The 281396-nt window shown below is 50.6% G+C and overlaps 7 protein-coding genes, 2 long non-coding RNA genes and 1 other non-coding gene across 21 annotated transcripts; 6 read left to right on the plus strand and 4 right to left on the minus strand.

Annotated features, from left to right (window-relative positions):
- CA4 (carbonic anhydrase 4) lies at positions 16405 to 24140 on the minus strand. Of its 2 annotated transcripts, none has more exons than XM_018064150.1 (8): positions 23979 to 24140; positions 19812 to 19865; positions 18834 to 18989; positions 18036 to 18181; positions 17816 to 17914; positions 17529 to 17592; positions 17033 to 17199; positions 16405 to 16722 (listed from the first exon to the last, which is right to left on the minus strand). In XM_018064150.1, exons 1-8 carry the CDS (start codon positions 24034 to 24036, stop codon positions 16528 to 16530), a joined length of 939 nt encoding a protein of 312 aa, XP_017919639.1. In that variant the 5' UTR covers positions 24037 to 24140; the 3' UTR covers positions 16405 to 16527. The 2 variants fall into 2 exon arrangements, with proteins under 2 accessions (XP_017919639.1, XP_017919640.1); XM_018064151.1 differs by lacking the exon at positions 23979 to 24140 and adding an exon at positions 23177 to 23320.
- Positions 47675 to 54197, plus strand: LOC108638225. The gene is made up of 3 exons (XR_001919654.1): positions 47675 to 47990; positions 52575 to 52801; positions 53169 to 54197. It is a non-coding gene; the product is annotated as an uncharacterized LOC108638225 (long non-coding RNA).
- Positions 55062 to 61792, plus strand: ZNHIT3 (zinc finger HIT-type containing 3). Its single transcript, XM_005693150.3, has 5 exons — positions 55062 to 55246; positions 55339 to 55370; positions 59460 to 59546; positions 60707 to 60790; positions 61293 to 61792. The coding sequence occupies exons 1-5, from the start codon at positions 55161 to 55163 to the stop codon at positions 61472 to 61474; spliced, it is 471 nt and encodes a 156-aa protein (XP_005693207.2). The 5' UTR covers positions 55062 to 55160; the 3' UTR covers positions 61475 to 61792.
- MYO19 (myosin XIX) lies at positions 61667 to 95064 on the minus strand. Of its 3 annotated transcripts, XM_018064152.1 has the most exons (26): positions 94900 to 95064; positions 94106 to 94263; positions 92746 to 92899; positions 87999 to 88137; positions 87520 to 87668; positions 85999 to 86112; positions 79953 to 80085; positions 78970 to 79039; positions 78316 to 78418; positions 77551 to 77647; positions 77352 to 77428; positions 75754 to 75844; positions 75127 to 75298; positions 73130 to 73203; positions 72400 to 72521; positions 72138 to 72251; positions 71755 to 71931; positions 71287 to 71439; positions 70351 to 70458; positions 69404 to 69474; positions 68444 to 68547; positions 66662 to 66777; positions 66435 to 66564; positions 65121 to 65206; positions 63520 to 63822; positions 61669 to 62436 (listed from the first exon to the last, which is right to left on the minus strand). In XM_018064152.1, exons 3-26 carry the CDS (start codon positions 92755 to 92757, stop codon positions 62308 to 62310), a joined length of 2844 nt encoding a protein of 947 aa, XP_017919641.1. In that variant the 5' UTR covers positions 92758 to 92899; positions 94106 to 94263; positions 94900 to 95064; the 3' UTR covers positions 61669 to 62307. The 3 variants fall into 3 exon arrangements, with proteins under 3 accessions (XP_017919642.1, XP_017919641.1, XP_017919643.1); XM_018064154.1 differs by lacking the exon at positions 61669 to 62436 and having other exon boundaries at positions 63758 to 63857; positions 94900 to 95004; XM_018064153.1 differs by lacking the exons at positions 92746 to 92899; positions 94106 to 94263; positions 94900 to 95064 and having other exon boundaries at positions 61667 to 62436; positions 87520 to 87682; positions 87999 to 88088.
- PIGW (phosphatidylinositol glycan anchor biosynthesis class W) lies at positions 95109 to 98990 on the plus strand. Of its 3 annotated transcripts, none has more exons than XM_018064155.1 (2): positions 95109 to 95200; positions 96957 to 98990. In XM_018064155.1, exon 2 carries the CDS (start codon positions 96969 to 96971, stop codon positions 98478 to 98480), a length of 1512 nt encoding a protein of 503 aa, XP_017919644.1. In that variant the 5' UTR covers positions 95109 to 95200; positions 96957 to 96968; the 3' UTR covers positions 98481 to 98990. The 3 variants fall into 3 exon arrangements, with proteins under 3 accessions (XP_017919644.1, XP_005693210.1, XP_013827256.1); XM_005693153.3 differs by lacking the exon at positions 95109 to 95200 and adding an exon at positions 95545 to 95650; XM_013971802.2 differs by lacking the exon at positions 95109 to 95200 and adding an exon at positions 96355 to 96419.
- LOC106503184 lies at positions 101400 to 103701 on the minus strand. Its single transcript, XR_001296824.2, has 2 exons — positions 103399 to 103701; positions 101400 to 101547 (listed from the first exon to the last, which is right to left on the minus strand). It is a non-coding gene; the product is annotated as an uncharacterized LOC106503184 (long non-coding RNA).
- Positions 103720 to 135872, plus strand: GGNBP2 (gametogenetin binding protein 2). Of its 7 annotated transcripts, XM_018064158.1 has the most exons (15): positions 103748 to 103937; positions 104465 to 104675; positions 111984 to 112064; positions 114478 to 114731; positions 117097 to 117195; positions 121078 to 121203; positions 121293 to 121406; positions 127323 to 127532; positions 128539 to 128713; positions 130129 to 130323; positions 132112 to 132259; positions 132593 to 132718; positions 132801 to 132949; positions 133918 to 134166; positions 135224 to 135872. In XM_018064158.1, the coding sequence occupies exons 2-15, from the start codon at positions 104583 to 104585 to the stop codon at positions 135425 to 135427; spliced, it is 2223 nt and encodes a 740-aa protein (XP_017919647.1). In that variant the 5' UTR covers positions 103748 to 103937; positions 104465 to 104582; the 3' UTR covers positions 135428 to 135872. The 7 variants fall into 7 exon arrangements, with proteins under 7 accessions (XP_017919652.1, XP_017919647.1, XP_017919651.1 ...); XM_018064163.1 differs by lacking the exon at positions 121078 to 121203 and having other exon boundaries at positions 103720 to 103937; positions 127323 to 127526; XM_018064162.1 differs by lacking the exon at positions 121078 to 121203.
- On the plus strand, positions 138032 to 146337 carry DHRS11 (dehydrogenase/reductase 11). Its single transcript, XM_018064164.1, has 7 exons — positions 138032 to 138423; positions 141137 to 141346; positions 143640 to 143734; positions 144481 to 144610; positions 145216 to 145308; positions 145501 to 145566; positions 145690 to 146337. Exons 1-7 carry the CDS (start codon positions 138067 to 138069, stop codon positions 145729 to 145731), a joined length of 993 nt encoding a protein of 330 aa, XP_017919653.1. The 5' UTR covers positions 138032 to 138066; the 3' UTR covers positions 145732 to 146337.
- Positions 147088 to 154444, plus strand: MRM1 (mitochondrial rRNA methyltransferase 1). Its single transcript, XM_013971843.2, has 5 exons — positions 147088 to 147718; positions 147920 to 148013; positions 153268 to 153400; positions 153493 to 153612; positions 154122 to 154444. The coding sequence occupies exons 1-5, from the start codon at positions 147156 to 147158 to the stop codon at positions 154289 to 154291; spliced, it is 1080 nt and encodes a 359-aa protein (XP_013827297.2). The 5' UTR covers positions 147088 to 147155; the 3' UTR covers positions 154292 to 154444.
- Positions 228712 to 228784, minus strand: TRNAG-CCC. The gene has a single exon. It is a non-coding gene; the product is annotated as a tRNA-Gly (tRNA).

The raw sequence follows: 281396 nt of genomic DNA on the forward strand, positions 1-281396 counted from the left end.
TGAACAAAGCTAGTGGAGGTGATGGAATTCCAGTTGAGCTATTTCAAATCCTAAAAGATGATGCTGTGAAAGTGCTGCACTCAATATGCCAGCAAATTTGGAAAACTCAGCAGTGGCCACAGGACTGGAAAAGGTCAGTTTTCATTCCAATCCCAAAGAAAGGCAATGCCAAAGAATGCTCAAACTACCGCACAATTGCGCTCATCTCACACGCTAACAGAAAAAGATCTATTTCTGCTTTATTGATTATGCCAAAGCTTTTGACTATGTGGATCACAATAAACTGTGGAAAATTCTGAATGAGATGGGAATACCAGACCACCTGACCTGCCTCTTGAGAAACTTGTATATAGGTCAGCAAGCAACAGTTAGAACTGGACATGGAACACCAGACTAGTTCCAAATAGGAAAAGGAGTACGTCAAGGCTGCATATTGTCACCCTGCTTATTTAACTTCTATGCAGAGTACATCATGAGAAACGCTGGGCTGGAAGAACATAAGCTGGAATCAAGATTGCCAGGAGAAATAGCAATAACCTCAGATATGCAGATGGCACCACCCTTATGGCAGAAAATGAAGAACTAAAGAGCCTCTTGGTGAAAGAGAGAGGAGAGTGAAAAAGTTGGCTTAAAGCTCAACATTCAGAAAACTTGAGATCATGGCATCCAGTCCCATCACTTAATAGCAAATAGATCGGGAAGCAGTGGCTGAGTTTATTTTTCTGGGCTCCAAACTCACTGCAGATGGTGATTGCAGCCATGAAACTGAAAGACACTTACTCCTTGGAAGGAAAGTTATGACCAACCTAGATAGCATATTCAAAAGCAGAGACATTGCTTTGTCAGCAAAGGTCTGTCTAGTCAAGGCTATGGTTTTTCCAGTGGTCATATATGGATGTGAGAGTTGGACTATAAAGAAAGCTGAGCGCTGAAGAATTGATGCTTTTGAACTGTGGTGTTGGAGAAGACTCTTGAGAGTCCCTTGGACTGCAAGGAGATCCAACCAGTCAATCCTAAAGGAGATCAGTCCTTGGGTGTTCATTGAAAGGACTGATGTTGAAGCTGAAACTCCAGTACTTTGGCCACCTGATGCGAAGAGCTGCCTCATTTGAAGAGACCCTGATGCTGGGAAAGATTGAAGGCAGGAGGAGAAGGGGACAACGGAGGATGAGATGGTTGGATGGCATCACCGACTCAATGGACATGGGTTTGGGTGGACTCCGGGAGTTGGTGATGGACAGGGAGGCCTGGCGTGCTGTGGCTCATGGGGTCACAAAGAGTCAGACACGACTGAGTGACTGAACTGACTGACTGAAGGTGCATGGGGAGCATAGTAGATGATAACAATCAGGAGAAACCGTGTTGTAAAGGCCTTGGAAGGTCAGAGCAGTTCTTATGGGAGTGTTTCACATTGCCAAATATGCTGGTGTGGTTGCAAAACATGGGTTTCATTACATGCACACCAATCTGACATCGTTTAAACAAATTTGTACTTGCTGTAACAACTTTCTCTCTTTAAAATACACAATCGACTTCTGCTGAAATTTTTCTTGGTGCTGAACTTTGGACTTTACCTGAAGCCCAAGAGGAATGCAGATGGAAACCAGGCTTCAAGAAGTTCACAGGGGGGAAAAAACAAAGGAACCAGGCAGGAGGTGGAGGGAACTTAGGAGAATCGAGAATCGTGGAATGGGGGAAGGAATGCGTGCCAGAGGAAAGAGCCTGCTCAGTGTGTTTGGGAGAACGGAGGCGAGGAGGATCCAGAGAGAGAGGGTGCTGGTGGCGGCACCTGAAACCTTTGGGAGCAGGCATCTGCAGCTCTTCATAGAAGGATCCTCCACCTTGGTGCCTAAGCCCCAGCCCTCACTGGGGTTATAGAGAGGAGGCCTTCATGTCGAACCTCGGCAGGGAGCGTCCTCAGGATGGATCAGGAGACGCCTGTCGTCAGCAGGGCAGCTCTGGCCCCTAGTCCAGGGCCATTGCCTTCACTGACACCTCTGCTTCCTACAGGACTGTGTGACTCGGGTGGGTCCCTCAACTCCTCCGGCCTCAGTTTCCTTGTGCATCATGAAGGGTTTGTCCGAAGTCAGTAGTTCTTCAGCTTTTATTTCAAAACAACACTGGGGCAGAACCCTTTCGGCCAACTGCATTTTACCTGCAGGCCCTATATATCGCTAAAGCAGGTGAGGTTGGAGGTGCTCAGGTGGAAGTGACAGTCAAGGATAGGGTACAGCTTGAGCAGCTCTTGAGAGCTCTGGATTAGATGCTCCGCAAGGCCCCTTGGATACTAAAGCATTCAGGAAGTCCACCACAGGGAATTCCCTGGCGGTCCAGAGGCTCAGACTCGTGCTCTCACTGCCTCAGCCCTGGGTTCAATCCCTGGTCGGGGAACTGCACAAGCCAAACTGCACAGCCAGAAAAAGGAAAGGAAGAAAGAAAACCGATCGTAATGCAGGGCTGATCCCCAGAGAATGGTCCCCAGCAACAGTGCTGTCAAACCCAAGTTCCGGAGCCTGGCCCTGAGGCTAAACAAACCAAAACATGGGAGTTTGGAGCAGATAGAGAGTTCAGTCACTCAGTCGTGTCTGACTCTGCAACCCCATGGACTGCAGCACGCCAGGCCTCCCTGTCCATCACCAACTCCCGGAGCTTACTCAGACTCATGTCCATCTAGACAGTGATGCCATCCAACCATCTCATCTTTTGTCGTCCCCTTCTCCTCTCGCCTTCAACCTTTCCCAACATTGGGGTCTTTTCCAATGAGTCAGTTCTTTGCATCAGGTGGCCAAAGTATTGGAGTTTCAGCTTCAGCATCAGTCCTTCCAGTGAATATTCAGAACTGATTTCCTTTTGGAGCAGAGAAAGTTTTATTGATAGGGTGGCAACCGAGAAGATGGGTGGGTAGGTTTGTCTCAGATCCACTTTACTGGCCGGCCTGGGCTTAAGGTTTTTAGGGATAAAAAGGAGGGGATTTCAGGGTGAGTGATCGTCTTATATCAGTCCTCTGATTGGTGCCTGGTGAGGTAGCATGGTGAAGTTTCGCAAGAAAACACCAACCACCTGGTTCCAAACAGCCTGGGGTCTTCTTGCTTGTGGTCAGCATGTAGTCACCTTCCTCCACAGGATGTGGGTCTTAGTTTCTGCAGAACAGCTCCAAGGTGTGAGTGAGATTTTCATGTATAATTGTGACTCTCTGCGTGTGCTCAGTTGTGTCTGACTCTGCAACCCCTGGACTGTAGCCCGCCAGGCTCCTCTGCCCATGGGGATCCTCCAGGCAAGAATACTGGGGTGGGTTGCCATTTCCTGCTCCAGGGGATCTTCCTGACCCAGGGATCGAACCTGAGTCTCCTCCATCGGCAGGCGGATTCTTTACCACTGAGCCACCTGGGGATCCCATGTGTGATTAGGACTCTGTTTTATAGCTGAACTATACTTTCCTGATCGCTTTTCCTTTGCTTCTGTGTTCCCTCACTTCCCTAATTAGTAACCGCTTGAATGTGCTTTTCAGAACTCAGGGAAGGCCTGAGACCACAGCCTTTTTCTATTGGGTTGGCCAAAAACTTCATTTGGGTTTTTCTGTTACCTCAACTTTTTGGCCAAGCCAACACAAACAAGAAATGAGGGGGCGGTGGGGGCTGGGGGCATGGAGAATTCCCTGGCAGACCAGTGGTTAGGACCCTGAGCTTTCACTGAGGGCCTGGGTTCCATCCCTGGTTGGGGAACTACGGTGCCACAGCCACATGGCACAACCAAAAAAGAAAAAGAAACAGGGTGCTTTGCACCCACGAGGGCCCCATAGGGTCCTGCTCGATTTCAACAGGAGAGCATTCTCATTTGTCTGCTGGAAACAACCATGTCAGCGGAGTGGGCCTTTCCAAACCCATTTTGCTTCTCTTGGTACATCTGGGCAGGGAGGGACAGCCAGCCAACCAGGGTGAAGGCCAGTCAGCTTCCCTCCCGTGCAGAGACCACTGGAGCAGGCTGGGGCAGGGCACCTGCCGGGAGCCAGCCCCGGGGCCTTGGCCTCTCGTGCCACCTGGAGAACGTCCCAGCTACCACTCCCTGTTTGCAGAACTCCCAGTGTCTTGGAGCTGCAAATAAACATCCTCTCACTTTGGGAGAGATGGGAAAGGGCGAGGACAGTTTATCACTCATCCATCAAATGTTTATTGAGTTCCTGCGTGCGTGCATGCTCAGTCACTCAGTCATGTCCAACTCTCTGCGACCCCGTGGACTGTAGCCCACTGGGCTCCTCTGTCCATGGGATTCTCCAGGCAATAATACTGGAGTGGGTTGCCATTTCCTATTCCAAGCAATGTTCCTGACCCAGAGATTGAGTCTGAGTCTCTTGCGTCTCCTGCATTGACAGGCAGATTCTTTACCACTGCGCCACCTGGGAAGCCCTATTAAGTACCTACTCTGTGGCATAAAAGATAGTCCTCTGCTTGGAGTCAGGAGAGAAGCTGAGGAAAGCACTCAGCCATGGAATGCTCATGTACTGTTTGCCAGACCCCAAGCTATGCCTGTTTCGCTCCTTATTTATTGCTCACCACATCTCTGTTAGGGATGCACTATCATCTCCTTTTACAAATGAGGAACCACAATCAGTGAGATTACAGTATCATGACAATCACTGAATGAGAAACTGAACGTGAACTGCTTTCACAACAGATAACACTTATGCAAATACAAAGTATTATTGTTCTATAAGGAGGTAAGGAGAGGAAGTAGGTGTCCTGTAAGCAACCCCTCTTCCTGGAAGATGGAAAACAGGAGCAAACAGCCATGCAGTGACTCGAGGGAGACCAATGTCCTAGCTTTGTTCTCATCACCTCTGGCGGCCCAGGGCCTTTAGGAGCCAGACAGACGGAGGAAGGGATGTAGAAGGGGAGGTGGGACCAGGGAGGGGGAAAGGATGGACTCTGGGGCGGGTCAAGGCCACGAGCTCCAAACTGGACTTTGGAGCGTCTGATAGGATCTTATCAGGGATTTAGCAGGGATGTGATGGTGTCAGAGGCAGGATGGGAAAGACCAGGATTGAGAGATCTGGTTTCAGGAAGGCAGCCGCCAGCCACGGAAGCCACGAGAATCCCATGTTCCCCGCGGGCCCCCTGCCAGACGGGCTACCTGAGAGGCTGGCCCACTGAGGACAATGCTTCCTCCTCCCTGCAGCTGAGGCCTTTTCCTTCCTGGCCTTTCCTGGGAAGAGAGGGAAAACAATCGAGCCTGACCGTTTACACCCAGGCATTTGCACCCACAAGCCTGGGCTTCTAAACTGAACACCACATGTCCATCCGGCCACCGCCGCGGGCCGATCGCGCAGCAGGCAGACTCGGCAGCTGCCTCCCATGCAACTCTGACTGTGCCAAGTCTCAGTCCAGCAGCCCATCGCCTTTCTCTCCAGGGTTTATGGGCCCAACTTTGGTTTTCTCATCTCTCCACTATGATGATAAAGACACATCAAGCCTCAATCCAGAACTCACAATCCAGAACTCACTCACTGGTGGTCCAGTGGCTAAAACTCCATGCTCCCAATTCAGGGAGCCTGGGTTTGATCCCTGGTCAGGGAACTGGATCCCACAGCCACAGCTAAGACCCGGCACAGCTAAATAAGTAAATATATATATATATATATATATATATATATATATATACACACACACACAAAACTCATATACATCGAGAGAGAGAAAGAGAAGTGGAACGAGAAATCATGGCTAATTTGGACCCTGGGGACATAAGCAGTGTAAATTTGGAGGGAAATCTCAATACCCTAGCTGATTAGGAAAGAACCATTAAAGCCTGGGATCTGCTGTGCTGCCCAGGGAACATTCTGGAAGTGGCAGCGTGGTCACAGCGCCTGGAAAAGGCTTGGACGAAATGTTTCATCTAATGCTGTTTGCAGGTTAGTTTGTTGAGGAAACCATTTCCTTGTTTAGACCACAGAGCAGCCTCCTCCCATTCCCTGGAACTTGAACTGTCATCAAATTCCACATGGCAGTCTCTGTGACCTGGCTTCTGGGCTGGCTGTGGCTGGCCTGGCCAAAGCGGCCTTGGGCTCAATGAAGTTCACACTCTGAGTATGCAGATTGCATTGGATCTTGCTTTTCCTTTAAACTTTATTTATTTGTTTGGTCTCACTGAGTCTTCACTGATGATCACGGGCTTCTTCTAGTTGCGGTGAGTGGGGGCTGCTCTTCAGTGTGGCGTGGGGGCTGCTCATCGCAGTGGCGTCTCCTGCTGCAAAGCACAGGCTCTAGGCGCATGGGCTTCAGTCGCTGCCGCACAAGGAAGGGCTCAGTAGTTGTGGCTCCTGGACTCTAGCGCATGGGCACAATAGTCGTGGGGCATGGGCTTAGCTGCTCCCGGGCGTGTGGCATCTTCCCAGACCAAGGCCCCAGACCACGTGCCCTGCATGGGCAGGCAGATTCTTTCTCACTGTGCCACCAGGGAAGTCCTGGATCTTACCCTTACTGCTCTTTCCCACTCTCTGTCTACACACTGGGGCAGCCTTCTGAGGGTATCTAGAAGTGACTCGAACAAGTCCTTTTAGCGACTTCCCTGGTGTTCCAGCGGCTAAGACTCCTCGCTCCCATAGCAGGGGCCCAGGTTTAGTCCCTGGTCAGGGAACTAGATCCCGCATGCTGCAACTAAAGATTCTGCATGCCACAACTAAAAAGATACCATGTGCTACAGCTAAGACCCAGTGCAGCCAAATAAATAAATGTTGAAAACAAAACAGGGACTCCCCCGGGTGTCCAGTGGCTAAGACTGAGCTTTCAATGGTGGGACCCTGGGTTTGATCCCTTGTCGGGGAACTAGATCCCATAAACAAATAAAAACTAGGTATTTCAAAACAAAGCAAAACAAAGCTAGTCCTTTCAGCCGCCATGTGGTACCCACTGAGCAGGACCTCTCGATTTTTCAGGCATCATCCAACACCACGACAGCCTCTCCCAGGCCTCCCCTCACAGACGAGGTCGTCAGGATCAGAGTCCCCCACTGGCCCCTTCTATTTCACTAGATCCTTCCCAAAGCAGAGCTGTTTCCCCCTGCATTCGTGTTTGGGTGTGTCTCACTGAAAATGCAAGGAGCTGTAGGAACTGTAGACATTCTTTATTCACAGCAGGAGGGCCGACATGCTGTATTCTCAACTGGCTGACCCAGCGGACACAGCCCGGTGTGCCAAGGGCTTTTCGGTGGTGTTTGTGTAGGCAGAGTAACCCTGCGCAGGGCTGCAAATGATCTCAGCAAAGTCACCGTTTACAGAATATGGCAGGAGAGTCAGAGAACATGGGGCGAGAGCCCAATCACCGCTGTCTTGGCTGACTGTTACTGCCCTCCAGGGTCAAAGCGCTCTTCCGGTTTTTCTAGGTCACTTCTGTTCCCGTTACGACCCCAGTATGAACCTCAGAGGCTTACTGATAGATGCCACACTGAACTCCGAGTCCCTCTGAATCCTACAACTCAGAGGCTTCACTTGGACCCAGCAAGTCACACCCACTTGTCACACCTGTCACACCCAACACCTCTCCCCTAAGAGAGGTTCCTCCCGGGAAACCACTGGGGACACCAGGGCCCTCCCACCACCCTCCAACCAGCCCCAGTGTGACTCAATACGCGACTGCATGTGAAGTCAGAGCTTAAACCAGACTGAAACCCCAATTTGACCTGCAGCCTCGAGGATCCTGGCCAGGCCTGCAGGATGGAGAGGCAGAGCATCTGAGGGGCTACAAATTGGGAACCGGTTTCACTGGGGAACAGCAGAAGCCAGGGATCAAGCACCTCTATGCCCGGGGCCCACATATGGAAACAGCTGCTCAAACTATAACAAAACCAGGCTGATTGTGTCAGTCACTGAAGGAAAGTCTGCATAAATAGAGCTCGGAAGACCAGGCTTATCTCTCAGGATTGCCCAATGGGCAAAGTAAATATTTAGTCCCAGCCCTGGAATGGTGCCTGCTAATTCTGTGCTGTGCTATCATTTTTCCCTTTATTCACTCACCCTGCCAACATTTGCTGCCAGTCCCACCCTGAATGGCCAACTCTGGCCTGGCACCACCATCCTCCAATGGCTCAGACGGGATCCTCCCGTCGTCTTTCCGTAGGGCATGTTGGAGAAGGTGGGCAGCAGAGACTAGGAAGGCTTCACAAAGGGATCACTTTTAAGCTGGCTTTTGGTTGCTGTGTGCACCTCTTGAGATGCAAGCCACAAACAAGGGAGGGACAGGAAGAGCCTTCCAGATCCAGGGAACAGCACGTGTCCCCAAGTCTCTGGCCGGACTGGTGGTTTCTACACTCAAGCTTCCCTCTAGTGAGGATGTCCCAGAAGCACTGAGTTCAAGCAAGGACTGTAGGGTTTATGTGATATCTTTCGGAAACCCGTGAATGGACTTTTGGGCCAACCCAGTAGATGGGGCGGCCACTCACTGGCTGGAAAAGGTGAGCTTCTCTACTCGCCGAGCCTCAGTTTCCTTCAGAAAAGTGATGGTAAGAGGGGGCGCTTGAGGATCGGATTGTCTGGGTCCAAATCCTGCTAGCCAGCTCTGGGTCCCTGTCTTTCACCTCTTTATCTGAAAGTGGAGAACATACCCATCTCAGAAGCTAAGGATTGAGATAGTACCTCAGATCCTTCCATCTGCATAAACGTTGGCTGCTCTGATTATACTGTTGTTATTTGTGCACAGTTGGGAACAGCAATCCCTGCCCCAGGGTCCTTCCCAGCAGATATTGGTTGAGATCCTACTGTGTTCTCTGTACTATTTGGACGTTTGATGGCCCCAGAAAATCCAAGCAATTGCATGAGCAGGATGTTTACTAAGGTTTGCCTTGAGGACCAGCACCTCCGGGTGGGAGAGGACGGAGCCAGGGATCCTAGAGAGAAAAGTGGGGTGGTCGTGCAGGCCCAATGCTGACCTCGACAGGCCACCGCGGAAAGCTCCTTGAGGGTCACCCTAAATGGGGCCCACCCTTTATCTGCCCCCCTCCACTTGACCAGTCAATGGCTGGGGATCTGCAGAGAGGAGTGTGACCTTGAGCAAAGAGGCCTCTCATCCCTGGAGAGGCTAAAGGCTAAAGATGTCCGAACTCCGTCCGACAGCACCCAGAGCTGGGACATGCAGTGCCTAGAAGGGGCCCCCACCCCAAGCCGCACATCACAGTGTCCCCGTGAGTGGGAAACAAAACAGATGAAAATCCCCCACTGTCCTGGAGTAGTTGTTCTAGTGGGAGTTGAGGTTCTAAAGGTTGCTGTCAGGATGAAATGAGATAACAGGTGTAAAGTACCTTTCAAAGGGCCTTGCATAACAGAGCAGGCTTGCAGACAGAGACAATGACAGATAAACAGATGAGGAGATTACCAGGTGAAAGGACTGCAAGGAAGAGCCTCTAATGTGAATGGATGGGACTCAGAGTGTCTGGATCCTTCTCTGCCTGCACCCCAGGCTGTGACGTGGACAGGCGTTCTAGCCCCGATGGGGTCCCCCGCTTCTTAAGCCTTTCCTCAGTTTGTAAATAAAACCCTGGCATCAGGTCCACCAGAGCCGGCAGCCTGGCGCGGCCTGAGGGCTCCCTTCCGCCAGAGGTGGCTGGAATGATGGGCGGGAGCCTGGCTGCAGGAAGGGAGTCCTGGCACGCGCTCTGGAGGGGGCCTCTGGCGGAGACCAGGGAGATAAAGAGATTTCCCTGGCACCGGCCTCTCCCCATGGGGAGGAAATCAACCAGCAGAAGGGCCTGCTCCAACGCCCTCCAGGGCTGAGCCAGCTGCCCTCCCCTCAAGAGCCAGATGAAACAGTCAGGTCTTCAGGGAGGGGAAGCCCACTGATCAATCTGCTCCCAGTTACCAGGGATGTGGGCCCCTGGAAGCAGAAGGAAGCTGGCCAGGAGACAGAAGGGGGGTGGTCTCAGCCTTTGTTTCTCTTTTTTGTTTTTCCCTTTCTGTCTTGTCCCTCTTTTGTCCACCCTTTTCTCTTGGCCTCAGTTTCCCAGGTGGGACGAGGGAAGGGCCATCAGACCCAGTAAATCCAACTATGTGACACCCAGAGCAACATAAACACGGGTAACCGACAGTGATAATGTAAGGGTGAGGCGACGGGAATTCGCTCTGTCATGTCTGACTCTTTGTGACCCCATGGATTACAGTCCGTGGAATTCTCCAGATCAGAATGCTGGAGTGGGTAGCTGCTTTCTCCTCCAGGGGATCTTCCCAACCCAGGGATCAAACCCTGGTCTCCTGCACTGCAGGTGGATTCTTCACCAGCTGAGCCCCCAGGGAAGCCCAATGTAAGGGTGCCCCGTGCAACTTGGGAGGGAAAGGCTAAAATGTATTTGTTGTTTACCTGAAATCTTGTGCTGCGGGAGGCCTGCAGCAAACCCGGATAGGAGAGGCGCCCTGGCAGACAGCAGGGACAGAGCCCGAGCTGAAGAGAGAGACGTGTCAGAGGGTGTGTGGGCAAGTTCACAGCTTTTCGGTGAAGGACCGGAGGAAGGTGAAATGGGAAGCCAGTGCCCAGGCCCTCTCAGTCCCTCAGCAGGGAAGCAGACTGCCCTCTGACCTCACCTGACAAGGCAGGGACAGGAAGGAGAGCTTCGGGGCAGCCTGGACTTCCACTGGCCCCCTGGTTCCTCCTGATGATGGAGTGAGTGCCCTAGTGACCCTGGCAATGCTGGGCAAAGGTGGGCTGGGAGGTCTGACTCTGTGAATTTTCTGTGGATGAGTGAGATGGGGTAGAGGGCTGGGGGATGCCCTTGAGTGTCTGAGCAGAGAGGCAGACACCGTGTGTGTGTGTGTGTGTGTGTGTGTGTGTGTGTGTGTGTGTGTGTGTGTGTGTGTGGTATGAGGTGGAGGAGATCCTCCCTTAGGAGCGGCATGGGTCCCCCGCAACACTCCAGCTGCTGACCCCAGAGGTCAACCAGTGCTTCTGTCCTTGGAATTCCAACTTCTGCCTGCCGTTCCCTACCTCCATCCCTGGAAGCAGCCAGTTTTTCCCCCATCTGTAGGCCTTACCCATCCTTCAATGCTCTCTCTCTCTAATAATAATAATAATAATAATAATAGGGATTTACCTCGTGGTCCAGTGGCTGGGCCCCCACTCTCCTAATGCAGGGGGCCTGAGTTGGACCCCTGGTCAGGGAATAGATGCCACAAGCCAGAACTAAGACTTTGCTTGCTGCAAGTAAACAAGAAGAAGAAAACACACACACACACACACACACGATAATAACTACAGATTATTTAATACAGCCCCTTGTTATGGTATCTTGTTTCATCTTTATAGCAACCCTAAGGGGTAAATGAGCTTCCCTGGTGGCTCAGTGGTAAAGAATTCGCCTACCAATGCAAGAGACAAGGGCTCCGACCCTGGCTCAAGAAGATCCCCTGGAGGGCATGGCAACCCACTCCAGTACTGTTGCCTGGAAAATCCCATGGACCGAGGAGCCTGGCGGGCTACAGTCCATGGAGTCACAAAGAGTAAGATGTATTGACTTAACAATTAAAACAATAACCACAAAGGGGTAAATACTGTCCTTATCCCCATTTTACAGATGAGCAAACAGGCTCAGATGGTGACTTAAATGACCAAAGTCACCTCATAGAGCTAGTCAGCAGGAGAGGGGGACCAAACCCAGGTCTGTGTGGCTCTGGGGTGCCTGCTCTAGGGTCTGTACCTGTGGTTTGTAGGCCCTTGGCCCAGGAGTCTTGGGGGAAAGGCTCAGATGGGGCTTTTTCTCCCTGAATCATCTGTCCCTGGCACAGAGGAAATAATAGCGTTTGTTGAAAGAAAAATCTTGTTCCTGAACATACCCAATCTGTTCCCTGGCCCCAGCACCTCACCCCGCCCTCCAGGTTCTGCAGGGCCGACACACGTGTTGTAGGAGTCTGGTCTCGGCTGGGACGAGGGCTCTGAGGAAGGAACTGGCTTGTGACTTGTCTGTCCCGTGGCTCCCTCCAAAGGAAGCCCCTCCCTGGGCGCAGGCGGGCCAGGAACATGTCCTTGGTCCCCAGAGGAGATAATGCCTTTGTCCCGATTGAGATAAACAAACAGAGCCGCTAGAACTCGTGTAACATAAGGTGCAGGAGCGCCCCACCCGCAGTCACGGGCCTGGCCTTCCTCCCAAGGTCACCAGCAGGAGCCTGAGGACAGCTTCGATCCCACCCCACTTGGATCGAAGGGCCACTTTGCAGGGGGGTAAGGTAAACTGAGGCCCCCAGCAGGGAACCCACTCAGCTCCATTCCTGCGAGGTTACCAGCTTTCTGGCTTCTTCCCACCCCTCACCCACAGGGGAGCACGGGCCTCAGGGGCCACCACAGGGTGCTCTGCAATGTGGCCTCCGTGCAGGCAGACCCTGGAGTTCTTTGAAAGGGCAGCCTTCACCTACATCCTTTTCCACCTCCACCACCCTTGACTTGGGGCCCCTGTAGACCTTTGGACCCTCCCCTTACCCCCCCCCCTCCATTTCCCTTACCCCCTCCCAACACGAACAGAGCCTCAGGAGCAGGCCCAGCAAGCGTGCAAATGGAGAGCCGAGATGGGGAAGTTTATTTTCTAAGAAATCATCTAAATACATGGGGAGTATTTTTAGCCCCTGGCTCCCTCCCAGATGCCAAATCTAAACAGGGGGCCCGAGAGACAGCCCGTCAGGGACACCGAGCGGCGCGTGGAGACTGGGTGGGACAGGGTGGACCCCACCCTGTCCAGGCCCAGAGGTTGGATGACTGTCGGGGAGAAGGCTGGCCTCAGAGCCGAGGATGCAGAGAATGACTTCGGCCTCTGACAGGTGCCCCAACCCCGCCGTGTGCCTCAGCACCCTCAGTCCACGTGCGACCGCAGGAATACACCCTTAGAGGATTGTCCTGGAGCCCACGGTGGCTCCAGCAGGCATTCACTGAATGTGCTGGGAGCCGGGGAACTAGAAGTCGGGTGGTGGCCCAACCCTTCAGCCATGGAGCCTTCCCCAGGCCTAGCCAGCTGCAGTGCTGGGTGTGTGTGTGTGTGTGTGTGTGTACACATTGTTGTGCCCAATGCAAGGACTCAGAAGTGAGTGAAAGCAGAGCTAGGGGCTCCTTGTCCTGCCCCCTCATCTCTGGGGGCGCTGCGTCAGGAGCCAGGCCAGACTGGAAGGACTGATGCCGAAGCTGAAGCTCCAGTATTCTGACCGCCTGATGCCAAGAGCTGATTCACTGGAAAAGACCCCGATGCTGGGAAAGATTGAGGGCAGGAGGAGAAGGGGCGATACAGGATGAGATGGTTGGATGGTATCACCGACTCAATGGATAAGAGTTTGAGCAAGCTCTGGGAGATAGTGAAGGACAGGGAAGCCTGGCGTGCTGCAGTCCATGAGCACAAGGAACTTCAAACCCTCTCCTGAGACGGGCTCTGCAGGGGTGGGGGCCGCTCTCAGAAGCACACCAGCCCCTCTCCTCCAGCCTCTGGGATGTGGGGCCAGTCCCCCGGGGTGGAGCTGCCCACCGCCCGAGTGACCAGGCCGCAGTGACCTTGCTGTGAGCGCAGCACCAAGGGCACCTGCCTGCTCCGGGCTCCGCTGGTCAGGTTTATTACTGTGGGGTCAGAGGGGTGGGGTGGGGGGGCCGTAGCGCGCCTTCAGCCGAGGGGGGGCGGGTGGTTGGCGAGGCCTAGGCTCCCCTAGTCTCTGGCAGAGAGCTGGGACTTCCTGGTTCTGCTGCAGCGTTATTAGTCACCAAATGTTGCCTGGAGGGCAGGGGTGGGGGTGGGGGGCGCCTGGGGGGGGAGGGGCAGTTCAGACTTCCAAGAGAGAGAGCGCTGAGCCTGGGAGGGGCGAGGAGGAGGGCATAGCTGAGATCTCAGATCCCCCCCAGGCTGTATGGGAACCAAAGAGAACAGGTTTCAATCCATACACCCCCTGCTGACACAAGCTGCCTGCTGTTGCCACAGTGACGGCAATACCCACCCCTCCACCACCACCCCACGGCTGTGTGGTCACCAGTTGAGGGAGAGGGTGCTTATTCTTGGCCACAAAGGAGAAAAGGGAGAGGGAGGCTGCTATGGAGAGGGGGAGGGGGCATACCCTTCTCTGTCACCCAGGCCTAGCTGGGGGTGGTCAGGGCCTCTTAGGGTTTCAGACCCTGAGAAGGCTTAGAGGTCACCTCCTCCAACCAGCTCCGCTCCAGAGGCCAGCAGCAAGCCAGGGCTTTGAGCATCGGGTGCTGGAATCCCGGGTGTGCCGGCTGAGCCCACCAGACTGGAAGTCTGTTGCCGAGGCTGTTCCTGTCGTCTCAGGTGGCCTTGCCCCGCAGTGGTGGTTTGAAGTGGGGCTGGGCTTCCCAGCCGGAGGTTGGGTGAAAGCTCCAGATCCTAGCCACTAGGCCAGTGGTCAGGGAAGGGCCCTGGGCCTTCAACTTCACAGAAAAGAATTCCCACAAGACGGAAAGTAGTGAAGCCAGTCAAGTATTTATGAGGAGGCAAAAGTGTACAGTACGTGTGGATAGACGCACGGGCAGCCTCAGAGGGAGAGTCCCTGAGTCGCACCCTCATGACAATTTAAATCACTCACAAGGGGCATTTCTTCCGGGCTTCCTTTGGCCAGTCTCTTTTGACTGACCTGGTTCACAGTCCATCTTTGATATAGTTCAGGATCCTCCCATGTGTACACAAGCATCTTAGCCCAGATGGATTCTACCGCAAAGGACTATGGGTTAGAGTATCCCTTGACGTCACTCTGCTTTGACCTCCAAGGAGCCTTTCTGCAGTTATGTGGTCGGGGCGATCTCCTGACTTGGAGAATGAGAGACGTGGTTTGGGGAGGGCCCAGCTTCCTGCCTTAATTGTCCTGCTCTTCTTGTCTTGGAGCTTCCGTCCACAGGGAATGAATCCGCACTCACTTTACCCCGGGGGGGGGGCCCATCTACCTCCTGCCTCACCTGGACCAACTGACCAGGCCCTGGCCCTGGCCCCAGGGCCCCTCTTCACCCAGTAAAGCCCGTTCTTGGCCTCTTCCTATCTCACACTCCTCCAAAATCCACTCTCAAAATCTATCTCACGCTCTTCCAAAACTCCAGCCCTGCCCTGGGGCCCCTCAACCCCTGGCTCCTGGGGCCTGGCCTGGCTTGGGACCTGCCTCTGGAGTCCCAGAAAAGACCTTATTTCTTTCTCCCTGTTTTTTGGACCCTCCTCTCCACACCTGCTACCTCCTAGTCTTACACACTGGGGCTCTCCCCACTGCCCATTCTCCGCTCTCTCCCCTTCCTTCCCTCCACTCCAGGCATGAACACTTGCTGGTGGATGGCCCCCCCCCCCTTCAAGTCTTCCAGTGGGCATTCCTACCCGCTGAGGTCTTCCCTGACTACCTTCCCTTCCTGGTTCAGCTGTCTTGCAGCTCTAACGGCCTCCTGATACACTGTACAGTGTGTCTCTTTTATTTATAGTGTCTCCAGCGAGACTGTGAACTCTAGGATGACAGGCATTTCTGTCTGTCTTATTCCCTGCCATAACCCCAGTGCCTAGAACATAGATGCGCAAGAAATATTGAGGCAAAGCAATGAACTCCACCACCCACCCTGCGTAGGCTCTGTGCACACACTTTGTCCGTAGTACAGGGCGTAAACGGCAGGCTGGGTCTCAGCTGCCTCTGCTGGGGGTTCACTGGGCAGCCTTCACCAGCCTCCTCTCCTTTTGGGGCCTCTGTGTGAGTGTGTGTGTGTGTCTGTGTGTGTCTGTGTGTGCATGCATGCGCTTAGTCGCTCAGTAGTGTCCAATTCTTTGAGACCCCCACGGACTACAGCCCGCCAGGCTCCTCTGTCCACAGGATTCTCCAGGCAAGAATACTGGGGTGGGTTGCCATTCCCTTCTCCAGGGGAACTTCCCGACCCAAGGATCAAACCCAGGTCTCCTGCACTGCAGGCAGATTCTTTATCAGCTAATTGACCAGGGAAGCCTTTCTGGGCCTCTGCTTCCTCACTTACATAACGAAAGGCTGGACTGGAACTTCTCCAGCCGTAGCTGTCACTGTGTTGGAACTCTGAGGTCCCATCTCCGTTTCTCCAAGTGGGGTGTCATCGACAGGGAATTCACAAAGGTGGGAGGGGTGCCTAGTGGTCCCTGCTCAGAATAAGTCTCCAGGCCTGAGGTCCCTATCCTGGCACCCTAGGATGGGTTGAGAAGAAAAAGACAGCAGTAGTCGTGGGAACTGAAAACAGACTTTCCTGGCCATCCAGTGGTTAAGAATCCGCCTTCTAACGCAAGGGACATGGGTTTGATCCGTGGCTGGGGAACTAAGATCCCACATGCCTTGGGGCAACTAAGGCCACCTGCCACAACCACTGCACCCAAAAGGAAAGATCCCAAGAGACACAACCAAGACCCAGCACAGAAAAAAAAAAAAAAAAAAGTGAAACAAACCAAAAAAACTGCACAGATTTGGGAAAGTTTTTTTCCAAAAATAAATCCATATTTTAATCACCATCATAGTCCAATCTGAGAAGCCTGAGGGACAGAGGCCAAGCCCTCTTAAGGGCTGAGACCAGAGGTCAAGTGTCCAGGAGGGAAGGGTCACCGGAGGAAGCCCACCGTCAGGCAGGCGAGCACGGGGGCCAACAGGGTGGGCAGCGGCTGGGACAGCAGCAGTCCTGGGGCCCCAGACCTGAAAACCTGGCGCTGGCCCAGGCTCTGCACGGGCCTGACATTGTCCGTCATATTCACTCTCTGCTCGTGGTCATAGAACAGCTTCTGGGAGAAGGCCAAGATCTGCGGGAGGGACAGGGCTGTCAGGGAGGGAGCTCACTGTGTGTCACGCAGAGGAAAAGAGTGAGGGATGCAGGCCGGCGTCTGGGGTGGGGTGCTGGGGAGGAGCTTCCTAAGCAGGGGGAACTCTTGGTTTGGAGAGTGCATGGTTCCTCTTCCCACCGTCTATTATCAGAGCAGAGTGCTTCTCAAGGTCGAGGTGCCGTCAGCCTCACCTGGGGGCTTGTCCGGCGCCCTGCGCCCCCACCCCCAGGACGGCTGGTGTCCGGGAGCCCGGCAGGGGAGACTGCGCCCTCGGGTGGGCCCTCTGTACCTGGTCCCTGTGGAGCTGTACTGGCTCCTGGAACACGGTCCACACCACCTTCTCGTCGCAGGTCGGTGTGGTGAGCGAGCCCAGGTAGCGGAAGTAGTGCCTCAGGCTCTCCTCCTCAGGGAGCAGGTCAAAGAGGCTGACGCTGCTTTCCATCGTGGTGTTCATATCTGCGGGGACAGAGGTCACCCCCTCACACAGCTCACTCAGAGCTCAGGCCCCCCACCATGTGGACCTTCCTTTAAAAAAAATGCATATATATATGTATTTATCTATTTGGCTGTGCTGGGTCTTAGGTGCTGGCCTTGGGGTCTTTAGTTGCAGCATGCAGAATCTGGTTCCCTGACCAGCGATCGAACCCAGGCCCCCTGCACTGGAAGCACAGTCTTAGCCACCAGCCCACCAGGGCAATCCTTGGACCTTCCTTGTAGGACAAAGTCTCCACTTCCACCCCAACTCCTGCGACCCCCACCTCCCAGTCCCCGCCATCGTGACTCACTGGGTCTGGGGATGGCAGACAGCGCCTCCACCAGGGGCTGGAAGTTCACATTCTTGGGTCCCTCCTGGAATGGGAGGGAAGATGGCTTAAGAGAGGCTTGTGGGGGAGTGGGGTTGAGGCAGGCAGGCAGTTTCTAGGACCCTGAGAAGCTCTGGGCTCCCCACATGGGAAGTCACTGAGGAACACAGGGGACTTCCGAGCCTCCCCAGCCCCCTCCTGCCTTGCTGGGATCCTGGGCGCCTGAATCCTAGGAACCAGCACCTCCGACCCTGGGGGTGGCGGCCCACCTCCACCATGAAGGCCAGCACTGCGACCTCATCTTCGGCGAACTGGTTCTGGCTGGCGTTCCTGGATAGCCCCTTCTCTTTCTCGTGCACTATGTGTATCTGGTCAGGGGTGAGCGGGATGGAGAGAGAGCCCGTCAGAGCGTGGACCGCCTTCCTCGCCCAAAGCAAGCACACCCAGGGCCCAGCCAAGGCGCTGACCCCCCGGGAAGAGGTCCCTCACCTCCATGGCAAAGCGCTCCCCGTTGAAGCTGTGCTCCGAGCCCCGATCCATCGCCTTGGACCAGTGCAGGTGTAGCTGCTTGGCTTGGTACCGGGTGCTCAGTCCTCCTCCAGTGATCGAGGCCATGTCCCCCAACGACACCATCACTGGAGGGCACGGGAGGGTGCAGGGTCCTCGCACCCACCTCCTAGTCTCTCCCAGCCCCCATCCCAGCTCCCCCCAGGCAGGACCTCCTCTCCTATGTCCCTCCCATCCCGGGCTGAGGTCCTGAAGAGACAGGGCGAATGGCACAGCCTGGCCCTTCCCCTGGCCCCTCACTGCCTCTGCAAGCCCCCCACCGCCCGCCTAACACTCGGCTCAGCCTGGTCCCACCCCTGCTTCAACCCCCTCCACGCGTGGCGCCCCAGTGTTTTCAGGGCTGTGTCTGAACTCCCCAGCCTCCTCCTGGCTGGCTGGCCCTGGGCTGGCTCTGTCCTGCATGCACACAGGGCTACACGCAGCCCCTTGAACACCCCAACTGTTGCACGCCCCCGCGCCTTTGCACATACTGTTCCTTTTTCCTAGAACCTGTCTCCACCCCACCCCAAACTGCTCTGATTGAAAATACCACCAGAGCATCCCCATCTCTCCCAGGGCCACCCTGCTCTCCCTGTCTACCCCTCCCCTCCACACAGGGCTTGTTGGCCCCTCCTCCTCCCAGGAGGAGCCCAACCCTCCAGTCCTCAGGTAACATGGGTCCCAAGCCCAGGTGCCCTGCTGCCCCGCCCAGGGCCTCCACCTCGCATGCCCGATACCCACCTGTATGCCCATTGTTTCCCACGACCCACTGGTGCTTCTTGTTGTAGCCAGAGAAGGAGAAGCGCCCCAGGTTTGGGTCCAGCTGAGTCTTGGCTGTGACAATATTGATGGGGGACTGACGGTTGTTCTGGCAGCTGCCTTCCCACTCGTCTGGCCCTGAGCAGAAAGGGAGGCTGGGCTGGGAATCAGGGGCGCCTGGCAGGAGAGTATGGGGCCCTCCGCCCCGCTCAGGTCCAGCCAGATTCAGCAAGGTCCTCCTCTGGAGGCCAGCAGACTGGGCTGGGGGATGCCCAGCATAGAACTCCACCCTCTCCCTCCTTCCTCCTCAGCATGCACACGCGCGCGCGCGCGCACACACACACACACACACACACACACACGCAGAGTCAGCAAGGCATCATGTGGGATGGAGTGGGACTAGGCTGTGAGCTCTGGGGTTCAGGACCACCTCGGATGCTCAGCTGTGAAAGGAGAACGCTGGTGATGCCTGCTTCCTGGGGGTTCTGAAGTTCGAAGGAGCTGGGTGGGAGAGTGAAGGGAAGCCGTGGAGTCCCCTGGAAGGGCCGCTTGCGAAAGGACCCCAAGACCTGACACTGAGCCTTGTCCGGGCACTGCGGGCAGGAAGGCGCCCCACCCCTCACCCCGGGGAGCCGGCATCCGTTGGGGGGGCGGGGCGGGGCGGGGAGTGCTGTCCGGCCAGCAGAGGAGGCAGCGAAATGCGTTCCTCCCTCTGATGCTGCTGCTGATTTATTTCAGAGGACAGAGGGCTGACTTCTTAGGTGACAGAGGCGATGACAGGAGGTACCAGGAAAAAGGCCGGGTCACTCTACATCCCGTTCCTGAGCACCACGAGTGTGTGTGTGTGTGTGTGTGAAGCCGATAGCTGCCTGCAGCCACCACCGCCCCTCATCCTTCCCACCCTCCCTGGGTCTCCATTTCTGCCTGGACGGTCCCTACCCCAAGACTCCCCGCACTTACCCAGGCAGGTGTAGTTGGAGGGCTTGGCTTGAATCTGGTAGCACCAGTGCGACGCTGAAAGGGAGAGGAGGGACATGAGGCCTGAGCAGACACGTGTCAGGGTGGCTGTGTGCACCCCTCTGTGAGTGCCGGTGACCTGTGTGCACACAGATAACTGTGTGTGTTTGTGTGTGTGTGTGTGTGTTTACGTGGTGAGTCAGAGGCTGGGAACATCCCTGCAGTCAGAGCCCGGCTTGGCATGGGATGGAGCTGAGGTCCTGTTCTGGGGCACAGAGGGCCCAGGAGGAGGAGACTTAAGAAGAAAAGGTAGGGATGGAGAAGGAGCCAGCCGAAGCAGCCAGGCTCCGGGTGTCCCCGACGCACAGCTGGCCCCCTGGGCCTCTTGCCTGGGGGACACTGGCCCCTCCAAAGCTGGTCAGCTCTCCCCAGGGGCCAGCATCAGCCTCCCGCAACCAGACCTGGAAGGAGAGGCTCTGGGGGAAGGGGAAGAGGAAGATTAGGGCCGGGCACCTCCCTCTCCTAGGACAACACACCCACATTCAGCCTGGTTGCTTTCCCAGAGCTGATGGGTGATGGGGGAGACTAGGCTACCCCCTCCCCAGAACACACCCCCTTCACCTAGGCCTTCTCCCCTGTCCCAGTGCTTCAGTCCTGGTGAGGGTCCTGACCTTGCCTTCCGACCCCCCACTCTGCCTCAGGACAGCAGAAACACCATTGCCCCCCAAAAAGGCTGTGTCAGGAATGTAGCGCCCCAGTGAAAGATTTGACAGGAGGACAAGCTGTGCAGGGAGACCCTCTCCTCTGAGCCTTCTGCTCAGTATTTCTGTAAACCTGAAACTGTCTAAAATCAGTCCACTGATTAAAAAAAAAGGCTGGGCCAGCATAGTGGATGAAGCATTTGACCAGAGCTGGAATTCTTAGGTGGGCCACTTACAAGTGGTGGGTTTAGGGATAAGTCACTTAATCTGAGCCTTAGTTTAGCCGTGTGTAAAATGGAACTAATACCACCCACAGGGCTAACATCACCCACTCAGAGGATGGGAGGGAGGATTAATGAGGGAGAGTGTTCCAGGGAGCCTGGAATTTAGTCAAGTCCTTCCCTTTCCCTTGCCTCCCTCCCTTCCTCCCTGCCCCCTCCTGTGGGGCACAGATGGCCAAAGTTAAGGAGGGGCTGAGAGGAGAGAAATGAAGTGAGCTGGAAAGAACTCAGGGATGAGGAAATTCCTAAGAAAAGCACAGCTTCTCCAGCTCAGCCTGAGCTAAGGCCTCTGAGCACGTCCATCTCCACCCAGCCCAACCTCCTCTGGGTCCCTGCCATGAACATGAGATGGGGAAGGGGCAGGCTCTCATGGGGAGGTGGGAGGGAGGCCAGTAGAGTGAGCATCTAGAGGACCCTGGCCCCCTCCCCTCCCCATGCCCCCCTCACTCTCCCCCATCCCCCCGCCCCCGTCCCTGGGAGCCACCCTGGGTTTCCCAGTCTCCACGTTCTGGAGCAAACGCTTCCCCTACTTTGCTGGCACAGCCTCTTTCAGCGATGGAGCATCCCTGCAGTGTCTTCCCCAGGCCAGTCCGTCCCCTGCCTGGGACAGGGCTCTGCTGCGCCCTGTCTCTGCATCTGGGTAAGCCCCACACGAGGGGCAGCAAAGGGTAGCGGCCACTTCCCATGGAGGCCCCTCTTGTGCACGGGCAGAGGTCTGATGCTAGAGCCCATCACCTGGCCTCCAGTCCTGCTCTGAGTCTCGCTTCTTCTCTGCAGCAGACTTCCTTAACTCTTCTGAGCCCACTAGCTTCCTTTCTTCCCCAGGCAAGAGGAGCTGCCACGGATCTCCCAGACCCAGTGTCCGCAGACACACTGGATGGGGGGTCAGCTGCAGCCATAAAAGGCTCCCTGTGTCTCCACCTCTCAGAGGTCCCGACGGCACATGGGGCCACTGGAGTTGAGCCAGCCCTTCCCTGTAACTGAAGCCCAGGCGGAAGGGGTGTTCAGGGCAAGCCTGACCTGAGTCAGGCTCCTCAGGACCCAGTTCTGGCAGGTGGAACCCCCATCACCTTCCCCAGAGCCCATCTGGTCCATCCTGAGCTTTTCTTAGGAATTTGCTCTTCCCGCTTTCTGGCTGCAGCTGCTGGGATTATAATGGTGACCTCTGATCCAGTGTCTTAATCACAGAGACTTTTGACCTCCTTGGTTGAGTGCCCTTGTAACTACCCTCTTCAGGAAGCCAAAGCCAGAAAAAATGTGATGTTGATGAGGCCAAGGCCAGGGTCAGGTCTGTATCCAAAGGCTGAAGGTAGGGGCCGGTTTTTAGGCAAGAGATGGCAGGCTCAAACCAGCTTAGGTTCTGTGCTGGCTCGTGAGCCGGCAGCCCTTGCAGATGACTTTCAGCTCGCAGTCTCAGGCCACTTCCCAGGGGGCGGGGAAGGAGAGGCGCGACTTGCAGGTCTTTGCTCCGAGCTCTGGGTTCTGCCCAGACCCTCTGCCCTGACTAGGGATGGAGTGAGGGGATGGCCATTGCCAGTCACTCAGCTCCGGCCCGCCACCCTTGACTTACCCACCCGTCCAGCCCCCTGCTTTAGAGATGACTGAAGATGTTCCCTCCGGTGGACCTTGCTCACCCCGCCCTCCAACTCCAGGGGGAGGGAGGGATCCTGAAAACCAGCTCAGCAAAACCCAAATATGCCCCGGGCAAAGTCTCCAGTCTTCCAGCCAGGCCTGGAGCTCTACAGGGGCCTGAGACCCTCTCTGCTCCTCTCTCCAAGGCAGCAGACACCCTGGGAACTTCAGTGTGCCGTCTGGACACCCTGCAGCCTCAAGCTCCCTAGGAGATGAAGCGAGGGACAGCGCTCAGCATCTCCCAGTCAGAAAGCCCCAGCACTTCTGGGGCGCACAGCTTGCACGAGGGGGTGGCTGAGAGAGGCTCCTGGCTTCCTGGGCCCAGGCCAGTGCTGGAGCTGTCAGAGCCACGTGGCTGCGGGGCGCCTGCCATGTGCCACGCTAAGCACTTACCCCTACTGCCTTACTTGAATCCTTAGAACGGTACCTGACGTCAGAATTACTTTCTGTTTTGTAAGTGAGGAAACTGACTTACCCAAGGAGGAAGCTGACTTACCAAGGAGGAAAGTGACTTACCCAAGGCCATGCAGCTACCCAGCAGCCACATTAATTGCAAAGCCGTTTCTCTTTCTATAAGCCCAGCGGCTTAAGTAGGTTTCAAACCTCCAGCCCTATATACAAAAATGTTCACATCCTGCCTTCTCTCTCAGGATGCCTCTCACGTCCCCACCAGGGGCCAGCTAAGTCTCTCCTGAAAGAGGCACCCACACCCTCTTTCTCTGTTACTGGGGGGGAACCCTCACCCTTGACTCACTTCCAGGGAAGAGCATCTAGCTTTAGAGAGGAGATGCGGCCAGGTGGACCCCAAGGACCATCCAAGGGGTAGCTGAGAACGGGAATGGCCGATGGGGGCCTCCTTCCAAGGAGATGGCTCCTCTTGGGGTGTGGAGAAGGTGCCAGATCAGATTGGATCCCCGTGCCCAGACGCCGGAGGCGCCTTCAGCTCCTTATCAAATATTAACACCCCTCTCCTGCCACCTCCCACCTAGGCGAATAATTAAGAGCTCGGCCTCACAATTAATCTTTAAACGAAAATCACCCTGGCCGGAAAGACCGGCTTGGCCGGGACCTCGGGTCTCCGGATGCCCCCCGCCAGATTCCATACACGGCGCTGGAGGTGAAGGGTGCTGGCAGCCTCCCGGGGGCAAGGAATCAGGGCGGAGAGTGGCGATGCCAGGGCCCCACGGCACCCAGTTTGTTTGCCCTTGGTCCGAGCCGGGGTTAGCCACCAAGCACTGAGCCCCCGCCGGACGGACAGCGACCCACGACAGGCCGAGGAGCACGAGCAAGGGCGTGACACGCCAGAAAGGGTGAGAAGCGGAGGCGTGCGCGGGGCCGCCCAGGGGAACATCCTTGCCCGCAGCCCTCACGGCGCCTGGAGGAGGACCGCGGGCCCCGAGCCCCTGCGCTGGTTCCCCGGCGCCCGCCCCGCCCGGCCGCACGCGCCGCCGCATCTCGGGCGGGCGCAGCCTGGGCGCGGGGCGGCCGCGGGGCCGGAGCGCCGAGGGACCGCTGAGTGGCCACCGAGGGGCCCCCGGGCCGAAGCCCTCGTTCACCTGCGCGGGCCTGGGGCGGGGCGGCGGCGAGGACCAGGAGCGCCAGCAGCAGCCGCATCCTGCGCGGGAGCCGAGCCGGGGGTCGCGCACCGAGGAGGTAGCAGCGGGTGCAGCGGTCATGCCGACCCGGGTTTTATAGCGGAGCCGCAACGGGAGGGAGCCCCGACAGCAGGACGCGGGTAGCGGCTCCTCCCCCTGGCGGAGCCTCCCCTCCCCTGGCCCTCCTGATCAGAGCGCCTCCGCTCCCCGACTAGCGCTCCCGCCCCGCCCGGGGTCACCTTTCCACCAGTGCGCGGGGCCCCCTCACCTACCTGCATCGGAGGCTGCGCCTTCCTCCCGGCTCCTCCCCATCCCACACCTGCTCTCCTGTTGGGGACTGGGAGAGCGATGTCGCAAGGTACTTGGGCCACACAAGGGTGGGGCCCCAGATTCCTGCCTTGGATCATGTTGGCGTGGACCCCTGCGCCGCCTTCTCCCCTCGGGAGCAGCCCGCGGCGGGGCTTGGACCGGGCTGGGGTTAGAGGCTGGGGGAAAGAAGCTAACCTTCGGAGGGGTAGCGGAGTTGAGGGATGTGCGATGCTGTTTCTCGAATCCTGTGTTCCCCGAAAGCGGGGCTTGCTTCTCTCTCTCCGGCAGTGACCACCGATTCCCTGGGTCTTAATTTTTTTTCAGCATCTCTCCCACGCTGCTCCGCACTTAATTTCTAAGCAACCCAAAGACTGTTCTTCTAACACAAAATGAGGAGGCCTGTGAATTGCTGTGCGAGGGTGTATGTGATGTCCAGCCCTGGGGATGTTGGGGCGCAGAACTGAGAAATGGATTGCCAAGGGGCTCAGTGAGAGAGGAACTGACGGGATCAGAGGCGAGAGGTTGGTCCTCTTGAGCCACCACCGCCCCCTGCCCAACTCCCACCCAGACCCCTGAGACAAGATGGGAAGAGAAGAGACTGGGGTCTGAATGGACCTCTCCTTATCTCATCTGTCAGAATCTTCAGAGCAATTTAGGGATAGGAGACTTTCCTTGGAGGAGGCTCTAGCATTTGGGGAAACGGGGCTGGGCCCTCCCTTGAAAGGAAGCTGCCTCTGGTCCCAGGAGGGCCGCTCCCTCTCCTGGATTTGGCCCAGGGCTGCAGGAGACCCCTTCATGGCTCTAGGTACTGTGTGTCCCACATGGGGTGGGGGCTTCCGTGAGAGTTTCAGAAGCTCACTGGGACTTGGGTGGGCCTGGGCCCCCTACATCAACAGGAAGCCCCGGTTTTCTGGTCGAGCCGCTTCCCCATCCGCTGCCAACCTCTCAGCCCCCACCGGCCTTTGAACCTAAGCGAGAGACCTCTGAAGAGGGATTGCCTCCCCCAGAATGATCCAGGCAAAGGGGCTTCCTCCCTGGTCTGAGTCCTGGTTCACTCCCCTGACCTGCTGGCCCAGGATCACACAGCCTCCCAGAGCAGCTTTGATCCTCAGAGAGGGGAGGGGAGGATGCACACCAGGTGTAGGGCCCTATTGTCTGCACTGCCTTAGAATCTAATCACCAGCCTGGGGCTAGTGATTAAATCACCAGTCAGGGGGAGTGATTTAATCACAATTCAGGAGAAGATTCCACACCCTGGGGGTCCTCTCTGGGATCTGTGGTCACAAGGCAGTAAAAATCTTTTAGGACTGGGGAATGGAGCGAGGAGAAAGTATTCCAAGGAATGAAGTCTACTTCAGGGGTCCCTGTAACCCCAAGCCAGCCCCTCTTACAGGCGGGAGAGAGACTTGGAAGCCTTCGGTGCGGTTAAGAGGCTATTGACGAGTGACTATACATTAGTGCTCAGCTGTTTCTGACTCCGTAGCCCTGTGGACTGTAGCCCGCCAGGCTCCTCCATCCATGGGATTGTCCAGGCAAGAGTACCGGAGTGGGTTGCCACTTCCTGCTCACGGGGTCTTCCTGACCCAGGGATGGAAGCCTTGTCTCCTGTGTCTCCTGCATTGGCAGGCGAATTTTGTACCACTAAGCACCACCTGGGAAGCCCCTGGTGACTTTAGAGGCACTCCAAAGTCCCTTTGGGAAGAGGAAGCTGATTTCAAAGTAATCCTGCTCCCCTCCAGGCAGGGCTCCCCTTAGTAGGACCACTGAGCTGAGGGAGGAGACCCACGCCCCTGGGGGGTGTCCCCTCTGAGGCATAAGGAGGTGAGGACGGAGGATGTTAAGGATGGGCATTTCCTCAAGGCTGCATCTTTCTTTAATCACCGGCACCACCGAGACTGCACCATCTGTGACGCAGGAACTCCAGGTGGGGGGTGGCTCCTGCTCTATCTATCATCTCTGACTCCAAGGTTGCACAAAGCAGGTTACCTTTGTTGCCAAGGTCACCCAGCCTTATCTTCCAGCCTGGACCCCTGTCCTACCTGCCATAAACTTGTTACCCGTCACTGTCTAGGTCACCCTGGTCCTAGTTCCTTTAGAGGGGACAAGACCCCCCCCCCCATTACAGCTGGAATCATAAGAGCAGGGATGGGCCCTAACACATCACAGTGACTTACAAGGCCCATAAAGCTGCCAGCCTCAGGCCCAGCAGTGCCAGCCCGTCACAGCCTCCTTCCTCTTACTCCACACAGGATCCCTGAGTGTCCTGTGTTCAAGTCCCCGGTCTTCCTTTGACTCAGGGATGACCTTGGGCAACTTTCCTGCTCCTCTCTAATTGCAACTTCCTCGTCTATAAAGTGGGGAGGATAACCCTGCCCTGCTGACCACTGTCAATAAACAGTTATTAGGCCAGAGCCTGCCCAGCCCAGACTTTCACAACCAGCCTCCTGGTGCCATGGGTGTAGCTGCTGGCACATGGAAGATGCAGAAATGAATCACAATCGTCATCCTCTGGGGGTTTTTGTGCCACGGCCCTGTCTGGATCGGGAGGGAGGCACTGGGGAGGCTTCAAGGTCAGACAGCCCTGGATCACTCCTGGCCCCACCCACTGGCTCTGTGACATCAGCTGAGCCTACGTTTTCTTCATCTGTGAAATAAAAACCACATCTCCATCTTCCTCCTAGGTTTCTGATTCTCATGATTCACTATGAGAATTCAGTGACTAAAGCCTAAGAAGGGCCAACCCGGCCCTGGGCACATTAGCACGAATCACCATGACCTCTAAGCAGAGGTCCTTTTACCTGGATTGAACGTGATCCTAAACAGGCATGGATGTGGTGTCGGATGGAGAGAACACTGAGGTCGGCCCAGAGAGGGTCCTCGGCCACATCCCGGGTCCTCTTGGTCTCCCAAGACCTCGGGAGCGGTGGGGAAGGCTGAGGGGCAAGGTGGGAAACCCCAGTCTCGGGGACCCAAAAGAGAGAGATTTGGATTCAGCCTCTCCTAGGACAATGATGGGCCTCGGGTAGAGGCGCAAGGGGGCAAGACGCTGCACTCCTGGTGTCCGTAGGTCAGAGGAGGACCTAGGATGTAGCCCTTAGCAGGAAACGACCAGGAGACCTGTGATCAGGGGGTGAGGTGGGCAAATAGTTAAGGCAGGAGATTAGAACAGGCTTTGGAGCAACACTGCCTGGATTCAACATCCCTACCTCCCACTCACCCTGCACTCCCTCAAGCTCAGGGTCTGGATCCGAAAAATGGGGATGAAAGCAGGGCCTCCCTTCCACGGGTGCAGTTAGGATTCAGCTAGAGGATGCTGGGTAAAGGGCCTGGCAGAGGTTCAGGTGCTCAATAAACCTCGGCCGTAAGCATAGCTATTATGGTAACGGGAGCAGATGCCCATGAGGTTATGGGAGCCCAGAGGAGGGCTACCTGGCCCAGCCAGTGGGAGCTAGGGGACGCTTCCTGGAGGAGATAAGACTCAAGCTGAGACACATTGGTGGGGCAAGAAGGAGAGTACTGAAGGATGAGACTGGAGAGTTATCTGGCACCAGACAGGGAGGACTTGTCTATTGGGGTTAGAAATTTGGACTGATCTTTCCTTTGATGAGGGGTAGATATCAAGATCCCAATTTTATAGGCCAGGAAATATCCCAAATTTCCCCAATGGGAAATATCTCATTTGGTTGTAGAAAGCAACAGAGATGGTCAGCTACTTCTCTGAGTTATAGAAGAAATGAGGCTGAGAGAGGGCAGCAACGCACCCTTGTTGCCCAGCCCCTGCCACTGCCTCTGAGAGGGTAACAGGCAGGACGGCCAGGGGTCTCCAAATGGAGGAAATCGGCTGCAACTGTCAGACATTTTTATTTCTCTTAAGAGGCAGGAGGAAACAAACTAGCAATATTTTTTTTCCCTTCTCTATACAAATTTAAAAGGAGGTTTCTCTTAAAACACTGTGTTGCCATAATGATACTTGGTTTCACTTGAAATTAACTAATCTCAAACCTTGAGTTAACCAAAGCATTTTTCTTATGGAAATGTTTGTCTAAAGCTATGTTAATGTACTATGCATTTACCCCAAACTCTGTCTTCAAGTCGGTTCAGCCTAATGGCTCAGAACCTACTTGACAAACCAGTACGTTATACTCACACATTGTTCCCGTAATCTGTGTAAACGAGAAACTATTTGTATGGTAATCTGCCCTTCTACAAGATTCAAGTCAATCATTTTATGGCCCGGGATAAATTGTCTGGTGCCAAGATTACCCCAAAATGCATCTTATGGGTGAGGGGCCTGGAGCCATTCTGAGTTTTAAGACATTCCTTTCTTTCATTAACAGACTGCTAGTGAGAAGGCAATGGCATCCCATACTCTTGCCTGGAAAATCCCACGGATGGAGGAGCTTGGTGGGCTGCAGTCCATGAGGTTGCTAAGAGTCAGACACGACTGAGCGACTTCACTTTCACTTTTTACTTTCATGCATGGGAGAAGGAAATGGCAACCCACTCCAGTGTTCTTGCCTGGAGAATCCCACGGACGGGGGAGCCTGGTGGGCTGCAGTCTGTGGGGTTGCACAGAGTCAGACACGTCTGAAGCGACTTAGCAGGAGCAGCAGCAGTGACTATATAACATCCAGCTGAAGACTAGCAGGGGGTACTCTTTCTGCCCGCTTCTGATGCCTATGCCAGAAGCTTTCTCTATCTTCCTTATACTTTAATAAAACTTTATTTCACAAAAGCTCTGAGTGATCAAGCCTCGTCTCTGGCCCTGGATTGAATTCTTCTCTGGAGGCCAAGAATCCTGGCGTCTTTTCGTGGGTCAACAACAGCCTTTCACTCCCACCTGAGCCCCGCCTACCCCTCACCCCCCACCCCGCCCCCCGCACCACCAACCTGGGCTCTTTCTATGCCATCTCATCCTCCCCGACACACTCCTCCCTGCCATTGGAACCCCTAGCCTCCATTTCCCCTTGTGTTCGGTCCTGGGCAGAGTCCCCTTCAATTAACAGATGATTTAGGGAAATGTTTGCAGAGACTTCAGCTTCTTGTCCTTGGCTATTGAGGTTAAAGCCACATGCAAAGTGGGTTCCGCCATGCCTGAACCTGAACCTCTGCCACATTCCAACAGAGACAAGAAGGTGCCTGTCCAGCCAGCATCTGTGGAAAGGAAGCTTCAGTCCCCTTCCCCTGGTCTCCACACCCAGCCAGTTTCTCTGGTCGGCAAGGGGAACCGGGGAGGGGAGCAGAGAGAGAGCTATCACGGGGACGGGAATATGGCCTTCTTTGGTAGAGAGCTTGGCGGAAACTTCTGCCCCTGAACATTCTGAAATAGTAGCAGCAAGAGGCATGGAACAATCCAGCAATGGAGATGCCATATGTTCTCACCACCCCGCAGAGGCCTCAGGAAAGCTCCCCCAGGGCTGCCCCTCCCCTCTCAGCCAGGGAGCCAGGTCACACCGGCTGGAGGCTGGGCTCAGAGCCGCTTTGGATTTTCCCACATAGTATTCATATATGTTCTGGTTTATGGTGGAAGGACCACCAGAGAGGGTGATGAGGGTGGTACCAGACAGAGGGGAAAAGGAAGGGCCAAGTAGGCAGCCTTGCGGACGAAAGGGCATAGTTAACGCTATGCCAACATGAAGAGACAGCCTCTCTTAGGCGGATGTGTCTGTTAACTTCTTTTTCTCTGGCCATCCAGATAATACCTACTCATTGTAAAGTATTTGGAAAGAAGCAGGGGGAAAAAACTGCTGATAACCTTATCTCTCAGAGGTAACCATTTTACAATTTTAACGTGTTTCTGAGGAGAAATATTTTAAAGAAAATAGTCATTCCCACCTTAATCTATTTCATTTTTCCGACTTCCCTTTCCATTTTTATCTACAGGCAAAACCGCGTGGGCATAGTGAGCAATTTACTATCCTTTGTTAACTTTAGCCTTTCAGTGTCAACATGCGTCTCTGTTACCTCACAGCCTCCGCAACTGTCATTTTGTGGTTCCACAGTGTTCACAGCTTGGGTCATCAGTTTACTTTCCATTGTAAATAACACTGCAGAGAACATCTTCCCACTGGGATGGGAAGGGCCACAGGCAGAGGAAGGAAACCGGGGCTCGCAGATCCTCTCCCTATCTGCTCTCTCTGAAGGACCACCATCAGCTTATGAACATAGTTTGGAGATAGGGGTAGGGTCCAAGGGACCCCTAGAGGCCAGGTAGAGAATCTTAATCAGAAATTCTAATTCTTTGATTGCTGAAGTACCTGTAAGATAGGGAATATGGGCCGGGGGTGGGGTGGTGCACAGATCAGGGGGTAAGGAATGTGTTTCTGTGTAGATTTGCAGAGACATGTGAGAAAAAAATGCATGCCTGTAGGGGTTAGGGTTAGGGAAGGCAATAGCAACCCACTCCAGTACTCTTGCCTGGGAAACGCTGAACGACTTCACTTTCACTTTTCACTTTCACGCATTGGAGAAGGACAAGGCAACCCACTCCAGTGTTCTTGCCTGGAGAATCCCAGGGACCGGGGAGCCTGGTGGGCTGCCGTCTATGGGGTCGGACAGGGTCGGACACGACTGAAGCGACTTAGCAGCACCAGCAGCAGCAGGGGCCCCTTCCTATGGGTGTGTTTACACAACAGCGCCCTCTGCTGTCCCTGCTCCCCCAACAGTTCTGTGCCCTTTACAGTTGAGAAGTTCTTCCTCCTGTTTAACCAGGGTTAGTCTGTCTTTCCCTAGTGTTTCTTTTTCAGTTCTGGGGAACACAGTAAGATAGCGACTATAAAATAACTTTCAAAGAGTTGAAAAACAGTTCTTTAGGTCCACCCTATACCTGATACTCAGATCTTTAGCTCTGATAAAAACGAATTTAGCTGAGTAAATTTTAAAGACCTGTTATGCTTTATTCAATGATTAATTTATTTTTAAATTATAATTTATTTGGCTGTGCTGGGTCTTAGCTGAAGCATGCAGGATCTTTATTTGTGGCAGGCAAACTCTTAGCTGCCACATATAGGATCTAGCTCCCTGAACCCGGGCCCCCTGCATTGGGAGTATGGAGTCGTAACCACCGAACCCCAGGAAGTCCCTCAACGACTATTAATTGGGCAGCATCCAATCTAGTAGATTTAATGGAGTTCCGAGGAGCTGTACAAAATACCAGACAAAACAACAACAAAACCAGACTGGTTATGGCAAGTTCACTTTCCTTTAGAGAATAGCAGGGGTCATTCAGAATGAGGCAGATTGCTTAACTAGCTCTGGTCCTCTGAAGATCCAGCCCAAGCCCCTTCCTTCAGGAAGTGACTCCCTGGCTCTGGCTCCCACTTGCCCGGAGAACGGATGAAGGTGTCAGAGCTGCAGATAGAAGCTGAGATGTAGCAAGGCTGCAAAGATAACTCACCTCCCACCTTTGATTAGGGCTACAGGTAGGTACCTGTGGAAGGGTCAGATCAATCTGCCCTGGCTCTTCCCTTATTATGGCAACAGAGGAAGGGGGCAGTGATTCTGCCTTAGTAAGTAACCCCAAACTTAACCTTGCAGGGTAAAGCTTATTAAATGACTCTCATGTGGGATGGGTAGGAGTAGGGCTGGCTTCAAGGGCATGGGACTTGCAGAGTCGCACACGGGCTGCACTTGATTTAATGTTCTGCTGTTGCCCTCTGGAGAAGCTTCGTTTTTGAACCAGGGGCTTCTGCGGTTCTGTTTTGTAGCAGATCCGAGCTGGGGGCGGGCATGCGCAGTCTTCTTGCTGGCTCTCCACCCTCCCAGGGAGCCCGGAAGCAGCTGGGCAAGCGCGCCTCGGAGAGCCCGTGGACTAGCTTGCGGAGTCCTTGGCTGGCTCGGGTTCTGCTTTCTTGCAGGAAACGCTGCACACTCGCTTAGTCCCGGAGCGCAGTCGGCTGTGTGCAGGGGCGCGTGACTCTGAGGCACTCGCCACGCGCACCCGAGCACTGGCCACCCGGCTTGCCGCAGGCTCGGCTCGCCGGGAACACGCTGGACAGCACCTGCTCCGCAAACTTCTGCCTCAGTCTGGTTTCACACTGCGCCCGGGGCTGGTCATCAGAAGGTGCGGAAAGTTCCTGAGCTGCGGGCGGCCCTGGAGGGCCGTGCAGAGTCACAAGGGACGCGGAGGCGCGGCTGTACCCTCCCCGGGCTCGGTGGAGCACGTGAGCCCCGTGTCCTGGCTGTTCACTGTGCCTCTGAGCCCTGGTTTCTGAATTTGCCCCATCTTCTTCGGGCTTCTCAAAATTACCACCAGTGCGATCGCGTTTAGCTCTTTGGGCAATCTCTCCATCTATACCCTCAAGGGCAAAACCTCTGGACCGGAAGTTGCGGTACTCTACCTGGGGAGTCGCTGGCACCTTCCTTCTTGCTCGGACTTTGGAAGCACGGGATGGGGGACACACACACGAGCTGGGGGTCACCCAGAGTCCAAGGAGGGCATATTCACTGTGTGAAAGGTGAAGGGGAGGAAGTTCTAGGGATTTTTCTGTCCTTAATTTTTGAACCAGGGGCTCTGCTTGCTTGTTGGGGGCGGTTATGCGCAGTCTTCTCGCCGGAAATCCACCCTCCCAGGGCGCGGGGAAGCAGCCGGCCAAAGGCGTCTCGGAGAGCCTGTGGACCAGCAGCCGCAGGTTTTGAATCAGAGCCCCTGGTTCAAAACTTATCTCCCAGATAGCAGCGTCTGCACAGCTTGGATGCTCATAAGGGGGTCGGATCCCTGAAAATTGAGGGAGGCCTTCCCAGTCTCACCAAACAATTCACAAGATAGGTTTAGAGTGGGCAGGGGCTATATTCACAATGTGTGAGTTCCTATTAACACCAGGACAGAGCAAGAGATTGGAGTTTTGCCCACCACTCCCACTATCCCTGGGTTTGGCCATTCTCCGAGCCTCCTCAGGCAACCTCAGAGCCCCTGCATGCCTCTAGTTCAAAACAGTGGTGGTCTGAACTGTTGAGGCAGTTGATTACCCATGAGGGTTATTGGACCAGTGTGAACACTCCCTGGAGTTTGGGCGTCCCCCTGAGGTGGGGACGCGGTTTCTCCTTGGGCGCAGAGGTCGGGGGAATTTCAGCACCGTGGGATGGACAGCACCCTAGAGCTGCAGGCCTAAACCCAATAGCCCAGGCGAGAGCCCTACTCCCCAACCGCGAGCTCTAGGGTGGGAGGCCAGACGGAGATGCATTCCGGGCCGGGCCGAGCTCCTGGATCCTGATCTCAAGTCCCAGAGGCTTTGTGGGGCTTGGAGCAGTGTTCAGAGGATAGGGCCCCAGTTTGAGGTCCACGATGAGAGGGAAGGAGGCGGGGAGGGAGCCCGAGCCGACCTAGCGGGGGAAAGTTGGTGTACCAGAACCGCCGAGCCTACGACGGAGATCCTAATCACTCCCCTGGAGCCTCCTTCCAGTTCGCCTGGAATTCAAGTGTCGACGCTGACTCTGGTGCTCTTAACAGAACCTCAGGCACTCGCAGGCCCAGGTGTGCAGCCTCCACTTCCGCCCAAGATTCAAAGGAAAGATAAGGGCACATTTTGAAGGGGAATTAAGGTGTGGAAGGGCTATTCCAGGGGAGGGAGGCAGAGCGGTGACCTGGTAAACGCGAGAGAAGTTAGAGACTTCGAGGAACCGTGTAATTGGCCCTTTGTAAGGTTCAGATTACACACCTCGTGCCTGGGCCTCCCTGCAGCGGAACGGTCACCAGCGCCTCCGGGGTCGCTCTGTCCCGGTCAGAGAGAAGCCCCGGGACTCAGCGGGCTAAGGTGGAGGGGGAGGCACTTGCGATGGGCAGCCACTTGTGGCTCTGGGAGGGCAAGCATAGGTGACTTGGGAATCCTAACAAGTTCCCCCTCCCCATCCCAGTGCCAGGATGAAACCCAGGGCTCCCACTAAACGTGACTCCATCTAGACACAACGCCCCACCTCCTGAACTTGCATTTAAGGCACCTGTTACACTCCATTGTCTAACTGGTCCCTGGTCACATCCACTCCACAGACAGTCCCAGGGTTCCACCTCCTCACTATTTCAACCTCCTGGAATTTCTGATTCCACCCACCTGGAAAACTCTACCCAGTCAGGCTTGAACGTCCCCTTTGGCCTGAAATGTCCTAGCTCCAACATCTCCATCCCTGCTTTTGTAGCCAATGTTACTCTGCGGAACTCTCCTGTCTACCCTTGTCAGTCTCTCTCAACAAGGCCCTGAGCTTCCTTGAGTCAGGAATTAGGTTGGCTTCTCCCATAGCAGCACTACACAGTAGAATACAGTAGGTGCCCCACAAGTATTTGTCAATCAAGCTTTGTCTTGCTTTACTCAGCATGGATAGCATGGACTGAGGAAAGGTGAGCTCCTAAGGGCCAGTGGCTCAGGATCACCCAGGGAGAGTCTCAGTGAAATGACTACTCCCTGATCCGACTGCTGGCCCCAATTTGGGTCTATCCGGTTGTAGGATGTATTGGCAGTGTTATGAAACTGCCATGGTGGGGGTAATCTTATGGGCTCAGGTGTTCTGAATTTCTCTGATAGGACTATAGGCCCAGAGATGGGCTGTGATTTTTCCCAGGTCACCTAGCAAAGTAGCAGAGAGCCAATGTCAAAGTTTTTTTAAAAGACGTGAACAGATGGAGAAAATCACTTTCCATCCCCAGAAAACTGAATGGGGGGTAACCTGGCTGTAGTGTGTTACTGGAAAAGGCAATGGCAACCCACTCCTGTACTCTTGCCTGGAAAATCAGCCTGGTAGCCTGCAGTCCATGGGGTCGCTAAGAGTCAGACACGACTGAGCGACTTCACATTCACTTTTCACTTTCATGCACGGGAGAAGGAAATGGCAACCCACTCCAGTGTTTTTGCCTGGAGAATCCCAGCCCACCCAAGCCTGGTGGGCTGCCGTCTATGGGGTCGCACAGAGTCGGACATGACTGAAGCAACTTAGCAGCAGCCGCAGTGTATTACTGCTGGAAAAGCTTCAGGTGGCCCTGGCCAGGGTGAGACCACTGATATCAGCTACACTGGCGCTGATCCTGGGCTAGCTGGGCCACGATAAAAGAGGGGCTGTAAAGAGCGTTTTTGTTCCACTGGTTCATTTTATAAGACCCAGATAGAAGAGACATCTGCCCCAAAGCCGCACGGCGAGGTAAGGAGAGGGCCTAGGATAGTGTTCTCGGAACTGAATTGTTCGAGAACAATTTCCTTCCACGTGAAGGAACCTCGACCTCCCAGACACCCATGAGGCAACCAGCCAGCGAGGTCCTCCTGTTTAGCCAAGTTTCTACCTCGGTCCCGGGACCTACCTCGGATCGAGTGCACGACGCTCTACTTCTAGTCTTGAGTGAAAAGCGAGACCGATCGATTGGTCTCCCTGCCCAGGGTCGCTGAGCGCTGATTGGCTCTGGCTCGGAAAGGAGCGATGCGGAGGCGGGGCAGTGGGCGGGGCTTGGCGCGGCTCTGGCTGCTCCTGGCGCGGACCGGGCGACCTTTGTTTGGCGCCCTGGGTACTCGGAGCCCAGGTACGCCGGCCGGTCTTCAGGAGCTCGGCGAGTGCTTCAGGCTGCAGCAGCTATGAGGTTGAAATCTCAAGCTCGTCCTCAGTCGGCGCCTCCTTGCCTCACTCAGAGGCCCTCCTGAGGCTCTCAGGCGCTGTTGGTACCGTCGCTAAAACTCACTTATAACCACCGTCAGTGTCGATATCGAAGCAGTGGTTTTCAAAAGAAATCATTTTCCACCGGCCGTCCGGTGCTGAAAGCAAGGCTGGGGATCTAGGTTCCTGAACACATCTCCACACGCCTGATCTCCGGGGTTCTGCCTCCAAGCGTATTCCTGCTCTTTCTTTGTTGCTTATAATGCACAAAGGAGTGACCTTGGAATACTGGTGACCGTTGGTCACCTGGTCACCATTTCCTCAGCTGAAAGGGGGACAGATTCGAGTAAGATTTGAAGCAACAACAACAACAAAAATCTCAAGAGCAAAAAGTTAATAAATACCATGCCATCTGAGAGAACAAACTGGCAACAAATAACTCAATTCTTGAAAGGGAAATTAATTAAAAGCTCAGAGGAGATGCCAGAATACTTAGCTAGCAGGTTTAAAGAAGAAGGGTGGGGTGGGAGGGGGACTTCCCTAGCAGTCCCGTGATTAGGACCCCATTCTCTACTGTAGGAGGCAGGGGTTCCATCCCTGGTGGGGGAACTGAGATCCTGCAAGCAGCATGGTGTAGCAAAAAAAAAAAAAAAGTAAGGGGGCTCTGGAAAATTCCTAGCTGTATTGATACAAATAATCCAAGCCTACAGCCCCGAAGGACAGGCCCAGCAGGGTTACAGGCCCAGCAGGGTTAGAGACTACCCACGGTCCCAGCTTTCCCTGTGGGTGCGTGGGCTTTGCTGCTTGCTTTTAAGGTGGAGCCGCAGTCATGCGCATGCTCCCTGAGGCAGTGCTCTGATGAACGTGACCCCAGTCCAGCTGTGTCCTACCCTTTGGACAGTGTAGTCACTGAGGCCAGAACCACCGGCTTCCTCTGAAGGCCTCTCAGATTCATAGAATTATGGGCTAGGGCCAGCCCCAGAGGCCAGAGGCAGGTATTTGCCCCCAGGAGCCTGGTCTGCACTGGGGGCAGGGGCAAGGAGCTCAGGGAACAGGCACCCTGGAAGAAAGGATTCTCCTTTATTCCTTTGACCTTAGAAAAAAATTTTCTATATTCCAATGAATTAAAAAAAATTTTTTTCCCCTATAACTTCAGATTTTCCAGCCCTTTTAATAGAAACTTGGAAGCAAAACTCTGTTTTGACATTTCCCAGCACTGGACTGCAAACAGCTGGAATCCTTTAACTGGACTGGTTCAGTGTGACTGCGTTGGCCTAGTATTCCCAGTGTCACTTTTTAACTCTTACAATCCTGCAGTGTGGGTGGTATCACCCCATTTTATACATGAAGAATGCAAGGCTCAGAGAGGTTCAGAGACTTGCCTGAGGCCGCTTAGTTGGCAGTGGCCGATCCAGTGTTCTGATGCAGATCTGTCTCATGTCAAAGTACACTTTAAATGGATGACTTGTATGTGAATTATATCTCAATACAATTTCTAAAAATATAGCAGTCACTAATTTTAGCCATAAGAGGAGTATGTTTAAGATTAATATTTTATGGGTGGCAACACAGTGACTCATTGGAAAAGACCTTGATTGGGGGCAGGAGGAGAAGGGGGATGAAATGGTTAGATGGCATCATTGACTCAGTAGACGTGAGTTTGAGCAAACTCTGGGAGACGGCGAAGGACAGGGAAGTTTGGTGTGCTACAGTTCATGGGGCTGCAAACAGTCTGACATGACTGAATGACTAAACAACAATGCAGTGACCTTATTTTGGTCGGTTCTTGGACAAAATTATGAACTGGCTTTATCGTGTCTCATTTTATCAGGTTCTCAGAACTTGTGTGAGGTTGGTATTCTGTGATTGTTTATGTCCAACAGAAGAACGTGAAATGTCCAGCCAGAGACCTGGCTCTGAGTGTTTGAGGTCTGTGACATCAGATCAGTTCTGGTTGTCAAAGCCTGGTTTTTCCCTTCCTCCGCAGACACTGGGAACCTCAGCTGGGCCCTCAGGGACCCACAAGAATGCAAGTAAACACTTGGAAAGTCCACAGAAACTCTGGTCCCACCCTCCTGCTGGTGTGAGCCTGGGCTCCCGTGCCTGAGATCTGGGAACTGGGGATACCAGGCCAGAGGAGAATATGCGTCATCTGTGATGCAGGGATGTTTTGTACTTGTTGTGTTTGTTGCTAATTCAGAATATTTAGAGGCAGAAGTTTGCCCCACTGTCTCCGCCAAGGAGCATGCCCGCGACCCCCACCCCCAATACTCCAGTGATTACTTCCAGCCCCTCCCTGCTGGTTCCTCCCCCAGGACTCCCTCCATAACTCTGGGAGGACTTGGAGGGTGGGGCTGAGGGGCTGAAGCTTTTCCAGGCCTGGCAGTAAGGGGACTTTTCCTGTCTCTGCCTGCTCTCCATTGCAGAGATCCAGGTTGGGAGTTCAGACTACTGATTAAGACTTATTTTGTGTTACGATTAATTTCAACAGGCATTGAGCGGGTATCTGGAGTCCCTGTACACCCTTCCTCAGTTCAGTGTAGTTCAGTCGCTCAGTCATGTCCGGCTCTTTGCGACCCCATGAATCACAGCACGCCAGGCCTCCTTGTCCATCACCAACTCCCAGAGTTCACTCAAACTCACGTCCATCGAGTTGGTGATGCCATCCAGCCATCTCATCCTCTGTCGTTCCCCTTCTCCTGTCCCCAATCCCTCCCAGCATCGGGGTCTTTTCCAATGAGTCAACTCTTCACATGAGGTGGCCAAAGTATTGGAGTTTCAGCTTCAACATCAGTCCTTCCAATGAACACCCAGGACTGATCTCCTTTCGGATGGACTGGTTGGATCTCCTTGCAGTCCAAGGGACTCTCAAGAGTCTTCTCCAACACCACAGTTCAAAAGCATCAATTCTTCGGCACTCAGCTTTCTTCACAGTCCAACTCTCACATCCATACATGACCACTGGAAAAACCATAGCCTTGACTAGATGGACCTTCGTTGGCAAAGTACTATCTCTGCTTTTGAATATGCTGTCTAGGTTGGTCATAACTTTCCTTCCAAGGAGTAAGCATCTTTTAATTTCATGGCTGCAATCACCATCTGCAGTGATTTTAGAGGCCCCCCAGATAAAGTCTGACACTGTTTCCACTGTTTCCCCATCTATTTGCCATGAAGTGATGGGACCAGATGACATGATCTTTGTTTTCTGAATGTTGAGCTTTAAGCCAACTTTTTCACTCTCCTCTTTCACTTTCATCAAGAGGCTTTTTAGGTCCTCTTCACTTTCTGCCATAAAGGTGGTATCATCTGCATATCTGAGGTTCTTGATATTTCTCCAGGCAGTCTTGATTCCAGCTTGTGCTTCTTCCAGCCCAGCGTTTCTCATGATGTACTCTGCATAGAAGTTTAATAAGCAGGGTGACAATATACAGCCTTGACGCACTCCTTTTCCTATTTGGAACCAGTCTGTTGTTCCATGTCCAGTCCTAACTGTTGCTCCCTGACTTGCATATAGGTTTCTCAAGAGGCAGATCAGGTGGTCTGGTATTCCCATCTCTTTCAGAATTTTCCACAGTTTCTTATGATACACACAGTCAAAGGCTTTGGCATAATAAAGAAGAAATAGATGTTTTTCTGGAACTCTTTTGCTTTTTCAATGATCCAGGGGAAATTGGCAATTTGATCTCTGGTTCCCCTGCCTTTTCTAAAACCAGCTTGAACATCTGGAAGTTCACGCTTCATATACTGTTGAAGCCACGCTTGGAGAATTTTGAGCATTACTTGACTAGCATGTGAGATGAGTGCAATTGTGCGGTAGTTTGAGCATTCTTTGGCATTGCCTTTCTTTGGGATTGGAATGAAAACTGACCTTTTCCAGTCCTGTGGCCACTGCTGAGTTTTCCAAATTTGCTGGCATACTGAGTGCAGCACTTTCACAGCATCATCTTTCAGGATTTGAAACAGCTCAACTGGAATTCCATCACCTCCACTAGCTTTGTTCATAGTGATGCTTCCTAAGGCCCACTTGACTTCACATTCCAGGATGTCTGGCTCTAGGTGAGTGATCACACCATCGTGATTATCTGCGTCGTGAAGATCTTTTTTGTACAGTTCTTCTGTGTATTCTTGCCATCTCTTCTTAATATCTTCTGCTTCTGTTAGGTCCATACCATTTCTGTCCTTTCTTGAGCCCATCTTTGCATGAAATGGTCCCTTGGTATCTCTAATTTTCTTGAAGAGATCTCTAGTCTTTCCCATTCTGTTGTTTTCCTCTATTTCTTTGCATTGATTGCTGAAGAAGGCTTTTTTTTATCTCTCCTTGCTATTCTTTGGAACTCTGCATTCAGATGCTTATATCTTTCCTTTTCTCCTTTGCTTTTCACTTCTCTTCTTTTCACAGCTATTTTTAAGGCCTCCTGAGACAGCCATTTTGCTTTTTTGCATTTCTTTTCCATGGGGATGGTCTTGATCCCTGTCTCCTGCACAGTGTCACGAACCTCCAACCATAGTTTATCAGGCACTCTGTCTATCAGATCTAGTCCCTTAAATCTATTTCTCACTTCCACTGTATAATCATAAGGGATTTGATGCGTTGCGCTTTACTAGAGCAGCCATGAAGAGATACCCCACGTCCAAGGTAAGAGAAACCCAAGTAAGATGGTAGTGTTGCGAGAGGGCATCAGAGGGCAGACACACTGAAATCATAATCACAGAAAACTAGCTAATCTGATCACATGGACCACAGCCTTGTTTAACTCAATGAAACTAAGCCATGCTGTGTGGGGCCACCCAAGATGGGAGGGTCATGGTGGAGAGGTCTGACAGAATGTGGTCCACTGGAGAAGGGAATGGCAAGCCACTTCAGTATTCTTGCCTTGAGAACCCCATGAACAGTATGAAAAGGCAAAATAATAGGATACTGAAAGGGGAACTCCCCAGGTTGGTAGGTGCCCAATATGCTACTGGAGATCAGTAGAGAAATAACTCCAGAAATAATGAAGGGACAGAGCCAAAGCAAAAACAATACCCAGTTGTGGATGTGACTGGTGAAAGAAGCAAGGTCTGATGCTGTAAAGAGCAATACTGCATAGGAAGCTGGAATGTCAGGTCCATGAATCAAGGCAAATCAGAAGTGGTCAAACAGGAGATGGCAAGAGTGAACGTTCACATTCTAGGAATCAGTGAACTAAAATGGACTGGAATGGGTGAATTTAACTCAGATGACCATTATATCTACTACTGTGGGCAGGAATCCCTTACAAGAAATGGAGTAGCCATTGTGGTCAACAAAAGAGTCTGAAATGCAGTACTTGGATGCACTCTCAAACAACAGAATGGTCTCTGTTTGTTTCCAAGGCAAACCATTCAATATCACGGTAACCCAAGCCTATGCCCCAACCAGTAACACTGAAGAAGCTGAAATTGAATGGTTCTATGAGGACCTATAAGACCTTTTAGAACTAACACCCAAAAAAGATGTCCTTTTCATTATAGGGGACTGGAATTCAAAAGTAGGAAGTCAAGAAACACCTGGAGTAACAGGCAAATTTGGCCTTTGAGCACGGAATGAAGCAGGACAAAGACTAATAGAGTTTTGCCAAGAGAACGCATTGGTGATAGCAAACGCCCTCTTCCAACAACACAAGAGAAGACTCTACACATGGACATCACCAGATGGTCAACACCGAAATCAGATTGATTATATTATTTGCAGCCAAAGATGGAGAAGCTCTATACAGTCAGCAAAAACAAGACCGGGAGCTGACTGTGGCTCAGATCATGAGCTCCTTATTGCCAGATTCAGACACCCTTCCTGGTATCCATCCAAGGATGCAGAGGACAGGTCAGGTAGAGGCTGGGTTCCCTGTTTCAGAGACTGTGTTGGCCTTTCCCTGATCTGTCAGGATCAGGAGTGCAAGTCCTCATTCCCTGTATTTTTTCCCCCTGTCCAGTATGGGTCCTGGCAGAACTGAATTTAAATCACATTATCCAGGGTTGGGAAAGGATAATTTAGTAACTTGGGATTAAAATATATGCACTACTATATATAAAATAGACGAACAACAAGGTCCTACTGTGTAGCACAGGCAACTGTATTGAGTATTTTATTTTATTTTTTGCCACATTGCTTGCCTTTCAGATCTTCATTCCCTGGCCAGGGATTGAACCTCGGTCCCAACACAGAAACACAAAGACTGCCAAGTCTCAACCTGGGGACTGCCAGAGAATTACTTTTCATTGTTTTTATTAAATACTTATTTATTTGGCTGCGCTGGATCTTAGTTGTAGCATTTGGGATCTAGTTCTCCGACCAGGGATTAAACCCAGACCTGCTGCATTTGGGAGCCTGGAGTCTTAACCACTGAATCACCAGGGATGTCCCATCCTTTCGTTAATTTTTTTCATTCCTTCATTATTATGAGCAGGCAAATACTGTTCAGAACAGAACCTTGTTATGCAATAGAATTGCATTTCCTATTTTGTAAAATATTCTGTTTTTCCTGTAGTTAATAGCTGACCTATTTCTCACTTGCTTAGTTTCTTTTGTAGCTCATGCATTTTATGCCATATTTCAGAAGTCTTTCCCAAATGCTTTATCACTTCAAAGTTTTCTTCTAGAATGTTACTCCATATGTTTAGGTCCATGATCCATTCTGAGTTAACTTTTCTATGTAGTATAAGATTGTAGTTGAATTATTTTGGGGGAGGGTGCATATGGCAAAGATTGTTTCCTCACCCACCCCCTGCCTGCCCCTCCCCCCCCCACCCCGCAATGCATTGCTTTGGTGCATTTGTCAAAAATCAGTTGACTGGGAATTCCCTGGTGGTCCAGTGGTTAAGACTCCATGTTTCCACTGCGACAAACAAAAGTTGTATCCCTGGTCAGAGAACTAAGATCATGTAAGTCCTGCAATGTGGCCAAAAAAAAAAAAAAAAAAAAATCAGTTAAGCATATAGTGTAGGCCTATTTCTGGGCTCTCTATTCCATTTCTGTACACCTATTATTAATTAAGTCCTGATCTGACCTCGGGAGCCAGCAAACACCCTTGATCATGCTGACGGGCTCATAAGTGCCTCTGACCTCCTTACGCTGCAGAATGCCAGAGGCTCCTAGGCCTCCTGCTCCTGGATTGGGAACTGCCTGGTACTGCTGCTACACAGCTCACCTGAGAGCATCTCTACCCCTTCATCTGGGGGTCCCCAGGCCCCCTCCTATAACAGGTCCTCTTTTTCTGGATCTCATGGCTTTCTCATTCTTTGTTTTTTTTTTTTTTAAGCTCTTCTGGGTCTTCACTGGGGCGAGTGGGGCCTTGTCTTATTGAGGAGCATGGGGTCTAGAGCTTGCAGGGTCAGTGGTTGTGGTGTGTGGGCTTAATTGCCCTGTAACATATGGAATCTTAGTCCCTAACTAGGAATCGAACCCTGCCTCCTCTGCATTGCAAGGTGGTATCTTAACCACTGGGCCACCAGGGCAGTTCCCTTAGTTTTTTTCTTGGTGTTTTTCGTGGAGCACGTTCTCTGGCAGTTTCCTGGTAGAGGCACATGGAAGGTAAGTTTTTGAGACCTCAACATCTAATGATATTTTCTTTGGTTGATATTTGAATGAGATAATTCCTAAGTTGGAGATAATTTTCCCTCCAGAGTTTGGAGTTTTTTCTCATGTGCTACAACAATTCATAGTCCCTAGTGTCTGATTACTTTTTTTGCAGAAAACTTTAGGACTTCTTTATCTATGTGTTCATGTGTTCAGTGGCTTAGTCTGGTCGACTCTTTTGCGACCCCATGAACTGTAGCCTGCCAGGCTCCTCTGTCCATGAGATTGCCCAGAATACTGGAGTGGGTTGCTGTTTCCTCCTCCAGGGGATCTTCCCCACCTGGACTGAACCCACGTCTCCTGCATTGACAGGTGGATTCTTCACCACTGAGCTGCTGGGGAAGCTGTTGTCAGTGCCGTGCCTCGTGGTATTTTTCATCCATTGTGTGTGATACCGTGTGAGTCCCTTCCACCTGTCAACTCATGTTCTTCCATTATGGGGGTTAAAAAAATAGTCCTACCATTTTCTCCTTCTAGAACTCCTACTAAAATGAAGTTTAATCATCTAAGTTTCTTAGCTGTTTTTAAAAATCTATTCTGTAAATCTCCTTTCTGGGAAATTTTTCTCAACCTTAGTCTCCAATTCTGTTTTGGGGGGGATGAGGGGATACAGAATTGGGGATGGGAGCAGAAGAGGGGATGGCAACCCCCTGGAGATGTGTAAGGGAGTTGTTATTGCCCTGTACACTGCCCAGTTTGATGTTCCCAACCTTCCCCCTGGGTAATTCAGGTAGTGGAATTCTAGGTCACTTGGATGCCTAATCATTCAGTTTGGCAGGATCCTTACTGCACTGGACTTTAGGGAAGTCCCTGCAGTAGCCCCTCAGTTTCCCTCATTCTGCCAGTCCTGCTGGATATATTCACATTCTTCCCCAGGAGCTTGGCATAGCTATGACTCAACTACTGCAGTGAGCAGCTTAGACAGCAGTTCTGACTCACTGCCCGAGGGCCCAGCACATGCAGGGGGTGTCAGAGCTCTCTCCAGGCCCCCTCCCCTCCCCAGGATCTGCCCAGCAGCCCCCTTCCTTCTTGGATGCTGTTCATGTCCTTGCCGTGGCTGTAGGCATGTTCACCCAAGGTCTGGCATGTTGGCCTTCGGGCAACAGGAGCCTTCCCTGTGTCCTCCTGGGACTATGTTGTTGAGAGCCTGAAGTGGTTATTTGTTACCATGGTAACCAGAACTGTTTGGCTTTGATGGAGGGGACCTCCATTAGCATCAGCTCCTTGATGGATGAAGCGGAGATCTGGGGACAGGAAGGAGGGTGTTGCACTAAGCTGAAGAGCAGAAAGTTGGGGAAATTCTCTGGTCGTCCAGGGGTTATTAGAACTTGGCACTTTTACTGCTGTGGCTCCAGGTTCAATCTCTGGTTGGGGAACTAAGATCCCACAAACTGCCCACCACACACACACACACACAAAATTGGACTTTCTCTGGGGTTTTGGTAACTGTACCATGCCTCCTCTGCCCCTGTTTTCTCATCTACCTAATGGGTTAGTAATATCCACTTTGTCTACTTCTTGGGGTCACTGTGATGCCCTGGACAACATTAGTGATTAATTCATTGCCAACAAGCTACCCTTGTGGCACCAGTAGTAAAGAATCCACCTGCCAAAGCATGATAGAGCAGAGACACAGATTCAATCCCTGGGTTGGGAAGATCCCCTGGAGGAGGGCATGGCAACCCACTCCAGTATTCTTGCCTGGAGAATTCCATGACAGAGGAGCCTGGCGGGCTCAGTCCATAGGGTCACAAAGAGTCAGACACAACTGAAGTGACTTAGCACAGCCATGGGGGCTACAGTATGGGGCCCATGTGTTGAGAGGTGGGTTTAGACCATCTCCTTCTGTGGATGGCTGTCCCCTCCTGTCCCACACAACCATTTTCAGGCACTCATCCAGGGTGAATAAAGAGGGGTCAAGCAACTTGATTCACCATGCGGCACAATAGCCAACTTTAAGAATCCTCATTCTGAGACGATTCAACAGTCTTGAGAATGCTGCCTGCCCTTCCTCTTGGTGTGAACTCAGCCCTGCCATTGTGCACTGCCCCTGGGGCTCTTCAAGCCACATCCAGCCAAAATGTACTATATGCCCCAGAGAGCCTTAAACTGGAGTTGCCTGGCAGTTGTGGGCACTGGACATGGGTCCTCAGACGAATCTGAGGAGACCAGAACCTGATATTTACTTCTGCCAAATGAATGCTGGCCACACTCAGCTCCTTTGGAGCATCCTCTCAAAACTCTCTTGTTTAGACTTCTACTTCTTTCTCTGAGCCTGAAAAGAGACTTGGATGATGATTAGGAGGTAGGACTGAGTTCTGGGCTGCTTTGATGACCCTGTGGGGTCACGGGATGAGCCAGAGCATGGTAGGTCCAGTGTGGGCTTGGTCCTAGGCACCAGGGGGCTGCTCCTTCACCAACTGACCAGCCCTCTGTTCTGGACTAATTTCTGCCCTATAGCCAGCTTTTCCATGCTGCCCAGTATCATGGCCATCACAGTTACACTCAAGTGACTAAGCAACTGAGTCATTTACTCCTTGAAGGACAGGATTTGGGACTCCAAGTTGCAGAGCTCTCCACTGGGGACACCTGATTTCGCCTACCTGTCTGGGCATTGGGTTGGGGGGAGGCTGTGAACACCCACAGAAGTCAAGGTCATCTGGAGTGGAAGGAGAGACATCTTTACTGCAGGGAATGGGTATGTCTGTCTCACCCTACCCTGCTCAGGTAGTAGGGCTTGCTGGGTTTGGATGCAAGTGGGAAGAATTGAGTTCCTTCAAAGTGAGTGGACCCTCCTCTGGGCCCAGTCTCCCCATAGAACTCATAGGCCAAGTCTAAAGGGGTCTATGGAGATGCCCATAGTTCTACTGGTTTCAGGATGGAGCACAAAAATTGACTATTGCCCCCTCTGGAGTCGTTTGACGCCCCCACCCCCACCCCAGGCGAACATAGACTCTCCCTGGGCCTTCTCAAGGAACTCGGGCCTCTGACGCAATTCTAGTTTAAACGCGCTAGGCAGACAAGGATCCTTGTGGATTATTAGGCCAGTGTGAACGAGGCCAGAGCCTGCCAGGATGGGAATGGCGGCTGCAGGCAGGACTGCTGTCTGTTCTCGGTCGGCGGGGCCCAGGACGCTTCAGCACCGTGGGCTGGACAGCGCCTTCGGAGCAGTAGGGTGGGGCCCGACGGGAACAAGTGTCATCTCTTAACCAGAACTCACCCAGGGGAAAGGGCTGGGTTTCCGGGCAGGCTCTGAGCCGGGGAAGTGGGCGGGGGGTGGGGGAGTGGGCGGGGCAAGGCATCGTGGCCCTAGTGCAGGCCAGCGATTTGACCAAAGAAGGGAAGGCAAAGAGGCTGACAAACTAAGACTCTGGAAGGGCGAGTGTACTTGGCACAAGAAACCTGAGGAGGCTGGGATCCCCTCTGAGGCTGAGATGAGATGCAGGGTTCCTGTTAAATCATGATTTAAGTCCTGAGCCTGGCCGCTCTAGGCTGATCACAACTCCTCTAAGGGGACTAATTTTTAACCAGTCCATGCCCGAAGGCTCCTGGGACCCAGAGCTTCCGAATGGGCTAGGTCTCCCCAGCTGGGACCCCTCATCCTGGACTATGCACCCTGGGTGTAGAGGTCACAGGGCAGGTCACTGGTTTGCACCCTTCTCCGTCTCCCCACCCTGCCCCCTTCCCCAGGAAAGGCTTCTCTCCATGGCCCCAGTGGCCCCCCTGGGCACGTATATATTCCATAAATATTTGTCGGGAGACCAGCCTCACCGTTCTTTCTTCAGGGAGGATGGCCTGGACTAGAAAACAGAGCCTGGAGCTTTTGTTACCTGACCCAGCCAAACTCTGGACAAGTTCTCAGGGTCCTGGGAGCCTTGCGTTTGTTTTTGGACACTGGTTCTCAGCCATTAGGACACATCCGTCTGATCCCAGTGGCAGGACTTGTTATGCAAGTGACGTGGGCGGGGACAACCGGCTCTGCACACACACCAACACTTACTGCTACTCCTGCCCAGTCCTACCTACTGTACACTGTACAGTCAGGCTACTGGCCCAGAGAGGGGCTGCAAACCATCCCAAGCCACACAGCAAAGCAGGGGAGGGGCAGTGCTGGGTAGGACCTGAAGCATCATGGGAACATCATTCCAACTGTAATAACCTATGGGGAAAAGCCAGGGAACAGCAGCTCGGAACTCAGCCTCCCACTATGTACTCGTGGACCTCAGTGATCACTCCTGCCTTTGTCACGGCCACACGTGCAGCTGTGCTGCACATTCTGGACAAGCTCTCAGGGTCCTAGGAGACTCGTGTTTGTTTTTGGACGCTGTCCTGGGGTTTGCTGTGGCCACGAGGCAGGGGGACGGGTTCTCAGCCCCCAGCTGTTCCTCTGGTCCCCATAAGAGGAGAATGTGACTGAGGGTGGTCGCTTGACAGCTGCCAGGAAAACCAGCACTGTTTGGACCTAATTGGGAAGAAGAAGTGCAGACACCAGCTGTCTCCAGGTATTTGCTGTTGTTTTTATTTGTCTGCATAGGTTCTTTTTTGGGGAGCAGGGGAGCCTTCCCCGATGGCTCATCAGGTAAAGAATTCACCTGCAGTGAATTCTGCAGGAGGCACAGGCGAAGCAGTTTCTGTCCCTGGGAAGATTCCTTGGAGGAGGAAATGACAACCCTCTCCAGTATTCTTGCTTGAAAAATCCCATGGACAGAGGAGCCTGATGGGCTATCGTCCAAGTGGTCACAAGGGTCAGATACTACTGAGCTACTAAGCAAGCAGGGTCTTTTTTTTTTTTTTTTAAATTATTATTTGGTGGCAATAGGTCTTCTTGCTGTGCGCTGGCTTTCTCTGGTTGCTATGCAGTCTTTCATTGCAGTGATTTGTTTTATTGCAGAGCAGGGGCTTCAGCAGTTGCAGCTAGCAGTCTACTAGAGACACTTAGAACCCGGGGCTGGCTCACAGGAGAGCCAACCTGTTTTGTGGACTAGTAGCCAATTTGGGGGCTTCCCTGGTAGTTCAGCTGGTAAAGAATCCACCTGCAATTTGGGAGACCTGGGTTCAGTTCTTGGGTTGGGAAGATCCTCTGGTGGAGGGCATGGCAACTCACTCCAGTATTCTTGGCTGGAGAATCCCATGGACAGAGGAGCCTGGAGGGCAACAGTCCATGGGGTCTCAAAGAATCAGACACAACTGAGTGACTAAGCATAACACAGCCAATTTTTATGGCCTCAAGACAAAGAAAATCCCTGCTGGAAGAGTGGCATTAGGTGAGTGGTTAGGATGCTACAGGGTGAGTACTAGGGTGGGTATTTTACCTAGTATGGGATCAGGGGACTGGCCTGTTTGGATCAGGAGGCTCATGGCAACAGTTGCTATGGGGCTTGGTCAGTTCCAGAGATTTTCGCCCCGTGATCTTGGTACAGGGCTCCACATCGCTGACCTTGGTAATTAGGGCTGCACAAGGGACTCTAGCCTCTTGCTCTTGGGATGGCCTCTAGGTTCCAAGGGTGTCAAGCTGAAACCTCTCTTCCAGAACATTCTCTAACTAGAACAGCAGCCAAACTCATGCAGATAAAACAGCTGCTGCCCCAGGGTGCTGTGACACCAGTGTCTAAGTGGGTGATGTCAGAGTCACCAGGAATGCAGAGAGGCGTGAGGACAGTCGCGGGCTCAGGTGTGGCTCGTGCAGGGCATGGGGTCTGGGGCGGAGGGAAGCGTGCGGCTGTGGCTCCGCGTGGTGCTGCTTTGATGCCTGCTGGAGCTGTGAGAGGTTACAGACAAACTCAACTGGGGGCTTGAAACTAAAGAGACACCAAGAAGAAACAGGAAAGAGAAAGACAGAGGTAAGGAGAGACAGAGACGGAAAGAAGGAATTTCAAAAGGCACAGGTAAATTGGGCTCCCTGTCTCTTCCCAGTTCCCTGAGTGAGTGTCCTGAACGGAGCCTGAGAGGGAAGTGGGGCTACTGGGCCCCCAGTTCTAGCTCCTCCTGCTTGTTAGAAAGTGTAAGGAGTTCTCCAAGCTATGGATTGTGCTGCCTTTAGGATGTAATCTTTATGAAGGAGTCCAACATATCCAGACTTCTACAGTGAGGCTGGCTGCTCACTGCACTTGAAGTCAGCCAGCCCATGTTCGTTTTCCACAGGCTGTTTGGAAGAAGGCTCGATTTCTCCTGAGAGCCACACCATTCTCCTTATCACATGGTTGCTTGGCTACACTGTTAGTGTTCTCCTTTTTTGCAAAATGCATAGGCTGAGAATCTTAAGTTCTGCTCTTTTTCGCTTAGCAATTCCACCTATAAATCATTTCTCTCTTCTTGCATATTACTGAATGCAGTCAGGAGGAGCCAAGCCATACCTTCAATGCTTTTATTAGAAATCTCCTAGCTAAACATCCAGCGGCATCACTTGCAAGATCCACCTTCCACAGAACTCGGGAACAGGAACACAGTTCAGCCAAGTTCTTTGCCAGTTTTTACTAAGGATTAACTTTCCTCCAATTTCCAATGTTGTTTATTTCCTCCAGAGACCTCATCAGGATGGCCTTTACAACCCACATTTCTACCAATATTCAATTCACCATCACTTAGCTGTTCTCTAAGAATTCTGATATAAAGAACTGATTCATTGGGAAAGACCTTGATGTTGGGAAAGATTGAAGGTATGAAGGGAAAAGGATGACTGACGATGAGATGGTTGGATGGCATCACCGGTTCAAGCAAACTCCAGGACATAGTGAAGGACAGGGAAGCCTGGCATGCTGCAGTCCATGGGGTTGCAAGGAATCAGACATGACTGAGCAACTGAACAACAGCAAGAAGATTAAGGCTTTCTCTACAGCTCTCCTCTTCCTCTGAGGCCACACTCAAATTGCCTTTGAAGGTCCCTTCATGGCAGTGTAGGCTTTTTAGAGGCTGCATCTCAAAACTCTTCTGGCCTCTACCATTACCAGGTCCCAAAGCTGTTTTCACATTTTTAGGCTTATTACAGGAGCACCCTACTTCCTGGTACTGATTTCTGTCTTAAACCATTTGGGCTGCTATAATAAAAATACTGTTAAATGGGTGGCTTGAACAGGAAACATCTAGGAAAATATTTATTTGTGTTGGCTCTTAGTTGCAGCATGCAGGTATGTGGCACGTGGGGTTTTTCATCACTGTGCTCGGGCTCTTCCTTGTAGTGCTGGCTCAGTGGGCTTAGTTCTCTGATCTGGCAATTAACTCACCCACCAAGGGAGTCCCATCAGCCTTTTGTTCTCACAGTTCTGGGGGCTGGGAAGTCCAACATTAAGGTGTCACCAAATGTGGTGCCTGCTTCACAGACTGTTATTCGTGAAAGGAGGGCATGAGAACCCTCTGGGGTGTCACATATAAGGGTACTAACACCATTCATGAGTGTTCCATTCTCATGACCTTATCACCTACCAAAGGCCCCACCCACTTCTTAATATTATCATATTGAGGGCTGGGATTTCAGCATATGAATTTTGAGGGGGTGCAAATGTCCAATTCATAGGAGCCTCCTTGCCAACACTCGGTATTGCCAATCCTTGTAATTTTACTTACTCTGGTACGTTTATGGAATTATATTGTGATTTTAATTTGCATCTGATATCATTTTCCTATTGCCTGAATAACTTACCTGTGGAGGTCTGCTGATGAAAGAGTCTCAAGGCTTTAATTTTTATTTGATTCCTTTGATCTCTGTTCTAGGGAATGTATGGTGAGAGATGTATGTATGTTGACTTGCAAGTGGGAGAAGGTGTGAGAAAATGATAGTGTGGGGTTTGACCTTTACGGTCTGTGCTCTTCTATCAGTTCTGCTGAGATAATGCAATTACTCTTTCTCTCTTAAAAAATTTTTTTTAAAAACTATATTTTTGACTGTGTTGGGTCTTAGTCGCATAACACAGGCTCTTTGGTGGCAGCACACAGATTCTCTAGTTGCAGCGCAGCAGCTTAATTGATTCATAGCACGTGGGATCTTAGTTCCCTGACCAGGAATCGAAAGCCGCGTCCCCTGCATTGCAAGGCAGATTGTTGACAACTGGCTCAGCAGGGAAGCCCCTATATCTTCTGTTGTTTGGAAGTTCTCCTTGGAGTCTAACAGAAGGTCAGACTGTCACTGTCTCGAGTTGGGGAATCAATGCCATTGCAAGATAAAATAACATGCAGAGAGTTGAAATCAGGTAACTTGGAAACCACTCCACCAGAATCTCAGGCTGTCTTTATTTGATTCATACCAACAACCTCACCCCCTTTAACTTCTGAAGCACGCTCTCAGATACTAGAGAGTAAGTGGAAGGGAGGAGATGAAACCAGGAAGTATAGGTTCCTAAACACACCACTGTGGACACTTGGTGCAACCAAGAGGGTGGAGGGTTAGAGGTATTAGGACTGTAGAAAGAAGCTGAGATTGAGCACAGTGCCACAGGGAGCCCAGCTTTATCAACCTCTGGCCTCGGATACGGGCATCATGCAGCCTATATGCCCACCCCATCATGGCATCAGGAAAGACACAGGGCACTGGGTGCGCCCTAGTTAGCAACCTGAAAGCTCCAGAAGTACTATTAAGCTTTCATCAAGCTAATATGCGGTGGCCGGATCTCTGCTCCAGGGGTTGCCAAGAGGCGCGGGCCGGGGAACAACCCCGGGAACTCTCGCTGGACAGCCAGGCGCATTTGGAGCTCTCGGCTGGCCTGGTGTGTGGGCCTTGCTTTCATGGAAGAGTCACTGCTGCCCATCCGGTCGTCGGTTTCAACTCCTCACTCTTGACTCTCTTTCTTGTGCAGGCCAAGCCTGGGTTTGCTTTTCCCTGCGTGGTCCATCTTGCCTCCCAAGCAAGGTGCAAAGTCGGGTGCGAGAGGCGCTGCAGACCTGCTCAGGCGCCAGCCTCGCCAGGACTAATCTCGATCTGGGGCGCCCTCTGGCGGTGCTAGGTGCTGGACCTGGGCCTCCACGTTGAAGACAACGTCTCCAGTCTTCGGCGTCGGCGCCGGGCTGGGCCTGCCTAGAATGTGCTGGACAGCGCCTGCCAGGCAGCGGGGCTCTGGAAACCATTCCGCTATGATTCTTACCTCTCCTCTCTCCAGGTTCTGCTCTGCGCCTCAAGCTGACGCTGAGAAGACGCGAGGCAGCCTCAGCTGCTAGGAGGGCGTGATGGGGGACCATAGAGAGCCAGGGCAAATCAGCGTGGACATCTGGTTGTTGGGCCCAGCGTCATTCCTGTCTTTCTGCTCTGAACTAGCCATTGCCCAGAGGAGCTGTACCAGGCTTCTGTCGCTGCTTCTTGGTTTTCCCCAACCTCCCCGCCGTCACAGTTAAGCCACCTCCTTTCCAGGATATTGGAGCGGGAGGGGTCGGTTCATGGAAGATGGGGGTCACCCAGAGTAGAAGAGGTATTTCTACTGTATGGAATGTGCATGAGAGGAATTCCAGGAAGTTTTTTTTTTTTTTTTGCTGGAGTCACCATCTCTGAACCTGAAGGTAGGGGAGTCAGCATGGTATGGATGTGGATGGGGTCAGGTTGAGCCCCTGAAAATTGTGGAAACTCGGCATGGCCTCAGCCTCCACACAACTCACAGGAGAAGTCTGGGTGGGCAATAGTGATGTCCTTAGTGGGGGAATTAGTACTGATGCCAGAGAACATGGGATTCAAATCACTGACCTCTGTTCTTCCCTGTTAGGTGCGGACTTTCTGGGACACTTCCGATTCAAACCAGCAGTGGTCACAACTGTTGAGAGATGCAAGGGATGCTTCAGAGTATTGGATCAGTGGGAAAACATTGGATTTTGGTGTGAGTTCTGTTAGGAGGCTGGAGGCAGGGGCAGCTGCATGCTGGGGCAGGTAGGCAACCAGAGGGGCAGTGCCACTTCAGCACTGAGGACTGGACAGCACCCTCAACAGCCTGGCAAAGCCAAAGGAGTGCCGGCTAGTCACTCCAGCCCAACCCCAGCCCACTGAGGCTGGCAGTGGAACCCTTTTAGAGGGGCCTGAGCTCCAAGACCTCAGCCTCCAGGAACTTGGAGCCTGGAACCTTGGCTTATGGGGTTGGGACCAGAGCTCCAAAAGAATTATAGACTCTAGATATCACATAAACAACCCTTTGTAGCACTGCAGATCACAAATCTTTTTACAGTCACCCCTCTGCCTTGCAATAGCTCAGGAAAGTCGGAACATCTACTCTAACAGACGAGGGAGCTCAGATAGGGTAGCCAGTCTCTCCAAGTCACACAGCCAGCAAGGGGTCTGAGCTAAGACTTGAAGGGCTGCTTGGGAATGTAGCAGATTCATCCCTACAGACTATGACAGTGGAGCGGGGCCCTTGTAGTAAGGAGATCCTGAGGGCTGATGGATCAACGCAAAGGGGTTAGGGTTAGGATTAGGGGGTGAGGGTGACTTATGACCCCAAGACAGCACCGCACATGTGGAGTGGGAAGCCTGGTAAAGCTGGACAGTGCTTGGAAGAGGAGCAGGGCTCCCAATAAAATATGACTTTGTCTATTCCTAAAGCCCAAGGTGGCATTCAAGCCCTTTTCTGGACCAGGATCTCCACCTTTGGGCCAGAGGTCACTCATCTGTTCCCTGGCCAATCAGTTCCACCCAGGGATTCTCCCTCCTGCCTTCACTCTAAGCCTTAAGCTACCAGAGACAGTGGCTGCTAATCCCTGGGTGTTCCCAGCCCAGCGTCTGGGAAGCACTGGGCCCACAGTTAGAGCTCAATAAACATTTGTCACTGGCCAAGGCTTGTCTTCCTTTCCTGTGAGAAAAATGGCTGGGAAGAGCACCTGTGTGTCACGTGGTCTAGCTGAGTCTGGTTTGGCCAGTGTGTGGACTTCTCATTTGCTGTGCTTAGTCGCTCAGTCATGCCTGACTTTTTGCCATGCCATGGACTGTGGCCCGCCAGGCTCCTCTGTCCATGGGGATTCTCCAGGCCAGAATACTGGGGTGGGTACCCTTTCCCTTCTTCAGGGGATCTTCCCAACCCAGGGATGGAACCCAGGTCTCCCACATTGCGGGCGGATTCTTTTGCAGCTGAGCCACCAGGGAAGCCCAAATGAGATGTGTGGGGAGAACCCAATACCCATGCAATACTGAGAAAGTCCAAGGCAGAAGATAAGGGCATTTAGCCCCACCTATTCTCTTTAGGCATATGCAGCGCAACAGAGCCGGAGAGTGACAATGAGTTGCTGAAAGTCACATAGCCGCGTAGGGACAGGCACAGGGCTATATAACAAGTTCTTCCACGACGTGACCTAATCAGGGAGTGAAAGTCGCTCAAGTTGTGTCCGACTCTGCGATCCCATGGACTATATACAGTCCGTGAAATTCTCCAGGCCAGAATACTGGAGTGGGTAGCCGTTCCCTTCTCCAGGGGATCGTCCCAACCCAGGGATCGAACCCAGGTCTCCCTCATTGCGGGCGGATTGTTTACCAACTGAGCCTCAAGCCTAATCAGGGACTACCCCTGACAATGGGCTCTGGATGAGTATCGAGTGCATCGACTTTCTACTTCTCAGGCCTGGAACGATGAGTGGGATCAATCGATTGCTTTTGACGACCAGTAAGTGCTGCGCGCTGATTGGTCCTGGATGAGGAAACGGAAGAAAGGGCGTGCACGTGGGGCTCCGCGGCCCGGGGCTGGCACGCAGACTGGGGGCGCGTCCCGGGAGAGACCATGGCGTCGCTCAGCTGCGGTACCGCCGTCTGCGTTGTCTGTTTGGAGAAACCCAAATACCGCTGCCCCGCCTGCCGCGTGCCCTAGTGAGTGCCGGGGGTCGCGGGGAAGGGGGCGGGCGGCGGGAAGCTCCGCGCCTCCCTCGGGACTGACGCAGCCTGTGGCCTTGTTTTTGCAGCTGCTCCTTGCCCTGCTTCCGGAAGCACAAAGGTAAGGCCCCCTTCTTCGTGGACCGCAGCAATGCCGCTGCGGTCTCGGGAACGTGAATCCCGGGGCCCGGCTATCAGCCTATCAGCCTTGCAACGCCCGACCCTGGGGACCGCCTCCCACCCACCGTGGGCAGACGGATACCTCTTCCTGCGAATGCGCCTCCACTTTACGGACAATAAAAAACCTTTCCTCTGCTCCACTTTCCTTTCTGCGTGCCATCTTTTTTTTTTAAACAGTCTTTGGTTTTTGCCCCAGAAGCCTCTCCTAGCTGTGCCTTCCTCTTAGTTTTCAGCTCCGCGTTCTTTGGCAGAAGCTGCTCGTTAACGACGTTTTCTTTAAGTGATGTCTTCATAGAAACGGGGAGGTAACACCAGTTTACTCTAAGGAGCAGCGTCCCTGGCTCTCACTGTTACCAAGTCTGCATTTTATGTCTTTTTCTATCGGCGCCTCTTCTCGGTCTTCAGGGACCCTTTCCCACGCCCTCTTTCTCTCAGTGACTTTTCTGCTAAGAGTTCCTCACTGGTGGTTTGCCTGTAGTTTTATCCCTTCCAGTCTCTGATTTTACAGCTGTTGGTTTCGCGCACCACCGTCCCCGCTCCAGCTTTTTAAAAAATCCTAATGTCTTTGGAGCACTTTGAAAAAAAAACACCTTTCGGCTCAAGATAGGAACGAAGTAGAACTGCTTTGCTGGAATAGTTTGGGAGCTGTGTCTGGAATGCTTCTGTCTGGTCCTGCAGCCCTGTGAGGCCCCTGCCAAGACCCCCTAGCGCAATCTGGGTAATTTTTCTGATATACAGATTTGCGCAGTTCACTCCTGTGTTGAGAGTCTTCCTTGGTGGCTCAGGTGGTAAAGCGTCTGCCTGCAATGCGGGAGACCCGGGTTCGATCCCTGGGCTGGGAAGATCTCCTGGAGAAGGAAACGGCAACCCACTCCAGTACTCTTGCCTGGAGAATCCCACGGGCAGAGAAGCCTGGTAGGCTACAGTTCATGGGGTTGCAAAGAGTCGGACACAACTGAGTGACTTCACTTTCACTTTCTCCTGTGTTGAAAACTCCAGCCTCTCGGTTAGTGTGTTTTTTTGAGGGGCGAGGGGAACGCTGCGTTGGTTCTTGTTTGCTGCTAAGGGACTTTGTCTAGTTGCGGTGCGGGGGGAGGGGGGCAGCGTTGCGGGGGTTGGGGGGGTCCTTCACTTTAGTTACAGTGCTTGGGCTTATCATGCAGTGGCTTCTCTTGTTGCGGAGCACTGGCTCTAGGGTACATGGGCTCAGTAATTGTGGCCCACAGGCTATGGCACGTGGCATCTTCTCAGACCAGGGATTGAACTGGTATCGAAGCACTGGACCACAGGGAAACTCTGCTTGCTTTGTTCTTATTAAAAAAAATTTTTTTTAAATTGAAGTATAGTTGATTTACAGTGTTTCAGGTATACAGCAAAGTGATTCAGTGATCTGTATCCTTTTTTGGTTCTTTTTCATTATAAGTTATTACAAGGTAATGAATATAGTTCCCTATGATATACTTTCCTTGGTGGTTCAGTGGTAAAGAATCTGCCTGCCAATGCAGGAGACACGGGTTAATTCCTTGAGCTGGGAAGATCTGCTGGAGAAGGACATGGCAACCCACTCCAGTATTCTTGCCTGGGACATCCCATGGACAGAGAAGCCTGGAGGGCTACAATCCATGGGGTCACAAGAGTCAGCTACCACTTAGCAACTAAATGAAACAATAATATATTTTAGGCCCATGTTGTTTATCTGTTTTGTACATGGTAGTGTGTTTCTGTTAATCCCATATTCCTAATTTATCCTTCTTCATCCCTTCTCCTTTGGACCCATAAATTTTTTTAGAGAATCTTCGTACCGTTTTCCATAGTGGCTATACCAATTTACATTCCTACCAACCGCGTAGGAGGGTTTCCTTTTTTTTTTGAAGGAGTTCCTTTTTTCCACACACTCTGCAGCATTTATTATTTGTAGATTCTTTTTTTTTTTTTTTTGCTTACTGAATTATTATAAGGTGAACACCACCCATGTCAGGAAAATAGAACTTGGACTTCCTGGTGGTTCAGTGGATAAGAACCTGCCTGTGAATGCAGGGGACACAGGTTCTACCCCTCGGAGCTTCTAAGCCCATGCACCACAACTACTGAGCCCACATTCTAGAACCTCTGCTCTGCAACAAGAGAAACCACTGCAGTGAGAAGCCCGTGCATTGAAAGAGCAGCCCCTGTCTGTTGCAACTGGAGAAAGTCTGTGTGTAGCAATAAAGACCCGGTGCAACCAAAATAAAATAAAAATAAATTATATATTTTTAAAAATATTAAAAAAACTGCCTGCCTGTCAGTGCAGGGCCAGTGTGTTCCATCCCTGGTCTCTGAAGTTTCCATATGCCTCGGGGCAGCTAAGCCCGCATGCCACAGCTGCTGAAGCCTGTGCCCCTAGAACCTGTGCTTTGCAGCAGGAGAGTAGCCCCCACTTGGTGCAAGGAGAGAGAAGCCCTTGGAGCAAGAAAGACCCAGCACATCCAAAAATAAAAAAAAAATTTTAAAAGAAAATAGAACTTTGCCATCCACTCCAGAAACCCCTCCACATGCCCTGTCCTGACCCACTGTTCTCACTTCCTGTAAATGACCACTCTGTTGAACTTTATAGCAATCACGTCTTTGCTTTTTCAGTTTTATTATGCAAGTATGTATCCTGAAAGAGTATTGTTTCATCTTGTTCTCAGTTCCCTGACCAGGGATTGAACCTAACCTAACCAAGTCCCAACCACTGGACTGCCAGGGAATTACCCCCAAGTGTGATATTTCTTCTAAGTCTCTCTCAATTTGTAAATTGCTCCTCCATCTTCTGTTATTACCTTTTTTAAAAAACAATTTCTCTGTGGAAGAATTCAAGCCATTTGACTTGCAGAGTTCCCCACAGTCTGGGTTTTGCGGACTGCAAACTCATGCTGCGGTTAGGCATACTCCTCAGTCCTCTATTTCTTACAAATTGACAGATTAGAGACTGGATCAGAGCTCAGGGTCAGTCTCTGGCAAAACTACAGGTGGTCTTAGGCACAGCTATAGATGGTGCATAGTGTCTGGTGATCTTTTTTTTTTAATTGAAGTATAGGTGATTTACAGTGTTACTAGTCTCTGTACAGCAGTGACTCAGTTATGTACATACATAGCATTCTTCTTTCTTTATATTCTTTTCTATTGTGGTTTATCATAGGATACTGACTGTAGTTGCCTGTGCTATATAGTAGGACCTTCTTGTTCATCCATTCTCCTAGTATTTTGCATCTGCTAACCCAAACCTCCTGCTTCATCCCTCCCCCAGTCCCCTCCCCCTTGGCAGCTACCAGTCTGTTCTCTGTCCAGGAGTGTGCTGCTGTTTCATAGGCTCATCTGTGTCATTTTAGATTCCACATTAAGGTGGTGTGGGATGAGACAGACTGGCGTCTTGCAGGCGGCTTCCTCCTCTTGTGCCCCATCCTCCTGCCAGGCCTGCTTTGCCTATCCGCTGCCAGTTGCTTGTCACCATGTCCTTGCACCTGGCTCGACTTGTTCAAGGGTCCGCTCCAGCCATGGGCCTTTCCTGCTGCCCAGAATGCGCTGGCAGCACCTCCCCCTCGTCTCCCCACCCTCTTGGGTGACTCGGATCCGACTCGCCTTACCTCGTCCATCTCTGTCCTCTGTGAGGCGGAACCCCTCCCAGGTGGGCCCGGTGAGTTTCATGTGTGGACTCCCGGTGGCGCGTGGAACCTGCACATTCGGTGTCTGAAACCGCTGAGAACACAGTTTGCGGCTAATTAAAGTCAATGTGTTACTGCATTGTGGTGAAGTCTCTGGGATCAGGCAGGACAGGGAGGATGGAGACGGGCCCTAGGGGAGTGTGAGGCGGGCTTCCTCAGCCCTTCTGCCGGGCCCAGGTTTCTCCTGCTCCTTGACGGGATCTCTCACTTCCACTCCTTCATCCCCCACCCAGTCCCTTGCCCCCTACATAGGCTTCCCCCTAGATGCTGGATGCTGGCTTGGGGGAGTGCTGCAGCCTTGTCACTCAAACGGAGGTGACGTACACCTGAGATTTGTGTCTTTTCAGAGCAGTGCAAGCCTGCAACTGGTCCTGTCGAGAAAAAAATAAGATCAGCTCTTACTGCAGTAACTCAGAAGCCTGTGGAAAACGAAGGTGGGTTGGTTGACTGCAAACACACAAACCGAGAAAAGGCTTTCAAATAGAATATGTGGAAAGAGAAGAGACTCATGGACTGGGGCCAGGAGGCAGGCTCACCAGGGAGCAGCAGCTTCCTCAGCCCTGTGCACTGGGGGGCACACGTCGTCACGGGTGGCGAGGTGGGGCCGCCTGAAGATGCAGGAGAAGGACGGGGGCGCGGGGGGGAAAGGCCGCAGCCGTGGTTTGGGGTGAGCGGTGGACCCTGCTGGCAGGAGCCGCCTCTAGTCACGGCTTCGGGTCTCCCTCCCTGGGCCTGGCGGGGGTTCACCTGACCTGGACCCGTGTGGCGCGCGGCCTTTGGCCTTGCTGCTCCTGGCGGCCCTCAGAGCCTGCAGCGCGAGCGTCCTCCCCATCCATCTAGCCTTTTTTTAAAACAAAAATATATATTTTTTCTGTGTGCCGTGTGCTGGCTTTCTCCAGCTGCAGAGAGCAGCCCAGGCTCTAGGGTGAGCGGGCTGCAGTGGGACGGCGCTCGGGTTCCAGAGCGCAGGCTCCATAGTTGTGGCGCAGCATACAGGATCTTCCGGGCCCAGGGATTGAACCCGTGTTCCTTGCATTGCACGGCAGATTCTTAACCCCTGGGCCACCAGGCAAGCCCCATGTACGCTTTCTTTAACGCCTCCTGCGCCCCGTGCATTATGCTGGGCTCTGAAGACGGCCCCTCCCGGTGCCACTGAAAAGGTATTGAGCAGTCAGAGCCAGGGGATGGCCCGCTTCTGCCCTTTGAGAAACCTCCTTGTTGCGTTCAGAAGTCTCCACCCATGCCGAAAACACAGGGAAGTCCTGTCCGCGGGTTTTTACAGACAGGGCTGGAGCCATAGTGAGCAGAGGTAGGCTGGGAAGAATTGGAAAATAAGGCCCTAAGCCCAAACATAGTTCAAGTGTGTGAACACTAGGAGGCATTTGTTAGTCACCAGCTCTTCACTTTCCTAAAATAAAGCGTGTTAGTGTAGCCACAGATTCCTCAGAAGTGGTGGTTTTGTCTCTACCCACTTGCTTTCTCTCTATTCTTGTCGTGTGTGTGCACACACATTTTTTATTTACTGGAGTTGTTAAAGTCTGGCAGCTAGGTTTCCTTTGTGGTCACTTAAACAGGTGACTGTTATGTTCCTTAGACGATGATGACGACTCTGTGGCTGATTTTCTCAATAGTGATGAGGAAGAGGACCGAGTGTCTTTGCAGACTTTAAAGAATTTAGGTAAGTCTGCAGGTAAGACAGCTTTTAAGCTAAGTCTGTGCAGGTAAAATAACTTTTTCTTAGGTGAATGGCATTAAGATATTTACAGAGGTCTAATAAAAAGATTCGGACAGCATTTAACTTGGAAGCCACCTGATGTGCTGACCTCACCTTACGTGAGCATGCGTGCTCAGTCATACCCGACTCTCTGCAACCCCCTGAACTGTAGCCCACCAGGCTCCTCTGTCCATGGACTTTTCCAGGCCAGAATACTGGAGTGGGTCGCCATTCCCTTCTCCAGGGGATCTTCCTGACCCAGGGATCAAACCCACACCTCGTGTGTCTTCTGCGTTGGCAGGTGGATTCTCTACCACTATCGCCACCTGGGAAGCCCTACCAGTGAAATGCTGGGTCGGGGGTGCAGCGTGCTTGGTGTTTATTACGTTTGGAACATCTGGCTTTCAGCCGTCTCTGCCTGCACCCACTTGAGCTCAGCTTGGCTCTCCTCGCTGTTCATTTTAAGGGGAGTCTGCAGCACTGAGGAGCTTACTGCTCAACCCGCACCTCAGACGGCTGATGGTCGACCTCGATCAGGCGGGCGACAAGGCTGAGCTCATGCGAGCCTGCATGCGGGAGCCCTTGTTTGTGGAGTTTGCTGACTGCTGCCTGCGCATCGTGGAGCCGCCTCAGCGCGAGGGTCCTTAGGGTGGATTGCTGGTGCCTGCTCCTGCTGGGAGGCCGCCACGTGGGGGCCCTGCCCAGGGGTGGCGCTGCCAGGACTCAGCGGCTGACGTCAGGTGGGCCCCCAGACCCCTTCAAGCACTGCAGGCCGGGGCGCAGGCAGGCGGAGGTACTTACGGTGGCAGACCCATATGGAGAGAGAGCTCGATGTTCAAATGGTGGTTTTTAAGTGTTTTATTTTTGGTACAATTAAGACATAAATATTTACTGAGTTTCCACACCCATTTGAGTAAAAACTTGCTCAGTGTTTCTAAATAAAATTTCGGTGTGGTGTTTCTTTGGTATATTGCATTGATCATTCTTGATTTACAATCTAGTTGCTTGACATTAAATTAATCACATATTTAAATAGTAAGGTTTTGTTCCTTTTAAAGGAACTCAAGGCAAAGTTTCCCCCAGCCACAATTCTAGAGCTGATTTCAAGCTGACTTTGCCTGTGGGGTTGGAAGAGTGGGGTGCCCGCTGCAGTGACGGCCAGCACCGCTGAGTTGGATCCGTGAAGGTAGTGAAGGTCCTGATGTTTCCTAATCCTGGTTTAGTCACTGCCAACCCTGACACCCATCAGGGTGTGGAGGCAGGGGGTGCGTAGCCTGCCGCCCCAGGCCACTGGTGCAGCCGCTGGCCCGCCTGCCTGCGGAGCCACGGCTCCCTGCGTGCGCTCAGAGTTGCTGTGGGAGTCGTCTGGCAGCCGGGTGTTGATTACATGTCTCTGGCGAGGCCGCTGGCAGGAAAAGGCCTTGTGGAAACAAAGGCACAGGGGATGGCCCAGCTGGGTGAGGCTGGGAGGGGAGAAGAGGTCACACGTGGCCCGGCCTGTGTCTTTCCAGCAGGATCTGATTAAGGCCAGTAACACTGTCAGGCGAGGGTCCAGGGCAGGTGTCAGCGTAGCGCAGTGGAGACTTTCTGCAGTGGAACCTGATTGAGCCCTGGGGAGAGAGACGCAGCTCAGCGCCAGCTCCCGGGAGGTCGAAGGGACCTCTTGGAGCGAAGGCTAGGAGTGCAGGGAGGTAGGGACACCCAAGGACCTGCTGGAGTCACAGCAGTGGCAGACTGACTGACTGTGGTTTTCCTCCTTACTCTAAAATGGTAGCAAAGTCCAAAACGGTATTAAAGACAAACTGTCACATCCACCTAGCGTGAGATAGATGAGGAAATGCTAGGAGGGAGCGCTCTCCTGCCAAGAATATCATCTGTCCCAGTCTTAGGACTGCTTAAAGCTGGAAGGTCAAAGAGCTGCACTTGTGTTTACGCTCTGGCGGGCCTGAGTGTTGTCATGGCGATTTTATCCAGATTATGTCCTATAGGAATTCCTCCGGTAGGAAATGCAGTGTTTCCTTCCTTCTGCCTTGTGTCACTTGATCCTTGTAAAAGGCGGGTATTAGCCCTTGTCTGTGCTCGCTGCCTCTTTCCCTGGCGGCTGCCCACAATATAAAACCCTGAACCACCGACTCGTGCTTCTCAGGAATAAGATAAACCAAGGGATACAAGTGAGGGGAATGTGTGTTTTAGTCTCGCTAGGTCGTGTCCGACTGTTGGCCACCCCATGGCTCCTCTGTCCCTGGGAGTTTCTAGGCGAGAATAGTGGCGTGGGGCGCCAGTTCCTCCTCCAGGGGATCCCAACCCAGGGAACGAGCCCGGGTCTCCTGTATTGCAGGCGGATTCTTTACGGTCAGAGCCGCCAGGGAAGCCCAAGTAGGGGGAAGCGTGGTGCTAAATCCAGCGCCATTGGAGGGAAAAGCTGCTGTTACCACGACCCATTTTTCTGGAAGTAGGACTAATTTAAAGATGACTCAGAAGAGATGCTGCAACACTTGGAGGCAGCTTTTCAACAGTGGAAGGGCTTTGGGAAACCCTAACTGTAATGATGGGAACGACGCAACTGCTGCCAGCTGGGGTGCACGGGGTTCGGAGGCCTTCGTCTCAGCCTCAGTCCTGCTCCTGCTGCGACCCCTGGCTCTGCCCCCCACCCCGCACCCCAGTCAGAATGCCAGCCCCATTGCATGGCCCACCTGAGGCAGCGCTCGGATGGACAGGACTCCAGCTTGTTCTTGGGCCGTCTGGATGGTGCAGCTCCTGGGGCTGCCCACAGGGAGCTGGAGGCAGGCGAAGACCACCAGCTTCCTCTGAAAGCCGTGAACACCCACCGCTGCATTGGCCAGGGCCAGTCCCAGGGGCCAGAGGCGGGTTATTGCGCCCTGGAGCCTGGTCTGAGCCAGGGGCAGTGGGCTGGAGCTCGGGGAGCAGGGAGCTTGAGATGAGTGTTTTTCTTCCACACCATCCAGTTCTTCAGAAGCAAGGAAGGCCATTCTGATCTTAAAAAAGAACACCACATCACAGCTTTCTCTTACTGGAAAACAGAAACCAAAAGGCTCTTTGGTGGTTCACCCTTAACAAGGTGAACTGAAGGGCACCTGGCTGGATGCGGCACAAGCCTGTACCCATGGCGGCTGTGCTGAGGCTTCACAGTCTTTTAAAAAATAACAGCCTTTGGGGTGTGCTCAGAGCAGGGGGCCTGAAGAAATGGCTCATCTGTTTATAACACACCCGACAGGAATCTGGGTTCACTGTGACAAGGGGCATAAAACGTGTGGCCTTCCTATGAACAGAAACCCAACACGTGTGCCCCTGACCTCCACGTGGCTGCTGGGCAGGGCCAGTACTGGAAGGAAAGCCGCAGCACGTAGTGGGGGAACTTGCCACCTGGAGCCTGTCTAGTCCACGCCTGGGTGGGCCAGGAGTGGTCTCATAAAGGGTCTGAACCTCTCATTTCAAGGAGAAAGAAAAAGATTCCACCTGTGTGGGAAAGGCAAAACTGTGGAGACAATAAAAAGATCAGTGGTTGTCAGGAGTTTGCAGAGAGGAATATACAGAGTACAGAAGTTTTCATGAGCAGTGGAAGTACTTGGAGCGACATTATGGATATATGTGGTCATACTTTTGTCCAAACCCACAGAGTATGGAACACTGCTCTGCCCATTGGAGTGAGCCCTAAGGTGACCTGGGGATGTTCTGACTATGTGTCAGCGCAGTCATCCTTGGTCTAAAAAGAAAAAAAGAAGTACCATTCTGTTGATAATGGCTGTTCATGTGAGGGGAGGCCATATGTGGGGAATTTCTGTACATTCCTGTCAAGTTTTATTTTAAACCTAAAACTGCTTTAAAAAAAGAAAAAGATCTCCAAAAAAAATTAACACTCAGGGTAGACACTTTTGGCAAAACTTTTGTTTCACTTTTATGTATGTATACATATTATATATGTGTGTGTGTGTGTTGGATTGTGATATAAAATGTATTTTTTTTTAGATCAAAGAAGCCTTCAGCCCACTGTGGTTAATTATGCTGGCAAATAAAAGCATAAATTAACCTAAAAAAAAAATCCGCCTTATTGAGATCTAATTGATATACTGTAAAATTCATGCTTTTAAAGTGTACGGCTGTGTGAGTTTTAGTGTATTCCCGGAGTGGCTTGTACCCGTCACAGCTGTCCTGCTGCATGGCTGGCGCGGTGCCCACATCACTCGTGAGGCCCTGGGGTCACCTGCCCGCGGGCAGGGCCAGTCCCCAGCCTGGGCCCATCACTGGCCGCCCTGACCTCCAGCTCAGCACTTACCCTCCACTCCCGCCACGCACGCTTGATGACCGTGGCAGCCGCGTGCAGCCGCCGGACGTGCTTCCGAGCCAGCCAGGAACGGACGGCTGAGGGGTTTGTCCGGAAACAGGAAACGAGAGTTAACATGCCGGTTAGAGCTCTTGGTAAACCAGGCTACACCAGCGCCAGAGCTGCCGTAAACGTGGGAATGAACGGCGGCACCCGTGTGAGGTCAGGGACCGAGTCAATGGGATATGGACCTGGCTCTGAACAGTGCTCAGACCTGCAGGCAGATGCCTACAGCCAAGGGGAAGCTGCCACCTCTCACCCTGGGCAGCGCCCAGGGAGCACGAGGGGTCTCAACTGTCTGCACCTTTTAAAACGACCTCTATTTTTGGAAGCCCTCATTTGAATTTGCTCGCTCGCCTTATGAATCCGTGATGGATGCCACCACACACCCACACCTGGTGAAGGTCATAGCTACTGGATGGGAGACTGATCATGGGGCAATTTTAATTTTCTCCTTTTGAAATAACGCATTTTCTGGTTTCTTGGTACAGTCACTCAGAAAAAGGGCTTTTTGGTAAAGACATAGGAAAGTCACTGGTTATCAACCCAGGTAGTTTTGCAGCACCCTTCATATTTTTCAGGCCTACACACACACACCCCTTAGGAAGGTGGCATCATCTTGCTGTGTAAGCGCATCATGCAGGTTTAAGCATCAGATTGGAAGTGGGGTTCCCATGAAACTAAAAATATTCTTGAAGAACACTTCTTAGCTGGATCACAAGGATGGGTCCATAATGTAGCCATGCCTCCACCAGCGTCAGATACTTGGGTTTCTAGTATTTTTGCTTTTCAAAGTGAGGCTGTGTCATGGTTCATACATTGCTTCCCTGTTTCATCAGATCTTACTGGTTTTTACGTTCTTAAGCGCAACAAGCCCAGGAACCCAGGTGATGATGGGAGTTGGCGTCAAGGGGAATAATGCATGACAAACATAGCTAGCTGGGACTGGGGGAGGGGGATTCAAGGCGACTTCTGAGCCTCTGCCACCTATGGAGCACCCTTAGTTGGGGTGGGACGTGGTCTGCACCGAACTGGCGGTGCTCTGGGTGAGCTGGACAGGGAATTGGAGGCCCAGCACACCACAGGGTCATGCAGTTAACATCTAGAGGCTGGGACACAGGCCGCTTTGGTCTGTGGGGACTCTAGGAGCAGCATCTCAAAGGAAATGGGTATCCTGTGGGGTCATATGCAGCTGCAGAGATGGCTGCCCCTGGGCCCACCTGCTGGCCGTGAGTGCAGGCCGTGTGCCCTGGGCCCCCCTCCTACCTGCCTGGATGAGCACAGCTGCCCGCCTCTGCCTGGCCTGCGTGCGGCACCGGTGTCTCCTCCAGCCACGCTGGATGTGGCGGGCACACTGCTCCAGCACCTGGGCACGCGCGCACTCCAGGAGCTCCAGCTGGGGGAAGGGCGTCCGCTGAGGTCCTCAGCCTCCCGCGTTCCCCGTCCTCCACCCAGGCCTGTGGCCGCCAGCTCCTCACCCCAGGCCCGCTTACCGTGGAGTTGGTCATGAACACCTTGGTCCTGCCGCAGTGCAGCGGGGCTGGCAGTGCGTGGAGGATCTCCTGGAGGAGGCCCCGCAGCGTGGCCGGCTCGGTGCACGGAGGGCGCTCTGAGGATGGAGACAGGGCCCGTCAGCGTGTCAACCATCCTCTCAGCGTCCCCCTGACGTACCACAAGCTTCCTTCCCGCTGCACCTGCTTCTCAACATCCCTTCCTTTTGGGGAGGCCAGAAGGGGCCTCTTCGCATTGTCCCCCAGGCTGCCCCGAGGGATCTTGAGGTCCCCCTGGAGGCTGTGCCCTGCACTGGCCGGCAGCCCCCACCCTGGAGGTCCCCTCGGGCAGCGGGCACTTGGTGCCTAGACTCCCACGCTGCTTCGCCAGCCTGTTTCCAAGGCTCCAAACATGCTGAGGGCTGCACGGGGCAGCCCAGCCTCCCCCTCTGCCCCCGAGCCCTCCCGCCTCGGATTGAAAGTGGAGAACAGACCCCCAGACCCCAGCGGAGGCCCTGCCTGCCCCCCACACCTGGCAGGGCAGCTCCTGCAGACGGAGGGTTTACCTGAGGGCTCTGACCACCTTTAGCTGCCCAGGGCCTCTCTGGAGACAGCGGCAGCCAGAGGTGACGCAGCAGATGAGAAACAGCAGCAAAGCCGACCAGGGGCCCGGGGGGCTTTGGGCAAGAGACAGAACAGGAGAGCACACCGCAGGGAGAGCGGGGAGAGGTGGGGAGAAAGGATGAAAGGAGTGGGAAAACTGCCCGAGAGATGGGAGATCCAAAGCAGAACTGTGCCTGCGGGTGCAGGGCCCCGGGGCAAGGCTGGGGGGGGGGTGTGTGCTAGGGGGACTCGCCCTGTCCTTGGCCTTTGCCCAGGTGTGTGTTTGTGTGTACTGGGGGGACTCGCCCCGTCCTTGGCCTTTGCCCAGGTGTGTGTGTCTGTGTGTGAATGTATTGGGAGGACACGGCAGCCTTTGCCCAAGTGTGTGTGTCTGTGTCTGTGTGTGTGTGGGTGTATTGAGGGGACTTGCCCCGTCCTTGACCTTTGCCCAGGGTCTTCACACCTGCTCTCACAGCCTCAGTGACGCCAAGTGCGACAGACAACCCCCTGTAGAGCAGGCCTCTCCTGACATCCCCCTGGCCAGGCCTGGCCCGGCAGCTGCCCCAAAAAGAAAGCCCTTTCCCGACCACTCTTCCCTGCTGGCCGGGCCTGGCTAATCCTCCCTACATCGAATCCAGTGCTACCAAGTCCGACCAATTTTCTTCCCAACATTTCCCAACTGTGCCCACATCTAGAGCCTCTCTCCCCTCTGGCCACTCAGGGCCCCATCCCGCAGTGGCCTCCGGAAAGCCCCAGGCTGGAAGTGCCTCCCATCTATCTGGAGACTGTCCGGCTTCTGGGACTGGGGCCCGCCTGCCCCCAGCCTCGCCTCACTGTCCTCTATCCCCAGGAGCCAGCAAGCTTCAACAGCCTGGAGCTCCTCACACACACGGTGCTGTCTCCTGTCCATGCAGTGCCTTCACCCGGCTAGTCCCACCCCACCTCAGACGCCACCTCCTCCAGGAAGCCTTCCTGGTTCACCACGCACAGCATCCCGTTTCTGTCTCGCCATTTTCCTCACTGCTTAACTGCTTTCTTTTAGTCTCTCCCACTGGACCAAGAGCCATGAGGGCAGGACTGTGTCTTACTCATCTCTGAGGCCCCAGGCCCTCGCCCTGAGATGGTCCAAGTAGGTGCCCAGGGAACTGGGTGAACAGATGACTGGCCAGTGGGTGCCCTCACCTGAGCGCCCTCCATCTGGACACAGGCCATGGCCGCCGAGGGTTGTGGCAGGACGGAGCCTTCTCAGTAGCTTGTACCGCTCCACGAAGCTCCGGTGAGAGACCCTGGAAGCCGAGACAGGTGGAAGGAGAATCAGAGTGACCAGCGGGGAGCCGGCTCACTGTTTACTCTGCTCGACCACCCGTGAGACACTGCCCTGCTGTGCCCACTGCGTGGATGAGGTCACTGGGCTCCCTTGGCGGAAAGCCAGCCTTGGCCTTTGCCAGATGGAGCCTTGCTTTTCTCCGCAAGGCCTTAACAGAGTGCACTCGCTCTCAGCCTCCAGGACACCCGCAGCCCCGCTTCCTCTTTTACCCCCGACTCCCTCCAGGCTGTTGCTGGCTTCTCATCCCTCAGGGAGGGGCCTCACACCTCCCGCCTCACCCTGGGTCTCCTCCTTGCTCATGCTGTTAAAAGTCACCGAGAACAGCCCCTCACGTGCCCCAACATTTCAAACCTGACTCCCCAGCCCTGGGCGTCCCCCCAGGTCATCCTGTGGCAGCAACTGTCCCGATTCACCCATGTGCCTCAGATGGAAGCTGGCAGTTGCTTCTGTGGCCTGGAAGTCGGCGGCTTCCCTCCCCAGTGACCCACCGTCCATCAGCCCAGGCCCCACTCCCACAGCCACGCCACAGTCCACTTCCACCCCTTTTCTTTCACCAGGCCAGCCTTGCGCCTGGAGGACTGGTAACCATCTCCCACTCACGTCCTCCCTTCTCTCCTGACTGTAGGGCAGACCTGGTGCCTCCACAAACCAGGGCACAGCAAGTGAGCACAGCCCCTGAGCTCCAGGCCGACTTCTGCAGGCCTGCCTCTCACTCCATCTCCGCGTCTGCTGGGCGTGGCCCCGTGGCCCGTGGCCTGAGCGCCACCCTGGCTCCGCCCCGCCCCAATGCCGGACCGACAGACCGACCCACTCACCGGATGGGGAAGCCGGCGGCACTGATGTGGATGGTCTCCACGAGGCCACAGGCCTCTAGCTGGCTCAGGACCTGCGGGGAGGGGAGATGGCGTGGGCAGCAGGGGCCAGAGGCCCCAGACGCCACGCCATCAGTGGCCCCGCTGGCAGGGAGCTGCGGGCTCCCGTGAGGGTGGACACCCTTTGGGGCAGCGAGCAATCAAGGGACCTGGAGAGACTCTCCCTGCTAGAAGGGGTCCCGGTGGCTCCAGATCCCTTTATGTGAAGCCTGGCTTCTGGTACAGTGGAGGCCGGTGCTGGCCATCTTACTGCTTCCAACTCTGCTTCACAATGTAGCCCGATCCAGTTCCTAGTTTTTATTTATTTTATATTCTGCAGACAACACAGTGCGTCACAGCTGAGAGGTGGGGGAGGTTGTACTGTGAAGACGCTTCCGGGACCCACCCAAGGTCTTTACCACAGACCCATGATCCTGGCCATGGACCCTAAGGCCACATCAACCATGTGGCTGTGGGGCCCACTCCAGCACCGTCCAGCTCTCACACCTCACCCACATCCCTCCACAGGCCAAAGGGCAGCTGCTGGCCACATAGTGCTTCTGAGCAAATTTTGGGAACTACATACACCCTCATCAGAACCAGCCCTGTGCCTGATCTGTAAGGTGACGCAGACTCTCAGCTAATCACAAAAGACACCCGTTCCTCTGGGCCTGTCCTTCAGGGCACGTGGCTTGGCGAGCAGAGAGCGAGATGCACTGTGGCCCCTACTCGCCTCTGTGGCTGGGCCACTGTGCAGCAGGCCACACCACCGTACACGACTGTCCTGCCAGAGCTGGGGAGAGAAGCCCTTCCTCACGCCATTCCACTTGGAGCAGACGTCCGTCTCTCACCCCTCCAGCCTCTCGGCACAATGGGACCCTCCACGAAGCAGCTCCAGCCCAGTGTGTTACCTCCTCTCGGTGGAATATCTGCGCCTGGGCCTGGCTGTTGGGCTTGATGCAGCGAATGTAGTGGGGTGTGGTGCCGTGTAGCACCTGCAGGAGCTGCTCCAGGGAGGCCTGCAGAGGAGAGACTGCGGCTCAGGCTGCAGGGGGGCATCGGCTGGGCAACCCGGAGACCAGGACCCTTACACACCCAGGATGACTCCCAGCGGCCCTCACTGGGTATACCCGGAGCACGCCCCCAGCGACCCTTCTTGACCTGTGACCCTCCACCTGGTCCATCTGCCTGCATCTAGTCTCAGGCTCCCCCCACAAAACCAGGGCAACTTTCCCAGAAGGGAACCGTCTCAGAACCCCTGTCGTTCATTCAGGCGACTCCTGTCATTACTAAGCCCGTTCTGTGTGCCGGGGCTACGACACAGCTGTCCGCCGTCATCTCACAGCGCTGGGCCTCGCAGACACGGGGCAGGCCCTCAGGGGCGTGTCTGAGGCTGGACAAGGAGGTGTTTCCCTGCCCCGGGAGGTGATGAGATGCAGGACAAGGAATAAACCGAGAGAGGCGGCACGAGGGTGGGAGTGCCGCAGAGCTGAGGGGAGGGTCGAGGGGCGGGGCTGAGAGCAGCCCACGGTGCCCGAGGACAGAGTCCGTCCGGAAGCCAGGGAGCTGGCAACCGGCCGCCACGGAGGTTCACCAGCCGCTGCTCTTTTGTGATCACTCTTATCGGCGGAGGGCGAGAGGGCACACCGTCGCCCATGGGCCGAGGCTTCCCGTCACGCCAACTACAGACCCCCAGTTCATCTGTCAGGTTCCCGTCTCTACCGCAGACCGGGGCCATGGCTCTGGGCTCTGCTGTGCTCCGGGTGCACAGCCCCGATCCCAAGAGGTGTTCGGTAAATGCTGGACACTCATGAGAGAGCACGTGGTGTCAATGCCATCAGACCCACCTTGAACTTGGACACCACGGTCAACACAGGGGCCCGGTTCTGCCCAGAGGGCTCCTCCTGGGACTTTTCTTTGGGGTCGGCAGGAAACAGCACCTTAAGCAGGGGGTCCTGGGATTGCTGGAGGAGCCTGGTCAGCTCCGGGGGGACAGGGTCCTATGGGGAAAGGAAAGGGCAGCGGGTGAGGGTGGGGGGCTTGGGGGGAGCTGCCGGCCCTGTTCACTGGGGCTCCAGGAGGAGGGCTGGCCCACGTCTGAGCCTGGAGGTCAGGAGACGCTGTGTGAGGCGGGTTGTTTCCGGGCAGGTCGTGCCGGAGTAGCAGAGACTTCAGAAAGGCGGGCCCGAGAGGTGACCCTAGACCCCGAGAGGATGTGCGGGCGGGCAGGGGACACCGTGGATGCTTCTGCACACGTGCGGTGACGCCTCCGCCTTTGGATTCACAGGTGACACCGGGCATGGCCCGGCCCTCACCTTGTTCTTCTCCACCAGGCCTGCGGTGCGGTACCGCACGGGCCCCGCGTAATGCAGCACAATGAAGCTGGGCTCCGGGCTCAGCCTGTCACGGCCCAGGCAGGGGCGGCCGGTCAGGGCGCTCTCGATGCGCGTCTGGAGCTGGGCTGCGCTGCTTGGCCGATTAAGGCGGCACTCCTGTGTGGGGCGGGCAGTCAGCCGCAGGGCAGAGGGGCGCGGGAACCCACCCATGGGAGCACCACGGCACCCCTGCGACGGTGGGCTCACAGGGCAGGCGAACCCACTAAGCAGACAGAGAGAAAGAGGCACAGGGTGGGCCTTGGGGTCCCGGGAAAAGCCCAAAGCCCCGCCTAGGGGGCTCTGCACACCGGCGACCCTCCCACCTCGTTTATGAGGGAGCAGATGCTGACGGGGCTCCCCTCGATGAGATCCAAGCAGGGCTGGTTATCCTGGTAGCTGACAAACGACCACTCCAGGCCCTCGACTGCGTACTCCTCCTGGGGGTGGAGGGCAGGGGTCTGAGCTCTGGTGGGTCACCCCCTGCTGGCCTCGGCACTCACAGAGGAAACTGAAGGCGCCCAGCAGCACCCAGGCCAGGGCTGGGGGCCGGGGAGAGGGCAAGGACGCGGGCCGCCCACCACGCACCTGCTGGGCCCGGAGGTAGTGAGCCACGAAGTGCTGCTGCAGCTTCTCGTTGGCGTAGTTGATGCAGAGCTGCTCCAGGCTGTTGTTGGGGAACGACTCAAACCCGTACACGTCCAGCAGGCCTGGGGGGCCGGAGGAACCCGTGGGGGTTACTGTGGGGCTACAGGGGCCTGGGGTGAGGCCTCACCCTTGGCAGCCTGAGGATGGAACCAAGTGGGTACTCTACCCCACCCCAAGGAGGGAGGCGGTTCCCATCGCCACCTCCTGCCCCTCAGAACTCAGCAGGAAGAGGCCGAAGGTGTGAGGGAACCAGGACCCAGGGACCCCGTGTCCCACCCAGTCTGGACGGCCTGGGTCGCAGACACTCATTGAGTGCTCACCATTCTGTGAGCCAACATTACTGATGCCTCTGAGCTTTGCTTCCTCCCCTACCTGACTGTCCCACCCAGGGTCCAAAGATGTTCTCAAATCCCCCCCGAGGCCCTTCGAGCCCGTTCGCTGCTCCTCACTACTCTCCTGAGACTGGATCTGGGTCTCCAGGGGGTGAAGGGGCCCTCGTGACCCGGGCACCAGCTGAGCCTGCCTGGAGAGCTAGGGATGGCCAGACACGGGCACCGGAGAAAGCGACATTGGCCCACACTGGTGGAGCAGGAGGGGATGGGTGCAGGAGTTGCCCATAGGCCCCCAGGAGACCTGGGCTCTGCTCTCTGTCCAGGGTCCCCCGACCTACCTATGAAAGTGGTCCAGGAGTTGGGGGCGGCACAGATGCTGCTGTTGATCACCGAGACCAGCCAGTCAAACAGCCTGTTGGTGTGTGTGGGGGGTTCGGGTGAGAGGGGTCCGGTTGAGCTGGAAGGGTGGCAGAACTGCCCTTCCCGCCTGGGTACCACCCTTGGATGGAGGGCCTGTCTTCTGAGCCTGAAAGGTCAAGGGCTAAACCCTCTCCGCTGGTTTCCCGCCCATCCTGTCCGAGCCCACTACATCTGCAGGCTGGGGTCACGTGTGTTCCCAGGCACATGAAGGCCTGGCTGGTTCACAGCAAGAGTGAGCAGGGGACCAGCTGCAGGCACATCACAGTAAGCTCCCTTTACCGCCTGTTTACAGACTGAAAGTCTGTGCCAACTCGACATCGAACAAGCCTATTGTGCCACTTTTCCAACAGTGCTATTTTAAAGTTATTATACATTGTTCTTTCAGACATAAAGCTATTGCACACTTAACAGACTACCATCTAGTGTTAATACACCTTATCTACGTACTAAGAAACCAATAAATTTGTGCGACTCGCTTTCCTGCGGTGATCTTAAAGTGACTCTATCATATCGCTGAGGTCTGCTGTGGAACACTGGGGCTGGACAGGGTGGGGGTGCGCCTCAGTCACTGGCCTGACACCCAGCTGCCGTCTTGACAAGAAGGGGTGGAGGGGCAGGCCTGGGTGGGATTATAAAGGACTGAGTTCACTGGACTCCCCTGCAAACCTCAGCCAGTGGAGGCCAGAGCTCGAGGCCCCCCGACATCCCTCTACTCTGTCCTGTATGAGGGCACCCCGTCACCCCAGCTGGACAGTGACACCCTGCACTCTGCAACCATCGCCCCTGAGACGATGGAATGGTTGCCGTCCAACGTGGTGACACGTATGACATGATGCAAGGGTTTTCTTCCTTACGGCTTCTTTAAGTAACTGCTCTGCAAATTTTTAAACGGTTTCTATTTTTGCAATAAGGGCTTCAAATATCCATGTGAGGTAGTAAAAGCAAGAGACCTAGTGATACAAGGACCTGTTTGCTGTGTGTAGAATGAGCCACAGTTAGAGGTTCACCGTGTCTGTGACCGGCACGCTTTATCTACCCATTTTGTAGTCATTTGACACAAAACCTTTAAAAATCTTTGCCCTGAAATTCTGACCTGAAATTTGCTTCAAGGGAGTGAGAACGGAGCCCCTTGCTAAACTGGGTTCAGTCTGGGCCCAGGGGCCCTGGGCCACTTTCCCTCAGAGGTTCTGACTCCCTTAGCGGTGCTGGTCAGGCTCTTAGCTCTTGAGCAGTTCATGAAAGCAACGGGACCTTCCCTCCAGCTGCCCAAGCACTCAGATGTGTGCACACGTACACACAGAGGTGATCTGTCCCATAATTTCAGAGACTCCTGGGCCCCAGATACCCTCAGGGGCATCCTGAAGGGTCTGAGGGCCCAGGGTGAGAAATGCCCCCAAACGCATGCCCAGAGGGTGGAGATGCCCACAGAACCAACAGGGAAAGGCCACGACCCCCACCTTCCCCGTTCTGGGCTCCACTCCCTGCAGTGTTGCTCAAGGCTGTGGGCTAAACTCCCAGCTCTACCAGCAGCTATCAAAACCCCACTACAGAGAGCACGACGGCAGGGACCCAGGAGCCTGTTCACCCACAGGTCTGCGCCTGGACCTGGGAGGACCTCATGTCACCTCTGGGCCGGCCTTGCCAGCGGCCAGCCAGACAGGCCTTCCTCGCTCATCGCCAAGGTGAAGGCAGGCTCCTGTCCCCGAACAACATGCTGAATCTAGGCCAGGCTGTGGCTACTTCCCCAGGCAGAGCCCTCTGGAATTGAGCCAAGGGCTTTGCTCGAGGAAGCCCAGCAGCCACTCCCTGCTGTCCCCCCGGGGCTGGGGAACAGGGTAGGGAACCCGTCTGCTTCCGTCTGGTCCAACTCCAGACTGGGGGCATCTGGGAGGAGGGCAGGGCCCGGAACGCTCACCGTGCATAGACCAGTTTGGCCAGACAGTCTCTGCGGGTATCGCACTCGGCCCGGGAGCAGGGCTTCCGGAACACCTGCTGGCCCCTGCCCGCCCGGATGGTTCGAATCTGTAGTGTTTCCAGCAGATGATCTTCTGGGAGCCCCAGCAGCAAGGCTGACGTCCCAACAGAGCCTGGGAGGCACAAACATCCTCTGTCCAAATAGCCCTCTGCACAAGGCCCCGTGAAGTCAGCATGGTGGAGCCGTGACCCCCTCAGTGGGGCAGAGCAAACTCAGGAACGGGGAAGGAAGAGACTCAGCAGGGGCAGGGGCAGGACTTGAACCCAGGACTGCTGTGTCCCAGTCCACATGGCCAGGAGTGGGATAAAGCACTACATAACCCAACCCCCCCCACCCGCCCCAGCTCTCGTTTTCTCATTTGTAAGGAAGCTGTCTGCCTCAGCAGAATTGGGGTGAGGAGGAACCCCTCCAGGGCAGGGCCCTACAGCAACAGCTTCAGGGCCACAGATCCCAAACTGCACCCTCTGGCCTCCTTGCACCCGATCCCACCACACGCTGGCCCTCCTCCAGTCGGGGCCTGCCTTGCTCCTGGGCAGTGTGACCAAGGGCCCCCGTCCTCGCCCTCACACTGAGCATCATCCACCAGCGGGCAGGGCTGGGCTTCGTTTCCTGAGTCAACAAACCGGGTGTTGCCGAGGTGCAGCAATCCAGCCAGGGCCTGAGGGGGCAGGAGAGGACACCCAGTGGGCACCTTCTCAAGGGCTGGAGCCCAGCCCGGGAAGGGTCTCTCTCCTGCCGAACAGAATCACGATAGCAGAATAGCAACAGCTCTCATTTACTGCCCACTTACTCCCGGACTCGGCCAGGCAGGACTCTGCACAACTGATACGCATCGTCTCGTGTAACCAGTGAGGCACGTGCTATGATGCCCATGGCAGAGACGACGCAAGCAGAGGTTAAAGCCCACACTTGGTAAAGGAGAAGGAGCCCAGGGTGGAGCCCAGGCAGTCCGACTTCCGGTCCCTCCCGGGGCAGCCAGAGGGAGCGCCACGCCACCCAGTCTGACCCTCTGTCTCCCGCTCCAGGAGCAGGCTGTCTCCTGTGGTCCAGCTCACTTCTGGGTGGCTGCTGGGGGCTTGGCTCTGGTGCTCTTTGGCCCTTTCCCAACACTGTTGGGCTCCGATAGCCCAGCCCAGCCCAGGGAAGGAGCTGTGAGCTTGGTCTCTGTACAGTGGGTGCTCCCTTGCTTTTGCACTCAGCGATTCACTCGGGGGAGCCCCTGGGGGCTGAAGGAAGAGGACCCCCAGATCCAGCAATTTGGAAACCCTTGGACCAGGCACCAGTAGAGCAGGGCCTCTCCCCCTATCCCTGTCTGGTCCCAGAAAGGGTGGCTCCATATGCTACCGGCTTCCAAGCCACAAGCACCTCAGGAGGAGACCGCCATGCTGATGGGCATTGTGGATGGGCCAGGGCTCACGCTGGCCTCAAGCTCGCACTCCTGGCCAGACTCTTGGGTGGTCCACTTGCCCTGGGCTTGTCCCCTGTGCCGTCCCTCTGGCCAAGCTGCCTGTACTGGCTGTGAGCCACCTCCCCTGCCTAAGCAGCCCCCACGTGGAGATGGAGGCCACACTTTACCCCACTGCTCTGCAGGGGTCACCACCTGCAGACGGAGGCTGCCATTGGGGGTAACTGGGCCCGGCTCGCCTGGGCCAGCACTGAGTCCCAGGAGGAAGGAGAAGGAGGTGGGAAGTTGGAACCAGCACATCACAACAAACTATTTGTACCACCGAGTGCTGTCTGGCTTTGGGCAGGTCTCAACCATGGAATGGGAACAATCTCCATACCCATGGAACTGCTGAAAAAAACAAGTGAGCTAAGAGTGATGATTTAGAAGTTTTAACACGCCAGACAAACATGTGGCAGCACTGTTTGCTCTGCTCTGAGTTAACAGAGCAACAACTGATCCAGGCACTTTCCCTCTGACCTCCGGGATCACCGTGCTGGTCTCTTCTACGGCGCTCTGTGCTCTGCCCCTGTCCACCCTGACACCCTGTCTCCAGGCTCCGCTGCGCAGAGAGGTGGTCGCCTTCTCCTGGCGATCGTGCCGTCGGAGCCTAGAGTCCTAGATCCTCAGGGAAAGAGACTCCCGAGTCGAGAGAAGGGCCCTTCGAAGGGGGCTGCCCGTCACCGCCGCCACACCTGACTGGTGTGGCTTTTCCTCTGACCTGAAAGATGTTGTTCTGGGTGGGGGCATCGATGCCCAAATGAAGCATGGCCTCCCTGGTCACCTCGAAACAATCCTCTGTAAAGGAATCCGAGCCACAGCCCTGTGTCAGGACCCAAGGTCAGCGGGGGCGGCGGGCCCTGGGGGGATGTGTGGGTGCTGCTGGGCCAGCCCAGGGCGCCGGGCAAGGCTCCTCCTACCTTCCAAGGTCCTCTCTGGGTGGGGCAGCCAGGAGAAGGTGGCTCCCTCGGGGAGGCACCACCGGACCCTCTCCTCCGCGTGGGCTCCTTTGTAGATCTGTGGTGGTGGAGGCGGGTGGCTGAGGCGGGGGTCCTGGGGACGCCCAGGCCTGCATGGGCTTGGGTGGGCAGGGGGGGAGCAGCAGCCATACCACAAGACCCAGAGGCCCCTGAAGGGAGCCACGGGCGGGCGGGGGTGCGAAAGCAGCGGCAAACAGTTCTGGGAGTCTCCACTCGGTGCAAAAAAAACCCCACTCACTGATGGGGCCTGCGGCATGAGGAGGAAACCCTAACCCTGTCTGGGGAGCCCCCAGTCCCGATCTGAGAGCAGGGAGACACTGTCCATGCCTCGGGGGACCCCCGGTCTGATGGAGGGGGCACGGTTTAGAGAAGGCCTTGTTCAGTTGGTGGAGGCAGCTGCCGTTCCAGGACAGCCCTCCGTCTGAAGGTGAGCGTTTCCCGTGTGGAGACAGGCCCAGCCTCAAGGACCCTCTGATGGGAAGAGAAGGCGAGTGCACCTCCAGGCCTGGGACTGCCCTGGGAGCTGAGGGCCAGGGCGAGGCGTGAATGTGACGCGAGGTTTGTGGGAGTAAGTGGGGTGGCAGTGCTGAAAGCTGGGCGAACAGGAGGCAGGAAGCAAGGCGGGCAGGGGGCCGGGCAGGTTGAGAGGCACAGACCCTTCTCCACGCTGCACCTGGGCAGCTGCAGGCCCCGCCTGGGACTCACCTGGTAGAAGATGTGGAAGTTCCTCTCGCTGGGGGCCTGGCAAGCCACTCGAGTTTTCTCCAGGAGGTAGGTCTGAACTGCAGCTCCCGTCATCTGCTGGGCCCTGGGCACAAGCAGGTTGGCCCGTTAGTAGCCTGTTCATTCCAGAGCCATTTATTGGGAACTTATTGTGTGCCAGGCTGCAGCCTCGCCCCAGCTCTTTCACTTAAGGAAAGGGGGTCATGAGGACTCGGGAGGACCACTCAGCAGGTCCTGGGGTGGGGACAGGGGTAGGGAGGGGATAGGCCGGGACAGTCCCCTCCAACCAGCTCAGGGACAGGGCCCAGGCCTCGGTGCCTCACTTTGCCCCAGCCCAAGGCAGGAACAGCAGCCCCAGCCTCAGGCTCAGAGATGTGGCTGAGAGGTGACAGTTTTAACTAGAAGTCTCCGCGAAGGGCAGAAGCCAGAAGGCACGTGTCAGAACAGGCACTGTCCCTGGGTCCCTCGGGCTGGGGCAGCTAGAGTTCCCCAGGTTCAAAGTGTACACGCAGGTTCACTCATCTCACGTAAGAACCTGCCAGGAGCGGCGGGGTTTTGTCCGCGGCGGCCGCCCAGGCTGGGCACTGCCCCCGAGCCCACCCGGCCCCCAGCAGCCAGGGCGGCCGCAGAGATTACCCGTTCAGCTGGAGCTGGATGAACTTCCCGAAGCGGCTGCTGTTGTTGTTCCTCAGCGTGCACGCGTTCCCTACGGACCACAGCTTCTGTTCAGAGGCCCCACGGGCTAAGGTGGCCGCAGGTCTGCCGGGGCCACGTCACTATCCTCAAGTCGCCGACAGGACCCTCTACTGGTTTCCGGGTCACAGGGGACAGGGCTAGGGACTGGGCACTTGGGCTTTTAGCAAGTGTGATTCGGTTGGGTTAGAACTTCCTGGCAAAGTGGGAAGAGCCAATCTAGGCAGTCAGGGATTTTTGTTTGAAGGGAAAGGATGAAAAACAAGATGTCGGGACTTCCCTGGTGGTCCAAGGGTTAAAAATACTCCTGCTAATGCAGGAGACCCAGGTTTTTGATGCCTGGTCCGGGAAGATTCCATGTGTCTCCGGGCCCATGTGCCACAACTACCAAAGCCTGCTCGCCTAGGGCCCGTGCTCAAGAAGAGAAGCCACTGCAATGAGAAGCCTGCGCACTGCGACTGCAGAGGAGCCTCCACTTGCCACGAGAGAAGGCCCATTTGCAGCAGCAGAGACCCAGCATGCCCCACCACCCCCTCAAAAAAAAACAGCAGTTACTACTGAGGCGGACAGTAAGGGGCAGCATCTAGAGTGCCAACATGGACACGACTGCTATGCATCCTCAGACATGTCCCCTTCTCTGAACCATCAGGGAGCTGTTCAGAAGGACGGGACATGGACTGGGCGAGCCTCCCCTGCACCTCTGCCCCCTCTGCCTGGGCGAGACGGAGAGGACGGCAGAGTGATACTACCACTGCTAGAAGGAGGCTAAGGGCACCCAGGGGGCGTGGTTGCGGACCCAGGGCAGCGAGTGATGAGTCACTCTCCACCCCGCAGAGAGGGTCTCAACGTGCTGCTCCCCCGCCCGGAAGGGGGTAAATCCCAGAGGAGACGGGGCAGGGGAGCTGTGCGGAGGACACTGGGCTTACCAAAAGCTTCCATGACGGGGTTGGAGTTCAAGATGCGCTGTTCGATCCTCTGGGCAACCTTGTGGCTTTCCCAGGATGTGGGTGAGGCGGCCACCACGGCGTAGAACTTCATCAGGCAGCGGGATGTCCATGTCTGCGGCAGAAACGGCCCTGTGGGAGCTGTGCCCACGTTCCGTCCACGTGTGAGCCTGCCAGGGGGACTGGGGGCCCATGACCTGCCCTCTTGTCCGCCATCCATGGTGCTCATCAAAGGGCTGAAAGCTGAATTCAACTGTGTCCCTCATCTGTGTGATGGGGACACTGACTTCTGCTTCTCCTAGCTCCTGAGGATACATTTAAGAATTGGGGGGTGGTGGTGAGGAACTTCTCTGGTGGCCCAGCAGTTAAGAATCTGCCTTCCAAGGCAGGGGATAACGGTTTGATTCCTGGTTGAGGAACTGAGATCCCACATGCCGTGGGGCAACTAAGCCCAAGAGCCGCTAGAGAAGCTGGTAAGTGGCAACTACTGAGCCTGCGCTCCACAACAAGGGAAGCCCACGGGACACAACTAGAGAACGCTTGCAAGCTGCAACGGAGACTCGGCGCGGCCAAAGAGAAAAAAAGCAAATGACAGGGGCTGGGATAGAGGAGGACCACCCACACCGACCTGAGCAGGCTACTGAGCCACGTATGTTTTCACCAGCCCTACAGATGCAGGTGCAATTATACACTACCTGCTTTATAAATGATGAAACTCGGGCATCAGAAAAACCAAAATGTTACTGAAGATGACTTATTCAGTAAATGATAGGGCTCTGATTTATACTCAGGCAATCTAATTATAAAATTCCCACTGTTTTTATCTCAGCTGAGGTCTATTTACATTTTGATTTCCATTTGTTCATCACGAGGACAGAGAACCACAAGAGATTTCTATATACTGACTCTGGATCTCGTCACTTCTCTAGACCTAAGTTTTTAGTTGTAGCTTTGTTTTGGGTTTTTTTTTTTTTTTTGGTTGCTCTTTTGGTATATATATTTTTAGATCTCACTCTGAGGTGGGAGGTGTTCCCTCTCTACTGCTTTTTAGAAGAATCTGTATGAAACTGGTAACATTAATCTCTGAAATACTTGGTTGTAGCCGTCCTTCAGTGGCTCAGTTGTGTCCGACTCTTCCTGACTCCAGGGACTGCAGCACGCCAGGCTTCCCTGTACTTCCCTGTCTCCTAGACTTTGCTCAAACTCATGTCCATTGAGTCGGTGATGCCATCCCACCATCTCATCCTCTGTCATCCCCTTCTCTTCCCGCCCTCAATCTTTCCCAGCATCAGGTTCTTAAACGCTTGGAAGAATCCACAAAGTGAAGCTGCCTGAGTCTGGGGCTTTCTATGATTTAAATTTGCCACAGAAATTTAGATATTGAGGTTATATATTTCTTCTTGTGTGAGCTGCAGCTGTTTGCATATTTCAAAATACTCTTTCGTTAAATTGGAGAATTTATTGAAATAAAGTTAATGAGAAATCTCATCTGTGGGATCTTTAGTTATGCCTATTCTTTCATTTTTGACATTTGTAATTTGTCCTTTTCTCTCTTTAAGTCTGGTTAGAGGGGGACCTCCCCAGCGGTTGAGTCGTTAGAACTCTTGTGCTTATACTGCAGGGGGTTCAGGTTCGATCCCTGATCGGGGAACTAAGATCCTGTGCTAATGGACAATAAAAAAGTCTGACTAGAGGGTTATTGATTTTACTGATCTTTAAAAAAGACAGCCATTGATTTCATTAATTTTTTTTTTTTGTTTCCACTTTAGTGTTTTGTTAAAAATACATTTATTTATTTAAGAACTATGGACACCACTTTGCTGACAAAGGTCCGTATAGTCAAAGCAATGGTTTTTCCAGTACTCGTGTACAGATGTGAGTGTTGGACCATAAAGAAGGCTGAAAGCCAAAGAACTGATGCTTTCAAATTGTGGTGTTGGAGAAGACCCTTGAGAGTCCCTTGGACTGCAAGGAGATTAAACCAGTCAATCCTAAAGGAAATTAACCCTGAAGATTCACTGGAAGGACTGATGCTGAAGCTGAAACTCCCATACTTTGGCCACCTGATGTGAAGAGCTGACTCATTCGAAAATACCCTGACGCTGGGAAAGATTGAGGGCAGGAGGAGAAGGGGATGACAGCGATGAGGTGGTTGGATGGCACCACTGACTCAATGGACATAAGTTTGAGCAAACCCCAGAAGATAGCGAAGGACCGGGACACCTGGTATGTTGCGGTCCATGGGGTCGCAGAGAGCTGGACACGACTCAGTGATTCAGCAGTGACAGCTCCTTCATTCCTGGCTGTGCTGGACCCTGGTGGCCGTGTGGGCTTCTCTCTAGGTGTGGCCAGTGGGGCTTCTCTCCAGTTGTGCTGCGTAGGCCTCTCGTGCTCTCCAACACAAGCTACAACAAATCTCCCTCCAGGCACCGCTTTTTCTTTTTTTAAAGCACAGATTTTGATGTGTTGTGCTTTCCTTTTCATTCAGTTCAAAGTGTTTTCTAACATGCATTGTGATTACTTCTTTGACCCAAAGGATATTTACAACACAGTTTATATTTTAATCTTTTCAAATTGAGATATGTTTTATGGCTCAGAAGAGAGTCCATATCAATTCCACGTGTACTTGAATGTACAAATATCAAACTATTAATTTTGACTTTATTTCTCCTTTCAATTGCATTTAAGAACAAGGATCTGTGGTTGCCACCTTTTGGTAATTTTCTTAGGATATTATTAATACTTCTGACCCACATTCTCTCTTCACCTGGGACACCAATTACAAGTATGGTAAACCATTTGGTATTGCACCAAAGCTCCTGAACACACTTTCTCTCTTTCTCAATTTCCTCTTTGTTTTTTGATTTTTATTGACCCACTCTCAAGTTCACTGATGTATTCTTCTGCATGTCTAATCTGCTGATCAGCATAAAGGAGTTGGTCATGGTTTTAATTTTTATCATTTCCATTTAACTGTAGTTTCCATCTTTCAAGAAAGAGATTGGATGAAATCTTTTCTGGAGATACTAACAAGCTCATGAGAAAAGTTATGGGCATTCAGGGTCCTACAGGTTTAGAAAGCTACCCCTGGTGAAGTAGCTTTCTAGACTCTCATAGTCTCTTATGTTTATGGTATCCTGTCCATAAACAAGAGATTCTAATCAGTTGCTTAAGGCTTTACTCTTAAGTATGAACAGAAATTCAAAAATCATCAACTACTTGGTGAACTTCTTTTACGAGACTGGCAAGTATCACCACAAAAGAGGAAAAGGACTAGAAGGAAACAGAAATGAAAAGGGCAGGAGCCAAGTAAAAGTCATGAAAGATCCTCAAAGAGAAGAGAAGAAATAAGGCCAAGATGCTGGGGGGAAAAGTATACTCAGAGAACAAGAAAGAACTCCTAGAGGTAAACTGCTTAATAAAAATCCAAAATTAAAAAGAACTGAAGGATAAATTAGAGAACATCTCCCAGAAGACACAACAAAATATTAAGAGATAGAAGAATATGTAAGAAAAATAGGGTATTAGACAATTTATCAAACTCCCTACTAATAGGAATTCCAGAAGTAGAAAACAAGGGGTGTAAATCATTAAACTGTTACATATAGCATTTTCCCAAACTAAAGGACATGAGTCTCAAGGTTAAAAAGACCTACACAAAGTATCCAGCATAGCAAGAGAGAAAAGACACGTCGCTGTGAATTTGAACACCTATGGATAGAAAAGAGGACCCTAAAAACTTTTGGCAAGAAAATACAAACTGCCACTTATGGACTGGGACTTTTAACATCAACACTTGAAGAATATATAAAGTAATAACTTCTAAACTCAGAAAGAAAATGATTTCCAACTTGAGATCGGAATTTCCAGCCAACAGGTCAAATTAAGGCAAAATAAACATGTGCAGATGTGCAACAACTCAAAATATGCCCTTCATGTAACCTTTGTCGAGAAGCTACTAAAGAAAATGCTCCAGTGAAACAAGGCAGTAAAGCAAGAGGAGGAAGCCCCTGGGCTCCAACAACAGGGGATTTACCATAGGACAGACAGCACTCTGGATCCCCCGAGCGAGGCAGACAGCTCCCGGGTAATAGCGCCCCAGTAGCCCTTGGCAGCCACCAGTCCAGATGGAGGAGACGTGAGAGCACTAGCTAGGGCATCACCAGGGGAAAAAAAGCACCTGATGTACCTGCCAGCTGGGCAGGTGTTCCCCAGTTCTGGTAACAAGTTTGCTAATAAAGAACAGGTATATGAAAACTATACAAGTGAAAATATGCGGGAGTTATTAAGAAGAAAGTAAAAATCATACAAGAAAGGAAATATAATCATAGAATATTATAGTGCTTGGCTGTGAACAATACGTACGTAGCTGTAAATGAGCACTATAGATATTAACCTCCTTAGAAATCGTAAGATAATTACATATGCATTTGGGGGCAGGGTAACAGGGCTACACCGTCAAAGTAGGAAGTGAACAGAGAAGGTTCAAAAGGGAAAAATCAGTAACTAATTACATAAGCACACTGTTTAGAAACATGGATGGCCATACCCAAACTGCTAAGATGGAAAGTCAGTTGCCCCTGAGACAGGCAACAGGGTTGAGAGACACAAGGCAGGGCTGCTGGTTTTCTTTGTAAGCCATGTAGTATTGCTTGATTTTTGAAGTATGCAACCATATTGCTAGTTTGGGTCTGGGGCCAGGTCCAGCCTCAGCTCCCCAGAGCAATTCTGGAGGACAATGGGCTTCATCCAGGAGCCGAGCATCACCACCCCACCAGCAGCCTCGGCACAGCTCTCGAAGATCACCTCTGTACTCAAGTCCTAGCCTCATCCCTAGAGCGTACAGTCTTCATCTGCTTCCTTGTCTGTCTTTCCCACTGGGCCAAGCATTGTTGTGAAAGTTGCTAAGTCGCATCAGACTCCTTGTGACCCCATAGACTATACAGTTCATGGAATTCTCCAGGCCAGAATACTGGAGTGGGTAGCCTTTCCCTTCTCCAGGGGATCTTCCCAACCCAGGCATTGAACCCAGGTCTCCTGCATTGCAGGAGGATTCTTCATCAGCTGAGCCACAAGGGAAGCCCAAGAATACTGGAGTGGGTAGCCTATCCCTTCTCCAGTGGATCTTCCCAACCCAGGAATTGAACCAGGGTCTCCTGCATTGCAGGCGGATTCTTTACCAATTGGGCTATCTCTGTTTCTCCCCTTGCTACTCCTCACTGGCTAGCCCAGGGCCTAGAACCTGCCTCGGTGCTTGGCAATGCTTTCATGGGTGACTGTAGACAGAGCGGGTTTACAGTCCAAAGAATCCCTTGAGAAGGTAACGTGGAGGAAAGGGTGGGGTGGCTGGTGAGGTTTGACAAGAAGAGGGTGAGGCCCGGGCCAGCAGGCCTCTGACAGCCGCGCGACTCCTCACCCATCTGTGCACAATGGTCCGTGTCACCTGGACTGACTGTGCCACCTGGGGACCACATGGCCACACAGGAGACTCTGTCCTTCCCCGCAGCCGGCCCCACGCACTGCCCTTGCCATCAAGGGCAGCCCAGAGATGCAGGCAGGCTGCTTCCTTATTGGAACCCCGACTCTGGAGGAGAGCAGCCGAGTGCCAAGCACGCCACCAAGCACCTTACGTGCACAGAAGGCCCCCATGAGCTACGTGCCAGTCCTTCCCTCCTTGCCATTTTACACGTGGAAGAACTGAGGTCTGCAAGAGCTAAATACTATTCTGATGTGATCTTCAACGCGATGCTGGAACCCCCAACTGCTGACTTTAGTTTCCAATGGCTCTCAGAGTTGGGAGAGTCCTCCGATGAGGACATGAAGGCTCAGAGAGGAAAGACTCTCCCCTCGGGTCAGGGCAGAGCTGGCGGAAGAGCCGGCCTAGAACCCCTGGCTCCTGACTTCTGCCCAGGTCCCACCCAGTGCTGCACGCGGACTCCACGAGTGACACTCCCCGGAGCCCCAGCCCAGCCTGTCTGCCCGCCCAGCCAGTCATGAAGCTGACAGGGTGGGAAGGAGGCCCGCCTACCTTTCCAGCGCCACTCTCTCCACTGACAACAACAGACTGGTTGACCGGCTCCATCAGGCTCTTGACATTCCTGTAGGTCTGTTCACCCACAGTGAAGATGTGGGGCTTCAGTGTCTGAAACATCAAGGGGTGAAAGGTCATGGGAGCAAACCCCTGTCTGTGAGGAGTGGTTGATCCAGCGATGGCTGCAATGGGGAGCCTGTCCACAGCAGCGGCAGAGGCTTCCTCTAGAAAAACTTCTTGGTATAACAATGTGAGGCCCAGTTGCCGGCATGACCCATTCATCTTGTTTGGAAGCAGTGCTGGCCTTGACCAGTCTGTGACATTAACACATTATTCTCCCATCTTATCTTATGTCAATAGTTTTATTCTGCTACTTTTTTTATGTTATTGCAATTTGCAAGAACTTTCTTACCAGTTATTGCCTAAGAAGTAACCCTATTTTATAGATGAGAAATCTGAGGTTCATATGGGTTAAATAACCTTCTCAAGGCCACTCAGCAAATAGAGGCATCTGTGTGATTTGGATTCCAATGTTACTGTTCTCCTTTCCATCAACAAGGATTAATTGTTCTGTATGCTGGGCATCAAGCCGGGCACTGAGGGAACAGAGGGGACCATCACACGGCTTTGCCTTTGAGGAGGCAGTCGGTAAGACGGGCTCTCAGGCCAGACCTCCCTGGCTTCCCATCCGGACACAAACCCTGGATGAGCCGGGTTAGTCCATGCAGACCCAGTGCGGCTCTACCGCTTGCCTACAGCTTCCTGAAGGGAGAGGGCATCATTCTGGAGGCTGTCAGAACCATTTCTCTCTCTCTCTAGGCCCTCACCCCACCCACTGCTCACCTGGACAGTTACAAAGCCTCCCACCCTTCAGCCGCTGATCTCACCTTCCTTAACCCAAGTCTCCCAGCTTCATCCCCATGGCGGGCTCCGCTCACAGCCCTACTCCCACCCCGATGAAGCAGCTCTGTGGACTCTGAGCTGTGGTGCAGGCCCTCTGGCGACAGCCCTGGAGCAGCTCACCTTCCCGCCCCCATCTGTGCTTCTCCCCGCTCTGGCTTCTCCCTGCACCCTAACATCAGCTGGGCTGTTCCCTGCCTGCACCAGCTTCATCCCCACTTGTGTAAGACATGACCCCTCATCTCAATCAGTGGAGACGAACAGGTGCTGAATTTTCTAAGGCAATCCTTACCGCACGTAATTTTATTCTTTTCCCCAAAAAGTGGTTTTTAAATACACAAATGTGCCTTGGGAAATTCCTTCCGACTAATAAATTCACAAACAAGAATGTCTCTATTTTAGGTTCCAAAATCAGTTAGGCAAATACTGCTTTATCTCTCATTTTGCATCTCCTGGCATGTGTCCAAACTTCTGTGAGCTTCTGGTGGGCAGGTCACTGCCCCAGTAGACTCTGAAAGACAGCATGGCTGATGAAGACACAGATAAGGACAGCAAAGCTGCCAGGTGCCTGCGGGGAGGAGGGAGAGCCCTGATTCCCTCGGAAGCAGGGGGTCTCACCTGGGGCTGAGAAGCAGCGTGGTACTCTTGCATCAGCTCGGGCGAGTAGAGCTGAGGGACGGGCTTGAAGGGGTTCATAGCCACCAGGGTGCAGCCGGCGTTGGTGTAGAATGTGTCAGCCATGTACCGGGCCTGCAGACACCTCAGGACTGAGGCAGGGGTGCTGTTAGCAAACTCTGGCTCAGATGGAGACACAGCCGCATGTACGGACCAACACCCCACCCACCAGAGTTCCCTCTGCAATTAGCCAAGAGCCATGAGATCCCAGCCTCTCCCTGATGAGCAGGTATGAGAAAGATCTAATTAAGATGAACCCCACATCTGGAGCAAAGCCTGTGTTGGGGAGCCTGGGGGGAGCCGCCAGGCGGGGGTCTGGAGCAGCCCACCTGGCTGTCCACGTCCGGTCTGGCCCGAGGCAGCAGAACTGAATACCCTCTGGGAGGAGGCGCACCCCTCTGGGGTGGGAGGGGGAGGCATACCTGTCTCCAGTGTCACAGGATTCACCTTGGTGAGGTCATCGAGCTGTTGCAGTGGGGCCTCCCCGCCCAGGAACTCCTGCAGGTCTTCCCTGAGGGACTCCCCGCCGTGGGCAGCAGAGCCTGAACCGTGGCCGTTAACCTGGGAGGGAAAAACAGGACCAGAAGCGTGGGGACTCAGACCGGCCGGCAGCTCCGTCAGGGTGAGGGCTTGTACTGGAGATAGAAAACCGGCCTCTGGGATCACAGTCTGGTTGTTCCAATTGTACCTCCGCCATTTACTAGACCTGTGAGCCTACAAAAGCTTCTTAACCTCTCAGAGGTTAAGAGGCGGCTTCTTTGTTTGTAAATAAAGGAAAATAGAATCAACTCACAAGGTTGTTTGGAAGAAAAACAAGGAGATATGGAAAGCACTTAGTTGGGGACCTCCCTGGTGAAGCAGTGGTTAAGAATCTGCCTTGCAACGCTGCAGATGCGAGTTTGAGTCCTGGTCGGGGAACTAAGATCCCACGGTGCTGCGGAACATCTAGGCCCACAAGCCACAACTATCGAACCTGTGTGCTCTGGACGCAGTGGGCCACACCTGGAGAGCCCTAGTGTTGCACCTGCGTGCCACAACCAGAGATTCTGTGCTGCAAGGAAAGACACCAGACGATGCAATGAACACCCTGAATGCAGCAACCAAGACCTGATGCAGCCAAATAGATAAATGCTGGGGGCAAACACGCAAAGCCCTTGGTGCCTGGCACAGAGAATGTACTCAAAGTGGAAGTGTTAGTCGTTTCAGTCATGTCTGACTCTTTGTGACCCCATAGGAATGTAGCCCACCAGGCTCCTCTGTCCATGGGGTTCTCCAGGCAAGAGTACTGGAGTGGGGTGCCATGCCCTCCTCCAGGGGATCTTTCCGACCCAGGGATCAAACTCTCATTCCCTGTGTCTCCAGCATTGCAGGCGCATTCTTCACCCGCTGAGCCATCAGGGAAGCATGTACTCAGGAAATCAATACATGCGATCCCTTCTCCTCTGCCAAGCACTCCAGCTTTCAGGTGAGTCAGTGCCCGGCCTTACTGGGCTGGTGGGGGTGAGGCCCGAGGTGGGGGGTACTGCGAAGGGAAAGAACCAGGGTTTGGGCCTTTTTTGAAAGAGACGCTATCAGCTTGAGGTGAAAAATCAGCGGTGAGGTAGTACCATGCCTTCATCACCTGCCTCTGGAGACTGAATTTAGCCTGGCTAATTAATTAGCTCCGGCTGCCCTGGTCTACTTGAGAGCAGATGAGGTCAAGAACAAGCGCCAGGGGGAAGAGGCCGTTTCTGATTCTCCCTTGCCCATCCTTGATACCAACGCTTTACATAACTTTCCCCACTTTCCTCCTGTGATCCCACTTCTCCTCTCTTCTCCCAGGGGGCTGCAGGGAAGGTGTGCGGAGCAGGCAGTAACCTGGCTGAATCTGCTTTTGGAGGAAGGGGATGTGATATAACATGTGCGGGTTTCTTTTTTGGAAATTTTTATTCATTTATTTGGCTCTGCTGGGTCTTCACTGCTGTGCGGGGGCTCTCTCTAGTTGCGGCAAGCAGGGGCTACTCTCTAGTTGGGGTTCACAGGCTTCTCCTTTCAGCAGCTTGTCTTGTTGCCGAGCATGGGTTCTGGGGCAAGCGATCTTCAGTTGCAGCTCAAGAGCTTAGTCGCCCGTGGCAATATGGAATCTTTCTGGATCAGGGATCAAACCCGTGTCCCCTGCAGGTGGATTCTTAGCCACTGGACCACCACGGGAGTTCCTATGTGCAGGTTTCTAACGAGACCAGTGAACCTTAGAGTTCAAAAATCTCCAACAAAAGTGGCAAGTGTCACTTGAGAGGCCCAGTGATGAGTTTCCTTCCAAAGATGCTACCTGTTCTCTGAACTCAGGCCCACCACAATGCATGCACAAGGCAGACTCTTATCTCCAGGATTAACTGCTGAGGTCAGAGCGTGACTGTGTCCATGGAAATCCCTCTACCCTAGTGGAAAAAGGAAATCACTCACACCCAGCCATAATTTATGAACAGATCTGATTCAACCAGACAGGCAGCTGAGTATCATGGTTCTTGAGTTGGACTTGAAAGCTAGATTGCCTGGGTTTGATTCTTGATTCCACCACGTCCTAGTTACAGAATCTTATGTAAGTTTCTTAGTCTCTTTGCATCTCAATGTTCCTCATCTGTAAAATGGGAATGGTGGTAGTAGTGATAGATCTCATAGATGCTAACAAGCACATAAAGTATTTAGAAAAAACATCTGGTTTCTGCCACCAAAAGTTTGCTATTATTATTCTGTTAAAAAGTAGCTCTTCTAATTAGGCAATAAGATACTGGTGGCTCAGATGATAAAGCGTCTGCCTATAGTGTGGGAGACCCAGGTTCAATCTCAGGGTCGGGAAGATCTCCTGGAGAAGGAAATGGCAACTCACTCCAGTATCCTTGCCTGAAAAACCACATGGACGGAGGAACCTGATAGGCTACAGTCCATGGGGTCGCAAAGAGTCGGACACGGACTGAGCAACTTCACGTTCTTTCACTTTTCATACCAAGGGCCTTAAAACTACCCTGCAATTCTTCTTCTAGAACATGATACTATGTAAAGGCCATAAGAATGTTCTGCGTATATAGAAACATTTACAATTGCAAAACAAACAAACAAAAAAACCTAAGCGTCCAAATAGCACCTTAAATTATAGTGAAGTGAAAGTGACGTCGCTCAGTCATGTCTGACTCTTTGCAAACCCATGGACTGTAGCCTACCAGGCTACTCCATCCGTGGGATTCTCCAGGCAAGAGTACTAGAGTGGGTTACCATTTCCTTCTCCAGGGGATCTTCCCAACCCAGGGATCGAACCCGGGTCTCCCGCATTGGAGGCAGACGCTGTAACCCACCTCCTTACAATTGAATAAAGCAGGTTACAAAGAGAATGATATCTTTAAATGTTTTAAAAATTTTTAGGGAGAAAAATCTAGGATATTCTTTAAAATGTCAGTTATCTATGGGCAGTACAATTATGGGTAATTGTAAATGTTCTTTTTGCTTATCTATATTTCCCACATCATTGTAATGAACATGACCTTGAATAAGTCACCTAACTGCTCTGAGCCCTATCTTCAAAATGGGGATATAATGGCATTGGATATGTAATACTGTATCCTTCTCAAGTACTAAACAAAATTACATGTGTAAAATGCTTAGTATAGTGCTCACTATACGGCAAGAGTGCAATACAGAGGAGCTGCTAGTATACTTATGATAAACGTGGTTGTTTTTTAGTTGCTAAGTCATGTCTGACTCTTTTGTGGCCTCACAGACTGCAGCCTGACCGACTCCTCTGTTCATAGGATTTCCCAGACAAGAATACTAGAGTGGGTTGCCATTTCCTTCTCCAGGGGATCTTCCCAACCGAGGGATCGAACTGTCATCTCCTGCATTACAGGTGGATTCTTTACTGCTGAGCCAACAAGGGAAGCCCTGATAAACATTACTGTTTTTTAAATGAGAAAGAAGTTAAAAATGGACAATAAAAAAGTTCCCTCTGCAAAAAAAAAAAAGCCTGGAGCAGGCAGCTGTCCTGCCTGCTTCTCTCTGGCTCTCAAGCCTGTTTCTCGAGCCAAAGGATTAAGAGGTCAAGCAGCAGAGTCTACCAGGGTTCCCTTGAGGCTGGCTGACTTCACATTCAGTTATCCTGCCTTACTCGCCTGGGACTCCACTAGTCCAGGAATCATCTTAAATATCCGCCTTGGCCCAATGGCTGCTGCAACTGCTGCTAAGTTGCTTCAGTCGTGTCCGACTCTGCGACCCCATGGACTGTAACCCACTAGGCTCCTCTGTCCGTGGGATTCTCCAGGCAAGAATACTGGAGTGGGTTGCCATTTCCTTCTTCATGGTCCAATGGCAACACTCAGTAAATTAAAAAATTCAGCTAATATCTGGCATTCTCTCCGGACCAAGAGCTGCAAGTGAAGGATGATATAGGTAGGAGGTGAGGCTCCACAGGGAAGGGTGATTTGGAATCCTGCAGGCCCGGGGCCATAGGAGCCTTTAGTGGCAGAGGCCCGCAGTCAAGGGCGGGTTTCACATCCATCCTATTAGCAGCCCCCCATGTTCCCTGTGATCCATTCATCAGAATTCTTGTCTATTTCCACATAGGTCATCTTCTCCCACATTTCTGCACAGGCTGACTCTGCCTGGACTGCTTGCTTTCCTTCCCCATTTGACTAATCCCTACTCTTTCTTTTTTCTGGCCGGGCCATGTGGCATGCAGGATCTGAGTTCCCCAGCCAGGGGTTGAACCAGTGCCCTTTGCGATGGGAGTGCAAGTCTTAACCACTGGACTGCCGAGGAAGTCCCAATTCTTACTTCTTCAAGGCTCAGCTTTAAAGAACACCTCCGCTTAGAAGCCCCAGGCTTCCAACTTGTCTTTACAATTCAGGCTGTGAGGAGCATCTCTCAGGACTCCCTCACAGGTTCAGGCTTGTAAGGTCACCAAAACACCCCATCCTAGGGAAAAGAGCTAAAAACCACAACAGGAGATATTCAAATTAGGTATTGGGAAGAGCTTCTCAGCAACAGACAAAAGGCACCAAGGTGCCTCTCTGAAGACAGAAAAGAAGGGGTCTTTCCCTCCCTTCCAGGTCAGGGCAGTGGAAGCATCATTCGGGTAAACGAAAGAGGCAGAGCTGCCTTAGGTACTTGAGGGTCTGGGTTATCTTAGGGTGAGGACTTTACCTGCTGGAGCATCCTGCTTCAGTGTGGTCAGCCAGGATTCTGGGTCACGGGTACGTGGAATGCTATCCACCTGGTCATGGGGGCACAGGCTGGGGCATGGATCCTGCGAAGGGCTCAGCTCCCAAGGAATCTCTGAGATGAGCCACCCCAGAGCCTGTGGTAGAAGAGAGAAGATAAGGGCTGCATACAGGTGATGAGGGTTTCTCCAAGGTGACTCAGTCCTGCTCCTCCCACCGAGCACCAGGAACCAAAATGAGACCCAGGGCGAGCCTGGGCAGAGAGGAAGACTCTGTCCTGCTCCCTGCCAATTAGGGAACGAAGGTAACTTTTACAAGAGCCTCCAGAGCCTCCTGGGGTTCCTTCAGGGCCAGTTTCACTACAGGGCTTGGGGTGGGGCTGCAAATTTTCTGGGTCAGTGTGCCATGGAGGCTGAGGACACTGGAAGGCAGAGAAGCCTCTCGGGCACACAGAAATATTCCACCTTAGTACAGCCAGTATTCAATGGGGCAGGAAGGCTGGAGTCAATTCTTGATATCCCAGGAAAGCGGCTGTGTTGGACAGAAACCATAGCTGTCTTTCACCTGCTCAGCCACCTCACCTTCCCTGCCTGCCTTCACTCCTCATCTGGAAAATGGAGATAATAAAAGCTACTTTGCAGGGAGCGGCTGTGAAGGTCAATCAGGTGAAACACTCTACAAAGTCTGAATATTCATTTAGAGGAGAAACACTGTTAGTAAGAAGGATGGATGACCCATTCAGGAGCACTGATCAGGTGGAACAGTTCAGTGTCAGCATTAATAAGGCCAAGCTTTTGGAGGACAAGAATCCATCTGAGAGGGGGGTGTTGTGAGGCTGGGTTTGGGCCAATCTCTGAAAAACTGTGAATGACAGAATTTTCAGGCCCCACATATCCCCAGCAAGGAGGGATGAGGATGAGGGGTCCTGGTAATGGACTGACCTTGGAGAAACTTTCCTGAGGCTCTGACCACATTGAGCCTTTGAAAGAACTCAGGAATGAGGGACCTCCAAGAAAACAGGAAAAAGGATAATGTAGGCAGAGGAGGGCATCAAGACTGGGATGGACACATTCACTCTGGATGGACTGTACCCCATTCAGGCGACAGCTGTGCAGAGGGTTCCGGAGACTCAAGGCCAACAAAGTTCCCTCAATGGAAAGCTCAGCTTGAGAGGGGATCAGAGGGGAATACAGCAGGTTGTGTAGTTAGAATCCAGAGCCCACAACCCCTCAAAAATGCAGTTCACAGGACCTCTGTAAGCCTTTTTCCGTTTCTTCCTTTGCGAAAAGGACTACTAATACCCCGATCTCACAAGGCCGAGTTAAGGATCAACGAGATAGTACCTTTGAGAGCGCTTGGCAAATGTTGGTTACTACCATACGGAGCCCACTTCCTGCCAGAATCAAGTCAGATGGAAGCGGTTTTCTCCAGGTTCCCCCAGCTCTTGCTCCCTGTCGGCTTCGCGATTACCAGCCGAGAATTTCTGAAAAGGGCGTGACCACTGTGGGCAGGAGGGAGACAGGGATGAATAGATGAAAGCCCCTAGGCAGGGCAAGGCAAGTGGCAACCTGATTATCAACTCCTCCCTCCCCCCGCCCCCCTCCTCCAGCCTCCGGGCAGACGAGACTGGCAGGGTAAGGGTCCCGGGAGCCCGGCAGGCCCCGCCCGCAGCTTCCCGGCGGGAACCGGGCACTCCCGGTCCCGGCGAGCTGCCGCCGGGCCCAGGGCTGGGATGCCGCTCCGGAAACACTGGGCACGGGGACACTCCGTCCTTCTCGAGAAGGTGGACGTGACCCCCCAGCCAAGGGCGCAGCTGTCTGCAAGCCTCCCTGGCCCCCCCTCCCAGGTCTCCAGGCGGGGAGAGGCGCGCAGCGGGAGTGGGGCCTCCCTGCACCCTAGGCCGCCCCTGCCGGCACCTGCCGGCACGGTGAGGCGTGACCCCGGAGGGTCCTTGTCCTGGAGCAAAAGGCGGAGAGCCGGGCTTCCTCCTCCTGGGATACGAGAGGGTCAAAAACGAAAGGGCAAAGTGAAGCCCGCTCTCCGGAAAGGGGAAAAGAGGGGCACCCCCTTCTCCAGCGCCGCGGGGGCCCGCTGGCCTCCCCGGTTCCTTCGGGCCCGGCTGCGGGGTGGCACTCACCGGTCGCACGGCCCGAGCCGCCGAGCGTGCGGCCCCCCGGCCGGACTGGAAAGACAGACGGGCGGGCCGGGTGAGGCGGCGGGAAGGGCCAGCGCGGCGGAGGGCGGGCGCGCGGGGGGCCGGCCGGGGAGGCGCCGGGAAGGCTGCGGGCGCCGGGCTTCGGGCCGAGTGGCCGGGAGCCGGCCGGCTCCTCCCCGGGGGCGGGGCGCGCGACAGCCGGGCGCACGTGGCCCGCCCGGGACGCCGGGATCCGGAGACGAGGGCTTGCTCCGGGACTGTGTACTGTAGAGCCCGCGGTGAGGTGCGAGGGAGCGGGGAGGGACGGAGGGGCCCCGGGGCCCTCGCGGGACTGCGGGTCTCCCCGCCGGGAGACCGGGCGCCCTGACGCTCGCCGAGGGGTCTGATGGCCAGTGGTGGGGTGGGGGACCCGTTTCCGCCCGGGCGCCTCTGACAGACCGTCTTGCAAGCGGTCCGGGTCACGGAGTCAGGACCTGGGCTGGCTGAGCCGGAGACCGGGAGGGAGGCTCGCGGGGAACAGGCGGGGCGTGGGAAACGGGCACCCTTCGGGGCGGGGCCGCGCGGTGGGCGGGGCCTGGGAGCGCGGGCCGCCCCGCCCCATCGCGGCCGGAAGCGCCGCTCGCGAGGCGGAAGTGGCGGGCTTCCGCTCTTCCCGCGGCGGCGGGGTCCCCGCTCTCCAGCCCAGTGATGCGGCTCTGTGCCGCGGGGCGCCGAAACCCCAGGAGTACGTGAGGTATGAGGACTGGCGCGCATGTCTGTCAGGAAAAGAGCTCTTTTTAAAAGGCCAGCCGGTTCAGATAGGTTTCTTCTCGGGTGATTGGGTCCCGATAGGCCATCCCTCAAACGTGCATTCTCGGGGTGGTTCTTGTTTGACTGACAGATGTGTGCTTCCCGTGTGCCGCTTTTCAGACATGGACGTGGGGCGTAGAGGCGTTTTGTAACCTTAAAACAATTAACACTAGTATATACTTTACGGTCCCTACTCCTCCGTGATTAGCGTCCGTTCCACTCTACCTACACCTTGTAAAGGAGGTGAGGAGCAAGCAGCCTGGGGAGCTCGGGAGATCCCTGGAGGGTTCGCATTTTGTGCTGGAGGCAGGAGGTTGAGAGAGGCTCGGGACAGAAACTGAGGCCCCCAAATCCAAAGTGTACTTAAGCACCTTCTCTTTCCGCGTCCCTTCTCCTCCCCCCTCGTGCTGCTGCTGCTAAGTCGCTTCAGTCGTGTTCGACTCTGTGCGACCCCATAGACGGCAGCCCACTAGGCTCCTCTGTCCCTGGGATTCTCCAGGCAAGAACACTGGAGTGGGTTGCCATTTCCTTCTCCAATGCATGAAAGTGCAAAGTGAAAGTGAAGTCGCTCAGTCGTGTCCGACTCCTAGCGACGCCATGGACTGCAGCCTACCAGACTCCTCTGCCCATAGGATTTTCCAGGCAAGAGTACTGGAGTGGGGTGCCATCGCCTTCTCCTCCCCCCTCATAGTGGACTGGAAATCATTAGTTAGGTGTGTTTAACTTTCATTACATTATTTCCATGACAATGTACTGTGTTTATTTTTTAGCAATTCTGGGTCTTCCTTGCTGTGGGAGGGCTCTCTCTCTTTGCAGAGAGTAGGGACTGCTCTCTACTTGTGGGTGCACAGGCTTCTCACTGCAGTGGCTTCTTTTTGTTGTGTACAGGCTTCAGGACGTGTCCGGCCTCAGTGCTTGTGGCCCAGGTCTAGCTGCCCTGTGGCATGTGGAATCTTCTGGGACCTGGGATCGAACCCATGTCCCCTGCACTCTGAAGGTGGACTCCCAACCACTAGACCACCAGGGAAGTCCCAGCTAAAGCTTTTTAACCAGTAATTTCATTCTATTAGTAGGACATCCTTATCTTCATATATTAGGCCTCTTCCAACAATCCTTGGAAGGGGAATCTCAAGTCCTAGATTCTGCTCTGAAATTCAGGAATAAGTAAAATCCAGTCAGGTGCATCTATATGCCAATCCCACAGAAAGGTTGCTTTTCACAAATGCATCCCTTTGCTCTTGTTTTCACAGGAAGAAGAAAAAATGTCTCAAAAGCAGATGAAGGAAGCTTTTGTCAGTAACCAGAATGGAACGAGCGTGCTGGAGATCACCGAGGGCTTGTGCCTGCCTGCACTCTGTGTCCTGTGTAGAGGGCTCCTGATCATTCTCTCACAGCACTTATGTTCTTCTTCACATAACTCGAGGACTCGATTCTTGGTTGACTTTGCGTTCCTGATAGTTCCCCTGGTCACCACGTTGACCATTTTCTCTTCATTTGTCCTCCTCGAGTATCTTGTTGCAATTATCCTTGGGGCAGGGCTGCTCTATGAAATATACTGCAGAAGAACTTGCTATGCCAGAATGCCTTTCCCGAAAATCTGTGAAAAATTTTTGAAAGTCAGTCTAGAATCAGAACACATTCCAGCCATCTCCTGTTTCCGTGTTGTTAACAGTGCCTTTACTGCGGTTGCAATTTTGGCTGTGGACTTCCCACTGTTTCCCAGAAGATATGCCAAAACCGAGCTCTACGGGACAGGAGCAATGGATTATGGAGTAGGGGGCTTTATTTTTGGGTCTGCAATGGTTTCTCCAGAGGTTAGGAGAAAATATACGAAAGGCTCCAGACTGTGTTATCTTACAAAGTCACTGTACTCTCTTTGGCCATTAGTTTTCCTAGGAATGGGGCGATTAGTTGCTATAAAATCCATAGACTATCAGGAACATTTAACTGAGTATGGTGTTCACTGGAACTTTTTCTTTACCTTAATAGCTGTGAAATTGATAACATCACTGCTTTTGATTATTTTTCCCCTAAATAAATCCTGGATTGTAGCCATCAGCATTACTGCATTATACCAGCTAGCCCTTGATTTTACCCCCTTGAAAAGTTTAATTTTGTATGGCACTGATGGTAGTGGCACAAGGGTTGGTTTATTAAATGCCAACCGAGAAGGAATCATCTCTGTCTTGGGGTACGTGGCAGTACACATGGCTGGTGTTCAAACAGGGTTATATGTGCTTAAAGAAAGGTCACATATCAAAGACTGGATAAAAGCAGCATACTGTATTCTATTGACAGCTATTGGCCTCTTCATTTCTCTTTACATAGTTCAGGTAAATGTAGAAGTAGCATCTCGAAGAATGGCCAATTTAGCTTTTTGTATTTGGATAGTTGCTTCTTGCCTGATCCTTCTTAGTAGTTTATTACTGGGTGATATAATTTTGAGTTTTGCCAAATTTGTAATTAAAGAGGCAGCAGTACCATGTTCTTGGAAACTTATCCAGTCACCCACTGCAAATAAAAAGCATTTGGAATCCATAGTCTCTGAAGCCAAAAGAAAGGAACCCACTCTCTGTTTAATCACAGCAATGAACAGAAACCAGTTACTTTTTTTCTTGCTGTCAAATGTAACAACTGGTCTAGTCAACCTTTCCATAGATACATTACACAGCAGTACCCCATGGGCCTTGTGCCTGCTCAATCTCTACATGTTTACCAACTGCTTAATTATCTATGTGCTACACTTGCAAGATAAGACAGTAAAATTTTGGTGATCAATAGGGGTAGTATATGTTTTGAGCAATATTATGTTAATGAGGAAGAATAAATATAAAATGTGAAGAAAATGGGCGTCTATCAATCCAGGGTTAAAGTTTTATTCCTGCTTTAACAGTAGTGATGCTTAATATTTTAAATGTATGTCAACACTATGTAAACAAATCAATATAGAAGAAACAAAGCTGTATGACTTGTTAGAATACTTATAAATTTTTGTTTTTTTAAAGAAGCTGTTTACAGTTGTGACACTGGAAGATTGGAGGGTAGGAAGGAGGATTTCTTACATTGTATCTTTTTTTGGGGGGGACAGAAGGAGGAAGGATTTAGTTCCTCCACCAGGGATTACCTTTGTCCCCTGAAGTGGAAGTGGGGAGTCTTAACCACTGGACTGCCAGGAAAGCCCCTTTTACTTTCTGTCTTGTATCACCTATTACCATTCTGTATTTTCTATTGTATGTATTTTATAATATTTACATTAAAATATCTCAGTTGTGGGATTGCCAACAGTACTGCTCAATTTTAATCTTTAAAAAAGACTCGGTATAAGAAAGCAATGTTTAAAGTCAAATACTTAAAAGATCATAAAACAGCTAAATGCTCCAAAGAAGAATGTGTTAGTTGCTCAGGTGTCCAACTCTTTTTGACCCCAGGAGCTTGCCAGGCTCTTCTGTCCATGGATTTCTCCAGGCAAGAATATTGGAGTGGGTAGCCATTCCCTTCTGCAAGAGACCTTCCTGAATCAGGGATTGAACTTGGGTCTCCTGCATTGCAGGTGGATTCTTTACCTTCTGAGCCACCAGGGAGGACCCAAATGCCCTAAAGAATAGATTAAATTATTTGTTGTGATTTACAAGCTTAATGAGAACAGTTTTGCAGTGAGATTCATTTTTTTTTTTAGCCTGCTCTCTGCTAGGGATTGGAGAAGGGAATGGCAACCCACTCCAGTACTCTTGCCAGGAAAATCCCATGGACGGAGAAGCCTGGTAGGCTGCAGTCCATGGGGTCACTGAGTCGGACACGCGTGAGCAACTTCTTTCACTTTTCACTTTCCTGCGTTGGAGAAGGAAATGGCAACCCACTCCAGTGTTCTTGCCTGGAGAATCCCGGGGACGGGGGAGCCTGGTGGGCTGCCGTCTATGGGGTCGCAGAGTCGGAGACGACTGAAACAACTCAGCAGCAGCAGCTGCTACAGATGATAAGCAAAAGGTTCCTGATATCTTGGAGCTTGCAATCTAATGGGGGAAACACATTAAACTGTTATAAACTGTGCTAAGTCATGAAATATAGGTTGCCAAAAGTGTCAAATCAAGAATTGACTTCACAATAGAGTGAAGAAACTTTTCCCCACAGATGGTTAAATTTTTTTTTTTTTTAGCTAGAGTCGATGGGTGGAATGAAGAGTTAGTGTTTGTGTGTCTAGGGAGCAGAGGGTCAGATGCTAGTAAGGGAGAGGGTCAACAGCAAACATGACTATTGTACCAATGAGTTTAAATTTCTTAAGTTGATGAGGACTAATTTAGTGCTTAGGTAGCATTTTATCCTTGCTAACTACAGTTAGTTATATTTGGAGGTAATCTATTGAAAGAAATTTCCCCCTTAAAAAAGTCAACATATTGAATAGTTATGTTGCTATAAAAACAAAAGATTAGATTTTATTTCTGATTAATAAGGAAGACTTGAAATTTAACCAAGATTATAGTATGTAAATTAAGCGACTAGCAAAGGTGACTGGTTTTCCTGTTGTGTTCAAAGCATTTTAGGAGGGCTGAGAGGCTCTAACCATATTGTTCTCATTAAAATAGTAATTTAAAAAGTATTTGGTGACTTAATGACCATGTGTCTAATTGGTCTGCTGCTTCTTGTCCCAGGTCTTAAATATCTTTCAGTAAGTCTGCCAATTATAGACACTGAATCATAACTAAGAACAAAATGTACTATATGTTTTGCTGCTAAGTTGCTTCAGTCCTGTCCAACTCTGTGTGACCCCATAGACGGCAGCCCATCAGGCTCCCCGTCCCTGGGATTCTCCAGGCAAGAACACTGGAGTGGGTTGCCATTTCCTTCTTCAATGCATGAAAATGAAAAGTGAAAGTGAAGTCGCTCAGTTGTGTCTGACTCTTAGCGACCCCATGGACTGCAACCCACCAGGCTCCTCTGTCCATGGGATTTTCCAGGCAAGAGTGCTGGAGTAGGGTGCCATCGCCTTCTCTGACTATATGTTTTTTCCACCTCCAATTAGGAAAGTACCTCCAATTAGGAAAGTCATGGAAGAGAAAGTTAATGAAATTACATTCATAAAAAATAAGAAAACAATCTGATTTGATTTTAGTTTACAGAAGAGAAAGAGATCATTAAATATTTATTGAGTTCCAATGTGCTAGATACAGGTGCTGGGGAAACAACAGAAAATAACACCTTGCCCTCAAGGGGCTTCTATTTTAACTTGTGGACATTATTTTTCCTTTAAAAATTTTCTTATAATGGGGAAAATCTGTCCCTATTTTTGACAGATACAATAGAACTTCCCACTGTCAGGTCATGAAAAGGAAAACCCAATTCACAGATACTCAGATCTGGACAACTGTGGTAAATTAAGTAATAAGATTTTGCTGTTGATTTTACTACCACATAAAACAATGAGGTTATTATAGTGAAAACAACAGTAGGTATTTTAATCTTCAACTATCAATTTTTGAGGACAGAGAAGGGAGGGGAAAAGAAGAGAGAATATAATCTAGTCTAGGACTTATCTGTGACCTTCAGAAAGTGACTCATTCCCATGACTTTAATTTTACACTATTATAAACTGGGGATGTCTACTACATATGTATTAATAGTTTTGTGTTCATTAGATGACAATGTTTTATTTTTATTGAGCACCTTGTCCAATATGTTGTGTAAATTAAATAAGAACATACTTTGCTCCCTAGGAATTCCTCTATGAATACAGGAATATAAGGAACAAATCAGTATCCTTTATTGCTTTTAAACCCAGGTAGCTTGGAGACTAGTCATATCTCATCATGTCTGAGTTTTGCCCTTGGCTTCTCGCACATCGTGGACCTGCCAAAGAAGAAAAAGAATGGTATTTTTATGGAGAATGTGATACGATATCGCATCTCCATCGCACCAACTGTTCCTTATGAGGTACCGGCAAAAGGTCTTCTGTTGTTAACTGCCTGCTTTTTCTTAGCTTTTAAAAATTTTCAGCTTTGCCCTTCACAATGCCAGTATTGAAATTTAAAAAGGCAACAACTGGCTCTTTTAAAAATGTAATCGTTTTATCAAAGATAAGCTCTCTGAAGGCAGATCCTTAGTCATGAAACATTTGCTGTAGCACTAAATATAATATTTGCTTCAGCTAAATATAGCTGCAGACCAATAGTGAAAAAAATGAATGCCTGCTCTAAAATGAAGAAGATACAAGGTTAAAAATACTAAAAAGTTGTTTTGCAGTGAGGTAATTTGCTAAGCATTTTCCCCCTCAAATGTTGATTTTGTCTTATTTGTAGCACCCAGGGACCTCCCTGAGAAAGAGCAATTTATCAAGCAAATTAACTTTTTAGCCTTATAAGAAGTTCATTATTAAATAGTATGTGAAACATTGTCCAAAGATACTACACAGTGTGCTCAGTGGATCTAGAAGACAAATCCAAATCAGGGGAAGTAATCTCAGATTTAGACATTGCTGTAGTCTCATGTTAAGTTTTATATCTGAGTTTTAATGCCTTTTTTTTAAACTTAGATTTAAACCCCCAAGGTGAATACTCTTTCTTTGCTAGTCCCCAGTGTGTACTCAGTCATGAAAGTTATTAAAATTAACACCTATACATTGAACTTGTATTTTCAATGTCCTTTGCCAACCATCATCCAAGGAAAGTTTGAAAGGTATAACGTAGGTACATTAATTGACAGTCGTTACAGGAGCACTTTCAGATTTTAGAAGCCACCTTATTCTTTTTTTTTTTTTCCTTAAGGATGTTTTACATAAAACACAAAATTCTCTAAAACTGTCCGTATTTTGGCTATGGAGTCTAATTTGTCAGAACTTACATGCAATCCTATATGCCTATTGAATTTAAGCTAAAGACCACACACCCTTCTGCTCTAACATGGCTAAGGACATAAATACTTACTGGATAATCACACCTTTGGGACTGAACAATGGTTCTTCCAGTTTATTATGTCACCTACCCTAACAGTGACCACACAATGTCATAAGTCAACATGGCTAAGGGGTTGCATGCACTATGGGTTTTTTTTGTTGCGAATCTCTAAGACTTCATGTGATGACCAAAATACTTTTTAAAGTCAGTATCACAGCTCTAGCCTATTCTACCAGGAAATACAGATCACCAGGATTAGTTAGTTTTAAGAGCATCCGATGGATTGAGTCTTAAAATCGTCAAGACTTCTCACAGGCAAAAAAATCTTCCCGACAACTATATTGGCTTTACAAACAGGACTCTAACGCCTTCAAGGTAAGAACGGAGTACACGATGGCACGCAGAGTGCGCATGAATTTGTCTTGACGGTAGCTCAGATTCTCGGAAGAGGATCAGAGGGAAGGCCTTTGGCCAGCACCACCACTTTGCCCAAGGGAACTGTTGTCCTGTCTGAGTCTCTAGGTTAATATTAACCGGACCCAAGAAGTTTCTCTGCCCAGGACGCGTACACAAGCCACTATCTGCACAGTGTAACAACAACAAAAAACTGTCAGCACTTAATATATTTTCTGCCCCTCCCGGAGGGATCTCAATGAGTCTGGAAAGCGCCTAGCTTCTGAAGAACCAGGGGGTCAGGGAAAGCGGCGTTAAGGGCCTGGAAACCCAGCCTAGTCTCCCCTCCCCCGACTCCCACCTTTTGCTCTCACTGCTTTTTGAAAAGTCTCAGCTCCCCCCTCACTTCACTTACCCAAGTCCTCACTGGGCCCCGACCCTCGGCAGAGTCCCCTCGGCTCTGCTCCCTTCTCCCCTCCGCCCTCGGGAGGGCGGGTCCCGGGCCCCACACAGCGGAGGACTGAGGGGAGGCCTACTCATCCCTCCTAACAGCCCTATTTCGGGTTTATTTGAGTAGCTAGACTCCGGGGAGGGCGCAGGTCCCGCGTCAGGAGACCGCCGGGGGGGCACCCCGCCCCCTCCGCCGGGGTTTCGAAAGGGGCGATCCTGGAGCGCGCCTGGAGTCTCGCGAGAGGAGGCGGGGCCCCGCCCGGCTCGCTCGGCCCTGCCCCGCCCCACCCTCCCCACATCCCCCCCACCCTCCCTCCCCCACTCCCCCGTGGCGCGAGCGGCTGACTGAGCCGGGAGAGGAAACGGCATTCTGAGCCGCGCTCCCGCCCAGGCCGGCCCCGACGCGGGCCTCGTCAGCCGGTAACGGGGAGCCGAGGTGGGGGGGTCAGGGAGGCGACCACGCAAGCGGTGAAGGTCAGAAGCGGGAGGCCTCCTCCGAGAAGGGTGAGGAGGGGAGGGTCTGTGCCTCCCCCGCGGACTCCGCAGAGCTGAGGCGGGGTCGACCCCTCCCAGGGGCGGGGTCGCGCTGGGCAACTGCAGCCCAGGGGACTGATGGGGCGGGGCGCGCCCTTAAAGGGGAGAAGGGGTCAGCTGTATGGGGGAGTGGGCTGAGGGCTTCCGGGCGGCGGGCCGTGGGCTGAGGAGCGGAAGCTGGGGGTGGCGTCCTAGAGCTGGGACTTCGCTGACCGGCTAGGGGAAGCCCCGGGGCCTCCAGGTCCCTTCCGCCTCTCCTTTGGACCCTGACTGGAGGCCGGCGGGCTGGGTGGGGGGGTGGGGAGAACGGCGCGAGGGGGCGGGTCCCCGCGCTGCTCGCCGCTGATTGGCTGAGCGCGTGTGGAATCGGGTGATGGGAAACGCAGCCCAGCTCTCCCGTCCCCTCCTGCTGCTCTCCCTCTCCCCCCGCCTCCTCCCCGTGGCGAAAGTGCTGCGCGGCGGCGGGTGCTTACGCTCGCGGGGTTTGGCTGTTGCAGGCAGGAGCTGGGAGGAGGCGGCAGCGGCAGCGGCAAGAGCGGCGGCGGCAGCAGCAGCAGCAGCAGCAGCAGCAGCTGGGAGGAGGTGGTGACGGTGGCAACGGCAGCGTCAGGGACGATGGCGCGACTGGTGGCAGTGTGCAGGGACGGGGAGGAGGAATTCCCCTTCGAGAGGAGGCAGATTCCCCTCTACATAGACGACACCCTCACGGTGAGCGGGCCGGGCCGGGCCGGGCTCGCCGCTCCCCTGGCAGCTGTTTCCCCTCCTCCCCCTCCCCCAGGCCGAGCGCTGCGCACTGGAGAAAAGAGTGTGTTGCAACTCCTAGGCGAGGCCTTCTCTCCGGCAGGCCCCACAAACTCGCCTTTGCAGTGGGTCGTTTGGTAACGTCCGCGGGCCCCTAGGCTGGCGCTCCACCCGCAGTGAGAGCCCCTCTCCCCGGCTCTTACCCTCCTTTGCCACTCTCTTCCTTCACCCTTTCCCTTTCGGAGACGGTGCTTTTGCCCAAAGCAAGCTCCTTGGAGAGGGGCTGAAGGATCTCGGGCGTTCAGGGCCTATCCCTTACAGAAACCACCTACCCTCGGGGAGGCTTAATTACCTGGAAATGTCGCAGCTGCACTGCTACCTGTCTATTTTCTAGCTTAATACTACAGCTCTCACTCCCTAAAGCATAATTACGGAGGGCAGGGTTACATGCTTTTGTACAGGAAAGATCCCACTAAAAGGATCTGATTTCGCTAGAGTCTCAATATGCCTAGTCCATTAAAACTGTTGGAAATGGTTGTATTGCTAGGCCATGACTCTTCAAAACGGGCTTTCTTGGCATTAATGATTCTTTAATTTACAGATAGCTTTTCCTAAGGAAGCCACAATATTGAATGTGTAAGGGCATTATAAAAGGCTGATGGCTCATCTTGGATGTCAAACCCAGTTCTGAGTAGTTTTCCTTTTTAGAGTTGATGGTGGTACAGCATTACAGACCCTCTGCCCTGGGTTGCTTTAGTGTTTCCTTTAGAAGGAAATGGCAGAAATTTGAATCTGAACAGGAAATGAGTGCAGTCGCTTGTCACAATTTCTTAAGAAATGAAATGGACCTTTTCTGAGAATCTTGAAATGTGCATTTTGATGATGCTGAAGCTTTGGATTATACATTTGCATTTTGATAAGGTGTAACTAAGTGTCTTCATCATACCGCCTTTGCCTTTTTTCCTTTTCAAAGGTGGTTGGTGTGTTTTGTTCCTGAATTTCTTTTTTGCAAATACCTACTGAACTTTTTTCAAATTTTGTGTAAAATGCAAGTCATTGTAGAGATGTCACTCTATGCTTTTCTGTTTGCCAGTCTCAATTAAGACTTGATTGAGCTGCAGTACCTTTAAAAAGCATTAGAAGAGCTATTGAATGACTTAATTTGTTAGAACTTTTTAAATGAAAGCATATAATTACCTAAGTGCATTTTTAAAATTTTTTCATGGAAAAAGAATGATTGGGCTCACATAAGGTACATAGACTTTGTGTTTCATAAGAAAGTGTACTTGTATGCTTTGGTCATGATTTCTGCACTTTTTGCATTAAAAGTATAATGGACTTGTATTTTAAAAAGTGTTTTTTAAAAAAATTAGCACTCAGATCAAATTAAATGAAGGATTTCACAATTTGAAAATTAATATGAGTTCATTTATTGATAATTTTCTTTCTTTCTCCCTTCACCACAGATACTTTTCTAGAGCATATAGTTTGTTATCAACCTTTTGTGTTTATTGTCCTAAATAATCTTTGAAGTTAAAAAAAAAAATTTGGACATAAGGTTACTATTGAGTGTATACTATCAAAACAGAGGAAATCAACTTAAGATTTGAGTATTTACAAAAATTTAAGACACTTATGAGTCTCTCCTTATGTTCACAGAGTCACCTTTAATATGGATGTGGCATTGATATATCCATTAAATAGTTGACTTTTGGGTGTTTTTAAACTCTCTTCTAAATGAATTTCCAAAATTTTCCTTAGAAAAAGATGTAACCTGCACTGTGATTTATTATTGTACTTACTTCTCTAGGGAAGTTGGGATTGGACTGACTTGGCGGTAGAGTTTTGCTTTTATTGTATGGTGGACTTGTGACCCAGGCAAATACAATTTAGGCTTGCTTAATTTAAGTATCTTAAGTAGCATCATATTTTTTTATGTATCTTTACTCTGGAAGGGTTTTTATCACTAGGAAGTGAGTGGGACTCTCCATTGCTTTGTTTTGGAACTTACATATGTCACTGAATGCTGGTTTGTGTAAAATCTTGTCAAGAGTCCATCATATTTAGGGAAACAAGTTTCTTTCAGAACCGTTCTACCAGACACTACTTAAAGGAAGAGTGTAGAGCAAACACCTGTTGAGGAAGAGGGAGGAAGCAGGCCTGTAACAGAGGGTTATGCTCAGCACTGGGTCATTGATAGTTTGATGACATTGTATCCTTGAAGGTAACTTTTGGTTTGATCTTTGTTCCTAGACTCCATAGGTAATCCACTGAGGAAACATTGTGTGATTATTTCAAGTCTTAGAACCTTGTTAACTTCTAGGTGTTAAGTCTAGTTGTAATGTTTACAGTCAGTTACAAATATTTATTTTTGCAGAAGCCAAAACCTCTAGTCTGAGGTAAACTAGCGATTTTAAGTTGGATCTGTAAAATGAAATTAACAAGCTTGTAGATGAGGAAGTAGCCTCTTTTATGTGGTATGTTGTAGCCACATTTAAAAGACTCATGACAGTTCAGTGGGTTTGAGTACTTGAGTACAGTGCTGATATAGGTGTGTTTGAGAAAAATCCCAAGTAAGTAAACTGGTAGAATATTTAGGAAAATGGTATGTTGTGTAGCCAAAATGCTTTTCAGTGTTATTAGAATTATAGAATAGCAGATGGACAGAATACAGATTTTATTTTAAAGACATCTTTGAAGAATTGGGGCTTCCCTAGTGGCTCAGATGGTAGAGAATCTGCCTGCAGTGCAGGAGACCCAGATTCGATCCCTGGGTCGGGAAGATCCCCTGGAGAAGGATATGGCACCCCACTCCAGTATTCTTGCCTAGATAATTCTATGGACAGAGAGGATCCTGGTGGGCTACAGTCTATGGGGTTGAGGACAACACTGAGTGGCTAACACACTTTCTTTGAAGAATTACCGTTTTTAAAGTATTTTTAGAAGGAATTAATAGTCAGAATATATACTCCTTATAATATAATCTTGAAAAATAGTTGCAAAACAAAACAAATTATCCTTTACCCTGCTTCCCAGAGATAGCTGAGATTATAGAGCAGCGTTTCGTGTAGTTCCCATCGCAGCAACATACAGATCAGAGTTGAGATATGTCATCTTCTGTAACACTTCATATCTTGCTTCTTCTCACTGAATGTAATATTGAGAACATTTTCTCTTGTTATTAAGCAGTGTTAATGGCCTTGTAATACTGTATTGTATGACATTCCAGGATGTAATCATTCTTCCTTTGTTGGGCGTAGAGGTGGTCCTAGTTTTTGCTATGAATAACATTCTTAAGAATATGAATAATGCATAAAACTTTGCATTAACAATTTTTTCTGGCTTTTCAAAGGAAAATTACTGGATCAAAGGATAAAAATCTTCTATAAAATTCTTGATACATGCTGTCAAGTTACTACAATGTGGAACACAGTTTACCCTCCTAATTCAAACCAATCTAAATGGACTAGAAGCTCTGATAAGGGTTTTTGAGACTTTAAAAAGATGAAAAATGTAGTGTATCCTCTTGAGGATTAAGTAGTTAGCATCAGTTAGAAGTTTAGTATTGTTTGCTTTAAAAAAAAAAAAACAACTTAGATCTTTATTTATTTATTTTATATTTTAGGCTAGGCCATGTGTGTCATGGCATGGGGGATCTTAGTTTCCTGACCAGGGATCGAACCTGTGCCCCCTGCATTGGGAGCTCAGAGTCTTAACCACTGGCCCACCAGGGAAATTTGCCTGTTTTAAATTCTTGATTAAGTTTTTAATTTACCAAAGGTGATAGATGTTACAGATGGCTGTGAAGATGAAGAAGTAAAAAAGTAAAACTAAAAGGACAGGGATTTTTAATAAATAGAAACAGTACTGTTGGATTAGAGCTTGTGAGAGTGCGCTAGGAACAGATTATTTGTGATCAGGAGAAACCAGGACAGGTACTTAAGAGTGAAAGTGGGTAATGGATTCAATAAACTTTATAAAGCAGTAATTGCAGGACAATGACTTGTTCTATTTCTGGCAAGCCTAGGGATAGGCAACCTCATCATGAAGCCAGACACTAATGATTCCTCTGTGAGACCACACCTGAAGTACTTTACGTGAGTGTCTTCCTTTGGGTAACCTAGAATCTGAAGAATAAGTCAGGGAAGTGATTTTAAAGAATGAGGGAAAATAGTTCCGCTGTCCTCTTATCTTCCTCTTTTTATTTTTTCCCTTTTTCTTATTTTGGTGTCATCATTGAAGAGGATATAGTGATTGGCCAGTAAACAAGTAAAAAGCCATTGTTGTAAGGGAAAGGCAAGGAAAATAATTATTTAGTGTGAGCATGGAGTTTCTAATTGGGGCGGTATTGAACATGTGTATGAGTGTGTGCATGCGTGCTCAGAAGCTCAGTTGTGTATGTACAAGAGAAAATTTAGTAGTATTCAAGCCAGTGAAACACAGGAAAGACACAGTAATATACTTGATCTTTACATTTGTCTGTACTAGTTAGGTAAAAATGAAATGGTTGGAAATGAGGGTTTTGTTTCAAAAATTTTAACCCTGTTCTTTATCGACTTTTTGAAGAGGATTCGAGAATTAGGTATTATTCATTAAATTTTACTTATTTATGGCTGTGCTGGGTCTTCATTGCTGCATGGGCTTTTCTCTAGTTGTGGCAAGCTGGGGCTACTTTTGGTTGTAGTGTGCAAGCTTCTTATTGCGGTGGCTTCTCTTTCTTGCGGAGCACACACTGTAGGGTGCATGGTCTTTAGCAGTTTCAGCTCCCAGGCTCTAGAGCATAGGGTCAGTAGTTGTGGCACACAGGCTTCGTTGGCCCGAGGCTTGATCCTCCTGCATCAGGGATTGAACCTGTGTCTCCTGCATTGGAAGCCGGATTCTTTATCACAGGGAAGCCCCTGTTAAACTTTATAAACATATATTTTAAAGGTCAGCATGTAGATTTTAATATATAGGTATGCTCTTAGTCCTCTGCTTTAATTATTAAAACAATAAAATATAGTTGATCGGAATAAAAATAATTTACTTATACAGAGTCAGAATTTAGGATTTCACCTATGAACTGGTGAGGCATTGATTTAGTAAATTAAAGAACTTTGATTTTAAAATAGTATAGGTAATTGTCTCAGTTGTTTTTTTTTTTTAATGGTGGCAAGTAATATGTGGTGAAATGATGTATATATGGATCAAGCAAGTGAAAATGTAAATCAAAGTATTAGTTGTTTAAATGGTAGATTGGAGTGACTTGCAGTGTTCTAGTGAGTTACATGGATTATCCTGTACCTTTTTTTATGGCTTGATGAGTTAAATTTATTTGTGTTTTAAACCATGTGGTGATTCCAGAGAACATGGGAGTTAATTGTACTGTTCTTTTTTTCAGTTTTTATGGGCCAGGATTTCTAATACCAGGATTGTTAAGACTAGTAACCAATTTTATTTTGTACTGTTGGCAAAGTTAATATATGACAGTGCTCAGAACAAAGGCTAGTATACATAAAGCTATGTTAAATGTCTTTATTATTATTACCATCAGTCTTTGGGGATAAGACACCAAAAACTGGTGACAAGTTGGTTAGCCTAAAAATTCGGTAATTGATCGTAAAACTGTGAGCTATGGACATGCAGTCTATATGTATGGAAGAAGAAACTTCCAGCATAGTAAAAGCTATTGAGATGGAAGCATGAACATATCTCTGAACTTGATATGATGAATATAGAATTGGAAACAAGGAACACTGGCTCTTTCCCTGGTAATAAGTGGTGTATGTGTGTTACAATACATTTGGGAAAGTCATCTATCTTTTCACCTAGAGATAGCCACATCTAATACATATTTTCTTTTTCTGTAAGAAAATACACACATGAAAATTTGAGTCATATTGTACATGCAGCTTTTGGTTCTGTAAAATAAACTCAAGTCCTCTGGATTGTTGAATAGGTGTTTGCATCCATCCTTAGTAACTAGTTGCCTTTCTAGCACACATATCCAGTAGTCCCCTCTTCACAAATCAAGAAAAGGTCTTATATCTGTTGTTTATACTTGCCTTGATTGTTTAGTCCTCTGTTTACTGTTGGAACAAGCACGTGTTTAGGTTCTCATTTCTGATGTGGAGGGGAAAGAGTGGTCACTTGTTTAAAGAAGCAGGTCTTTGTGATGCTGGTTGGTGAAGGAAAGTATGTTTTTAAGATCGCGTTCAGCTGAGTGGGTTTTTTAGTTTTTGCCTCACATGGTCTCTTGGTCTTGACTTCACTCTTTGAGTGTGTAGGAGTTTGTGGCCCTTGTCCCCTGGAAATAGAAGTTTGTCCTAGCATAGTATGTTTGATACATTTAACAATGCTCTAGTTAAGATATAAATGTGTTACTTTATTTCATTGTTTCGAAGGCATACTTTTTTCATATTTAACATCTCTAAAATTGGGATACTTCTTTCATTTGATGACATCTTCCAGTTACAGTGGTTCTTACCTAGTGGTACCTAGTAGTACATAAGTTACTCCTTGAAATTAGTGGTGTCACAGATCAGTAAAATGTGATTACTGATTTCCATTGTCTGACATCCCGAAACAGCCTTAAGCTTTATATATCTCTCATCCTCTGCAATGAATTTTGAGAACTGAATAAGTATTTCAGTGTATTTTTTTCCGTTCATGATTAGAGCAAACATTTGCTATGTGTTGGGTATTATTCTGAGTATGTATCTGTGTGTGTGTGTGTATATGTAAAGTGAAGTCATTATATATATAGTCATATATGTATATATAGTTATTTACATGATAAGATTTATTGTATTCTTTAGCTCTGAGGAATAACTGAAAATGTCAGGATTTTTAATGTAAGATATCAGGTTATTTCACTTACTAAGTGCTTTCATTAGCTACTACAACACACATTTTTAAATACAAGTTAATCCTTACAACCCATTCTATAAGAGATATTAAAAGTTACTACTTAATCTCATTTTACACATAAGGAAGCTGAAAATCAGACTTGTTAAGTAACTTGCCCAGAATTGTGACATAAATTGTAAATTATAATAAAAGTGCATTTGAATTCAGGTCTGCCTGACTTCAGTGCCCTTGCTTATAATGACTATACCATTTCTGGCTTTAAAAACTGTAATTTGGATTTTTTTTTTTTAACTTTTTGATGGAGGTGGGAGGGAGCAAATCTGGCTTTAGGGGAGTCTATTTCTGTCCTAGGAAATTATAAAATAATCTGTATCAATGCTTTCATAGAAGGTAAAATAATTGATTTGTATTCTTTTACATATTAAGATGGTGATGGAATTTCCTGACAATGTGTTAAATCTTGATGGGCATCAAAATAATGGTGCACAACTGAAGCAGTTCATTCAGGTAAGTTTTAAAAATTAATGTTTTAAATGGCGTGTGTGTGCCTGAGCACGTGCGTGTATGTATGTGTGTGTGTGTTTTAAGGAGTCACAGATGTGAGCAGTCATTTCATCTTACCTAGGGCTCTTTAGGTCTTAAGGTTCAGTGAGGTTGCTTTGTTTTACTATGGCTCCGGTTACATTTACATCCCTGTCATGCGAAAGATTTGGTGGTGGTGTGTTACCATTTTACGTGTCCATAAGGCGTTAGTTTCCCTGGTTTAATTTTAAATTTAGTTTAATTTCCTTGTTTTTAAAAGATAGGACAGACAACTTTTCTTTGAGAACTTTGTTATTTTCTATAATTGTTTTCTTCGGTTTAAAAAAAAACTTTGTATTGTGAATTTTCTGATTTTTATTTAATTCTTAAAAAATTTTTTTTATGGAAGTATAGTTGATATACAGTGTCACGCTCATTTTTGCTGTACAGCAGAGTGACTGATTATACACATGTATACATTCTTTATATTCTTTTCCTTTATGGTTTATCCCAGAAGATTGGCTATAGTTCCCTGTGCTGTACAGTAGGACCTTGTTGTTTATGCATCTTAAATGTAATAGTTTGCGGGACCTCCCTGGATGTCCAGTGGTTAAGACTTTACTTTCTAATACAAAGGGTGTGGTGTGAGTTCTGTCTCTAATGAGGAGCTGAGATCCTGCATGCCTCTTGGCCAAAAAACCGGAATATAAACAACAGAAGCAATATTGTAACAAATTCAATGAAGACTTTTAAAAAATGTAATAGTTTGTGGCTACTAATCCCAAACTCCCAATACTGTTTAATAAGTGTGATACTTTGTAAATAAACCACTGGACATCCAGGGAAGTCCAGCAAACTATTACATTTAAGATGCATAAACAACAAGGTCCTACTGTACAGCACAGGGAACTATAGCCAATCTTCTGGGATAAACCATAAAGGAAAAGAATATAAAGAGTGTGTACATGTGTGTATAATCAGTCACTCTGCTGTACAGCAAAAATGAGCATGACACTGTATATCAACTATACTTCCATAAAAAAATAAAATTTAAAAAAGAATTAAATAGAAATCAGAAAATTCACAATACAAAGTTTTTTTTTTAACTGAAGAAAACAATTATAGTAAATATATATATGATCAGTATAAAGGAAGATAAATGGTTACTTTATTTCAAAATTGTTTCAACTTTTGGAGAAAACTGAATTAAAGGTTAATGGTAAGTATGATAATATCCTTCTTGGGAGTTACCTTTCTCACCTTTATTTATTTATTTTGGTAAACTGGATTATTGGTAAACTACACTACTTTACTTGTAGTATAACTATAGCTCCAGCTAAGTAGAAGTTATTTCCTGGAGTTTTTGTCCATTTCCCTACGTTCATATGCACCAGCAGTTTACTTACTCACTGCTGCTGCTGCTGCTGCTGCTAAATCGCTTCAGTTGTGTCCAACTCTGTGCAACCCCATGGACAGCAGCCCACCAGGCTCCTCTGTCCCTGGGATTCTCCAGGCAAGAACACTGGAGTGGGTTGCCATTTCCTTCTCCAATGCATGAAAGTGAAAAGTGAAAGTGAAGTTGCTTAGTTGTGTCCCACTCTTTGCGACCCCCTTGCCTGCACCCTACCAGGCTCCTCCATCCATGGGATTTTCCAGGCAAAAGTACTGGAGTGGGGTGCCATTGCCTTCTCCGACTCACTCACTGCAGGCTCCTCCATAGGTGAGAGGGGCCTTGTTCTCTCCCACTGATCTGTAACTCACCTGCTCATGCCTCCAGGTTGAGAATTGCTGCCCTGCATGATCACCATCCTAACTTGACTCATGCAGCTAAACATAGTGTGTGGTTAAAGGTTGAAAAGGAGACATAGTAAAGCTACATTGTCTTTATTCTTTTTCCTTTAAAGTTTTTTGTTTTAAGTGAGAGTGCTATGTTTAATACACACACTGAACGAACACTAGATTTCCAGATGCAGGGTTTCTTTTTGCTGTGCTGGTCACCTACTGCACAGCCCTGGCATCCCAAGCAGCGCTTGTTTATTTTAGCTTTGCTGTGCAGCATGCAGGATCTTAGTTCCCCAACTCAGGATTGAACCCGTGCCCCCTGCACTGGGAGCTCAGGGTCTTAGCTATTAGACCACCAGGGAAAGTCCGTAAGCAGAGTTTTTTATACTTGAGATTCTAAAACTGGGCTCGGGGGAGGGCAGTGTAAGGGTTGTGGAATAATCTCAGTGCAGCATGGCTAAGGCTGACCCATCTTGCCTTCCTGACTCAGTTGCAGGTAGATGGCAGGCCCTGCCCAGGTTACTGCACAAGGATAAGGAATCAGAAAGAGTAGTGAAAGTCATTTTATGTCTTCCTTTATGAACTCTTCTTTATTTTTCTTCCCCTTTTTTCTCAGCGACATAGTATGCTTAAGCAACAAGATCTAAGTATTGCCATGGTGGTGACATCACGTGAAGTCTTGAGTGCACTTTCTCAGCTTGTGCCATGTGTGGGTTGTCGTCGCAGTGTGGAACGCCTCTTTTCCCAGCTTGTGGAGTCTGGAAATCCTGCCCTTGAACCCCTGACGGTGGGGCCCAAGGGAGTCCTGTCTGTAACTCGAAGCTGCATGACTGATGCAAAGAAGCTTTATACATTATTTTACGTACATGGGTGAGTATAATCAATTAGGAAACAATGGATTTGCTTAATTTTAAACTCAGTGACAGTGGGTAGCTTTTTTGTAACTTTGACTGGGGCAAAGCTTGAGTTCAGATTTAACACAAGTAACTTCTGTGTGCCAGTGACTGTAAAGTTTCTTTTCTTGAGGGAGAGACAGGCAGTAGGCAAATACATACTTTGTCAAGAATGTTGTTATGAAGACAAACCAGTAAGAGAGAGAGAATGAGTGGGTAGAACTCACATGGAGAGTGGTCAGGGAAAGCCTCTCTAATAAAATGACATCACATATAGGCTAGAATAGAGTGAGGGAGTGAGCCATGTAGTTATTTGGGTGAAGCAGAGAAAGGGCAGCAGGGTAAGGGTTCAGAGATTGGAGTTTCCCCGGCGTGTTTGAAGAACAGTAAGGAAGCCATTGTGACTGGAGGCAGATGAATGAAGTGAACAGTAATAAAAGATGAGGTCAGAGGAGCACTGAGAGGCCTAATTATGTGGTGCTATGCTGAGGTCTTTTATCTTAACTCTGAGACGGGAAGATTGAGGAAGGTTTTGAGCAGAGGAGTATGTGGTCTACCTTGGAGTTATGCTTCCTTTTACCTCTGTGTTACGAGTAAGTGGAAGGCAGAGAAACAAGCTGTTCAGTAGTCCATGCAAGAAAGAATAGTGGCCAGTGTAGTGGCCACAGAGATAATGAGAGATGGCTGGATCCAGTAGTTGCAGTGCCTGGGCTAAGTTGCCCCGAGGCATGTGGGATTTTAGTTCCCCAACCAGGGATGGAACCTGAGTCCCCTGCACTGAAAGGCAGATTCTTAATCACTAGACCACCTTGGAAGTCCTAGGAGGAGCAATTTCGCAGAGCTGACTTTTGGGCATGTTAATTTGAGGTAGCAGTTGGGAGTGCAAGTAGAGTTCAGAGAGTTCTGGCCTAGGGATATAAATTTATGTCATCAGCATATGCACACACACACACACATACACATACCCACCCACCCACCCACCCACCCACACACCCACCTATGAGGTGAAATGTGATCACCAAAGGGTAGGTGGTGTGACTAGGAAAAGTGAAGCTGTTTGAAGGTGGTGGTAGAGATTATGGATTTTTATTCCGCCTGAGAAAAGAAGCTTTGAAGGATTTCTGAATAGAGATAGAACAATATGATTTTTGTCTTGAAAAGATGACTCCAGCTGCTAAGTGAAAGTAGAATGTAAAGGCAGAGGGTAGATGGCAAGGAGACCATTTGGGAGGCCAACTGTTGGAATTGACTAAGCTAGAGAGGTGAGTGGGACGAGGGTCATAACAGTGGCAGTGATGAGAAGTGATCTAATTCTGGATATATTTAAGAGTTGACAAGCTTTGCTTATTGGTTGGATTCAGGGTTTGGATGTTTAGCATTATGTATTTCTATATTTGCATAAAATTTCTGTTGAAGGCTCTTCGTCAAGGATAATTTAAGTTTATTTTCAGAAACTTACTAGCTGTATGAGCTAGGACTTTAAACAGTTATTTTTATTTTGGCTGTGCTGGGTCTTTGTTACTACTCGAGCTTTGCTCTGGTTGCAGAGAGTGGGGCTCTTCTCTAGTTGTGGTGTGCGGGCTCCTCGTTGCAGGGGTTTCTCTTACGAGCACGGGCTCTGGGGCTTGTGGGCTTCCGCAGTTGCTGCTCCGGGCTCTAGAGCACGGGCTTGATAGTTGTGCTCATGGGCTGAGGGGCTCCGTGGCATGTGGGAGCCTGGCAGAACAGGGATTGAGCCCGTGTCTCCTGCACTGGCACTCAGATTCTTTACCATTGAGCTACCAGGGAATCCCCTGTTTATTTTATTTTTAATTAACCTCTGCCTCCTCTTTTTTTTTTGGCCCTACTACACAGCTTGTGGGATTTTAGATCCCTGAGCGGGGATTGAACCTGGGCTGTTGGTAGTGAGAGCTCAGAGTCCTAACCACTGGACTGCCAGGGAATTGTCAAGGATAATGTCAGTTTAGATATCTATTGTTTGGATAAGTGAGTGTGGCTGAGTGTCAGGTAGCAATAAGTCATAAAATACTGGAGTGCCAGGCACACTGCTAGATACAGTGGAGATGTAGGGAGGAATGAGATGGATGCAGACTAAGGGAAAGAGTATGTTGAGTAGAGCAGGCCTCCTTCAACATTCTGATAGTCTGAGAATGGAATAGGAATAAAATTGTATAGACTCTTGGGTTAGAGTTCATTTGAAGAGAATTTTTCAAAGTGATATGTCTGTAATACTTTAAATATACTTCTCATTAAAGGGCATAAAGATTGTGAAAATTCTAAAGAAAAATTAATGTTAATCAGACCTTTAATGGTTTATTTATTTTTTATTATTTATTTATTAGGTCCAAACTAAATGACATGATAGATGCTATTCCAAAAAGTAAAAAGAACAAGAGATGTCAGTTGCACTCCTTAGACACGCACAAACCAAAACCTTTGGGGTAAGTAGAATTGATTATCAAGATACTTTGTTAGTGTTAAGATTATAAATGTTGATCCTATTTCGTAAAAAGAGAAGAAACAATGCTAGTTTTATTTCATTAATTGTTTACACTGTAAAATAGAACATATAATTGGTCAAAATAAATGTCTCCTAGTTCTTTTTGCATTGGGTCTATATAGGGTCTCAGTGTAAGTCTGACTTCTAAAATTTATTTTCCCATGTACTATATGTTTCAGAGAAGGGAGGTTGAGATCCTTGTGTAAATTTATAGCCAATATTAATAGCCAATATTAATTTTTTCAAAGTAGTGGTATCATTCTTTAACCTATATAATAGTTGTATAAATTATTTTTCTTGTCTTTCTTGTCTTTAGGTCTCCCTAATAATTTATCAAGGATTTACCAAAAAAACCTTGAGTTAGTTAAAGCAATGTGAATTTATGTAACTAATTTGCAGTTTTCTTCTTGGTTAGGTGCTATAGTGCCCAAGGCTGCCCCCTTCTCCCAGCTCAGTGTCAAGTTTCCCTTTCAGAAGTGCTTGGGGTTGGGGGTGGGTGGTAAGGAGAAATCATGGAATTTGAAGGGAGTTTCTAAGAAGTAACTTTTGGGGAGAATGGGATGATATAAAACTGTGCTCCTGAATTAATTTTAGAAGCTAGTTTTTTGAACATCTCATTAGTATTGTTGACATTTTTCTCCCTGGTAAAAAGATCTGGATGACCAGGTGGTGGTATGTTAATAATCTCTTTTTCCCTCCATACTCAGGAACAAAAAAATTTTTTTTTAAACTTTCATCATGAAGACTGTCAGACACATAGAAGAGAGACTATACTAGGACTCTGTTACCCCCAAATACCTTTCCCAGACCCAGTTGTTACCAGGACTTGCCAAGTTTATTTCATTTGCTCGCCTCTTCCTTGGCTGAAGTATTTTAAAGCAAGTTCCAGACACCATGCCATTTCACTACTGCATTCGTCTCTAAATGCAGTGACATTCTCTTTCATGACAGTGCCATTATAACACCTAACAAAACCTTAACTACAGTGATCTAATGCCCAGTTCATATTCACGTTCCACCGACTCTCTCTGAAAGTTCCACCGACTCTCTCTGAAAGTGTCTTCTTACACTGATTTGTTAGAATCAAGATTTACATAAGAATCACATATGATTTCTAAGTATGAGAACTCTAAACGCTGTAAAGCTCTGTACAACACCAAATGGTTACCTAAGGATAATTATTTCACATACCTGATATGCCAGTATCTTTAAAGAATTCCTGACTCTCTGAGTACAGAATTTAGTCTGATTTTCATTGGACAGTAACCTTTATCTGAATAACCCGTTGACTAAAACCACAGAGTAGTCTGATACGATACAAAGGCTGCCTTCTGTTTCTTGATTATGAATGTTTGTCACTGAGGAGCTGAAAAGCAAGAGCTACCCCACATCGTAAACATCTGTGCTCATTGCTACCTTCCTACAAAGACCAGTCCTTCCACTTTTGCTCTGGATTCCGCTGCTCTCTTGTTCTGGACTGCTTCATCGATTATCTACTTTCATTAAATTGACGTATAGCTATATCTGCATACCTCTGCAGACTTCACATCCAGCGTCAGCTCTAGCCCCACCACATAGGAAGCCAGATGTTTTGGAAGGTTGTTGGCCGAATTATGCGATCAGTGTGAGTGGAGTTAGTTGATCTTAAGCAACAACTCCTACAGTAGTTTCAGTTATTCCCCATGCCACGTGGATAGCTGGTCAGAGAGTACAGTCTGCTTAGCCAAGACTTCTCCTCCTCCACTTTGGATGGTCACCGCCATTCTGTGCTACTATGACATTTTGTATTTTTCTACTGTTGTTCCCCCCTTTCATTTTCTTCAGGGGAAGGTATAATACAGTTAACTAGGTTTTAGCCTAACCAATAGTAACAGTCCAGTTCAGTCTTTCTTAGAGTATTCTCATATTCACACAAGCAAACCCAAGTTATTGTCTGGGAGTAAGTGTGTGGTCTGAAAGAAAGGTCTAGGCCTGGGTTGTGGGCCTGTAGCTGATGAGTGATGTACCGCACAGGGATTAGGAGCACAGACCCTCCACACAGTGGAAAATTTGAGTGTAACTTCTAGTCGGCAACTTCTTATATTATACATGGTTCCTTCATGTCCTCATACTCAGTAACTGCAGACTGTGCAGTGCTGTGGTACTTATTATTGAAAAAAATCCATGTGTAAGTTGACCTGCGCAATTCAGCCTCGTGTTGTTCAGTGGTCAGCCGTATAAGATCACCTACAGGAAAAGTAGGGTAACAGAAAGGAATGCTGAGGACTTCAGTTTAATGGTAGGAAAGAATAAGTCTAAAGAAACTTGAGAGAGTGGCCGGAGGCAGGAGGAAACCACGGGAAAAGTGTTTTGGAGGCAGGGACTTGGACAGCCATGTTGAAGGTTGCTGAGTTATCAAGGACCTCAGAGTCCATTGGATATAGCAACACCAAGATAATTGGTGATCTTGATGCGCAGATCTGTGGTTGAATGGATCAGAATCCAGATCAGAATGTGTAGACAAATGCATGCATTGCAGGGTTTTAATGCACTAAGCTGTCAGTGGAAAGTATGGAAGTAGAACAAAGAAGTGAAAAGACTTCCTTTTTCAGAAAGCTGGCTCTTGACAGGAAGAAGTGGTATAAAGACATTTGGTTTGGAGAGATTACCGATAACATCTTGATTTGAGTTATAGAATTTTCAAGTCGTTTTAGAATAATGGTTTCACATTCGGATGGTATAATAGTCATTCCCCAGCCCTTTTCATCAGTACTGAGAATTTGAGAGTTATGTGGATCACTGAAGCATAATTAGAAAATTCGAAATTTGGAAGATGAGAGTAGAAGGATGTAACAGGCAAGGCAGAGCAGGAGTTGAGGTGTTTGCTGCAAAAACAAGGACAGTTCACCCTTTCTTGAGCCCTTGTGAGATGGGACTAGGGAGCTGAATTGTATGTCTGATCTTATATGGTGGGCAGGGGGTTGAGAAATACCTATTTAGCTGTAGAGAGTAGGTCAAGTAAAGATTCAGCAGTGTTTCCATCTCAAGCATCCCAGGTAATGAATCTCTAGGACTAGTGAGACCCGCAGAAGAACAGGCAGGAGCCAGTTGTTCAGAATCATGAAAAATCAAGAAGACTGTCATTGCATGGAAAATAGAAACACATTGCTCTTGGAATGCACATCTGCAACAAAGCAAAATGCGTGACCAGCGCCACATTGAAACCTGTGGGGGAGGGAGAGTCTGGGAAGTTTTTAGTAAGTTCTTAAAAAATTATTTGTGTAGTACTACTAATTTAGGCTGTGTAAAGTGTTCATCTTAGTATGCTATCTTTATTTTCAAAAATGTAAAATTAATCTGTGACTTTCCCAGCTACTTATAAATGTGAAGGTAGATAAGAATTTTGTTGCCATGGGCTAGCTATAAAATCACATTAAGTAGATCAACACTAGTTAGCATTTTCAATTTGTGAAAAGTTGATCCGTGTATAGAAGTGAAAATATTTTATAATTTTTTCAGCCCTTTTGACTTTAACATTCCAAGTAGATATGCTCATAAAATGCTTACTATATTAAACAGTTACTATCTTGATAAATGTAAATGTTAAATTATTATCAAGTAAACATAATAGTTGAGCGCACGTTTTTGTGTAAGGATATGAGCTCCTGTGTAAATAACATTTTAATATGGTTAAAGTAAATATGTAATTATATACAAATTTGCAAACTTACCCTACTAATATATCTTAATGTCTTAAAGAGTTCATGATCTTAATTTAGACTATAGAGATTATTCCTTCAGATCATCGCAGTGTCACTAAGCTTTGTACTGTACTGTACTACAGTGAAGGGAGCAGTAGCAGTGTCAGTTCAGAGAAGTTAAGTACAGATAAGAGGAGTAGTGAAGACCACAGGAAGGACAGCAAGTGTAGGATCATTTTCCATTATGGACCTTTCCAGGGAACAGCCAGGTAAAATCAAGCACTCCTTTACTCCGCTTTTTAAAATGGTTTTCCATTGTATATGCCTCCACCTCACTAAGATTTGTTTCTTTCTGCAGAGGTTGTTGGATGGACGTATGGGAACTCATGTCCCAAGAATGCAGGGATGAAGTAGTTTTAATTGATTCTAGTTGTCTTTTAGAAACACTAGAAACCTATCTGCGAAAACACAGGTAAGTCCAAAGGTCATGATGATGTAGTGGGAAGACGCTTTAGGGGTCGGTCACCTTCTTCCTGTAATGGTACTCCAGCCTTCTGGTTAATACCTGACGCCAGGCGGAGCTTAGTGGCAGGGCAGGAAGTTCCTTTATGGTGTGATGTTGGCCTTCTTGTGTTTTACCTGTTGGTTCCAGGCCAGCCTTTCAAGGAACACAGAGTAGCTGTGAATCGAGTAAAGTGTACTTAATCACTGTGGAAATTCTTGTATTCCTTGTTTTTGATGGAAGTGTTTCATGATGTCATTTTCAAAACTAAAGTTAAAATAGCAGCTTTTACTTAGTAATATTTTCAATTATTTTTTCTTTGTCAAGAGCTAAAAATAGAGTTGGAAATCATGTGCTTCATGTATTATAAAAGTAACTTCAGATTTTTCTTTTTAGAATACTACTTTACAAAGAATTTTCCAAGTGTCATTAACATTTGCAGATTCGTAGGGAGGGAGAGTGCAGTAGAAAGGAAACCCAGTAAAGGAGTCATCTAGAGGTGGCGTTCTTGGGGGGAGTTGCACTCTTCCAATAAAAATTTGTCACATGTTGGGTTTGTGGTTATGTGTTCTTTGACTTTGGGACAGATATACACAATTACTTTGGGGACGCTTTTAGAAAACACATAAATTATAAAAACTGGCATTATCAAGGTTGGTGTTCTTATGGCAATGAGCTAATGACTTAATCTGCATACTAAGTTTATTAACTATTTTTCTTTTTTCAATTACAAGCTTTCTTGTTTTTTGCCTTTTTGGTTGATTGTACCCAAAAGAATAGAGAATGTCAGTTATTTGGAGTTTGGGAAGTAAACGTAAAACATATGAATGTATAGGTCCGTCATAGATACCTTTCTTTTTCAATATGAATTGATCCTTATATTCAGTATGAATTGGCCCAAAAGAGCTTTTTTGGGTGATAAATTACTAGTTATTAGAGCTAACATTTTGGAATTTCCTGTATTGGTTGTAGATATTTCCTGTGTTTGGGGGGCAGTATTTTATAGGAAAGGTGGAGTCTGTTTTATAAATATTTTTAAGGATGCAGGGGAAGAAGTATGATTAGAAGCAGTTAAGGAAGATTGCAGTGAATTGAGGTCCTCCTGATTATAGCTTTGTACAGATTACTTTTCTGTGCTTCCGTGTTTTTCTTTTTTAAGACAAAATAGTAGTAGTCCTATAGAACTTATAAGACTAAACTTGTTAGGATTGATGATACATAATAAGACTTAGAACAGTATCTGGCACATGGTAAGCACACCAGGGAATATGTGTCTGCCAGATTGCAAGTCCTTGGTATTCCTGTGTATCGAGTTCTTATTTTAGGTACAGTTTGAGTTTTTGAGGTACAGTCAGTTGAAAATGATTTTTAAAGGTCTGAATAGTGGATGTTCTTGGCACATCTATTTTATTTAATAGATTTTTCTGAACAGTGTATAATAAAGATTTTATAACACTTTTTAGCCAGTTAAGTGTTATAATAGTGCATTATTAGAAATTAGGTGTTAGAAACTCTGAAACCTCTGTCTTAAGAAACTTTTTTTTTTTTAATTTGTGTGCAAGGTTACTTTTGAAAACAGGAAAAATCACTTTCATTCTTACAGCTTCCGTATAAAATTTTAAATGACTGTTTGCTTATGTTTATGCTACTTAACGATCATGTACAGTCAAACATATTAAACTGACGATTTAAAGCAGTAAGATATGGGGAAAATATTTCAAGTTTAATTATTGGTACTATATGATATTTAACCATTTATTTACTAAAAAAATGTAGACTTACCATTTATAGTGTCAAAATGTGGAAGTAATTTTATTTCTGTGTCTAAGACCATTTCTCCCACCAAGGGGAAGACTTTTTAAAACTTGTGATAAAAAATACATAACATGCGTTTACCCTCTTAACAGTTTTTAAGTGTATAGTACAGTGCTGTTAACTGTTTACTAGCTGTTGTGCACTGGATCTCTAGAACTTTTTCATCTTGCATGACTGAAGCTAAACCCACCCATTGAATAAAAGCTCATTTCCCCCTCCCTGCACCTCCTGCCAGCCACCGTTCTGTTTTCTGTTTGAGTTCAGTTACTTCATGTAACTCATATAGGTGGAATCATGCCATATTTGTCTTTTGTGTTTAGCTTATTTCACTTAGCATAATGTCCTCAAGGTTTACCCATGTTTTAACATAAGACAAAATTACCTCTTTTTAAGGATGAATAATGTCCCATTGTATGTATACACTGTGTCCCTCTATCAAGGGACATTTAGGTTGCTACCATATCTTGGCTTTTGTGAATAATACTGTAGTGAACATGGATGTGTGCCAAAAGCTCTTTGAGATTCCGTTTTTAGTACTTTTGTATGTGTTCCCAGAATTGGGATTGCTGGATTATATGGTAATTCTATTCTTAATATTTTAAGGAAATGCTATACTATTTGCCGTGCTGGCAGCCATTTTATAATCTTGTCAACAGTGTGCAATGAAGGGTTCCAATTTCTCCAGATCCTTGCCAACACTTGCTATTTTCTAATTAAAAAAAAATTACATATATATATACACACACACAAATATATTTGGTTGTGCTGGGTCTCAGTGGATGCACTTGGGATCTTCAGTCTTCATTGCGGCATTAGGGCTCTTTGGGTGGCACCTGTGAACTCTTGGTTGTGGCCTGTGAAATCCAGTTCCCAGGGCAGGGATTGACCCTGGGCTCCCTGCATTGGGAGTGCAGTCTTAGCTGCTGAGCCACCAGGGAAGTCTCTCTTTTCTAATTTTTGACAGTGGCCATACAGTGGGCTTGAGGTGATTTTGTGTGGTTTTGATTAGCATCTCCCTGATGATTAGTGATATTGAGCATTTTGTCATGTAGTTACTAGCCTATCTTCTTTGAAGTGTCTGTTCATGTCCTTTGTCCATTTTTTAATCATACTTTTTTTTTTGTCTGTTATGGAATTATGAGAGTTGCTTATTCTGTACATTAACCCCTTATCCAGTGTATGGTTTGTAAATACTTTCTCTGTTCCATAGGTTGTCCTTCACGCTATTGTTTCCTTTACTGCACAGAAGCTTTTAGGTTTGATGTAGTCTCATTTGTCTGTTTTCTCTTTTGTTCTTTGTGCTTTTGATTCCATGTGCAAGAAGTCATCACCTATTCCACTGTTACATGTTCTCTAATAGTTTTACAGTTTCAGGTCTTAATATTTAGGTCTTTAACACATTTTGAGTTAATTTTTGTATATTTCTGTGTCTCTTTTTTAGTGAAACAGTGATTTAACTTTACTTGCCAACATGATTGCTTTTGTTTACAAAGGGCTTAGAGCTTCTGTTTTAACAAATATTCATTTCAAGAAATGGGTCAAAAAGATGTGCATAACAAAATGATTGCATGACATTGTAAGGGTAAATGCTATAACGATAAGTGTAAGTCAGAGATAATAGGAATATAGGAAGGGTGAATTTTAGTTATGGAAATTGCAAGAGGCTTTTTTAAGGATGGGTATGATTTAGGCAAATGGAGATGCATGTGGAGGGGAGTGGGGAGGAAACAGAAGGAAAAAAGACTTTGTAGTAGGGACGTATCAGTTATGTACAAAGTAGTCCATTGTACATGGAAGCGACCTAAATGTTCATTGACAGATGCATGGATTAAGAAGATGATGTGTGTGCCCATGCGTACACACCGTGGAGTACTGCTCAGCCAGAAAAAAGACCGAAATGATGCCACTTGCAGCAGCATGGATGGGCCTAGAGATTAGCATACTGTGTGCTTAGTTGCTCAGTTGTGTCTGACTCTCTGTGGCTCCATGAACTGTAGCCTCCCAGGCTCCTCTGTCCATGGAATTTTCTAGGCAAAAATACTGAAGTGGGTTACCATTTTCCTCCTCCACGGGATCTTCCCGACCTGGTGCAAACCTGCATCTCTTGCGTCTCCTGCATTAGCAGGTGGATTCTTCACCACAGAGCCACCTGGGAAACCCAAGAGATTATCATATTAAGTGAAGTAAATCACAAAGGCAAATTCCATATGATATCACTTATATGTGGAATCTAAAATATGATACAAATCAACTTACTTACAAAACAGAAACGGACTCACAGACATAGAAAACAAACTTACGGTTACCAGAGGGGGAAGAAAATAGGGGCGGGGGAAGAAAATAGGGCAGGGATAAATTAGGAGTTTGGGGTTAGCAGGTACACACATTGCTTTGTATAAAATCGATAAACAACAAGATCCTACTGTATATATAGCACAGGAACTCTATTCAGTATTCTGTAATAAACCGTTATGGAAAAGACTGTGGAAAAGACCCTCTGTGTGTGTATCTGAATCCCTGTGGCATACACCAGAAACTAACACAACATCGCACATCAGCTGTACTTCAATTAAAGAAAAACGAAAGTAGTCCATTTGTATATATATTGTGTGTATGGGGGCAGGGTAGCGTAGAGAGACCATGAAGGGAGAGGTGAGTCTTGGGAAAAAGTCTGGAAATAGTAGGTTGGGTAAGAGAAGAAAGCACCAGAGGCCTTGACGAGTTTGAACTTTATTCGTAGATGGTGGGGACGTTTTTAAGCTGAGAGTGAGGTAATGAGATGTTTTAAAAAATTATTTTGGTATGAGAGATGCATTAGAGCTGGTAAGAGTGGAAGCAGGGAAATGTGTTAGGAAGCTTTTTTTTTTTTAATTGACTAGGCAATTTAAAACAGGGCAGAGGGAGTTGAAAAGAAGTAACCTTCCTCAGTGTAAGAAAGAATTGATACCAATTGGCTCCACCCCTAAAAGCAGGAGTTGGAATTAACTAAGGAGGAGTTGGAATTACCTGAGGGTCCATCCTGGGTAACTGTATAAATGGTGATTTCTTAACACCTATGGAAGAGAACATAGGAAGGGAACCATGTTGCCCTTGGTTTTGGACATCTGTGTTGTCCCGCATTTTTCAGCATGGGTCTGGCCTTCAGGCAAGGACAGAGCCTTGAGCGGAGCTGTGGAGTTGACATGTTGATGGGAGCCGCTATGGGAGTAGATGAGCTCACCTGGATAGATGAATTTAAATCAGAGAGCAAAATTTCCTCATTCCATCACAGCTGATCTTCTCAGAGAGCCAATTACTAATATTGTGAGCCTGGCTTTTTCACCTGACCGAATTCTTCCTTATTTTAGGAATTGAAAACTGGACCAGACTCTATTTTTTCTTTTCTGAAGAAAAAATGCTCTTCTACACTTTTACCACATTAGGTACACTTAAGTTGAAACCACATTTCTACATATATGTTGTATATATTATTTATGTGTGTGTTGAGAAACATACTTTTTTGTGTGGCTGGAGGAAAGAATTTGGCATTTAGGAAATTACCAGTAAACTAAAAATACATGTACCACTTTCCCATTCTTCTTGCCCTCCCCACCCTACATATTAATACTTAGCTGGTGATGTATTTATTAAAATGTAAACATTTGAATCAAGGTTTACTGGTTGAAGATACTGTTTTCAGAGACTGAAAGGAGAGGGATCCTAGAGTCATTGGTTGGTAGCCTCTGTTGTTTTATTTCTGACTTGCGCAGATAGCTTGTGAAGTGAAGATACATAGTCCTTGGCAACTAATATCTTCTGGGCATGTATTTTATGAACTAACAGGTATTTTTCTGCTTCATTCTTTTAGGCCCATGTGTTTCTCTAGTTTAAAAATCATTTATAAGTGGAGAACTAGCTATAGCTGTGTAGTCCCTAAATGTGTATTTACCTTATGTGTGTGTGACTTCAGTGTGTGGAGGCTTTTTTATTGCTCTATATGGGCGGGGAGTGTCATTGTCTAGCACACTGTTAAATACCTCATGAAATAATTACACAGCCAGTTCTTCATTTTGAAATTTTTCTTTTCAACAGGTTTTGTACTGATTGCAAAAATAAAGTCCTGCGAGCCTATAATATCCTTATTGGTGAACTTGATTGCAGCAAAGAGAAGGGCTACTGTGCTGCACTTTATGAAGGCTTGCGGTGCTGTCCACATGAGCGGCACATTCATGTTTGCTGTGAGACAGACTTCATTGCACATCTTCTGGGTCGTGCTGAGCCAGAGTTCGCAGGAGGGTATGAGTATGTAATTTGCTAGAATGGGCTATCTAGCGCTTTGCTTCATTTTATCCTTCTGCCTCAGTACATCTGTGTGTAAATTAAAGTGTGCCTGTACAGATTTTGCTTTCTTTAAAATATGCATTTAGTTGAGTAAAAAAAAGAAGAAAATGTTGATCCATTGTCTGCTCATTGTTGCTTGAAGTAGGAATTCTGGCTTTTTTTTTTTGCTTTCATTATTATAGCTTATCATTTTCACTTGAAAATGATTAGAAGGGATTTTTTTCCTCCCCTCCATCCATGCATTTCCATGTTTAAATTTTGTTTATAATGATGGTTTTTGCATAGGAAACGAGATCTTTGCAACAGGGGTTTAAGAAATACCTTACTGAATGTAATTCATGAACTGTGGCTGTTATAAAATTTTATCTCTGGCTTTGTTGTAAAAGTCAGGAAGAGTTGTTCACAGAATACATCAAACCCACTCCCTTTCTGTTTTGTGTATTAGCTGCCATGTGAGTGCCTGTTTTCTGCAGGCATTTAGAGTACAAACGCCACTTCTGTCACTGAAGTTTGTGATCATTTCTAGTAAAGACTAGCCTAGAGGGCTTTTGCCCAGCATTAAGTCACTTTAGCATTGTCTTTCTCCATTCCCATCAAAAAGAACAAAAACCAAGTAGGCATTTGGTATAATTGGAAGATGAACTGTCACGCTTGCTACAAGCTGGGCACTTAAATATGTGACGTCTCTGTGCCCCCAAAAGCATCTCTTTAGGGCCAGTTCCTGAATTACCTTCTTTTTAGCAATATTAGGACTAAGTTCTGCTTGCATGTGTATTTTGCATTGGTAATATACATGTGTGCTTGTGTATTTATATATCTGTTGAGTTTGAATGTATAAATGTCTAATTAGTTTGTTTACTAGATACGCAGGTTATGTTTAAAACCTGAACCTGCAGGGAGGTGTCATTGATCTCTTACTGTTTCAGCTTAAGAACTGTAGGAAACATGTGTGATTTATTCTTTATAGGAGAAGAGAAAGGCATGCTAAGACAATAGATATAGCTCAAGAAGAAGTTCTGACCTGCTTGGGAATTCATCTTTATGAAAGACTGCATCGAATCTGGCAAAAGCTGCGGGCAGAAGAGCAGACATGGCAGATGCTTTTCTATCTTGGTGTTGATGCTTTACGCAAGAGTTTCGAGGTATGAACAGTGGACTGCTTCAGTGTCTGGGCTGCTTAGTTGGAAGGTGGAATCTTTTTTTTTAATTACTTATTTCTTGATTGTGCTGCGTCTCTTTGCTGCGTGAGGGCTCTTTCAACGCGGCCTTCCCACGTGATGGCGTCTCTGGTCGCACAGCACAGGCTCTAGGTGCACGGGCTTCAGTAGTTGCAGGTTCAGTAGTTGGGTCTCCGGGTCTGCAGAGTGCGGGCGCACTCAGTGGTTGTGGTGCATGGGCTTATCTGCCCTGCCGCATGTGGAATCTTCCCAGACCAGGGATCAAACCCGTGTCCACTGCATTCGCAGGCAGATTCTTTTCCACTGGACCACTGCGGAAGTTGTGAACTGTGGACTGAATCTTAATGTGAATCGCTGCCCTCACCTTGCCTTAGAGAGCTGTGATCCACTGGTCGTGGCTCGGAGGGTTAGGAGAGGAGTTTGCTGGAGAGCTGGAATTTAGAACAAGTTTGTGGATTTTTCTTTGTTTTTTAAACCTATTGCACTGCCATCCTTGATTTTTAGAGATTTTCAGAGTAGAGAACTGAAATTGACGATTATTTAATGAGAAGCTGCTATGAAACATAACTATTGACAAGTTAAAAGCAGCCCAAAAATAAGCATCAAAACTAGAAACATTTAATGAGTCCCAGTTTGCCTGCTTCTTTCCAATAGTATAAAGTAACTGCTGTCTGAATGCCATGATGTGAGAACTACTTTTTAGAAGCACACTGAAGGCTCTTTATAATGCTGGTATTGGGTTTTGTGTTGTGATTGAGTAATGTCTTTTTTCGGTTATGCTCTGTAGAATATAAATATTTGGCTAGTGGATATTCTGTTATATTCTAGGGCAGGGTCATAACTGTTTAACTGGTCACCTGTCCCTTTTGAGAATGATATGAGAACTATAAACTCTTTTTCAAAAGCCCATCCTTGGACTTTAAACATTGTTCTGGGGAGTCTGAGGAGATGTATGTTCGTTCTTGCCGAAAAGATTTCTTATTCCTTTTCTCTTTGTATATTTGTGTCTTCAGAAACTAGATCATTTAATCAGGTTAAATAGTGTTCTCATTGTATGAAGAAATAGGATGAATATTTACTTTGCTGTGTTAAAATTCTGAAATTTAAAATTAGAATATTTCTGGATTCAAACTGGAGTATGTGTAAGTCTCCCTTTCCCATAGGAGTTAGTTGCACATTCATTTCCTGATATTTTAAGACTGTCATCATTTAAGGTATTAAAATTTAAAATTCTTTTTGGGGACTGCCAGTCAGAATTGCAGCATGCAATGCCAGTTTCTGTGTGTGTGATATCATTTTAAATTAATGAGTGAGAATTTCCTTGGAGAATAAAGAGAAGTTTGAGCCGGTACTCAGTCTCAGCTTTGTTTTTATAATAGATGACTGTGGAAAAAGTACAGGGTATTAGTCGATTGGAACAACTTTGTGAAGAATTTTCAGAAGAGGAACGAGTAAGAGAACTCAAGCAAGAAAAGAAGCGCCAGAAACGGAAGAATAGACGAAAAAACAAATGTGTATGTGATATCCCTACTCCCTTACAAACAGCAGATGAAAAGGAAGTAAGCCAAGAGAAGGTAGTACTCCTTAATATTGACTTGACAATATATGGCTTTTTTCCTAGATTTCAGCACTTTCACTGTGCTTTCTCAGAACATGGGTTCCTCTGGCTTGTACGTTGGCTTTTTTTCTTACTATAGTCTGTATAACAACCTCTTTAATGTCATTTGTTTTATAAAGACAATGTTCAATAATTAGTAGTATCTTACTGTCTGACCTTAGTATTCTGTTAGATCAAAGCCCAAATGTGAAAAGTTATCTCCATGCATGACCTAGAGCAGTTCTCAACTTCTGGGCTCAGGATCTCTTCTCATTCTTAAAAATTAGGGTGCCTAGTGAGCTTTTGTTTATGTGAATTATACTTATCAGCATTTATTGTATTAGAAATTAAAGTGGAGAAATTTAAAGTTATTTGTTCTTTTAAAAATAGTAAGCCTATTAAATGTTAACATGAATAACATATTTTGAAAAAGAACTGCTTTCTAGGAAAATTTGAGAAGGGTGGCTTTACTTTATATTTTTGCAAATCTCTTTAATATTTGGCTTAAAAGGTATCAGATAGATTCTCTTTATCTGTTTCTGCATTCAGTCTGTTTGCATATGTTGCTTGGTCAAAGCATGTGAATAAAGTCTGACTTCACTCATATATGGTAGGAAAAGAGGAGAGGAATAATTTAATATAAGCCTTTTTAGATAGTTGTGGATATTCTTCTTCGGCATTATAACTTGACAGGTGGTAATTTCGTAAAGATTTTTTATAGTGTGGAACCTGACACCTTAAAGTGACCTTTCATACTTTTAAAATCCATCAGCAGTTTGAATAAATTTTATTCACGCATGATTCTGTAACATCATGCACTGGTCATTTGAAAACATAATGGTTCACTGAGGTAGGCACATCTCCCCAGATGTTGACATTTCATTACATAGTATCAGACAGTCATGTTAAAACCACCGTTCTTCCCATTAGAAAGGTCTTAAGCTTCAATCTCATTGTGCTTATATATACAAGTTTTCAAAATTCTAATTGTAGTTTGAAAGTTTAAATTTTATCAGTGACAACACATACTGTCTGTTTTTTTCTTTTAAGAGCTAGACTGACTTCATTTATTTTTGAGAAAATGTCTTTTAAATATTCAAGTCTGAATAACCATAGTTTGTCTCTTATCCTCTCTTTCAAGTGAAGTTGGTGTTCTAGCTAGTTCAGCTTGCAACTCAAACTATTGCACAGGTACTTCTTGAGACAGTCATACATTGGTATTCATCAAAAATGCTTTAAGCATTCTTCTCATTTCTCACAGACTAATAAAAAGACCTCTACTTCATGAGTTGGTATTTAATAAAATTAATATTTTTAGTGCTGCATGCATCAAAGACATAAGTGAAATATCCTTTTATCTCTGTTTATTTCTGATGAGAATGCTTGACAAGTGAAGAATACAGTGACTGTTGGTACACACTTTGGTTGCTTTTCCCACCACTGCTTTTATACCATCAGTGTAAGTGTCAAGACAGTGAAGAAGGCAAATCACATCTTAGTGTTGGGATGAAAATGGTTTTGACCTAGGGAGCCCCTGGAGCCAGCAGACCACACTTCCGAGAACAGTTGTCCTAGACTTTCCTGATACCATTAAGGTCTTGACTTGGTTCTAGTTGGTTCTCGGTTTTTAAATGAATTAATAATCTTCATGAGAATAGTTTTTTTTTCTTTAATTTTTATCTTTAATTAGTTAATGTTGAGGAAATTAAAATATAGCCATATGGAGGTAAAGATTTTTACTATCTCTTCATATTGATCCTTAAAGGAAACAGACTTCATAGAAAACAGCTGCAAAGCCTGTGGCAGCACTGAAGATGGTAATAGTTGTGTAGAAGTAATTGTTACCAATGAAAATACATCCTGTACCTGTCCTACCAGTGGCAATCTTTTGGGGTCTCCTAAAATAAAGAAAGGTAAGTAAATAGTTTAAAAAATACTAACTCTTAAGTTTATTCTTTCTTTTAAAATACAAGAGCTTTTAGAGAGTCTGTAACCTAAAGGTTAGGAAGTGCTTTATAGACCCAAGAATATCATATAATTTAGTCAAACACTTACAGTATTTGATTTGTTAAACAATAAGGAAGTAAAAAACCGTAAGTCTCCAGTCACATTTTCATTATTTAATGTACTATTTACTTTCAGTAAGCCATCGGTTTTGAAATTTTTAAGTAGTCCCCATTTGGGTTATCCTTTGTCTCAGTATATTTATTGGCATGTTAATAGTAACTCACTTGATTTGTCCTCAGGCTTATCGCCACACTGTAATGGTAGTGATTGTGGATATTCATCTAGCATGGAAGGGAGTGAAACAGGCTCTCGGGAGGGTTCAGACGTCGCCTGCACTGAAGGCATTTGTAATCATGACGAACATGGTAGGTTCAGATTACACTTCCCAATTATTTCTGCTACATGGTTGAGTTAAGCACATAAATAAGAAATTACTGATTCCTGCAGGTGATGACTCCTGTGTTCATCACTGTGAAGACAAAGAGGATGATGGTGATAGTTGTGTTGAATGTTGGGCAAATTCAGAAGAGAACACCACCAAAGGAAAAAATAAAAAGAAGAAAAAGAAAAGCAAGATGTTGAAATGTGATGAACATGTAAGTGTCATAAAGTGTCATTCTTAAACCTTTGCTCCTTTCCTTGGAGTCGCTTAGTTGACACACACCTTAGTCACTAGGCTTTTTTTTTTTTTTTTTAGAATGAATACCTATGCAGTTCCGTTGGTTCCTCATCCTGTGATTTTTTTAGGCATGTGTGTCTGATGTTTGGGTGTTTGTCCAACAGTCCATATGCGACATAAATCCAATTCATTTTTTCGCAATAGTTTTTAATCTGTTAGCTCTGTGATCTTGAGCGGTTTGCTTGATCTGTTTTCCCTGCTGTACAATGGAGATAATAGTCCCTGTCAGATCAGATTCTGTGAAGATGAAATGAGAGTATATTGATGGGTTACATAGTGTTTGTGTATGCATGCTCAGTTGTGTCTGACTTTTTGTGACCCCCTGGACTGTAGCCCCCCAGGCTCATCTGTTAATGGAATTTCCCAAGCAAGAGTACTGGAGTGGGTTGCCATTTTCTACTCCAGGGGATCGTCCCGACTGAAGGATCGAACCCTTATCTCTTGTGTTTCTTGTGGTGGCAGGCAGATTCTTTACTGCTGAGCCACCTGGGAAGCATAGTGTTTGCTGTGCAGTAAATGCCTAGTAACTGCCGCTGTTGCTGCTGTTCTGTATTCCTGGTAAAATCTTAACATATTCTCGGGGCATGCATTTTTTTCTGTAAAAAACAGTCATTGCTATTATGCTCTGCCTTTTGGGGCTTCCTTGGCTCGGTGGTAAAGAACCTGCCTGCCAGGCAGGAGACTTGGGTTCGATCCCTGGATTAGGAAGATTCCCCTGGAGAAGGAAATGGCAGCCCACTCCAGTATTCTTGTCTAGGAAATCCCATGGACAGAGGAGCCTGGCGGGCTGCAGTTCATGGGGTCGCAAAAAGTCCGACACGACTTCACAACTAAACAACCACCACCTGCCTTTTTACCTGAGAGATACTTTTGCTGTGGTTTCAGATCCAAAAGCTAGGAAGCTGTATCACAGATCCAGGTAATCGAGAGACCTCAGGAAATACCGTGCACACAGTGTTTCACCGTGACAAGACCAAAGACGCACATCCTGAAAGCTGTTGCAGCTCTGAAAAGGGTGGGCAGCCACTGCCTTGGTTTGAGCATAGGAAAAATGTACCACAGTTTGCAGAACCTACAGAAACATCGTTTGGTCCTGATTCTGGAAAAGGTGCCAAGAGCTTAGTTGAACTCCTTGTAAGTAAGCCGTGGTATCTTTTTGTGGATAACTGATTGCTCATGGGATAGATGTGGGAGGAGACAGTATTTGAGGGTGTAACATTGGGAATGGGAGGAGGCTTTTAAGCAGTATTTATTAGTTTTTGGTGACTTCATTCCTGCGCTTCCACTGTGTAACTGTTCTGGAGCACATTTCCTTGTCCTCCTTTGTCTCAAAGGTAGAAGAGCCTAGTTGGGAGAGGCATAGAGAGTTAGCATCAAGTCTAAGAGTCCGACTCCTTGATGGGGGTTATTATAAGCAAGCTGCCTTTCTGAGTGCTTATTAATGGTAGCCAACCTTCCAGACCAGGAAAGTATATAGAATCTGAACTCGAGTCCATTTTCCGGGTTACTTCCTTCATGTAACCTTCATGTCATGTAGGATAAAAGCATAACCGAACTTCGGACATCTTTTATAATTGATTTGCAGTCTTTATACTTTAAATGAATTATACCTGATTCCAAGCAACCTGGGGCATAGTTCATGTGGAATTTGGAGGAGGGGCAAGGAAAGAAAAGAGTGGCATCTTTTCTGTAGTCATTACAGGATTCCAAGGGAAACAAATACTTTAGAATACTAGCTTTTTTCTTTTTTATATAGTTGTAAAGTTTATTGGTGATACTGTATATTTCACAAGTTTTAAAAAGGTTATGTTTTACCTAACTTGTGGAGATAAATGTTTCAACATAGAACCAGCCAGAGAAAAGTCAGATTATTTAAAATTTGGTAGCTATTTATAACCATCTCTAATTAATCACTTTTTAAGGCTAAGGTGTGTTAGTAGTTTGCTTATAGGCTTCTGGGACAAATTATAGATCGAGTTTTAAATCAAGTTGAGTTGCATTTTATTCTTAACTTAGTACTTTCCAAGGCAGAATGACATTTTGTTATCCTGTAAACATTCTATTTAAAGGCTTTACGTGACTGAATTGAAACTAAAAACTAGCCTGCTTTAATTTTTAGCTGTCTTCTACTAGCATAGCATTTTGCGTTCTTCATTTAAGTCATAGTCTTAACGACTGCTTTAATTTGCAGGATGAGTCTGAATGTACTTCAGATGAGGAAATCTTTATCTCACAAGATGAAATACAATCATTTATGGCTAATAACCAGTCTTTCTACAGCAATAGAGAACAATACCGACAGCATCTGAAGGAGAAATTTAATAAATACTGCCGCTTAAATGATCACAAGAGGCCCATTTGTAGTGGCTGGTTGACAACGGCTGGAGCAAATTAAATAAATAAAATAGCTCTGTCTTTCAATGAAACACTCAAGATGACTACTGCGCCTTCTCTTTCAAAAAAACTCTTTAATTTTAGTGACTTATGGCAAAATTTTATCTTAAATCAATGTGATTCTTTCTTGTTTTGGGAGACGGTGGAGGTAACCTCATTAGTTTGTTCTTTCTTCAGGCTTGTGTCTTTAGTTGTGTGGCTGCGCAGGCCTGCCATATGATTTAAGCCATCTCTTTTCATTAAATGTTTCTCTTCCTGTGAGACTTACTAAAAAGCAACTTAGTGGCAAAAGTAATGTTGTACTTATACTTCTGTACAGAAATGACAATGAGCTGAATATATGGTTTTACAAAGTAGACATCCACTTGCGAAATGTTTGGATGTAATGTTAAAGCGCAATGTGCAAAATTTAAAATAAAGAATATTTATTAATACGCATAGTAAAATTTGGTGTACATGTTTCTACTTAATGTGTGGCAGTATTTTAATTAGCCACCTGTGGTCTTGGTACTTGACCAGTGATGATATTAGAGAGGATGAAGAGCAAATGAGGAGAGAGATACAGGCTGTTGAAGACAAAAATTCTTCCCTTCATCAGAGTTGACAGCTGAGAAGAGCAGGTTCCAGTCTTTTGCTCTGAAGGAATAAATCTGCTGCGATACCTTTAAATACGGACTAGCATATTACTTCCTTGTGAGATTTTTGAACTGCTGCTATTTCTAATGCTCTGATAACATAACACAAAGCACCTTAAATTCAGAGGTTCAGATTGAACTAGAAGAGTGAAAGCAAGACTTGGCAGGATTTCAGCCAGGGGTTGCCTGGTCAGTAGTTACTCAGTGCGTGGAGAGCTGGGAGCAGAAGGCTGCGCTGGGAGTTGACCGCACTGCGGTCTGTGTAAGTGCCTGTTCCTCATCTGGTTTCCAACAATAAAGTCACTCTGGCTTTACAGTTTACACAAGCTGTCTGTGAGTACTGAAGGTGAGATTCCCCTAGGAGTAGCATTTGGCTGTCATTTGAAAGGTTGAGTCAATAGTTCAGTAAAATCATGTGCTTAGAGCTTTGTGTTTACATGTTGATACTACTTGGTGGGCAGCAGACAAATGGTGGGACGGTCCGTACCTCTCTGCAGTGGGGATGGAGTGAACCTTCTGGATTTTCTACCACTTACTCAGATTTCTAATCAGATTTCAAGTGGGAACAGCAGAAGCTTAGTGAGATTTTAACTTTTGTATTTGGTATTCTTTTGAGCTACCCGCTGAGTTGTCTTTTCAAATCATAGTGGTGTACAAGGACTAGGGCAGAGATAAAATGAGTAATTCCTTTCTGATCCTTGTTTGCCTTCATCCTGGAATCCATAAAAAACGACTAAGGGTTCTCCCGACAGCCCTTGGCTCTGAGCCCAATCCTCTTTCCACCACCTGTTGCAGTCAAGTTTTCTCTTGAGACTCCTAAATTAAGCAAGGGCTGGTTTTGTTTTCATCTTTGCCCTTCGGGCCAAACACAGGAGGGCTTGCTGATTGAATACCCCAGCCACTTCACGGCTTATTCCATTGGTTGCAGTGGTGGGATTCCAGCAGAGATGGTTTCTCTTTGAAAGGATGGCTATATAAAGAATGCAGAAGTGAGGCAGTATTCAGTGTTTTGATGGAATATCCTTAGTGGTCAGCAAAGTGACTTCTACTTTGAACAGAACCAACAACCTGAGAAGAGACAAGGTGAAGAGACACAGTGAAGGCAATTTCAGAACACATCCCCTGGCCTAATACTGGACTGTTTGCCATCCAAGCCAGGCTCCTCATCTGTCTCGGTATATCCTATAAAATGACTGTTAATAGGTTCTATCTCATAGGGCTCTTGTGCACATTAATATATTTGAGGTGCTTAAAATATATTTTACTGCGCCTGTCACAGTAAGCGCTCAATAAACGTTAGCTATTGCTTTTATCTTTCGCGTACACCATGATGTATTTGCTCCAGTGGGAGCAGGGGGGCTTAGCGAAGTTGTAGACTGTAGGTTATTAGGGATACAATCCCCTCCACCCCAATACACGTGTACTTGGAAGTGTTTGCATTTTTAACCATAAGTTCTCCTCGGTTAGAAAGGCCGAGCGATCAGGCGGGGTTGAAAGATCACCCCGTCCCAAGGTCACCCAGCGTCGACCGCTGAGACGCTCAACCTTCTCTTAAGCTGAACCGTTCCCGTCAGCCACCGGCTGGTTGAGGAAGGCGTCACCTTAAGTGCCCTGTAACTTCTCTTCCTGGCCTTTGGGTCAGGATAGGGAAGGCGGACAGAGCAAGAGGCGAGTACGCGCGTCCCCAGGCCTGGTGCAAGCCCGCGCCGAGCCTCGTTCTCTTCCAATGATAAGGGCTCAGAGGGAAAACTACAAACTACCGGGACCCTCCCTCCCAGTCCCGCGAGAAGCGGTTTTCTCCGGGCGGGGACCGGGCGAGGGCCGGAAGGGGCGGGGCCGTGCTGGAGGGGAACGGAGCGGGGTCGGGGATCCGGCGAGAGCCGGATGGGGCGGGGCCGTGCCCGCGCGGCAGGGGCGGGGCGGGGCGGGGCGGAGGCGGGGCCGTGCCCGCGCTGCAGGGGCGGGGCGGGGCGGGGCCGCCGGCCCGCGTCGTCCTCCAGCCGGGATGTGGCCGATCGCCGAGGAGCGGAGGGTGGAGCAGGGGGCGGAGGCCGGCCAGAGTGGAGGCCGGTCCTGGCGTACCTCTGACGCGGGCAGGTCGACGGCGGGCGCCGCGGGGGTGACAAGAGAGCGGCCGGGCCCCTACGACCTAGGGCGGAGCCCGGCGGTCCAAGTGCTCTGCTCCCAGAGCGAGGTGCGCGGGCGGCTCGGGACCCTGGCCAGAGCCGGCATGGAGCGGTGGCGTGACCGGCTGGCACTGGTGACGGGAGCCTCGGGAGGCATCGGCGCGGCCGTGGCCCGGGCCCTGGTCCAGCAGGGTCTGAAGGTGGTGGGTTGTGCCCGCACCGTGGGCAACATCGAGGTAAGGCCCTGCGGGGGAGCGAGTGGCTCCGGGTGGCGTCGTTTCCGCCGGGCTTGGGTCCAGGTGGGGGATGGGGAGCGGTCGGAGCCAAGGTGTCACGCCGCCCTCTTGCCCCAGAGCCACTTGCAGGGGGCTCAGGGACAAGAGAGGTGGATGCCTAGTTGGTGGAGGAGGCTTTTGGACCCCTCAGGGCAGGACTGTATCTTTGCTTTTTAAAGTCTTATCCGTTAGGGGGCTTTTTTCCTGACAGCCTCTGTTCTAGTATACCAAGTCTCTGACTCCCTGGCATCTTTTCTCCTGCTTCCCTACCTGCCTGCTCAGGTTGGCTGAGAAAAGGAGAAGCCATGGAGAAGGGAAGAAAGCTTTCTGGCCTCAGTGGCTAAGCTAGCTACTAGGTTGCTTCCTCTGATTCCCAGACCTAGTCCACAAAGCCAAACAAAGCGAGCAGGAGCTAGAGGACTTGATCCTGCTCAGTTTTCACCCAGGACTGAGAGTGGGGTTGGAGTGGGAGTGGAGCTTTTCTGAAGAGGCTCAGCTCCACCTTCTCCTGAAGGTGAGGGTTAACCCCTCCTCCATGGGCATAAGGGACAAATGGGATGTATATATAAAGTAGGCCTTTTTTCAGTTTCACTGTCACAGGTGGGACTGAGCAGGTAAACCAGGGCATTGAACCTGTGCGCTCTGGGGGACAAAGCAATGTGGAACTGAACTCCCTGGTTTTTCTCTTAACTGGGGGTTGGGAGCCCCAAGGGTTGTGAGCAATAAGAGCTTAGAGAAAAAGGAAATGAAGTTGGCTGTGTTGGAGCAGGGAGGAAGAAGGGAGAGCAGTTTCCATCATAGGAGCACTTTGGATTTACCCCAGGCAGGATCCCCCCTCAGCGTTTGGGCTGGTGCTGAGCCTGACCTCCACCCTTGCTCAAAGTCCTCGGGGCAGGGAGAGGGCGAGGAGGCCTTGGGTGGGGCTGACCTGGAAGGTGTGCTGGAGGGAGGCCTGTCCCCTCCCCTGCTGCCGACCAAAGGTACGCTTTATAGCCTCCTAGACGGTTCCAAGGTCACCTGGCTATACCCTTGCCCCACACTGCCCCTCCCTTTCTCCTGTTCTGAGGTGCTCAGGGCCTGCCTCCACTCAGGAGCCTAGAGGATCAGACCAGGGATTAGGCCACTTGATTCTCTGATTCTAAAGCCACTCTTGCCTTCTGTTCCTACTCCCACCCCCACTGCAAACCAGCCAGGAGAAGGGTCCCTGAACCCCGAGGAGAGCCCCCGCCTGATCACTTGCCCCGCAGGAGGACTCCTTTAATGAGGGGGGATGGCTCAGCTGTGAGGGGACTGACATGATTTCAGGTCCTTTTTGAGGATAGATGCGGACAGGTAGGGCAACGAGAAGACAGCGACAGAGAGACATGTATTATCAGTCCCTCCATTTAGGGCTTTGAGTCTGGAGGAGGAATGGAGAAGTTTCGTGCCAGGAGAGGGCAGAATTCCAGGGTGCTTTGCCCACCATCTGATTTTCTTGATTGGTTGATGGATTCATTCACTGACACTCAAACAAAATTTGACTTCCAACCTCCTACAATGAGAAGCCCTGTTTCCTGAGGGGGTCGTTGAGCAGGTGAAATGTTGAGTAGGTGAAATTGGGTGAAGGGGGACTTCTGAGTCCCAAAAGACTGTACTGCTTAAACTCATGGAAAGTTAACGCAGAAAAGAATTTCCTAGATCACCTGACCGAGCCCTTTATTCCTGACTTCGTTTGGGGGTAGGATGGTGTTCCAGGGCAGGAGACCCAGCTGGCCCTCCTCTAGGGCTCCCTGCCCTGGTACCCAGGGCCCACCCACACATGTCCATAGACACCTTGAGGAGGCTCAGGTGCCCGGTCACTGGCCTCCAAAGCAACCACACAGCTGGTTTTCTTCATGCTTCTGAATGGCCGCTTACCTCATCTATCTCCCAGTGGCCTTTCTCTCTCAGGGATCCTTAGTGTCTCTAGGGCCCGGGCAGTGCCCAGCGGGTGCCCAGTGTCACCTACTACCTGGCTTGGCTCACAGTCTCCAGAGAAACTGGGGTGGAGGGTGATGCCCCGTGGGTCAGAGAGAAAGACTCCCCTGACCTCCTGACGATTTTTATAGGTGGGGCGAAGGGAGACTGGCTGTTGAGCTCAAATGAAAAGTGAAAAGTCTGTGTGAGGGTTCTGAGCCAGTTGGCTGCAGCTTGTGGAGGGACAGCGATCATGTAGATATAAGCCTTTCTGAGAGGGGTTGGTAGAGTGATGGGAGAGAAGCAAATCGAGGTCCTGGTGACTCTGGGCGCTGGTGGAAGAAGCATGGGGTGAGTATGGCTATGAGTGGAGGTGTGTTCCTATTGGGAAAGAGTCAGAAAAGAGACATCTCTTCATTCCTGGGATCCCCAGGCCCCTTCTCTGACCACCCCGCCCCCCATCTCACCCCAGAGCCCCAGAAACTTCTCCCTTCTTGAACGGAAGACTCGAGTTTATTTGGGAGGTTCCTCCGCTGATGATCTCAGCCTCTCTGACCCTCGCTCAGGGACTGCTCTCACCCCTGGACTCTGACCTGAGAGGTCAGGCTGTGGGGATGGCCACCAGAGGAGAGAGCTCTGTGAGCGGTGACAGCAGCGGGAGGTGGGGTTTGAGGGCGTGGGATGGGTTGTGTGTGGAGTGAGCAGCTCATCCCAGTTAGACCCCTGTTGGGTTTCATAGGAGCTGGCTGCAGAATGTAAGAGTGCAGGCTACCCCGGGACTTTGATCCCCTACAGATGCGACCTGTCGAACGAGGAGGACATCCTCTCCATGTTCTCAGCGGTCCGCTCTCAGCACAGTGGTGTGGACATCTGCATCAACAACGCTGGCCTGGCCCGGCCCGACACCCTGCTCTCAGGCAGCACCAGAGGCTGGAAGGAAATGTTCAATGTAAGGCCTGGGGGTGGGGAGAAGAGGGTCTCAGCAGCTGGGAGGAAAGCAGAAAGAAACCATAGACATCTATAGCCGGGAGGAAAGCAGGAAGATAGACATCTAGGGAGAGGAGGCTTCAGGTTTCTGCCTGGGGCACTTTAAGTCTCACCTGCTCCCCAGGGGGAGAGGGAGTGGAGGAATGGCCAAATCTTTCCCATTCTTCTTTCCTTTGAGCCCGTGGGGGCAGTGCTTAAAAGCTGTTGGAAGGGAGATTGGTAGGAAAGAAAACTGCCTTCAGTCAGATGTCCCCAGGTGTCAGCTTTGTGCTTGGGGACACGGTCTGATGGGAAGAAAAGGAACCCAGAGGCAGGAGGTGAAGATGATGGTCTCATTCAGCCCCTCCAGTAACCATGTGGCTTCAGGCAGGTCGTCACCCTCTCTGAGCTGCAGTCTTGTCACCTGTTAATTGGGATGAACTGCACCTAGACCATCAATGTCTGGGATCACAAATTCCAGTGTCCCCTGGGGCCAGGTAGGAACCCAGAGAGTGGGGTGGGTCACACAGGGAAGCACTTGGCCATGGAGGCAGCCCCCCTCGCTGCCGTCTAGGCAAGCACAGCCTGGTGTGGCCAGATCCTGTGACTTCTCTGAGAGCAGCGGGGGCCACCGATTTCCATGGAGACCCCCCCACTCACCCCATTCACCAAAACCTCGGCTCCAGGAATGCAAGGACTTTTGTCCATTTTATTTTTAGAATGTTTTAAAACCACGTGTAGACCAAGCACAGCCTTCAGGGCATGAGTTTTCAACCTCTAGACTATAATATGGGGCAGTACCTTCAGGGTATGAAACTAATTCTGAGAAGTGGAAAGCAGTGTGTAAATGGAATGTTTCTATCCACCCCCAACGCCCCCCCCCACCCCCAGACTTTTCATATGTGCTTACAATAGCACCTGACAGGTGCTTGGGCCCAGAAATGAGCAACAAACATTGAAACGTTAAACAGGGATATGCAGCCCTGCCCTTGCCCTTAGAGAACCTTCTGGGAGATCCAAGTTGTGGACTTCACCTGCAGTCAGGGCGTCTCTAAACCTAGACCTCAGCTTGCCCGACTGTAAAGCGAGGCACGGATATGAAATCCCTAAGACCCCATTCAGCTCGAACATTATGTCATTCTCTTAGGATTGTCTTACGAGGCATCTCCCAAGAGAACCACATCAGTGATCACAGAGGGAACCCTTGACCCCCAGATCTAGGAGATTCGCTCCCCTGGCCCGAGGGGATCTGTTTCTCCTAGTTTCTCCGCCTCCATCCCTCCGTCCCCAGGAGCTGAGTTCTCTGCCCCACAAACCCACGTTGTTAAGAGGACCAAAAGCAGGGCTGGAAACTGCCTCTGTCCTGCCGTGAACTCCGGGCCAGGTTTATAGCGGGAGTGTTCTGTCCCGATGCCTGGCGTTGACACCTGATAAAGAGAAACGTCTGACCTCCCAGCTGGTCTCCTCTCTTCCCCGGAGGAGAGAGTGAAGGCCCGCTGAAAGTTTTATCTCTGCTTGCCCTCCTGGGCGAGCCTAAGTGGTGGGGCTGGGTGGGTGCTTTTAGCAGAGACCCTTCCGTCAGGCCTTTGTTCCCTGCAGGCTGGGGTCTGGGGGTCACCTCTGCCGGAGGAGCGGGAGTGGGCGGGGTGCAGGAAGCCTCATGCCCTTGGGAGGCCCCTTGCCACACAGTGACACGTGACCGTACCCCCTGTGCCCAGTCCTGTAAACGGGATAGAGGTTGGAGGATGGCCTGGAAGGACGGAGGGCCAGCCTTCTCCCATCCACTCTAGTCTTGAGGGAGGGGCCAGAAAGGCAGAGAGCAGCGGGGTGAAAGGCTGAGCTTGGTCCCGAGGAGAGAGATTTTCAAAGGAAGGATTTTAGGCTGTTTTGGAGAGAGGAGAGCCAGTGACTCTGTCCCAGAGAAGAGTAGGGCATTTGGGGAAGAAAAGGGGGTGAATTCCCTGAGGCAGAGGAGATAGCCAAGATGGGGAGCGCTCCTGGGTCCTGGGTGCGTTCTGGGGAGGGGTGGTGTCTCTCCCCGAATACACGGGAACTTGAGGGCATCACCCAGGGAGGGGAGCTGCCTCTGCTGTCAGCTGGGGCTGGTGGCTGGGCGGCAGCGGCCCGCAAGGCCCGCGGTGCTGGCCTGTCCTTGGTCTAGGGTAGGACCCGGCCCTGTTTGGGATGCCCCCCACCCCAGAGTGCTCTGGGGCTCCATCACCTGCTCATACGGGCCCAAAGATGCAGACACGCGTTGCCCCCACCCCGGCCTGCAGGTGAACGTGCTGGCCCTCAGCATCTGCACGCGGGAAGCCTACCAGTCCATGCGGGAGCGGAAGGTGGATGACGGACACATCATCAACATCAACAGGTGCGGCGGGGGCTGGGGTCAGGTGCCCCCACCCTCCCAGCGGAGTGACCTGCTGCGGCTCCTTTGACCTCTTTGGACCTCAGTGTTCCCCGGTGGTAGAGCAGGGCTTTCACATCCAGTTAACACCCAGATGGCACGACTGGGGGGCGGGAAAGAATGTTGTTGCGATTGTTTAGTTGCTTAGTCCTGTCTGACTCTCTGTGACCCCGTGGACTATAGCCCGCCAGGCTCGGTCCATGGGATTCTCCAGGCAAGAAAACTGGAGTGGGCTGCCATGCCCTCCTCCAGCGGGGGAAGAAGAGTACATGGCAAACGCCAGCCCCTCGGCTGGAAGGGGTAGCTCGGCCCCTTGGTGGCTGAGGCCTGGGGGCCCTCCCGGGACTGGGGTTCTCCATCCCTCAGGCCGCAGCAGGAACCTCACCCCGTGGCACGGAGGCTGCAGTCTCTGTCATGGGGGCGCACGCGGAGACATGGCTTCCGTGCCGTAAACTCTTAGGAGAAGCCTTTCAGTGAACTACACGGGTGAAAGGGAGAGAGCTTTGACAGCCTGCGTGGACTGAAGAGGGAATCCTGGGGTCCACAGAGGGAGGCCTTGGAGGAAGGGGGCCGGAGGAGCTGTCACTGTGGATAAGCCAGATGAGTGGCGGGGGGACAGTCCCTGATGTTCAGGAGGCACCTGGGGGTGCAGCTGGTCCGGCAGGCAGCCCGGCGTCACTCTCTCCTTCCCCTTCCCTCCCTCCGCCCAGCATGAGCGGCCACCGAGTGCCACCCCCGGCCGAGACCCATTTCTACAGCGCTACCAAGTATGCTGTCACCGCGCTGACAGAGGGGCTGAGGCAAGAGCTCCGGGAGGCCCAGAGCCACATCCGAGCCACGGTGAGGGGCAACCTGACCCTGGCCCCTTCCTGCCGCACACACTCGCGGCCCCAGAGCCCGGCGTCCGCCCCGGGCACAGGCCTCCCGGGCTCTGCTGCTGTCTGCGTGGCCCTGCTCAGTCCTCAAGTCCCCGCGTGTCTCTGCCTTTAAGGCGGGAGAGGGGCTGACTTGAACCTAGAGGAGGGGGCGGGGGCGGAGGGGTGAGGCTGAGGGAGCACAGGGGGCCTTGGGAGGCCACGGCTGGAAAGCAGGACTGGGGCTCTTCCCGGGAAGGCTGCCCGAGCTAGGGTGGCTTGCTCAGCCTCTCCATGCCTGTCTTCCCAGCTGTAAAATGGAGATGAAATCACCTAGCAGGTTATGAGGGTTTAAGGGAAGCCACTTTGTAAAGCTGACCTGGCTTTTAGTAACGGCCCGGTAGCTGGTAGGAATCATTCTGATAACCCCCTGTGGCAGCTTTGGAGGGCGGAGGTGGCTGCTGGAACTTGGGTGGCCGTCCCTGTGAGGCTGGGGCCCTGTGGCCCCCGTCCTTTCCCTCCCAGCCCCCGCCCCAGGCCTGACCTCAGGCCAGGGCTCAGCTCCTGAGCAGGCTCTCTCTGTTGGCCCAGTGCATTTCTCCAGGAGTGGTGGAGACACAGTTTGCCTTCAAACTTCACGACAAGGACCCTGAGAAGGCAGCCGCCACCTATGAACACATGAAGGTGGGGCCCAGTGAAGCCACCCACTCCCTAAATGAAGGCGAGGGAGCCCTGGCCTTCAGACCTTGCCCTTCTAGCCAGCCTGTCGCCTCTCCTGGGTTGGGGGAACATGGATGCTGGAGAGGACCTCCCTGGTGGGGGGAGGACCTTGGATCATTCTGTCTTCGCCTCACCCCTTTCCCCCCATGCTCCCAGTGTCTCAAACCTGAGGACGTGGCCGAGGCTGTCATCTATGTTCTCAGCACGCCCCCACATGTCCAGGTGAGTCTGGCCTTGGCTGTCTGTCCCCTGGAGGAGCCCAGCCAGCCCAGAGGCAGAGAGTGGGGAGGCCTTAAGAGGGTGGGGAGAGCGTCCCGGCTTCCTCAAGCCTTGTGCCTTCTGCAGATTGGAGACATCCAGATGAGGCCCACGGAGCAGGTGACCTAGTGCCCTGTGGGGAGCTCCTCCTTCCCGCACCCCCCTCACAGCTGGGCACCTGCCCCTGGACTGGGGGTGTTGATTTCTGAACCCCTGGATTCCACTTCTTTTCCCCACCCCCACCAGGGGCTAGAAAACTTGAGGTTTTTATATGTCAAATTGTTTCCACCATGAATGGGTGAGGGGAGAGGAGGTGGTGTCCCCTGATTGTTTTACCTGCTCCTGCTTTCTCGGTCCCCTTCTTGGGCTCCCTGGCCTTTGTCTGCTGCCCTTGTCTTCTTCCCTTTGGCCTGGGGAAGGGACTGTGGCCAAAAGTGGGGCTTTCCCCTATCCCTATCCCCATCCCCACCGTCCCTTGAGGATGAGGCCGCGGAGGGAAGCCCTCACCTTCCATCTGAATGCTTAGTGGGGCTCCAGGGGTCCTTCTGTCCCTCCCCCACCGCCCCTTCTTTGCCCCATCTCAGTTCTCCAGCCCCACTGTGGCTTCTCCACCCCTCATGGGGTCCTCCCTCCACTCTGACTATGGCAGCAGAATACCAGGTCCTGCCTCCCAAGTGGGTTTCACTGTGATCATTTAAAAAAGAAAAATTGCATTAAAAAATCTTGGCTGCAAAAGTGTCTTTCAGTTCTTACCCCTTTCTGTGATGAGGAATGGTTGTCTCAGTTTCTTACAGGAGAGCGGGAAGGTGGGTGGATTGGGGGCATCCTTCCTGGAGTGTGAATTACCTTTCGGTTGGGTCTGGAAAATGGGTAGGAATTTCCGGCCAGAAAAAGAGGACCGCAGGGCGCGCCAGGCAGGGAAGCCCCAAAGAGCACGCAGGGCTGGAATAGCACAGAACTTAGTGCGGGAGTGAGGGTGAGGCTGAAAATGTAGCTCCTGCCTGGATCTCGGTGGGGGGGCGGGGTCTGGGTCCTGAGCAAGGAGTCTGACCCTTAACCTGTGCGGCCAAGGGCATCAGCTGCCTTGTCAGTAGGCCAGACCGGTGCTAAGGTGTGACAGGCAGTGGAGGTGTCGCGGAGGGGCTGGATGCAGAAGCAGCTCCGGAGGAAAACCGCCAGCCCCCGGTGGCGGAGGGCGTCACTACGCCCAGACAGGTTGGACAGGAAATCCAACACATCGCTTTAACGTGTCCTTTGCTGGCGCCGGGGTGAAAGGTCTTCCAGCCTCCCGGGGCCATGGAGGGAGGGTGCACGAGGCCGTCCAGCCAGCGGTCGGGTCAGCTTCGCGGCGAGCACCCCTTCGTCTCGGCGGTGGATGGTGGGCGCTCCGCCGGCCCTCCAGGGGGCGCTGTGGGGCCGGCCTGGCCTCCGCGCATGCGCCTTGCGGCTCCCGGGCGGGGGCGGGGCGTCCAGATGCGGAAGCGGAGCTGCTCACGTGGGGGACGGCGCCAGCGGGAGTGACCGCCCCTGCGGATGCAGTCCGGGCATCGACCATGCCGCTGCTCCCGGCCGTCGGGGCCGGGACCTGGCCCTGCTGCGGCCTACCCCTCACGCGTCCTTTCTCCCAAGCGACGCGGCGTGGGGGGCGACCCGGCGGGGAGGAGCTCGGCCGCCTGCCCCTGGATGACCTGGCGTCGGTGCCGCGGCCTGCCGGGGGCCCAGAGCTCCTGTTTGGCCTGTCCCCGTGCCTCTTGGCGCTGCAGGCCGCCCGCCGCCGCGTCGCCCGGCTCCTGCTCCAGGCCTGCAGGTCGGGGCTGCAGGGGCAGCGGGCCGAGCTGCTGCGCGCGGCCGAGGCGCGGGCTATCCCGGTGCTGCGGCCCAGGCGGCGGGAGCTGGACGCCCTGTGCCGTCACCAGGTTCACCAGGGCGTCTGCATGGAAGTGAGCCCCCTGAGACCCCGGCCCTGGGCCGAGGCCGAGGCGGCCCGGCCAGGAGACGACCCCCAGCAGCTGTGGCTCGTCCTCGAGGGGCTGCAGGATCCCCGGAATCTTGGGGCCGTGCTGCGCTCCGCTCACTTCCTCGGAGTGGATAAGGTCATCACCAGCCGGAGAAACAGGCACGGACGCCCTTTATTCCCCGTGCGTCCCCATCTGGAGGCGCAGCCGAGTTCCTAAGCACCTTGACCCTTGGGTGGTCCCTCAACCAGGCCTCCCCGACGCCAGAATTCTTACCCCCTAACCCTTGGGGTATGGGGGAGGGCACAGCACCGGGCCTGAGGTTACCCGGCTTCATATGGTGGCATGGGGAAACCTTGCAGCTGCCCGCTCACTCCAGTAGTCAGCAAGGCCAGCGCCGGGGCTATGGAGGTGATGGACGTGTTCTCCACTGATGACCTGGCCGGTTTTTTACAGGTAATGGCGCGGGGGAAGCGGGGGTGTGTCAGTAAAGGAGAAGAAATGAGCCAAGCTCAGTCTCTCCAAGGGCCTCCTGGCCAGCAGCTGAGGGAGGAAAGGGTGGGGGGGGGGCAGTGTTGGTATCGCTTCCTTGTTTGTTTAGTCACGAAGTCGTGTCCACTCTTTGCGACCTCACGGACCTGCAGCACGCCAGGCTTCCCTGTCCAAAGTATTGTGGCCATTGGAGCTTCAGCATTAGTCCTTCCAGTGAATATTTCGGATTGATTTCCTTTGGGATGGACTGGTTTGCTCTCCTTGCAGTCCAAGGGACTCTCAAGAGTTTTCTCCAGCTCCACAATTTGAAGGCATTAATTCTTCGGAGCTCAGCCTTCTTTATGGTCCAACTCTCGCATCCATACATGATTACTGGAAAAACTGTAGCTTTGGCTATATGGACCTTTGTCGGCAAAGTGATGTCTCTGCTTTTTAATAACGCTGTCTAGGTTGGTCATAGCTTTTCTTCCAAGCAGCAAGCATCTTTTAATTTCATAGTTAAAGTCACCATTTGCAGTGATTTTGGAGCCTCCAAAATAAAACCTGTCACTGTTTCCACTTTTTCCCCTTCTATTTGTCATGAAGTAATAAGACCAGATGCCATGATCTTTGTTTTTTGAATGTTGAGTTTTAAGCCAGCCTTTTCACTCTTTCACCCTCCTCAAGAAGCTCTTTAGTTCCTCTTAGTTTCTGCCATTAGAGTGGTATCGTCTGCATATCTGAGGTTGATATTTCTCCTGGCAGTCTTGATTCCAGCTTGTGATTCATCCAGCCGTCTAAATCGCTTTGAGGAGAGAAGGATCTGGAGTTTTAAAAAGCATGCATGGAGCAGAATCTGCCGTTAGGGACTTCCACTGCACTCCTTTCAGAGGCATACTTTTTGCCCCTCCTGCTGGTTTACTCAGTGCTTCATTGCCTAGGGGCGTCCTGATGGCTCAGTTGGTAAAGAATACGCCTGCAATGCAGGAGACCTGGGTTCGATTCCTGGGTCGGGAAGATCCAGTGGAGAAGGGATAGGCTACCCACTGCAGTATTCTGGCCTGGAGAATTCCATGGACTGTATAGTCCATGGAGACGCAAAGAGTCGACGTGACTGAGTGACTTTCAGTTCACTGCCTAGTAAGTAAAGTGTTAGTTGCTCAGTCGTGTCCAACTCTTTGGGGCCCCATGGACTGTAGCCTGCCAGGCTCCTCTGTCCATGGAATTCTTCAGGCAAGAATAGTGGTGTGGGTAGCCATTCCCTTCTCCAGGGGATCTTCTCAACCCAGGGGACCGAACCCAGGTCTCCTGCATTGCAGGCAGGCTCTTTACCATCTGAGCTACCAGGGAAGCCCATCTAGTCAGTAAACGTTCACTCGTGAGAAACCAGTGGTTCCTGCTTCCTCCTGTAGGGAAGCACTTTGAAAGGCTCTTTGAACAAGGACTAGTCTATCCCTTTCCCCTGGTCCCTCCCACAAACGAAGAAACAAAGAAAACCCCCCCAAACCACTACCACCAGCAGCATCATCACCGCCACCAAAAAACCCCCCTTTGATGTCTAGGAAGGAAGGGTCAGTTCAGTCCAGTCGCTCAGTCGTGTCCGACTCTTCGCGACCCCATGAATTGCAGCACGCCAGTCCTCCCTGTCCATCACCAACTCCCGGAGTTCACCCAAACTCATGTCCATCAAGTGGGTGATGCCATCCAGCCATCTCATCCTCTGTCAAACCTTAGCAAAACCCCTGGTCCATCAGCATTTGTCTTCAGCCAACACCAGGGTGTCATAGCAAACACCCTCTTCCAACAACACAAGAGAAGACTCTACACATGGACATCACCAGATGGTCAACACCAAAATCAGACTGATTATATTATTTGCAGCCAAAGATGGAGAAGCTCTATATAGTCAACAAAAACAAGACTGGGAGCTGACTGTGGCTCAGATCATGAACTCCTTATTGCCAAATTCAGACTTGAAGAAAGTAGGGAAAACCACTAGACCGTTCAGGTATGACCTAAATCACACCCCTTATGATTATACAATGGAAGTGAGAAATAGATTTAAGGGACTAGATCTGATTGAGTGCCTGATGAACTATGGACGGAGGTTCGTGACATTGTACAGGAGACAGGGATCAAGACCATCCCCATGGAAAAGAAATGCAAAAAAGCAAAATGGCTGTCTGGGGAGGCCTTACAAATAGCTGTCAAAAGAAGAGAAACGAAAAGCAAAGGCGAAAAGGAAAAATAAAATCATCTGAATGCAGAGTTCCAAAGAATAGCAAGAAGAGATAAGAAAGCCTTCCTCAGCGATCAATGCAAAGAAATAGAGCAAAACAACAGAATGGGAAAGACTAGAGATCTCTTCAAGAAAATTAGAGATACCAAGGGAACATTTCATGCAAAGATGGGCTCGATAAAGGACAGAAATGGTATGGACCTAACAGAAGCAGAAGATATTAAGAAGAGGTGGCAAGAATACACAGAAGAACGGTACAAAAAGATCTTCACGACCCGGATAATCACGATCGTGTGATCACTCACCTAGAGCCAGACATCCTGGAATATGAAGTCAAGTGGGACTTAGAAAGCATCATTACGAACAAAGCTAGTGGAGGTGATGGAATTCCAGTTGAGCTCTTTCAAATCCTGAAAGATGATGCTGTGAAAGTGCTGCACTCAATATGCCAGCAAATTTGGAAAACTCAGCAGTGGCCACAGGACTGGAAAAGGTCAGTTTTCATTCCAATCCCAAAGAAAGGCAATGTCAAAGAATGCTCGAACTACCACACAATTGCACTCATCTCACACGCTAGTAAAGTAATGCTCAAAATTCTCTAAGCCAGGCTTCAGCAATACGTGAACCGTGAACTTCCAGATGTTCAAGCTGGTTTTAGAAAAGGCAGAGGAACCAGAGACCAAATTGTCAACATCTGCTGGATCATCGAAAAAGCAAGAGAGTTCCAGAAAAACGTCTGTTTCTGCTTTATTGACTATGCCAAAGCCTTTGACTGTGTGGATCACAATAAACTGTGGAAAATTCTGAAAGAGATGGAAATACCAGACCACCTGACCTGCCTCTTGAGAAATTTGTATGCTGGTCAGGAAGCAACAGTTAGAACTTCACATGGAACAACAGACTGGTTCCAAATAGGAAAAGGAGTACGTCAAGGCTGTGTATTGTCACCCCGCTTATTTAACTTCTATGCAGAGTACATCATGAGAAACGCTGCGCTAGAAGAAGCACAAGCTGGAATCAAGATTGCCAGGAGAAATATCAATAACCTCAGATATGCAGATGACACCACCCTTATGGCAGAAAGTGAAGAGGAACTAAAAAGCCTCTTGATGAAAGTGAAAGAGGAGAGTGAAAAAGTTGGCTTAAAGCTCAACGTTCAGAAAACAAAGATCATGGCATCTGGTCCCATCACTTCATGGCAAATAGATGGGGAAACAGTGGAAGCAGTGTCAGACTTTATTTTTTTGGGCTCCAAAATCACTGTAGATGGTGACTAGCCATGCAATCAAAAGACGCTTACTCCTTGGAAGGAAAGTTATGACCAACCTAGATAGCCTATTAAAAAGCAGAGACATTACTTTGCCAACAAAGGTCTGTCTTGTCAAGGCTATGGTTTTTCCAGTGGTCATGTATGGATGTGAGAGTTGGATTGTGAAGAAAGCTGAGCGCTGAAGAATTGATGCTTTTGAACTGTGGTGTTGGAGAAGACTCTTGAGAGTCCCTTGGACTGCAAGGAGATCCAACCAGTCCATTCCGAAGGAGATGAGCCCTGGGATTTCTTTGGAAGGAATGATGCTAAAGCTGAAACTCCAGTACTTTGGCCACCTCATGCGAAGAGTTGACTCATTGGAGAAGACTCTGATGCTGGGAGGGATTGGGGCAGGAGGAGAAGGGGACGACAGAGGATGAGATGGCTGGATGACATCACTGACTCGATGGACGTGAGTCCGAGTGAACTCCGGGAGTTGGTGATGGACAGGGAGGCCTGGCGTGCTGCGATTCATAGGGTCGCAAAGACTGAGCGACTGAACTGAACTGTGCTTCCCTTGCTAGACACAAGGGGGCAGTATTGCCATGTATTTAGCAGTTTCCCTGGCCATCCCCCAGGGCTCCTCAGTCCTTGGGTCCTTTTTCTGTACATACTTATTTCTTGTTTGTCACATGCAATCTGATGGTTTTAAATTGCTGTTTAGATACGAATGCCTCCCAAATATATATCCTTCTGGGTTTTGCTCCTGAACCTCAGATTCACATATCTGGTTGCCAACTCAACAGCTCTTTTTTCTAATGGGCATTTCAAACAGGGTTTCCGAATGCTCCTGTTCCTTTTGCAGACTCAGCCAGCTCAGCTGATGGCAGCTCCTCCTGCCTTCAGTTGTCAGGCCTTGGCATCCTCCTTGGGTCTTCCTGCTCTCTCACCCCGCATCCCACCTGTCTTACGAGGATGTGATTGTCCAGTCCTGCACGTGCAGCTGACGACAGAGGTGCCCCAGAGATTAGACGAGGATGTAAAATAAACAGATATTGTTAAGGCACATCCTTTCATTTTTACCTTGACCTTCTTTCCACATTCTGACCATTTCTAACCATCTCCAGTGTTACCACTGTGGCCCACGCCACCATCATCTCTGCCTGTGTCACTGCAGAAACCTAACTGGTCTGCTTGCTTCTGCTCTCAACATAGAGTGATTCTGTAGAGATGTGAGTCAGACCATGTCACAGCTTCTCTGCTCAAAACCCTTCAAAGGCTTTGCCTCTCTCAGAGTGAAAGCCAAAGGGCTTCCAGTCACCTTGAGGTCCTACCTCCCGTGGCCTCTCTTTTCCTTTCCTGTCTCAGCAGCTCCCTTTCCACTGGCCACTTGGCTGTTCTGCTGTTCCTCACGCTTTCCCAGTAAGCACCTGCCTCTCGGCCTTTGCCCTTACTGATCTCTGCCTAGAGTATCTCCTCCCCCAGGTGTCTGCGTGGTGCTCCCTTCCCTCACCTCCCGCAGGTCTACACTTCAATGAGGCTTCCCTGACCTCCCTGCCACGAGGCTGGGGTTTGGGCCTGTTTTGTTCATCACCTTATCCCCAGTGCCGAGCACAGAGCCTGTCCACTCTAGGTGCTTGATAACTACTGACTGAATCCAGCGGTTTAACGAGGGGATGACTAGATGGGCAAGGCCAGGCTCCTCCCAGCTGGTGCTCCACTGAAGGATTGATTTCTCCTCCCCGCTTCAGGCCAGAGCCCGGCAGGGCTGGCTCGTGGCTGGCACAGTGGGCTGCCCAGGCCCTGAGATCGCCCCATCCTCCAAGATCCCCATCACTCGCTGCTTGGATTTCCTCTGGGACCGGCCTACCCTCCTCGTGCTGGGTAGGTAGATGTCCCTGCTCTTTGCTGAGATGAAAGCTTCCTGAGTGCCTGCCTGCCCAGCTGGGGCCTCCATAACCCTCCGTGCTCTGCAGGAAACGAGGGCTCTGGTCTGTCCCGGGCAGTGCAGGCCTCCTGCCAGCTTCTCCTCACCATCCTGCCTGGCCGGCAGCTGCCTCCTGGACTCGAGTCCTTAAACGTCTCCGTGGCCGCAGGTGAGTTTCCACTCCCTGTCCTTCTCTGCCTCTGATCACACGCATACAGCTGCTTCAATTCATCCTAAATACCTTTCTCAATCTTTGTGTGTCCAACTACTGACTACTGACCCTCATTTGGCTTATATGTGCCAAATGAGGAACATATCTACATCTTCTAAAAAATTAATATAAGTTTTGACTGCTTTGGGCCATCATTGCTGCCCAAGGGCTTTCTCTCGTTAAGGTGAGCAGAGGTCACTCTAGTTGCAGGCTTCTCCTTGCAGTGGCTTCTCTTGTTTGTGTGCGGGCTCAGTGGCCGTGGTGCCTGGGCTTCATTGCCCTGCGGAGCATGTGGGAATCTTCCCAAACCAGGGAGGGAACCCGTGTCCCCAGCATTGGCAGGCAGGTTTTAACCAGTGGACCACCAGGGAAGCCCCCTACAGCTTCTTCAGGATGAAGTGAAGAAGTGCCTGGCCCATGGCCCCTCCTCCAGGTGTCCACCCTTGTCCTTCTGTCTGTCTGTGCAGGAATCCTTCTTCACTCCATTTGCAGCCAGAGGAAGTTCCCAGTGGAAGGGAGGAGAGAGCAACTTCTCCACGACCCCCAGGATCCCTCGGCCTCATCTGAAGCAGCCAGAGCGGCTCAGCACCCAGGATTGTCCTCAGGATCAGAAAAGAAGAGCCAAGATGGGGGCTAACCGGGACTGTCCACGGTGTCTGTGTGCTGGGGGCGCACGCACCCACACCCTCGAATGTGCTGGAGTCTTGTCTTTTTGAGTGGGCATCAGCCCTCTGTTTATAAACCGCTGTCCTGGGAAGCCAGGAGCTTTGCAGTAGAGGCCATAGGAAGTTCAGTTTCCCATTTTTTTTGGACTTGCGGTTGGAGGTGACAGCTTGGTAATTTCTACACTGCGCTGGGACAGAGGGTCTGTTTCTTCCCAGGTCCCGCCTGAAAGTGAGGGGGAGTTTTGGACATCAGAAAGAAGGGCATCGGGCAGCCCCATCCAGGGTTCTCTTCCTCTTGGACGGGTGTGAGAAGGCAGAGGGAAGCCCGGGGTACTCCTGTGGGCCAGACAGGTGCAAATCCAGGCTCAAACCCTGTGAACACACGGCTTCATCTTTCTAACCCCCAGGGCTGTTGTCAGGATCCAGTGAAACATCACTTGATATCCAGCAGGCACCCCTTCTCTCTGGTTCCTCCATTAGGTGGCAGCCTTGCTCTTTGGTCCACAGTCCCTTTGGGAAGCTCTCGCAGCCACCTGGGGAGATTCCTGGCTGTGGCCCACCCGAGAGAGGCAGGAGAAAGATGAGCAAATAACTATCGACTCACTGGCCCTCCAGTACTCACCATGGGTGAGTCACCAGTTAGTCGGCCTCCATGGAAGGACCTGCTGAACCAGAGTTCTGGCCTTTGCTTCTGGGAGGTGGTGAGGACCTTGGAGATTTGCCGTTTATTGTACAACCCAGACAGATTTGGTGCTCCTTTCCCAGGCTCCCATGAGTGGAGCAGAAGCCACTAGGCTAAGTACCTTAGAGCAGTCTCGGCTGCTCACTGGAACCACCTGGCAAGCTTTGAAGAACAGCTGACCCCCCTCTCAGCCGGATGTAATTGGTCAGTGTGCAACACGAACATCCGACTTTCTGTTTTTTTAAAGGATTTTATTTATTTTCTCTTTTGGCCGTGCTGGGTCTTCACTGCTGCTTGGGCTCTTCTCTAGTTGCGGAGAGCAGGGCTGCTCTAGCTGTGTGCGCTGGCTTCAGTAGCTGCGGCACAAGCGCTCCGCGGCTGCAGCTCCACAGCTTCTAGAGCACAGGGTCAGTAGTTGCGGTGAATGGGCTTAGTTGCCCTGCGGCACGTGGGGTCTTCCCGGATCAGGGATCCAACCCTTGTCCCCTGCGTTGGCAGCCGGATTCTTTACCTCTGAGCCACCAGGGAGATTCCGAACATCCGAATTGTTAAAGCTCCCCGAGCTGGGTTCCAGTTGCAGCCCAGGCCGGGATCCATTAGGTTTCTACTGATGTTCTGGGCTGGGTAACTTGTGAAGGCCTGTCTTGTACATTGTAGGGTGTTTGGCAGCATCTCTGGCCTCTGCCCACAAGGTGACAGTAAGCACCCTCTGTCTCCTGAGTTGTGACAACCAAAAACATCTCCAGACGCTGCCGTGTGTCCCCAGGGAGATGGGATCAGCCCTTGAGCAGCACTGCTTGGGAGCGTGGGTGGGTCTGGGGGATGGCCGCCCGAGGTACAGGTCCTAATCCTGTGACCTTGGCCAGTTCCTCACCCTCCTGCTCCTAGTGGGCGGGGATAATCCTGCCTCCCTGGGTGGCAGGGAGGAGAGAGACAGGAGAATTCAGGGCCTTACACGTTGTAGATGCTTGGTAAGTAGTACTGCCGTATTCTCTGTGGGATGGATTCATCTCGAATTCTAATGGTGATGCCAGTTTAGAAAGACTGACTTCAATTTTAAAAAGGCCAAAGATGGGACTTCCCTGACGGTCCAGTACTTCAGATTCTGTGCTCCCAAGGCAGGGGGCCTGGGTTTGATCCCTAGTCATGGAACTAGATCCCATGTGCTGAAGCTAAGACCTGGTGCAGCCAAATTAAAAAAAAAAAAGAAAAATCGTATAATTCCAGCTGATTTGGATTGTTGTACAGCAGAAAACAACACAACATTGCGAAGCAGTTTTCCTCCAATTAAAAAGTGAAAGTGAAGTCAGTTGTGTCCGACTCTTTGTGACCCCAGGGACTGCAGCCCACCAGGCTCCTCCATTCGTGGGGTTTTCCAGGCAAGGATACTGGAGTGGGTTGCCATTTCCTGCTCCAGGGGATCTTCCCGACCCAGGGATTGAACCGAGGTCTCTCTGCATTGCAGGCAGACTACCGTCTGAGCCACCAGGGAGTCCCTCCAATTTAAAAGTAAATTATAAATGAATAAAAGGGACAAAGATGGCTTTAAAGTCAGAGTTTTTCCTTTCAAAAAGGAGGAGGAACCCCTCCTTCATACACTCCATAGATCTCCATCACACAGGTTTCTCCCTGAGCTCTGTCCCTGACTGCCACACAAATGTGACCTCCATCCATCTCAGGTGTACGACACCGCCTCCCGCATCACCTCTGCTCTCGTGACGAAGAGGCAAGTGTGTTTGTGTTTTTCTCCTTTTTTCTGGCTGCACCACATGGTAAGTGAGATCTTAGTTCCCCTGCCCAGGGATCAAGCCCCTTCCCGCTGTAGTGGAAGCGCTGAGTCTTAACCTCTGACCACCAGGGCGGTCCCCCTTGTGTGGTCTCTAGTTTCATGGGGTCAGGGAACGGGAGGGTCACTTGAATAGTCCAGGTGTGCAGAGGTACCAGCTGACTGAATCAGCATCTCTTGGGAAGAAGCCAGGCACCAGCATTGTTTTTTAGAACTATCCAGCTGATGGCCAGTATACAGCCAGGTGGAGAATCACTGGCTGCCAGAGTACCACATATGTCCAACTGCTTCCAAGTCATTCACACCCGTGCTTTTGAGTGCATACCTGAAAGTCTGGGCCAAGCAAGCTTTTACCTGTCCCCAAGGTTCTTCAGAAGATGCTGGATCTCCAGCCCTGACTCTGGCTTCCTCCCTGGGTGGTGCCTCGGTCTCCTCATCTGTACAATGGGGATAGTGCCATCTACACCTGCTCCAGCTACCTTCTCCCCAACAGGGAAGTTGTAAAGATAAAAAAGCACTGTGTAAACTACAGCACTGTGTGCCCAGGACAGGCACATCATAATTCAAACCTGGATGTAAGGGTTCAGGTAAATGTGTCAACCTGAGTGGGCCACAGGGTGCCCAGATACTTGGTCAAGCATTACCCTGGGTGGTTCTGTGAGGGTGTTTTTGGATGAGATTAGCATTGCTGGACTGAGTAAAGCGGATTGCACTCCCCTGTGTGGTGGGCCTTGTCTGATCCGTTGAGGACCCCCAGTAGAACAGAAAGGCTGACCCTTCGCCAAGTAAGAGAATCTGCCTGCCTTTTGGAACTGGAACATGGCCTCTTCCCAGGTGTCAAGCCTGCTGGCCCTCAGATGGTCACTATATCATCAGCTCTCCTTGGGGTTTCCAGCCCTACCCTGCAGAACTTTGGGCTTCTCAGCCTCTATAATCACATGACCCAATTCCTTATAACATATATAGTGTATATATATATGTGGGTGTGCATATTTGTGTGTGTGTGTGCACACGCGTGCCTGCATGCTTGGTCATGTCTGACTCTGTGCAACCCCATGGACTGTAGCCCGCCAGGCTCCTCGGTCCATGGGATTTTTCAGGCAAGAATACTGGAGTGAGTAGTCCTTTCCTTTTCCAGGGGATCTTCCTCACCCAGGGATCAAACCTGCATCTTGTATCTCCTGCTTTGGCAGATTCTTTACCACTGTACACCTGGGAAGTCAAATTGACTTAGCAGCAGCAGCAGAGAGAGAGAGAGGGGTTCCGTTTCTCCTATTGGGTCTGTTTGTCTGGAGATCCCAGACTAATAGATCTGGTGAAAACAAACTGAGGTGTCCTGGTGCTCCCGCCATACTGGGGTGCAGAATTGAGCTCTGCTGTCCAGAACTAAAGCCAGCATGCAACCTAGAAGTAGGCTTGGGTGTTCTTGGGGTCCGGAGCCCTCTCCTGCTCACCGACTCCTCTGCGGTGTCCGGAGCCCTATCTAACCTTGGGCCTGCTATCTGTCAGCTTTCTGAGTCCGTGTGGTCTGGGTCACCTCCAGGACCACTCCCCCGGGGAGACAGCCGGGCCCAGGTGGCTCCTTCCTGCTTCATCCCCCCAGGCAGCAGGCTGGCTATCCTCTGGAAGACAGGTTCACTTGAACCAGAGGGAATTGCAGCTGAAATTACCTGCCCAGGACGTACAGATCCGTAGTTGTCATGCAACACAGACACTCACTCCCCAAATGAAGAAAGGCCCTGAGGCCAAGGCTGAGGCCTGATTCTCTGCATGTGACCTCAGGTGCCAGGTACATAAGGGCTGCTCAGCTCAGCTAGCGTGGTTCAACACCTGGGACCTGGGGCGGCTGAGGCGTGGGTATGAGGGGCAGCAGGGTCAGGGTGCGGCCGGAGGAGAGCACGGTGGTGGCTGAGGACACGACCTTGGCTGGCAAGCAGTGTGCGCTTTGAGCTCCAGCTCTGACTCTCGGCAGTGGTGTCAAGGTGGCCATGTCCTTAACTTTTCCAAGCCTTGGCTTTCTTCATCTGTAAACAGGGACGACAACAGTGTCCACGTGGGCGGATCATGCATGTAAAGCCCTCGGCCCTGTTTCTTCGGACTTCGAGATGCTCTCACAGCCGACATGGGGGGCCGACCTAGAGGTCAGGACACTGGACCCTGCCCTCCCACCACCCTGGCTTCAGTTTCCCCAGAGGCGCTAGGACCCCTTTTAGCTGCAAGACACAATGGTTTACCGGGAGAACAGAGGGCCCTGGAAGAGGCGGGGGCTGAAATGACATTCCCAGGCTCCTCTTGTCGGGTCTCCCAGCCAATAGGGGCAGGGTCTCAGAAGGTGGGGTTCCCAGAGAACCCTACCCCCTCCAGGGCTGGCATCTTTTTTTTTTCCCCCTACAGAAGGCTATATTGCCAGTTTCCCTACCCCGCCCCAGGCTGGGATCCTCAACTAGAGTCCCTCTACTCCTACAGGGAGGGCCGGGTGCCAGGGAGCCCCACAGTTTGTAAATGTAATCAACCTTGAGGTCTCTGACTTCCACAGGTGCAATTAGCATGCCCATCTGCTAATCCCTGATTAATGATGTTTACAAACACAGGACTCTGCTCTCAGAGCTGCTCAGCACCCTCCTCCGGGGCCAGGAGGCAGGGGTCTTCCGAGCACCACCCCTCAGCCCCCCACCCCATGTAGCCCACTACTTTAGACCTCCCCACCCAACACCCCTTCCATCCCCTCCCCCAGGCAGCGAGCAGAGCTGGAGGGCCTTCCAGAGCCCTGGCCCAGTCCTCACTGCACACAGGTAGAGCGGAGGCCCCGTGAGAATACAGGGAACCCAGAGGCCGCGGGGCTGGGCCCTTGCTCTCTTTCCTCCCCAGTTCCGGAACTCCCAGCGCTAGCCCTGGGGCACACACGCCTCCCTTCCTGGAGGAGTGGGCCTGGCCCCGGCGCCCCAAAGCCTCTCCCCAGACAGGGGGGCATTTCCACCCCACCTACCCTCCTGAGAACTGCCTGGGTCCTCTCACAGGCAAAGTAGCTAAAGCATCAGGAACACACCTCTAGGGGACTTCCCTGCTGGTCCAGAGGTTAAGGATCTGCCTTCTAATACTGGGGACGTGGGTTCCATCCCTGGTCGGGGAACTAATCCAGGGTTCCATCCCTGGTCGGGGAACTAATCTCCCACGTTGTTTTGTTTTGTTTTTGTTGTTCAGTCGTGTCCGACTCTGTGCACCCACATGGCCTGTAGCCTGCTAAGCGCCTCTGTCCACGGGATTTCCCAGGGAATTATGCTGGAGTGGGTTGTCATTTCCCTCTCCAGGGGATCTTTCCAACCCAGGGATCAAACCCAAGTCTCCTGCATTGGCAGGTGGGTTCTTCTATCACTGAGCCACCACATGCCACCGGGCAGCTAAGGCATTGCACCGCGACTGCTGAGCCTGCTGCTCTGGAGCCCACGTGCCACAACTAGAGAACTTGTCCGCTGCCCCGCAGACCCTGCAGAGATCCTGTGGGCAGCAACTAAGACTCCACGCAGCCAAATAATGAATATCAAAACACACACAGACACTTCTGAGTCAGACAGTCCTGGGTCCACATATTAGGTCAGCCTCAGGCCCATCCCTTAACCTGGTTTAACTGCAGTTTCTTCATCTGTGGAGATAGAACAGTGCCTTTTGTAGGGGTCGTTGTGAGCATAAACAATGGGATGTATAAGAAGGACTCAGCACGGTTCTGGGGACACAGTAGGTGCTCAATAAAGGTGAACACTTTCAGGGCAGCCGAAGTAATGATAATGGTGAGGACGATGATAGGAAAGGAGGTCTCTGAAGTTCCAGGATGTTCGGGGAGTTTCCTCCTGCTGCCCCCCACCCCCACCCCCGGGCTCCTCTGGGGAGAAGGACAGGTCCCGGCTCATTACTGGCAGGGGCTGGGGTGGAGGTGTCAGATTGGAATCCCTCCTGGGTCTGTTCGCAGCTTCTCTGTTTCATTAACACCTCCCTGGTGGTCTTCAGCTCATCCTGCTGGGGGAGGTGCTCCGGAAAGTTCTACCTCCCTGGCCCAGAGCTCACTGCTCCGCGCTGCTAGGTCTGTGCTCAGACTCGCGTAGACAGAGCTTTATGCGGGAGAGAGGTGGCCGCTGGCCCGGAGGCTATCTCTGTCCCCCCACCCAAGGGTCCTGGGAGCCTGGTCAGGGGGTCTGGCGTCTGAAGCTGCCCCTTGCTCCCCACCAGCCTCTCCTCCCCAGTGCATCCCACCCAGCCCAGCCACTTCTTCCTTCCTTTTGGATCTCTGTGACTGTGAACACGGCTTGGTCCTGGGCTCTCATCCTGACCCACCACTTCCTAGCTTGATGACCAGAGGCAAGTCGCTCTCTTCCAGGACATCTAACCAGTTCTGCAAAACGGGGGCACGACACCCACAGCCCGGAAGCCCACGGCCCGCTAAATCGGTCAGTTCTCCACAACGGGCAGCAGTTGTGATTTCACAGGGAATGACAACCACTCTCAGAACAATCATTCTACACCCCAGGAGTTGGTTTAGCCAGCTGGGGGGTCGGGGAGCGGAGGCCAGGGTCCCAAGGACCTGTCAGGTTCCAGGAAGCAGGAGAGGGCGTGAGCTTTGCCCTGATGAATTGTTCCAGCTCCGACTGCAGACTGGGAGAGGGAGTGGGGCTAGTCAGTGAACTGGGACCAGGAGATTTATTCCTCGGGCTCTGGGAAGGCTGCTTCTAAACAAGGTTCCTCTCCACTACACTCCAAGAAGGCTTCTTATGGAAATGCCTGTCCTTCGCCCCCCTCTGCCCTCTCGGTCACAATGGTCCATTTCTGAGGATGCTCTTCACCAGCTGCGGTGGCCCGGAGGAGGAGGGGCTCGGGTGGAGGGGGGGCTGGGCCCGAGCCCCTCTCTGCTCTCCCCACCCCCGGTCAGGCAGTCTAGTTGAACTTGACCCCTTCTGCTTTCTCCTGCCACCTGTCACCATCCTGGCCCCCCTCCGATGCGCTGCTTTTGGCTGGGGTTTGTGGATGTCAGAAGGGAAAGACTATGGAAAGTGGTACCTTCTGTGGTTTGTCTGTCAGCTCAAAAAAATGTCAGTGGGCTCAACAGTTTCCTTCAGAAAGAAGAAAATGAGAAGTCAGCAAACAAGGGAGGCAGTAACGGGGTCGGGGGGGCTTGCTTCCTTCTTGCTAGCAGCCTTAAGGCCCTTCCCCCAGCCTCTCGGCCCCCAGAGTCCTCTGAAGACCCTAAGCTCCCCCTCCCCTGCCCCCAGGAAGGCCCACCCCGTCCTTGAGTCTTTGGGGCAGGAAGTATTCATAGTTTCCTAGGTCCCCCACACAGGGCCAGGCACTTACAGGGAGAGGGGGGCTAGTTTATAAACCATGAATGAAAAAGCAAATAGGTCCTGAGGTTGAAGGCTAATTGCCTCCTGCTTCTTTTCGGTGGGGTGGGTTGTGGGGGCAAATCCGTGCCCCTCCACTTTTCAGAGGAGGCAAGATGCAAATGATCCCCAGCCACAGCTGCTCTCAATTCTCTGAAACAAAGGAGCTCGTCGAAGGCTGAGGGGACGGTCTGCAGAAGCTCTCAGCCCTTCGCCCCGCTGAGATCCATCAGCACCCAGGCCCCGCGTGGAAGCCCCTGCCCTCGACGGGGGTACTAGCCGTGGGGCTGGATCTTGCTTAAAGCCCCGAGGCCAACACACACCCCCCTCACTCACCGCGGTGGATGTGGGACCCGGAAGCCGGCAGCAGGGCTATGATGTTGACGATGGGAATGATGATGCTGGCGTGGTGATAGCACTAATGTTTATTATGTACGCGCCGTGTGCTGGCAGTTTTACGCGCCTCACCTCCTTGAATCCTTTCGATGCTTTTGGGGCGGCCACCGTTACTGCCTTTGCTTCATAGATAGCAAGCGGGCATGGAGGGGTTGAGGAATTGCCCAAGGTCATGGTGGGGCCGTCAGAAGGGTGTAGGAAGGAGGGAGGAGCCAGGGTGGGCAGGAGAGGACCTGCCGCCCAGGCATGCCCTCAGAGGCTGCCGCCGGGGAGGCCGGGCCACGGGGCACGCGGCCACCCTCCCCGCCCCTGCACCAAGCCCCTCCGCGCAGGCAGGGCCCCACCCTGACTCCCCTGCCCGCCTCTCCCCAGCTCTCCTGACAAGCCCAAAGCGGGGCATCCCAGTGCAGGGCACCTCCACCCGCTCCCCGCTCGGCCGTGGGTGTTAGGCTGGGTGGGCTGCAGTGGGTGGCAAGGCTCCTAGAGACGCCCAGACTCGGGTTTGAATCCTGCCCCTGCTCCCGTGTCTAAAGCCTTGGACCTGGGCTGAGTTTCTGAGCCTGTCTGCTTAGTTTTCTCCCTGTAAAACGGTGCCCACGGGACTTCCCTGGCAGTCCAGTGGTTAGGGCTTCGCCTTCCAAGGCAGGGGGTGAGGGCTCGACTCCTGACGGGGGAGCTAAGATCCACATGACTTGCTGCCACAAAAACCAAAACACAGAACAGAAGCAGTATTGCAACAAATTCAACAATGATTTAAACAATGGTCCACATCAGAAAAGTGAAACGGTGCCCAAACTGGCTTTGACTATTCATTGGAAGGACTGAGGTTGAAGCTGAAACTCCAATACTTTGGCCACCTGATTCGAAGAGCTAACTCATTGGAAAAGACCCTGATGCTGGGAAAGATTGAAGGCAGGAGAAGGGGACGACAGAAGATGAGATGGTTGGATGGCATCACTGACTGGATGGACATGAGTCTGAGCAAGCTCCGGGAATTGGTGATGGACAGGGAGGCCTGGCGTGCTGCAGTCCATGGGGTCGCAGAGTTGGACATGATTGAGCGACTGAACTGAACTGAGACTGGCTTTCTCCTGAGGGTGTGCTGGGGCTTGAAAGCAGATGCCCATGGCACGAGGTGGGTCTTCAGGGCTCTGGGTCTCCCGCCCCCTCTCCCCCTCTGCTCTGCCTGGGTTCCCATGCTGCCATCCCATCTGCTGTCACCGGGGGCCCCTGCCGCCTTTCCTCTCTAGGGCTACATCTCCACACACCAGATGGCCCTCTCTTTGCCTCTCCTCTGGCTCCACCCCTTGGGGCTGATCGATGGCAGCCGCTGGTTATCGATTGGGGTGGGCATCCAAGGGAGGCTGCCGGAGGCCAGTACTGATGGACAGGATCGGTGCCCAGGCCGAGGGGGAGGCAGTTGGGGAGCCTGGAGCTGCAAGGCCCCAGGGCTCCGGCCTCTCCTGCTGAGACCCGGGAGTGGGAGTCCTTCCAGCTGCAAGGCCCTGCTGCTCGGATGGGAGTAGAGGGTGGGGCAGAGGTCTTCCGGGGACACACTGCCGAGGCTTAGCTCATGCTGTCATTGGACAAGTATTTATTGAGCATCTAGTATGGGTCAGCCAGGGATACAGCAGTGTGGGAGTCAGTGAAAATCAGTCAGTAAAGTTATATAGTGTGTTATGTAAGAAGTGGAGCAGGAAGAGGAGGGTGAGCGTGCAGTCTGAGGGAGGCGCCACTTCGAATAGTGTGGTCAGAGACTGGCCCCCTTGCAAAGACGACCTGTACACAAAGACCCGGGAAACGGAAGCAGTGAGCACTCTGAGCTTTCTGTGCTGTGGAAACCGAGAGAAGGGCCAGACGCCTTCTGGCAGGGCCAGAGCGGTGTGCTTTGGGCTCCCAAGGAAGGCAGGTGGCTGGAGTGAGGGATAAGGAGGGAAGGAGGAAAGGAGGGGAGCTGGATGGGGTGGGGATGGGGGTGGAGGGCCAGGCTCGGGCACGGCGGGGCACACAGTCAGTCCAGGCTGAGAGGCCCGAGCAGCTTCCGCACAGGACAGCTTCTAGAGCACGACTCTGCTGCTCCAGCCATGTCAGGAGTCTCTGTTTATTTATTTTTGACTTTTACTGAAGTGTAGTTGAAGTATGTAGTGGGCTTCCTGGGTGGCTCAGTGGTGAAGAACCTGCCTTGCCGATGCCAGAGATGCTGGTTCCATCCCAGGGTTGGGAAGATCCCCCTGGAGGAGGAAATGGCAACCCACTCCAGTATTCTTGCCTGGAGAATCCCACAGACAGAGGAGCCTGGTGGGGTGCAGTCCATAGGGTTGCAAAGAGTCAGACACAAGTGAGCAACTAAACAAGAACAACAACAGGCATAGCTGAAGTATACTTGACTTACGACGCTGCCTTAATCTCAGGTGTACAGTGCAGTGAGCCAGTTGTACATATGTGTGTGTGTGTATACTTTTTCAGATTCTTTTTCCTTATAGGTTATTGCAAAATATTGAGTATCGTTCCCTGTGCTATACAGAAGGTCTTTGTGGGTTATCTAGTTTTATTTTATATATATTTTAAATGGGTGTTTAATAAATGGTTTCATTCATTTATCGATTGATATTCTGGCTGCACTGGGTGCTCGCTGCTGGGCACGGCCTTCTCTAGTTGCTTCGGGTTGGGATGACTAGTTGCAGTGTGTGGGTTTCTCATTGCGGGGCCTTCTCTTATTAAGGAGCTCAGTCTCTAGGGAGCCTGGGCTTCAGTAGCGGCCAGGCACAGGCTTAGATGCCCCTCGGCAGGTGGAATCTTTTCCAACCAAGGATCAAACCTGTGTCCCCTGCACTGGCAAGTGATTCTTCACCACTGGACCACCAGGGAAGGCCGGTTGTCTATTTTATATAAGCCACTAAAAGCCGCTAATGTGAAGTTGCTCAGTCGTGTCTGACTCTTTGCAGCCGTGGACTGCAGCCTACCAGGCTCCTCTGTCCATGGGATTTTCCAGGCAAGAGTACTGGAGTGGGGTGCCATCTCCTTCTCCAGGGGATCTTCCTGACCCAGGGATCAAACCTGGGTCTCCCACGTTGTAAGCAGATGTTTTACCGTCTGAGCCACCAGGGAATTTTGTACATAGTAGTATGTATATGTTAATCCCTTCCTACTAATTTATCCCTCCAATAGTGACCATGTCCAAGGTCCTCCACTGACTTTGCCAGGAAGACAACGCTCTTCTCAGACTCTCTCAAGTCCCTCGTCTAATTGGGGGTACTGAGGCTCAAAGACATTCAGCAGCTTGCCCAGGGTCATGCAGCTAGGAAATGACACAGCTGGAAATCAAAGCCAATTTTGTCTGACTCCAAAATCATTTCTCTTTCCTTCTTTTTTGGTTACCATCCTTATCACTTTTATGTGTACTTTCCAGGAGTTAAGTATTTTCGCACTGTTGTGAAACAGATCTGGAGATCTTTCCCATCTTACAGAATTAAAACTCTCTACCCATTAAACCATCATTCCTCATCCCCAGCCCCTGACGATCACCGTTCTATTTTCTGTTTCTGTGAATCTGACAAGTTTAGATACTCATTGAAGTGGAATCATACAGTATTTTTTTTTTATGACCGCATTATTTCAGTTAGTACAATGTCTTCAATGTCCGTTCATGTAGCATGTGACAGGATTTCCTTCCCTTTTTAAGGCTGAATAATATTTCAGAGTATGTATTTACCATGTTTTGTTTATCCATTCATCAGCTGGCGGGCACTGGGTTGCTTCTGTCTCTTGGCTATGGTGGGTAATGCTGCATGGAACGTGAAGGTGCAAATCTCTCTGTGAGATCCTGTGTTTTGATTCTTGTGGATATATACCTAGAGGGATTACTGGATCGTATGGTGTGTGCGTGCTAAGTCGCTTCAGTCATGTCTGCTTCTTTGCAACCCCTATGGACTGGAGCCCGCCAGGCTTCTCTGTCCATGGGGTTCTCCAGGCAAGAATTACTGGAGTGGGTAGCCATGCGCTTCTCCAGGGCATCTTCTTGAGCCCGCCTCTCGTATGCCTCCTGCATTAGCAGGTGTGTTCTTTACTACTAGTGCTTCCTGGGAAGCCCAGCTCATATGGTAGTTCTGTTTTTAATCTTTTTTTATTTGAATGTTGGAGTGGGTTGCCAGTCCCTTCTCCAGGCGATTTTCTCGACCTAGGGGTTGAACCCACGTCTGCTGTGTCTCCTGTATTGGCAGGCAGATTCTTTTATCATTGCACCACTTGGAAGTCCTCTCTGATACACAGAAGTTTTAAATTTTGATGTAGTCTCATCTACCTTCTTTTATTGCCTGTGCCTTCATTGCCAAGTCCATCCAAAATGGTTTTTGTTGACCACTCCTGTCTGTCAACAATTCTGGTGACAACTTTGGGTGAGTAGGAGGGATGGGGGAGGACAGTTGGCCGTGGTTGAGGAAATGAGGAAGATTTAGCCAGGAGAGTGGGGGTGGTGGTTGTAGTGGGAGCAGCGGTTGCGGTATTCCAATTACAGAAGAGCTTTTCATGGACCAGACTGATAACCCAGAGGGCAGGATGCACCCAGTGGGAGGCCCAGGGAGTCAAATAGCAGCTCAGTCTTAACAGGATTCCAAAGATTGAATGGGGCTACTTTGTAAATAGTGAGCTCCCTGTCAGTGGAGGAATGCAAGCACTCAGGTGACCACTCAGGCAGGATATTGCCAGGGGCTTCAGGCACATGATATTAAGATTGGGTTGATGGCCTCTGGTCCCTTCGATTATTCAGTAGAGAAGGAGGAAACTCAAACTTTAGCCAGTGGGGTAGGGTAGACAGGATTTCAGCTGACAGATGTCCTCTGTTTTGTGCCTGGGGTATGTCTTGTAATTTGGGGTTGAGTTGTGGAGAAGATTCCCTGAGTTTCCGTCACTCTGGAGCCGGAACCCAAGCTCTGACCCAGATGGCCCAAGTATCTGGAAGAGGAGAAGACAGGTGACGATGTGGCACCTTCATGGCCTGCGAGGTGCTTCTCGCCAGCAGAACGGGGAAAACAGACTTCCAGGCCTGGCAGGCCTTGGTTCAGGTGCTGCCTCGGGCGTTTGCCACCTGGGTGGCTGTGGGCAATTTCTTCAACTTCTCTATCCCCACTCTCCTCATCTGAGCAAGGGGGCCATTGTGTCTCTTGCAGGATTTTCTGCAGAATGATGATAACAGATGCTTCGAGCCAGGAAGCTGCTCAATAACTTCCCCTCATCACCCTCCAAAGCCAATGACCTTGAGTGGGCTGTACAACCCCCACGCTCTGTTGCTGCTCCCTGCTCTTCTTTGCCACGAGCAGGCCCTCAGACCTGGGTGGATCTCAGCCCCTCCTTCCTTCTGAGGTTGAGAGTCCAGAGTCCTGGGTCCAGAATGCAGCCTGGCCCCAGCAGACCCCTAAGCTGGCCCAGGGGCCCTCTCGGCCCAGCAGGCTGGGGCTGGGTGGCAGTCTGATCGCCTATCTGTTGGCCCTCTGTCTTGGCCTGTCCTGGAGGCTGCTGGCCCTGGAGCCTCCCCGCCGCTCGTTGCCCAGTCCCTCCCTGCCCTGTAAGCTGTGTCTAGCCCCATCTCCTAGCACACTGCACCCAGAGAGCTCCCACATCACTCCCAGCTCAGCACCCCTCGTTGGGGCAAAAACTCAAATCTCAGTAAAGGTCATTGATTTTCCTCCAAATTTGTAGCGAGTATACTCTGAGGCTTCTTAAGAGAGTGAGAGGGCTAGGGAGCGGTCTTCTGGAGCCCCTAGCCCTCTCTGGCCCTTCAAGGCAACAAGATTCTAGAAATGCCCCTGATTTCTGGGGAGTGAGTATTCTCCTATCTGGCTGACCCCGTCTTCCGGGTTTGCGCAGAGCAGTGTGTGTGTGTTTCTTTGTGTGTGTCTGTCTTTGCATGTCAGTGTGTGACTGTGTGTCTATGTGTGTGTCTCTGGGTGCTGATGGCGTGTCTCTGTGTATCCGAGTCCATTTGTCTCTGTATCTGTGTGTACGTCTGTGTGTGCGTGTGTGCACGCTTGCATGACTGCAGTATGGGGGATGGGGCTTGGCAGGCAGTTGAACTCTGGATGTTCTGCTGCCTATGGACCAGCCAGACTTGACTTGGGGTGTGTGCATGTGCAAGCTAAGTTGCTTCAGTCGTGTCCGACTCTCGGCGACCCCATGGACTGTAGCCCGCCAGGCTCCTCTGTCCATGGGATTCTCCCAGCAAGGATACTGGAGTGGGTTGCATGCCCTCCTCCAGGGGATCTTCCTGACTCAGGAACTGAAACCTCATCTCTTACATCTCCTGCCCTGCCAGGCGGGTTCTTCACCGCTAGTGCCACCTGGGAAGCCCTTCGTGGGATAAACCAGTGGATCTGTTCCCAGGGGCCACGGACTGGGAGGGCCCTGGAGGGGGCATAGGCATCCCTGTCTTCTCCTAGCTATCCCTGCTGTCCCACTGTCGTCTTGGAAATGGGACACCTTGCTGGTTTTGTTGTTCCCCAACAAAAAATTGGGGCTTGGGGGAACTGGTGGAAAAGATTCGTAGCCTGATGTTGAGTGTCTGAACCAAGAGCCCCAGGTGAGTGTGTTTGGAGTGGAATGGACATGCATTCACCCGAGCAAACTCTGGGGGACAGTGGAGGCTGGAGGAGCCTGGTGAGCTGCAGTCCATGGGGCTGTAAAGGGCCAGAGACGACTCAGCGACTGAACAACAACCACGTGTGCACCCGGTGAGTCTGGAGGGAAGGTTGGTCAGTGAGGACGCCAGAAAGGGGGTGTGCACAGAGAGCATCCCTGTCCGCCTGAGCCGCCTTCCCAGCAGAATCAAAGACTGCCTTAATGGGGATACAGGTCACACGGGCCCTTTGGCTTTCGTGGTGTGGAGTGGCTTATGGCCTGGCTGCAGGGGTCTTCTCTGGTAGCTCAGACATTAAAGAATCTGCCCACAATGCGGGAGACCTGGGTTTGATCCCTAGGTTGGAAAGATCCCCTAGAGAAGGAAATGGCAACCCACTCCAGTATTCTTGCCTAGAGGATCCAATGGATAGAGAAACCTGGTGGGCTACAGTCCATGGGCTTTCAACGAGTCAGACTCGACAGAGTGACTAACTCACAAAATCACCACCTGCCAGGGACAGAGGTCAGCCATGATGCTGGCCTGGCCTTCTAAGCCCTGGCAAGATGCCCCAGAAAGCAGCCTCAGTGAGGTCTCCCTCACATTTGGGGGTGGGACGGTCCCTGGATGCGTGCCCTCAGTGAAGCCTCGCCTGCACCCCCAGCCCCAGCCCTTCACAGGCGTGTCCTGTGTGAGTTCAAGGATGAGCATGTGTATTCTCACTGCGGCCTCTGCCGGGGGAGCTGGGAGCAGCTCTCTGGGTTCCGGGGACAGGCCAGATTTATGGTGCTGGGAGAAATATTTAGGCCTGAGACAGTTTGGTTGTGTTAATTATGGAAATCTAAAGATAATCTATATTTAATGCTGAATTTTGTCAAATTTGCTAAAGAATTAGGGGAGCATGTGCAAACAGTGACACTTCAATGAAGAACAAGGTGCAATTAAACTCTGAAATTTACAGTGGAATAATTGGAGAGCGTGACAAATATAGTTATCAGCAGCAACTAATTAGGGGTCTGCTCGAGGTTTCTGGGCTTGATTAATCTCGCCTAGATGCTAATACGTTATGCTGGGCAGCTGATTCCATTTGTAGCCTCCTACTTTCCACTCTGCCTCCAGAGCATTTGTGGGCCGGGAATGTAGCCCATTGGGTCATCCCGGGTCCAATACAGCTTGGCCTGAAGGGGGCCACGGGGGTACCACACATGCCCTGCTGAGACTGCCCTCCTCTGCCAAGGACAGCGTGAACAGCTTGAGCTGCTCAGGCATTCTGGGGTCTCACTGGGGTTGGGAAGTTCTTCTCGGTGTCTCACTTGAGCTTGTTGAGGTTGAGGGAGGGAGGTATTGGAGGCAGAGTTTTAGGGTCTGACTCAGCCTCAGTGGGTCAGACCTGTGCCCTCCAAGCTGGCATAGCTCGGTCTGTCTCCTACCTCCGCTTCCCACTCCATGTCTTGTGGGAAGGGGTGCTGAGCCCGCTTTCCCCCCAAGATAGATTCCTTGCACATTATTCTTAGCCCGGCAACCCCCCCACTCCTCCTTCCCTCCCTGGTCTTTGCTAATCTTCTTTGCGGCTGATTGTGGCCAAGCCTTAGATGGACTGATTCAAGTTTAGGCCTGAACTGGTGCTATTACTGGGCTGGTGTGTGGCCAGCACCCTGGGCGTCACTGGAGGTGAACCAGAACCGTCTGCTTCCTCTCCACCTCTCGCCCTGCCTGTGTCTCCTGCCCAGACGCCCCCTCTAACCTGCTGTCCCCCCTTCAGGGGCCCAGCCTTCCCTCAGCACTTCTCCTGCCTGCCATGCCCCCACCCCAGGGGGGTCCCCCAGGGCTGGCGGGGCGTGGACCCCAACCTGGGCACCCCCTCTGCTATCTCCTGCCTTCACTTAACATCATCTGGCACAGGCTGGGGACTCCGGTCGGCATCCTCAGATGAGGTTGGTGAATAAACTGGGAAGTTGGATGCACTGTGATGTTCTCTGTGAACGTCTGTGATGCACTAAGAACTCCAAGCATGATGCGTGTGAGCGTGTGTCCTAGGCGGCTGGTGGAGAGACTGCAGGGGCGAGGGCCCCCAGAACGCCTCCCCTTGGGGTCTGGGCCAGAGTGGTCCTCCCGGGAGCAGGACGTTTGCTTCCTTGAGGTCTCAGCTTCTTTTTCTGCTTGTGGTCTGAGGAGCCTTGAGGTCAGACCTTCCTGGGCTGGCATCCTGGGCCTGGGGTTCCTGGGCTGTTCCTAACCGCCTCGGGTCTTTGTTTCCTTCTTTGGAACAGAGATAATTATTTCAGGACACTTACCCCCATGGTCACTGGGACCGGGGATAAAGGGTGAGGACCAAGCAGACGCTCAGTAGAGGGGCTCCCTCCCGGCCCCCTTCTGATCCCCTGCCCCTTCACCTTTCAGGGGACTTACATACTCCTCAGGCAGTGTTGGGGCCCTGTCTGAGGAGGCCAGTGCGGGAACCAGCGCCTGGAGTTTCACTGTCCCCAGCGTCTGTCTTCAGGCTGGAAACCCACATAGCTTAAGGCCTGTGTGCAGTGGTTAAAAAAGGGCTAGCTCAGATGGTAAAGTGTCTGCCTACAATGTGGGAGACCCGGGTTCGATCCCTGGGTCGGGAAGATCCCCTGGAGAAGGAAATGGCAACCCACTCCAGGACTCTTGCCTGGAAAAGCCCATGGACTGAGGAGCCTGGTAGGCTACAGTCCATGGGGTCTCTAAGAGTCGGACACAACTGATCGACTTCATTTCACTTCAAGGTCTCCTTATAAGAATTGATCCCTTCGAGTTGTGGTGCTGGAGAAGACTCTTGAGAGTCCCTTGGAATGCAAAGAGATCAAACCAGTCAATCCTAAAGGAAATCAACCCTGAATAGTCACTGGAAGGACTGATGCTGAAGCTCCAATACTTTGGATACTTGATGCAAAGAGCTAACTCACTGGAGAAGACCCTGATGATGGGGAAGACTGAAGGCAAAAAGAGAAGGGGGCAGCAGAGGATGAGATGGTCAGATAGCGTCACTGACTCATTGGACATGAATCTGAGCAAACTCCAGGAGATGGTAAAGGACAGGGGAGCCTGGGGTGCTGCAGTTCATGAGGTTGCAAAGAATTGGGCACAACTTAGCGACTAAACAATAACAACAAAAGGTCTCCAGTCAGGCCATGAGCTGTTGCTTTTATTAATGGAAGGAGGTGGTGCCCATAAAAATTGTTTATTTATGGCTGCCCTGGGCTTTCTCTAGTTGGGACAAGCAGGGGCTACTGTCATTGCGGTTCACGGGCTTCTCATTGCGGTGGCTTCTTTTGTGGAGTATGGGCTTAGCTGCTCCATGGCACGTGGAATCTTCCTGGACCAGGATCAAACCCATGTCCCTTGCACTGGCAGGTGGATTCTTAACCACGGGATCACCAGGGAAGTCCTCTGATAGCCTTTTCGTCTCCACTCCCTCTCCAAAGGGTAATCCTAAAATGCAAATCAGATCTTTCCTGTCCCAGCTCAGAAAACTTCAATGGCTCCTGTTGCCTCCAAGATAAAGTGCAGGTTTCTTAGCCTCAAGGTCAAAGCTATCCGCAATCTGCCCCAGTCTGGCTCCTACATCCTCCTGGATCCCTTGAAGTTCCTTCACTCTGCCCTCGATCCCTACTCAAACCCTCTTCCCCCCAAACCCCTGCGGCATCTGACACTTTGAAGACTTTTATTGTGGGTAGTTTCCACTGCCGGAAATGTCTTCCCTCCTGCTCTCATCCCCACGTCCACCTTCTAGGAGACGCGGCTCAAGCCTCACTGCCCCTCTTCCCACAAAGCCTGCCGAGATTCTCCCTTAGAACTGTCAGCCCCTCCACCACCCCATCTGAATTCCTTCTGGTTGCCGTTGTCCCTTGGTGGTTCAGACAGTAAAGAACCTGTCTGTAATGCAGGAGACCTGGATGTGATCCCTAAGTCAGGAAGATCCCCTGGAGAAGGGAATGGCTACCCCCTCCAGTATTCTCGCCTGGAAAGTTCCACAGACGGAGGAGCCTGGCAGCCTGTAGTCCATGGGGTGTCAGAGAGTCTGGACACGACTGAATGTCTAACACTTCCACTTTCTTGTACCTGTGGCACGCTTCTCTACCAGGGCACGGTAGATGCCATGTGGTTCTTGTTCAGTTGCTCAGTCATGTCTGACTCTTTGCAACCCCATGGACTGCAGCACGCCAGGCTTCCCCGTCCTTCAGCATCTCCTGGAGCTTGCTCAAACTCATGTCATTGAGTCGGTGATGCCATCCAACCATCTCGTCCCCTTCTCCTCCTGCCTTCAATCTTTCCCAGCAGCAGAATCTCTTCCAGCGAGTTGACTCTTTGCCTCAGGTGGCCAAAGTATTGGAGCTTCAGCTTCAGCATCAGTCCTCCCAGTGACTATTCAGGAGTGATTTCCTTTAGGATTGACTGGTTGGATCTCCTTGCAGTTCAAGGGACTCTCAGGAGTCTTCTCTAACACCACAGTTCAAAAGCATCAATTCTTCACTGCTCAACCTTCTTTATGGTCCAACTCTCACATCTGTACGTGACTTCTGCAAAAAACGTGGCTTTGACTATATGGACCTTTGTTGGCAAAGTGATGTCTCTGATTTTTAATACACTGTCTAGGTTTGTTATAGCTTTTCTTCTAAGGAGCAAGTGTCTTTTAATTTCATGGCTGCAGTCACCAATTGCAGTGATTTTGGAGCCCGAGAAAATAAAATCTGTCACTGTTTCCATTGTTTCCCCATCTATTTGCCATGAACTGGTGAGACCAGATGCCATGATCTTCGTTTTTTGAATGTTGAGTTTTAACCCAGCTTTTTCACCCTCTTCTTTCACTTTCATCAAGAGGTGCTTTAGTTCCTCTTCGCTTTTTGGTCACAAGCCAAGGGGACCCGCAACAGCCTGGCTCTACCTGGCCTTGGACCTGCCTCTGCTGTGGTGTCTCCTGGACTTCAGGGCTGGAGGATTTGGGGTCAGGATGCATCGCCTGACCATTTTACAGACCACTGTGGCTTGGAGGGGTTAGTGACCTGTCCACAGACACACAGAACTTGGAGATTTCGGGGCCAGAAACCTGAAGCACCACTCACAGTTGGTGTTGACTCTTCTCTGCAGAGTTAACACTCCTAGAGATTTGGATGAAAATAAGCTAGGTGTCAATCAGCAGCTCAGCGGTAAAGAATCTGCCGGCTAAGCAGGAGACTCGGATTTGATCCCTGGGTTGGGAAGATCCCCTGAAGAAGGAAATGGCAACCCCTGTATTCTTGCCTGGAGAACCCCATGGACAGGAGCCTGGTGGGCTACCGTCCATGGGGTTGCACTGAGTCGCTCACCTGACTTAATGACGAAACAAGAACCCCAGAACTAGAGTCTTACATTTGTGTACATTGGGGCAAGTTTACCTGGGTCCCCAGGACAGGCCTTTACTGGCCCATTTTACAGATGGAGAAACATGTCTTGGTCATTGCTTGAACTTGCAGAGTCTGACAAGTCATAGACGCAGAATGCGTTGGGTAAACCGAGGCTCAGAGCACATTTGCTGTGGGTAATGTGACCTGCGAGGAGGGGATTGGGACCCAAACCCAGGCCTCTCTGATTTTACGTTAGCAACTTTTCCTCCACACCAGTTTCGTGGCGATTCAAGACCCTGGTCCAGTCCTTCCCTGTCAATCTCACAGCCCCTGGCGCTGAGGCAACTGTGAGTGGGGCTTCACGCTTCAGCCCCGAAACCTCCAAGTCCTGCGTGTCTGTGGACAGGTCACTAACCCCTCTGAGCCACAGTGGTCTGTGAAACGGTCAGGCGATGCTCAGTCACTTTGTGGCAGGGTTATTATGGGGTAAAAAGGGATGATGGATGCCAAGGTCCCTCTCCCCTAAGATGGGCCCCCTGTGAACCTGGGCTGGGGTGTCTCCCAAGGACTCTTGGTCTGCCAGTTGGGGCGCGGAGGGGGACCGCAGACACTGGCCTGTGTAGTTCAGCCCTTCTCCGGGGGAGAAGAGAGGCCTGGGGGGCTCGTTCCTCAGGAGCCTCCAGCCCTTGCTGCTGCTGGAAGTGATCAGGTTCTGTTGCCATGGCAACTTGGGCCAGCTGCTGACCTCACTTAGGATGATTACCTTTTGGCAAATAAAATAATTGTGTTAATAAAGAGGCTGTTCACCCCCTCCTCCCTCACTGCACTGGCCCATTCCCCATCCCCAGCCCGGGAGAAAGAGAGCACCACCTGCCACCTAGTTGCTCCTGGTCTGTGGGATGTCTTCTCTGTAGATCAGCTGTTGACTGAGACCCTGACTGGGCTTTCATTTTTGCCTGTTTCAAGCATTTCTCACTCGGGCCCGACTTGCCCTCGGCCTCCTTGCCCGGATGTCTCTGGTGCACAGAGATGACACTCTTTCTGTTTTCCTTTGATGTAGCTTCTTTTAAAAAATTCAATTAATTATTTTATTTTTGGCTGGGTCAGGTTGCAGCACATGGGACCTTGTATTGTGGCAAGCAGGCTCTAGAGTGCATGGATTCAGTAACTGTGGCTTGAAGTCTCAGTTGCCCTGCGGTATGTGGGCTCTTAGTTCCTCGACTGGGGATTGAACGTGTATCCCCTGCATTGGAAAGCGGATTCTCAACCACTGGACCTCCAGGGAAGCCCCTCTGTTGACATTGCTTTGAACCCAACGGGGCCTCCCAGCGATCAGCATGATGCATTCTACCTGTTATTCTACTTGCTGGGTGTTACACCCTTTACCAGGGCCTCCGAATACGTCTTCTTCATGTCTTAACACACTGTGCAAGTCAGGAGCTTCAACACCACTTCAGAGTGGGGAGAAGCCTGAGGCTCTGGGACAGGGCGTGTTTGTTTGGACACAACTAGAAAGCTGGATTGGTTTCACCTCTGAACTGAAGAACAGGCTCTTCCCACAGGTGTGGCCATTTGGCCTGAGAACATTCTGTCGAGCGGCTGGTTAATATACACTCACCGTTGGCTTGGCACCGGGATGGGTAAATGGACATGTCCACAGAAAATAGAGGCGATGTGCCTGTGACATGTGCTCCGAGACGAGAAAACGGCGGAGACCCGGCTTGAGGTGCTGTGGAGTCCCCGCGGGAGACCAGGAAGACGAGTCTGGCTGTTAGAGGACTCGGGTGAGTGGCTGGCACTGCTGAAGGCCACGTTTGTTATCTCATACGATGCTCATTACAACCCCATCTCACAGGTGGGAAAAGTGAGGCTCAGAGAGCCTAGGTGAGTTTTTCTTTCTTTAAAAAAATTTTTATTGGAGTATAGTTGCCTTACAATGTTGTAATAGTTTTTGCTGTATGGCAGAGTGAATCAGCTGTATGTACACAAATATCCCCTCTTTTTTGGCTTTCCTTCCTGATTAGGCCATCCCCACGGCATTATTAAGTGAATTTTTCAAGGTCACACACTTGGTATGGAGCAAGGCTTCAAACCTGGACTTGGCCTGACCTCCGTGCCCCTGCTGTGTGCTCATTTGACTGTGTTAGGAGGCGGAGGTGGGATGGAGCACAGGCCCCACACTGATCACTGTTTGAGGCTCTTGTGCAACATTAGGATTTGAAGGGGATGGCAAGTCACTCCACCGTTCTTGCCTGGAAAAACCCATGTACAGAGGAGTCTGGTGGGCCTCAGTCCATGGGGTCACCAAGAGGACACGACTGAGCGCACACAAAGAGGGTTTATCAAAATTGTGGCTAATTTGGGAAATTTGCTTTTCACCAATGGACACAAAACAATGCAATTTGATTAAACTACTGGAAAGCTCACTTTAAGCCTTACAGGCAGTATGAAGCCAGGGCTTTGCGGGCAGTGCTGTCCCGTGATGGGGCACCGCCCTCACTAGGTGCCAGGATCTCTGTGACTGGAGGAATAGTTTCACAGCACAGAATGTCAGCAGGTAGGATTTGAGGCTCTTTGCAAGTGAGCCAGCCAGGACAAAGACTCTTCCTGGTGTTTGGCCCGCCCTAGAGGAGAAGTGATGGCACCCCACTCCAGTACTCTTGCCTGGAAAATCCCATGGACAGAGGAGCCTGGTGGGCTGCAGTCCACGGGGTCGCTAAGAGTCGGACACGACTGAGTGACTTCACTTTCACTTTTCACTTTCATGCATTGGAGAAGGAAACGGCAACCCACTCCAGTGTTCTTGCCTGGAGAATCCCAGGGACTGGGGAGCCTGGTGGACTGCCATCTATGGGGTCGCACAGAGTCGGACATGACTGAAGCGACTTAGCAGCAGCAGCAGCAGAGAAGTGAACCCGGCAAGTCCTGGGCAGGGTCCGGGGCGCCCACCAGGCACACTAGGTGGCGCTCTGACATCGGTCAATCCCTGGAGTGCCTGGAGGGGCCTGGCCAGAGGGCACGGCAGGGGCGACTTGGGGGGGAAGGGGGTCTGGCTGGACCTGACGCCCGGCTGGGGCTAGGTGACAGGCACTGGAGAGGTCCCAGCCAGGCTGGGGGTCAGGAGTGTTGTTCCTCCCACTCTGGTCTCCTGGTCATCCTCGGGGCTACAGGCAGTGGGGACTGGAAGGGTGGCAGTAGGAAGCACAGAGAGATGTGTGCTGAGTGGGGGTGAAGGTCGGGTGGGGGGCCTGAGCCAGGTGTCCTGTTGTTGTTCAGTCGCTAAGCCGTGTCCGACCCTTTGTGACTCTGCGGACTACAGCACACCAGGCTTTCCCGTCCTTCACCATCTCCTGGAGTTTGCTCAAACTCACGTCTAGAGATTCAGCGATGCCATCCAACCATCTCATCCTCAGTCCCCCACTTCTCCCCTTGCCTTCAATCTTTCCCAGCATTAGAGTCTTTTCCAATGAGTCAGCTCTTCTCATCAGGTGGCCTCAGTCCTTCCGATGAATATTCACGGTTGATTTCCTTTAGGATTGACTGGTTGGGATCTCCTTGCAGTCCAAGGGACTCTCAAGAGTCTCCTCCAGTCCTGTCATTGACCACTAAAGCCCAGGGTTCTAAACCTAGGACCCACCTCATTTGCTCTTGGACCCCAGGACAGGTAAGAGGCTGGGCGGGGGGGAGCGGGGGGGGGGCGGGAGGAGGAATGTGTAAGCCATCCAGCCTCTATCAAAGGAAGCCTTGGGGACGTCCCTGGTGGTCCCATGGTTAAGAATCTGCCTGCCAATGCAGGGGACATGGGTTCGATCCCTGGTCCAGAAGATTCTACTTGCCATAGGACAAAGAGGCCCATGTGCCCCAACTACTGAGCCCACGCTCTAGAGCCTGCTCTCGGCAACCAGAGAAGCTACCGTAATGAGAAGCCTGTGAACTACAGGTAGAGCGTAGTCCCTGCTTAAGGCTGCTAGAGAAAGCCTGCACACAGCAATGAAGACCCAGCGCAGCCAAAAATAAATAAATACAAATCTTTAAAAAAGGAAGGCTTGGGAAATGTTGGTGAGAGAACAGCTTTGTTCTCAGAACAAGATGCAGGCACAGGCCCCAAAAGCCTTGCATTTGTCTCTAGTTTAGTCGTGTCCCAACCATGTGACTGGGGCTCCCCTGGTGGCTCAGATGGTAAAGAATCTGCTTGCAGTGTGGGATACCCAGGTTCAGTCCCTGGGTTGGGAAGATCCCCTGGAGAAGGAGATGGAGATGGCTACCCACTCCAGTGTTCTTGCCTGGAAAGTACCGTGGACAGAGGAGCCTGGGTGCTGGAGTTCATGGGGTTGCAAAGAGTCGGACCTGACTGAGCAACTAACACACGCACACACAGCCATGTGACGAGGGGCAGGCCACTGAGACCCGTGCTTGACTCTTTGTGATATGGACATAATTCTCAGAGTTGCTGGCAAGCTTAAACAAGAGTGTGCCTAGAGAAGCACTCAGTGTGCCCGACTGAAGCATCTCTCTTGGCTGGTGGTTGGCAGGAGTGGCATCTTCACCCATTCTTTGCCTGCAGGCCAGTGAACTCTCAGTGATGTTGGTTGATTAACGCCTGGGGTTGGGGCAGCTGGAGTTGGCAGTGTTCCAAAGGGACCTTCAAACCTCAGCCTGTGGGGGATCTTCCCTGAGAGACCCCTGCCCTCAGATATTAGCATCTTCCCTGTTTAGGAATGCACGCTCTGGAGGTGGGGCTGACCAGTCCTCATACCTGTCCTGGTCTCTCCCCTTGCAGGTCCCTCACTGCGTGTCTGTGGTTCTGTGGGGCTCGAGAGAGAAAGAGGATCCCAGCACCCCCTGGGGTGGAAAGAGGTAGAGGGCCTCTTTTCCAGCAGCCTGCTTGCCTACAGCTCTGGTACAGGTGGGGAAACTGAGGCAAGGGGTGTCATTGCATCAAACCACAAATCCCTGAAAGCTGGTAGGTGCAGGGGGGAGGTGGTAGATTGTCTTTCCAGCCTCCTTAGGGGGCCTGGGGGTTCCATGACCCTGAACTCCTGGAAGCAATATGTCAAATGTCTGGCTGGAGCCATGTAAGGAGTCAGGAGAGGGAAGGATGAGAACGGTCCTGAAGGAGAAGCAAGATCAAGCAAGTGGGGGACAACTCAGTGGACAAATGTGCTGCAGACATTCAGTGAGCCCCTTAGCGGGTCACACACTGTCACAGGTGCCAGGGACTCAGGGGACCCACTCTGGGGAGGGTACACGGGGCCAGGCGGTTTGAGGCTTGGCTCCAAGTGGCTTCCCCAAATCACCTAACAACTCTAAGTGCGTGTTTCATCATCTGTGAAATGGGGAGATGGGGATGATAACGTCTCCCCACCATGGGGCTGAATGAATGTCATATGCATGGAAAGCGCTCAGTGCTGCTCCGGGCACTGAATGGCTGTGGGGTTATCAGTAACATGGTCACTAGCTCTGGACAGTGTGACCTTGATTCAGTTGCTTACCTTCCTTGAATCTCAGGTTCCTCATCTAAGAAATGGGTTCAAGACATCTGCCCTGCCCACCTCCCAGGACCCTGTTCTGAGGTTTAAACCAATTAAGATAATGCATGGGGAAGGGTCAGTTTAAATTGTGTGTGTGTGTGTGTGTGTGTGTGTGTATGTGTGTAACAGAGATGCCAGCGTTTGTGCTCCATCCATCCTGCAGGCTACCTGAGTTCAGGCAAGCCGTCAGATGGCTGTGTGGTGCCTGGCAATTCATGACAGCATGTCTATTCCAGAGCCTTGGGGCTGGGACTGAAATGCAGGCCGAGATGTGAAGATAAGGGCCCAGGGGAGAATTGTAGCATTTCTCCAAAGGCCTAGGAAGTCAAGGGCTTTCCAGGTGGCGCAGTGGTAAAGAATCCACCTGCCAATGCAGGAGATACAAGAGACACGGGTTCGATCCCTGGGTTGGGAAGATCCTCTGGAGGAGGAAATGGCAACCCACTCCAGTATTCTTGCCTGGAGAATTCCATGGACAGAGGAGCCTGGTGGGTCCCAGTCCGTGGGGTTGCAGAGAATCGGACATGACTGAGCAACTGAGTGCACACGCAGGAAGTCAAGAGAGAAATTTCAGAGACTGAGTTGGGATCAACCCCTCTCGCCATCCCAGCTCAGGATGAAGCGCTGGCGGGGAAGCCTGCTGAGGTCAGGGGGTCCTTTCTCCCCTCTGTGAGCGTCTCTTTCTGCATGAGCCTCCCTCTCCCCCAGCAGCCTCTCCCTCCAGGCTAATTCCTGCTGCTAAGATGTGGACTGACCCAGGAATAAGTAATATAGTGGGACTCTATCCCAGAAGATTTTTTTGGCCATGCAACATGAGGGATCTCAGCTCCCTGATCAGGGATCGAACCTGTGCCCCTGCATTGGAAGCATGGAGTCTAAACCAGGAAAGTCCTTTCCAGAGGTTTTCGATGTCTGTGCCTCCTGCTCCTTGTGCCCGTAAGAAGGTGCTTGGTCACTCCCATTGATGTTTCTAGTGCCCAGGACTCCCCAGCCCCCACCCACCCCACCTGCCCAGCAGCTGGCTGAGTGGCAGAGCTGGTCAGAGTTCAGCTTGGACGAGACTGAAGAAGCAAAGAGGAATCATCTCCCTTCTGGGAGAATTTGAATTGGGGGCAGCTCCCGCTTCCCCCAGAAAAGACCTGTAAGAGGCAGTGTGACAGAATAGGAAGAACGTGGGTATGGGGTTAGCCAGCCTGGGGTTCCGATCCTTTACCAGCTGGGGGGCAGATCTTGGGCAGGATGGGATGGCAATTGAGTCTGCTCTGTAGGGTGGAGATGCGACTTTCAGGGGGTGACGTGTGTGATGCGCCTCAGACTGTGAATCCAAACTTCTTTGATAGGATCAGTTACCTGGGATGTGGGCAATTTTGTGGCCTCCCATCCCCCACCTCAACTACTTTTCTTAGCTTGTTGATTGATTGATTAGGTGAAAGGCAGCGCAGGGAATGAGCAAGATGCCATTCAGTTGGGGGATCGGAGTGTGAGCAGAAAATCCCAGAGTGTGATTCCTTTCCTAGACAGCAGAGACAAAAAAGGAGCATTTCTAGTTGAGAGATTGCCTGGCCTTGTGAAGGAGGGGCTGCTCTGAGACTCTGACTGGTGGGGAAGGGGAGGGGTGCCTGGTGGAAGGATTAGCAGGAGCAGAGCCTAGAGGTGGACACGCTGGGGACACATGCGCCAAAGTGCAAAGAGGCTGCTTTCCTAGAGCAGAGGGCGAGTGAGTGAGGCTGAAAGGGCCTTGACCCAGCTCCCGGCTTATTAGAAGTCCCGCTGGACTTCCCACCAGGACTTCCCTGGAGGTCTGGTAGTCAAGAATCTGTCTGCCAATACAGTGGACACGGGTTTGATCCCTGGTCTGGGAAGATCCCACATGCCTCGGAGCAACTGAGCCTGTGTGCCGTGCGGCAACTCCGAAGCCCACACACCCAGAGCCCACTCAGTGCAACAGAGCAGTCTCGGTTGCCGCAACTAGAGGAAGCCCACGCAGAAATGAAGACCCAGCACAGTCAAAAATAAAGAACTGAAAAAAGAAATAAAAAACTAGAGTGCCCTGGGAAGAGGGGAGGAGGCTGAATTACTTGGATCCTCACTAAAATGCTGTCATTTGAGGAATCTGCTCCCTCAAGGTGACCCGCCTCTTTCTTTCCCTTTCTCTTAAAAACAACAGTGGAGAAAATGTTTCTCCACTACCTCCCCCAGAAGAGCATCCCTTTCCCTTCATCCTCCCCTCCTTCAACTTCACCTTGTGTCTTTAACCCCATTCCCACTCCTTGAAGAAAGAAGGTGTTGTGGGAGGAAGTTCAGACAGGAAGGCAAGGTGGTCCCCCGGCTGTGCTAGGATAATAAAGAGGGACAGTCTAGCCTTGGGGGTGTCTGGGGTCCCGTGTCTTTCTTAAGTCCCCAGGGCAGATACACATTGGGGAGGACCCTGTTCTCTGCCAGAAATACTCAGGTCGAGTGATTTACATTACACTGGGCTTACTAGCCTCTGCCTTCTTCAAGTGGATACCCAGGGAAGGGGATGCTGTTTGGGCAGCGGGAGAGAAGGAGGAGGTGGCGGCCGCCAGCTAGCAGAGATCTGGCAGAGCCCGTCGCTGACGGGGGCAGGCCGCAAGCTACAGGAGGAGACGCTTGGGCCCTCCTCCATCCCTGCTTCCAGCTCTCCCCCTCATCTCCCCTGTGACTCTTTTGGCTCCTTGGTGCTTCCTGAGGGCTGAGCCGGGTGGGATGATTTTTGTTCCTTCTCATTTTAGATGGACAAATTTCTCGTGCCCAGCCATGGAGTGTGGCTTTGGTCCTCTCTGGGGGCCCTGGTGGCAGGGAACCCACACTTCTTTCCCCCTCCTGTCTTTCCTTCCTTTTAAAAATTGCATTTATTTATTTTTGGCTGTGTTGGGTCTTCATCGCTGCATGTGGGATTTCTCTGGTTGTGGCAAGTGGGGGCTGCTCCCCGTTGCTGTGCTCAGACTTCTCTTGTTTCAGAGCATGGGTTCAGGAGTGGTGGCCCACGGGCTCAGTTGCTCCTCGGCGTGTGGAATCTTCCCGAACTAGGGAATGAACCTGTGTCTCCTGCCTTGGCAGGTGGACTCTCAACCACTGGCCTGCCTGGAAGTCCCTCTCCCTCTTTCTTCCAGAGCCCAGCCAATCCTTCCCGGGTCTCCTGTCCTCCATGGGGAAGCCTCAAAGCTCTGGAGCCCTTCCTCTCAAACCACGTCTTGTCTTTTTTCTTTCTTTCTTTTTTTTAAATGGACTTATTCCAAAAACGATCTAAAGAATTTTTTTTTTTTTGCTGATCTTTGTTTCCCCACCGGGGACCAGGTATTGAATCTGGCCACCCCTGCCCCCAGCAGTAAGAGCATGGAGTCCTAACCGCTCGACTGCCAGGGAATTCCAAGAACTTTCATTTCTAAATGTTTGCATTTTGGTCAAATCTTTCTTGATTTTTACAGCCTTCGGGGAGTGTTTTTTGTTAGCCCCAAAGTTTGGAACTTTGGAATCTGATTTAACCCTCCCACAACACCATGCCACGAGCAGGGGTGTTGATTGTCTTTTACCAGTGGAACACTCAAGGCTCATGAACAGCGTTAACCAGTGAGGTTGGACTGGAACCCACCTCAGTTCTCCCCTGAGCTGGTGCAGGGCACTCTTCCTGGGGGCTGTGTGCCCTCTGGATTTCCTGCTTTCACCTAACGTCCAGGCACATGGACATTTTCAGGGTGGCAGAGTCTGAAACATGGTCATTTTAACGTCCACGTGGTGTCCCATCACTTCGATGGGTGCCGCCTCTTTCAGTCACTCCCTCCTTGCTGGGTGTGTGAGGGGTGTCTAATTTCTTACCGTAATAAATGCAGCTGCTGTGAGTATTTTGCTCAAATTGCTTCCACGATGGTCTTCATGCCCAGTGTGTTCCATGAGTAGGTGCAGGTAGGGTACCGTGGCTCGGTCTCACAGTCAGGGTTCGGTGGTAGTCAGTCCTCGGTATCTTGACTCAGAGCAGAATCAATGCAGAGCAGGCTCCAACCACCTCTTTTTTTTTTTCCCTCTCTCCTTACTTAAATTTTGACTGCACCGAGTCTCAGTTGCGGTGCTCAGGATCTTGGACCCTTGCTAGGGCATGTGGGGTCTTTAGCTGTAACAAGCAGGATCTTTAGTTGCAGCAAGTGGGATCTAGTTCCCTGACTGGGAGTTGAACCCATGCCCACTGCCTTGGGAGCTCAGCGTCTCAGCCACTAGACCACCAGGGAAGTCACTCAACCATCTCTTGTGGTTTTAAATTCACCTCCACCCAGAAGAGGTTGCACCACCTCTTTGGGGACTGGTATATTGGTAATTACCAGTAATTTACCAGCAGGGTAAATTCCCTGTGTGCACGTGGTCTGGGCCCATTTCACTACTGCATAGCCACCATCACATCAAAAACCAAGAGCTGAAGTGACCCAGAGAATAAATCTACTTCAAACCTTGTCCAGGGGACTTAGTGTTAGCCAAATGGCCAAGGTTGTCAATAGCCAGCTTAATGCGAAATTGCTAATGCATTTTCCCAAACAGGTAGCAAGATTTAGAGACTGAAAATGGGTAGGTGGTAGAACCATGAAGTTCAGGTTTTAGCCTTAACACGTCTGTTTGGGGGTAGAGCATATATTTTATGAACAAAGTGGGTGGAATGGGAAAAGGGATCAACTATAGAAAGAGACCCTTATTTCAGATCCAGTGGGAGGAAAGTCAGTGGTTCAGGTGGCAAATGGGCTTGGGAATTTAGGTGGTCCTCTTGGGGTGTGAGGTTCTCATGAGCTGGCAAAGAAGGGAAGCAGAGGGCAGTGGTCACTGCAGAGGGATGAGGAAGGGGCAGGTCGTCCCAGTTCAGGGGGAGGTGAAGGCACAAGTCAGGAAGAGACGTGCCTGGGGTCAGGATTGGACTCCTGTGGAGTTCCAAGCATCCCAGCCAAGCTGCCTCGTGGTTTTGCAAAGCATGGATATTAATAAGGATGATTAGTAATCATGACGTGTGAATAATAAGGGATGGTTAATTGTCCTGGTTATGATGAACAGCAGTCACTGGGAGAAGGTGGGAGAGTTGGGACCCCCCAACACACACACACACACACACACACACACACAGACATACACGTATGTGATCTGTTCTTGGCTGATGCTTATGAGACCATGGAGCCAGCAAGCTAAAGGGCATCAGTATTTTAAAAACTGCTAATAAGTCAAATTTAAAAATTCACTGAACACATGTTCTCAACAGAAAATTTGGAAAATGTAGAAACATTAAGGAAGGAAACAAAAGCACTATAAATAAATATTTTGGTGTATATCCCTCTAGCCTTCTGCGCTCAGTCCCTCTGACTCTTTGCGACCCCATGGACTGGAGCCCGCCAGGCTCCTCTGTCCATGGGGATTCTCCAGGCAAGAATACTGGAGTGGGTTGATTCTTCAGGTGATCTGCCCAACCCAGGGTTCGAACCCATGTCTCTCACATTGCAGGCAGATTCTTTACCACTGAGGCACCAGGGAAGCTCAAGAATACTGGAGTGGGTAGCCTATCCGTCCTCCAGGGGAACTTTCTGACCCAGAAATCAAACCGGGGCCTCCTGCATTGCAGGCGGATTCTTTTCCAGCTGAGCTACCCTGGGACACAAATATAGCCATAAACTACATTTAAAATGAAACATAATTAGGATTATATTCTGCACGACATTTGGTAGCTTGATTTCTTTTTAACTTACAAATAATTCTTGTGTGCCTCTCCATGCTGTCAAGTAATCTTTGAAAGTGTGTTTTTTTTGATGAGGGAAACAATATTTTGGGCAAGAAGTCCATCCATTTTGGCCTCCCCCAGTCTTCAGAAATACAGAAGGGTGATACTGGGGTGGGGCAGGGCCACTCACTGTGACCAGTGGACGGGGAAGTGGGGCAAGGAGCCGACAGGGTTGCTTTGGAACCTGAGCTTGAGAGAGGAAAATATCTTCTGAAAACATAATTTTTTTTTCATACTCAGTTGAGGATAGACAACAGTCAGAATCCTTCACTGGGCATTGATGCCAGGGTTAGTACGTGGTCCTGGAGACAATTTGAGCCCGTCTAAGCCTCAGTTTCCCCATCTATATGTAGAGGAAACAGCACCTGCCTCCTACCCATCTCCTGGAAGGTTGTTACCAAGGCCTGAGACACAAGAAAACTTAGAATGTGGAAGAATACTGACTCTGGGACTCACATCAAAATAACAAAAGACAGAGCAAACCTCCAGGTATGGAGAGGGGACCAACTGTGTGACCTGTCCTCTCCTTGGGCCTGACTTTTCTCTGCTGTGAACCTTCCGGACACCTGGCTGGTGCTGGGGGACAGGAGGCTCAATTATGCTGCTTCCCTATTCTTGGGAAGAGGTTACAGCTGGAGCCACAGAGGTTCTGTCTCCCGGCTGGACCTCTGTGAGAAGAACATCTGGTTTGAGAGAGATGAGGGATCGAGTGTGATTCCACCCTTCCTAAAAATGGGACAGAAATCACGCGACAGCCAATGTTGACTTGAGCTCAAGGCCTTTCCCACCAACACGGAGAAGCCTCTGTTCCAAGGGCTCTGAGGTCAGCTGCCTCTGCCTTGCTCTGCAGCCCCAGTGTTCCTGGGCTCAGTGCATGTGGGAGGGACTCCAGGACCACTGGCAATATGTCAGCATTCTGAAAGTTTCATTCACTCATTAATTCACCCATTAAAAAAAAAAAAGATTTGTTTATTTCTGGTTGTGCCGGGTCTTTGTGGCTGCACGTGGGCTTTCTCGAGTTGCGGTATGCGGACTTCTCATTGCAGTGGCTTCTCTTGTTGCAAAGCACGGGCACAGTAGTTGTGACACACAGGCTTATTTGCTCCGCAGCATGTGGGATCTTCCTGGAGCAGGGATCAAACCAGGGTCTCCTGCACTGGCAGGTGGATTTTGTTATTGTTGTTGTTGCCACTAAAGCCCTTCATCCACCCACTTAAAAAATTTCTTTTTAAAATTTATTTGGTTTCCCTGGGTCTTCGTTGCAGCAGGCTCGGTCTTTTAGTTGGAGCACGCAGGATCTAGTTCCCCAACCAGGGATCAAAGCCCAGGTCCCCCCGAATTGGGAGCATGGAGTCTTAGCCGCTGGACCACGAGGGATGTCCTCATTCCACTTGATAAGTAAGAATTATCCACACCTGTTTCCTGAACAACACTCCTGCTACCCACAAGCTCTGTGACTGCGGTCAAGGGGCTTCACCTCTCTGTCCTCAATCTCCTTACCTGTAAAATGGGGCTGTGTACTGATAGCTATCTCATAGCATTGATGGGAAGAATCAGATGAAATTGTGTAAGTGTGAACTGTGTTTAGGACATTGCTGGAGCAATGATGCTGATACCATCATTATCAGATCAGCGTCACTATTACGTGTCAGGTGCCAGGTAAGTAGTGATAGCGCCAATCGCTCAGTGTCCCGACTCTTTGCGACCCCATGGACTGCAGCCCGCCAGGCTCCTCTGTCCATGGGATGCTCCACGCAAGAATACTGGCTTGGGTTGCCATGCCCTCCTCCATGGGATCTTCCCGACTCAGGGATCGAATCCAGGTCTCCTGCATTGCAGACAGACTCTTTACGGTCTGAGCCACTAGGGGTTATGTGTCAGGTACCAGGTAAAGGGATGATTAAAATCATCCAGACCCAGGTCCTACTTTCAGGGTGCACAGAATCAGCCTGCTGGACAGGCTGCTCTGGGAGCACAAACAAAGGAGTACCTCCTGGATAAGGCTTTGGCAAGCAGCCTCCCATCCCTAACTCCTGCCTGCTCCCAGCTGCAGCTCCCATGATAGGTAGCCCCCTCCTCATCCTCCCCCTCCTCCAAGACCCAGCCTACAGCACAGCTTCTTCTTGGCCATAGAAAGCCAGGCCAGCCTCTCCCCCAGCCCCCGACCCCTCCACTGTACCAGCACGCAGGCTGTTTGGAGAGGTGACAAAAAATTAAAATTAAAGCTAAATTAAAAAGAAGATTCCCATTTCCTCTCCCCATCGCACTTTCCACCTTAATTTTATCGCATCTTCCTTCTCGTTTTATTGACTTTTAGAAGCATTGCCACAAGATTTAGTGTGGAGCAGGAGGGAAGGTAATAAATGTGGTACTGCTCGGGCCTCCAATTAATGCCACCAGGGGTGGGGGCCAGTCGGGGAGCAGGGGGCGTCCTCTGGGTGTGAAGCCCTGGGAGGGGAGCCGAGACCCCAGAGGTGGGGGAGATTACCTTACCCCATCCCAAGGTGGGGGCGGTGGTTGCTTTTGGCTTTTGTCCCCTCCCTGGGCCTGTTTCCTGGTGACCCAGAGAAAAAAGAATCACGCTCAACTTTGCCCATCAGGCCAGACAACAGAAATCAGAATTTCATCTCCTCGGTCTGGCTTTACAAAAAAAAATTAAATAACAAGTCTCCTCTCCCCCGAAACCTCCACCCATATTTCCCAGGATGAAGATTCCCCACCCACCAAACAGATCTTTATTTAATTTTATTTTATTTCATGCTCTGTTGGTGCAAGGCAGTTTTCCCTCTTCTTCCCACCCTCCCTCCTTCCTTCTTCTATTTATTCCCCCCCATCTCTAATATCATTTTCACCCACCCACAGCGACGCCGCGTGCTTGTAATTTTCTTCTGACCCTAATGGCTCCGGTTTCCCCTCAGTATTTAAGCGGAACAAGACAGAGGTAAGTGGCAAATAAACAGCGGTTCCTATTTGCGCTGCCAATTTCTGTTGATGGTGAAGAGGCTGCCTTGAAATGAACTCTGCCGCTGTCTGCCGCGGAGGCCTGTCTGCCAGACGCTGGGGGAGGTCGGCTCCCTGCCGCCCCTTACAGCGCCTCCCGGATATCCGCTGGGGTTACACTGGAGGCAGGGGTGTGGGCCGCGTGGAGAGGTGTGCCCAGGGTAGTGCCCTTGTTCGTGTTGTTGTTGTTTAAACAGACTCCTCCCCTTCCTGGCTTTGGCCTTTCACCTCTGTAGGCCAGCGGTCCTCCCGCTGGGGTGGGACGTCCTCCCACGGGGGGTGGAATGGCCTTAGTTGTCACCAGATAATAGGGTTGATTCTCCAGCCATCTCAAACCTACTGAATCAGAAACTGTGAGAAGGCTTCAGCAATCCATGTTTTTTTGAAAAAACAACTTTATTGAAGTATAATTCACATACCATAAAATTCACCCTTTTAAAGCATGCTATTCAATGATTTTTTAGGAAATTTATTGAGTTGTGCAACCATCGCCACAACCCAGTTATAGAACATTTCTATCACCCCAATAAGATCCCTGACGTCTGTTTACAGTTCATCCTCTCCCTCCCTCAAGCCCTGGGCAACTATTAATCTACTTTCTGTCTGTATAGATTTGCTTATTTTGGGTGATCTTTTGAGTCTAGCTTATTTTACTTAGCATAAAGTTTTGTTAACAGCTCTGTTGAGATATACAATTTACCCTTTTAAACTACAGTTCAGGACTTGCCCGATGGTCCAGTGGTTAAGATTCCACCCATCCAGTGCTGGAGGCTAGGGTTGAATTCCTGGTTAGGGAACTAAGATCCCACATGCTGTCAGGCACAGTAAAGAAAAAGAAATGTGTACAGTTCAATAGCCTTTAATATATTCACAGAGATGTGCAACATTGATTTGAGAACATTTTCATTACTCCAGAAAGAAATGCTGTTGTCACTTCCAAATTCTCTTATCCTCCAACCCTAGGCAACTACTAATCCACTTTCTGATTCCAGTAGATTTGCCTATTCTGGACATTTCCAGAATGTTATATAATAGGTTCATATAACATGTGGGCCTCTGTGACTGGCGTTTTTTCACTTCACATGGTGTCTTCAAGGTTCATACATATGGTAGCAGTATAAAAGCAACTTCGTCTTTTTGCTGCTGAATACTATTCTATTGTATGTGTAGGCCACATTTTGTTTATCCATTCACCACGTGATAGACATTTGTGTTGTTTCTCCTTTTTGGCTATCATAATAATTGTATTGCTGATCCTGTTCATGACGCCAATTGTCTTGCTGTTCACACCATTTCCAGGGTAGCCAAGGTGAGTAGGAACTAAATGTGTCTGCGTTTCCTATGGCTCCTCAAGCCTCCGTCCAGCCTCTTAGCTCGCCTTGCCTACGCTGGGTTCAGGAGACAGTGTGGACAGCCATAACACAGCCTCCCTCCTGGCTGATGCAGCAGCTGTAGCCGCAGCCATAACACAGCCATAACATAGCCGTAACATAACCTCATTTAACATAACCATGAGGTTGCTCCAGTGCAGCTCCAGTGCAGCAGCAGCCAGGGCTTTCATGCTGAAGCTCATACCTTTGGGGTACTGCACAAAGTAGCCTGTGGCCAAGCGGCTACCTCCTGACGCGTTATGTGCAGTGCTACAAGTGAGTTCAGCCGTTTACATAATGGTGCAAAGGCCTTGGCTACGGAATATGGGGTGAGAGGGCGTGAAAGAATGGGGGAGAAAGGCTGACTGGTGCCATCCTGTTCACTTCCCCACAATAATACTATGGAAATTTGATCCAAAAAATTCTGTGTGCATAACTGTAAGAAATCCTTATCCGGTTCTGATTATGCTAAACTTGAGGACCACTGGTCTAGGCTTCATCCCCCATCTCTCTTCTAGATCGTTCCTTTGCTCTCCGTCTTCCCACACCAAGTCCCCTGTTCCCAGTCTCTACCTTCTTTCATTCTTTAAAAACATTTTTTTATTTTTAATTTTTGGACCACGTCACACAGCTTGGTGGGAACTTAGTTCCCTGGCCAGGGACTGAACTTGTGCCCCTTGCAGTGGAAGCTGAGTCCTAGGACCACCAGGGAATTCCCCCTTCTTTCATTACTTGAACAAACAGTAAGGCAGCACCTTCTGTGTGTGCCCCGTGCAGGTTATGGTGGATGCCAGGGCCAACAAGTGGCCAGGGTAGTTGCGCTTCGCACCGTCCTTCTTATCTAAGCTTCCTGAGGCAGCGTGACTGTGGCCCTTTCCTTCCTGCTGGCCCTCAGGGGTCCCCAGAGAGTCACTGGAAGCATGGAGTCTCAACCACTGGACCACCAGGGAAGTCCCTCCTGGGGGTTTCCTAATGTGTGTGCCTCCCAGCTCCTGGCATGGATAAGAAGGTGCCCGGCCACTTCTGTTAATGTTACTGTGTTGCTGCTGCTGCTAAGTCGCTTCAGTCATGTCTGACTCTGTGCGACCCCACAGACGGCAACCCACCAGGCTCCCCCATCCCTGGGATTCTCCAGGCAAGAACACTGGAGTGGGTCGCCATTTCCTTCTCCAATGCAGGAAAGTGAAAAGTGAAAGTGAAGTCGCTCAGTCGTGCCCACCAGGCTCCTCCGTCCATGGGATTTTCCAGGCAAGAGTACTGGAGTGGGGTGCCATCGCCTTCACCCTGTGTAAGTGCCCAGCTAAAAGGGCGACCTGTCCTCTACCCTGTTTCTTTCTAAGGGCACCCGGTAGGTCAGCTGGTGGACTTCAGGTCCCTTTCGTTTCTATACCCTGCTCTTCACTGGGGCTGCCTTCCTTCCCCAGAGCCCATGGCCTCCTCCTCCCCACTGCCTCAGTGGCCTGCCTCGGGTACCCAGGGCCTGGGCCCAGAGCGCTCCAGGCATTCCTTCCACGCTTCCCAGGAGGACAAGGCCGGGGCTGCCTTAGGCCCTGTGTCTGCTGAGTGGCTTCAGTCAGTGTCTGACTCTTAGCTACTCCATGGACTGTAGCCCACCAGGCTCCTCTGTCCATGAGAGTCTCCAGGCAAGAATACTGGAGTGGGGTGCCATTTCCTTCTTCAAGGGATCTTCCCCAGCCAGGGATGGAATCTGGGCCTCCTGCATTGCAGGCGAGTTCTTTACCACGGAGACCCCTGGGAAGCCCCTCTGTGTCTCTACATAGGCCCTGGGCAATCCGCAAAAACCATTAAAAATGCAGTCTTTTGGAATCCACTGGTCCAGCGAGGCCGGGGCTCCCGGGCGCGCCAGCCGCTTCGGCGTCCCATCCTGGGGCCTGGCCTGTGTAGCCCTAACTCCCGGGGTTTCAGGAGCCCCTGCTCGAGGCTGGGACTCCCTCCCCAGAGGTGTCTCCGCGGTGTGAAAGCACACAGCGGCCGCCCTCCGGGGACGGGGGCGCCCCCCTCTCGCCTTTGCTCCCCCTCTCCTAGACCTATCTCACACCCTTCTCGGGGGTCGCTCCTTTCCGTCCCCAGCGCCCTGGTCGTGCTCCCGGTTCCCACTCCGGGCCACGCGACGGGCGCGCTGGGGTCCTCCCCACCCGCGCCGCCAGCCCCGCATTAAAGCTGCTCATTAGCGTGTTTGTTTTCATTGGACGCGCAATAACCATCATGGGCGCCAGGCGCGCTCTCTAATTACAGCTATGAATATTCATAGCGCGGGGGTGGCTCTTGATAGGGGGGACGCCCCAGGGAGATGCGCCGGGGGGACTGGGCGCCAGGAGAGACGGGGGTGTGTGTGGGGGCGGGGGTGCTGCCGCTAGTCCCGGGCTAGGATGGTGGGTGGGCTCCCGGCCGGCCGGAATCAAGGGGTCCCGGAGCCCACAAATCAAAGCACTACCTAAAATCTTCCCTCCTTGCAGTTCCTCCCCTTCTTTCACCTTGGCCGCTGGGCGGAGTAAATAGTGGTGGATTTGGGATCCAGACGATCCCACCGCACAGTGCGGACTCCGAAGGGCGTCCTACTTCCCAGGCCTCCTACCTAGATCTTGCCGGCGGCCTGGGTTCCCTCCTTCGCTCCGCTCTATTATTCTGTCATCTGCTCTCGGTTTTGGCTTTGTCTTCCCGCCCACCGTTCTCTGCCACGGAAAGTTCCCGTGACACAAAACTCCTGGCGGAGACAACGGAGCCGGGCGCCATAACGGGAAGCGTGTGCCTTGTGAATTAAAAGATTTAGTCACTTGTGGAATGACTTTATTTTATAGCGACTTCCTCCCCGACTGAGTGATGTTGCACGCATTGGTTGTATTTATAACTTAATAGCTTTTCTCAATTTTATTATACTTTTTATGATACTTGTGGCTTTATGAGACTTCATAATTTTTCTCAGATTCATTAAATCCAGCTGAGGGTGGAGCTAATGGAAGGGGCAGGTACCAGGTTCCAAGATGGCAGGTGAGACAGTAGGGTGCCACCCTCTCATCTCCTGCTGCCCCCTCAGGCATTCCGCCTTCTGCCAACTGATCTCCATGGGTCTGTGGGGTCATCTCGGCTTAGTTTACTCCTCTGAGCCTGACATTTCCAGGAGAACCTGCCAGAAAGACAAAGCCCCATCCAGGGACATTCCACCTTTGGTCAAGGACTGTAGCTGGTCCGGTCTTGTCCTGGGCCCTATCTCATTCCAACACTAATTTCTAGAACCAGAGACACTTCCAGTCCAGATATCCCCACCTCTTCATCGAACAGATGGGGAAACTGAGGCTCAGAGCGAGGCTGTTACAGAGCTAGGGACTGGCCTATGGAGACTTGGTCTCCTACTTTCTGGGGCCAGCAACAGGTTCAGAAACTCTGTAGCTTTGCCCCTACTTTCTCTCCTGCCCCCGGATTTTATGTTCTCTTGAAGGCAATAATCATAATAGTTAACATTTACGGAGCACATGCCTTGTGTCCTTGAGTCTTCACAACAGCCCTGCTAGAGCAGCTGGTAGTGTTTATCTCCATTTTACAGATGAGGCAAAAGAGTTGCAGTGAGGTGAAAACATTTTGCTCAGGTTTGCACAACCTATGACCATGCTGGGGTGGAGAGACTCAAGGCTTCCGTACTCTGCAGTGACCTCATCCATGCAGTCATAGCTAAGTGGATTATCTGCAAATTTTCCTGATGCCTTCCCTCTCCAGGAATTCTTTTTGTTGAGAGGTGGTGGGCAGGAAGAGCAAATAGTCTGGGGGATGAACCGATCAGAGCAGGGGCTCTTAACTCCAGAACCACGATATTGGCCAAAGGAGGGAAAGGAAGGCAGGAGGAAGAGATGCCTCAAGCCGGTGTCAGCGCCTTCCGGCCGCTGACTAAATCACCCTGGCCACCTCTGGCATCCAGGAGGGTAGCAGCAACCTTTTGTGAGATGGATGACTTTGAGTGCCCTGCCCTGCCCAGAATCTCCCTTTTCTGTTTCTAAGGTTCCAATACATTAAAAAAATTTTTTTAATCTGTAAAAAATTTATTTATTTTTAATTGAAGGATAATTTTTTTTTACAGATTTTTGTTGTTTTCTGTCAAACATCAACATGAATCAGCCATAAGTGTACATATGTCCTCTCCCTCTTGAACCTCCCTCCCGTCTCCCTCCCCATCCCACACTTCCAGATTGTTACAGAGCCCCTGAGTTCCCCCAAGTCATACAGCAAATTCCCATTGGCTATCTATTTTCCATATGGTATTGTAAGTTTCCACGTTACTCTCTCTATATATCTAACCCTCTCCTTGGGTCCATAAGTCTGTTCTCTATGTCTGTTTCTCCATTGCTGCCCTGCAAATAAATTCATCAGTACCATCTTTCTAGATTCCATATATATGCGTCAATATACAATATTTATCTTTCTCTTTCTGACTTACTTCACGCTATATAATAGGCTCTAGGTTCATCCATCTCATTAGAACTGACTCAAATGAATTTTTAAAGTTTTTATTTATTTATTTGGCTGCCTCGGGTCTTAGTTACAGCATGTGGGATCTTTCGTCGCGGCACTTGGACTCTCTAGCTGTGAAGCGCAGGCTCTAGAGTTCACGGACTTCGTTGCTCCTCATTCTGTGGGGTCTGAGTTCCCCTACCAGGGATCGAACCCATGTGCCCTGCATGGCAAGGCAGATTCTTAACCCCTGGACCACCAGGGAAATCCCTCCAGTGCATTTAAAAAGGAAGAAATGCCAAAAAGGATTGCAGAAAAGTTCTGTGATTTACATTCCGTAAGTTAACACTTTTAACTCATGAAAGACGAGGCATATAATTGTGCCTCTCACAGAATCGTTTCAAGACTGAGAAAATGATGAATGCAAGGTGAGCTCCAGGACAGCAGGCTTTCGGTCCCCTGGTTTGTTTGCCACTGTGACTCTGGCCTCTAGAGCGATGCTCAGCACAGGGTAGGAGCCCAGGAGCCTTACTGCTCCTCTGAGGAGTGAATGGCGCACTCCAGGCAGTGCGGGCAGGTGAGACTCCAGTTTAAAGCTGTAAGAGAAACACCTTCCGGCTCTGCTGGGGTGGCCCTGTGGCTGTCAACATAACCCCCTTTAGAGATCATGACAAAAGTGTCGACTACAGGACTTCTGTCTTATTTGCCTGTGTTTTAATTTTTTCCCCCCCAAGAATATGGTGATGAAAATTAAAATTCCTTTAAAAGTGTGCTTGGGTTTATTGTAGCTTTGGATCATTGGGCGCTTTTCTCAATTTACAGGTGTTTAGAAATAGAACCATCCAGTACGCTTGTGAGTGCCTGCGGTTGGTGGGGTGTCAAATAACTTCGAGATGCTAAAAAAGATCCTTGGAATCTGGAGAGCTGGACATTCCTGCTTCAGAAGAATGGTATCTTGTTCTGTTCACAGCTTGTCAAGTTTGCCATTCATGCGAGGTAGTGGTGGTGTGACAGGTGTGTGCTCGAAAAATGTGTTTAGTTCCTCAGATGAAGCTGGTAGGAATAAGCTCCTTGAAGGCAGTGGTGGAAAGGATGTGGAGTCAGTGAGCCTAGGTTCAAATCCATGCTCTTCTTGTTAGGGAGCAAATTATCTTGAGCCAAAATCACAGCTTCCCAAGCCTCAGTTTCCTCACCTGTAAAATGGGTGGAATAAAAACCTAGTTCCCTCCAGGGGTGGCGATGACCAGGAAAACCTTATCAAGCGCCCCATCAGTTGTCACGGTGGTCACCCCCATCCTTTAGGTCCTTCACGTGCATGTAGTGTGCACTCCGCATGTCTGATGTATAAAATTGGAGACACAGAATGAGCAGCCACACAGAAAATGTTCCTCCGGCTTCCACCTTGAAGCTCTCCTGGCTTGAGTGAAGGCTGTGCCACAAGCTCACCCTGCTCGGCGCCTCCATTACAGACCTCGGGGACAGGGTCCTCAAGATGCATTCGTAATTTTTATTGTTATATCTTTTAATTTTATTTTGCTCTCCCCGCTGTCTTGAGCAGGGGAGATAGGGAGCTGGTATTTATGGCTGCTCCCGCGACCTACCTCTTGGAATGTATGTATCAGTTAATTTAATCTCCCCTGGTTTTATTTAAACTGTTTTTCCTGATTCACTCTCTTTTCTCTCCATCCACAACTTCCCCCTCCCCTCTCATCCCAGCTTCTTTTTTGTGTGTGTCTGTTTCTGGGCTCTGTCCTTTTCCTCCTTCCTCTCCCGCCTTCTCCTAACTCCTCCTTCTCCCCTCTGCGCCGCTGCCACCCCCCGCCCCCCAGCCCCCCCAAACCTTCTGCCTTGACTTTGGCCTGGCCCTTTCCATCCCCGGCTTGGGGAGGGTGAAGAAGCCTCTTACACTGAGGTTGCTACAGTCTTTTTCTGGCCCCTCTTTCTCTCTCTCTCTCTCTCTCTGCCCTGTTGCCTGATTGACATTTACAAATTACCCAGCTGAAAGTGTTCAATCCCTGACCCGCCTGTTTCTGTTCAGCAATGAGTGAGATTTGCAAGCATTTTGTCATATAATTACTGCAAATCCCTTGAAAATTTCCACAACAAGGCCAGATGAATGGTAATTTGGGCGCCTCCAGCTCCCAGTCGCCTTCGCTGGTTGAGGCCAGAAACGCAAACCCGCCCCCAAGTCCTTCATATGTGTTTATTTATTTACTGGGGTGGGGGGCAGTGGTTGGGGCGATGCGGGGCGGGGGAGAGGGGACCTCGCTGGCCGTTTTGTTTTTTTCCCTTAGAGATTTCTGGGAAAATCTTGAACAGCCCAGACACACTCACTTCTCCGCCTTCCTCTTTGTGGTGCGTGTGCTGTAAAATGTTTGGATTGGGAGATTTATTTGCTTTACACGGGTGTATTTGTGCTGATTTTATTGTATTGACTGGGCGCATTTTTTCTGCTCTCCTCTACAGTTTTATTGTGTGCCAGTCTCTGGCATACATCACTTGCATTGTTTTCTGCGAAAATTATGCCCCTTTTCACTCCGACTTGATAGGACTTTACTGCATTAGTACCTAAGTGGGGAGATGTGCTGCCGCCAAAGATGCCCCCATGCCTGGGTAGCCCCCCTCCCCGGGCCCCCTCCTGTAGCTGGGCAGCACCAGCACTTTGGGCTGAGGACACAGGCCTCTGGGTTTCTGTGCCTTGAGGACCCTGGACCCGGGGAGGAGGCTGGATGATGGAGGAGGGGGTTAGAGTTGGCCAGGGGGAAAGGTCAGTGGTCACGGGGTTGAGGGTGGAAGAGGCCACAGCTGGGCAGTCGGATGAAGAGAGGTGCTGTGCTAAGTTGCTTCGGTCGTGTCCAACTCTGTGTGACCCCATGGGCCGTAGCCCGCCGGGCTCCTCTGTCCTTGGGATTCTCCACGCAAGAATTCTGGGATGCGTTGCTGTACTCTCCTCCAGGGAACCTTCCCGACCTAGGGACCAAACCCCCATCTCTTGTGTCTCCTGCATTGGCAAGCGGGCTCTTTACCACTAGCGCCACCTGGGGTCCTATTAATGTATCTGCTTCCTGCCAGTATTGGCTATATTCATCCCTGGGGAGCACTCGTGGGCCTTTCACGGTCTCTCCTGGGGACCAATGAGCATGACGGAGACCCTGAGTCCCACACTTCAACAGTAGGCAGAAGGTTTGGCTGGCATCTTATGGCATAGTTGCTCTCCCCACTTTACAGTTGGGCACATGGTGGTGTGGAGACACGTGGTCCCTTGCCTGGGGTCACATACTTAGCAAGTGTGGGTGGGCATTGGAGCTGATGACTGCCTGATACCAGGGCCTGCTACCCACGCTTGGGAAAGTCCAGGAGGAAGGAGGCATGTACAAAGGATGGTGATTCAAGGCACAGGGGTTAAAGCTGGAAAGACTCTTGGAAGCCATCTATCCCCCCTTCCCCAAAGATGGGGAAACTGCAGCCAGGGAGGGGTCAGCAACTTGTCCAAAGCCAAGAATTCTGTTCGGTAGTTAAGTGGAGGAGCCTCATTTTCCTTCTTCTCCCGGGACTGTTTAGATGGTTGAGGGTCTGGTCTGGGTGACTGCCTGGACTGCCTGGCCGCTCCATGGTATAAGTTTTTTTTTGTGGGTGTGTATGTATGTAAGTCTATGTGTACATGTGTGTCAAGCAGAAGCCAAGAGGAGTGTGCCACGGCCTGGTCTGGCCAGTGAGATGGATGGCCTGCGTGAGCCCGGGCCCTCACCGTCCCCCGAGGTGGCAGTGGACTTGGCCTGTGGTTTCCCTTCCCAGTTCTGCCCCACGGTCCCCAGAGCCATCTCAGGGTTATACTGGGGGCTCCAGGATGGATTTGGGTCTGCCCCATCTCTGGGACGTCCGCAGTCACCTCCTCATTTCCACTCACGTGCTGTCCCAGGGGTCACACACCAGAAGCAAAGGATGGGTTCCAATATCTCAGCTCCTCCCCCACTCCATACCACTTAAAAAAAAAAACCCAAAGATTATATAATTAAATTAAAAAATGTGTCTTCTAATAAACTGTCTTTCCTCGTGGTAAAGTCCCATTTTTGAGGCCGAGGCTGTAATACCGTATCTGGAAATGTTTTCCTTTGGGTATGAGCTGTCTCTTCCAGTTAATTGTTTCTACCATCGCACCAGTAGCTTGGCCTCCTCCGGGAGGGTCCTCCGGCAGGAAGCAGCTGAACGGAAGAGCTTGGGGCCGGGGGTCTGCCCAGGCCCAGCCAGCTCCCGGGGAGCAGCTCTGGGAGGAGCTCTGGGCACAGGGACCCCTGCCGGTGGGGCGGCGGAGGCTGCTGCTCCCCAACCTGCAGGGAGGGGCCTGGGCCCTGCCCTCCATACACACCCGTGAGTGTGACCCAGCCCCACGTGCACACACAGGCTCACGCCCACAAACATCATGAAGACGTAGACAGACAAACTGCCACGTGCAGACACCATTGTGTGAGCAACTGTGTAAGCGAATACATCCAGGCTCCTGCACATGCTGGGCACTTCTTGCACTTGTGGGTGTGCAAACTGTACGTAGAGAACTCTTTCCAGGGGCTTTCCTTGTGGCCCAGTGGCTAAGACTTCGCTTTCCAATGCAGGGGGTACAGGTTTGACCCCTGCTCAGAGAGCTAAGATCCCATATGCCGCCAGACCTAAAAATCAGGACATAAACAACAAAAGCACTATTGTAACCAATTCAATAAAGACTTAAAAAAAAATGGTCCACATAAAAAATCTTAAACCAAAAAACTCTTTCCATCAAATTGAAGTCAGCCTGTGGCTTCAGAGTCAAGAGCCCAGGTTCCCGCCTTCTCCTCCCAGCTGTGACGCTGTGACAGAAGGCAATGCCATTCCCACTCTGGGCCCTTCTCTGTCTCAGCATAGGATCTCCGAGCCCCAGCTGCCCGTGAATCCTCCTCTCCTCATGGTTGTTTGCTTCTCTCTCGCTCAGGGTTTTTTCTCAGAAGGAGGCAGGAGGGGTCTCTCCCCATCCCTGACCTCCAGCTTCTACTCTGTCTTGTGCACTCAAGGTCCCCACACTTGCTCCAACCACTCTTGGTCCCAGAGGCCTTTCCTCCCATGCCAAGAGCCCCGTGTTGTCCAGAGGGGAGCCCGGTGTGGGCCATAGCACGGGAAATAGGCAGTGGGTGAACTGACCATGGGCTTCCCTGGTGGCTCAGATGGCGAAGAACATGCCTGCCAATGCAGGAGGTATAAGCAATGCCGGGTTTGATCCCTGGGTCGGGGAGATCCCCTGGAGGAGGGCATGGCTACCCACTCCAGGATTCTTGCCTGGAGAATCCCATGGACAGTGGAGACTGGCAGGCTACAATCCATGGAGTCGCAAAGAGTTGGACATGACTGAGTGACTAACACTTTCACTTTCTTTCTGAACTGACCTTGGCTGTCCTCTCTTCTCAACAGCTGACTGTCAAGGGTATGAGCAGACAAGCCTGAAATTTGGGTCTGGCTGCGAAGCTTTAACGGGTCTCCTGGATGCCCCACCCCAATCCCAAACCTCCTTTCCCTGTGCTGCCTCCATGCAGCATCCGGCAAGGACAGCTCATCCTAGCCAATGTGGAGCAGAAAAGATCTGCCTGGGTGGGGGGCTTGTTGGGGCGGCAGAGGGGGAGAAGCAGGAAGGAGGAGGCGGGGTCTGCAGGCAGTGTGGGGGAATCTCTACCCCTGTGTCTATTTTGGGATTAGGCTCTTGACTCAGTTTCCCCTGATAAAGCCAGAAATGGAAGTGAAAAAATTTTGGGGCAGGTAAACGTGTTCTAGATGGAGTTACATAGCATCTCCTTATCTCCCCCTAAATTAACACCCTCATTGGTTAGTGGGGAGGAAGAGGGGAGAGTAGGGTGGTAGTCAGGGGCAACCCTCCTCTCATCCTGAGTTAATGCCTACTGCTGAAGAGCCCTCCAGGGCCAGCGAATCACCCACATAATTATCCCCGGAGGTAATGGGCTTAGAGAGGTGGGGTGGGGCTGGAGCTCAGGATGAAGGGTTTGCTGATGCTGGGGGAGCAAAAGGATCTTCCTCTCTGTGGGAGGGGGACAGGGCCAGGATGTGGGTGCTGGGTAGGTGGGGGTCCCAGCTGCCAACCTCCATCCCCCACCCTGTGACTGTGTTTCCCACAAGAATTGGATTTGAGGTCTGGGTTTCTCTTCTGTTGTCTAGTTGGAAACCTGGAGTGTGTGTGTGTGTGTGTGTGTGTGTGTGTTTGTTCGTGAGAGAGAGAGAGGGAGAGAGAGAGAGAGAAAGAGAGACAGAGAGAGAGGGATTCAAAGTTTTCTAGTTTGGGGAGGGGTAGGAGACATAGGGGCTTCCCTGGTAGCTCAGATGGTAAAGAGGAGACGCAATGCAGGAGATCCCCGTTTGATTCCTGGGTAGGGAAGATCCCCCTGAGAAGGGATAGGCTACCCTCTCCAGTATTCTTGGCTTTCCAGGGTGGCTCTGTTGGTAAAGAATCCACCTGCAGTGCAGGAGCTGCAGAAGATGCTGGTTTGATCCTTGGGTTGGAAAGATCCTCTGGCGGAGGGCATGGCAACCCGCTGCAGTATTCTTGCCAGGAGAATCCCCAAGGACAGAGGAGCCTGGTGGGTTACAGTCCACGGTGTTGCAGAGTTGGACAGGACTCGGCACCTCAGCACAGCACCGCACAGGAGATATAGAGGGTTGGGCCAGAAGTAGATACAAATGTGTAAGTTCTGCTGCTTCTTTTCAAACTGAAGTTCTTTTCTTGGAGGAAGGTGTGTGGAGGAGGGATATAGGGTGAGGATCCCCACCTTCCTGGATTTAGGGAGAAAACTGTAATCTAGGTTTACAGTTTGCCACCCTTCCTCCAATGACACATTTCTTTCTTTCTTTTTTTAACTGAAGTATAATTGATAAGTACTGTTTAGTTTCAGGAGTACAGCATAGTGATTTCAGATTTTTTTTGTAGATTATATTCCATTATATGTTATTATAAGATACCGGGTATAATACCTTGTGCCCCACATATTTCTATTTATAGCTTAGAGGGAGTGTGTGTGTGTGTGTGTGTGTGTGTGTGTGTGACAGACAGACATAAAGAGAGACAGCGAGGTGATGAGGGGTTAAGCTGAACCAGGCTTTCCTGGGAAGTGGGGAGGGTGTGATCTTTGGGGATGAAGCTAACTTCTGGGCACAGGGCCCCAGACTGCGAGGTGAGCTTGGGGAGAAGGTTCAATGGCGGGTCTGTATCAGCGTCTGGATACTTCTCTGCCTCCCGCCAACCCATCCCAGCTCCGGCACAAATTTGCATTTAAATAGAGATTTTTTTTTTTTTTTAATGAGAAGGACCCAAGGGAGCCCCCAGACTATTAAGTTTTCTTCTGGGGGCTGTGTGGCTCCTTCTTCATTTGCCCCTCCGCCCCCGCCTCCCACCTCTCCACCCCCTACCGTCATATTATTCTGCGGCCATATATTCTGAGGGCCAGATGAGGCTCTGGCTCTGACAGTCTGAGGGCACTTGTGGGGACGATGGGGCCGACGCTCCTGGGAAGATAGAGGATGCTTAGCGCTGACCCTGATCCCTCCTTCCTCTTTGTCTGCCGAGGCCCAGGCACCCCGCCCTCGACTCTTGCACCCCCCTCTGCTGGCCCTGGGGAGTGGAGGGGCCTGCCTTGGGAGTCCTTCTGCCAGCTCTAGGCTGCAGGCAGTAGTGGCAGGATCCGTGTTTTAATCACACTGGGCAAAGCGTGTTCACTGGGTGTCAGGAGATCCAGTTTGTGTCCTGGCCCTGCCATTTCCATGCTGCGTAACCTTGGGCAAGTCACTCAGCTGCTCTGAGCCTTGATTTCCTCATCTGTGGAATGGGGATACTAATAGCTACTCCTTACGGGTGAGTGTAGGGTTGAATGAGATCATGCAGTAATTTGTTTAGCCTGGTGCCTGGCACGGGGTAGGCCCTCAGTGATCAAATTGAGAAGATTAGGGAGAGAGAGAGTTCCAGGAAAGAGTCTGATGCTGTAGTGGAAAGGGCAGGATTTAAGTTGAGAGACCAGGGTTGCTTTTCCTGCTTCCTGGGGAAGCTGCGAGGCTTTCCCACCTACTAACTGGAGATTCTGAATTTAAACTCATCTCAAAGGGTTCTTGTGAGCATGAAATGGTATAGTTGGGCCTCAGGGTCCCTGGCCCCCAGTGGGTACTCAGTGAAGGTCAGTTCTCTTCCACTTTCGCTTCCATAGAGGGGGCAGACTTGAAAGGTGTTCCAGGGCCTTGGAGAATGTTTGGGAGGACTGGCTGGGGAGAGGGTGTTGTGGGGATTAAAGATCTGAAGCTCTGGGTGGTGGTGGGGGCTTTGGGTAGACTCCAGGGTGCCCACCTGGGGAAGCTCAGTGATTGAAAACCCCAGATAAAGGAAGCTAGCTCTGCCCTGCCCTGTCTCCTCCCAGATGGCCCCCGATCGGGGGGTGACACGGCTCTGTGCCTGTCGGGGGGTTATGGAATCTGAGGGTGTCAGTGGACCCATGGCTGACGGCTGAGGAGCTTGGGAGGGAAATTGAAGGAGAAAAGGTCAGCTCAGGGGGGTTCCCCCCACCTCTCCACAGCTCCCATCACTAGGTCTAGGGGAAGGAAATGAGACATGACAGGTCCCTGGCCACCTGGCATAGTCTGAGAAGGGAGACAGGGTGGGCAAGGGAGATTGTGTGTGTGTGTGTGTGTGTGTGTGTGTGTGACCTGTTAGTTCTAATTCACCCCTCACCCCCAGCCCTGGATGCTGGCAGGCCCAGATTAGTCTTGGCATCTCAACTAGCAGAGTAACAGTGACAAGTTCTTTGATTAGAAAAGCTCTGTGGTTTGATGCCTCTCTTCTTCCTCTTCTTTCTTCCTTCCTTCCCTTCTTTCCCTCTTCCTTTTCCTTTTTCTCCTCTGTCTCACTTCCTACTTTTCTTCACCTTTTTATTGTTTTAAAATTAATCTTCTAAGCTTCTTTTTATTTATCTGGCCATGCCGGGCCCTCGCTATGGCATGCAAGATCTTCAGTTGCAGTTCACGTGCCTCTCTGGTTGGGACTCGTGGGCTCAGTAGTTGTGGCCGTGGGCTTAGTTGCCCCGAGTTATGTGGGATCCCAGCTCCCCGACCAGGGGTTGAACCCATGTCCCTCACATTAGAGCTGCTGCTGCTACTGCTGCTAAGTCGCTTCAGTCGTGTCCGACTCTGTGTGACCCCATAGACGGCAGCCCATCAGGCTCCCCCATCCCTGGGATTCTCCAGGCAAGAACACTGGAGTGGGTTGCCATTGCCTTCTCCAATGCATGAAAGTGAAAAGTGCAAGGGAAGTCGCTCAGTCGTGTCCGACTCTTTGCGACCCCATGGACCACAGCCTACCAGGCTCCTCTGTCCACGGGATTTTCCAAGCAAGAGTACCGGAGTGGGGTGCCATCGCCTTCTCCGTCACATTAGAGGGTGGACTCTAAACCACTGGACCACCAGGGAGGTCTGTCTTTTTTTTTTTTTTTTTTAAGCGAATGATGTCTCCTAGACACAGCTGAAGGAGCCCCACCTCTCAGGGCCTGGCTGGTCCAAGAGGCATCTCTGTAAGAATTAGGAAAATCCTTGGAAGAAAAGTTATGACCAACCTAGATAGCATACTTAAAAGTAGAGACATTACTTTGCCAACAAAGGTCTGTCTAGTCAAGTCTATGGTTTTTCCTGTGGTCATGTATGGATGTGAGAGTTGGACTGTGAAGAAAGCTGAGTGCCAAAGAATTGATGCTTTTGAACTGTGGTGTTGGAGAAGACTCTTGAGAGTCCCTTGGACTGCAAGGAGATCCAACCAGTCCATTCTGAAGGAGATCAGCCCTGGGATTTCTTTGGAAGGAATGATGCTGAAGCTGAAACTCCAGTACTTTGGCCACCTCATGCGAAGAGTTGAGTCATTGGAGAAGACTCTGATGCTGGGAGGGATTGGGGGCAGGAGGAGAAGGGGACGACAGAGGATGAGATGGCTGGATGGCATCACTGACTGGATGGACATGAATCTGAGTGAACTCCGGGAGTTGGTGATGGACAGGGAGGCCTGGCGTGCTGCGATTCATGGGGTCGCAAAGAGTCGGACACGACTGAGCGACTGAACTGAACTGAACTGAACTGACTGCTCCGGGAGGGCCCAGCCTTCCAGAGGGTACAGCCTTCCTGCGGGTACAGGGCAAGACTGGTGGAGGGCGCTCTCTGTGAACCACGGCCTCATAGCAGGGTGTGGCTTGGTCAGTAGAGCAAAGGCTGGATTTTAGCTGTTGCCTGCCCTTTGGGCAGTCAGAACCTGCACTCCCATACAGGGCAGTCCTTTACCCCTAGCCCCGCCTCTCCCTCCCCGCTAGGGGCTACCTCTATCCTGGTGCAGTTGTTCATGCTTTACATCCATGTTTTTGTGTTTTTAATTATTTCTTTCCTTCTCTGGGCTTCTTCGAGTCTTTTCTCCTCCTCCTCTTCCTAGAACTCATGTCTTCCCAGAACAAGTCTTACACACAAGTCTTCCTGCACACCTGCTTGTGTCTTTACGTGGCAAGTACTGTGTGTGATCATGGTTCTCTCTGCACGAGACATGTGTCTATCGTGTCTTTCTCTTTGGGCTTGGCACATAGTAGGTGCTGAAAATTATGTGACTGGGTATGTGTCCACATGTGCTTCTCCACGTGTGTCAGCTCTGTGGAGCCCCTCAATTGTCCCCTCACTTGAATTTAGAAAGGAAAGGGAGTTCGAAGGGGAACCCCACAAGATGGAGGTCGCGTACTGCCCACCCCTTCTCACCTGACACCCAGTCTTCCACAGAGCATCGAGGAGGGGCAAGCTGAGGGCCTCCTGACTTGACGGCACTGGCCTCGGGTACGTCCCCTCCACTCCCCTTCTCAGGCCTCCCAAACCCTCCCAAACCCTCCAAGACCAGAGCCGGGAGGGCAGGGGCTGGGGAGGGAGTAGAGAGGAAGGGGCTTGAGGAAGCCGGGCAGGGGCTGCCGCCCCTGGGACCCCTTTCCACAAGGACAGAGGCGGCACCAGCTGCTCCACAGAAGAAATATTCCCCAAAGTCAGAGTGGTCGTCTCATATTTTAAGTGGCCCTTATTTATCACCGTCCTCCTGGGCTCCCTTTCATGGCAAATGATGATAAAAGACAGCAGGGAGGGGGCATGGGGGCTGTTCCCGGCTGGCCCTGCAGCTGTTGGAGGTGGCAGCGCCAGGGGACTTGCAGATAGCAACACATGGGCACAGTGACATGCACACACAGACAGAGGTACCAGCACACACACAGTGGTGCATGCCCACAGACACAGCAGCACGCACACACAATGGTGTGCTCACACAGACACAGCAGCATGAACACACAATGGTGTGCACACACAGACACACCAGCACACGTGCACAATGGTGTGTGCAGACACACCAGCACACACACGCACAATGGTGTGCACACACAGACACACCAGCACACGTGCACAATGGTGTGCAAACACAAACACAGCAGCATGGACACACAATGGTGTGCACACACAGACACACCAGCACACGTGCACAATGGTGTGCAAACACAAACACAGCAGCATGAACACACAATGGTGTGCACACACAGACACAGCAGCATGGACACACAATGGTGTGCACACACAGACACACCAGCACACATGCACAATGGTGTGCAAACACAAACACAGCAGCATGAACACACAATGATGCGTGCCCACAGACACAGCAGCATGCATACACAATGGTGTGAGCACACAGACACAGCAGTATGAACACACAATGGTGTGCACACACAGACACACGAGCACACGTGTACAATGGTGCATGCCCACAGACACAGCAGCACACACACACAATGGTGTGCGCACACAGACACAGCAACATGTACGCACAATGGTGTGCACACACAGACACACCAACACACGTGCACAATGGTGCGTGCAGACACACTAACACACATGCACAATGGTGCATGCCCACAGACACAGCAGCACGCACACACAATGGTGTGCGCACACAGACACACCAGCACACGTGCACAATGGTGTGTGCAGACACACCAGCACACACACGCACAATGGTGTGCACACACAGACACACCAGCACACGTGCACAATGGTGTGTGCAGACACACCAGCACACACGCACAATGGTGCATGCAGACACACCAGCACACATGCACAATGGTGCATGCAGACACACCAGCACACATGCACAATGGTGCATGCACGGACACACTAACACACACACACATAGACACATACACACACACAGACTCAGCCACAACAATGACATGCCCACAAATGCTGACCACACACATGTATGCTAAGTGACACCGACAGCTGTGAGCATATACATAGTCTGATCTATGCCCGGGGACACCCATTCACCCACACAGGTACAGTGACAGACACAGCTGTATGCCAGCACATGCTCACAGGAGGGTCCCCTAAACAAGCCTGTGTCACAGCCTCTCTGGGGTACTTGCTGCCTTCTCCTGCCCTAGTGCTCATGTATCCTTGACCTTCAGCGTGTCTCTATATGTGTCTGCCTTGGGCTTCCCTGGTGGCTCAGCTGGTAAAGAATCCTCCTGCAATGCGGGAGACCTGGGTTCGATCCCTAGGTTGGGAAGATCCCATGGAGAAGGGAATGGCTACCCACTCCAGTATTCTGGCCTGGAGAATTCCATGGACAGAGGAGACTGGCAGGCTACAGTCATGGGGTCACAAAGCACTGGACATGACTGAGCGACTTTCGCTTTCACTTTAGCCTCTACATGTGTGCCCTCAGATTAGGCAGCTTTCTCTGTGTGGCAGCCAGCACATGTGTGTGTACTCCAGTCCAGACACACCTGTCCACACACATGAACAAACACACTCATGGTCCAACTGAAAGAAATGAACATCAACTCTTACCTCAGATCATACCCAGAAGTTTATTCAAAATGGATCAATGACCTCAATGTAAGATGTGGAAACAATAAAACTTCTGGAAGAAAACGTAAGAGAAAGGACTTTCCTGGTAGTCCGGTCCCATTGCAGGGAACACGGGTTCGATCCCTGGTCCTGGAAGATCCCACATGCCGTGGGGCAACAAAGCCTGGGGGTCATGACTATAGAGCTCACACACCACAACGACCAAGCCTCCCTAGAGCCTGTGCTCCACAACTAGAGAGTAGCCCCCACTCACCACACGAGAGAAAACCCGCACGGAGCAGGGAAGACCTAGCAGAGCAACAAATAAATACATTTAGAAGAAGAAGGGGGAAACATAAGAGAAGACCTTTGTGACCTTGGAGCAGGCGGGTAGAACACTCAAGCTAAAGTGGCCTGGCTTTAAGCACAGGCTTTGAAATAAGAAAACCTCTTGTTGATCCCTGTTTTATGACACAATTGGCTGAATTAACTTTCCGTAAGTTACTTGCTCTCTCTGATTCACATATCTTTGTCCACTGAAGGTCTACTACCACTTGCCTCTCTGGATGCTTGTCAACTCCAGAGAACTAACGCATGTGAAATACCCTTTAAAAGCTGTAATGCATCGTACAAAGATCTGCTAAATAGAAGAAAAATTATTTTTGGTGTGTGTGTTGTACTTATTCACACATGTACACCTGGGCACACCTTCTAAGCAGCAGTCCATACCCATGCACCTCCATGCCCTCTCAGTCAGGGGAGCCAGGGCTGGGGTTCCTGTTGATCTTGGCCCTGCCCAGGGGAGCCTCCCCCAACCCTGATCCCCCCACCCTTTTCCACATTAGCCACCCGATTACCAATCAACCTCCCTCCCCAGCCTCAGCCCATTAGTACAGCTCCCTGGGGGAATCTATTTTTTAAAGGTTATTAGCAGATTATTGGTTCTTTATCAACCCCAGGCCCCAGTCTCCAATCTCCCAGTGAAGCCATTGTCGCCTAATAAGATGCACTTGATAATCTTGGCATGAAGGTAGTGGAGGGCCTGGTGGGGGTAGGGGCAGCTGGAAGGAGGGAAGGGTTAATAGCACTGCCCCACCCCCACCCCCTCGGTCCTCAAATAGCTGAACTACTGTATGTTGTAGTTTTCAACTGCAAATCATCTTTAATAGCAGACATCACGGGATGGCTCATTACATTAAGCTATTTTTCATGCTATCTCCTGTAATATCCTTTAATCCAATGCGTTTCAAATCACCTCGGGCTAAAATAAGAGACATAGCGATGTAATAGCCTAGTGTATTAGTGGGTTAATTGCCCTGTTGTACTCTTTCTAGTAGCTATCTCTGGAATGACTTCTATATTAATTGTAAATTGCTTAATACATTTAACTCCTTGCCACCGCCCCATCCCCTAAAGAAGGAGGCCACTACCCAGTTGCTTGATGGGATTGTGTGTGTGTTTTGTAGGCACTCTTTTCCAACTCTGGTTCCCCTCTGTCTTCTCAGGCTGAGGTGGCTTGAGATGTACTTCTCAGCTTAATGAGGGAAAGAGAGACAGCATTTATTGAACACCTGCTGTATGCCAGATCCTGGCCTTGGCCCTTTCACTAAATACTGTCTCCTTGAAGCCTCACAAGACCCTGAGTACTTGCAGTATGCGCCCCAGAGGTCATGTGACTCGTTGAAGGTCACAGAACAAAACCACAATGAAGCTGGGTTTGAATCCATCCTTGAAGACTAGAGCATTCTAGAGCCTCAGTGCCTGAGAACTGGGGAGGACCCAGGGCTTTTGAACGTGAGCTCAGCTGTGGTCAGCAGGATCTTGAGGGGTGGGGTGGGAGGGATGGAGACTCCCAGTCTGGAGAGGAGAGACTCCCTTGACCTGGGGGAGTTCTTAGTCCGATGGCAGGGGACAGAAGCCCCTATTCTGGGGAGCTCCGAATCTGATGGCGGGACAGATCCCCTGCCAAGGGAAAGCTCTCAGGCAAATGGAGGAGGTTCCCCTATTCTGGGGAGCAAGCAATCTAATGCAGGGCGTCGGGGGGCGAGGAAGGAATACAGCCTCTGCCCTGGCGGTGCGGGAGGGTGCCTCTGGTCTGATGAGAAAGCACAGTCTCAGTCAGTCAGATGAGACGCCAATCTAACAGATCCACACAGAGAAAAAAGAAAAAGGGTGCAAATGAGTGAGATTCGAGGCAGAGCGAATGGACACTGCAAACAGAGAGCTCGGAGCACAAGGGCAGGACCCCAGCCCTGGTGTGCCCAGCGCCTCACTTCCGGGTTAGGGCGGGGCCTAAGCGGGGCGGGGGTGGGGTGGGGCAGGTTATCAGCTTCCCCCTGCTCTTTCCCTCCGTTTGCGTTTCCCCCCTGGGCTGACCTCTCCCATGACTGGCAGGTGGGGAAACTTCAGGCCTTGGCAGGGACGGAGACCTCCTCGCCACGGTCCTGATTCTCTGCGCCAACAGCTCCCCGTTTTCCAAACAGCCCCCCCACCCCGAGTCCTGTGTGCCCAGGACTTGGACTCTCTCCCGTCTCCCCCCTCCCCTGTCTCTTTGCACAGAAGACAAATGGAGATCCCGGAGGACAGGAAAGAAAGATCCGGGAGGGCAAGATCGCGGAGGGGAAGGAAGGGAGCAGGGCTAATGAAGCCATGTCACAGCAGAGCCACGGAGATGGGTGAAGTGTCTGCGGCTGCAGGTGAGAAGCGCACGCGGTCCCGCGTTATCAGTGACACTCGCGAGGCCGTTTCTGCATCGAAAACTCTGCGGTCCGGGGGCGTAAAGTAGCTACACAGTGAAGAGCCGGTGTTCCTCACTCCGTCCATTTACCATAGGGGAGTGAACTTGAGGAGGTTTCTTGGTGAGTCTGGACTGCGAGCCTCTGGATGCCTCTTCCCGGAGATAGGGCCTTGGGACAAAAAAATGGAGATACAGAGACAGAAGCAAAGAGGAAGGCGGCGGGGGCGCAGCGCACCAGGCGGGGAGCGGGCCCTTCCCGGTCTTCGCGGCCGCGGGGGTCGGGGCGGGGGAGGGGGGCTCGGCGCCCGGGTCCGGGGCGGCGGCGGCGGCGGCGGCTTTGTTGGCGGCCGGCTCGGGGAGCAACCTTGAGCGCGGGCGCGGAGACAGTGATTTAGGGGCTGGCATTGAAGCGTGAAGGTAAATGGCCACATTTCACCGTCAGAAGGTGAGCGGGAGGCGCCCGCCCCTTCCCTTCCCCCAAGGCCCCGGGGGTGGGGGGTGCGGGGGAGCGGCCTGTCGCGGGCACCCGCCGAGATCCCGGCTGAATCCCTGAGGCCCTGCGGCCGCAGCCGCGCCGGAGGAGGGAAGCCGGACGCCCAGCTCCTCTTTCCTGACCCGTTCCTATCTGGGGAACTTAAGCGATCTGGGGCCCGAAGCTGCTTCAGGGGAGAATCTGAGAGGCGAAGGCCCACAGCCCGAGGACCTGAGGGACCCTCTGCTGGTCAGGACGTGGTGCGGGGAGCAGCTTAACTCTTCACAGGGGTCCTGAGGTCTGGTCGGCCTTCTGCTCACAGTGCAGATGTGGAAACAGGCTCAGGAGATTAAGTGACCTGCTGCAGATCCTGCCTCTGGGGAGGGATGAACAAGGAGGGATCTAGGTCTGCAGAACCCCCAGCCTGTGTTCAGCCCCCTAAATCCCCAGCAGGTTGCCTCCAAGAGCTCTGGGATCTGGGTACTGGGTGTGGGGGAGCTTGTGGGTTGAGGAAATGTCCGCATCCAGCAACCTCCTGTGCTTTGAAAATAATACAGGAAAATAATCATGAAAATAACTCCTGCTCTTCATGTTCCCAGGTGGCTGAGACAGAAAAGAATCCACCTGAAATGCTGGAGACCCGGGTCTGGGTCGGGAAGATCTCCTGCAGGAGGGCATGACAACTCACTCTAGTATTCTTGCCTGGGAAACCCCATGGACAGAGGAGGCTGGCGGGCTATAGTCCATGGGGTCACAAAGAGTTGGACACGACTGAAGTGACTAACACTTTAACTAACACGTCATACTAAAAAAAATACAGAAATGTGGCTGTGATTTGATAACCCTTCTTTTTGACCCGTCTACCCCTCCCTCCTTTGGGCAAAGCTTCCTTCCCGGAGACCCCTGAATCTCTCCCACAGTTCTGAGCCAAGCACGTGTGAGTGGAGTGTTGAGATGAGTAATTTGATTCATTTTGTTATTTTGCTGAGAAAAAGAGGCCCAAGCTGGGGCACGCGTGCCTTGTTGGAGTAGGGGCATGACATTACAGACTGCCCCCGCCCCCTGCCCTGCCCCAGCATCATTTCCTAGGCTCAAGTGACAGAGAGAGGCAGAGTCAGGAGGAGGTGGGTGGGGGGAGTAAGCCCAGGGCACCAAGGCTGGGCCAGAGACCCCCAGAGGGTGGAAGGAAACAGCTCCCTGGCTTGGGGCAGCTTTGGTGGTTTTTATTCATAACAGCTGCTTTTTCTTGGATGCCTACTAAGTGTTCAGTATACCTTTCATCATGCCAGCAACCCTATGTAATACATATTGTTATCCCTATTTTATAGATATGAACACTGAGGCTGGGACCCTGATCTAAAACTCCACTGCTGAGAGGTGGTGAAGCTGGGATTGGACCTGAGTCCCATTGACCGTAGAGAGATTCTTCTTCTGTGGCCGCTCTCTTTCACTGGGAAGTGGACTGCAGAGGCCTTGGGGAGATGACCCAGCACTCAGTGGGAAAGGAGGCTGGCATTCACCTCCCTCTTGTGGTTTTCCTTGGGCCAGTTCTCCTACGGAGTCTGGGTGGGACCGCGGGTCAGGGCAGAGGGTAGTCAGGTGTGGGAGGTGGAAGTCAGAGCTCTCAGCTGACAGTTGCCCTCAACCCTGGGCAGACAGAAGAGGGTCCCTGGGGGTGGGAGGGTGGGGGCTGTGTATCCTCAGGTTCCAGAGGAAGGTGCCATGGATGGTGGGAGAGAGATTACCTTCCATGGTCTGAATTACTCCTGGAGGGGCCAAAGACCCCCTACTAGAGAAATTCCATGGGGCCGGGGGGGCAGGTGTAGGCATCCCAGGGCTTCGTCCTTTCTAGGATGGGCCCTGGTGGGAGCAAAACCAGCCACGGGACCCAGGTGCACACAGGCTGAGGCTCTGGGGAAGTGAGGCCCGTTTTCAGAAAGCCCTGGTTCCTCAGACCCCAGTTCCTATGACAACTTCAAATAGCTGTCATCATTGAACACTGACCATGTGCCCCAAACTGTGCTAAGCCTTCTCTTAATCCTGACAGCCGCCGTGTGCAGTAGCAACTATATTAACTCCACCTGACCGATGAGTAAATAGAGGCAGAAGCTCGCCTGACCCGGGGGTGGGGGCAGGAGGACACAGCATGTGGAGAGGGGTCTCCAGACCCTTATAATCTCAGCACAGGGCCTGGCCCCTGGAAGCCCTCAATACACGTAGCTTCTTTATTATTCTTTTGTTTGTTTGTTTTATTTATTTTTAATTGAGATAATTGCTTTACATTAGTGAGCAGGTTTCTGCCATACATCAATGTGGATCAGCCATAGGTCCGCTATTATTAGGCTTCCCTGGTGGCTCAGACGGTAAAGAATCCGTCTGCAATGCAGGAGACCCAGGTTCAGTCCCTGGACTGGGAAGAGCCCCTGGAGAAGGGAGTGGATACATACTCCGTACTCCGGTATTACTGCCTGGAGAATCCCAAGGACAGAGGAGCCTTACAGTCCACCGGGTCACAAAGAGTCGGACATGACTGAGCGACTAACACACACACCATTATTAGTCTTGCTGTTTGGTGGGTGGAGGCATTGGGTGGGGCCACCTTGCCTTTCAGCCCATTATTTTCGGGCCAAGGTCTTATCTTCTAAACTGGGGTCTCAGGGTACACATCTTTCTCCCAGCTTCTTCTGAGTCTGCCTTTAGCTCCAGGTGGCCCTTGATCTAGGGGAGATGCATGTGGGAGCCTGTGTGTATGAACGTGATGAAAAGATGTCTCTTGTTCTGTGAAGAGCACAGAAGAGGGTCCCAGAAAGGCCCTTCCTTCCCAGGACAGGGTCCTATCCTGGGTCGCTTCAGGAACCCCCCGCACCCCCCCTACCCCCCCGCCACTGCCCTGTCCATTTCTGCATTGGTCACCTGGACGGAGGTGGGCGGTGTCAGGCTAACCTCTTTTCCCTTCATCAACCAGTGGTGACCAGACCAGGGGTCTGTCCTCCTTCTGGGTCCTCAGCCCTCTGCTCCCCAACCCTGGTCCTTGGCAGGGATCCCAGATTCCAGCTGGTCCAACCCCACCTTTTGATAGATAAGGGCAGGGAAGCTCAGAGAAGGGGAGCGACCTGCACAAGGTCACACAGCGAGTGATGATGCTGGGGTAGGCAACCTGAGGGGAATCTCCTAGGGCTCCCGGTTTGGGGGGGTGCTCGAGAAATGAGGGGTGCCCGCCCTCTCCTCTTGCCTGGGGTGTTGTCAGCTTGAGCACTGGCCACCCGCCCCCATCCCCATCCACGCACCAGGTGGAATTGTCTTAATGCAGCAAATTGTTCATACACATGTAAGCAAATATCTCCTCAAATTATCTCTTATCACCAAATAGGCCACGATGCTCACCGGCTGGAGGGCTGAGGTTGTCTTTCAATCCACTGATGATGAGCGGGAGGCAGGGGAGGGGGGCCGGCTGACACCAGAAATAAACCGGCTGAGCGGGGATGGTTGTCGCAAGGGGCAGAGCGAAGTTGTCAGGCAGCGAGAGCGTGTGAGGCGGCAGGACGATAATGTGGCATGACACTTCTGAAATGAGCGGCCCGTTGCCATGGTGAGCAGCCAGGAGGGACTGGCTCTCCCGAGGCTGAAATAAAACACGCTTTAAATGATGTTTGATTAGAATTTAGATCATGTAACCGAATACCTCAGTCCTTCTCGTCCCGGTGCTTTTCTTCTTTTCTTCTCATTTCTCCCCTTCTCCCCTCCATCCCCTCCCCACCCCACCCCGGAGGGGGGCACAGGCACACTCCTGTGCCACACTCACACAGGCACACACACACACTTGCACACACACGCTCTTCTTCTCTCTCTCTCTCTCTCCCCAGTTGTTCTCTGCCTTGGTTGGCCCTCATTTCAGAAAACTTGGCTCAGAGCAGATGCCGGGGGCCCCTTGGCGGGGTCGCAGCACTGGCCTCGGGGTCCTGGTTTAAGTCTCTGCTGCTGTGCTCTGATGATAGTAACGCTAAAACACTCCAGTCCCAGCCTCTTCTTTGTGCCCTTTACAAAGCTCCGCCCCATGCAAGCTTGTATTTACTCTCACTGCAGCCCTTTCCTACTTGTCATCATACCCATTTTCTGGATGGGGAAGCTGAGGCTCAAAGGGGCCAAATGTCTTATCCAAGATCACACAAGATGTAGATTCAGCACTGCTACAGGCTCCTTTTGGGGCTCTGGGGAGAACTCTCCTGAACACCTTTAGGAGGAAGGGAGTGGAGCCTACTCTCTGTCCTCTGGGTCCTTGACCTTGACTGGCCCAGCTTGTTTTGAAGATCTACGCTGCTCTTGTTCTGCCTGTGTGAACCATCCCAGGGATGGGCAAAGCCCCGACTTGGTTCCAGAGGGCACTGGGACACACTCTGTGATTTTCTTGTCATATGCTCCTGCTCTTTTGTTTGGCAATGGACGTATGTTTTATTTGTGGTGGTTTTTCCAGGGCATGCTGCCCAGATGGGGAAGACAGCCAGTCCCGAAGACAGAGGGCACTGCTATTGATTATGGCTGGCATGTAGAGACAGGGCAGGCAGGGATGCTCTCGGTGCCCGGATTTTCTCAGAGGCCCCTGGGAAGTTATCATCATCCTAGGTGTGTGTCAGAAGGCTGTGGCTTGACCCAGTGTCCATCTTCTCCAGCAGACCAAGGTCTCCGGACTGTCTCTCTCACCCTCAGCCAGTCCATCCATGTGTTCACTTGTTCAACATCAGCTGTGTGCCAAGATGCTTTCTGTGGAGCAGCCCTGACCTCCGCCTTCACAGGTGTGGCTGTTTGTGGGCCATGGGCAGGTGATCTGAAGACAGACACCCAAACACACACACACTACACACACACACACACACACACACACACACAGGAGTCTCCTTTGATGCAGAGTGTGAATGATCTAATACAGGAGGAAGCAAATTGCTCTGGGAACATCAAGGATGGGAGCCCTCCTGTGTCAGATGGGGACCCAGGAAGCCTTCTCAGAGATGATAAACGAAGGAAGACAAAGGGCTTCTCAGGACTCCCCTGGTGGCCCAACCGTTGAGGCTCTGCCCTCCCAAAGACGGAGGCCTGAGTCTGATCCCAGGTCAGGGAACTAGATTCCACATGCTGCAACTGAGAGTTCACTTGCTGCAATTAGAGATCCTGCATGCAGCAATGGGGATCTCGTGTGCTGCAGTTAACGCCCGGTGCAGCTGAAATTAAAAAATATATATATATTAAAAAAAAAAAAGACAAGCGCTTCTCCAAGTGCTCAGACAGAAAGGACAGCCCAGGCGGGAAGCCCTCGATGTGCAAAGTCCAACGTACCCAGCAGAAAGGAAGTTCCTGGGGTAGATGGTGGGGGTGGGAGTGGAATTGCGGATGGGGTGGTGGGGTTGGGAAGGTGGGGGTGAGAGGTTGGGTGTCTGTGTTTCTTCCATTAGACTCTAAGCTTTTGAAAGGCAGAGACTGAGCCCCTGAAAACCTCCCCCCAAGATGGGGTTACCCTGAGGGTATAGAGGTGTCTTTTATTTCTTTTGTCTTCTGAAATTCAAAAGGCCTTCATTTCTTGGCTTATCCTGTTTACTCTGAAAGCAGGGGCCCCTCCTTAATATATGTGTCTGGCCTCCCTAGTGTTTGGCACAGGATCTGTTTCACATATATATTTAATTAAAAAATTTGAATTTATTTATGTTTTTGGCTGTGCTGGGTCTTTGTCATTGCTTGCTTGGGCTTTTTTCTACCTGCAGAGACAGGGGAGAGGGGGCTACTCTCTAGTTACAATGGCTTCTCTCGCCGAGGAGCACAGGCTTCAGCAGTTGCGGCTCCCGGGCTCTGGAGCGCAGGCTCAGTAGCTGCGGTGCACAGGCTTAGCCGCTCCGTGGCATATGGGATCCTCCCAGATCAGGGATGGAACCTGTGTCTCCAGCATTGACAGGTGGATTCTTCTCTACTGAGCGACCAGGGAAGCCCCTATAGTCAATTTTTGACAGCACCCTGGAGCATGGGAGGGACCTTAGTTTCCCCGACCAGGGATCAAAATTTTGCCCCCTGCACTGGGAGGCAGAGTCTCAACCACTGGGCCACCGGGGAAGTCCTGGGCCTGATATGCAAAAATGAGTCAGTGCTCATTGGGCACTTACTGTGTACCCAGCATCGTGCTAAATGTTTCACAGGGGATTCCCTCCTTTGAGCAGCGCTTGGCCAGCAACAACTCCCTGGTAGTTCAAGGGCAGGGGGTTTGGTGAGGAGAGAAGCCGTGGATCAGAGTCTGGGGCCCCAGAGGGACGGATGGGGGGGAAGGAGCACACAGGCCTGGATAAATTAGGCCATCAAGGTTGGGAAGAGGCAGAGGACATTTGACTGGGACTGACTGGGATGGGAAGGGGGTCGGCAGGGGCAGCAAGAGATGCAGGTTAGGGAAGCAGCCATCACCTAGAACCAGGGGTCTTTCTCCCTTCCCCACCCCACCCATCTGGTCGCTGTCAACATCTGAATCCAGCCCTTCCTTGCAGCCCCGCCGCTCCTGCCCTTGGCTGATTTATCCCCCGCTTGGACCTCTGCAGCACTTCTCACTGGCTCCTCGCCCCAGAATTCTCCTTCCGCCACCTTTTCCTCCTGGCCAGCTGTCAGCTTCCTGTAACTTAGATTTGACTGCTTCATTCCTGTGCCTCAAAGCCACCGTGGCCCCATTGTGGCCCCATGACCCAGGGTCCACAGCTCTGACTTCCAGCCTGCTCTCAAGCCCCACAGTGATGTGATCCCTGCCTGCCTCTCTGGCCTCGACGACTCTCGAGTTCTCGTCTCCTGATTGGTCAGTTCTTGGTGCCTCTTCTTACCCGCACCTGTGCAAACTCAGAGTGCCCTGCAGGAATGCCCTGTCTTGCCCCCTGGTCAAGGCTGACTCATCTCTTTCTTTGTAGGCTCAGCTCAAGTCTTTCCCACTCTGGAACCCCTTTCCAGACCACTTCTTTCAGAAAGCATGTATCTTTTTCTTTTTCTTATTTTTTGGCCATGCTTTGTGGCTTGTGGGAGCTTAGTTGCCTCGCCAGAGGTTGAAGCAGGGTCCTCTGCAGTGAAAGCGCAGAGTCTCAACCACTGGACTACCGGAGAATTCTCAGAAGGCATGTATCTTAGTCAGCTTGAGCTGCCATAACAAAACATGATAGACTGGATGGTTTAAAAAATAGAAATGTATTTTGCCTAGTTCTGGGAAGTCCAAGTTCAAGGCACTGGCTCATTTGGTTCCCTGGAGGGCCCCCGTTCTCCTGGCTGCAGATGGCTGCCTCCTCTCTGGGGTCTTCACGTGGTAGACAGAGAGCAGGGAAGAGCTCTGGTCTCTTTCTCTTCTTACAAGGCACTAATTCCACCACAGGGCCCCACCCTCCTGACTTTATTAAATTACCTCCCAAAGTCCTCATCTCCAAACCCAATCACATTGGGCTTCAGCGTATGAATTTTGTAGGGAACAAACATCCAGCCCACAACAGCCTGTCTGTCACAGGCAGGTCAGATTTTTCAATGTTGTCTAATTGTTTCAGGTTATTTCCTCAAGTTGACTGGAAGCTCCCTGAGGAGCAAAGTGTGACTGGCAGTAACTGTGTGTTGATGTGCCTGGTAATAACATCTACCTATTTATTACAGGCTCCCCAAAAGTTTACATTCAAGGGTCCCTAGACTTCACCTTTCCTCTGTCCCCAAGGAAGTTTCTGTGTTTAGCCCTGTTTGGGCCTCAATAGCTTGGGTGCGCATAGTGGATTGGAAAGAAAGTTGAAAGAAGCCCAGACACCTTAGAATAAGTTCCTTCAGAAAAGACAGAGTGCCCCTCCTGGCTGGAGAGGATCGAAGGATAAAAGGCAGAGGGGAGAGCAAGGAGAGGTAGGCACCTGCAGGGGCTGGTTTGGTGAGTGTTTCAGGGGAGGTTGAGGCACCTTGAATGAGCTGTGGGAGGGGGTGGGAGATGGGAGAAGATTCAAATACATGCCACTTTGTCTCATGAATGTGTGTGCATGTTACATATACATACATACATACATACATACATATATACACACACACACACACACACACACATATTGGAGAAGAAAATGGCAACCCACTCCAGTATTCTTGCCTGGAGAATCCCCAGGGACAGAGGAGCCTGGCAGGCTACAGTCCATGGGGTTGCAAGAGTCGGACACGACTTAGCAACTAAACCACCACCACCATACACACATATAATGGTGGCACTAGCAGTTAAGAACCCACCTGCCAGTGGAGGAGATGTAAGAGATGCAGGTTCGATCCCTGTGTCAAGAAGACCCCCTGGAGGACGGCATGGCCACCTACTCCAGTATTCTTGCCTGGAAAATGCCATGGACAGAGGAGTCTGGCAGGCTTCAGTCCATAGGATCACAAAGAGTCGGGACACAAGTGAAGTGACTTAGCACGCACGAGGAGAGAAAGAGAGCAGAGGGGGTGACTCTGGCCCTAACCCTGGGCCTCTAACCCTAGAGCTGGATCTTCGGATGGGGCCACCATGGTCTTTGAACTCTGTGTTGGGGGATACCAGGAGGCTCATTAGGCTGGAACGGGATTATAGGTACCTACAGCTCAGCTCTATCTATGGGGTCAAAGGTGGCACAGGTCCAGGCCTCTGTAGCCTTCAGAGTCCAGACGACAGTGTGATTCGCTGCTTGGGAGCGTGGTTGTGGGAGGCCCGAAATGGGGGGCAGTGGCAGGTGTTCTGGAGGGTGTGCAGAGAAAGGGGCGGGGCGCCTTGAGGCCAGGGACAATTAACAGGGCTCACTGCCTCCCTGGGCTTCACCTGTTACCACGCAGGGCCTCTTTGGTAAGGGGACAAACTTACAACTCAGAGTAACTTTGCGTATGTGTGTCCGACTCTTTGAGACCCCATGGACTGTAGCCCGCCAGTCTCCTCTGTCCATGGGATTCTCCAGGCAAGAATACTGGAATGGGTTGCCATGGCCTACTCCAGGGGATCTTTCCGAACCTGCGTCTTTTGTGTCTCCTGTATTGGCAGGTGGATTCTTTACCACTAGCGCCACCTGGAAAGGCAGGGTTTGTTTTATTGCAATACAGGAGGAAAACCCAGGGCTTGGAGGTCAGGAAATCTAGGTTCATGGCCCCCAACTGGGCTCCAGGGGTGCCTTCATTGCGCTGTGTGCCTAAGTTTCTCCACCGATAAACTGGATGCAAGACTCATGTTCATCTCGGAGGTGGCACGGAAGTGATGGTGAGTGGAGAGGTTGCGTCCACTGTTCACACAGGAGCTGGGTGAGGGGGTGGTCACAGTAACTCTGCAGTGAGATGAAGCCCGTGAGGACCCGCGCACCACAGGTTCACCCTTGGCATTGCAGTCCCAAGAGGGTGGGCGTCCAGGGTGAGATCTCTGCAGGGACAGGAAGGGGCCCAGGCGTGGCTGGGATCTGCGGAAGGACAGACCCAGAAGAGGGGTCCTGGCAGATGGGGGACTGCCATCTTGCTTTTCAGGACCCTGTGGGAAAAAGAATTCTTCCTTCCTTCTGTCAACTGAGTTGCAGCCCGGCAATGAACAGTAAGAGTAATAAAAAAACAATAGCTTGGGACTTCCCTGGTGGTCCAGTGGCTAAGACTCTAGGCTCTCAATGCAGGGGGCCTGGGTTGGATCCCTGGTCAGGGATCTAAAGCCCACCTGCTGCAAACTAAGACCCAGCACAGCCAAATAAATAGATAAAAATTTAAAAATAAAAATAATAGCTCATGTCTCAAGGGCCTGTATATCAATCTCTATTTTTAAGCACTATACCTCATTTCTGCCTCAGAACAACCCTATGGAGAGAGAACTGTTTTAATCTCTACTTTACAGATGCAGAAACCAGAGCAGTTAAGTGACCTTCCCAAGGTCACAGAGCTTGTAAGTGGTGGAGTCATGACTCAGACTCAGACGATCCAGGGCTTGGGCCATGCTGTCCTGTCAGGAACTAATCCTGTATCCTTTACACTTCAGAGCAGGACTCCTCAGCTAAAAGTACCTCATTTGCCCCACATATCAAGACCAGGCAGAGGTTTGCAGCCACCTCTCCAAACAGAAGACCTAGACTTGGGCACCCCGTGGCTGCTGCTCCCTGCTTCTGTACTCTTAGGCAAGTTAGCTCATCTGTAAAATGGGTGGACATACATTTGTTGAGTCCCTCTTATGTGACACATACTTTTTTGTTTATTTGCTTTTTGACTGCACCGCCTGGCTTGCAGGATCTTCATGTCCCCACCAGGGACTGAACCTGGGCCCCAGCAGCAAAAGCACCGAGTCCTAACCACTGGACTGCCGGGGAATTCCATTATGTGCCACATTTAATTTAAATCTGGCCACTACATTTTGAGATTGCTCCACTTAGCAGCTGGGGAAGCTGAGTCACAGAGGGGTGAAACAAATTCCCCAAGGCCACATGAAACAGGCTGACATGGAGCTTGGTCTGTCCTATTTTGGAGTGTATGTGCTTCCTATTCAATTCCTGGGTGTGTGGGGGGGTGTTAATAATTATTATGTTAAAAAATGTTCCATGATCAACTCTGTTTAGGGAAGGCTGTTTTCAAAAAGTTAAAAGTTATTTGCTTCTCAGAGCCTTTATTACGCTGGTGTGCCTTAGGAAGCTCCAAGAGGAGAGCAGAGTTAGTATGAACTTCTTCACTGTGAGATAATTTGTTGGGAAGAAGCTTGTGGGAGAAGCATCCCTTGGATCTCACTTTGGGAAGAGCTGTACTTCACCCCCAAGGCTTCCCTGGTAACAACAGAGATGCCAGGAGCAGTACAATAACAGCGACACCGTGAAAGAGATCATCACGATCACATTAGTTGCGTGTCAGTTGCAATGATACTTTTTTGTGCAGGATTTTTTGGAGATTTTTCTGCATCCTCCCCATTTCTAAGCACCTTGATCCCTTCCTTGAGCTCAGGGCAGCTCCAGTCTGTTCCTCATGCCTGGGACTCCTCTCTCCTCTCCTCTAAGCCTTTGCCTGGGCCAGGCCCCTTAGGTTGCTCTCCCCTTCCTCCCCTTGTTCCTGACAAAAATAAGGGAGGCTCGGAGAGGGGAAGTGATGTGGCTCAGTGCGTATGGTGAGACAGGCAGCCCCCATCTCCTGCCCCTCTCCCACTGCCCCCCTGCACAGCACACCTCACTTCTGAGACGCATCCGTGATGGACTCATCCCAGGGCCAACCACGAGCTTCTCTGGCTCTGTCTCAGTCTTGTCATGCTTGGTCTCTATTACGCTCCACTGAGCGACATCCGGACTGTCTTTTGTTATGTTGTTGTTGTTCAGTTGCCAAGTCGTGTTTGACTCTTTTGGACCCCATGGACTGCAGCATGCCAGGCTTCGCTGTCCTTCACCATGTTCCAGAGTTCGCTCGAACTCATGTCCATTGAGTCAGTGATGCCACCCAACCATCTCGTCCTCTGTTGTCCCCTTCTCCTCCCACCTTCAGTTTTTCCCAGCATCAGGGTCTTTTTCAGTGAGTCAGCTCTTCGCATCAGGTGGCCAAAGTATTGGCACTTCAGCTTCAGCATCAGTCCTTCCAATGAGTATTCAAGGTTGATTTCCGTTAGGATGGACTGATTCGATCTCCTTGCAGTCCAAGGTACGCTCAACAGTCTTCTCCAACACCACAGTTCGAAAGCATCAATTCTTTGGCGCTCAGCCTTCTTTATGATCCAACTCTCCATCTGTACATGACCACTGGAAAAGCCATAGCTTTGACTAGACGGACCTTTGTCGGCAAAGCGATGTCTCTGCTTTTTAATATGCTGTCTAGGTTTGTCATAGCTTTTGGTATGCTGTATTAAAATAAAACAGTTTTGTTAAGATATTCATATATCATAAGATTTACCTATTATCATATTCATTTAAAAGTTTATTATAATAATTTTTCTATATAAAGAGCACACATCAGCACACAGAGTAATGAATTTTTAACAAAGTAAAAACATCTGTGTAATCAGCAGCTGTGTCTGAAACAGATCATCTCCTACCCCAAAGAACCTCCCTGGTGTATTCTCCCTTCACCCAAGGTTAACACACCTGACTACTATCCCACAGAGGTTTGTTTAAAAAACAAAACAAAAAAACAACTCATTGGGACTTCCCGGGTGGTCCAGTGGTTAAGAATCCACCTGCCATTCAGGGGTCCCAGGTTCAATCCCTGGTCCGGAAAGATCTCACGTGCCATGGGTCAGCTAAGCCTGAGAGCCACAACTACCGAGGCCTGCTCACCTCGAGCCTGTCTACTGCAACAAGAGAAGCCACGGCAATGAGAAGCCTGCACACTGCAACGAAGAGTCGGCCCTGCTCACTGCAACTAAAGAAAGCCCACGTGCGGCCAAAACCAACAAACAAACAAACAAACAAACTCATCAACTTATCCCCCTCCCTTTTCTTCTTTCCTTCCTCCTTCCCTCCCTTTCTGACCCACTTCCTTTATTCCTCCACCCCTCCTTCCTTTCTTGTTGATTCTGCTTCCACATAGTTTATTTGAAGTTTACAGCGAGAGGCACAGCAAGAGAGAATATAAAAGCCTTAACACCGTGCCCTGGGAGGTGGTATGAGGTGAGGGGGTCAAGTCGCTGAGAGACCTGACTCTAGACTGGCCATTGCCAGCTGTGAGGCTTGGGGCTTGTGACAGAACCTCTCTGCCTTAGTTTCCTTATCTGTGAAATGGGAGTAATCACTCGACTGACTGCAAAGGGTGATGGGAAGATTAAACAAGGCGTCTTTACCTTGTGTGTGCAAAGTGTTTACATACACCTGTGCCAGGAAGCCTGGGGAAAGCTCTACTGGATGATAACATCTCTTACAAGATGAGAAGTGAGGACAGGGGATGAGAATCACGGCCATTTAATGAGCACCTGCTGTATGCTGGGGCTTTACCTCTGATCTGCCTGGCTGTCCCGCAAGAAGAGATTATCATCTCCATTTTATTTATTTTTTAAAAAACATTTATTAATTTGGCTGCTTCTGGTGCTGACTGCGGCATGTGTGATCCTTGTTGTAGTACATGGGCTCTTTGCCCCACCTCATGTGGGATCTTAGTCCCTGGATCAGGGATCGAACCCACCTCCACAGCATTGGAAGCTTCTTAACCACGGGACCACCAGGAAAGTCCCCATCTCTGCTTTACAGATGAGGAGATGAGGCCTGGAGAGGTAAATCCTGAAGACATAGGTTGGTAAGTGTTGGAACTGGAGCTGGAACCCGAGGAGTCTGGCTTGAACGCCCATGTTCCCACCCTGGGAACCAGCCTTGTGTTAATGTCACCCGGCTGTGAGCTGAGCACCGTCCTATGCAGGGGATATCCCTTGCTGTGGTCCCATTGTGGTCCTATCCTCCCAGGGATGTAGTGCCTCTCCTCACCCCCTCTGTGATATGCTGGGGACATCCTAACTGGGCAGGGGCGGGGCTCTGGGGAGGGGATGGTTTCCCAGGGCAGAGCACTGGAGAGGACTGCCTGGCGGTGGAGGGTTCAGACTGCCCTGGGCACGTGTAGTTCCCACGCCTCCTGGAAGCCTCCCTCCTACCCAGGGAAGCTCTGGGGCCCCAGGGAAGGGATGGCCTATGGAGTGGCTTTAGAGTCCACCACCTTGGGGCGATGGAGAAGAAGAGTCTGCACCCTGCAGAATCGCCTTGTAGGGCCCTGTCCTGCTCATCAGGACTCATGGGGTGGGGTCGAGGGGTACAGAGCAGAGCCAGGCAGGTCAGGCATGGGGGTGCTGGTGACTCCTCCAGCCAGGGCAGGACCGAGGTGAGGTGATGGATCCCCCACCCCTGCTGAGTGCTCAGTAAACAGCCGGTCCTGCTGTGACCCCTCCAACAAGGGGAAGGCTCCCCAGGCAGAGGAGACTAGCTCTTCAGACCAGTTCTGGGGCCCTGAGGCCTCCTTCCTGCCCATCTCCCAGAACCACTGTGTCTTGCTGTGGCCTTGGAGCAGAGGGCAATGAGGGCACCCCCCTACCCCTGGTGCCTCAGGCCACGCCTGGCTCCTTGGGGGGCCTGGTGGGAGTGCAGACATCACCAACCCTCTTGCTGGCCTCAACCGTCCCTACCCTGACCTCCAAGCTCCCAGGGGCCAGCTGGGACATCTGTATCCATCTCGCCCCAAACTCTGGAGATTCTGACAAATTTCCTTTCATTGCTTGCAGCCATGTTATTTAAAGTAATTAACCTTAATTTATAAATTTTTATATCAAACTGCCTTTTAACTTTTAGAACTGGCAGGAGCAGCCTTATCCCTGGGCTCCTAATAGTTCTCCATTTAATCAAAATTCATCCATCAGGTTCCAGTGTTAAATCATCTTTTAATTGGGAGTTACATTCTGGTTAATAGTTTTATAATTCGCCTCCTCTAATAGTTTTTACCACAGGGATCTCTACTCCATTTTTCCTCACTCTATTATTGAGGGCGTGCAGTTCTGCGGGGACGGCTTTGCTGGGCCCCGCCTCTCTGGCCTCTGCTGGTCGTCGCCTCTTTTGTTCTTGGTGGTCTCATTAATTCCCGAGAAGAGTTGTCTCTGCTGCGTGTTACTAGGGCAGAGCTACTCTCCTTGCTTCCGCAGCCTTCGGAGCTGTGGCCAGCGCCCGCTTCTCTGCAAGAGGAAGTCACAGCAACAGAAAGGGAGAGAGGGAGAGAGATGGAGATAGAAACAGAGAGAGTGTGGAGAGCAAGGAAGGTTCTGGAAGCCCATAGGTCAGGCCCGTAGCGGACCGGGAGAGAAGCATACGAGTTAGGAAGTAGATGCAGACCCAGGACTGGCTCTTCCCTGGCTCCTCCCCATCACCCATCATCCACGTCCCCTTCCACCCGGAAGTTAAAGTTGCTGGAAGGGAAGTGACCCCCCCACCCCCGGCCCTGAGACCCAGAATGGCCGGCCCGCGGGATTCCTGGAGGAGGGCAAGGAAGGGCGGCTGCATCAGAGCTGTCCCCGAGATGCTGCTGGGCCTCATGGCGGGTGAGAGGGAGAGGGTGTAGAGACTGCAGGATCAGGAAGGGGAGAGAGAGGCCAGAGAGACAGGGCGGTAGAAAAGAGTCAAGAGCAAGAAAAGAGGGGCTTCCCTGGTGGTCTAGTGGGTAAGACTGTGCTCCTATTGTGGGTGTCACGGGTTCCATCCCTGGTTGGGGATCTAATATCTCACATGCCTGGCGGTGCAGCCAAAAAAAAAAAAAAAAAAAGATTAAAGAAGAAAAGGATTTCCCTGGTGACCCAGTGGTTAAGAGTCTGCCTGCCAATGCAGGGGACACAGGCTCAATCCCTGGTCCAGGAAGATTCCACCTGCCGCCGGGCGACTAAGTCCACACTGGGCGACTACTGAGCGTACCTGCCACAGCTACTGAGGCGCACGTGCCCTAGAGCCCAGGCTCCCCGGCAGTGAGAAGCCACAGCAATGAGAAGTCCACGCCCTGTAACTAGAGAGCAGCCCCCGCTCGCCCGTGCAACTGGAGAACGCCTGTGAGCAGCAACAAAGACCCAGCACAGCCACAAAAGACAAATAAGTAAAACATTTAAAAATATATTAAAAATAAAGAGCAAGAAAAGAGAGGGAAGATAAAGAGGGGAGAGAAGGGGAAAGACAGACGACATTGGAGGGGTACAGAGAAGACGGTTCCCTCTGGTCAGGAGCCCTGACTGGTAAGCAGACGAGTTTGTGTGGACACCTGCTCATGCAAGCCTGCGCGCTCGCACAGGGCTGAAACCAGACCCGGAGGCACCTCGCGCAGGGGTGATGATGGGCTGGGGGCCAGACCCCGCGCCTGTGGGTGGGAGTCTTTGAGATGGCCTCCAGGGGAGGTGGGATGGAAGGGTTGCTCCTAGATTCCTGACCCCCAGAAACCTCATAGGAGAAGAAGGGTTGTTGTAAGGTGCTACATGTAGGCGGTAATTTGTCATGCAGCAGTAGGTAACTCGTACACATTCATGTCATCAGCATCGCTGGGGGTGGAACTTGGCACGGGTATGTTTCAGAGCTCCCCAAGCGATACCAGTGTGCATCCCAGGTGGAGGGCCACTGCCCCAGGGCCTGTGTGTGCCCGTGAGAGTGTGCGTGTGTACCTGGTGTACACTTGTGCCATGCGTGTGTTTACGGTGGGGGGTGGGCACGGTGCCACATGCATTTGTCAGTAGGCAGAAATACGAGCAGCCCCTTGTGTGTTTTGGGCCCAGGTACCCGTGTCAGTTCCTGGCTCAGGAAAGTCTGGAGAATGGAAGGAGCCTCGGAGGTTTTGTGGCCAGACTGACATGGGCCATCCACCACTTCCTCTCTGTGAGTCCTCTCTGAGCCTCAGTTTCCCCACTTGTGAAATAAGGACATGCAGATCTGCATTCTGCCCAGTCCTTTGAGGAGGTGCTATATGAGCTGACTACATACCTCCTGGACTGGCTTTGGCAAAATATCTTGGTAGAGTGGTTTAGTGGCTAGGTCATGTCCGACTCTGCAACCCCGTGCACTGTAGCCCACCAGGCTCCTCTATCCACGGGATTCTCCAGGAAGAATACTGGAGTGGGTTGCCATTTTCTCCTCCAGGGGGTCTTCCTGACCCAGGGATTGAACCTGTGTCTCTTGTGCCTCCTGCAGTGGCAGGTGGGCCCTTTTGCTGTAATGGCTCTTGGTGTAGTGAGATCTGACCTGCAGTGCCATAGACGTGGGAACAATCAAGTGTATAGCCCCTGCTGCAGGACCTGACCTGAAGGAGGGTCTGTCCTGGGGCACATCCCTGAGGATGGGGTGGGGAAGGAGACAACATTAGTCATGGCTGGGTTAGGGCTTGGGATTTGAGGCCATAAATAAATAGTCTTGCCCTCTAAATGCCAAGTGGCTCAGATGGGCAGGACGAGAGCAGAGGTAGGCTGGTGGTTCCAGCTGAGTCTACACCCCTCCCATCTGCGAGTCCTTGCCTGAGACTCTTATCCTTGTTCGGCCTCAGTTTCCTCATCCCTGAAGTGGAACAGCAAACCATCTCTCACCTTCTGCATGTGACATGCTGCAGCTCCACACCCAAGCCCATCTGGGAGGTTGGGAAAGGAGAGACTCTGGGTGAAAGGAGCTCACCTGGGCCTCCAGCCACCTGCAAACAGAACTGATTCCCAACCCTGGCTCTTGCTATGTGACCTTAGGGAAGCCCCATCTTTGGGCTTTATCATCAGTAGGTAATAATGCCTGCCTTGTGGTGGCATGGAGAAAATGGAAAAAGATGCTGTGTGGGGTGTGCCCTGCCTGGTACTTGAAAGTGTTGAAAGTGTTAGTTGTTCAGTTTTGTCCAACCCTTTGGGATCCCATGGACTGGAGCCCACCAGGTTTCTCTGTCCATGGGATTCTCCAGGCAAGAATACTGGAGTGGGTTGCCATTCTCTTCTCCAGGGGATCGTCTAAGCCCAGGGATCGAACCCAGGTCTCCTGTATTGCAGGCAGATTCTTTACCGTCTGAGCCACAGGAAACAGCATGGTACTTGGCATCCAATAAAGGGAAAACTTGCTTGTCATAAGCTCCAGCCAAACTTTTCCAGGTGTCTAAGAAAACACTATGGAAAAACACAATGTTTGCTGTGGAAAATGTCTTCTCATTTCTAGAACTGGGGTGGGGGGAAAAGGAAGAAGACAGGAAGGAGGGAGAGGAAAGCATCGTTTGTTGTGAACCCACCAGGTGCCCCTGCAACACGGTGCTTTGACTCCCATCCCATGTGACATCTGAAGCTGGTGACAATAAGGATGATCGATCCCACTTTACAGACAGGGAACTAAGGCTCAGGAGGCCAAGGAGTGTCCTTGTTCAGTGCCACATGGCTAAGGAGTGCAAAGTCAGGTCTCCGTTTTCCTGTTCTTTTTTTCTTTCAAAAAAAAAAAAAATTATTTGGCTGCGTTGGGTCCTAGTTGCCGCACACAGGATCTTTAGTTGGGGCGTGTGACCTCTCAGTTGCAGCATGTGGGATCTAGTTCCCTGACCAGGGATGGAACCTGGGCCCCCTGCATTGGGAGTGAGGCGTCTTAGCCACTGGACCACCAGGGAAGTCCCTCTGTTTTCTTGTTTTCTTTGTGACTGTCTGTGTCCCTGAAACAAGCCTCTGATCTCCAGTAACTCTGCTAGCGGGAAAGCTTTGTAACTTACAGGGTCATCTGGGGAAGATCTCTGTGTGATGCCATCCAAGGATGGTTAAAGAAGGCGTCACAGCCCCCACAGCACATGAGTCAACCCTGACCCCTTGCCCTGACGGGAAATCTCTCACTGAGCCCATTTCACAGATGAAAGAACGAACGGATGCTTGGAGAGCCTGAGTGGGACCCAGTCATCAAGGCACTGGAGCAGCTGAGACTCTGGTCTCTGGCAGAGTGAGAGGCACATGCAGGGGCAGAATGAGAGGGAGAGGGCAGGGGTGGGGGCAGCAGAGCAGTGTGGAGCCGGCCCCTTGGGCTGAGGAGCCCATGGGTGTTTATGGGGTCCGAAAAAGAGGCTTAAGACGGGCACCTCTAGTGCCCTCAGCTGCCAGAAGCAGGCTGGCGTTTGTGCTGTGGTGCTGGCCATTGGATGTTCAGCTCTGGGTTGGCCGTCCATCATCCTCCTGGCCCAGTGTGCCTACCTTCCCAGTAGGGACTGTCACTGAGCCCAGGGGTGACGGAACAGCTGAGGGGACCAAGGAGGGGATCTGGCAGCAGAAAGGGGATCCGGGGAGAGAGGTTATTGCCTGAAATCTCAGGCCTTTTAGCACTGCTCGTTGCGGTGGGGGAGGTGTGAGGACCCCGCAGGCCTGGCAGGATGAAATGTTTATTTTCCCTAGGGGCTGAAGTCAGTGATGGAGGAAAGGAGTAGAGACGAGGCAGGAGGATTGGAAACTCACCAAGACACAGAGCCCGGGAGACAGAAGTAGGCAGAGAAGGAGTGAGACCAGGGAGAGCCAACAGCAGCCTGTTGGCTGCCCATCCCGGTCGAGCCGGGGCGGCAAAGCCTGCATCCTTGGAGCGGTGCCCAGGCTCCAGGGTCTCCGTTTCCATGGGGAAGAATCTGGACTCTTTTGCAAGGGGAGAAACCCAGCTTCCCCTTTTGGGGGATGGAGGGGTTCAGGCAGGGCTTCTCCAGCCCTGGTCTCTCCTCTCCTCTCACTCGGATCCAGGCTCTGGCTCTGCACCGCCCCCCACCCCCCAACCCCTTCCACCCTCCAGCTCCTGACCTGGGAGAAGCTGCTGGTTCCTAAGACACGACTCCCAGGACTGTGGGCTGCCAGGCTCCAGGCTCCTTTTTGTCTCACAGCCGGGGACAGGGGCCCTGGCAGGAGCTCAGCTCAGATTTGTGTAAATGAAGCTGGACCGCAGCTTGGAGTAGTGACACAGCCCGGAGCCCATGGATGCCAAGTCTTGGCTGGGTTTTGGTTTTTCAATTATTCTGGGCAAGTGGGGACATGTCCAGGCCTCCTCTGACCCCCAGCACCACACAGGTAACTTTCTGCTGGGGATGTGAGGCTGAGAGGTGAAGGGCAGTGGGGGGAAGGGCAGGAAGCCTCTCTCAGGGGCCTCCCGGGGGATTATATACTTGCATTTTATATACTTGCCCTTTTGAGCCCTCGCCATCGGTGGGGCAGAAATTATGACTCCCATTTTCACACGTGAGGGAAGCCGGACTCAGAAAGGTTAATTAAATTGCCCAAGGTCACTCAGCCAGTGATGACGGAAATCAGGATTCGAATCCAGGTCTGGTCCCAAAGTCTGGCTCTTTTCATGCTGCTGTGTGCATGGGATTGAGGCGGGGGAGGGGAGAGCCTGGATGAGGGAGAGAGGGGTACAGGCCAGGCATGGGGAGGGATTCACCGGGTGTAGTGGGGCGGGGCGTGCCCTAGACCTGGAAAACCTTCCTTAGCACCCTGGCTTTGCCCCTTTTCACCTGTGCAAGGTTGGGTGAGCCCCTTATCTCTGAGTCACACGTAGATGGAGTGGCTGTGAGTTGTCTTTTCCCTGTTTGTCAAATAAGTGAACAAAAAGGCAAGCGGAGGCAGGAAGAGGAAGACACATATTCTAACTTGGGTCTAAGGCTGGAGCTCTCCCTTTGACCGGGGACAGAGTCCCTGCAGACACCCAGCCCCTGAACATCTGTCCCTCTCAACCCACCTAAATGTGGCCCCCCGCTCCCTGCAGGCAGGCGAGCCAACTGATTTGTGGTGGATGGGGGTGCACATCCTGGGGCCGCAGTTCTGGTGGCCCCTCTCACAGTGTAGCATCCTCTCCCCTGGAAAGTCACCCTGAGGTCTCTGTTTCTGGGCTGGATTGGTTACTCTTAATTAAATCAGTTGTTGGACTGAATGCCTCCCTTTATCCTGTCTCCTAGACCTAGTAATCCCCCACCAGTGGAGGAAGGGGATGGGAGGGCAGAGGGTTCTCAAAACCAAGCCAAGCTGCCTCTGGAGACAAGAAGGTGCCTCAGACTCAAGCCCACCCTTTGATCCCTCTTGGGAGGTGGGGAAACTTGCTTTCCAGCCTCAAAATTCCTGGAGGCTGGCTGTGTCTGCATCCCAAGAGATTCAGCTGAGGCCTTTTGGCCGCCATGACCCTTGGGACCGCTTTCCCACTGAGCTTCTTTGGAGCCACTGGGGCAGAATCAGCAAGAGTGGAGGTGACTGCATGGGGCTGAGGTGGGGGGGCCAAGGACTTACCTGTGAAGCCAGAATGGAGGGCTGGATGGGACTGAGGTTTCCAGTTGCAAAGCCAGGGACACCCCCGCTTCATCCATGCACCCCTATTCCCTTTGAAGATCTTTGGGGCCAGGTGGGGGGGTCCCCAAACATCCCACTTCTCTGCTTAGGCCTTCCTGGAAGTATATGGACCCAGAGACAGATGCTGGGCCCATGCACAGATGCTCAGACTTCTGGTCAACCTTTCCCTTGTGCCTTCTTCCCTCCCAGCTGAACCTGCCTTCTCCTGCCCGCCCCGTCCACCCCCCTCCCCCCCCAGTGTCAGAGGCCAGCTGGGGCAGGGAGGGAGCCAGGGTGGGGCCAGCAGAAGGTGCATAAATCATTATTGGCGAAGACCTCAGCCCTGAGCTGCCGGGTGGAGGCTGCTGCTCACGGTCAGGCCAGGGCATAAATCATAATTCCCCTACAATAGATCCTTTTGCAGCCGCCATCAGGAAAACTGTGTTGGTTTTATCGATTTTTTGACATGGGGGCCTAGGCAGCGGGCGGCTCCTGAATCATTATGAAATGAAACTGATTAGGAATTCATGGAATACTAAATAAACTTTACGAGCCCGTTGTAAGTTTTTTGATGCATGGGGAGCGGAAAATGAAAACTAATGATATAAAAATTACACAGCGTGCTGAGTATTATTATACTGCTATTGATTTGTTTCAAACTGTACATCAAAATCGAAGAGGGCTGGGGCGGCTCCTGCAGTGATGCTGGGGATGTTTGGGCTCACCAGGGCTAGAAGGCTTTTTTATCCCCTTTCTATTTTTATTTATTTTTTTCTATCTCTTTCCTCTAGCCTCCCTGCTCTGAAAGCCGAATCCTTTCTCCCCATCTCTAGTCTTCCGGAGAAGGCCTCCAGGGGCCACTTAGCCACCCACCCACAGGGCAGCCTCCTTCTCAGCTTGGAATCTGGACCCTGATTCAACTTGAATTCCTAGCCTTCACTGGTCTTTCTCTCTGGAACTGCATTTTCAGTCTGTGAGTTTCTATTTTCCCTTCTGCCTCCTGCCCCTCTTCTCTGGGGAAAGACCGCGTGCTTCAGGAAAAAGAACTGAAGATCTGTTTCCTGTTGGCATCTTGCTGTGTGACCTCGGGCATGTCACCGTGCCTCTCTGGGTATCAAAAAGACTGGACTCATTAGATCAGAGTTTCCCAAGGTATAGTCTGTTGATAGCCACATGATAGTCACCTTCAGATCTAGTCAAAAATATTAATTTCCTGGGCCCTTCCTTGGATGAACTGACTAAAGCTCAGGAGCGGGATCAGGGAAGCTGCATTTTACTAAGTATCTCTTGTGATTCCCAGACGTGTTTGATACCCATGGATCTGAAGTGACGTGATCTGAGCCACTTATCCCATTCTGTTGTCAGAGGTGGCCTTAAGGCTGTGAATGTTGCCCTCTGCATTAGTCAGCTTTTGCTAGTTTGGGATGCAGTAACAAGCAATCCCCAAGTCTCAGCAGCTTACAGCAACAAGAGATACTTTTTCGCTCATGGTACACGTCTGCTGTGGGTCATTTGTGACCCAGCTCTGTATGTTTTCATTCTTGGGGTCAGACTGAAAAAGCCATCTCAATCAAAGACTTGTTATTTCAGTGGCAGAGGGAAGAGAGCAAGAGAAATGGTGGAAATATCTGATGTTTCCCAGGTGGCTCAGTGGGTAAAGAATCTGCCTCCTTGCAGGAGACACAGGAGAAGCAGGTTCAATCCTTGGATTTGAAAGATCCCCTGGAGGAGGAAATGGTAGCCTACTCCAGTGTTCTTGCCCGGGAAAATCTCATGGATAGAGAGCCTGGCTGGCTACAGTCCATGGGGTTGCAAAGAGTCAGACATGACTGAGTGACTAAGCTTGCCTGCATGCATTATCCTACCATTATCCTTTCCTAAAACTTTTGCTTGACACGTATATATCACTTCTGCTTCCATTCCATTCACCAAAAGCAGTCATATTATCAACTCCAGTGTCAATGGAGTGGAAAGTACACTTCTCCCATAGGAGGATGGCCATCAGGGGGAGGCCCTGTAGCAATGGGTGGAAGGAGAAGGCAGTGGATACTGTGATGTGCTAAACCATACCCTCCTGGACTTGGTCTTGGGTCCAGGCTGCTCCAGGATTTGGGGTCCAGGATCTTGTTTGGATAGACCAGGGGGTCTCAGCTCAGTGTGATTAGGAGTAATGCTGCTTTATGCAGGTGTTTACACCCCCTCTACACAATCATATATCTGCATGACTGTTGTCCACGGACTTCTTCCTCTGCCCGCTCTGAGATCCTTTCCTTCCTCTCAGTGGGGCTCTCAGTGGGTAGGGCTTCGGGCCTTTGTCTTTAACGTCTTTGTTTCATTCATTCCTGCCTTCCTGCTGAGGAGGTCTGTAAACACCCACTCTGGATCCTTAGCAGAACTGCTGTAACAATTAGACTCTTTTTATGAAATTGTCCTTTATCCTCTAAATTCACAGGGTAAATTTAAATTTCGGGTCTTGGATTCTCTTAAGGTGAATACGATGTCTTTTTTTTTTTTTTTTAGCAAGTGTCCATTTTTGCATAAGAGATAACTCATGAAAGATATCTCTTTTGCTAGCGTTATGCTTATTATATTCAACTTTATATTAGCCTGTGTCTCAGAAAGGTTGACCTCTTCCCCTGGGCATACAGTGTGTCATTTCCAGAAACAGATGACTGCCCAACACTGGGCATGCCAGAGGACATCTCCAGGAAGCCCATTGATACTTAATGTCCAGGGATCACCTGGGGGACCCACTACATTAACTTGGGTGGGTGGTACTAGTGGGAAAGAACCCACTTGCCCATGCAGGAGATGCAAGAGATGAGGGTTCGATCCTGGGTCGGGAAGGTCCCCTAGAGTAGGACGTGGGAACCTATTCCAGTATTCTTGTCTAGAGAATCCCATGGACAGAGGAGCCTGGCAGACTACAGTCCAGAGGGTCTCAAAGAGTCGGATACAACTGAAGCAACTTAGCATGCACCCATGGGAGATGTCGGGCATGTCCGTGGCACAAGCTTGGCCCTTGGGGACCTCAGTATCTCTCTGAGGACCCAGAAGTGCGTGCACACACACACATATTCCTTTTCAGAACTAGACAAACAGATCACACACTTGTCCAGAAAGCACACAGGAGTAAGAGTTTTCAGGTTTGAATTTGAATCGCAATTCTGTCCCTAACTGGCTCTGTTGCTTTGAATAGGTGACTTGAAAAAATTGTGGGATTCAATTTCTTCCACTGCCAAAGATGGATTTGGACTCCATTGTCTGAGATTCCTTCTAGAGGATGAGGGTGGGCAGAGGTTCACACGCTGGCACAATTCCCAAGGGATGTTGTTGCCTACATTACTCCCAATTCTTTTCAGTTTGGGGAAGGAGGCTTATAGAAACCTAAAGTTGAATTGGCTTATGCAAAAAGAAGGTTATTATTGTTGTTCAGTTGCTAAGTCATGTCTGACTCTCTGGGACCCCTTGGGCAGGAGCAGGCCAGGCCTCCCTGTCCTTCACTTCACTGGAATTTGCTCAAACTCACGTCCATTGAATTGGTAATGCCATCCAACCATCTCATTCTCTGTTGCCCCCTTCTCCTCCTACCCTCAATCTTTCCCAGCATCAGAATCTTTTCCAATGAGTTGGCTCTTTGCATCAGGGAGCTAAAATATTGGAGCTTCAGCTTCAGCATCAGTCCTTCCAATGAATAGTCAGGGCTGATTTCCTTTAGGATTGACTGGTTTGATGTCCAAGGGATTCTCAAGAGTCTTCTCTAGCACCACAAAGGAGGTTATTGACTATTAAAGAGGCCAAGGGAGTCTTCAGGTAACATGTGACCTGGAACTTCAGACATTACCAAATACCTATCTTCTTCTTTCAGTTCTTTTTGCCCTCTAGGGATTTTTCTCAGGCAATGCCTTCCACTCATGGTGACAAAATGGCTGCCAGTAGCACTAGGCCCATATCCTAATGATTCAGCAAAGGAAACATGTTCTTTCCAATAGTAAGAGTAAAATTCTCGAGACTGAATTTCATTGGCCCAGCTGAGGTTACATGCCCACTCATGAACCAGTCACTCTAGCTGGGGGCAGAGGGAGGATTTAGGCCCACAGGCATCCCTGGTTCTGCCCCTGCAGAACGTCATGGACTCACAGTGGGAGAGGGATGCAGGCTCCCAGGAAAATTCGAGGCACAGTCTCAAAAGAGATCGATTCTGGAGAGATGAAAGCCACAGAAATCCACTGAAGTCCCGAGGTCAGGGGCAGGAGCAGTGGGGAGGATGAAGGCAGAATAGGTGAGGTTCTTCTGGCCCTGAGTCATGTCTAGACCTTTGCAGACAGCTGGGATAAAGCCCAAGGAAGGGTGTGAGGGGTCCTTCACCTGTTGGGGGGGCTTGAAGACAGCAGTGGAGCCCTGAGGCTGCCCCCCGCCCCGGGGAAGGGAAGGAGTGTCCCAGCTCCACCACCGACATCCTCATCTCTATGTGGGCCTGGTTGATGAGTCACCAGCAGTGCTGGTCTCTAAAATCACACACCTGGGTTCACATCCTCTTCCCAGCAATGGGACTTTGAGCCAATCCCCTACTCTGTGAAGTGAGTTTCTGAGGATGGAGTGAGAAAACATGAGTGCTGACCCCAACCTGGCTCCCAGGAGCTCCTCAGGTAAGACCCATTTGCCCCCTGGACCTAGAAACTGAGCTTGCATACAGAAATCCTCCCAGGTTCTGAATTGATATGTCTGCTGTGTCTTCCCCTCTGGTCTTTTGGTTTTTATAAAAGTATTTTTTTAATAAAAAATTTTTTTAAAAGCTGCTGCCTAGCAAAAAAAAAATTTTTTTTTTAAACATTTAAAATTTATTTATTTTTAGCTGCACCAGGTCTTCGTTGCTGTGTGCTGGGCGGGGGCTATCTTCACTGCGGTGCATGGGCTTCTCATTACGGTGGCTTCTCTTACCGCAGAGCACTGGCTCTAGGCATGTGGGCCTCAGTAGTTGTGGGTCAAGGGCTTAGCTATCCCATCGCATGTGGGATCTTCCTGTGTCCCCTGCATTGGCAGGCAGAGTCTTAACCTCTGGACCACCAGGGAAGTCCCTCCCCTTTGGTCTTTGATGGAGGGCAGGACCACAGCACACATGTGGTTGTTCCCAGGTACTGGCCGTGCCTGACATGCAGTCTCTATCCATGAATGGCTGGGGGATGAATGACAGGGGCAGCTGATCCGTGACCCTCTGCACATGGGACCTGAATGCAGCTGGGCACTTCAGCCTCTCCTGTGCCCCCAGGCTCACTCTGGGCCACGGCACAGACTACCTGGCCCCATTCAAGCGGCTTCCTCCCCCTCTGGGCACTGTGGCCAACCACCAGGCCTCTGTAACCCTGCATCCCACCAACCCCCTCAGGATGCCCCCGTGTTGATTCCCTGAGGCTCAGAGACGGCACTTGACTTGCCCCATGTCACCCAGCCCCTGTGCTATACCCTAGCTGCCTTGGGGGCCTAGGCTTGGTACCCTCCCATGAACCCCTGTGGGTGGAAGATATGGAGTGAGGCAGGATTGCCCTTGGCTGGCCTGCCCCGCTCTTGGAGTTTGGGGTGCTGCACACGTTGAATTTAGATGTGGCTCTGAGGAGGCTGCTCATTCATTCTGGCCCGTATCGACTACAGAATTGAGTGCTACAAGTAAGAAGGAGTTCAGCTATTATTCTCCTACTGCTGTGATTTAATGTTCGGCTTATTCCTGGCCTGCTCCCCCACCGCCCCCATCAGTTTCACATTTGCATAGTGTTTTCCCGCAGTTTTGTGGAACATGGGGTTTTTTCTGGCAACTCTCTGCTTTGACTTTTTTGGGGGAGTTGGGAGCCCAGTGAGGCGTCTTTCTTCCCAGCCTTGAAGCTTTTCCTTCCACCTGTTGGGTGGAGGGGAACACGAATAACCAGACCTCCCTGGTTTTTGCCCCTTTGTGAGCCTGTAAGATTCCTGCTGCCTGGTGACCTGTAAGTGTTTCTGAGTGTCCTGGGTGGGTAGGGGTCTCAGCTTACTCGTGAATAAGTCTGCCCCCGCCCCGCCCCACCCCCTGGGAAACGGCTGCCCTTCCACCCGGCACCTCTGCCAACACCTCAAAAGCCTTGGGATGCTCAGGCTGCCGGGCGGTCAGGAGGCATGTCCTCCCCGCTCTGTCTCTTGGTGCTGGCTTTCATTAGAGGGGACTCCTGGCCGGGCCATGCGGGCCTCAGGGTCTATAGAATACCCAGCGGTCTCGGTCTGCTCAGAAGCAGACTCTGGGACAAGAACTCTTTGGAAATCGTTTGCCGGGGAGGTGAAAGGGAGCTCCAGGAACCGATGGGATGTGGGATGCAAAAGGGTACCTCCTTGGTAGTTGAGGTTAATTCCTCCCCAGTTCCTCACCTAACATGCCCAAGCCCCTGCGGACAGCGCCCCGGGGATGAGAGGGGATACAGCTGGGAGCCCTCCTCCCACGAGACGACGGTTGAGCCAGTTGGGAAAAGGGTCAGCCACACAGGAGTCTCCAGCGGAAACCTGCACGTTCCTGAGTCCCAGATCCTGTGCTTGGATGTGTCTCTCTCTAGCTGGCCCTAGAACGGAGCTAGAACTGGGTGCAGGTGGGGCGGGGGGATGTGGTGACAGGGAGGCAGCCAGAAGCCTAAGAGGAGGCCGACACGTGGGCAAAGGCATCAGCAGCACAGTGACAGGAGGTGATCAGGCAGAGGCCGAGTGCTCGCCTGCCCAGGGATGCCAGAGGCACAAGGCAAAGAGCCAGTGCATATTAAACGCCTGCTGTATACAGCAAGCTCTAGCTCCTACAGTGCTGGGCCCCTGTTTGTTTGTTTTTAACTTATTTATTTTTGCCTGTGTTGGGTCTTTGTTGCTGTGGAGGCTTTTCTCCAGGTATGGTGAATGGGGGCTGCTCTCTCGTGGCACAGGCTTCTCATTGATGCTGGTGGGGGTGGGGCGTCAGCAATCGTGGTTCCCGGGCTCTAGAGCACAGACCCAAGAGCTGTAGAGCCCTGGTTTAGTTAGTCTGAGGCGTGTGGAATCCTCCAGGGTCAGGGATGGAACCCGTGCCTCCTGCACTGGGCGACGGATTCCTTACGACTGAGTCACCAGGAAGTCCTGGGCCCCTGTTTTGTTTCTGTTTGCGTTCTTTTTTTTTTTTTTTGCTCATGTGTTATTCTTTATGATTACCACTGTGCTTGGCTCCTGGTCATAAAAACTAGAACAAGAGGAAATATAGCAACCATTGATGGGCCATTATATAGGCATTAAGTGCCTTGTATTTATTGTAACGCATCCAATGACAATTATTCATGGGAGGTACTATTTTGCAGGTAAGGAAACTGAGGCTCAGTGAGGCTCAATGATTTGCTCATAGTCATACCTCTAAGCAGCAAAGCCAGGATTTATATATATATATTTTGATCCGCTGCTGCTCTGCAAGTGAGATCTTAGTTCCCTGACTAGGGATCGAACCCCTGTCCCCTGAACTGGAAGCACAGAGTCTTAACCACTGAACTGCCAGGGAAGTCCCAAAGCCATGATCTGAACCCAGGTCTGTCTCCTCTGCGGCATGTCCTTGCACTGGGTGGGGTTGGGTGAGAGGAGAGTTAGGCTTCAGATGTCCTTGGAAGGCCCTCCGACTTGTGAGGTTCTGTCTCGTTAGCCGCCATTGCCCTCTACCCCCCGCCAACCATAAAGAAAAGGAAAAGTCCTTCGCTCCTCCTCAGGTGGCTCGTGGTGGATTACTTAGCGCTTGACACGGCGTGTCTCTGTGTCACTGTTCCCGGGCGGAATTAAATCAGGACAGGAAAATATTAATTCCGAGTTGGGGATGGAGGCCGCTCCTTTCCAATTACTCTCCACCCCATCAGGCTTATCCTGGCGCAAACAAGGAAGGAGGCTGGATTAATTGCTTTGGACTCTGCCCCACTCCAGTCCCAATTACTGGGCCGGCTTGGCTCCCAGCATTATGAAGCGCACTGCTGTGCAGGAAATTGTGTGAAATGTTAACGGATTTTCAGATGCAATAATGGAGCACAGGATTTGGGGCCAGTATTTGCCGGGCAGCCGGGCCCTCTGTGCCGCAGCTGAGGTTAAGCTATTTGGGGTTTCTTTGTGTATTAAAGGATCATCTGGTTAACTCCAAAGCCTGGGGCCACCAGGATGGTGCAGCCCCTGACCCTGTAGAGGAAGGGTGGGCTCCTGGAGGATGAGGAAGCCCACTGCATTCATAATGATGATAATGATGGCAGCATTTTACGAGCCTCCACACGTGCCAGGCGCTTACCTACAACATCTGTAGGCCTCATCCTTTGAAGTTCCTTTTCCCCACCTTATAAAGGAGAAAAAGGGGATACAAAGAGATTAAGTAATATTAGCACAACGTTGTTATTCTTCAGTCGCTCAGCCGTGTCCAACTCTCTGTGACCCCATGGACGGCAGCATGGTAGGCTTCCCTGTCCTTCACCATCTCCTGGAGCTTGCTCAGATTCATGTCCATTCAGTCAGTGATGCCATCCAATCATCTCATCCTCTGTCACCCCCTTTTTTCCTGTCTTCAATTTTTCCCAGAATCAGGGTCTTTTCCAATGAGTTTGTTCTTTGCCTAAGGTGGCCAAAGTATTGGAGCTTCAGTTTCAGCATCAGTTCTTCCAACGAATATTCAGGGTACGTTTCCTTTTGGATTGACTGGTTTAATCTCCTTGCAGTCCAAGGGACTCTCTAGAGTCTTCTCCAGCCCTGCAGTTCGAAAGCATCAGTTCTTCGGTGCTAAGCCTTCTTTATGGTCTAACTCTCACATCCATGCGTGACTACTGGAAAAATCACAGCGTTAGCTGGTTCCTTAGTGGCAAAGTCAAAATCTGAACCCAGGTCTGTCTCCAAGGCTACTCTCTTTTGGGGCACCACTCTGCTTCTTCCCTTCTTCTTAAGGATGCATTATAAATGCATCTGTCCTACCACACTTGAACTTCTGGGGTGCAAGGTCCTTTCTTGCTCTGTCTCTGCATCTTCAGCCATTGTCAAGGCACCTGGCACACAGCAGGTACCTGTGAAAAGGTGTATTGAACTGCCCTGAACTTGCTCTAGCACCTGGACTCCAGGATTTATTAATATAAATATAAAGGTATAAAGGGGGTGAGCTGCTGAGACCCAGAGAATGAGGCCCATTTGGGTTCATCTGGAACCCACTGGAGGGAGTGGAGGGGGAGTGTGTCCCCAGCCCTAATGTGGAACTGAGTCTGCCTGGAAGCTTCCCACATAGAGTTTCTGTCCATCCTTACCAAAACCTAACAAGATGGGTGGCATCACCCACATCTGAGAGCTGTGGAAATGAGGCTCAGAGAGGTGAGGGCACTCATCTGGGGTCACACAGCTAGTAAAGGACGGCCCCGATCTACCCCAAGAGTTTGGCTTCCCTTAGTCAATCCGTTGAGTCTGGAAAGGCCTGGGGTGTGGATTTCAAGCTCCAAGATTTTTACATCTCTTAACGTCGTGGCACCTGCGGTTTAAATAGTAAACAAAATTCTGCCCGTGAGTTTAACATGCCAACCTGGGTAAAGCGGAAGTGCTCTGATGAAAGAGGGACATGGGGAGCAGAGGACTGGGGGGAGGAGGACAGACTTTGTGAGAGGGGTGACTGACTTGGAGAAGGGGACGGGGTGTGGCACTTGGAGAAGTGAGTGCCAGGTAGCTAACAAAGCCCAGACTCCCCTGGGGTGGCTGCACAGAAGGAGAACCCGACTTGAGGGGTGGGGCCTCCCAGAGAAGGACCCTGGAGATGGGAGGGTGGCAGAGAAGGAGGGTGCGGCACGCCGAGATCATCAGTAGCTGTCCAATTCTCACCTGCCTCTTTTAGCTAAAGGAGAATTAATTATGTGCAGGGGACGCCCCCTTAATGGCCATCATTTAGTTTAATTTAAGAAACAGACCTCTCTGCACCCACCCCACCACCCCCACCCCAGATAAGCCAGCGGCAGCACCATCGGCAACTGCGCTGATGAATGACCTCCTCCTGTACATATACAAGAGAGCGGAGGTTCTCAAACTGGAGACAGCCTCTGAATCTCTTGGAGGGCTCATCAGAAAAACCCCACATGATGCAAGGAAGATCCCGCATGCTGCAACTAACACCCAATGCCACCAAATAAATAGATAAATAATAATAATAAACCCACTGTTTGCTAGGCCCTACCCCTGGGTGGTATCCGACGGTGTGCCTTTCCAACAATTTCCCAGATGATGCTGATGTTTTCTGGGGTTTGGGGAACACACTTTGGAAATCGCTGTAGTGGAGACAGGGTTTCAGGTGAGCACCATCCAGTCCTTGAGAACTCAGGCCCTCGCCCCTCACCGGGGTCCTGTAATCTGGTGGGGGAGGGGCGTAGCCATCTCTGTCATGTTATTACACCCTCCCACCACAATCCCTCCAATGATGTGTAGGACAAGCGCATTTTCTCAACATCTCAGTAAAGCCCCTGCCTGGGCATTTCTGCTTAGGACTGGAGGGAGGGATGCCAACAGCTTGATTCCTTGACTCTCCACCTGCATGCAGCACCCCCCGATCAAGCTGGACTCTGCTTCATCCTCAGCTCCTAGCCCAGAGGGGTGCAAGGGCAGCTGGACCCTATTTTGTGGGCCCTGGGCTCCAGGCCACCAGGTGAGAGAGGTCGGGCAGTGAGTGTCTCCAGGGACCTGGCCTCGGCAGGAGGGGCTCTGCAGTTACGGGCCTAACTGGGGGTCATGGCAGCCCTCCCCACCGCCCCCTACACCCCCCAGCCATTGATTCGGGTCTGCAGGCTTTGCCAGGACTACCATCCGGAGAGCCTGTTTGCACCCCTGTCAAGACCCGCTCAGGAAACCTAATTAGCTAGTTTGGTGTTTTCTATTCATAATTAGGTCCTTTAAAAGAATTCATAGGTGGTGATAATAAGCCCATTTAGAAATCTATTAAGCTTTGGGGGGAGGTTGAGGGAAGCCTGGTCACGATTTGCACACCTGCTTCCTCTTTGCTCATCTCCTCTCGTCCCCCCACCGCTCTCCAGTTCTGCACCCCTCTTTTCCTTCCTGCCCTCTTTGCACATCTGCACCCTTAGTTCCTCTAGCTCCTGCACATGAGAAGACCTTCGGCTGGTCCCTCCACAGCAGACAGCGGTGCACGCTGATGCACTTCCTCCTCCCACAGCCCTCAAAGTGGGGGCCCATCACCATCCCCAGCTGACAGATGGGGAGTCTGGAGTGCAGAGAGATCGGACATCCCCAGGGAAGCCATGTGCCCTTGGGCAGGTGAGCCACAGGCCTGGCTCCTCATCCCTCCCCAAGCCTCACTTCATCAGCCTGCATCGCCCTCTCCCCCCACAGCCCCAGACCTCCTCACTCCAGGGCTCCCACCAAGCAGGGTGAGCTGGAATTTCACAGATCACTCCCTTGTTTTCTCAGAGAGTTAGTGCCAGGGCTCCAGAGCTAACTGCAGAGGTGTGTGTGATGGACAATGTCTTCAAATACACTTTGCTTCTCTAGCAACTCTTTTCCATTTGGATTTCTGCCCATTTGGAGGCTGAATGCCTCCCTCGCTCCCTCTTTCCTTCTTCCTTCTCCCCCCCGCCCCCGCTTTTTTTTTTTTTTTTGTATTGAGGTGGAAGAGCCAGAGATGAAGTCAGCCAGCTTCTAACTGAGGGGCCCAAGGGGGTCCCCTAATGCCTCCATATCTGCATGAGACACCCCAGCTCTCTCTTATCACCCTCTGCATTTTCTGCATAGCACTTCTCACAACATGACATTTTCTTGAAGATTTGTGCACTTATTCATTTATTACCTAACTCTCCCCATTACAAGTGCCCTTGGGTGGGGTGGGGTCGGGGAGTGGGGTAGGTGCAAAGATGTGCCTGTATATATCTGCTTTCTTGGGGCCTGCACAGAGCCAGAATGAGCAATGTTGAATGACTAAATGTGTTGAACCTGATCTTCAGTTCCCCATCTTTTTTTTTTTTTTTTTTTGGCTGTGCCTTTCCTTGCAGTTTGAGGGATCTTAGTTCCCCAGTCAGGGAATGAACCCAGGCCCTTGGCAGTGGAAGCACGGCATCCTAGCCAATGGACCACCAGGGAGTTCCCACGGTCTTCAGTTTCCTCATCTCTAAAGCGAGGTTAAACTATCTCCTCTACAAGGAGCTGAAATGCCTGGCACACAGTGGGCGAGCCTCGAATGTTAGTGTCAACACTCCATCTGTCCCCTTTGGGTAAGCACTGCTGTGTCCAGGGAAGTTCTGCTACTTAAAACACTGCTTTGATAACACCTCTTATTTATAGTGCAAAGAGTTCTTCTATAAAGCAAAGGAGAACTCCTAGATTTACCTACTTTGAAAATTGGGTATTTTTGTTTGTATTGGGCTTTCTTTCAGTGGGCTGACTGAGGGTGTGTTAACTGTAGACAGTGGCTATATTAGTGCCTTGTTATCAGAGTTCATGATTATGTAGCCTATGAAACAGAAGGCTCAAATTATACATTCTTGAAACATAACCACAACTGCAGAGATATAAAAGCCAGAGGCAGGGCCGCTGCTCTTAGCCTAGCTGGCAGAGAGCTTGCCCTGGTGACCAAGCTAGGTTTGCATTGAGGACCCTCTGCTAGTTGCATGACCAGTTGGCAAGGTTTTGAATCTCTCCAAGACTGAGTTTTCTATAAAGCGGGGGTGGGTGGGTAATGTTTACGTCTAGCTTACAGTATGCCTGTGTGTGTCTGTTCAAGTCGTGTCCAGTTCTTTGCGACCCCATGGACTCTAGCTCACCAGGCTCCTCTGTCCATGGATTTTCTCAGGCAAGAATACCGGAATTGGTCTTCCTGATCCAGAGATTGAACCTGCGTCTCCTGTGTCTCTTGCACCCGCAGGTGGATTCTTTACCATTGTGCCACTTGGGAAGTCTTCTGATAGCATAACCACCTTATTAAACGAAGCCATGAGCTCAATCATTTATTCACTGAAAGCTTGTCAAACACCTGTGTGCCAAGCAATTGTTCTGAGCTCTGGGGGTTTAGCAGTGAGTGAGCTATTCCATGCCCCGTGGGGCTTACATTCTAGTGGGAATTCGTGACTCGGTGAAGCACTGAGAATGGTGCTCAGTGAGTGCTGGCCTGGAGGGTAACAACACACGGAGCGGCTCGACAGTGACATGGCTTGTGGGTATAGGTCCGCGCCTCCGAAGATGTGCCGGTGGCTGGACATATCTCCATGCCATTGATCTCTGGCAGAATTTGGACTGGCTCCTCTTTCATGATGCTGAGATGCTTTGTGTGTGCGTGTGTTGGGCATCGATGGACGTGGGGGAGCGTGTGGCTTTCAGTGGACAGGGGTCAGTCTCATCTTTCTCTGCCCCTCTTCATGAACCACTTATTGCCGCTCTCACAGGCACACTTTGCCTTCACACTCTGCTCTGACTCACCCGGCTTGCTGCTCCTGGATGGCTTTCTTCCTATGCCTGCAAACTCCACTCACCCTTCAAGGTCTTCCTTTGTGAAGCTGTTCCTGCACCTTCAGCCGGGAAAAATCCCTCCCTTGACTCTCCATCCTCCTCCTCTCTCACACCCGTGTCCCTCTCCTCCCCACGTCCCTTGGTCTGTTTCAGCTCTCCTGCTGGACTGTGAGATCCTTCATGACTAGACCCTGTTCTGTTCACTTCTGTGTCCCCGGTACCACATTGCTTTACCTGAAATAGACTCTCAACAAACATTTCTTAGGCAATTAAACAAATGTATGGCTCAGTGGATCTATACGGGATCATTAGATGTCACTTTTTCTGGGGGTGGAGGAGCCGAGGCAGGGGCCTTGTTTAGAGCACTAATGGCCTTTTTCTTTGGTTTGTTTTTGCAGGGGCTGCTCTGCTTGTGTACAGAAGCCACGTGAATGCTGTAGCCCACCTCTCTGTGTACTCTCACGTGCATCCACAGTTGTCTTGGGTGTGTGCGTGTGGGGCTATAGTGGCAGCCCAGTGCCCAGTGATGGATGAGGGGGGTGGAGGTGACTTTCCCAGGGGAAGATTAGCGCCTGGCAGCTATGATTTGTCTGGTGCCCTCCTGTCCTTTTGCTGGGCCCCACTGCAGAGCCATTCATTACAGAGGCTGCTGTCACAGGGCTGGGGGCAGGGGCTGAGCAATGTGTGTGTGTGTAGAGGGGTGGCAGGTTGGACCCCTCCTCCAGAGAGACTCTCATGCCAGAGCCCAGAGTCCTCTGGAGTTGTGAAGAAGAGGACCAAGTTGTAATTCACCTTCTGGGACATAACCCTGCCCCCAGGGGTAACACTGTATGTGATAGAATGGGGCAGGGTTTCATTCATTCATTCATTCATTTGGCAAACAATTCAAGTGCCCACCAGACATGTTCTCTCCTTTCATGGAACTCACCATTGCTGGAGGAAGGTAGGCTTGTAAACAGACAGTGCAAGGTAGGTAATAGGCTGGTTCAGACGGATGCCCTTTTGCCCGGGGGGACCTCAGGGCAAGTGAGAAACCATAGGAGTTGGTGGAAAGAGCAATGAACTTGGAGACTGAAAACTTCAGCTTGAGTCTTGGCTTTATGACTTTCTAGTGTAATGGCCTTGGACAAGTCACTTCAAACCTGCTTAAGCCTTGTTGCCCACATCCATGAAATGGGGCCAATGATATGTCCTCCATCCATAAGGCTGTTTTAAAAGTGAAAAAACGCTGTCACAATGCTTTTTAAATAGGAAGGTGCTACAGAATCATTGTCACATCTGGGTAAGGATTCTTACAAAAATCTCGGCTTGCCCTCTTCTCTCCAGCTAACAACCTCAAACTTATAGATCACTGCTTCCTCCATCCGTATGCAGGGGTGGGGTGGGGTGGGGTGGGGTGGGGTGAGGCAGGGAGTGGAAGCAGGGTAGCCAGATGAGTCTCCAAGAAAAAAATAATACAACCTTCCGCTTTGTATCTATCCAGCCCTCTATGGTTTACAACACAGTTTTATACTCTTTCTGTTTCTTGATCCCTATAACAACCTTGCAAGCCAAGTCAAGGCAGATATTATTAACTCCCATTTTGCAGGGCAGGAAGAAGCTCAAATAGGATAAGGGGCTTGTCCAAGGTCACTTAGTAGGTGGATGAGCTAGGGCTGGAATCTGGTTCTTTCTGATATTTAAGCCCTTGCACTCTTTTCCTTTTTTCTACCCACCAGGGTTCCTCCTCTTTGATAAGACCCTCCATTCATCTCTTTTCTAGTCTGAGTGAAACTATCCCCACCCATGGAGAGCCCCCACCTCATGAATTGATACAGCACCCTCCCTATTCCCCACACCTTCATTTTTCCAACTAATGTCCACTTTTGGAAATAATGTCAGGGATGAGGGGTGAGCAGAAAGGGATCTATAAGTTTGAGGTTATTAACTGGAGAGAAGAGAGCAAGCTGAGATTTTTCTAAGAGTGTTACTCGGATCTGGCATGCCCACAGATAAATTAGTATGGTAAGGGGAGAAAGAAAAAGCAAGGAGGGAGGAAGGAAGGGAAGAGAAGAAAAGGCAGGAAAGAAAGAGAGAGAGAACGGAAGTTGGGGTGGAGAGCTTGTAAAGGAAATACAGGGAGGGGGGAAATACAAGCAAATGAGGAAGGAGACAGGAAGGGATCTGGGAGAGGTGAGGAAGGAAGGTGAGAAAAGGGGAAGGAAGGAGGCCTAAGAGACTGGGGAGGATGTTGGGGGAGGGCCAGCTATGCTCTGGCAAGAGGTGGGAGATTGAAGGCTGAATCACAGCAGGCTGTGGAGGAGAGGAATAAGTCATAAGCGCTGCAGGAGCAAAGGTCAAATATAGACTGATGGCTCCATTGTTTCCCAGCCTGTGAGGAGGACCCTGTCGGGGGTTGCTGAGATGCTTAACCCTTCCTTGCCCAGGTTTTTGATGATGAGATGCAGAGCAGGAAAAGCACCTGTGTGTCAGAGATGAAGATTGGAGAGTTGAAATTAGGGTTGGGCAAGGACCCCACAGGGTTGGGGCTGGGTCTTGGGAAAAGGGACTCAAGGGTCTTCTCTACTTCAACTCATAGGAAGGGAATAAATAAAAACATGCCAGGTCTCTTTTTCTGCTAATAAGGGTTCTCTTTTTCTGCTGATAAGAGTCCTCTTTTTTCATCCCTGTGGGAGGAGATTTCCTAGAGCAGAAGGAAATTTCTGGAAAATGGTTCTTGAGTAACACCTATCCACAAGAACAATCATAAATAGTAGTATCAGTATAAAATAAATATTTACTAAATAATACAAGCAAAATTAATATCAATATTTATCATGAACACATTAATATATTTTTACATACGCAGTGTTTGTGGTTTGCAAATAACTAACATATAAATCCTCTAAATCTAACAACAGTGTGTGACCAACATTATCACTGTTTGCCACGGAAGAAACTGATACTCAGACTTGTCTAAATGTGGCTGCTGTTGCTGCTGCTGCTGCTGCTGCTAAGTCGCTTCAGTCATGTCTGACTCTGTGCACCCCCATAGATGGCAGCCCACCAGGCTCTGCTATCCCTGGGATTCTCCAGGCAAAAACACTGGAGTGGGTTGCCATGTCCTTCTTCAATGCATGAAAGTGAAAAGCTAAAGTGAAGTCTCTCAGTCATGTCCAACTCTTCGGGACCCCATGGACTGCAGCCTACCAGGCTCCTCCATCCATGGGATTTTCCAGGCAAGTGTACTGGAGTGGGTTGCAGCCTATTTTTAAGTCCTAATCCATAGATCTTTCTGCTACTCCACAGCTTTCCTTGGGCGGTATCATACCCACTTTATAGAGGAAAAAAAATACAGGGATTTGGGGGGATATATTTGGTTATATAGTGACTTGCCGGTTGAGAAAGCCAAATGTAGTTGGTTAGAGAAGGGAAGAGAGGGTAACGTCCATTGGTGGGACAGGACTTCAGCACCACGGACAGCCCCAGACGCTGGCAACCTTGCCCCTCTTGCCTGGCAGCCCTGCCTTGTTACCTGCGTTCTCTTAAGGAGCGGTCCATCATCAGACCCTTTGGGCACCCGCCCCCCCCCAGGGGAGAGCTGGGGGCCTGATCGACTCCTCAAGCGCTGTAACTACCTCCCACTCACCCCCACCCCAGCACCAATGATGTATAGACTGACAAAGGACTTAATGCTGTGAATACATAAAGCGCGAGGCCTGGGCGGTGGAGGGTGACAGCTGCCCTTTAATGCTTGGCTTTTTAAAGATCATGGTAGAGTTCAGAAAGTATAGTCATGAGGTTTAATGATTTAATGGGGACGACTGGGGAGCAAAAATAGTTACTGCGCCCTGGGGAAAAGTGACTCCTCATACATATTACTTTAGCCTAATGGCCTATAACGCCCTCCCCCCGCACCCGCGGGGGGAGTCACGCTACATAGCCGCTGTAATACCGAATGGCCTGATTAAATGCATATTAAACAATACTAAATTGGGGAAAAAAAGGCAGAGGCGGTGCTAAATGTATTTATTCAGTTCTGTGGGGGGACGATGTGGCTTCTCCTCTGGGATTAGGTGGAAGAGATCCTTCTCCCTACTGTTTCTCAAAAGATGTGGTACCCAGTGGGATTTGGAGGGAGGTGGGGATCCCAGTTATCTGGGAGGAACTTAAGGAGGGCGACAACTCCAAAAATGGGGGGAGATGCCAGCCATTAAGGGACTTGAATGCTAGGAGGAAGAAGGATGAGCCAGACCCTGTGTCTTGGGACCTTCATGTGGTCCTCACTTTGGAGACTTGCCCACAGAATCGTGGTTTTATTCTAGTCAGTCATTTTTAAGAGGCTGCTTTTCTGTAGGTTCTGAGGCTACTCTGGAACTCTTGGGTCAACTGTGATGGTCTTTTTATCTGTTAAACCCCACAACCTTCTATCCATGGCTCTGGTCACCAGTTTCTGAGATCTCTGACTAGAAGGAGAGTACAGCCTTAGTTCTTCAATGCACCTGGGTTCTATACACCCATGCAATCACATTAAAATAACTGGGAGAGGTTTTTAAAATGCCAGCGTATGTTGGGTTTACATCTCAAGAGATTCTGATTCAATTGGCCTGGGGTGTGTGTGACCCAAGTGCTGGTGTTCTTACTGATAAAAAAAATCAGTAAGAACCTGGGTGATTCCAGTGTGCCTCCAAAGCTGAGAATCCCTTTAGGAGCATACCAAGGCTTGGAGATAAGCACCTGGTTCAAGTTCTTCATTTTGCAGATGAGGAGTAGAGGCTCAGAGAGGCCATGGCCTCTCCAAGATCCATAGGGGTGGATCAGGCTCTTGACTCCCAATCCAGTGTTTTTCATACTACACCTCTCTCTTTTTCATGGTAGCATGAACAGGGCCAGTACCAGAAGCAGGGACTAAGATGAGTTAGCATCTTGGCCCTGTAAATCTCTGCCCCAGACAAGCCAAGGCCAAACTCAGACCAGGCAGACTTAAGGCAGCATCTCCTCCCCTGTACTTGGGGAAGAGGGATTCTTTGTATGGTTACTCATCCCTGTCTTAGATGCTAACATATATGGGTTTTCTGATCCTAAGAACCTTCTAGACTATCTCCCTGGACCTGGGTCCCCTAGGCCCTGGCTGCCATTAACGGCATGGGCTCTGGAGCCAAGCTGCTTGGATTTAAATCCTGGACCTGCCACTTTATTACTGTTGGAACTTTGTGCAAGTTAACCCCTATGATAACAGTACTGACCTCATAAGGTTGATATAAAGTTTAAATGAGCTAATATACACAACAGTACCTAGAACAGTGTCTGATTGCTCTGTGTGTGTGTGTGTGTGTGTGTGTGTGCGTGTGCGCGTGCGCATGTGTGTTCAGTTGCTCAGTGGTGTCCAGCTCTTTGTGACCCCATGGACCTGCCAGGCTTCTCTGTCCATGGAGCTTTCCAGGCAAGAATACTGGAGTGGGGTGCCAGTTTGTACTCCAGATTGCTATGTAAGTGATAGCTATTCTGGATTTAACATTTTAAATGTGCACTGCACTGTATTAAGTTGTTTGTGTATTTATCTCTGTTCTTTGAGTTCCTTAAGGATGGATTCTAAGGCCTGTACCTCAGGAATTTTGTTTACTTAGGTCTAGAATGGCCTCAGGTCCTACGCAGGATCCAGGTAAGTTTGGATATTGCCCTGCTCAAAGAGGAGAAGAAAAAAAGCCTTCTTCAACTTGGATGAGGATGGGGTAAGGAGGACAGAAACTTAGTTATGTAGAAACCCAGGCAAGCACGAGGCCCAGGGTGAAGTCTCTGCCTGTCCTCTATGGATTTTTGAAACACTTGAGGGTACTTTAGGTAGTGATGAGTGTTAGACTCCAAAAAAACCCACTGGTAAGTGAGTATTGAAGAGAAAGAAGTTCTGCTTCTGGCTTCTGGGTGGGAATAGTAAGGTCGTATGAGTGGACATTTGTCTTTTTCCTTGCCTACAGCCTAACTTTGTTGAGGAGCAGTCTTATTTCTAGCCAGGCTGGTTTGCCTAGCCACTGTCTGGGATGCAATGGTTTGGACCCAGAAACCATCCAAGGCATGGCCTGTAGTCCATAGTGTCCTCCCACTACTCCCACCAAGCACCTGCCCTTGTGTCTTGGGGAGAATGAGGCGGGAGTACAGACTTCCAAAAAGGCGCCATCTTCCCAGACTAGCATCTGTACTTTCAGCTGCCTGACAAACAGGACTTTCTGAGACTGGCCTTCCCAATGTCATCTCTAATGATGACTCTTTCCAAGTTTTTTGTCCTGGACGATGGCCCACTGTTCCTGATTCACATGGCTCCCTCAGATACCTCCAGCCTTGTTTCATCCCACTCTCTTCATCTGAATTGCCTTTCTCTGTTATTTCATGTCCAAATTCTGCTCATCCGTCAAAGCCCAGGTTCACATCATCACCTCTAGCAAGCATCCTGTAGTGGAATGGACTCTTTCTGTATTGAGCACCCTATAGTCTTCACATTTCCTTCTCTCATTGCCCTTATTAGAAACTGCACTATACCACAGTTATCTGGGCTCCTCCTGGCTCAGTCAACCACTAGTCTAAGCTTTGAGGGTGTGAGGCCTTGCCTAACCAATTTACACGTACACTGCCTTGCATGTTCAGTCTCTCAGTCATGTCTGACTCTTTGCGATCCCACAGACTGTAGCCCACCAGGCTCCTCTGTCCATGGGATTCTCCAGGCCAGAATGCTGGAGTGGATTGCCATTTCCTCCTCCAGGGGATCTTCTCCATGCAGGGACTGAACCTGAGTCTCCTGCGTCTCCTGCACTGCAGGCAGATTCTTTACCACCAAGCCACTGGGGAACCCCCAGCCAATTTGTGTGTGACCCACTCTAAAATATAAAACAGGATCTGTCTCAGAATTGGCATGTATTGTTGTACAAATGAATAGAAGTTGAATGTTCTTACCTATCAAAGAATTCATGAGTTAGCCTTCCCTAGACCTGATCAGAAAGGCTTGGAAGGGGTGAAAAACCTCCCACTTAGGGAGTAAGTGGCAGAAAGCTCTCAGCTCCAACCCTTTCCTTGGGGTCAGAGAGGGGGAAGGAAAACAGTGATTGATTCCTCTTTCTTAGTCCACGAGACATGTCTCCACACATTCACACAGTCACACACACAGACCTTGCTACCTGCCCTCCTGCCACCTTCCTCCCTAACCTGGCATTTAAAATAAATGCTTATTAAAAAAATAAAAAGCCTCCTCTTCCCACGACTACATGGGCCAGACCCTCCCACTCCCAGGTCCCCGATGCTCTGAGACTTCCTTGCTGCCACATTCCACCCTGAGCCATGTCTTCTAGTATTTTGCTTTCAAATTGTGTCTCCTGCCATTTGTGCCACATTTAAAATGCTAACAGTACAGAATGTCATTTACAGAACCGGGGCGTTTGCTCCGGAAAATTAATTTGACTTATTCCTTCTGCCTGTTCCTATCTCCAGGCCAATATTATGCTACTCATTCTACAAGAGTAATACTTAATGAATAGGACTATTAATAATGTCAAGGTCCGCGGGGGCCTGGCGGCTAACGGATAGGCGTAGACGGAAGGAACCCATCACCTGACTCCTGGTTTAATGTCCCATGAAAATATCAGGCACTGCAGTGTAATTATGGAGCAGGGAGAGGCGAGTGGATGACGACCCAGAGTTTCTTAAATATTTTTCAAATTAGTTGATGCTTTTCCTTTTGGGGAAGAGATGCTTCTCCCCCACCCCCACCCCCACCCCCTCTATTTTTAGTTCTGGTCTAGAAGAGGAGGTGGACCTGTTTTTATTGAACACACACACACAGACCATGTATAATACAGAGATGCTAATAGCTGCTCTCAGTCCAGCATGTGGAGACACTAAGTTGGAAATGAGGAGGAGGAGGAGGGCTTAGGTTTTGATTTAGCAAGGAAAAAAAAAAAAAAAAGGAAAAGTGGAATCATAAAATCTGATTTACAAAGAGTACCCCTGTGGCCTTCCTTTTCTCCATTCATCTCCCCTTTTCCAAGTGCATACAGAATCACAGAGCTAACAGTGGCTTCTAGAGAGAATGTAGTCCCCTGTTTACCTGCAGGCCCAGCCCCCCTATTGCCCACAATCCTGAATATTCAAGGAGATGGAAGAATGTACCTGTGTACAGTTTCTTCTTTGCTGGAAGGCTGATTTCTCTCAAGCCCTGGGATTTTGGTCTTGAGTTGGCCGCTTTTACGGGAATGGATCATCAGGCGTGGGCGGGAGCATGGGGGAGGTGAGGGAGCGGGGAGGTCAGGACCGGGGGTGAGAGAGTTGGAGCAGGACCCTTGGGTATTAGTCTCATCTCATCGGTGGAAAGGGGATAAGAATACCTGCCATGCAAGATGGTGGGGAGGCCAGGAGGTAACGGGTGTGAAAAGCCTGGGACTGTGGCTAGCACATGGAGGGGACCAATCATGTTAGTCTATTTTCCCCTGTTCACAGATGGTGTGGTCAGACTCAACTACAGCAGGAACCAAACACCTCTCCTGGGTGCAGGGTCAAACAAAGGATACACACACCTCCTGCCCCAGGGAAACCTCATGTGTGGGAGCTTCCAGTGTAGTGGGGGAACCTCTGTTCTTGAGGGGCCTTAAAGTCCTATGAAGCAGTCATAATCCCTACCCTGGAGGCCCCTAATCTTATGAGAGAAACTCAGGCTCTGACCTGAGTGGCTTCTGGTTTGTTGGTGAAACCCTTGTCCTTTGAGGGGCTGCAAGTCTTAAGAAGGAATTACAGTGCCTATTGTGTGTGTTTGGAGTGTGGAGGGGGTACTAGTCTTATGAGGGGATTCCAGACCTCAGTCTGGGAGACATTCTAGTTCAGCGAGAGAAACCAAGCTTCTGATCAGGGTGGAGGGCTTCTAATCTGGTTAGGGAAACTGAGCCCCTACCTACCCTTGAGGAAGCTCTAGTCTGGTAGAGGAGACACGCAGCCTTTGTTCTGAGGGTGAGGGAGAGGGAGAGGACCCCAGTTTGTTGGTGGAGGCAGATCTTACTTCAAGGGAGCTCTAAACCTGGTGAGAGATGCATTAGCCTGGCATAGTAAAATCCCAGTCTGATGGGAGACAGAGTGTATCTTGGAGAGATGTCAGTCTGATGAAACAGCCTGATAAAAAGGCCTTTCTGGTGGGAGACAACAGATCTCCCAGATTGCTGAGGAAGACAGACCCCTTGGCCTCAGCGAAGTGTGCCAGGATGACTGGGGGTGGGGGCTTTTCTGCAGGGACAGATGCTCCAGTCTTGATTGAAGAGATATAGTGTCTCTTAGCTTCTACTCTGACAGGGACAACAGGGCAACTGAAAGCAGGTAATCCCAAGACGGGGGGTGGTGGGGTGGTGGTGCACACACCATTCAGTTTAACCTTGAAGAAATCACCCCAAGCCCACCAAAGTGGCGGATCCTCAGGGAGTCTGGGCGTGCCAGCCTAACCCTGTAAGGTCAAACTGGAAGCCTGCGGGAAAACTCTGCCTGCCAGGAAAGCTCCCTTTTCAGCACCTCGGCCAGTGACCACGTAGCCGTGCGTACCCGCAGTTCCGCCCTCCGGTCCTTCTCACACCGTTGCCTTCTTCATGCCTCTCCTCTCGGTCCAAAGGTTCCCGGAGTTTGACGGGCAGGCGCCGGGGTGTGTGTCAGGAGGTGGGGCGCCTCCCTCACGCGTCTCTCCGCCGAGTATCTGTCTCCCCCATGCGTCCGCAGCTCCTCACAGAGGCTTGGGGAATGCGCATCTGCGAGTCCCTCTCCAGCCAGAAGCTGACCCCGCGAAGAGGGGAAACCCTTCCCAGACCCGCTCTCCTTCTCCAGGGTTAGGAAGAGCTACAAGGGTTCCTCTTGGGGCCAGCGGGATCGGGAGCCTGATGGGTCTCTCTGAAGGCCCAGGGATGTGTTCGGGGGTGTTGCTGTAAAGGGGTCTTCTTGCTGTTCATGCCTTCTTGGGGGCAGTGCAGGGCTGACTAGAAAACGACCGTCTCCTGAGCTCTGAGTGCTCTGCTCACAGGGTGGGGGAGCAGGCCTGGGTCTGTAGCTAATCTCAAAAGCTCCCTGCCGCCACTCTGGAGCTGTCTGCAGGAGAGTCTAGTGCAGGAACACTGGGCTTCATTGAGGGACCCGAGGACTTCATCCAGGACAACTTAAGCTCAGGAGATCAGGGGACACTGCAGTTACCGTGTGCCAGCCCCTCTTCTTCCTTCTCTCTCCATCAACCAGTTTGGGGCCCTTACCATCTTCCACAGAATACATATCCATGGCACCTGCTCTTTTCTTCACTTGAACCTTCACATATCCAGGCAGTCCAACCAGACCCTCATCATACTCTCCTTATACCCCAGCCTCTCAGAAGAAAGGTGAAGGACTTGAAGTACTTGGACACAGTACTTCATCCCCAACTCCACCCACCTCCATCCTCACAAAAGGGCAAATACGGAATCAGCCAAAAAAAAGGTCAAATAAAAAGTAATAAAGTCATGCAATTAATAATTATTCTGATAGACTCATCAGAATTCACAGCCAGGCCAAGAAAAGCGGAAAAAAAGGGGTCAGAGAGGACAAACGTGGGGGGCGCCTTCTTGTCCCTCACCCTCAGGTGAGAGTAAAGAACCTCCTGCCAAGTTCTCGTTTTCTCACTTGCTCCTTTTTTTTTTTATTTTTATGGGGCATCCTGAGTGTAAAAAATATGACTTGCCTTTATGGTGCTCCAACAGGAATGAAGCTATAAAATTATGAACAGTTTTTATGACGGCTATTCGGGGGATGCTGTTATATTGATGGTATACAGCCTGAATCTGTCTTTTTTGCATCCCACCCTTCTTCCCTGGGTGGGGAGGGGAAGTCTGTGTAACTATTTTTCATGCATTTAATATATTAATTATCCAGTAAATGCTCCCCAGGCTGTGCTCGGGACATTGGAGAGTGACAGGTTCTCAGCGAGCCTCCAAAGGCAGCGCATCAGCCTGCAGTGTATTATGTCGGTGAGGTCAGGGTGGGGTTAATGTAACTTTTTATTTGCTGATTTTTCATAGGCGGGAGCAAAGCTGGGATAGAGAAGGGAGGGAGGGAGGAGAAGGTGCCGCGAGAGCAGAGATAATGGTGAGGCAGATCTCTCCACCCCCATTCCCCTCTGTCAATGCCAGGAGGTTTGATTAGGTGGGAAAGGAGCGGTAGGAAACCCTCTCTGGGCTGGCTCCATCACCCAACAACAGATACCCCTGGTGACGCTTCTGAGCTCTCCCTGGCTGAGTCTCACACACTTGAATGCGGGCATGGCTTCACCATTTGATTCCTTCTTACTGCCTGAAACCAAGACCCAGGATCTCAGGCCTGGAAAAAACCTGTAAGGTTACATGGGCGCGTCTGGCCGCCTTCCCTTTGCAACTCTCAGATGAGTGCATATACACACATACTTGCACACCACCGTGTGGACTCGTGCAACCCACAGCTGGCTCTGTCACTCCGTTCTGCATTGTCCCTCCTGCTCTCATGCATTAAATTTTCACTCAGAGCCCTTGCCCATTCACAAAGCACAACTTCCGGAGATTAACTAAGAGGATCCAGGAATGGGTCCCACTGGTCCTGTTTTCTCATCTCTATCATGATGCCGTCTGCCCTCCTGTCTAACGCTGAGGCCTTGTCCACCCTGCAAGGAAGAATAGTTATCAGATAACCAGATAGCCCATCACTGCCGGAATGCAGGGTGGTCCAGGGTACCCAGCGCCAAGATGCTCCCTGGGCCCGAGTGTGTTCCAGTCTTGGGAGGGTGAAGGTTGCTGCTTAGGCCAAGCTGGGGCCGCTCTGTCCCTGGCCTCCTGCCCCTGCCCCGCCATCTGCCGGCCCCAAGAGGGCAGCACAGCTGAGCCTTTTCTGGTTTTCACTGCTCTGTGATCCTGAACACCGACTCCTGGCTCCCCAACCTTCTGGAGCCTTTATATTTATTTTTGTGTGTTCATTTTTATGTAAAGATGTATACTCATTCAGAAAAGTACAGACTTAAAAAAATTGATGTAGACACGTTTGTGTGTCCGGGAAGGATGAAGGCTGCTCCTGCTGAACTAGGAGCGCAGACGCTGGGACTCAGGTGCTCAGTTCTGCCCAGGTGTGCTGTGTGAGGCCCCTTTTCCTTCCCTACAGGAGACAAAGCAAGGTGAGACTTCTGAAGCCCTGCAGATGTAGCCATCCATGCCTTGGGTGGGTGCTGAGGCGTGTGTGTGTGCATGTATGTGTGTGTGTGTGCATGTGCCCTATCTCCCTCAGAGGAGACACGTTCACTGTTTGAGTCCTAGAAACAGAGGGTCTGCAGTTCAGGTTCTTGCTCTGCCGCTTCCTGATCTTTGACCTTGGGAGAGTTTCTTCACTGCTTTCAGACTCATTTCCACATCTCTAAGTTGGGGTTTATTATATTGGGAATGGGTTTTCCCGGTGGCTCAGTAGTAAAGAACCTGCCTGCCAGTGCAGGAGACCTGGGGTCAATCCCTGGGTCAGGAAGATCCCCTGGAGAAGGAAATGGCAACCCACTCCAGTATTCTTGCCTGGGAAATCCCATGGACGGAGGAGCCTGGAGGGCTTCAGTCCATGGGGTTGCAAAGAGTCAGATCTGACTGAGCTACTGAGCATGTGTGCTTGTGTGCACACAGACACACACATTGGGAATGAAACCTTACAGGAACATTGTAAAGAAGAAAGATACTAATAAATGTGAGATGCCTAGCTCTGTGCCCAGCACAGACACAATCGCTATTGTTGCTGCTCATTTTATTATTTGATTCTACCCTCTCCCATCCACCTTTGTTTTCTACAACTCAGCCTCTAGGAAGTTACTACCTATCCATAACTTGGCAAATTCTGCATTTTAAGTGGCTATTTCCTGTTAGGTGTTTGGTCCAAGTTGTGGTGTACTGTGAATAGATGTGCGAAAGGGAAACTATTAATTGATCAGTTGTGTTCGACTTTGCGACGCCCCCATGGACTGTAGCCCACCAGGCTCCTCTGTCCATGGGATTTCCCAGGCCAGAATACTGGAGTGGGTAGCCATTTCCTTTTCCAGAATAGATGTGTGGTGATGTCTAATTATGATCCAAACATCCAAGCAGGCTTAGTATGCACTTGCCTTTCCCATCCCTATGAAGCCAGCATAGAGAGTAGCATTAAGGAGCCAGCATTGTTGGACTTCTGTTGAGGGCTGGGGAGGTGGGGTTACATGAATTACCTCCTTTATTTTCTCAATGACCTTACCAGATATAAAATATTATTAAGCCATCTCACTGATGAGGACCCTGAGGATCAGGGAGACTCAGTCAATGACATGCCAGCCAGAGGTCACCCAGGTGGGACAGGCACCAAGATTGGAATTCAAGGCCACCTTCCTCCAAAGCTCACGTTCTTCCCATTCCCTCTGGCTGCCTCTCGCTCTGGTTTTGAAACGATATGTCAAACTAAAGCAGTGATAGTAATCGTGCAAATATATAAGTGCCTACTATCTGTCAGGCACCGGTGAGAGGCTCATAAGAATGAGATGTTGTTGCTGCCCTGGAGGAGTCTGGGGGCCACTTGGGGAGAGATAAGACATTTAGCAACAGACGTGGTGGTGGTTGGGCTTCCCTGGTGGCTCAGATGGTAAAGAATCTGCCTGCAATGCGGGAGACCTGGGTTCGATCCCTGGGTTGGGAAGATCCCCTGGAGGAGGGCATGGCAACCCATGCCAGTATTCCTGTCTGGAAAATCCCCCTGGACAGAGGAGCCTGGTGGGTTACAGTCCATGGGATCAAAAGGAGTTGAACACGACTGAGTGACTAAGCACAGCACAGTGGTTGCAGTACCCCTACTATTACTGTGCGGCTAACAGTACTATCCAGAGAAGACAATGGCAGCCCACTCCAGTACTCTTGCCTGGAACATCCCATGGATGGAGGAGCCTGGTGGGCTGCAATCCATGGGGTTGCTAAGAGCTGGACATGACTGAGCGACTTCACTTTCACTTTTCACTTTCATGCATTGGAGAAGGAAATGGCAATCCACTCCAGTGTTCTTGCCTGGAGAATCCCAGGGATGGGGGAGCCTGGTGGGCTGCCGTCTATGGGGTTGCACAGAGTTGGACACGATTGAAACGACTTAGCAGCAGCAGCAGCAACAGTACTATCAGTAGCAATAGCCAGAATAGTTAATGCTTTCTCTGTGTCAAGCACTTTCTCAAGAAGCTTAGCCCATATAAGTTCACTTTATCCTCACAACCTTGGAAAACTGGTACTCTGTAGATGAGGAAACTGAGATGCTGAGAAATTAAGGTGCACAGAATTTGCACAACCAGCATGTGGGAGATTCTGGAAGATTCCGAGACAAGCTGACTCCAGAGGTAAAGCTCTTAAACTCATAATCTGCTGTGTGCCACATACCTGCTTCTTCACAGCTCCCTCCCTAGTTTGAGATCTTTACTGTCATTTAGGTGTGTATAAATCTGTTGGCCCTTTTAATATTTCTATCTTTGTGCAAGTATTTAATGGAAGTATTTTAAGTGCCATGCGTCTGATCATCATGGTTCTAGGGATGGTAGTTCTGTGCTAAGTACTGCCCTGTTTCATTTCCTCCACAACTTCATGAGACAGCTACTGTATTGTCTCTATTTTATAGATGAGGAAACTGAGGTTTTGAGGAGGTTAATCGACTTCTTCAGACTCATGCAATAAGTGGGGGAACCAGGATTTCAGCCCATCCATGAAATTAAAAGATGCTTGCTCCTTGGAAGAAAGGCTATGACAAAGCTAGACAGCATATTAAAAAGCAGACATATTACTTTGCCAACAAATGTCCATCTAGTCAAAGCTATGGTTTTTCCAGTAGTCATGTGTGGATGTGAGAGTTGGACCATAAAAAAAGCTGAGTGCCAAAGAATTGATGCTTTTGAACTGTGGTATTGGAGAAGACTCTCGAGAGTCCCTTGGACTGCAAGGAGATTAAACCAGCCAACCTAAAGGAAATCAGTCCTGAATATTCTTTGGAAGGACTGATGCGGAAGCTGAAGCTCCAAAACATGAGAAGCTGAAGTTCTCCTGATACGAAGAGCTGACTCATTAGAAAGGACCCTGATGCTGGGAAAGATTGAAGACAGGAGGAGAAGGGGCCGACAGAGGATGAGCTGGTTGGATGGCATCACTGACTCGATGGGACATGAGTTAGAGCAAGCTCCGGGAGTTGGTGATGGACATGGAAACCTGGCGTGCTGCAGTCTATGGGGTTGCAAAGTGTCGGACATGACTGAGCGACTGAACTGAACTAAACTGAGTCTATCACCAGCGCCATTGACCCAAAGCTTTTAATAAGAGAAGCTTATGGAATCAAAGGGAGAAACTCCCTGTTGCCTCATTGTACCTCGGCCACATTCTACCTTCCCATCTCCCTTTCCTTCAAAGAGCTATGAGGTAGAATTTTCACACACATACACACACACACACACACACACACACATACACATATTTATGCATATGTGCTTCCACGGTGGCTTGGTTGGTGAAGAATCTGCCTACACACACACACACACACACACACACACACACAAATATTTATGCATATGTGCTTCCACGGTGGCTTGGTTGGTGAAGAATCTGCCTACAATGTAGGAGACGTGGATTCAGTCCCCGGGTTGGGAAGATTCCCCTGGAGGAGGAAATGGCAACCCACGCCAGTATTCTTGCCTGGAGAATCCCATAGACAGAGGAGCCTGGCGGGCTACAGTCCACGGGGGCGCAAGGGTTGGACATGACTTAGCAAGTAAACCACCACCACCACATTTACGTATGCTAATATAAATGGATTTTCCCCCATATGCCATCATTCTTTTGTATTGTTCTATAGTTTGCTTTTCTCTTTTCTCATGGATGTCAGTACAAGTAGATCTACCTTATTCTTTTAACTTCTGGCTAATATTTCCCAGAACGGTTCACCTTAATGCCCCCACTGACAGACGGGTGGGCTGTTTGCAGTTCTTTGATGTTGAATGTAATGAGCAGTGCTTCCCCGAACATCCCAGTGCAGTCCTTTCGTGCACATGTGCTCAGTACCTAGAAGTAGAATTGCAGACGGGCCGGACACGACTGAAGCGACTTAGCAGCAGCAGCAGAATGTGCCTTAACATTTTTATAGCTGTTGCCAAACCACCCTCCAAAAAGGCTTCATGCTCCCTGCAAAGTGTATGAGAGGCCCCTCATCACCTTGTATCCTTTGATGCATCTTTTTTCCTTTTTTGCTAAGCTGTGTATAAAAAAAAAAACCAACCTTTATTGTTTTAATTTGACTGATTACCACTGAGACTGAGGAGCTTTTTGTTTATTTGCTATTTTTTCTATATTTTTTGCCCTTTATTTATTTATTTTTGACATACACACACTGCTATATTTATTTGTTTATTTCTGGCTGTGGTGGGCTTTCTCTAGTTGTAGAGAGCGGGGCTGCTCTCCAGTTGTGGAATGCAGACTTCTCACTGCGGTGGTTTCTCCTGTTACAAAACACGGGCTCTAGGCAAGCGGGCTTCAGCAGCCGCCACGCAGGGGCTCGTTAGTCGTGGCTCTCAGGCCCTGGAGTATGCAGACTTTAGTAGTTGCGGCTTGTGGGCTCTAGAGCACAGATTCAGTAATTGCGGTACACAGGCTTATCTGCTCCGAGGCATGTGGGATTTTCCCAGACCAGGGATCAAACTGGTGTCCCCTGTGTTGGCAGGTGAATTCTTACCCAGTATACCACCAGGGAAGTCCTTCTTTGCCCTTTTTATATCTCATCTATGTATATGCTTTGCCCATATTTTGATTGGGTTGAGGCCTTAAGCTGTTTATAATATTAATTTTCTGAGTATAAAATACATATAGTACATCTTAAATGAAGAATATTAGAAAACAAAGACAGCAACAAAGAAAGAAAATAGATTCAACATATAATCCCTCCACCCTGAGATAGCACTGGGCAGCATCTCTGTGCATTTTTGCACCTTTTTTCTATGCAAATATTTGTGCTCCGTATTTCTACCCTTAGAATAACATGGTTTATACAGTCCTGTACCTCTTCTCCCACTTGACATTACAATGGACACATTTTCCTTTTAAATATCTTAAATATAATTTTTAATGTTTGCTCAGTATTGTCCAAATCAACATTCATCTAGGCATTATGCTAATTACAGAATGTATAAGTTGCTTCCAGTTTTTTTCACTATTATAAATAACACTAGAGTGAACATCTTTGTACATAGATCTCTGTCTACATCTTTGATTATTTTCTTAAGAGATTCCTTGAAGTGGAATTACAGAATCAAAGGTATAAATTGTTAAAGATTTTTGATCCATATTGCCAAGGAAAGATATACCCATTTGAATGCAGAGTTCCAAAGAATAGCAAGGAGAGATAAGAAAGCCTCCCTCAGCAATCAATGCAAAGAAATAGAGGAAAACAGTAGAATGGGAAAGACTAGAGATCTCTTCAAGAAAATTAGAGATACCAAAGAAACATTTCAAGCAAAGATGAGCATAATAAAGGACAGAAATTGTATGGACCTAAAAGAAGCAGAAGATATTAAGAAGAGGTGGCAAGAATACACAGAAGAACTATACAAAAAAGATCTTCATGTCCCAGATAACCAGGATAGTGTGATCATTCACCTAGAGCCAGACATCCTGGAATGCAAAGTCAAGTGGGCCTTAGGAAGCATCACTACAAATAAAGTTAGTGGAGGTGATGGGATTCCAGTTGAACTATTTCAAATCCTAAAAGATGATGCTGTGAAAGTGCTGCATTCAATATGCCAGCAAATCTGAAAAACTCACCAGTGGCCACAGGACTGGAAAAGGTCAGTTTTTATTCCAATCCCAAAGAAAGGCAATGCCAAAGAATGCTCAAACTACTGCACAGTTGTACTCATCTCACATGCTAGTAAAGTAATGCTCAAAATTCTCCAAGCCAGGCTTCAACAGTACGTGAACCGTGAACTTCCAAATGTTCAAGCTGGATTTAGAAAAGATAGAGGAACCAGAGATCAAATTGCCAACATTCGCTGGATCATGGAAAAAGCAAGAGAGTTCCAGAAAAACATCTACTTTTGCTTTATTGACTATGCCAAAGCCTTTGACTGTGTGGATCACAACAAACTGTGGAAAATTCTGAAAGAGACTGGAATATCAGACCACCTGACCTGCCTCCTGAGAAATCTGTATGCAGATCAAGAAGCAAGAGTTAGAACTGGATACGGAACAACAGACTGGTTCCAAATCGGGAAAGGAGTACGTCAAGGTTGTATATTGTCACCCTGCTTATTTAACTTATATGCAGAGTACATCATGCGAAATGCAGGGCTGGAGGAAGCACAAGCTGGAATCAAGATTGTCGGGAGAAATATCAATAACCTCAGATATGTAGTTGAAAGCGAAGAAGAACTAAAGAGCCTCTTGATGAAAGTGAAAGAGGAGAGTGAAAAAAACAACATTCAGAAAACTAAGATCATGGCATCTGGTCCCATTACTTCATGGCAAATAGATGGGAAAACAATAGAAACAGTGACAGACTTTATTTTTAGGGGTTCCAAAATCACTGCAGATGGTGACTGCAGCCACGAAATTAAAAGACCCTTGCTCTTGAAAGAAAAGCTATGACCATCCTAGACAGCATATTAAAAAGCAGAGACGTTACTTTACCGACAAAAGTCGATCTAGTCAAAGCTATGGTTTTTCCAGTGGTCATGTATGGATGTGAGAGTTGGACTATAAAGAAAGCTGAGCACCGAAGAACTGATGCTTTTGACCTGTGGTGTTGGAGAAGACTCTTGAGAGTCCCTTGGATTGCAAGGAGATCCAACCAGTCTATCCTAAAGGAAATCAGTCCTGAACATTCACTGGAAGGATGGATGCTGAACCTGAAACTCCAGTACTTTGGCCACCTCATGCAAAGAACTGACTCACTGTAAAAGACCCTGACGCTGGGAAAGATTGAAGGTGGGAGGAGAAGGGGCCGACAGAGGATGCGATGGTTGGATGGCATCACTGACGCAATGGACGTGAGTTTGAGTAAACTCTGGGAGTTAGTGATGGACAGGGAAGCTTGGTGTCCTGCAGTCCATGGGATCCCAAAGAGTTGGACACGACTGAGTGACTGAACTGAACTGATTGCCAAATTGCTTCCCAAGAGGGTTATATCGATTTACATCCCCATTAACTATATAGAAGACATACACTTAAGTACACACTTTATAATTTTAAAAAACCTTTCAACTTGTTACTGTGTTAGTCTTCACTGTTTCTTGTGGTGAAGTTAAACATATTTTCTACACCTCTCAGCCATTTGCATGCTATAAATTGTTTGTTGGTATTCTTTGCGCACTTTCTTTTTTTTGGCTTCTTGGCCACTTATAAGGTTTTAGTTCCTCCAACCAGGGACTGAACCTGGCCCCTCAGCAGTGAAAAATCCAGAGTTCTAACCACTGGACAGCCAGAGGATTCCCTTGGCCCACTTGCTTTTCTTTCTTTTAAAAGGCTTATTTATTTTTAATTGAAGGATAATTATAGTATTGTGCTGGTTTCTGCCATCCATCAACATGGATCAGTCATTTTTATACATATGTCCCGTCCCTCGAGCCCCCCTCCTCCCTTTGCCCACTTTCTATTAGACTAGTTATCCCCATTTTGTGGACAAAGAAACTGAGGCTCGGAGTAGTTAAGTAATCCACTCACGGTTACACAGCTGGCAACAGGCGGAGGCAGATACAAAGCCCTCTTCTTTCCAGGCCTGAGCTGTTGCACTACGTTGCTTCTTTTTGGTCTAGAGCAAGAATCAGTCAATTACTGCTCAGCCTGCTGGCCGTTTCTGTAAATATAATCGTTGGAGCACAGCCACTCCCATTTACTGACTATCACCTCTGGCTGATATCATCTTTCGCACTACAGCGACAGAGTAGTTGTGACAGAGACTGTATGGCCCATAGGCGCTAAAGTATTTGCTATCTATTTATTCAGAAATGTTTTTATATGGAATGAATACTATCTATTTATACGGAAATCCAGAACACCATTGTATGTTTGAGTCTGCATTTCCTAGTAGCCACATTTTAAAAGTAAAAAGAAGCAGGCGAATTTAGAGTCTATTTTAATTAGTTAGCTAGAGTATATTTTATTTAGTTTGATATAATGAAAATATTGTCATTTCAACATGTAATTGACATAAAACTTATTAATGAGATATTTTGTATTTTGGGGAACTGTTTGTGAAATCATTTGCGTATTTTGCACTGGGAGCCAAATTCAATTCAGACTAGACAAATTTCAAGTGTTTGGTAGCTTATGTATGGCTAGTGGCCAACCTTAAGGGACTGCACAGCTCGAGATCCCCAATTATTTTCATCTGCAAAATACAGACAAGGCTAGCACCATGCCCTTCACAGGGCTGTTGGAAAATGGAATGAGAGGCAATATGTTTCTAAGATACCGTGTACTCATGCCCAGTCACTAAGTCGTGTCCAACTCTTTGCGACCCCATGGGCTGTAACCCACCAGGCTCCTCTGTCCATGGGATTCTCCAGGGAAGAATCCTAGAGTGGGTAGCCATATTCCCCTCCAGGGGATCTTCCTGATCTCAGGGATCGAACCTGCATCTCTTGTATGGGCAGACGGATTCTTTACCACTGAGCCACCTGGGAAGCCTCTTGTAAGATCCTATATTCACAAAATGGGTTACAATTATAATCATGTACTGGGATCCAGGGGTAACTTGCCTTACGCACTTGCAGGCAGAAATTTGATAGGCAGAGGATAGTTGTTGCCAAGGGTAAGTTCAGAGGATCAAACACACACACACACACACACACACACACTCATGCCGTATTTTTGTTTCTTCCCTTCACTGGCTCAGTGTTTCCTGAATTGTACTTAGGCTCTGAGAATAAGTTATATGTACTCAATCCAGAAGAGACTGTTTCATTAATTCCTTATTAATTCCTTAAATGCCCCATTATTTCCTGTGGGCTGCACCCATGGCCACAAGAGATATCTGCCTCTGAATCACCCCGCTTGACTCCCAAGCACAATTAAAATCTGACTTTTTAATTTATTCCTTCATTCACTCATCAAACACTTTCCCAACATCTATTGTCCACCAGCCTCAAAGTGGGAGTTTTTATTTCATAAAAGATTTTCTCAAAAGATACATTTGCAACAAAGATATCAAAATTAAGATGGAAAAGCAGTAAAGAGGTAAAGGTGTCTAGGCATAGAGCTGATATAGCATGAAATTAGGCTCTGAGCTTCTTGGCAACAAGGGCAAAAGGGGAAAACTATTGGATCACATCATTTTCATTATCTGGGAGTAAAAAAAATCTGCTACTTTTTTTTTTTTTTTCAAGAGAAACAAACTGTTCCCTGGCTGCTATTGTGGATTAGTCACTCAGTTGTGTCTGACTCATTATGACTCCATGAACTGTAACCCATGTCCATGGGATTTCCCAGGCAGGAATGTTTGAATGGGTAGCCACTTCCTTCCCCAGGGGATCTTCCCAACCCAGGGGTTGAACCTGTGTCTCCTGCATTGGCAGGCGGATTCTTTACCACTGAGCCACCAGGGAAGCCCCATTCCCTGTTCAGTTCAGTTCAGTTGCTCAGTCGTGTCCAACTCTTTGTGACCCCATGGACTGTAGCACGCCAGGCCTCCCTGTCCCCTTCCTCTGCCTTCAGTCTTTCCCAGCATCAGAATCTTTTCCAATGAGTTGGTTCTTCGCGTCAGGTGGCCAGAGTATTGGAGCTTCAGCTTCAGCATCAGTCCTTCCAATGAGTATTCAGGACTGATTTCCTTTAGGATTGACATTCCCTGCTTCTACATTCAAATAGGTAGCCGTCACCCAAGTTGCTGCTCAGGGACTCGGAGAGCAAGTGGACAAAGGCTTCCATCGGAGATTTACAGCAGGTGCAGGCAGCCCTGATCTTCATGTGGCTGTTCCTGGCATCTGCCCTCAATAAAAGCTGAGGGCACAGTGTGAAAGCTCAGACCCAGTGAAGGCGATCCTGCAGAAGGCTAAGTTAGTGCGGTCCAGCTATACGGCTTTCTAGGGACTCAGCTGGAAGCAAGGAAAGCATTCAGAATGCCTACTGGAGGGCGTGCCCCCACCGTCCATCCCAATCCAGCTCGTCCTTATCTTTCTTTCCCTCTGTCCCCATGTAGGGTGGGACCTCGTAATTTCCTGCCTCTTCCCTGGTCTACCTCCAGACTGTCTCCTGCCCAGCAGTCTCTGATCTTTCTAACACACAAACCCCATCATCATCCCCCACATTCCCCACCCTAAAAATCCATCAGTAACCAAGTGGTGAGATATGAAGTGAATTTGTTTACTCTCAGCTTGGAATTTTTAGTCATTGTTTGAATTTTTAGAACAAGTGCGGATAATGCTTACAAAAGCAATAGGGTGGTTTTACTTTAGGGAAAAAAAAAAAAAGATGTCCCAAGGTTCTCACAGTATGAATTCTGAGTGTTGAGACTATGGTTGATTGCTCCCTTTTTTTCTTTTTCCCTCTATACTTAAGTATATATTTGTTTTAGTAAAAAGATCATTTAGCGTGTAATTATTGCTTTTTAAAACATTATATATTTGTCTGCGTTGGGTCTTAGTCACAGCACGGGGATCTTCACTGTGTCATGCAGGACCTTTCACTGTGGCACACAGACCCTGGTCATGTCAGAGGGACTCAGGAGTTGTGGTGTGTATGCTTAGTCGCTCGGTGACATGCGGGAGCTTAGTTCCCGACGAGGGATGGAAACTGTGTCCCCTGCCTTGTAAGGCAGATTTTTTTTTTTTTGCCACTTTATTATTTTAATTGAAGGATATTTGCCTTACAGAATCTTGCGGTTTTCTTGTCATACATCAACAAGAGTCAGCCATAGGCACACCCATGTCCCCTCCCTCCTGAACCTCCCTCCCATCTCCCTCCCCATCCCGTACTTCCAGACTGTTACATTGTCCCTGTCTGAGTTCCCCCTACTCATACAGCAAATTCCCATTGGCTATCTATTTTCCATATGATATCATAAGTTTTCATGTTACTCTGTCCATATGTCTCACCCTCTCCCTCCTCCCCTCCTGCCGTGCCCATAAGTCTGCTTTCTATGTCTGTTTCTCTATCGCTGACATGAAAGTAAATTCATCAGTACCATCTTTATAGATTCCATATATATGCATCAGTATACGATATTTATATCTCTCTTTCTGACTTAGTTCACTTTGTCTAATAGTCTCTAGGCTTGTCCGCCTCATTAGAACTGACTCAAATGTGTTCTTTTTCATGGCTGAGTAATATTCCATTGCACCACAGCTTCTTTATCCAGTCATCTGTCAATGGACATATAGGGTTGCTTCCATGTTCTGCTAAGTTGCTTCAGTCGTGTCCGACTCTGTACGACCCCATAGACGGCAGCCCACCAGGCTCCCCTGTCCCTGGGATTCTCCAGGCAAGAACACTGGAGTGGGTTGCCATTTCCTTCTCCAATGCATGAAAGTGAAAAGTGAAAGTGAAGTCGCTCGGTCATGTCCAACTCTTAGCGACCCCATGGACTGCAGCCCACCAGGCTCCTCCGTCCATGGGACTCTCCAGGCAAGAGTACTGGAGTGGGGTGCCATTGCCTTCTCCAGCTTCCATGTTCTAGTTATTGTAAATAGTGCTGCAACGAACATTGGGGTACATGTGTCTTTTTTAGTTGTAAGATGGATTCTTGACTTCTGGGCCACAGGGAAGTCCCTTCCTTGTTGCTTTTACGTCATCTAGCGCTCAGCTACTTCTCTTCTGAGCTCTTATGGCTTCCTTGGCATAATGACCACAATTAACAGGCACCTGCTGTGTGCCAAGCACTGTGTTTAGTTACTTTAGAAAAGATAAATATTGCTGCATTTAAACCATGTGTTGAGTCCATTTTATGGATGAGGAAACTGAAGGTAGAGAGGTTATGGAACTTGCGCGAAAGAACCGGGGCAATGCGAGGCCAGAGTGTGACTTTTTTTTTTTTTTCCCTAACCTCAGCATTTTACTTGGCGCATTCTACATGTACAATAAATGTGTACTGTTGAATAAAAGTACTGCATAAATATCGCTTCTGTGGTGGGGTATTTTTGAAATGCTTACTGCTTTTTCTTTTCAGCCTTTACAACTTCCCCTCTCTCCACCCCTCAGTACCACGGCAGGGTAGAAAGTGGAGATCATGAAGGCTTTCTAGCTTAGGTCTTCAAAACCTCAGGAGCTTGTGGGGAATGGACAGTTTCCAGGCTGAGAATTTAGGTGTTGCTGGACCTCAGATGATGAGGCCCCAAGATCCCAGAGGGCGTAGCTGAGAGGTGACTCTAGACAGTTGGCATCTGTGCCTGCAGGGGGAATCCCATTCCCAGGATGGGAGCAGCAAATCGCCAATGTGCGTTCCATCATGGTCCCATACAGCACAGACCTGAAGGCGTAAGTTTTGGCAAGAAAGAAGGTCCTCTTAGAGAGTGAACAGATAACATGGTGAGTCATATGGTCCCTCCTTGACATAAGTACTATATACACCGCTGTAACTTACAAGTCTAGGGAAAGGAAAAGAGCTGGAGAAAAAACAGAAATGCTTGAGACTGAATTGTCCAACCCCCACCCCGCCCTGCCCGCCGTTACTAGTGGAATGAAGACTCCAAATGGAAATTAATTTACATTAAAGAAAAATAGGTTTTCTCTTCCACTTTGAGTCTTTGGACTGAGACTTTTCTTCACAGTCCTAAGCTGGACATTTTCCCTGGACTGGAGAACATTTCAAAACTGCACCGTTCCCTGAGCATGCTGAAGGAAGCCTCAGAATTTCCAGTCACCCACCGAGGGTGGGAAGATCCTCAGGTTTTGGAACCCAGAGGAGTGGACAACATCCTAAGACTAACGGAGATGGGTAAGTGTTCTTCCCACCTGGAAGGTCTCGTGTGCAGGTGGACAGGAGGGTCCCCGTGTAGGCGAACCCAAGCTTTCCCCTTAAGATGGGTCTTTTGCTACCCGTCATGCTCACAGACAGGAACTTGATCTAGACCCACAATTCCACCCCGTGGACCATGACCGGATTGATCTTGGCCTGAGAAACTTTCAGGGCAGGTATGACTGGGCCATGTCCACATTATGAGTGCTGTGTTGGACTCTCTCCTTCTGAGCAGCGCTGCTCCCTGGGGGACCTTCAAGATGAGTAAGCCATGAAGTGGTACCCCTCTAGGGATCAAAAAGAGGGGGGTCTGCTGAATGAGGTTACTAACCAGTGACACTTTATATCTAGGCCTATGTCTGTCAAGGATGGTGAATTCGGCTTTTTTGTAGTTGATGCTTTCAACTATGGCAACTTAAGGAATTTTCAGCTTAAGGAAATCAGTCCTGAATATTCATTGGAAGGACTGATGCTGAAGCTGAAGCTCCAATCCTTTGGCCACCTGATGCAAAGAACTGACTCATTGGAAAAGACCCTGATGCTGGGAAAGATTGAAGGCAGGAGGAAAAGGGGATGACAGAGGATGAGATGGTTGGATGGCATCACTGACTCAATGGACATCAGTTTGAGCAAGCTCAGGGAGTTGGTGATGGACAGGGAGGCCTGGCGTGCTGCAGGGAGGCCTGGCATGCAACCATGGGGTCGCAAAGAGTCGGACGCAACTGAAGTGATAGCTGATGCTTTCAGAGCTTGGGCTGTGGGGAAGGAGGGGCCACACTAGTAGACCAGCAGGGCAGTGGACCAGACCTAAATTTCACAGTTTAGTTCTGCTCCCCCCAGCTTGGGTTGGGCAATCCCCTTCCCCTTCTGAGCTTTAATGCCCTTATGTGTTAGAAATGCTTACCGCACATGGCTGTCGGGGAGGGCACTGGGGAAGCTCTCCATGGCCTCCCCTTAGGCGCTCTCATCCTATTTCACTAGCAGCAGCCTTATCCGGTCTTAGCTGCAACCCCGTGCCACCCGTGGAAATCCCGTTATCACAGGAAAATGGTGTGATTCAATGTAATTAGGATAAAGAAGGACTTGGGGGCAGCCACTAGTGGCTACACTGCAGCCAGAAAGCAAGTGGCCTTTTTACTACCAGGAAGCCCTGCGTGTCTTCCAGCCCAGTCGGTCCCAGGCTGCTGCTGAGGCTTCTAGTTGAAACTACACCTTCTGTAAAACAAGGAATCCCATACTTCAGGCAAACACTTTCATTATGCTCTTCCTCTGGGGTGTGGGAAAGGTGGGTGTTGTGGGGCCATCTAAAACAAATTAGCTCTGAGCCGGAAATTCGTTTTGTTTTAGTTGGAATTTTCACAGCAAGAAAGCCACTGGCTGACAACCTTTCCTGTATATGATCTCATTCAAGCCTCAGGACACTCTGGCAAGGCAAGCTAGGTAGGTACTATCTTACGTGTTAACTCTCTCTCTATTCTGTCCACATCTCGCCATCACCTCTGCCACCTTCCTAGTCTAAACCACTGTCAATTCTTTTCGCGAAGCTTTTTTGGAGGTGCCACATTTAGCAAAGTGTGCAAACCCAAAATGCAGTTGGATGAGCTTTTACCCTACTGTAACCACCGTCCAGATGGAGATATAGAAGCTCCCAGCTTTACCACGCCATGGTCATTGTCCCTCCCCAAAATGAGTTATTCTGATTGTTGTCCTTATAGATTTGTTTGCCCATTTTGAAATTCATGTAAATAGAAACATCCAGTATATCTTCTCTTCTATTGCAAGATTCATCCATGTGGTGTTTAACAGTAGACTGTTCTTTATCATTGCTGTACAATGTTCCACTGTGGATAGACCATGGTTTATTTGCCCATTCTGCAGTTGTTGGACATTTGTTTCCGGTTTTTCGCTACTACAAATAAACATAAAGCTCATGTCTTTTGGTGGGCTTTACTCTGGGTCACAGTGTATACTTATATTCAACTTTAATGTTCTTTAATCGCTAAGTTGTGTCTGACTTTTCCGTGACCCCGTGGACTATAGCCCACCAGGACCAGTCTTCCTCTTCCTGCTTTGGGCCTCTCTAGTCCCATCTGCCCAGTACATCTGCGGTGAGCGGTATTCCTAGCATGTAGTGTAAATTTCCTGCTGAAGTTTCCTTCCCAGTATTCATCACACTCTGCAATTACATATTCATATGATGATTTGATTGATGTCTAGCTTTGCTACTGGACCCTAAGCTGCATAGGAGCAAGCCTGACACCTGTCTTGCTCATCGTGGCATTTGTGGTGCCCTCCTGGAGGGCAGTGATGATGTCCTTTTTGTTCACCACACAGTCAGTACAGTGCCTGGAATATCAGAGGCTGTTAACCTGGGTTGGATTGATAGTTAACTCTTTGAACTGAAGTACTGTCAGTACAGACTGGTATAAAGAAAAATGTCACCTTCTTGCTGAAAGCAGATGCTATGGGACTGTCCACACGTTTTCATTTTGCTGGGATTGTATGGGACTGATTATTGCTCAAATTAGGGAGCTTGGTGACAGGTACCTGGAAATCTGTCACAGGCTAAATGGCATTCACTCAAACCTTAATCATCTAAAACTTCTTCTCGTCTCACCTAAGCAAGCTGACTTTCATTTGCTTTCTTGGGAAAAAAAAAAAAGTTAGCCTGAACCATGAAGGATAGAAACAAGAGGACACTCCAAAGGCCATAAGGCACCTACCATAGAGAATTAGGACTTTGTTCATTGTTGGCAAGCAAATTGATGCTGCTCATTGCAGATGGATCTTATTTGCTCGCCATCAAGTCTTATCTGCTCATCCGAGCCGGTCTCGCTGCCACGCTGCTTGGCAGCAGATGGGTTCCAGGGATGGTAGGCCCGTGGAAGTAATCAAGTGGTGTTTCGCTTCCAATTCTTTCACTGAGACCCCTCAGTGATTCCGACTGATTGTCCTGTAACCCGACGCAGGGACTGACCGAGTCAGGTTTATCTGGGCTAGAATTTTTGTCTGTCTTGGGAACTGAATGGTACACACCACGAGGCTGGTCCAGAGCTGCCCAGGGGCACGGTCCTCTCCAGCCAGGGTCCAGAGCCTGTGTGTGGGTGAGGTGAGTGGTGGCACTTTCAGGCCTGGAAGCTAGGCTTCTGGTTTCTTGATACATCCCCAGGAACAGGCCTGCAATGGTCTCCGGCTCCCTGCCTCTGCTGTGACTGCGGTGCTTTAGAATTCCCTGCGGTTTCAGGCTTTGTCTATAATGGGAATGGTCCATCTGGGTTCCTAGATGCTTCCCGGAGTGCAACTTCCTCACTCCTCCGGTGGCCTGGCTTTAGCTCTGGATGCCTGCTTCTTTCTGCCCAGGCAGAGAAGGTGGGTGGATGGGGCCGGGGTAGGGAGAAATAATAGCTCCTTGCTCCTGAGCTGTTCGTTGGGTTTTACTTTTAGGAGCAGGGAAAGGTGGAGATTCCAGGGTGCTGAGGGTGAAGCTGGGGTCTGGCAGGGTTCTGCAACACACCCTCTCCTCATCACACCAATAGCCAAGCCACCAGGCAGAGTCTCTGCTCAGCTCAGAAGCCTCTGCCAAGTCCTGTGTTTGAAGGGCCAGGTCCCTCGCCCCTGGGATTCAGATTCGCCTCGGACTCCCTGCCCATCCCCTTTCCTTCCCATTTCTGGCAATTTTTAGTTCTCCTCCTGGCCCTGTCTCCTCTCTCCCCGCCTTCCACAGCCCCATCCCTTCAGACTCATCTACCCCTCAGCCCCATCCAACTGCCAATTGAAAAGGCCTGAAAATAATGTGAAATAATATAGTTTATCACCCAGAGGCTGCTGACAGGCAGCGCGGCCACCTCTGAAAACAGGCAGGGAGGCTGGGAGGGCGAGGAAATTATAGGCTGCACAAAGGAGAAAAAGTTAAAGTAAGAGCTCCATAAAAGAAAGTGGAACTATTATGCCGCAAAATGCCAACTCATTACAAAGCGGCCAAATAAGAGAGAAATACGGCACTGCCTGTAATAGCAGTTTACAAGGGAACATTGTACAGCAACAGAAGAGACGCGGCTATAATTTGCTCTAACAACTCCAATTATCCCTTTTATTGATTTGGCAACACATTTAATAGGAGTAGCCACACCTCTTCTGTTACAAATCATTAAAGGTGTTGAACGGTGTAATTTTAAAATTGTCCGCCTACAGCCGTCGGTATGACAGCGTAATTCCCCCTGATTTCGGCTATGTAAACACCGAGGCTCGCTCATTTCCCCCTTACAAGGCCGGAGATGTTGTCAGCCTGGGGCTTTTGTGCAGAAACATCCATTTAATACATATCTTTTTTTTTTTTTTCCCCCAGCCGGCTCTTCTAATTGCAGTGATGTTTGGTTTAGTTTTTTTTTTCCCTCCTCCTCCCTTTTCTCTCACTCTTACCCTCTTTTCTTCCATCTACGAGGTGTGTGTGTAATGGGGATAGAGGAGGGAGGGAAATAAACAGGCTGTTTGCCCTCCTCTTTCTTCTCTGGCAGCCTTAATTGCTGCTTAAGTCTGGGCCCCGCACTTAACACGCGGGGGGCGCGCCGGGCACTGCCTCTGGAGGCGCAGTGCGCGCCCGGGCCCGGCACGTCCCCAGGAGCGGCGGGCGCGCGCTTGCGCTCCGGGCGGTGGAGCGAACTGAGCCCGCGGCCCGCCGGCAGGAGGGCGGTCTGGCGGCGCCCCGCAGCGCAAGCGCCGGGTCACGGTCAGGGTGAAGGTCACGGTCAGGTGGCAGAGGCCGGCGGGGCGCCAGCGGAATCAGAGAGTAGCCTGGGCCGGGCACACGCGGTCGGGGGATGCCCAGGCTGGGCGGGGCTGGGTAGGAGAGCAGGGGTCGAGAGACTTGTGGGGTGCAGAGGCCCCGGGCAGTGGACACCGGGTGGATGAGCCCCTGCCCTGCAGCCCCTCTGCTCCTATTCAGCCTTTTGTGAGGTTACTGGCCCTGCGTGGGCCTCCCTCGCGCTTCCAACCTGGTTCATCAGCCCCTTCAGGGAGTCTAGTTTTTATCACTTCCACATCCCAGTGCTCAGCCCAGGGGGAGGCTCTCAACAGACAAGTGTGGAATGAATGGAAACATGGCAGGAAGAAGGATGCTGAGGAAATTAGGAGACCCCTGGGCTCAGGTGGTGGGAGGGGGCTGGCCGTGGTGGGTGACCCGTGGGGTGCCTGACCCTGTCCTGTTAGATGTGTGTAGGGCTTGGGTGGGGTGCTGGGACAAGCTCATGTCCTCTAAGACTGCATCCAAACCCTCTCCAGTCCTTGGGGTGTGGACTGTGTCCCCTTGGGTTCAAGTCAGCCTGGGGCTCCTGGCTTCCACCAGGAACCAGTGGCCAGGGGCTGTGGGGTAAAGGGCTGTGTTATGAGGAGAAGGGAATGGCAACCCACTCCAGTATTCTTGCCTGGAGAATCCCATGGACAGAGGAGCCTGGCGGGCTACAGCTTATGCAGTTGCACAGATTCAGACTAGGCTGAAATGACTTAGCCTTCCTGTGAGGAGTCAGGACCCCCTTCCAATCCCACCTCTTCAAAATCTTGGCCCAGTTCCTCCTCCCCATCCTGTCCCTGACTTGCCCTCTGTCTAATGAAGCTCAGTCTAGAACCTCTTCCAAGGGGTGCCACTTTAGGTGACTTCCACGGGGCCAGGCTCCTGAGCAGGTGATCAGAATGAAGCAGGCATGCTGGAAAGACCAGCTCTGTGACCTTGAGCTCCTGCCCTCTACCACTGGAGGTGGACCTAAGCCCCAGTTGGAGAGACAAGTTAGACTGAAAGGATGTTAGCTTTCAGGACTGCGTGGTTCCGGCTTAGGTGACTGGGGACTTTTTCTTTTATAAAAAAATTGTTATCTATTTATTTGTTTTTGGCTGTGCTTTGGTCTTTGTTCCGGCATGGCCTTTTTTTCTAGTTGTAGCGAGCTCGGGCATCTCATTGTGGTGGTTTCTCTTGTTGTGGAGCATGGGTGCTAGGCACTCAGGCTCAGTAGTTGCAGTTCCCAGGCTTCAGATCACAGGCTCAGTGGTTGTGGCACATGGGCTTAGTTGCCCAGAGGCATGTGGGATCTCCCCGGACCAGGGATCGAACCCGAGTCTCCTGCATTGGCAGGAGGATTCGTTAACCACTGAGCCACCAGAGAAGCCCGAGGGCACTTTCTTAAGGTCAGGAGACCCCCTTCCTCTGAAGTGGGCCAGCTGAAGGGCTCTTGGTTCGTGGCAGAGGGATGCTGACCCAAACATAGTCATTATGGAGAATCTGCAGGAGCTGGGCTGGTGGCCTTGGCTCCCAGGACAGCAGCTGCCATCTTGCTCTTCTCTGCCCACATCTACAGATCTTGTTTGCCATCCTCGGGGCCTGACCCTTCCCACACCTGAGCCTACTGGGCCCCTGCAGGAGAAACCTTAGACATCTCCAAGCCCCACTCTCATGTCCTCACGGGAGGAAGCTCTGGGTCTGCTGAGAGGGGGCTCTGGGCAGGAACCTCTCCTGTACTCCACCATGCACAGCAGAGGTGTTGGCATGTGTGTGTGTGCCTGTGCACGCCTCTTGCCCTCTCTAAGCACTTCTGTGTGTTTTCACCTCTGCCTTCCTCTTCCTCAGCACCTCTGGGTTTCTCTTTGTGTCTTTTCCTCCCTGGCTGTCTTTTTGTGCTTCTCCCGGGCTGCTTTTCGTCTTTGTGTTTCTTGCTCCGTGTATTGTAATTGCTGTTCCCATGCCTGCTTTCTCCCACCAGAGCATGAGCTCTGTGCAAAGAGCGCCCTGCACCTTCACATAGTAGGTGCCTCGTACATTCCAGTGGGCTTCCCTGATGGCTCAGCAGGTAAAGAGTCCACCTGTGATGCAGGAGACACAGGAGATGCGGGTTTGATTCCTGGGTCGGGAAGATCCCCTGGAGGAGGAAATGGCAAACCCACTCCAGTATTCTTGCCTGGAAAACCCCATGGACAGAGGAGCCGGGTGGGCTACAATCTGTGGGATTGCAGAGAGTTAGACACGATTGAGCACTCAAGCACGCATATATTCCAGTGGAATAAATCAGTGGATACCTGAATCTGCCCAGAATTCCTTTGTGTCTGCCCGCATCTTTCTGGGTCTCTGTGACTCTCTCAGTAGCTAGTTTGGTGGCAGTACCCAGCCTGTGCTCGGGTATGCGCGTGTTTCTTGGGCTATCGTTCCTCTGCTTGTCGGTGTCTGTCTTCAGTTCTGCTGGTCTGCCTCAGTGTCTCTCCGTATAGCTCTGCATCTCTCCCCGAGCCTGCCGGTCTTCAACATGGTGCGGAAAGGATGCATTCGTGTTGGGGGCATTTGGACATGGACATCCAAGTGCCACGTGTGTGAGCTTCTCTTAGACGCCGTCACAAGAGGCTGTGAGCCCCTGAAACTGATCACCTCCTTCTCAGCTTTGGGTGAGGGTGAGCTGTGGTCCTCTTCATCCCTTGCTCTCACGGTGACCCCAATCACAGCACCTGCCCTTCTCTAATTGGCTGATGTCAGTGGAAGGGGGAGGGAAAGTTGATGTCCAAGGAGGAAATCCCATTAGGGGAGCCAGCGCCAAGTTATTAGCGGTGAAGATGTAATTGGCGTTAGTGAACAATCTCCTTCGATTCATCACGTATTTATGGCACACCCAACTGCGGGACCTCGCGTGAGTTGTGTCACCTCTGATGAAATAAGGCCTCCGTGCTTGCCAAGGACCTCTGGATTTCTGGCATTCCAAGTCCTGAAGCTGGAAGGAATGTCTTTCCACGGATTCTGATCACTTGCTACTGCCCCTCTCCTGGGAGGCACTCATACCTTTCCTCTGAATTATGCGCTAGTTGTCCAAGTTCACCTGCTAAACTGCACTCTGAGGACAGGGTCTTTTTCATCCCCCCTCCCCCCCCCGCCACAGTCAAGTGCCTTGCACACAGTGGGTGGTTTATCAGTTTTTTGACTGAATGACTGATTAAGCAGTATGCACTGTGATTAATCATTAAAAAAATAGAAAGCCAAGACCCTGCACTTAAACAGCACACAATTCCGGTGGAAATGTATACCCTGTCCCTTGCTAGCATTGTGAGCTTATGTGAATTCTTCAGCCTCTTTGTGCCTCTGTGTCCTCATTCATAATATGAAGTCATAATAACTACTTTCCTGGTGGTCCAGTGGCTGAGGCTCCACACGCCCAATGCACAGGGCCCGGGTGTGGTTCCTTGTCGGGGAACTAGAACCCACATGTCACAACTAAGAAGTCACATGCTGCAATTGAATGATCCCGCATGCTACAATGAGTATTGAAGACCCTTCGTACTGCAAACAAGACCTGGCACAACCAAATAAATGAAATAAAAAAAACAATAACTACCAATTCAAAGTATGGATTAAATTCAATCATAGGTATAGTTACACACTGATCGTGCTTGGCACTTAACAGATCCTTACTTAATATGTATTCCTGCTGTAATCTTGGGGCTTCCCTGGTGGCTCAGATGGTAAAGAATCTGCCTACAATGCAGGAGACCCAGGTTCAATGCCTGGACTGGGAAGAGCCCCTGGAGAAGGGAATGGCTCCCCACTCCAGTATTCTTGCCTGGAGAATCTCATGGACAGAGGAGCCTGAGGGGTGAAACTGTATGGGGTAGCAAAGAGTTTGACTCGCTCTGTTCTTAAGTAGAGAAGAGACACTAAGCCCTACGGATGTCAGAAGGGGACAAATCAGTGTTGGGTGAGTTTTTCCACTGAGGGTGGGGAGTGGGGACTAGCTTCGTGGTTAGATACTGCTGTTTGTGCCCTGCGGGTTTTTTGGCTTATGTCCTACCCCCCAAACCGCGTCTGCAACACAAAGATAGATAGAAGGGGCTCAAAAGTACTGAATTAATTAATTTAAAAAGTTGACTTAATGAATAAAGTGAAGCCATTTTCTCTGCTGCTAAAGACAGATCCCAAATTAGACTTCTCAACTGAATCACCTGGGATCTTTCAAAAAATCTACTTTCTCACCCCCCAAATCTAAAAACACCCACATAGACGTTGATTCAGAATCTCCAGGCTTAGCCTCAGAATCTAGTATTCTTTTAAAATTACCCATGTGATCCTGACATGTGGATGATTTGGGGATATCCTGGCTTAGGACATGACCAAGATTACATATAATTCATGTATGTTTGAAAATAACTGTTACCTGGTTTGAAGATATAAATACTAAATATTATTATTTTAACATCGCTTATGTAAACCCATGTTCATACACTACTTTCCACTCCCACGTCACTTCGGCTACACTGGGGGGTCATTTTCAGGGTAACATTGGAGTCAGGGTGCGGAAGGATGAATAAGTTGGGCTTGGAGTTGGGACCAGAGGGAGAGTTTAGCCCAGGTCACAGATGTGAAGGGACTGGAAGGGAAGCCAGCAGGCTGGAGGTTATTTGCAAAGCTGTGAACCCTGGAGCAGGTGACTAGCCCCTACCTCCCTTGGAGTCTCCCAAGAGCTCATCCTGAACTGCTCCTTTCCTAGGCCTGGGAGGGACAGAGGAGTTGAGGGAAGCAACTTTACAATCCCTGCCCCCCAATCATGGCTCAGACCAGTCTCAGTTTCCCGGGGAGTAGAGGGCAGAGGTAGGATGGACTATGTAAATACATAGGGATGCGCAGGACCCAGAGATACGGAGGGCCAACTCCAAGTTACAGGTTATTTAAGTTTTACATATATATATGTGTGTTATATGTATATGTTATGCCATATGTTGCACACATGTATATGTTATGCATGTTATATGTGTTATGTTAGACATATATGTTATGTTTAGCTTATAACCTGAAATTAACCCCTAGGCTGTTCAAGGGTCAACTGTAAATGGAAGCTTCTCTGTGGAGCTTTGAGCTTCAGTTTTCAGCATCCTTGGTTTATTGTGTCTGCTATGCTTGACGTTACAAGGCATTGCTTCTTCTCTTTTGATATGACCAACTACTATGTGCTAACCCAACTCTCCAAGATATTAATAAGAGTCATTATTATTTCCATTTTATAGATAGGGGGCTGAGGAGGCTCAGAGAGATTGACCTACTGGATGGAGTCCACACACACAGCTCACAAGAGGTTAGAGCTGCGAGTGCCCCCAGCTTCCTTGACCCCCAAGGCCCATGATTTCCCTCCATGCCTGCCTGGGAAGGGACCCAAGCCAAGGGGCTGGGGTTTCCCTGGACAGTGGCTGAGGCCCAATCGCTGCTTTGATTCCTGCCATTAGCGGAATGGCTGCAGCAGTGGAGCCTGGGGAGAAAGGACTGGCTCTCGGGACCACACCTCCATCCTGCTCCTTGTGAGCCCTCATCCCGCGTCCTTTGCCTGGTAGCCCCTCCTCAAGTGTCTGTCTGGTGCCCAAAGAAGCCCCCTCCTCTCACCCAGCTTTCCTTGCCTTCACTCCTGTCTTCATTTACAGAATCACTCAGCATGAGTTCACTCGGCTTGGCCAGGCGCTATGCTGGGTTCAGGCATCCAGGGCTGGGGAGGACGCTCCTGGCCATTTAAGAGCTTTTGAGCAAGAGGGGGCAGCGCATTCACTGCCGGTACCCTGGGATGAGTGCTGTGCAGGAAAGACGAGGGCAGAGGAGGAGGAACCAGCTTCCAACTTGGCCATGTGGGAAGTGAGCTTTTCTCGTCATCTGGGACAAGAGTCCAGCTGGAATGGCTCAGAGTGGCCCCAGTGTGGTGTCACCGCGAGCACGTGGGGGCTGTTTGGATTGCCTTAGGATGCCCAGCTGGCCAATCACATGGGCTGCTGGCACCCTTGGGTTGGAGGGGTCCCGCCTTCTCTAAACTCATCTCTAGGACCCCTTAGAAGGCTTCTACTTTTCTGGCTTATTTTCAAGTTCCTCAAAATGATCTGTCCTTGCAGAGGGGCTTCTCCTTCTAGACTAGGTTGTTTCCTGAGTTCTGGTCTTCCACTGTGTGTGTGCCCGTGTGAAAGAACAGGAAAAAGGGAGAAAGGATGTGCCCTTACATCTCATCTCTACCTCTCTCCATCCCTAGGACCTCCTTCTCCATCCCTGGTCTCAGTAGGTGCAGAGCTGGAGCCCTGCTTCAAGGCAGAAAGCCCCATTCTTGTCCCCTGCAGGGAGCATGGTGGCACAATGCCCGCTATAACCCCTGAGCCTCAGGGAGCTTGCAGCCTGGCGAGCAAGTCATTTTGCAAGACTTGAGAACTCTCAGCAGAGCTTAGGAGGAGCCAGTGGAGGAGAGGCAGGAGGTGGAGGAGGAGTAAAGACAGGCCTTGGCTTTCCTCACTTTCCAAGGGAGGAAGCATGGGGTGAATGGCCTCAGCTGTCACCTCCCTGGAAGACAGGGGACCAGGGACCCTCTGAAGAAGCAAGACTGCCTCCAGCACCGCCCCACCCCCCAACCCCTGCAGTGTCCCCTTCCTCCAGTGGCTGGGCCAAACCAGGTCTAGGCTGTGTCCCCAGTCCGGGGCAGTGTGGATGGATGGGAGTGGGGTCAGTTCTTGAGGTCTCAAGGCCAAGGGGTTAAGCCCCCAGCAGCTAAGTTTCTGGCGTCAGCC

This window comes from Capra hircus, chromosome 19 (assembly GCF_001704415.2).
Source record: "Capra hircus breed San Clemente chromosome 19, ASM170441v1, whole genome shotgun sequence".
NCBI lineage: Eukaryota > Metazoa > Chordata > Mammalia > Artiodactyla > Bovidae > Capra > Capra hircus.

What these genes read in the sequence shown, in the direction of transcription:
- CA4 (XM_018064150.1), bottom strand. Translation starts at nt 24,036, where the DNA reads ATGCGGCTGCTGCTGGCGCTCCTGGTCCTCGCCGCCGCCCCGCCCCAG. An exon ending in GGGAGCGCTTTGCCATGGAG is followed by an intron (nt 17,915 to 18,035) that starts GTGAGGGACCTC and finishes ACCCCTGACCAG; the next exon opens with ATACACATAGTGCACGAGAA. An exon ending in TACAGCTCCACAGGGACCAG is followed by an intron (nt 16,723 to 17,032) that starts GTACAGAGGGCC and finishes TCCCTCCCGCAG; the next exon opens with ATCTTGGCCTTCTCCCAGAA.
- ZNHIT3 (XM_005693150.3), top strand. Translation starts at nt 55,161, where the DNA reads ATGGCGTCGCTCAGCTGCGGTACCGCCGTCTGCGTTGTCTGTTTGGAG. An exon ending in CTGCTTCCGGAAGCACAAAG is followed by an intron (nt 55,371 to 59,459) that starts GTAAGGCCCCCT and finishes GTGTCTTTTCAG; the next exon opens with AGCAGTGCAAGCCTGCAACT. An exon ending in GCAGACTTTAAAGAATTTAG is followed by an intron (nt 60,791 to 61,292) that starts GTAAGTCTGCAG and finishes GTTCATTTTAAG; the next exon opens with GGGAGTCTGCAGCACTGAGG.
- MYO19 (XM_018064152.1), bottom strand. An exon ending in ACGCTGCTTCTCAGCCCCAG is followed by an intron (nt 86,113 to 87,519) that starts GTGAGACCCCCT and finishes TTGATGTTTCAG; the next exon opens with ACACTGAAGCCCCACATCTT. An exon ending in GCCGCCGGCTTCCCCATCCG is followed by an intron (nt 68,548 to 69,403) that starts GTGAGTGGGTCG and finishes CTCGGCTTCCAG; the next exon opens with GGTCTCTCACCGGAGCTTCG.
- PIGW (XM_018064155.1), top strand. Translation starts at nt 96,969, where the DNA reads ATGTCTCAAAAGCAGATGAAGGAAGCTTTTGTCAGTAACCAGAATGGA.
- GGNBP2 (XM_018064158.1), top strand. Translation starts at nt 104,583, where the DNA reads ATGGCGCGACTGGTGGCAGTGTGCAGGGACGGGGAGGAGGAATTCCCC. An exon ending in ACATAGACGACACCCTCACG is followed by an intron (nt 104,676 to 111,983) that starts GTGAGCGGGCCG and finishes TTACATATTAAG; the next exon opens with ATGGTGATGGAATTTCCTGA. An exon ending in TGTTGAAATGTGATGAACAT is followed by an intron (nt 132,950 to 133,917) that starts GTAAGTGTCATA and finishes CTGTGGTTTCAG; the next exon opens with ATCCAAAAGCTAGGAAGCTG.
- DHRS11 (XM_018064164.1), top strand. Translation starts at nt 138,067, where the DNA reads ATGTGGCCGATCGCCGAGGAGCGGAGGGTGGAGCAGGGGGCGGAGGCC. An exon ending in GCACCGTGGGCAACATCGAG is followed by an intron (nt 138,424 to 141,136) that starts GTAAGGCCCTGC and finishes TGGGTTTCATAG; the next exon opens with GAGCTGGCTGCAGAATGTAA. An exon ending in CACATCATCAACATCAACAG is followed by an intron (nt 143,735 to 144,480) that starts GTGCGGCGGGGG and finishes CCCTCCGCCCAG; the next exon opens with CATGAGCGGCCACCGAGTGC.
- MRM1 (XM_013971843.2), top strand. Translation starts at nt 147,156, where the DNA reads ATGCCGCTGCTCCCGGCCGTCGGGGCCGGGACCTGGCCCTGCTGCGGC. An exon ending in ACCTGGCCGGTTTTTTACAG is followed by an intron (nt 148,014 to 153,267) that starts GTAATGGCGCGG and finishes TCCCCGCTTCAG; the next exon opens with GCCAGAGCCCGGCAGGGCTG. An exon ending in AAACGTCTCCGTGGCCGCAG is followed by an intron (nt 153,613 to 154,121) that starts GTGAGTTTCCAC and finishes CTGTCTGTGCAG; the next exon opens with GAATCCTTCTTCACTCCATT.